At 37.9% G+C, this 282,566-nt stretch overlaps 3 protein-coding genes across 10 annotated transcripts; 2 read left to right on the top strand and 1 right to left on the bottom strand.

Annotated features, from left to right (window-relative positions):
- The first annotated feature begins 7,058 nt into the window (after window positions 1-7,058).
- On the top strand, window positions 7,059-32,040 carry MIOS (meiosis regulator for oocyte development). 2 transcript variants are annotated; one of them, XM_036429344.2, is made up of 11 exons: window positions 7,059-7,178; window positions 8,589-9,930; window positions 10,256-10,354; window positions 15,409-15,663; window positions 17,999-18,168; window positions 21,455-21,520; window positions 22,757-22,915; window positions 26,586-26,738; window positions 27,961-28,165; window positions 30,631-30,760; window positions 31,807-32,040. In XM_036429344.2, the coding sequence occupies exons 2-11, from the start codon at window positions 8,637-8,639 to the stop codon at window positions 31,901-31,903; spliced, it is 2,628 nt and encodes an 875-aa protein (XP_036285237.1). In that variant the 5' UTR covers window positions 7,059-7,178; window positions 8,589-8,636; the 3' UTR covers window positions 31,904-32,040. The 2 variants fall into 2 exon arrangements, with proteins under 2 accessions (XP_036285237.1, XP_036285238.1); XM_036429345.2 differs by lacking the exon at window positions 26,586-26,738.
- Window positions 32,041-50,476: 18,436 nt separating this feature from the next.
- Window positions 50,477-54,208, bottom strand: RPA3 (replication protein A3). Its single transcript, XM_036429342.2, has 4 exons — window positions 53,953-54,208; window positions 52,248-52,322; window positions 51,345-51,453; window positions 50,477-50,847 (listed from the first exon to the last, which is right to left on the bottom strand). The coding sequence occupies exons 1-4, from the start codon at window positions 54,052-54,054 to the stop codon at window positions 50,765-50,767; spliced, it is 369 nt and encodes a 122-aa protein (XP_036285235.1). The 5' UTR covers window positions 54,055-54,208; the 3' UTR covers window positions 50,477-50,764.
- Window positions 54,209-54,324: 116 nt separating this feature from the next.
- On the top strand, window positions 54,325-223,616 carry UMAD1 (UBAP1-MVB12-associated (UMA) domain containing 1). Of its 7 annotated transcripts, XM_045578402.1 has the most exons (6): window positions 54,384-54,453; window positions 60,226-60,339; window positions 63,927-64,051; window positions 75,899-75,995; window positions 176,045-176,112; window positions 222,076-223,616. In XM_045578402.1, exons 3-6 carry the CDS (start codon window positions 63,980-63,982, stop codon window positions 222,331-222,333), a joined length of 495 nt encoding a protein of 164 aa, XP_045434358.1. In that variant the 5' UTR covers window positions 54,384-54,453; window positions 60,226-60,339; window positions 63,927-63,979; the 3' UTR covers window positions 222,334-223,616. The 7 variants fall into 7 exon arrangements, with proteins under 7 accessions (XP_045434359.1, XP_036285234.1, XP_045434362.1 ...); XM_045578403.1 differs by lacking the exon at window positions 60,226-60,339 and having other exon boundaries at window positions 54,325-54,453; window positions 63,932-64,051; XM_045578401.1 differs by lacking the exon at window positions 60,226-60,339 and having other exon boundaries at window positions 54,382-54,513; window positions 63,931-64,051.
- Window positions 223,617-282,566: the final 58,950 nt, after the last annotated feature.

Raw genomic sequence — 282,566 nt, 5'->3', positions numbered from 1 at the left:
AAAAATATGGATTTATTTCAGTGGCAACTGGCTCAGAACAAATTACCTTGGGCTAAATTCCGTGTGCACTGAGTCTCACACGTCACTGTGTAAATCTTAATGCTGGGCCATCCAAGGAGTGAACAATACTTCCTAGAACCTGAGTTGAAGAACTTCCTTCTCTAAATTTGGGTGGGTTGGCCTGAGTAGTTGGTATTGTTTCACTGATTTCAGTGACTTGTGGAGCATGAAATTGATACCTGATTAAAACACAGACAGTAATGTAAGTACATATCATTATCTTGAATACGTTTCAGAAATTCAACACCCATTTTAATTTTCTTGTCAGCCCATTTGAAATTTAATAAGAATATCCAACAAAGCAAGTTTTAAAAGTAACTCTATTGAATTCCTGAAACAAAAAAATGTTTTAAGAACATTAAATAACTTATTACCCCACATTATGTCAACCCATTACAACTCTGGTTTACAAAATATTGTCACTAATTAAGGTAATACATCTAAATTATATTGTTTTGCCTGGACAATAGTTTATTTCTTCTTCTATTCTTTTAAATTATGTACTAATGGTAAACTACCCATTGAAAAAGTTTTCAGTAAAAATGACTTGAGGTGAATTAATATTTTTACTATTCAGGGATATAAAAAACTTAAAAAAAATTTTTTTATTGCTTTCAGAGAGGAAGAGAAAGATAGAAACTTCAATAAGGAGAGAAAATCATCGATTGGCTGCCTCTGGAACCAACCTGGGCATGCGCCCTAACTGGGTTCATAGGTTTGACACTCAAGCACTGAGCAATGCCAGCCAGGCTAAAAATCTTTTAATGACATAAACCCCTCCACAAATATAAGGTACTATTAGAATCATGGTTCATTGTTTATATCCAGAACTATAGATTATGGAATTACACATGTATAATTTTACTTAATGTATATAACATTTATTTAAGGATATATTTTCTATTATACCAAGTGATCAAATTCAGAAATGCCAGATATAACACAAATCAGCAAGGACTGATACTGGGTGTTGTGGAACTATTGTTTGAAAAAAGATATTTGGGCACCACCTTGTGGGACTTTGTAGAAAGACATGGTGTGAGAGAATTTATCTCACTAACAGATTAAAACTCCTAATTGCCTCTGAACAGGTAGAATGTAAGTTGCTTTCTGTAAATCCTCAGGGTAGGGAAATAATGAGATGAATCAAAGGAGTGACAAAACTAGATACTTTTATATCTGAATCAAAAAACGAAGTAACATCTGATGTAATCTGAATATTATTCACTTAATAACATTAATTTAGTTTCTACTATGGACAGGCATTGGTTAGAAAACAAATAAAATAAGATCCAGTCTCTTCAACCCAGTGGAGGAGATAGGCAAGTAAAAGGCAATGGCAAATTTTACAAAAAAAAAATTATTCTTAAGTAATCAAATATCAAACTTTAGTTGATGGTACCATGCTGAAGTGTTCGGGAGCCAATTGTACTGGAGTCTGCAACTTACTTTGCAATGCATTATAAAAGAAGATGGATAGTGAGATAGGTAGATGAATAAATATATGATACAGAAAACATGTCAATTATATGTCCAATGTTAATTGCAGAATCAAGGTGCTGGAATTTGCTGTATCATTCTGTCAACTCTTCTGTATGCTTGAAAATTTTAATAACAAAGAATTAGACAAAAAAAAGGCAATGGCAGTGCAGTGTGATATTACTTCTAAATGAGACTTCAAAGAGGGCACCAGCCCGTACTGTGCCATGGGTTGGAAGTACAGGCACCAGAGAGTAAGTAAGTTTATGCCATGTTAAAAGGCTTAGACTTTATCTTGAGGACAATGAGGAACCATGATACAATGTTAAGTAGAGGAGTGACATGATCACATTTTCATATTAGAAAACTCACTCTGGTGACTTGGTGAAGAATTAATTCCAGGAAAGCAAGCCTAGAGACTGAGAGACCTACCAGGAGCATTACTAAGATGCCAATGAGAGCCAATGAGGTTCTCAAGACCAGCAGTGGGATTGAAAAGAAGTGAGTAATGTTGAGAAATACTTAGGAAGCAGTTAATTGGCCTAGAAAGGGGAAGGAAATGAAGAAAGACAGTACTCAGTGGTTTTCTGAAAAGTATTTAACAATTGGCTCTCTGAAAAAAAAAATAAGTGTGTGGGCATATGTGTCAATAAATTTATTATAAATCGTACTGATATAAAGGAGCATGTAGTATACAAGTAATAACAAAATATTCATTATCCTCTATTGATTGTCACAGAACACTTTTGTAGATTTTTGCCAAATTCTCATATCCTTAGTAAACCTATGATTGCAACTGATGAATGACTGTAGTTCCAACAGGAATGTTCATTGACATTTCCATTTTAACAAATATGATGCCCTGCTAGTGTATATGATACTTCTGCCAGTGTATAACTTTTGATACTTCATCCTCCCCTTATTCACTTGTCCCCACAGGAGGAGGAGTTTGATTTCTCCTGAATGATAAGGGTGATAGTCTAACATCCATTGGTCCATTTTTACTGAACAGGCATATATAGCAGTTAAAGACATGGAGGTAAAAATACCAGCGTTTTTTATCAGTAAAGTTGAGTGTGTCTTGGACTTGCAACCCCAACCACACTTCTCGATGCCTTCACCCATATGTAGACTTTGGGCTTTCTCACCAGTCTTCCAGCTGCAAAGGGTGACATTCCCTGCCTCCAACCCTTGGATCCTGAATAGTAGGTATCATGAAGATGAGGTGACACATGCATAGAACCTTAAATAAATAAATAAATATAAATATAAATATAAATATAAATAAATATATATATATATAAATATAAATATATATATATATATATATTTTAATTTCAGAGGGGAAGGGAGAGGAAGAGAGATAGAAACATCAATGATGAGAGAGAATCATTGCTCGGTTGCCTTCTGCACTGGGGACTGAGCCTGCAACCCAGGCATGTGACCCTGACCAGAACCAAACCCGGGATCCTTCAGTCCTCAGGCCAACACTCCATCTACTGAGCCAAACTGGTTAGGGCATACATAGAACTTTTAACACATTAACTCTACCTGTTCAGTAAAAATGGACCAACATTTGTCAGCCTTCTTTAGGGATTGCCTTGCCTGAGAAAATGAACACATTTAAAGTCCCACTTCCTTCAAGGGACAGCTCACATCAATGACACTTGCACATCAGTAAGTAGTATAAAGGCCTGGAATCCTTATCCCAACTCAAGACATCTCTGAAGGGCCAGTCCAGTTCTAAAGTTTCCCATGAATTGGCTGAGGCCTTTGTTGACATTGAATCACAGCTCAGCTTCTTACTCTATCCAATCCAGCATCTTTCTCCCACCTTCTGCAAGTGTTGATCCCAAGAACATTCCTTAATATGTATCCTACATCCTAATCTCCATCGTAGAGTATGGTTCTCGGGTCACCCACTCTTGGAGTGTTAAGTGAGCCTATCTTGTAAAGTATCTGGCACACAGTATTTGCTCTATAGTTGTTTGTTATAAAACAAACAAATAATCCAGTGGGAGTAAGTAGAATGGAAATAAAATTCAAGAAGAAAAAAATAGAATGATATAGAATTTCCTGTTACTAAAAAAAAAATAGCTTACTCACAAAACTTAAAAATGAAAATAGTGAGAAATTATCATTAAAGTATGTAAGTTTTGTTGGAAACAACAGAGGAGGGTGGGGAAGAGAGGGAGAGAGCAATCAAAGAATATAAATGCAGCCTATCTAGTGTGGCTCAGTAAATAGAGCATCAGCCCAGGCACCGAAGGGTGGCGGGTTCAATCCCAAGTCAAGGGGGCATGTACCTCGGTTGCAAGTTTGGTCCCTGGTGAGGGCACATGTGGCAGGCATCCAATAGATGTGTCTCTCTCACATCAATGTTTCTCTCTCTCTCTCTCTCTCTCTCTCTCTCTCTCTCTCTCTCTCTCTCTCTCTCTCTCTCTCTCTCTCTCTCTCTCTCTCTCTCTCTCCTTACTCCCACTTTCTCTAAAAATCAGTGGGAAAAAATATCCTCGAATGAAGATACCAAAAAACCCAGAATATATGTGCATATTTGCATAGCCATTGACACAGACAATAATGATGTGAAGGCCTGAGCAGGGCACAGGCAGAGAGGAGGAAGAAAAAGCAGGGAGATATGCGGGGCATTGCTAATAGTGTCAGCAATAAAAAAATGTATTAAAAATCATAACCTTGGTAGCTATGTAAGGTTCATGACAATATTAGATGTAACCCCCCAAATGTATGAATAAGTGCATTGACTTATATAATTTGGGAGTAATGCTAGAATATTTTTGAAAACCACTATTTTAAAACATCTCAGATCTTGGCCTTGGTCAAGTAGTTTAGTTGGTTAGAGCACATTGCTGATAGGAGTTTCGGATTCAATCTCCGGTCAAGACACATGAAACAACCAATGGATGCATAAATTAGTGTTTCTTTCTCTTGTTCTCTAAAAATAAATAAGTAAATAAATAAATATCAATAAATAAAAACTTATAACTCGTAAAAATATATCTATTAAATATCTTAAATATCATCTTCAACCTTTGTAAAAAGATTACCTAAACCATGTCAAATGTTTACAGGACAAAAATTTCCTCCTGATGCTTAAGAGCAAAACTTGCTCTCAGGCAAAGACTGATTTTGTCCGTGTGGAAGTAAAGGGAGCGGGGATTAGCCAGTCATATTCTCCACAGAATGTTCTGCCTTGAAGGTCATCAGAACTAAGCTCTTTCACATCAATCACCAGGAGCCTGACACCATCCCTTTTTAAGCATGGACAGACAAGCAGAGATTGCCAGAAATCTGAAGAAAGCCTGTGTCGGATGTGTAACACTGGTGCAGCACCACATGCTGTAATGTGGGAGCCAGAAATCTAGAAGACTCTTTCTCCCTCAGTGTGTCATCCGACTTTGTAAATATCCCTCAGGTCACACAATTCTCTCTATCCACACTCTTCACACGATGGTAGTTTGGGTGACCATCATCTCTCATTGGGATACTTATCCTGTCCGTTTCCCATTGTCCTCCCCAAACGGATCATACCTCTGGGCATGTTTAAACACCTTCAGTGCACTGGCTTCACCAATGCTTTTAGGTAAAAGTCCATCCGAATTCACTGACCTGGTTTCCAAATGCCTTTCTGACACAGCTTCTCAATCTCTCCCCACTCCTCTACTCACATCCACACTGCACTGTTACCCCACTGCTTTGCCCTCCCCTGACCTTCACTTGCCCTTCCTGCACCCACGAAGACTCTTCCCTTCCAAACCTCTCTCCCCTGTTTCCTTTCCTGGCTAATCCCATACTCATCTTTCATTTCTCAACCGAGTGGGCCTCAAAGAAACGTTGTTGATACCCGAAAAGTAAGGGGGCGCCCCTCCCATGGAGCACTGTATTAGCCCCAAACAGGCATCACTCTAATTGCCTGCTTCCTGTGAGATCACGTCTTTTTGGTTCATTCTGGTGTCCCCAGCATTGGTGCTAGACACACCATAGGCAGTCAAAACTTGATTGTGGAATGAGAAAATCAGTGAATAAATCGTGAACGAAATACCTGGGCCTTTCTCATACATCAATCAACATAAATGTTTAGTGAAAATGCTAACAAACCAAATGAACTAAAGCATATAAAGTACTTAGAACAATAAACGTGCCTTTGAGAAGCTGCCCAGGTCCCTGGCCAGGATCCCGCCCACAGGCTCGGGGCGGGGCGGCAGGAGCGGATCCGGGCGCTGGGGGCGGGGCCCGCAGGAGCGAATTAGTGCGCTGGGGGCGGGGCCTGCAGGACCGGACCAGTGCACTAGGGGCGGGGCCTGCAGGAGCGAACCAGTGCGCTGGGGGCGGGGCCTGCAGGAGCGAACCAGTGCGCTGGGGGCGGGGCCTGTGGAGGGCGCTGGGGGCGGGGTCTCCTGAGAAGTTCCCTCTTCCCCCACCTCCCCCCGCCCCGTTCCGGGGCAGGGCACTCTCGGGCTCCTGAAGGGGCGGAGCTCGTGGGCCAGGAACTCCCCTTCCGAGCCCGAGGCGTGGGCGCGCGTCGCGGAGGCGCGGCTGTGGGGTCGTGGGTCCCAGTCGGGTGGGCCCACGTTGCGGGCCGCGCCGCCATCTTGCCCGTGTCGGGGTTGCTTCCCGCGGCTGTGCGGCCTCCTAAGTCGGTGAGTGTGGCCAGAAAGGAAGGCCAGCCTGGAGGAGGGATCTGGGGCGCCGCCGAAAGGCCGGCGGGGGCGGACCGGGGGCCTCCTCGGAGCCGGGGCGCTGGGAGTGGGGTTCGCGCTGCGGGAACCGCGCGGGGCTTCGGAGAGCGCCTCGGGGTGGCGGGCCGCCCGGGTCCCGCAGGGACTTCCCGGCGCTTGGGCCGCGCTGCAGCCTCGGGGGCGGCGGGTTTGTGCGGAAAGGCGTCCTCGCCGGGGACCCGAGGGTCCGCCCGGTGCCCTGAGCGTGGGAGCCGCCCTCAGGCTCCCCCGGAATCGCCTGCGCTGGCTGTATTCCAAACACTTACCGGTCCGCTCTGTTCTCTGGGGGAGGAGCAATGAAAATTCCACAAAAAGGGTAAACTAAACCTCTCGGTGCGGCGTGAGCTTGGCCGAATTGGCCTAGCTGCAATTATCCTTTTGCATAACTCTAAGGATAATTTGCATATAGGTACAGTGGATATAGGTCGTAGAAGGTGGTGGTGGTTGGACTTTATTGAAACTGCTGCTGTTGTTTTTTGGTCATAGTCAGAAAAGTAGAAAAACGACAAAAATCGCATGTGAAAGCATGATCGACTACCTTGTGTGCGCTTAGTATTACAGATCACACACAGTCCAGTAGCCCGGTGCGGCTGAAATACCCCGTTAGTATAAAATACACATTGGATTTCCAAGCTGGTACCCAAACAAAAAAAAAGTCTCAAAAATGTTTACATGGATCACATATTGAAAGGGATAATACTGTTTTGATATGTTGGGTTAAGTAAAATATTATTAAATTTAATTTCATCCATTTCTCTTTTTTTCCCCCAACGTGGCTACTAGAAAACTATGATTAGCACTATATTTCTGTTGGACAATACTGAGGAACACAGAAGCAACATGGCTTTCCTTCGCTCAGACACCACTGATGGGAAGTGAGCACTTAACTTGTTAAACTGGAAGGTGAGGATCTAACTGAGCTGTAATTATTGCAGGTTCCACCCCTTGTGCCCCCAATTTTCCAATGTCTCCAACACTTAAAAAACATTCAGTTCTAGGGATGTTTAAGGGAATCATTGTGATACATCATCTGTGTGATGTGAAGGACTGCCCATCCCTGATACAAAGAGTGTGGATATGGGACGGAAGTGTGGATAAAAAGTAAGCTTATTAAGCAATTAATTTTTAGTGAGATAGGAAGATGGGTCAGATCTCAGGATACCTGCAATTTAGAGATTTCCTCTGTTAAGGCATGAGTATGAACCATTGCTTGGCAGTATCTGTTCCTTCTTTTTGTTGTGTTGGTTACTATTTAGTACATGAGGTGCTTCTCTTCCTTCTCATTCCTAAATTTTTAAATTCTCTTTAAGATTGGACATAACTTCAGCACTAGAATGCAGTCTCCTTGGGCTGCCATAACAAAGTACCATAGACTGAATGGCTTAAACAACAGAATAACTTTTTCACAGTTTTGGAGACTGGAGATGTGAGATCAGGGTGCCAGTGTGGTCTAGTTCTGTAAGAGCTCTCTTCTTGGCTTACAGATAGCTGCCTTCTTGCTGTGTGCTCACATGGTGGGGAGAGTTTTGGTATCTCTTTCCTCATATAAGAGCACCAATTAGACCGGAATTCCACCTTTATGATCTAATTTAACCTTAACCACCTCTTTTAAGGCTCTGTCTCCAATACAGTCACATGGGGGGTTAGGACTTCAGCATGTGAATATTGGGGAGACACAATCCAGTTTATTGCAGCCAGGGACCTTCTATGTCCTTGCTCAATAATGTGTTCATAGCATTTAGAAAAGTGTGTAGAACATAGAAATTGCCTAATAAATACTTACAGCATAAATGATAGATAGTATTAGAGTGATCTTCTCTTCAGGTGGCTATTTGTGGGCTCCTGCCCATCATTAGAATAGTTATAACAGTGGGCACTTTGTTCTTGGCTGGAGTCAGCTTCTCAGAGGTAATGGGTGGAAAGATGCGGAGATTGGTAAAACTTGGAGATAACAGTGATAAGTATTAGACGGAGCATTTAACAAGTAAGTTAATTTCATTTTGAAATTTAACTTCATTTAACAATTAAGTATCTAATAAGGGCCTAATTCTGTGCTGGGTACTAGAGGTATAAGTGTGTGTGTGTGTGTGTGTGTGTGTGTGTGGGTGTGGCAATCTTGTATCTTGGAGTGACTCAATTTGCATATTACTCTTTTATAGATAGGGTATTATTTTGGATTCACAGCAAATAGAAGAAATATATATATACATTGAAAAACAGAGTACCTATACTAGTATTTTCTGACTTTCTGAATAGTTTATTCAACTTAGAATTATATTTTGTTAACATTTTAAACTTTTCATTTTTAAACAGATATTCAGTGAATGGACCTGACTGGACACTTTGAACACATCAATAAACATGAGCGGTACCAAACCTGATATATTGTGGGCACCACACCAGGTTGATAGATTTGTTGTATGTGACTCAGAACTGAGCCTTTATCATGTGGAATCTACTGTGAATTCAGAACTCAAAGCTGGATCTTTACGTTTATCTGAAGACTCTGCGGCTACCTTGCTATCAATAAATTCAGATACACCCTATATGAAATGTGTTGCTTGGTATCTCAGTTATGATCCTGAATGTCTCCTAGCCGTTGGACAAGCAAATGGTCGAGTTGTACTCACAAGTCTTGGTCAAGATCACAACTCAAAGTTTAGAGATTTGATAGGAAAAGAATTTGTGCCAAAGCATGCACGACAATGCAATACTCTTGCATGGAATCCGTTGGATAGTAACTGGCTTGCTGCTGGTCTGGATAAACATAGAGCTGATTTCTCAGTGCTGATTTGGGATATCTGCAGCAAATATACTCCTGATATAATCCCCATGGAGAAAGTGAGACTTTCAGCAGGTGAAACTGAAACAACATTATTAGTAACAAAACCGCTTTATGAATTAGGACAGAATGATGCTTGTCTCTCTCTTTGTTGGCTTCCACGGGACCAGAAACTTCTCCTTGCTGGTATGCATCGTAACCTAGCCATATTTGATCTTCGGAATACAAGCCAAAAGATGTTTGTAAATACAAAAGCTGTTCAGGGGGTGACAGTAGATCCATACTTCCATGATCGTGTTGCTTCCTTCTATGAAGGTCAGGTTGCAATATGGGATCTTAGGAAATTTGAGAAGCCTGTCTTGACTTTGACTGAGCAACCAAAACCCTTAACAAAAGTTGCATGGTGTCCAACTAGGACTGGTCTGCTTGCCACTTTAACAAGGGATAGTAATATTATTAGATTGTATGATATGCAACATACACCCACTCCCATTGGGGATGAAACTGAACCTACAATAATTGAAAGAAGTGTGCAACCTTGTGACAATTACATTGCTTCCTTTGCTTGGCATCCAACAAGTCAAAATCGAATGATAGTTGTAACTCCCAACCGAACAATGTCTGACTTCACTGTTTTTGAAAGGATATCTCTTGCCTGGAGCCCAATTACATCTTTAATGTGGGCTTGTGGTCGTCATTTGTATGAATGTACAGAAGAAGAAAATGATAATTCTTTAGAAAAAGATATAGCAACTAAGATGCGCCTTCGGGCTTTATCAAGGTACGGACTTGATACAGAACAAGTGTGGAGAAATCATATTTTAGCTGGAAATGAAGATCCACAGCTCAAATCACTCTGGTATACTCTGCACTATATCCTTTGTGTTGTGAATTTTCAGATGAATCAGATAGAAATGTTCTTGAAGTTTGTGGAAAGGTCAGTCTGTAAATATACTGAATGTCTAATATGCAAATACAAGTTATATAATGCTAAAATTACAAACTAAATTGTTTAAAACTGTAGAACTTGAAATACTACTTTTGCAGATTGTGTAGGAGGAAGAAAGTATAACTCCATAATAGAGTAGAACCACCTTGTTTGCACTGACGCCTATTATAAATTGGCTTCAAATGAAAATAAATTTAGCTTTAAAATATTTTATTATCTATTAGTAGTATTTCCTATGCATTTAAATACTCATGAAGCAGTATACAGAAGATATGGACCAGAAATCTCCAGGCAACAAAGGATCATTGGTTTATGCAGGAATTAAATCAATTGTAAAATCATCTTTGGGTAAGAAAATTCTATTTTCTACAATATGTTCATAATTTTTGTACTTTTATATTTCCCCATTATTTATGTATTTCAGGATAGTATACATAAATGCTTTTTTTTTCTCTTGGGTTTTGAGTAGATATTTTTGTATATTTTTGTAAGTTGTTGAGTTAAATGTGTAATTGTTTTTTATGAAGACCCATTTTGAGAGGTATTACATTAGGTGATTTTTAGGATCCTGGTTGTTAGTTAGAATTTTATTATAGTATTTTGTTTTTATAAAAACTAAATTTCTCATTGAAGAAGCCCCCTTTTTATTTTGTTGCTTACTTTCACTTAGCTATCTAATGGCAAGGTCTATATGTAATTGATACCAAGTACGGTCTTACTTGAAGGACCCATACCTAAAATACTGTAGTTCTTGCTGATTGAATGAATGTGTGAATTATTATAGGATTGAAATTGATAAGACTATTTTTAAAAAATATATTTTATTGATTTTTTTACAGAGAGGGATAGAGAGTTAGAAACCTTGATGAGAGAGAAACATCAATCACCTGCCTCTTGCACCCCCATTCCTCCCACCACTGGGGATGTGCCCGCAACCTGTGGTACATGCCCTTGACCGGAATCGAACGTGGGACCTTTCAGTCTGCAGGCTGATGCTGTTTCCACTGAGCCAAACCGGTTTCGGCAAAATTGATAAGACTATTGAAGAATAAAGTTAAGAGGACAAAAGAGCCAAACTTACTTTTTTCCCCCACTGACTTCTTTAATGTTTTTATTGGAATTAAGTTGTAGGTTATATTACAGACATCTACCCAAATGAGGATTCCATATCTAGCTTTTGTTAGCAATCAAATTTGGGCCTAATTCAAGCTGCTAGAAAAGTTCACATTATTTAGTCAGAGTGTTAGCAGAAGTAATAAATCCAACTTAGATTTTAATACAACTTTCAATACTATACAAATCGTACTTAGTGAATGCTATTTTTAGTAGGTTAAGTATTTTGATTGAACTGTTACAATTTTTAAAAGGACTTTGGTTCAGTCCAGCTGGAGTGGCTCAGTTGATTGAGCATTGTCACATGCACTGAAAGGTTGCCAGGGAGGTTAGATTGCTGGACAGGCCACGTGCCTGGGTTGTGGGTTTGATCTCTGGTTGGGGAGCTCACGTTGATACCCTTTTCTCTCCCTCCCTTCCTTTCTTACTCCTTTCCTCCATCTCACTCACTCTCTCTCAGCATGTCCTTGGATGAGGATTAAAAAAAACACACACAAAAATTGCTTTAGTTCACATTGATAAAGATGCAGTGGACTACTTTTATGACCTATTTCATTTAAGTATTCTCATTAGCACTCCACCAAAAAAAGTAATTTTTATTATAAATAATAAAATGAGTGTGTTCAATTTAAAACTTCTATTTTTTTATTAATATAAGTAAAAGGACAGATATACTGTAATACCCCTATCAATGAGCCTGCATACTGTGGTTCATGATTTTAGAATTGCTACAAAGAATTTAACAGGAAGTTTATAAATTTTTTAATATTTTATCTAAAAAGTACATCAGGCAACATTGCGTTCTCAGTTATTCTGAGATTTATTATTGTTTTTGTTATATTTTTATGTTTTAAGGAAAACCCAACGAACTACCTATGAGGAAAAGCAAGCGGGAAGGTGGAATATCTTTGGTTTTGGTGCAGGAGGGACAAACTGATTATCTTGATTTAAGTCAAATGGTCTGCACCCAAACTAAAGAAAAACACAAAAAACTACTGTTGGAAAGATTTTTTCATTGCTAGACCTTCAGCTTTTTGTTTAGTTTGGCTTATATGTTTTTGTTTATACAACTTGAAAGTACAATAATAGGTAAAGAAGTGACTGTCAAAGATAGCATTCTTAGGTTTCAATCTTTTATCTGGCCATACTCTATTCTCTATAGTATCTCTAATACCATTGTATTAATAAAATACTATTATGTGTTAACACATCATAATTCTATACATTGAGCTATCTTGTCCACCATAATTAATCAAATTTATTATAAAACACAGTTATATTTAAACTTTGGTAGCAAATATATTTAGTGCTTATTATGAATTAGACATCATGCCAATCACTTTTTCCATGTTACTTTAATTCTTACTACAATATGATGTAAATTTATTCACTATTTCACCAAATATTTATTACTTGTTCACTGTGTGCTAAGAATTGTTATAGAAACTGGAGACATAATTATGAACAAGATATCAATTATGGATACTGAAAAAGATAGCTAAAACAGGCAGTTATAACATGAAGAAGACAATTATATATAGAATACCTGATCTGACTTGTAGTATTGAGAAGGTTTCCTGGAGGAGGCAAAGGCAAAGACAAAGTCCAGGCAGGGAGCAGCATATGCCTGAGCCCCAAGGTGAAGGAGCATAGGATATGCAGGTATTGCTGGAACAGAGCATGTGAGAGAAAGTGAAGAAAGAATGGATATCAGAAAAGTAAGCAATGGGTAACTCAGGACTTATGGTAATAATTTAGGGAGATTTATCCTGTAATAAGGGGAAACTGGGGAAACATTTTAAAGAATAGTGGCAATTAGGTTGTGTTTTAGAGTTGTCACTGTGAGGAATGAATAGAAGAGGATCAAGATTGATAGCAGGAACCTCAGAAAAGCCACAGTAATCAGGAACGATATGATGGTGTTTTTTCCAAGGTTAGTGGCAGAGGAGCTAGAGAAATGTGGATAAGTTAGAGATTGGGACACAATTTAATGACTAATTGGATAAAGGGGATGGAGGAGGAAAAGCTAACATATAGTTAGCTTAGGAAACTGATTTAATACTGGTATTAGTTAATTATATAGGAATAACATATAAAGAGCGTATTTGAGAGAATAAGGATTTATTTTGGGATAAGTTAAATAGAGATAGCTAGATGGAGATATCTAGGGTAGGTAAGAAATTTAGAGTAGGTTGAAGAAGTAAAGTCATCCATTTTACATAACTCAAGAAATTTGACTAGATGAAGAAGGATAAAAATATATACAGTAGTAGTAGTAGCAGCAGGTAAGTTTGGGGTCAAAGAGGACTTTTTATTGCTTTGTTTTTATTTTGAACATGGGATTAATTTAAGTATGTTTAAATGCTGATGGGAAAAACCCCAAAGAGAGAGGTTGAAGATGAGATAAGGAGGTGAAGAGCAAAATACCTAGGAATAAGTGGGAAAGAGATCCAAAGCTTTAGGTAGGAGTGTGTGCACCTCCATATTAGCCAGAGGGAAAGGGGAAAGGTTTGCAGTTTGTTTAAGGTTCAGTGTCGAGAGCTGAGGGCTTTGCTACTTGATGACTCCTGTTTTCTCAATATATTAGGTTTGCTTGTTGAGAAAGACCAAGAAGGTTGTCTAGAGAAGATGGGGAGAAGAGCAGAGACAGTTGTCTTGAGAGACATGGGAAGGTTGTGGGGAAATGTTGCTTTACCAGAGGAAAGAATAAAGGGCAGTGTGGCAGGAGAATTAAGAGAGCGACTCAATTGTTGACCCTTGGAATCTAGCTTGAATAGAGAGGAAAAATTGGAGGAAAAGACTGGTAAGTAAAAATGAGTGGTCAAGAGAGTATGAGGTTGAAGCATAGGAAATTAAATTTCTAGAAGACTTTAGGGTTGTGGTTAGACAGTGGATCTTTTGGCCCTGGCCAGATGGCTCAGTTGTTTGGAGCATTGTCCCATGAACCTGAAGGTCACAGGTTTGATTCTGGTCAGAGCACATACCAAAGTTGCTGTTTTATCCCTAGTCCGGTGTATAAAGAGCCAACCAATCAGTGTTTCTCTCTCCCCCTTTCCTCTCTTATCTCCTCTCCCTTCCTCTCTGTAAAAACTCAATAAAATATATATTAAAAAAATAATAATATCAGCATTTAATCCAAAATTTATAGGGGCAATCCCTTGTAATAAAAGAGTTATATGAAAATTGACCATAACTCCAAAACACAAGATGGCTGCCCTCATGTGGACACAAGATGGCCGCCACAAGATGGCCAGCAGGGGAGGGGAGTTGGGAGGGACCAGGCCTGCAAGGGAGAGGGGGAGTTGTGGGCAATCAGGCCAGCAGGAGTGAAAAGTTGGGAGTGGACCAAGCATCCAAGAGAGGGTAGTTGGGGGTAATCAAGACTGCAGGGGGGAGGGCAGTTAAGGGTGACCGGGCTTGCAGGGAAGGGCAGTTGGGGGAGACCCAGGCCTGCAGGGGAGGGCAGTTAGGGGCAATCAGGCTGGCAGGCAGAAGCGATTAGGGACAATCAAGATGGCAGGCAGGCAAGCAATTGGGAGCCAGCAGTCTTAGATAGGATCGGGCCTAAACGGGCAGTTAGACATCCCTCAAGGAGTCCTAGATTGGAGAGGGTGCAGGCTGGGCTGAGGGATAGCCCACCCATCCCCCACCCCATCCCCGTGCACGAATTCCATGCACCGGGCCTCTAGTATGAAAATAAATACCTTAGTACATCTGCAGTTTGTTTTACCTGAAATGTAATGATTACATTCTATCTAAACAATATAAATTTGGAAAAATAACTTATTTAATTATTCAAAGTTTTCTCATAGTTCTTAAAATTTCACTTTTTAAAGATAAAAGTGATTTTTTTTTTTTTTTGTCTCAAATAACTTCCATCATTGTTACTAATATAGCAGAATGCTTTCCTCATTTTGATGGGCAGGAGTTCTCTTTTCAGAGGTCTTCTTTAACTCCTTGACATATACTGTCAACAGTTTCCAGTAGTAAGGTTAAAAATAAGTAATTTCAAGTGTATTAGTTAACTTTTTAAATTTCAAAATTTTACAATATGGTTATTAACAGAGGGAAATGAGAGTGGGGGGAGGCAAAAGTGAGTGGAAAGAGGGTATAAATGGTGTTGGAAAGAGACATGACATGGTGTGGTGAACACACAATGCAATATGCAGGTAATATAGAATTGAACCCCTTAAACCTCTGTAATTATTTATTAACCAATGTATCCTCAATAAGTTTACTAAAAATAATAAATAATAAAGCAATTAATATAAAAATGTTTCTCATTTTAGGAATGGTGGAAAACACTAGACATAATTGGAGTGGATTGGATAAGCAAACTGATATACAGAATTTAAATGAAGAAAGAATCTTAGCTTTACAGCTTTGTGGATGGATTAAGAAAGGAACAGATGTAGATGTAGGGCCATTTTTGAACTCCCTGGTACAAGAAGGGGAATGGGAGAGAGCTGCTGCTGTGGCACTGTTCAACTTGGATATTCGACGAGCAATCCAAATCCTGAATGAAGGGGCATCTTCAGAAAAAGGTATTGGGTTATATTCTATGGTACTTGCAGTTAAAAAAAAAAAAAAAAAGAAAAAGAAAAAGCTGACAACTTTCAAAAAACTAATCAGTTAATATTTTCATTAAATTTTTTTGAAAGAGAGATTAGCACAGTACTCTATAAATATTAGCTCTTCCCTTTTATTTATGCCTTGGATTAAGTCTGTAAAAAAGAAAATGTGACCTGGATGGAACTGGAGAGCATTATGCTAAGTGAAATAAGCCAGTCAATGAAAGAAAAATACCACATCATCTCACTCATTTGTGGATAATAAAGAACATTCTAAACTGATGAACAAAAAGATAGATACGGAGGCAGTAAAGCATCAAACTGTCAAATTACAGCGGGAAGGTTAGGGAGAGGTGGGGAAAAGTGTCTAAATTGTCCTTTAAGGAATGCTCAGATGTGTCCATTTTCAGTTTTTTCTTTTAAAAATAGATCATTTTTAAAATGTATTTTCTTGGAGATTAGGACTACTTTAGTTTGCAAGCATTTTTATGGTGAACATTTGAGTGTATTTTACTTTATACTTGAGGCCCAGTGCACAGATTTGTGCACTGTTGGGGTCCCTCAGCCTGGCCCTCTTGCAATCTGGCCCCCTCGGGGAATATAGTACTAGTATGTGATGCGGCAGGCAGCCCGAGAGAAGCCCAAGTCCAGGCTGGGCTTTGCGCCACTCCCACTCATTTCTGCCCTGCAGTGCCTGCTGCCACTTGGTAGCACTGCTGCAGCGGCGGGGGAGGCTAGCACTGCTCTAGCTGCACACACCAGCCATGTGTCTGGTGTCTGGCGCCCATGAGCAGCACTCACACTGACCACCAGGGGGCAGCTCCTGCATTGAGCATCTGCCCCTTGGTCAGTGTGTGTCACAGTGACCAGCTGGTTGTCTGGATGACTGGTTGCTTAGGGAGATTATTTATATCTATATCTATATCTATATCTATATCTATCTATCTATCTATATATATATAGTATATATATATATTTATATTTATATTTATATTTATAATTTTTTTAATAGTTATTGGTTGACTTTTAGGAAATTCTGTACCCATTTTTAGTTAGACTGTAGATTCTTTAAAAAATGATATTTTTGATTTGCAGTTTTTCTACTTGAGTCTGGTGATTTAAATATAATTCCCACTTAATATTTTTTAGGAAGGAATAAACAGCGAAATGTGATAAAGTTTTAGTTTTATATTTTGCAAAAGAATACTTAGAGAAAGCTGAATTCAGAAATTCAGTTTTTTTCTTTTTAAACTATTTTTATTGATTGATTTCATTTTATTATTTTTTTTTTAGAGAGGAAGAGAAAGAGAATCAGACATTAATTTATTCTTCAACTTATTTATGCATCATTGGTTAATTCTTGTATGTGCCCAGCACAGGGATTGAACCCACAGCCTTAGTATATCAAGACAACATTAACTAACTGAGCTACCCAACTAGGGCCCAAAAATTGAGTTGTTTTCATATCACTTGGAAATGCCTAAGATGTATAGAGTTACTGATTTTTAATATACTCGGCAAATTATTTCTGAGTAGTCAGGAAACTTAATTCCTATTTGCTGGTCCGCTTAGAAACCATTACAGTTTTATTGTACTATAGAGTGTAAAAATACTTAAAGAGTAAAAATTAAAAGTCAATTTAGTTTTCTCTTTTGATGATAAACTTGTTAGAAGTCTAGATAGACATAGTGTTGACTTCCAGGTTATCAGCTTATCAACAGCCACATAAACTTCTAAGAATAAATGTTTAAAAGAGTATTTGTAACAAATGCTTTTTTTCAAATGTGGTAATACTGATTGATAGTTTTGCCCTAGAAAATTTAAAAGCATAATACTATAAGAAGAATGCTGAAATATTGGTTTTTATTACCTTGTAGTTAAAACATATAAATATATGCATTATGTATTTAGGAATAGGAGAACAAAATTATTTTGAAATAATTTTATAGTAATATTTACTATCAATGCTTTGAAATGGTAGGGTGGCTTCACTTTTTTTTTCAACGTTAGTTCCTGAGTAGTAATATACGTTATAGGAACCTGCCTGGAATGAGGACTTGAAAATGAAGAGGTACTTGTCGTTCATAGGGTTTGCAATATGGACACAAGTTTTGTAAGAATGGAAATTTTTACTTGTGGTCCTTTTCAAATTTTCTAGCCTGAATCAAAACCCATATTCTAGTGAGGTTATTTTTTTGCATATAAAATTCTATCTCTGACCTTTATTTGTTTATGATTTAAGAACTGAAAGATGGTGGTATTATAAAGCTTTTGACACTTTGATTAGCTGTTTGTTTTTAATATGCAGGTGATCTGAATCTCAATGTGGTAGCAATGGCTTTATCAGGTTATACTGATGAGAAGAACTCTCTTTGGAGAGAAATGTGCAGCACTCTACGATTACAGTTAAACAACCCATATCTGTGTGTCATGTTTGCATTTCTGACAAGTGAAGCAGGATCTTATGATGGAGTATTGGTAAGCTAATTTCTGTTTCATAAGGCTCTCTTTTTAAGATAGGAGTTTTTATCCAGCTTGTTAAAATTTTCAAATGTCTGTTGCATAAAAATATTGTTACAGTTTGATGCATTTTCTATTATTTAAAATAAAGTATCTTAAACATCTTTGGAGCAGCTATTCATGAATGTGACTGCCAACGTGGAGTTAGCTGAGAGCAAACTGAACTTGATTTTTAAAATAATTTTAGTAATATAATTTGCAGACATAGAAGGAATAGAATTTTAACCTTTAGCTTAAGAACTAAGTTCTGAGCTCCAGAACTCTACAACTATGTAAATGTAAATTTTATATTGAAATATAATTTTTAAAAGTGTGTTCATGTTTCTTATTTTTGTTAAGTGAACTAACACGTGTTCAACACATGATTAGGATGACCACATCTTATCTGTCTTAGTATTTATCATTATCAGACATGTTCTAGTTTAGAAGATAAATTATATGATCACACTACTTATAGTGGCTATTTCATTTTTTCATTATTTGGTTTTGTTTTTCTCTCTCTCTCTGCTTTAACCACTTATGACCACAATAACCATATAGGTTCTTTATCACAATGTTGGGAAAGAAAAAATAAAGTGAGATTTGCTTATCAGTTTTATAGTAGTTTTTGAGTTTTAAACTTCACATCAGTACCACAACTTTCCTTGTTCTGTTGGGCTTCTTTCTAGCACCAAGAAGAGCTTTCTAACATGAAAGTTTTGAAAGTTACTTTTTTTTTTTTTTGACATTATAGCATTTTTATAAAATCTACATTGCTTGAATAATTTACTTAAATGTTATTTCCTAAAATTTTATAAAATCATGCATTTTATTGAATGAAAAAAAAATTTTTTTAAAACATATTTTATTGATTTTTTACAGAGAGGAAGGGAAAGAGATAGAGAGCTAGAAACGTCGATGAAAGAGAAACATCGACCAGCTGCCTCTTGCACAACCCCTATGGGGGATGTGCCCGCAACCAATGTACATGCCCTTGACCGGAATCGAACCTGGGATCTTTCAGTCCCCAGACTGACGCTCTACCACTGAGCCAAACCGGTTTTGGCTGAATGAAAATTTTAATAAATGTTAGTGTCCATTTTTGCAATTCCTTAGTTTATTGATTTTGTCCATTTTAAATAATTTGCAATTGGGCTTTTCTGACAACTCAAGTTAATATCCGAGAGCATGTTGGAGTTCTTTTTGTTTTTACTGTTAGTACTCTTTTTTGTTAAATAGAAGATTTAAATGTTGCATATTGGAGAAAAATGATATTTTCAAGAAGTGTGGGAGAATGATAAGGACTAGAAAATAAATGGATTGTTCAAATTTTAAATTGATAGAGAAGTATATTGTCTAAATATTAAATTCTGTATTTTCAATTAAGTGACCTTTTATAAAGACCCTTCTTTTCATATAGCTAAATTTGGTTTATTAGGTTAGGTACTTTATCTTGAGTAGGAAGTTCAGATTTCCAAACTATTTCAAGAGTGTACCTAATTATACTTTATGTATAAATAATTGTAATTAATGTTTTTCTTTTTAAAAATTGTTAATTTGGCCGGGACCGGTTTGGCTCAATGGATAGAGCGTCGGCTTGGGGACTGAAGGGTCCCAGGTTCGATTCCTGTCAAGGGCATGTACCTTGGTTGCAGCCACATCCCCAGTAGGGGGTGTGCAAGAGGCAGCTGATCGATGACTCTCTCTCATCGATGTTTCTAGCTCTCTATCCCTCTCCCTTTCTCTCTGTACAAAATCAATAAAATATATATTTAAAATAAAATAAAAAAATAAAAATAAAAAAATAAAAATTGTTAATTTGCAGTAATCTAGTGAAAGTTACTGACTTGGAAAATCAAAAGATAAAGGTCTGAATTTTGGCTCTGCTACACATATCTTAACTTTTGGGATTTTAGTTTTGTCTCAGTTGTAAAATGGGACAGATAATATTTATAATTCTTTTCAGATAAAAAAATTTTAATACTTGAAACAGAAACTAAAAATTATATCCAGCTTGTATCAAACATGTTCCCCTCTTTAGTGCAGAACCCTAGAATATATTTTATATTTGTGAAAATGTACTATGATAGGTATCAACTAAAGTGGTGTTTTGTTTAAAAGAGGAAAAATGTAATTCATAGAATGACTCACTTCAATGGAAATAGGATTTTTTCCACCTTTAAACAATTTTTCACTTAACACAAAATGAATTGTACTTTCATTCATAGTAAACATTTTTCAAAATATTGTTTTACAGTGTTGACAAGTTCACACAAATTTAAGTATCGTATGCCTCTGAAAATTTTGACAAAACCACCTAATAGTATTTTACTGTAGGCACAAAATTGTGTGTTTTTAATTTATAAAGGTTATGTTTTAAAACTTACCAGTTTGTATTTAGAAATACATGTGTTATTGTTGTTGTTTTTTTCTAAACTCTGTCCTCGTATATTCATACTAGTATATTCACTGGTAATTCACAGATTTCCTAGACTTATTGGTTAACTATCAGCCAAAGAAAGATTTCATATTTCCCCCAAACTAGTTTCTGTGATGCACGGAATACATGGCATCTTAAACTTGACAAGCTGTACATCATTGTTTATATTTTCTGTTGGAGATTTATAAGGCTGAACTAGAATTTTTTTTAACTGAATTGTTCAGTTAAGTAAAATTTTACTTCATAAGGACAATAACTTGAGCAGAGCAGAAATAGAACTTTAGCTTATATTGTTAGTCATCTTAAATAAAATAAGTCAGATAACTGCCATATGATTTTACTTACATATGGAATCTAAAAAACAAAATAAACATTCTTACATATAGAGAACAAACTGATGGTCACCATATGGGAGGTACTTGGGGGACTGGATGAAAAAGTGAAGAGATTAATGAAGTACCAATTGATAGTTAAAAAATCATCGTGGGGATATAAAGTACAGCATAGGGGATATACTCAATAATATTGAAATAACTATGTATGGTGTCAGGTGGGTAATTAAACTTATGGGGGATCACTTAATAAAGTATGTAAATGCCTAACACCTAACACTAATACAGTATTGAGTGTCAACCATAATTGAAAATTTCTTTTATTTTAAAAAAGGCACTTAAAAAAGGAATCAGTGGTTCTGCCAATATATACACAATAACTTATTAATATCTTTAAAAATATTATATTTTATGTACATAAAATACTTAGTCTTCAAATATTTAAAACCCATAGCACCTACAAGTAACTCCTGGCTTTTTCTCTTCTTTTCAGTATGAAAACAAAGTTGCTGTCCGTGACAGGGTGGCATTTGCTTGTAAATTCCTTAGTGATACTCAGGTAAGAACAAGATTTAATTCCATGTTTGAAGTGATTAATATTTATTGTTACTGGATTGAGAAACTGGTCTTTATAAATATATGTATGAGTGAATTATATATGTATATATAAATCCCTCTGAAAAGAAAATAATCTATTAAATTAAAATATTATAAATGTATATGATAACTAAATTTATTTTTTAAAATAATGCTGACTTAATATTTAGTTTATTTCTGTTTTGGGGATTGAGATTGGTCAGTAGATAAAGATGTTAAACTCATCTCCTAGGGATGCTATAAAGGGATCCCTCTGTTTTCTAATGCAGTAAGTAGGTACTGAATAAATATGCTATATATATAGTGAGAAATACATATATGGCTAGTATTACAATGCTAAGTGCTATAATAATGAAAATAATGTTGGGGGAATATAGAGAAATCTTGACTAGAGTTTGGGGAGGAATGAAGTCTGGGAAGACCTTACAAGAGATTATTGTTTTTTATAATCTGGAGGTTCCCTTTCTACTAAGATTCTATGATTCTACTGCATCCTACTATAAAAGGCAGCAAGAACTTTGCAGAATAATAAGGACAGTTCTCTTTAAATTTAACAGTAAACCCTCTATACTCTTTATAGAATAACTAGAGGCTTGGTGCATGAAATTCGAACACTTGGGGGCGTCCCTCAGCCAGGTCTGTGCCCTCTCACAGTCCAGGAGTCCTTGGGGGATGTCCAACTGATGGCTTAGGCCCACTCCCCACTATGCCAGTAGTTGGGCAGCCTTAGCACTGTCGCTGAGGCAGGAGAGGCTCCCACCACCACTGTGCCCTGGCCAGCCATGAGTCCAGCTCAGGGCTTCTGGCTGAGCAGCACTCCCCCTGTGGGAGCACACTGACCACCAGTGGGCAGCTCCTCCATTGAGTATCTGCCCCCAACGGTCAGTGTGCATCATAGCGACCAGTCATTCCCCCATTCAGTTGATTTGCATATTACCCTTTTAGTATATAGGATTATCAAACACAGAAATGCCTTGCATTTTAAAAAAAAAAAAATTTTTTTTTATGATCATGAATGCTGAATTGTAATTTATATTAGATGCAAAGACTTAGAAGATCATACATCTAGATTTTTGTAGGGGCTTTTGTTTTACAATATTTTGCATTAAGAATAAAATTGTTCCATAATGTAGAAGTTTTGAAGGACAAGAGATAAGTGAAATGGATTGCTTCAGAAAATTCACTTTGAATTTTCCAGTTAAATAGATACATCGAAAAGTTGACCAATGAAATGAAAGAGGCTGGAAATTTGGAAGGAATTCTGCTCACAGGCCTTACTAAAGATGGAGTGGACTTAATGGAGAGTTATGTCGATAGGACTGGAGATGTCCAAACAGCAAGTTACTGCATGTTACAGGTCAGTGCAATGTGTGGCAGCATCTGTCTTAAGGAAAAGATGGTAGCTATCATCTTGATATTGTTTTCCATTTTTTTAGTTTTCTTTTATTTTCTATTGCTTTCCTGCCTTCTCTCAGGCTAATTAAATATTTCAGTGTTTCGTTTTATTTCATCTAGTGGCTTTGTAGCAAAACCCCTTTTCATTCTCTCTTTCTCTTTTTCTTTAGACGTTGTTGCTCTAGGTCTAACAATGTATATCCTTAACTCATTAGTGAACATTTTACTTCCTCATACTTCACATGTCATATCTAATACTCAGACTTCCTACCTCATCCTTTCTTTTTCATACCTTATATCTAACACTTTATACTTTGCTTCATATTTCACATACCACAATTGTTACAACAGTGTAATTATACTCATACACCCCTTCTTTGTCCTTCGTTATATATTTTACTTCAACATATGTTATAAGCTCCAAAGTTGAGTGTTACAATTTTTGCTTTGAACAGTTAGTTGTCATTTGTGTAAGTTATGTGGAAGAACAAAAACATGGGGTTTTATATTTATTTATTACTTATTTACAATTTCTGGTACTGTTTAGATCAGGGCTAGGGAATGTCTGGCCCGTGGGCTGTATAAGGCTTGTGAGATCTGTTGGTCTGGTCCTGTCAAGGCATTAGGAGTGAGCTAATAAAATGTTTGATTAGAGCAGGCTAATTTTTAAATTGATAATTTTGAATGGCCCTCGAATGATATTATAAATATCCAAGTGGCCCTTGGCAGAAAAAAAGTTCCCTACCTGTGGTTTAGACCAATAGATGCAAATTTTATCTAGTATTCTTTTCCTTTGGTCTTCTCTTTAGGAATTCTTATAGTACAGAAATACTGGAGACAGATTCTCCCAGTTTAATTTTAAATGACCATTTTGTTCTTATTTTTCTTTCAACACTTTAAAGACGTGGTTTTATAGTCTTCTGGCCTCCCAATATTTCTGATGATGAGTCAGCTATGAATATGTTGTCCCCTATGTAATTTTTTATCTTTTCCTTGAACTGTTTCCAAGGTTTTCTTTTTTTATTTTTAGCACTTTAACCTTAATGCCTAATGTGGTTCTATTTTTTCTGCTTGTGGTTTGGTGAGCTTCTTGGATCTGCAGTCAGTGTTTTTCATCAAATTTGGGAAGTTTTCAGGCATATTTTTTCAATCTCATTCTTTTCTCTTGGTCTCTATTATATAAATACTAGAGGCCCAGTGCACAAAATTTGTGCAGTGCGGGGATGGGGCTGTCCCTCAGCCAGCCTGCACCCTCTCCAATCTGGACCCCTCGAGGAATGTCCAACTGTCAACATTCCTCTCACAATCCAGGACTGCTGGCTCCCAACTGCCCACCTGCCTGCCTTCCTGATTGCCCCTAACCACTTCTGCCTGCCAGCTGATCACCCCCTAACAACTGCCCTGCCAGCCTGATTGATGTCTAACTGCTCCCCTGCCAGCCTGTTTTGCCAGCCTGGTCACCCCTCCTCTGCTGGCCTGGTCCCCCCCAACTGCCCTCCCCTGCAGGCCTGGTCACCCCTAACTGCCCTCCCCTGCAGGCCTGATTGCCCATAACTGTCTGTTCTTGCAGGCCTGATCGCCATAACTGGCCATCTTGTTGTGGCCATCTTGTGTCCACATGGGGGTGGCCATCTAGTGTGTTGGAGTGATGGTCAATTAGAATATTGCCTCTTTATTATATAGGATTAAGTTATTTAATATTACTCTATAGGTATCTGAAGTTCTTTTCCATTTTTTCCCCCTGCTATTCAAATTGGATTAATGCTATTCATGTATTCCTTGTTGTCACTTTCTCTCCCATGTTAAGTTTTCCAGGGAATACTTAATTTCAGTTATTGTGCTTTTTCATTCTAGAATCTTATTGTATAGTTTACATTTTTAGCCCAGATCCTTATCCACTAACTAAAACACCATTTTTCTTTGAGTCTTTTAATGTGTCTAATAACTGTATGTCGGCTAGCTCTAACATTTGGAATTTTTTAGATTTAGTTTCTATTGGCAATCTTTTTCTTTTAACGTTGAATCACATTTACCTATGTCTTTATATATCTAGTGATTTTTAATTTACTATTGCATGTTATGTACAGTACATTATAAAGTTCTGGGTTCTTTTACCTTTTCCTGAAGAATTTTTGTTATTACTTTTAGAAGTTACTTGCTGCTCACTCTGGTCTTACATTTTGTTACTATGGGTCTATAGAAAGCCCAGGGTATTCTGCCTGCTCTTCTGATTTGAACAGACATAAATCACTGAACTGTTTCCTCTACAGATTTTATCAGAGTTTGATGAGGTTTTATAGGAGCAATCTAGAGAAGACTTACTGAATATGAATTGATCAAATTTTCTTAGTTTATCCTTACTGCTACGAAAGAGGCAAAAGGGGGTATGAAGAATTCTTTAGAAAACAACAACACACAAAACAGGGCTTGTATTCTGCTTTAGTACTTGGTTCTAACTAGTTGCTCATAATTAAGACTAGAGTAGATATTTACTTTTTAAAGAAATGAAATTGTTGAATAACAGTTTTTCTTTTGTTAGATGAACTCTGTTAATGGAAATTACTACCTACCAGTAACTAATAGGTGATAAATATGCTCTTTTTTAATGAAATGTGTAAAGATAGATTGTCTTTATTAAGTGTGATAGGTATCTTTCTATTTCCATAAGTAAGATGCATGCTAAGATCTAACAGTTTAGTTTTATATCTGGCTCCCAATTAGAATTGGGAAAACTGGGCTTCACACTGATGCTGGAGCATCACTGGAGGTAGACATATCATCCTTTCTTTGTAAGTTAAGGAGATATACAATATGTGGGACAGGCCTGTAAGCATTCTGTGAAAATAAAGCAATGACGGGTGAAATGTGAAATGTGACAGCTGCCAGGGAAAATACAGCTTTAGGAAGAGACTTACTGGCAAGAAATTAAAATTACTAATGAGGAAAAAATCTAAAGTAAATTTAAGGAAAATAAAATGTTGTTTTGTACTGTCTTAGGGACATAAGAACTAAGAATATTTTTGGCTTTTTCTTTTTAATTTTTAAGGTAATAAATGTATGTTTTAATTGGGGGTAAGAGTGAGAATAGTCAGGTTTAACTTTCAGATAAATAGGTATACAAAATAGAATATCAGTTCACAATACATTGCTAGATAATGAAGGACCAGACTCAGTATTATTTTTAATCTGATTAAGTAGTTTTGGTATGTATTTGGATCATATAGTAAACAGATTTTGTGAACCCAGAAATCTTGATAGTTGAGACAAAGAGTATTCACGACACTTTTTACTGCTTTTAACCAGGATGGTGAATTATTTGCTTTGGGATTTTTAAGCTTTTTACCCTTCCCTGGCCAGTCTAATGATATCTACATTGTGTGTGTGTGTGTGTGTGTGTGTGTGTGTGTGTGTGTGTACTCATATTATCTATTTCTGTCATTAGTAGAGACCAGCTTAAAGTAAATTAATGGAGGTTCCTATAATTATTTTATCTCTATCCTCATTAAGAGTCAGCTTTTGGCAGAAGGAGGCCTATTTCTTCTTTGTGTGACTTGTACTCACATGTTACCTAGAATGTTCTGGTTTAGCCAGGACATTTTTAAACAACTAAAATAATCATGCTTTCTTTTTAGGGTTCTCCTTTAGATGTTCTTAAAGATGAAAGAGTTCAGTACTGGATTGAGAATTATAGAAATTTATTAGATGCCTGGAGGTTTTGGCACAAACGAGCTGAATTTGATATTCACCGGAGTAAGTTGGATCCCAGTTCCAAGCCTTTAGCACAGGTAAGTATATTGCTTTGGAGAGAATCAAATAACATCTACCGCATAGTCTAGCCAAAACTAAAAATGTTAGTAGCATATTATGTAGGCTGCATTTAGAATCCATTTTAATAAAATGATTAGCTCATTCTTTTGCCTATATTGAGTTCACATTGATGTTTTTATCCCAAACTACACTTGTGTGGGTCCTTCCACTTTCTAACAGTCACCTCAGTGGCTTGAGTTTTAGTAAGATAGAGCAAACCACAGCAGGCCTAGAGGATCTGAAGCAAAACTAAATTAATCGTAGGCCTGGCTGAGGTTTTCCAGTATATTCTAATAAACCCTTTCAGAATCTAAACAACTCTACGGTCTTATAAATTCCATTTATGTATTATTTTTCTGCGCTATTTATGTGTTATAAGGCAGGATTTTTTTTTAACAGTATGTATATATATAGATGTATGTCTGCTTGCACATGGACATTTTAAATTTTTTCTTTTTGCATTAGTTTAAAAAACATGAAATGAATTATCTTATAAAGCACAAGACATAAGATACAGCGTAAGTTCAGACATTAAATATCAGGTATATCCTCAATGTGAGCACTGGATGGTGCTGTTCTCTTATTTTAGAAAGTTGAGAAATTGCTGCTATTAAAACAACCTGAGTATTAGTAAAATTGCATTATGTAATAATACTTGTTACTGAGCTATATGATAAGTCTTTAAGAACCTAGGAGTTCAATTTAAAGCAAAATGGATGGTTTCTAATGCTATTACTCTCAAGTTTTAACTATTTACCATTACAGGATCCTTAAATCCTTCCTACTTTAGGAAATGAGTGTTTTCTTTATAAGAAAATTTTGTACAAGGGATTATATCATGGAACTTTGGATCAGAAGTCATTTTTAATGTCTCTGAGTCCCTATTTCTAAAATATTATGATCTAATGTGAACTCTCATTATTATTTCTAAAATGTTAGGATCTAATGTTGCCAAGTTTTTCTTTATACAGTATATCAATGGCATTAGGAAGAATATAACTAAACAAAGGTAACTGAAAGTTCTCAATGTAGTTGCTAAGTGAAAATCTTAAATAAGAGCTACTAATAAAACTTAGCAAATAAATTATTTTATAATTCAAAATAATGTTTAAAATTTATTTTAATTTGTTAGGATCAAACTTTGAATTTTTTATTTATAAAGTTTGTATTATACTTTAATTTCTTCTATTTGTTTTCCAGGTGTTTGTGAGTTGCAATTTCTGTGGCAAGTCTATCTCCTACAGTTGTTCAACTGTGCCTCATCAGGGCAGAGGTTTTAGTCAGTATGGGGTCAGTGGCTCGCCAACGAAATCTAAAGTCACAAGTTGCCCTGGCTGTCGAAAGCCCCTCCCTCGATGTGCACTTTGTCTCATTAATATGGGAACACCTGTTTCGAGCTGTCCTGGTACGATAATTCTCCAATGTTCTCTTCTGTGCTGAAATTGTTCTTTCATAATTGATCTAATGTAAATAAAAGTAATTCTAGCTTGATTTTATATTCTAAGAGCAAACCACTTGCTGGCTTTTGTTCCCTATGGTTTAGGAAATCTATACATTAAAAGTAAAATCTATATCCAGGATATCTCAGGTAATCTCACAAATTCTAGCCAATTTGAAGTGAGAAAAGCTTAAATATTAAGTAATGTTATTTCATTTTCTTGTCACTCTAAGCGGGGTTTCCTCAAATATTATATTAAGTCAGTGTGCCCTCATCTAATAACTACCTTTAATGCATAAAGAGTTTTTGATAGTCTCAAAGCACTTGCACATTTTCTCATTTCATTTTCAGAATCTACCTGTGAAATACAGAAAGTATTAATCTAAAAGTAAAATTCCTTTACTTGTAGGATTTAGTGCTATTCCTGCAATATTTATCAGTTACCTAGCAAGTATTATATGTATGGTTGGAAGTATTAGAATTATTGTTTACCGCTTTTGGTAACATACAAAAAAAATATTTGAGGAAAGTGGATAACTGAATATAATGTACCCAGTGGCTAGAAATATTCCAGTTATTTATATAACTCGATTATGAAACTATGGCAAACATTTTAATTAAATCATTTTTATATTTGGCACACTGGTATAATGAATAAAGAACTGGATATGATGTCAGAATACCTGTTTTAGTTACAGCTCTGACATTTCGATATGTGAAATTTAGAGTTAAGTTAGCTCTTTTTCATATAAAGTGTTGGATGGGGCTATCCTTCATAGTTATGAAATTTGGTAATTCTAGTCTGCAGCTGATTCATTTTAAGTAGCCTGCTTTATTGTTACATTAACATCTTTGAGAGATTTGCTGGTATCATTGGCTGAGTAATTATTTTTCAATTTATGCCTTTTTTTTAAACAAATAAAGGCAATACATTATGTTTTCAAATGCACTTATTACTTTCAATTTAAATTTTAATCAAGATTTCCATTTTATACATTTCATGTTCTTCACTTTTTATAGCCCCAATACTGATAAATAGAAAATAGAACTCACTGTGCACTGTAACAGATAGGAATGTGTATGTCATGTACTGTAATAAAACAAACATCAATGAGTCTTCTAGCCTACTTAATATGTCATTGTCTTTGGTAGTGCCTTTGATTATTTTTCCCTGCCTAGTCTCACCTCTTTCCTCCTATAGGTAACCACTATCCTAAACTGTGTTATTCAGTCTCTAGCCTGTCTGTATAGTTTTATAACATGTTTAGTTTTGTCTGTGTTTTAAATTCCATACAAATGAATTATGGGTTATATCCTTTGATTTAGCTTTTTTGCTTAACATTGGGGTTTGTTTGTTTTTTTAGTGTTAATTATGCTAATGAATGTAGCTATAGTTTATTCCTTTCTCATTCTTATTTAGTATTCCATTAATGACTGTAGCACAGTTTTTCCACTCTGCTACCTATAGACATGTTTGCTTCCAGAATTTTACTATTACAAACAATGCTGCTATGAACATTCCTGCATGTCTTTGTTTAGCATGTACAGAGTTTCTCTAGTGTACTTACCTATGAGTAGAAATGCTAAATAATACTGTTTGGTAATGTTTTACTTAGGGTTTTTATGTTCTGTTCAGGAGAGAGATTGGTCTTTAATCTTCTTTTCTTATATTATTTTTGCCTGGTTCTGTTAGCAAAGTTATGACAGTTTCCTAGAGTTCTTTGGGAGATTACTTCACTTTTCCAATTCATTGACAGAGTTTATATAGGTAAAAATTACCTGTTCCTTCATTGTTTAGTACAACTCTCTTGTAAATTGGGCTTGGTGTTTTTCTTTATGGGAAGATTTTAAGCTACCAGTTACTTCTCTAAAATTGTTAATTCAGATTACTTCTTAGATGGTTTGATACCTTATATTTTTCAAGGGTTTTATTAGCTATGAAAGATGTAAGGAAACTTGTTATTTAATATATTTTCAACCTAACTAGATACTAGCATTAAAATTACTATTTCTTGTCTTATCTTTCTTTTCCCTTTCTATTTTCCCCTTTCCCCTTTCCCCTTTTCCTTCCCCTTCCCCTTCCCCTTTCCCTTTCCTTTTCCTTGTTTAAGATATTACAAATAGTAGTACATAGGTCTTTTCCCCCATCTCATTGACTCCTCACGGTCTCCCAGCACTTGCCCTCACTGCCCCCCCCCCCCAATGTCTTGTGTCTATTGGTTGTGCTTATATGCATGCATATAAGTCCTTCAGTTGATCTCTTACCCCCCAGACCGTTCCCTGCCTTCCCACTCTAGTTTGACCGTCTGTTTGATGCTTCTTTCAATATGATATGTGATTTGTATTTTGACATAGCTTCTGGAATACCTTTTAAGAAAATTTGAATTAATATTATAATATAGTTATTGAAGATCATTTTCTTTAACCCATAGGAGGATCCAAATCAGATGAAAAAGTAGACTTGAGCAAGGACAAAAAATTAGCTCAATTTAACAACTGGTTCACATGGTGCCACAATTGCAGGCATGGTGGGCATGCTGGACATATGCTTAGTTGGTTCAGGTAATAATCACATTCCTTCTTTAATAGGCTTGGAGTTAGAGAAGATAAAGCTGACGGCTTTTTAAATACTTCAGGTTTATATAGCCAAAGGATGAATTTGTTCTTTCCTGTCCCTGAGTTAACTAAGGGGGCATCAACATTTCTTTTCTTTTTTTAAATATATTTTATTGATTTTTTACAGAGAGGAAGGGAGAAAGAGAGAGAGAGCTAGAAACATCGATGAGAGAGAAACATTGACCAGCTGCCTCTTGCACACTCCCTACCAGGGATGTGCCCACAACCAAGATACATGCCCTTGACCGGAATCGAACCCAGGACCTTTCAGTCCGCAGACCGACGCTCTACCACTGAACCAAACCGGTTTCGGCAACATTTCTATTATTAGATATCCTTTGTAATCTTATAAAATTAAACATATAATAAGTAGTTTAAATACGATATATGGATTAAGTGATTGAATAGCATTATTTTGCTTTATTTGGGGGGAATATATGTTTACAGTTTTTCATAGTTAACTGGAGGTCCTACTATATGTAATATGTAATTGAATTATAAATTAAATGATAGAGTATATATCAATTATCTTCTAAATAAGCTGTTATGTAGTAAGTACCTCATGCAATGGAGATTTTCAAGACCATAATTAATTTTTACACTGAACAGTGCTAGTGGCCTTACACTCTTTTATATTGCTATAGCTTCTACACTTACTTTGTCTCACTGGCTTTAATTTAAAATTGACCACATCCCTTCACCTTCATAACTGCAGATGGATATTTTATTGTATATTTATAAAACAAAGCCATTGAAGTTTTTAGTAACTTTCTCCCCATGTCAGCATGGCATAAATTTCTAATTTAATGCTTTTAATGTGTTTTTGTCTTTGGATTTGAATTGCTATATTTTCCCAAGTGTCATTTTGAAAAATTGCATTATAGACATAGATAGGTATGCATATTTAAAAAAAAAGTACATATGTACCTATGTATGTATATATCTGTGTGTATTAATTTAGATTTTTAACTGTTATTGATCTATTCTTTTAGGGACCATGCAGAGTGTCCTGTGTCTGCATGCACGTGTAAATGTATGCAGTTGGATACAACAGGGAATCTGGTGCCTGCAGAGACTGTCCAGCCGTAAATGTTACCACCTACAGAAGAGCCTTCAAGTGTGGAGCTTTCTAATAGATGACCTTCATAGCGCAAAAACATACCTCAGAACAAGTCACTCATGACTTTCCTATAATGGAAAAATAAATCATTCTATCAAATCAGCAATTTGATGTCTGGATGATTTTGATGTGCTTCATGGAGACAAATGCTGCTGAAATGGATATCAGAGTGTTTTCATGAATTCTGTTGAATAGGTTGAAAAAGTTCACTTTGGAATAACTTTCTAGGGTTTTGTTGAAATTATAAAAAAGCAGAGTTTCTGGAATAGCCAAGAGCAGATCTGGAACCTTTATCTTCCAAGCTAAAAGTTGATATCTTCCAATAAAATCAATACACTTTGAAAATAGATTAAAATGATCAATTCAGTGACTCAGATGATAATTTAAACTCACTCATGCTTAGTCTCCTTTCAGATAAAATTAAGTGTTGGATTTTTACATTTAGAATTGGAGAACTTCTACTCCACACTGGAGAATAATTTTATCAAGGTATGGTTGATATATAATATATATATATTTCAACCATACCTTGATAAAATTAATTTTATATATATATATATATATATTCCCCCGCCCCCCAAGGAGTTTTTTCCCCTTGTACTTCCATTTTTAAGGTAAGACATTTTTGGCACAGACCATTATTTTCTTCCTAGAAAGCCAAAATTAAGACTGTATCTTACAAATTTTCTGAAGAGAAAAAATTACATCACTTCAGGGGAACATGTTATAAAATTTCAGTTTCAGCCTTTTGCTTATCAATGTCCTGATTTGCCTTTAAAGATTTCTCTTCCTATTAATTTCTTATGCTCGTCATTTGGGAGCATTTTACTGAACACAAAGTCTGCGCAAGATTATATGTGATAAACCACTCAGCAATCTGTCAGTATGTCTACCCTCAAATTTGCTCCTGTTTTGGGTTGCTCTATTTTTTTTAAGGTAAACTAGAAGATGTTGGGAGAAACAAGGTCACTTGGGAGACATTTTTATTTTACATGTACATTTCTAAAAGTAAGTATATTTGGGCCAATTCATGGCCTTTATTTTAAATTTATTTTTTCCCCTTTTCACAGCTAGATGGAAGAGAAATATAAAAGAATTGTAGCTGCTTCTCTGTCATCTGAATATGCAAAGGACTGATCTGATTTTTATAATTGAAGGTGTATTAAAAAATAAGGTAACCCTAAAACTTAATTATTTTATGGGTTTTGGAGAAATACCTTGAATTTTAAGAGCTTTCATGTTAGCAGTTTTACCTGATGAAACGAAGATCTATTTGATTAATTTGAAGTGTGACCTAAATATTAAAAGTGGATTAAAATATTTTTTTACTTTTAGATATGATACAAAAGGCTCCTTTGTAGGAGAACATTGCATATCTGTCTCACTTAGATGATGACAATCTTCTTTTAAAATGAAAGAACTGGGAATAGCTCTAAAAATGCATATATATATTTATATATACATGTATATGTATGTACAATATAAAATACTATGTACACAGGCAATCCTCGGGTTACATCATACTCGACATATGTCTTTTCATGGTGACATCGCCATCTCCCATTTATTAAAAAAAAAAAAAAAGTTCTGTCATTTCCACATATGTACATGTGTGCTGTATTTTTTTATTATTTATTTAACACAAGTAGAGGTCAGGAATTGTTAACTTTCTTTTAAATGTTTTTTACTGTCTCATTGCTATATATGTGCTCCATGTGAGTAAGCTAGGTGCTTATATAGGTGGGTTCCGACTTACGGTGAAAATCGAGTTAAGTTGTGCCGTAGGAACGGATCTCCAACATAACCCGAGGACCTACTGTGTGTGTGTGTGTGTGTGTGTGTGTGTGTAATTTTTTTAATGAAGATTCCTATTAAGGAGCCTTTTTCAATCTTAATAAATCGTTCAGATTTCATTTTACTAACAATCTTTTTAAAAATTGCTTCAATTGCATTGTCCCTTTCAAATTTACTGTGTCCTATGAAAAGTCAGCTTTAAGTAATGTCAGACTATCTTATATATTTCAACTTTTCTTAGCTTAAGTAAGATAAAATTATTGAATGTATATTTAGAATAGGGTTATATCTAAAATATTTATAATTTTTGTAAATATAACACAAAGTCTACTATATAAATAATCTTGTTATACAGGGTGACATTTTAAAGATCATTTATGTCTATGTGTCAATTTCATGATATTTTCTGTGAAGCCCAAATGTTGATACAAGATGCCTATTATGTTTGTTTTAGTTTCAGTGTATGTGGACCATGAAAATAGATTTAAATTATTTTTCTGTTTTTATTATCAGGTCACTGATATTTCTGTTTATAAACTCAACAAGATATTTTACCTAGATATGTTCAATAGAAGTATTTAATAAAAATTTTTTTTTAATTCAATAAATCTGGGTTGAAGTCAACATTTCTAATCTAGAAATTACGATTCCTACAAATAATTCCAGAAAGTAATATTAGTATTTAATTTGTTGGCAGTTTTAATCTTGGAAGTAACTTTTTTTAGGCTCTATTTTTTAGTTTAATATGCTTTTCAGAGTGGTTATTCTTTAAAATCATCTATTCAAAAAGTAAGCTATTGTCAGTGCTATACATGGTAAGTATTAGAGTTACAAAAAATATAGTTTCATATTTAATTGCTTAACTAAATTTAATTCTAGTCACTCATTTGATTATAAATATTAAAAGTATGGGCTTTGAAATTTAAATGATAATATTAGCCTTATTATTTTGGCCAAGTGCCTTGACTGCTTTGATCTTCAATTTCCTCATCTGTTAAAAGCAAGGTACAGAAACACCTGCTTCATAGGGTGATGGGACTGTTAGGTGATGAAATAAACATGAAGTGCTTTATCACATATTAAGTTCCCCATAAAAGGTAATGATTAAATAGTCATTATAACCTTAATCTTTATTGGTATTTGTATGTCAGTACTTTTTAACTGAATTCTATATATTGATATATAAAAGCCTAAGGGACCGTTTGACCGGTAACTATGACATGCACTGACCCTCTGGGAGCAGACGCTCAAATAAATGCACAGGCATGAAAACGTGGAACAGACTGATCAATCTCAGAGGGAAGTGGGGAGGGAAGAAGGTAGGAAGAAATTAACTAGAGATCTTATACGCATACTATAGGCCTAATGCATAAAATTTGTGCATGGGTACAGTCCCTAAACCCGTTTGGGGATGGGAGTGTGAGTGTCTGGCATGGAAGGGCAGGTCCCAGCTGACATCTGGCCCTGGACAGCACCTGGGTCCCTGGGCCCCCACGTGCCACCCTCTGCCCGAGTCATTGGGGCCCCGCCCCTTGCCACCGGCATTGGTTGCCGCCTGCTCATTGGCTCCACCATCCCGCTGTAGTCCTGCTTTCATCAGGGTCCATCAGAGCTGGCAGCACCTCCACTGCTGCCCACTGCCGCCCACTGCCAGCGCTGCGTTGCTGGCACCCACCATGTTCTGTGCCACCACCTGGTGGTTAGCACATGTCATAGCAAGTGGTTGAACTCCTGGTCAAACTCCTGGTTGAGGGGACAATTTGCATATTAGGTTTTTATTATATGGGACTAGAGCCCAGTGCATCTGTGGGGTCCCTTCAGTCTGGCCCGCGGGGATTGGGCCACAACCGGCAGTCCAACATCCCCTGAGGGTCCTGGATTTCAAGAGGGGCCAGGCCAGGCTGAGGGATCCAACCGGTGCACGAATCCATGCACTGGGCCTCTAGTATAGTATAACTTAAATGAAGAACCTACATTTGTCCCAGAAGTGGGAATTTTCCAAGAGTGTGTTTTCCCAAATCTAAATAAATTATGGTATTTTCTTTGGAGTTAGGACTTTTTTGTTGTTGTTGTTTATCCTATATTTAGAATATTACTTTTTGCTTTTGAAATCCTCTGAACCAGTACCTAGGAGTTTAATGTGATCTGAGTGAATCCAGGAATGAAAATTAAAATTTTGGCAAATCTTGATAGTTGACCAGTAACTTTTTAAAACTTGAAATTTTCATATCTCTATTCAACTATTAAACCCTGATCTTAATGGTTGAAAAAAATATCCACTATTATCTCTATAATCTTTCCTTTTCAGTCATTCTATTACACTTGATGTTCATTTAAGTTAACATGTTGGGGAGGTAATGGCAATAAAAAAGGAAATACACAGATTTGTTCTCCTTTAGGAGCGGTAGTTAAAACAAGTGGGCACTAATTAGTTGTAGATGCCTAATAGTCGCTGAGATAAAAGATCCAAGAGGTGGGCGAGATGTGTTACCTCATATTCATATGGAGTACTTGTGACCCACATGACCATGGCAGAGGTGGGGTTAGCTGGACAGCTGCCCTTCTATCTAGTACTCTAACTTGTTCCACTACAACATCTTGTTTTCCTTCTTACCCCCAAATTTTATAAATTATTTTGCTAATTATGAAAAGTAGCACTTTAAAAATATTATTTTCATAAAATATTAATTATTCCAGAGTAAAGAGACAGAAGGAAAGATTTCCAAATGTTTTTTAAAGCTAATATACCCTGCATATCAAATAATCCTATATTGACAAAACAAGGAACTGATTTTACTTAGGGATACACATGATAAACTCGTAAGTGAAATGAATATCAAACATAACTTTATTAATGAGAAATAGTTATTGTTGGTACTTATTATCCTTACAATGCATGTTACCCTATTTGATCTCCACAAAAGCTCTATGAGCAGATATACCATTACTGTGTCCATTCTATGCATGAGTCAATTGGAATACACAGCTTGTAAATAGAGCCCAGATTTAGACTCCAATACTCTGACTTCCCAGTCTATATTTTTAATTACTGTTTATATAACAATGTAGTACTTTATGGGCTATGTATGAAAAAAATTTATTATGATGGGGGTTTATTATATTTAGTATTAATACGTCAAAAGAGGAAAACCACGTCAATAGCTTCTTGGATGTAAGAGGCACTTGATAAAATGGAATTTATTTTATCAACTGACTTAATTTGTTTTGGGGATTGCATTTTTATCATGCAATAAAAATGCTTCTTCCACCATATTTTACTATCTAAAATAGCTGGCTCATGCCTAATTCTACAATTCCTACAGAAAGGAGTAAAACAAGGATCCTTCGTTACCTCAGTCTGCATATAGCAGTGTAAAAGAGGAGAGTGAAACAAGGCACATCCTTGCTTCTTTATCAAGCCCCTGGATTTAATATGGCAAAAATGCTATAAACATTTAAAAGGCAAGCAAGCTGATACACTACATGTATCACATCCTATAAAATAAAAGGGTAATATGCAAATCAACTGAACAGCAGAACAACCAGTCGCTTTGACGTGCATTGACCACCGTGGGGCAGGCACTTAACGCAGGAGTTGCCCCCTGATAGTGCGCTCTCACAGAGAGAGCGTTGCTCAGCCAGAAGTCTGGCTCACAGCTGGCAAGTGCAGCAGTGGTGGCAGGAGCCTCTCCCACCTCCACAGCACTGCTAAGGATGTCTGACAGCTTAGGCTCAAGCGGGCCTAAGCCGTCAGTCGGACATACCCTGAAGGCTCCTGGACTGTGAGAGTGTGCAGGCCAGGCTGAGGAACCACCCTTTCCCCGAGTGTATGAATGTTGTGCACCAGGTTTCTTGTTTCTGATTCTATATAACATATAATAAAGAGGTGATATGCAAATTGACCCTCACACCCTTGCACAAGATGGCCACCCCCATGTGGTCAAAGATGACTGTCACAAGATGACTGGCCGAAGAGGGCAGTTGGGAGTGACAGGGCAGTTGAGGGTGACCGATCCGGCATGGGAGAACAGTTTGGGCGATGGGGCTAGCAGGGGAGGGCAATTGGGGGCAACCAGGTCAGCAGGAGAGGGCAGTTGGAGGCAACTGGGCTGGCAGGGGAGGGCAGTTGGGGGTGACCATGCTTGCAGGGGAGAGCAGTTGGGGTGATCAGGTCATCAGGGAGCAGTTAGGAGTCAATCGGGCTGGCAGGGGAGTAGTTAGGAGGTGATCAGGCTGGCAGGCAGAAGTGGTTAGGGGCAATCAGGCAGGCAGGCCCGTGGTTGGGAGCCAGCAGTCCCGGATTGTGAGAAGGATGTCTGACTGCCATTAGTCAGACATCCCCCGAGGGGTCCCAGATTGGAGAGTATGCAGGCTGGGCTGAGGGACACCTCCCCACAAGTGCAGGAATTTTGTGTACTGGACCTCTATTAATTTAATAAGTTACTTATGTTTAAGCAGTTAATTCTGAACATGCATGCATGTCCAAGTGTTTAGAAAACCACTATCTGCATCCTATGGGGCCTGACATGTTAAAAATTATGAGTTCAAAGACTGATGACATAATAGTTGCCCTAGAGGAGACATATGTCTAATGGAAGAGGGTCATAAGCATAATTTTCAGCAGACTCAAATCTGTCCATATGAATATAATTACTGAAATAGTATCATTTTAGCATCTTGTCTCTGTAGGCCAAAATTTCTAATTTTAGACTTTAAAAATTTATTTTCTAATTAGAAATAATTTGAAGAAGTAGATGCTGTCCATACATTTTTTTTAAAATGTAATTTTCTTGCTGATCTATTAGGAGTGCAGTGCTTTAAAATGCTATGTTAAAAGGGTAACTTTTGGATTAAAGGATAATTTATGTAATTTCAGATATAGCAGCAATAATAGTAATTCAGTGATACAGTCTTTTATCATTCAATTTACGAAAAACATGTTGCCTTAACATAATTTCATAACTTGAAATCCAGATAGAGAAATCTAATTAGTTGGGCTCTTAAACTATGAAGTCAAAGACAGGGTAGTCTGGAAGAGCATTTAAACGAATTAATGTCTCATGAAACAGGCATCTTTATAAGAATTCATGCATATTTGGGTCTTACATATTTTTATTTAGAGAGTATTAGCTCCACTTACACATGGATACTTATGTGGGGGATGGGCATATGCAAGAAAGTCTGGAGCTTGAAGTAGCAAATATGAAAATCCATTTTTATTCAGATTTCTTTTACCTTGTAGCCCCATATTTTGCTGATAACTGTTTAAAGTAGTTGCCACTCTCAAATGGTAAAACAAAATACCATTTTTTAGAAGCAAATAATTTGATAACTGATTATTTCATAATAAAAATTTGAATGGTACACAGTTCCTGTGCTACATAATTATGTAAATTTTCTCTGTCAGTTTGGAAATTTGTATTCATTAAGCAGGTATACTTAATATTTATACAGTTAAGGGCGTGTATCTTTACTATACATAAATGCTTTCCTAATAGATGAAGATATATAAGTTATGGAGCAAAATATTCAGCAACTTGATAAAAATGGGAGATATACAGGGTGTCCCAAAAAATGTATGCATATTTTGAATATTTATTATTAATAATTCCAGTGGGTTAAATCTGAAAAGTAGGAAACATAATTGAGGTTATCAGCTGTTAAAGTGTGAATACATTGTTTTGGGACACCCTATATCTCTTGCAAAAATAATGCATTTTTCTCTTCTGACCTTTTCCATCTAGTTCTCAAAAATGGAATGTAGAGTTAGTTGTGATTCTTATGACAAATTACCATTTCTCTTAAAGACAGATTTCTGAACTACATACAATTCTTGTTGAAAAAGATAATTCAGTGAATAAGATGCTGCTGGCTTCCAAAGAGAATATTCCTTCAGGCAGGACACATTATTTTCCCCTGGAAGGATCAGACACAAATTGGAGATAACTAATCTGGGACAGATTCTGAAGTCATTTGGGACTACTCTTTTGGTAACATTGTTCACTTAATTTGGTAAATGAATGATTTTTAGGTCTATTTAATTGTTTTATCTCTGTTTCAGAAAATGTTACAGGAAATGAGAGACTATGCCTGTTTCTTCTGGGGACCTGAGAAATTAATATGTTTCCTTGCTAGTAAAACATATACCCAGGTTTGTCTCTTTCACTTCTCTATTCTTTTAAAGTTCACTCCCAATATGTGGAATTCTACAGATTTCTAAATAACTTTTAAAATATGCTAGCCTTTGAATGTGTATACTTGCTCAAGCAGAGACATCTGAGCAGGGTGAAAATGAATTCTCATAGAACTAAATTGCCAAGCATATGTGATGGAACTGTAGGGAAAAAGAGCATAACTTTAATCTTCAAAGTCACTTAAAAGTCGCTCCACCATTATGCACGAGGCCTGACAATTGACATCTCTCATTTTGGCAGCATTCTTATGGCCCCCTATCAGCAACTGAACACATTCATCTCTGGGATAAATGATTAATGAACTGCCCATCATTTCCACTTCTTTCATAGCAAATGGCGGAGGCTTCAGTTGATCATATTGCAGCCATCATCATCATTACTGAAATTGATTCTGCCACTAGAAGGTTGTGTTAGGACAGTCTATTAGCATTTAAATAAAAGAATTAAGTTATGGCATTAAAAATAACACAATAATCTCCTCTGAGTCACTCCTGGTAAGGTTATGTTTTTTCTTGTTGACCAGCATCAGAAAGCCTTAAGTTGAAGAAGGAAGCATGGAAAGCATGGGAGTGAAGTTATCCTTGTTTTAACTACAACCTACTAAGATATTCAAACTCCCAGTCTTTTTATTAATCACTGTCATGTTAGCATGAAATGTAATTTTATGAATTTGTGCAACTTGCAAACAATGGTGAAAATGAAGTTGCCAAAGTATTGCCTTTAGTAAAAGGGTAGAGTTAGACATTTTTGAAAGGCCAGAATTAATCCTACTGGAGAGCAGTTAGATTCTAACTGTTAGAAGATCTAATTGGCAAATGATACCCAGATACATTGAAATAAAAGTTCTTATTCAGCAAGATGTGAGAGTGAGGTGATAACATCATCATTTACGTGTCTTGGTGATATGGGCTACATTTCTAAAGCAGATGGCAAAGAATGAGAGCCTACACAGGCCTACAAAAAAGTGGCAGATTATAATTTGTGAAGTGATATACCCGAGGAAAATGATGGCATTTAGAACGTCTGTTTCAGCATCTCTCCCTGCTCCTGGGACTCCATTCTGGGGGTTCTCAACATGACTGCACTTAAACTCCCTCCTCACCCGCTTTTGATTTCCAGTATGGCATGTTTTGTCCATCCCCCTTAAATTTTCTGTTAATGTTTCCTGGCTCAGCTCCCTCAGAATTTCCTGGGACCAGCTCTTTTTTTTTAATATATAATATATTTTATTGATTTTTCACAGAGAGGAAGGGAGAAGAAGGATAAAGAGCTAGAAACATCAACCAACTGCCTCTTACACACCCCCTACTGGGGATGTGCCCGCAACCAAGGCACACGCCCTTGACCGGAATCAAACCTGGGACCTTTCAGTCTGCAGACCGACACTCTATCCACTGAGCCAAACCGGTTTCAGCAAGGGACCAGCTCTTATCTACCTCTCTGAACTGAGACAGCCACCTGAGCTACATCATGCTGGTCACCGATTGTTTTCTTCAGAGCTGGCTGGTTATGTGATGAAATGGAGCCATTCTAGGTTTTTCTCTATCCAGCTGCTACTGCCCTGCATTTGGTTAAGATTCTTTCCAGATTCTAGTAGTTGTTAGTGATGGTATTGTGAATTTTCATCTTTTCCTGGTTTGTGTATATGTTAAGCTAGAAAAGGTTGTTTTTGAGGACTGCTACAGAGAACATTTTTACCCAACAATTACTGGAGTAGATGAGACCTGTATTTTGAAAAGTGGGCATAATATGGTTTATGGTAAGAGGAAACACTGCAAGGATATGAAACAAACAAAAACAAAACAAAACAAAATAAACACCACAGATGGGAAGCAAAAGCTCTACAAGTAGATCAATAACAAACTTTGTTTGTGTGCTAAAATTGTGAATTTGTGTGTTAAATTCTCCACTGGCAGGTAATTATTTTCAGTTATGAAATGAGCAAGTTAGATCAAGGTGTGCTTGTTCTGGTGGGATCACCTTACTTATCAATTACCCACTTTCCCTCAGAACCCTTTTCGCAGAGTATTCCAGCCAGCAGATACCAACTGGTCAACATTCACCTGTTTGCTGACCACTGACTTGGAAATGACCTTTGAAATATAATAGTTAACATCATGAATTGTTAGAACTGGAAGAAAGCTACAGGATCATTTAGGAGGTAGCTGTGGACTAAACTTGAATTAGATGTCAGGTTTCTTGACTGAAGTTTAGTGCTCTTCTGTTTCATTGACAGATAAACTGGACCAGATGAATTTTTCCTTGTTAGTACAATGTATTAAATAAGGATTTTCAATGATTTTTAAAGCTAGTGTTTTCTTATAAACATAAATCAGGGTCATGCTAAAAAATAAAATAAAATAAAAAGTTGACAAAGTGTATAAAATGCAAGTATTATAAATGCCCCATCCCTCTGCTTCATTAAATTCTCCCAACCAGCTCTATGATCTACTTCCCAAAATTCCAATCTTCACTTCCCACGGGAAACTGCCTTAAAGTTCATATGCATCTATCTGCCTCTCTTTCGGTATTTGCCTTTCTATTTTTGCATGGTTAAGGTCATACTATATAAATTCTCTTTGATTTTTTTCCCCTCACCTAAAATATGTATCTTGTAGTTCTCATTAGCCCATATATACCTAATGAAAAACAAAACAAACAAAAAAACGCTGAATGTTATGTGATTATGTATGTATATCCTCCCATTGATAGACATTTAGGGTATTTTTACCAACAATACTGCAGTGAGCATCTTTGCATGTACATCTTTGGGTACTTATGAGTAAGCCTATCTGTCAGATAAATTATAAAGGGGAAATTGTGGAGTTAAAAGTTGCAGTGAATTGTGGAGTTAAAAGTTGCAGTGAATTGTGGAGTTGCAGTGGTCCCCTCCTTATCTGCAGTTTTACTTTCTGTGGTTTCAGTTACCCACTGTCAAGCTGATGGCTCGAGATGATCCAGGATCATTCCAAGCACATAGTCCTCCTGCTGACATATCGTCAGCCAATAGTAGCCTAGCACTACATCTCAGAGCCTGGGTCTTTCACCTCACTTCGTCTCATCATGTAGCCTTTTACCATCTCTCATCACCCATCACAAGAGGAAGGGTGAGTACAGTACATTAAGATACTTGGAGAGCAAGAGAGACTACATTCACATAGCTTTTATCACAGTATATTGTGATAATTGTTTTATTTAATATTAGTTATTGGTAATCTCTTACTGTGCATAATTTATATGTTAAACTTTATCATAAAAATGTAAACTTTATCATGAAAATGTATCCTGAAGTAGTTTGAATTTGGTATGCTCTGGCCACTTTTTATTGACCCATATACACCTAAACCACTAAATCCATATACACCTAAACCACTCATTAGCCCAAACCACTAAAATGTGTGGATTGTCCTGGCCCAGTAGCTCATTTAGTTGGAGCATCACCCTGATACACCAAAGTTGTGGGTTTGATCCCGGTCTGGGCACACACAAGAAACAACCAATGAATGTATAAATAAGTGGAACAACAAAACAATGTTTGGCAATCTCTCTCTCAAATCAATAAATCAAAAAGTAAATAAATAAAATCTGTGGGTTAAAATAAACGGTAATAATTTCATCTGTGTGTTAAATCCAGCTAAATAGAAATTACCAATTTTCAGGTTGTAATATATTACATATAATTGTAGCATATTGACAATTATAGATATAGTATATACACGTGTAATATCCTATATAATAAAGATGTAACATGCAAATGGTCCTTATGCTATGAAGCGTAATGACCAACCACATAATGACTGGATCACGGATCAACAGGAGAGTGGGGCAGTGAGCCTCAAGCAGGAGGTGGAGAGCTACAGGAGGGGGCAGAGCAGCAAGCTGTGAGGGAGGCGAGGGCTGGAGGGAGATACAGAAGGGTTAGGCAGCCGGTGAAGAGCTACCGGAGGGCGGCAGTGAGCTACTGGTACGCGGATTCGTGTGCAGGGCTACTAGTATTATACATAATATTGTATAAATATGTACCTACTTGTTATACAATATATTGTGCAATGTATATTGTAATATATCCAAGGCCTATATGCATAAAACTTATTTGGTTGGGTGCATTCTTAAGTATTATGTAAATTAATAAATTCCTATCTTAGTAACAGTTTTCATAGCCTATAAACACTTAAATATTTGCACCTAAAATTTCCCTTCAGTGCTTTAGAAGTTTTCACCAGTAAGTTTTTTCTTTCTATGAAATAAGTTTTTTTACTTTAGCATACATCCCTTTTTCATTTTGAAGTCTGTAATCTTCATTATATAACCTGCAGGCTATGTATGAGTGAGCTAATCCACTCTCCCCTCTGCTGGAAGAGGGAATGTTTTTCCTGTGCCACCATGGAATTTGCTTTGCAACAATTATTGCTATTTGTAACCAGATCTTGTGATCACAAGCCACGTGAAGCTGTATTTAGAATCTGTTGAGAACATAGAAGGCAGTATAACTGTTTCTAATTGACATTGACTTAATGATTTTAATTCATAAAAAATTTTAAAGTTCAAGTACATCAAATCATTCATATCTGACATATATTTTAGATAATTCCCTGTATTCTGTTGCTGCAAATGGCTGTCTTTATGCATCATATTACCCAACCCCCTGCAGTTTCCTAACCTCATTTCCAATGAGATAATTTATCAGATGACTTATCTGTAGATATTATTTTTAAATTGTTAGAAACCAAATGTCATGTACTCCAGACTGTTTAGGGAAACAGATCGGGAAGCATATGGTGCCTTATAGTAATCCTTTCCAGCTTTGATTAAAGTATTATCAAATACATTACATAGATGTATATGTAACAACTATCTTTTACCAATTATTGTAGGTGACTTTACAAATATTTTTTGGCATATTCTTCCTTTAAGCAAGTGCTGAAAGAACGAACTTGAGTTATAGATTAAACAGTGAAGCATTATTTTTGTGTAGGTTATCTTTGGTATAGTTTTTGAGCCCAATGTACTGATAATTTTCTTCCCTGAATTGTTTAAAATATATTCTTCAATTTTCACCTCATATATTATAGATCCAGCTTGTAAAATAGAATAAAAAGGAAGAAAAGCAACATGAAAAGACCATGTTTCATTCATCTTGAATGTTATTTGGAAGTTTTTCTTAAGAAGGGATAAAGCAGGCAAATACTAGTGCCAATTTTAGTGGACTAATGTTCCTGTGACAATGTCAGTGATCAATTGACTGTACCATTCTATCTCCACTGGTAACTCACGTTTACATTAGGAAAAGTCACATTTTATGAATTTATGATGAGAAAACAGGAAAAGGATAAAAGCCTTTGTAGCTGTCTTAAATTATTATTATTATTATTATATTTTTGGAAATAAGTGGGGTAGAAATAAATATAGCTCATCCTCAATTATTTACATGACTTAATCATAACTACTGAGAGTGAAGGAAATTGTTGAGTGGGTCAATTCTAGGTCAATAGGTTCCAAAAGAAAAAGAAGTGTACAAATATCCCTGGTTTGGAAGCAATGATTTCTAACTCCTTGCTCCTCCTTTGGTCTACAGTATGTTCATCTGGAAAACATTTAGTCATTTTTGAGGAGATTCCAAAATGACATAGCCCCTGGTCCACAGTCTGCCTCTCATAAAAGGTCAAATACATGACCAACTAAGGGCATACCATTTCTGAGCCATATGGAAGAAATAATTGACTAAATGGGGTCCTGATCACTTAAAAGAATAGATGCATCTCTTAAAAAGAAATGTATTCTCTCTCGAAGCCTAATGTTTACCTTCTCAAAAGCTAAAGAAAAAATTTAAGTTTAAGTGAAATGTGACAGTTTCTGATTTTCTATAGGGTAATGCTACATTTATTGATGCAGTATGGCTTTAAATAATTGAATATGAAGTGGAGTTGAATCAATGTTAACATCTAAAAAACATTTATTTTAAAATACATATCTATAGTAAAATAATATTAAATTATCTAGCTTTTTATTTAGTGATTATAAAAAGAATTTAGTGATTTTTAAAAGAATTTCTTCTTGCTCATTATCTTTAAAGATTCAGGTGACATGATATTAAGATCTTTCAATGAAACCATTCATTTAAACCTACTATCTATAATAATAAAAGCATAACATACTATTTAGTCCAGACAGTCGAATAACCTTCCGGACATCCTTCTGGATGACCTTCTGGACGAAGCCAGGGTTGTGAGAGCCCAGGCAAGCCGCTAAGGCTGTGAGGTCCAAGCCCCTTGCACAAATTCTGTTCATCAGGCCTCTAGTTATTAAATAAATGTTATTACCTTAATACAATATTTTATGGTGGGAGATTCTTAATGGCCAAAATAATTGACTTAACTTTCCTTGGATATAGTTCAAATGCCTGTGAAAAATAGTCTTTTAAAAAGAGTAGTTAATTAAGTCTCAATGTCATCTATGACATTACCCATAACTATTATAAAGCTCATATATTTTTCTTTCTCCCAACTTATACTATTTTTTTGAGAACTGTTTCAAAGTTTCATCATGAATAGCACATTATATAGAATCCACAGAGATTGTTGTTCTTTACCTGCTCACCTACAAAAATAATCATGTTGAAAGCTTTTTTTTTATATTAAAAACCCACTACTTTTAATCAAAATCTCTAAGGATTTTGAGTAGCTAATGAGGAAATGCTACAGAATATCATGCTCTGCTGTTGACATTCTGTGATATGTAAAGAAGAAACAATGGCATGCTAAGAACAAATTTCATCCTCACTGTCAAGATGAAGATATTACACTATAAATTGTTCATAGTCTACACCTCTGGTCTTAATTAGCCAGCTCAAAACCCTATGCTGTAGGTCAAATGAGGTCATGAAGAACATAAGTGGCTTACCTCAAACCAACATCACAATTAGAAAGTAACTTAAAACATATGCTTTATTAGTATTCTAGATTTAACATTACCTTTATAGGGAGAATAACTTATGGTACCAGGATTATTATTTTCCTTTTAGTAACAGAACATAATAAAATTCCATGTGAATTAAATAAGGAAGAGAACCAAATTGAAGTTTCACTAAATAGAGCTTCCAGAATTTGGTTGTTTTCTTCAAGGTGGTTTTCTTCAAAACTTTGGACTAATTAAATGTTAAATAAATCTGAGTTGAGACATCAGATTTATTTAGAGACTATGCTAAACTGCCATAGATTGAGATTTAATAGAGGGCAGGGATTTTGTTTATATGCATCTCAAAAATTAGCCTAGGACCTGACACAAAATGTTTGTTGAGTATCTTAATGAATGTTAACACCTTAAAAGACAATCTTAAAGTTTGATAAATTTAGTAATAATACTAGTTTATCACTCAATTAACTTAACCAATGAAGAGATGCTTTCAGAGTTATTTTAATGTTGTCTTTACCAGATGAAAGTAAAAATTATTATTTGAAGAACATCTCTAAAATTACTACTGAAGACAACCATTTGTAGTTCATCATCTGTCACATTAGATTCTGTGTGATACTGCTTTTAGGATATAGTATTAGGGGAAGGTTTGATTGTCCTAATGAATTTAAGGCTATTAAAATACTGTGGCCTATCCTTGTTCCTTCTTTCTCCTAGCTTCCCAGGAACACGCGGAGCTAAATTTAATGTCTTATTATATTTCCTATTGTTTTTGTCAGTTGTCACTTTTTTTCATTTACTTTTTCATTTTCATAGCCTAATCCTTTTTATAAATGTGATAGATTTTATGAATGTCAGTGTTTTATCCTCAGTCCTTATTTCCAGTGATTCTTTCAGCTTTCAGCATTATTGGCTATTCTTTGAAACTCTCCTTCCTTGCTTTTCATGATATACTTTGTCAACAAGTAACTATTAAATGCTTATTAGATATCAGGTGCCATTGAGTTTCTCCTGACTCAGTCACTCTCCCACTGCTGTTCCTTAAGTGTGCAGCCTCCCTTTTCATTCCCCAGTTCTATAGTTTTCTCACTCTGTGTGCTGTCCCTAGATTTAGAAATACAATTCCTCCCTTGAAATGCTTGGGGCTAGATCTGCTTCAGAATTCAGAATTTTTGGATTTTAGAAAGGTCATAGATTTACCATATGTTATGTAATAGCCTTCCCTGAAGAGCCCTACTCTCTAATCAAATACATTATTTCTTCAGTGAAGCATGAGCATTTACAGTAATATAAAGACTGTAAGTAGCCCCATTACATTCTTAGTCAGGTTTTGTTGCCAAATGAGTTTTGTCCCAAATTTGGGAAAAAGCTTTTTGGTTTCAAATCATTTTAGGCTTTTGAAAGAGAGGACTTGGTAGATCTTAAAATATTTTAGGCACAGTATCTCTCAAATCTCTATCTGGCCCTATATTTCCAATGCCTTTTGCACAACTTTACTAAAGGGCCTGTCAGCTACATAAATTTGTATTGAAGTGAATTTATTGCCTCCTCACAAATTCACTTCATCCTTGGTTCTTAGTCTAAGCTCCTACTATCAATCACTGTGTCCTATGGAATCCAATATAATTTACTCTGAACTCCTTGCCTCTTATCCTTTGCCACTTCACATATTATGGTTCACTTTCATTCCCTCTCCTCTCTGCCTTGATTGGATAGATTTTTAACTATAAATTCTTTATAAGGACCTCTCCTTACTGGAGACTAATGAAAGAACTGTTTAAATCAATTAGGGAACATTTTGCACCCATTAAAAAGAATGACATGGCTCCATATCAATTGCCAAAACATATTAAAGGATTAATACATGCTACTGAACAGTATATTGAGATGCAATAGACCGTTTATCTACGTAGAGAAAGTTCTGGAAAGCACATCTATAGCAGTGTCCCTGGGAGGACATTAGGAACTTTACTTTCTAACTTTTCTAGTGTTTAAACAAAAGCTGAAAAAAGGTTATCAGTAAGTTAAGTGTGATAAGGTATAAAGGAATGTAACATTAAGTACCTAATACTGCTTGCCTAAGTTAAGGAAAGATTAGATGATGTTTTCCTTTGGGCACAGAAATAGACATTCTAGTTTGAGCAAATAGCAAGTTCAATAGCACCCAGATCCTAATGGGTCTATGGTGGGTTCCAGGAATGGCAACTGGTGCTGGAGGGTAGTTTCAAGGGAGTAGAATTTGAGACCGAGGTGGGCATAGTCAGATTGCAAAGTGCCTCAAGTATTAATTAGAAATATAGACCTGACCTGGTCAGTGGAGACTATTTGGAGGTTTATTAGCTTTTTTTTTTTTTTTTTTTTTAATATATTTTATTGATTTTTTACAGAGAGGAGAGAGGGATAGAGAGCTAGAAACGTTGATGAGAGAACCATCGACCAGCTGCCTCTTGCACACCCCCTCCCGGGGATGTGCTCGCAACCAATGTACATACATGCCCTTGACCGGAATCGAACCTGTGACCTTTCAGTCCGCAAACGGACGCTCTACCACTGAGCCAAACTGGTTTTGGCGGTTTATTAGCTTTTTTAAAATATATTTTTCATTGAAGCAATTTTAGATTTACAGAAAAGTTGCCAAGATAGTTCAGAGATCTTGTATAACCCCTCACCTTTTGTCTCCCTTCACGTTATCTTACATTACCATGGTGCCTTTGTCAAAACTAAGAAACCAACACTGGTATATTATCATTAACCAAACTCCAGACTATTCAATGTTCTTTTTCTGTTCCAGGAGCCTATCCAGGATCCCACATCATACTTCGTTGTCATGTTTCCTGTCTTTTCTATGTGAGTTTCTGTTTTCGTGACCTCAAGTTTTGGGAGGTAGTGATCAGTTTGTAGAATGTCTCTCAATTTGTGTTTGTCTATGTTTTCTCATGATTTGAATGGTATTGAGGGTTTTTGAAAAAAAAAATGGTAAAGTGCCTTTATCACATCCTATTAGAGGGCACATGATGTCCATGTCATCATTGATGTTCACCATGATCACTTTATTAAGATAGTACTGGCCAGGTTCCTCCATTGTAAGCTTCCCAGAAGTTTCCCTCTTCTAATACTTGTCTGGTTATTTATTTTAATGTTTTTGATTTTTAAAAAGGAAGAGGGAGACAAATACATTGATGAGAAACATTGGTCAGCTGCTTCCTGCATGTCCCCTACTAGGATTGAGCCCACAACCTGGGCATGTGCAAAAGACTATATATATTGTATTTATGTGAAATGTCCAGAATAGGCAAATCTATAGTGATGTGTTAGGCGTGTGTATGGGGGGTGGAGGAACTGGGCTATAATAGGTAAATGGTATAAGGTTTTCTTTTGGGGATGATGAAAATGTTATGAAATTGTTGGTGATGATAATATAACTCTGTGAATATACTAAAAGCCACTGAATTATATACTTGAAATATGTGAACTGTATGTGAGTTCTATCTTAATAAAATTCTTATTAGAAAGCCAAGGAACACAGGGCAGCTATCCTCATTCAAATTACACTCTTTCAAGCTAAAGTGACTGACCATACAGCTATTAAATTCTAAGTTTGTGCTTGAATATCTGGCTAAAAAAAAATAACATGACCAATAGTATCATTTAACTTTTTATTAATAAAACAGAAAACTAAAGTCAGACAACTGCTTTGTTTTTGCATCTGATTTGACCATATGCCAGATAAGTGACACTTTATGAGGAGGTAGGAGAGAACTATAAATATACCAGTTCCATTAAAAATGGCATACTGGAATATTTAATAAAGTTAGGTAAATGAAATGAAAAAGAGAACAAATTAAATACTAAAAATAACAAAAAAATCTATCCCTCAAATACCAGGGATCTCCTTTAATAGTCTTCAATGCAGCTCATTTGCAATTGAGATCAATCATATTGCTTAACCCCCAAAGGAAAAAACTGAGGGAACTCATGGATAATTTTCACGGCTTCATTGTAAAGTCCAAGATCTGAAAAAAAACATTTTAGCAAACATTTAATCTACAGTGGAAAGTTGTAATATCAATTATTTCTAAACATTTCTACCTCTTTCTCTTTTACCTCCCCTTTAAAGGTCAACTTATTTTCCCGATCCATCTTCTAAAACTGAGATATGGACTGTCATCTTTATTTAACTAACTGTGGCTCCAAAAAATGAAAGACATGGGACAGGAGATCATCCATGGTATTGTAGTGCTTTAAATATTGTACATTACTTGATGGCTTTAATCCATATATTAAAACAAAACAAAAAAGATTAACATTATTTTTGTTTGGCTTAAAAATTATTTCCATAAATATTAAACTTTACTGAGTTTCTTACAAATACACACACTACTTAGAAGCAGGCAAAATGTCTACGAATTTTTGATATCAGAAAATTCTATAGAAACTGAAAATGTAGCAGGACTGAAACTAAAGAATAAAATTTGTTTTTCTCCTAAATGAAACTAAATGCTTTATTTACCAAAAGGATGGATATCTTCTTTAAACTGGACATAAGATGAGCACATAATGGTTGCCTTGGCTGTTACTCTTCCAACTACTTCCACAATTCCAGAGATTTCTTCATCAAGCTAGCACAAATAACAAAATACCAACTTCATGTTATCACATTTTCAGTTGATAATGAACTCGGAAAATTGTTATATCTTTCAGTTTATGTAACAAAATAATTAAAAATTTACCAATGCTAAAACTGAAGTGCAACCTGTTAAAAAATGTTTGAGTACTTGCTGTCAGCATGTTACAAATCCTATTAACCTTTAGCTATAGTTCCAGGTCCAAAGGTATTAAATTGAAGACAAAATCACTTAAAGATACTTAGACTGTCCAGCATTTTTACAAGGAGCGATTTGTTCAAAAAGATCAATGAAAGGAACCTCCTATAATCTTGCACAGTATATTCTGTATACATTAACCAAACAGCATATGCATACATCTTAATAAAAGACAAAAATATATATATAAAATGGAAAAACAAATTAAGTGACAACTGAAAATATATGTAAACAAAAATAGAAAACAGTATTTAAAAAAGTATCACCTTCATGTTTTCTTAAGGAAGAAAAATGATTTAAACAAGATTTACCTTACATGATTTTATGGTCTTTCAAAAGACATGAGAATTGTCACCTAGTATTTAAGGGATGTATTAAAAAAAAAAAATCACAGAGTCCAAATAATCATTGGTTAGACATGTAAATGGGAAATAGAATGTAATACAAGGACAAAAATGACTTTTACAGCCAGGGAAGTTTTACAACCTGATCCTTTATACATCCACTCCAAGAACCATAAATATCAGCAACAAACCAAAACAAGATGTAGAATTAACTCTGATATGCATAGAATTAATACTTAAACGTACAGGCTCCATCAACTCAATGGTTGCACTTTTCCCTTCTCCATCTGAAAGAATAAACATTTTTCCAGTGGGATGAATCTGAAAAAGAAATATACAATGAAAAATCTCACATAAACAAAACCTTTAAAATCTAATTAAAATAAAAAACTCACACATCTAGGGGAAATAATGAACAACATAAACTGATGAACAAAAACAGAATGGGAGACAGGGAAGCATGGATCAGACTCTCAAACCTCAGAGGGATGGTAGGGGAGGGTGGGAGGAAGGGGGAGAGATCAACCAAAGGACTTGTATGCATGCATATAAGCCTAACCAGTGGTCACAGACAACAGGGGGGTGGGGGCATATGTGGGGAGGGGTTTGGGGTGAGAATGGGGGCTGAGGACAATTATGTGATACCATAATCAATAATAAAAAAATTAATTTGACAAAAGATGGGTAGGTTGACCCAAACTTTTGTGATACATATGTGCAAAGCAATCGCTTTTGAAGTTTATTAGGTTCAAATTATAATCTTGTGTTGCTGTATCCATTCAAACGACCCAATTATGTTTCAATTTCCAGATTAACACCTTTTTTTAGTACAAATATGTCCTGTATTTTTATTTGCTATATCACTCAACCCTATGCTAAAAACTAAAGAGAATCCACACTATCTAAAAATGAACTCTGTCGGGACCCATGGTTTAAATGGTACATATTCCATGGAGGGTATGTTTTAAAAATCAGGCATGATTTAGTAAAGAGAATCAGTTGTTCTAATCTTGTGAGACAGCTGTAAAGTGTGCAGTCAGATCTGTTTTGAGTGCTAGCTCTGCTACTTGATGTGGTCTTGAGCAATTTTTGTTTGTTTGAATCTTTTTAATTATTTTCTTTTAATCTTTGTTTAAAGTATTACATAGGTTCTCTTTTCCCCTCCATTAGCCCCTTCCAGCCCCACCCACCCCACTTCCAGGCCCTTACCATCGCATTATCTGTGTCCACAGGTAATGCACACATGCATACAAGTTCACTGGTTGGTCTACACTACCAAATTTCATAACAACACCAATTTCAAAAAGAGGTTGTGTGGCTGATATTACTTAGCCTTTATATAATATCCGTTTTTCTTTCAGCTTTCTAACCTGGTTCACCGATTCTGAGACTCTGAGCCTGTTTCTCAACCAGAAGGACGAAGGGGCTGCACTCTTAACACTGGGGTAAGGTAACAGACAGCTGTGGGATCTGGAAGGGACAGTCGAGGAATGTTTTATCGAGAAGTGATTTCAAGGAAAAACAAGGTCTGAGAAGGAGAATTGCAGAAGAGAAGAAAGTCAGAAAATCAGACTAGCCGTCGAGTCTGGCTAAACTAAACTACCAAGAAAGTAGATGTGGGAGTCAAGTCTACAATTTCTTTTATACGTAAACACAAACAGAACCAGGGTGGGGGCGCTAGAGCTTAGAATGGAGCGCACACACAAACGTTGCTATTCCGCGCCATAAAAGAGGCGCCAAAATGGGGCTGCAATAGCTACAAAGCGTGCAAAAATAAAGCAACGGGGCACGCCGTGAGGCTGAGGCTTTCTTTCTGCCCTCCTCCACCCTCCGTGGCCTTTCCTAACTCTACGTCCCCCACCACCCAGGCAGTCAAGGGTCCCTTCCGCTCCCGCCACCCAACCCCCACCACGGACTACAACCGGGGAGGCCGGGCGGCGAGCGCGCACACCTTTTCCAGCCTCCCTACGAAGCAGACGGGCCGGTCGATGGACTGAGCTAGCATGCTGGCGTTGATACGCGACTTGGGCAGTTCCATCACCTCCACCATCATCGTGGACGGCGACCGACGGCCGGCGGGAAACCTACGGCGGAGTGGAAACAGCGGCTCGCGGGCGTCTGTGGGGCGGGCTTCCCTGGCACCAATCGGCGGAGACCGCCACTCTCGCTCCACCAATCAAATGCGCGGAAATCTCGGTGGGGGCTCACTGTCTCCACCAAAGGGAAAGCGAAAGGAGGGACGCGAACGGAAGTGGGGCGGGATCTGCTGCCTAGTGACGCGCGGCGTCCCGGAAGTGGCCCGGTCCACGTGGGAGAGGGCGGCGGGGGCGGGGCTTGAGTGGGGCGGGGCCTGAGGCTCCCTCCGCTGATCTCCAGCCTCCCCGAGGCCACTTGACCCCGGAAGCAGGGTGCGGGGCTCCGGCGCGGCGGGACCCTGCGGTGCGAGCCTCAGGTACCTCTTCTGGCGGGAGGCCCCGCCGCCTCCCTCTTTCCCCTTCTTCTCTCCACTGACAGGTGAGGAGAGGGAGGCGGAGTCGCTGCTGTCCCCGGCTGTTCGCATTTCCCTCGCCCTCCCCTGCCAGGTTCTGCGTGGGGAGGGCGGGATTCTTGCGTGTGGACACCTAGGGATAAGGCTGTTTTTGATGCCCTCCCTCCTAGAGGTGGGAAGTGGGGTCGATGGAGGGATCTCCATCGCCTGTGCCAGGCCGCCTGACGCGGGAGGCGGAGGGCTGGGTGTTTACTTCCCAGGCTGCGTCACTTTCCCTGTCAGTTTCCCCACCTGTGGACAGAGAGGCTGTCAGTTTCCCCGCCTGTAGGGAGAGAGGCTGTCAGTTTCCCCGCCTGTAGGGAGAGAGGCTGTCAGTTTCCCCGCCTGTAGGGAGAGAGGCTGTCAGTTTCCCCGCGTGTAGGGAGAGGCTGTCAGTTTCCCCACCTGTAGGGAGAGAGGCGGATCTGATGGCCGCCAAGACCCGTTCAGGTGCCCACGATCAGGCCACACTGCGGAGGTGCAGGTTCTCTCCCCTCCGTGTGAGCAAAGTGTTGGAGCATCTGGGAGGGGGTCCATAGCGGGGAGGACCTCTGGACCAGGATAGGGGCCGAATTTACATTGCTGCTAGGTTCTGACCAGTAATTTCCTGATCCGTAATTTCCCCATCCGCAAAATGAGGGGGTAGGTAATTTACTGTTTGACAAAGTAAATTGCAACTGTTGTCCCTATGGTTCACGGACCTTTTAACTCCTCTGCAATCCCCCCCACCGCCCCCAACTACCCAGGACTCTGGAGGGGAGAGATCTGGAGATGTGGAGGATAACCTGTTTCAAGCAGATCTCACTGGCTCATGTGGCTATTGATTTTCATGTTTTTGTTTTGTTTTGTTTTCTGTGTGTGTGTGTGTGTGTGTGTGTGTGTGTGTGCGCGCGCGCGCGCGCTTGCGGATTGGTACCTGACTTGCCAGGAATATTCCAGAATAAGTGCTCATAAAAATACCTGCCAACAGGGCTGCAGAAATTGGAAAACACTTTTTATTGGATTACTATTTTTGGGGAACTTAGTCACATGAATTTGCCTAAGACACCTTATTTGATATCTTTCAAATTCAGGGACCTATCTGGAGCCTTAAGCAACTAAGGTCCTTTTGAGACTTCACTGCAGCAATTTAAAATGGAAATCTAATGTACCATAATTAAAGGATAGCCTACCTCAGTGTTTACTTAGCAGCACATATATTTGTCTTTGGTGTTGCTATCACTAAAACAAATATACCGTCAAACCTCAGAGGGAAAGTAGGGGAAGGGAGAGGTAAGGGGAAGAGGTCAACCAAAGGACTTGTATGCATGCATATAAGCCTAACCAGTGGTCACTGACAACTGCGGGGAGGGGGCATATGTAGAGAGGGGTTTAGGTGAGAATGGGGGGGATGAGGGCAAATATGTGTTACCTTAATCAATAAAGAAATTTAAGAAATAAAAAAAAACAAATTTAAACAATTTCTGTAATTGATGCAGCATGTATGTCAATTGGTCTGTAAAAAAGTTGTGATTCTATTGGTGCAAATCAATAGTCTATTTTATACTTTTTCTGAAGACTTAATGTCTTTTGCACCTTAGTATCGCTTTAGAAAACAAGTCATTGCATTATATAGGGTAAGACACGCATGAATATATTCTTTAATAGCAAGCCTTAAAGTACCAGATGCTAATATCATTATTTTATTACAGTTAAAAGACCACTCTTACCTTCCAACAGCATTCTAAAAAGCAAACAAAATATGGAAACAAGCAGGAAGATAATTTAAAACAGCATTTTAGATATATTTTCAGTCACTTAAAATGTATTAGGTAATAATACATTATATAGAGGAATGTAAATATGGCCAGTATGTATTCAATATATTTAAAATGTATTAGGTAATAATACATCCTATAGAGAAATGTAAATATGGCCAGTATGTATTCAAATTCAAATATGGCCAGTATGTATTCATTTAATATCCAGAGAGATTAAATGAACTCATTCAGCTTAAAAAATGGACCTTTCCCAATTAGTAGTTTGTACTTCCTCAGTTAAGTCCTCCTTACCAGCCAGAAAGCAACACTGTCTGGAAAACACTAAGCTTTTCTTTATATTTTTATTTACACAAGCAGACATTCCTAGATGGAATGTTGTTTAGTTTTTGTCAATTCTGACCTTTATAAAATTAGAATCATACCATATATATTTTCTGAATTATTTCTTTTACTTGCTTTTGAGATTAATCCATGTTGACACATGTAGGTGGAGTTCATTCTTTTAATTTTTTGCTGTATTGACTGACTTTTGATTATTTGAAATTCATTTCTACTGTGTATAGGGCTTCTGTGAATATTTTGATATATATTTGTTGGTGCACTTGTGCAAAAGTATATCAGTAGAATTGTTGGAACATAGGGTGTGCATCTTTAGCTTTACTAAAACTTTACTAAAACCAAAATTTTCCCCAAGAAGTGGTACTAGTTTATTCTCTTATCAGGAGTTCTATTTGATCCACATTTTTTTGTTTGTTTGTTTGTTTGCTTTTTTTTGGCAATGAGATGGTTTCATGTTGTGGTCCTAATTGGCCTTTTCTGATTACTAATGTTCTACAGCTTTCCAAATATTTATTGGCTATTTGTGTTTACCTTTTTGTTTTGTTTTGAGGATTTTTCTTATTGATTTTTGAGAGCTTTTGTATTAGTGTGGATAGTAATGTTGCATTTATTAGTTTAGGCCTTTCAATTTTTTTCATTCTTTCTGTCTTTCTTTCCTTTTCCCCCCTTTCAATGGAAAGAACTCCTACTTTTAATATAGTTAAAATGTTTTTCCCTGAAGTTTAAAATAGTTGAAAAGGCAATTCAAAAAATCTAATTTAAAAATCATTTCTTAGAACAAGCTCTATATTTTTTAAAAATTTGAAATAGTTTTATTTTTCATATTCAAAACTACTCCATCATTTAGAATTGAGTTTTCATGTATGTTGTCAGATATCCAATTTCTTTGTTTTGTTTTTATTTCAATTGTCCCAGCATCATTTTTGACTATGACCTTTGCCATTGACCTTTGATGTCACCTTAAGTTTACATATGTGTGTGGGTCTGTTCCTGGGCTCTCAGTTCTGTTCCATTCATCTGTTTTTCTGTCCCTGCACTATTACTCACGCTCTTCAACACTGTGGCCTTGTAACTTTGATGTCTTGAAGGAAAGTTCTTTTACCTTGATCTGCTCTTCATGAATGTGTAGTTATTCTTGGCTCTCTGATACTTCATATATAATTTAGCATGTCAGGTTCCGTAGGAAACTGTGTTGGGATCGGATCACAATTGCATTTGAATCCTTGGATTGACTTCAGAAATAACATCATAATGACAACTCTTACTATTCTTGTGTTATTTTGGTCCTTTTAAAATCTTTCCAAATAGTTTCTTAATTTTCTATATAAAGGTTTTGACTTTTAGATTAGATTTATTCCTAGGTAACTTGTTGCTATTATAAATGCTTTTTAAAACAGATTTTTATTGATTTCAGAGAGGAAGGGAGAGGGAGAGAGAGATAGAAACATCAATGATGAGAATCATTGATTAGCTGCCTCCTGCACACCCCCTACTGGAAATTGAACTTGCAACCGGGCATGTACCCTTGACCAGAATCAAACTCAGGATCCTTCAGTCTGCAGGCCAATGCTCTATCCACTGAGCCAATAAATGAGGGGCACCAATAAATGGTATTTTTTTTAAATTAAAGATTGTTAACTGATTGTTGCTGATATATAGAATGCATTTGACTTTTTTCTGGCCATTCTGCTAAAGTCATTTCTTGTAATTTTTCTATAAGATAAATTTTCTATTCATATGTGAATAATTTGTTTCTTAACAGTTCTCACACATTTTATTTTTCTTGCTTTTCCCCAGGTTAGAATTTCCAGTACCATTTTGAATAGAAATGGTGTTTTAGTTCAGGTGGGATTTGACTGCATAAGTAAAAGTGTCTTAAATATATAAAGGCTGCTCTGGCTGTGTAGGTCAGTTGATTACAGCATTGTCCCAATATGCCAATGTTATGGGTTCTATCCCTGATCAAGGCACATATAAGAAGCGAAGCAACTAATGAATGCATAAATAAGTGGAAAATAATCCCTTTCTCCCTCTCCCTCTCCCCCTCCCCCTCCCCCTCCCTCTCTCTCTTCCTCTCCCTCTCTGGTTCCATCTTTAAGATCACCTCATAGGCTAGGATAGATGCAGTGGCATCACATCAACCATTTACTTCCCATTCCAGACAGCAAAGTAGTCAGATAAAATGGTGTGCGTTCATGGGACTCAGCTCCCTTTAAGGGGCCTTCCTGGAAGTTCTTTACAACTTGGAGTTCTAATTATTAGGTTAAGGGCTTTCCATCCCCTGTTTGATAAGAATTTTAATTGAGTGATTAAGATATTTGATACAATTTTTTGCCTTAATTGAGATTATTAAAATGAATAAATTTTCCACTATTGAACCATGCTTATATTTCTGAAAGAAACACAACTTAGTTTTGATATATTCTTTTATTATACTAGATGCCTGGTGCACAAAATACGTGCAACGGGGTGTGTGTGTGGGGTTGTCCCTCAGTCCAGCCTGCACCCTCTCTAATCTGGGAAACTTCTCACAATCCAGGACTGCTGGCTACCAACTGCTGGCCTGCCTGACTGCCTGATTGCCCCTAATTGCTTCTGCCTGCCAGCCTGATCACCAGCTAATCACACCCCTGCCAGCCTGATTGCCCCTAACTGCCCTCCCTTGCCGACTTGGTCAATACTAACATTCCTGCCTGCAGGCCTGGTTGTTCACAACTGCTCTCCCCTGCTGTCATGGTCACCCTTAACTGCCCTCCCTTGCCATTGTGGTCGCCCCTAACTGCCTCCCCTGCTGGCCCGATTACCCTAACTGCCCTCCCCTGCAGGCCTGGTCATCCCTAACTGCCCTCCTCTGCTGGGCTGGCCACCCCCAACTGTTATCCTCTGCAGGCCTGGTCCCCCCAACTGCCCTCCCCTGCTGGCCTGTCCCTCCCATCTGCCCTCCCCTATAGGCCTGGTCCCCCCAACTGCCCTCCCCTGCTGGCCTGGTCACCTCCAGCTGCTCTCCCCTGCAGGACTGGTCACCCCTAACTGCCCTCCCCTGCTGACCTGGTCCTTCCCAACTGTCATCCTCTGCAGGCCTAGACCCCCCACAACTGCCCTCCCTTGCAGGCCTGGTGCCCCCCAACTGCCCCCCCCCCTTGCAGGCCGGGTACCCCCCAACTGCCCTCCCTTGCAGGACTATTCCCTCTCCACTGCTATCTTGTGGTGGCCATCTTATGTCCACCTGGGGGCAGCCATCTTTGACCACATGGGGGCGGTCATCTTGTGAGTTGGTGTGATGGTCAATTTTCATATTACTCTTTTATTAGATAGGATATTGGGTTTGATATTGTTTTGTTTAGGATTTTTGCATCATAAAAATTCGTGAGGGAGATTAGCCTATAATTTTCTTCTTTCCTGTATAGTCCTTGTCAGATTCTGGTATTATTAGGTTGTACTAGTCTCATGACATGAGTTGTGGAGTCTTTCCTTTGTTCTCTTGGATTCTGTGTAAAATTGAATTGATCTGCTTGTCAACTGTTTGGTAGAACTCACCTGTAAAACATTCTACGTCTATTATACATTTTATTGTGTTTTGCTTTATTGCCCTTCACAGTTGTTGCATTTTTTCATAAACTGAAGGCAAGACCATTCACCAGCAAAAAGCTTATGACTCACTGTATTGTGATACTTGCTTTACTGCAGTGGTCTGGAACCGAAACGCAGTATCTTGAGCTATGCCTTGGTTCCCTCAACCTACTGCTTCAGGCATGTCCCACAGTTTTCATAAGTAGATGTTCATCATCCTTAAATTGTAAATATTTTCTAGTTTCCAACCTATTTCTTCTTTGACTCATGGATTTTATTTCAAAATGAATAGGTTTTATTTATTGAAGTTATTTGTTTTACTAATTTCTAATGTAGTTGCATTATCTTTCAAAGTATATGTGACTTGCTTTAAGGCTTATCAAGTACCTGGACAATTTTGTTAAATATTTCATGTGTGCTTGGAAAAAAATGCATTTTTCAATTGTTGGATCAAGCTTGTAAATTGCATTGTTCAACTATTCCTATGTTATTACCTTTTGTCTGATTAATATCTCAATTGTGATAATTGTGCTAAGTATCCAACAGATGGTAGCAATTGGCAGTTTTCCCTTGAATTTCTGATGACTTGTACTATGTATTTTTGAAGATTTGTTATTCGGTTCATACAAGATTAGGATTGTGAAGTAAATGGTCAAATGAAGTAGTGAGTATCTCAGATCATGCTTTTTGGCTTTATGTAAATTTTCTTTTAGTTTCTCACCAGCTTTCTTTTGGTTAGAATTTGTTTGTTGTATTATTTTCCATCATGTACTTCACCTAAGGGCGTGGATTGCTCATTGCCTCATCTCTTAGGTGTTTATCAGGGCTGACTGGGCAGGTCTAACTCAAGGGAGGAACAGACACTCTTTTAACCAAGAGGCTTCCATTATAACAGAATTGCTCAAATGCATGGAGGCTGGGTTCCTCTCTAAGGGAGCACTAGAGTTTGGTGGATGATGAGTGTTTTGTACTTCTCTACGTGTTATATTTCCTCAATGAACCTTATTTGACATTTATACTATGTGGTATTTGTGTCTGTATTGGCCTTATGACTTCCAGCTTCTCTGTGTCTGTAAATTTTAGGTGTGTCTCCTGTAAATATTGCCTGCAGCTGAAGATTTAACATTTCTATATTTTGTCCATTTACATTGATTGTTGTTACTGATATTTTTTTTGCATCATTTCTATAGTCATTTCGTGCTTTCTGTGTTCTGCTTTAAAAATTTTTCTCCTTTCTTGGGATAATCTAATTTGCCATCTCTAGTCACTTGTCCATGTGCCATCTAAACAGCTATGGCGTGGAAGGAGATTTGAGGAGGATTGGGTACAAACATGGCTACTGAGAGTTTACTCTGTTGAAAAGATGCCCAAGGGGGTTGCAGTAACCCATAATGGGGATTGTGGTCAGCTGAACTCAAGTACTAGTGGCAGTAGGAATAGAGAAAAGCCAAAAGTTTCATGAGCTATCATGAGCTGCAGGCTTAGTGTTGGGTGTACAGGGAGAGGGTGAAATTAAGGTAACATGGTTTTGTTTCTGGCAGCTGTTCGGACCATCATGCTTTGAGGTGGAGAGTAGAGTAGTTCTGGGAAGATGACTCAGGGGTGAACATTGAGTCAGTGTAGCACAGAGTGAAGAACATAGACTCAGAGCAAACAGCCTAGTTGAAATCCTGATCCTTTCACTTAAGTGATTTCTGGACAAATTATTCATCCTTTTATAGTTGCAATATTTGTATTAACATGGGAGGTGAAGCTTCATACCATTGTTAAGCGTGAAAGAAAATTGTGTTTGTATAGCATTGGGCACAGTGCCTTGGTACATTGAGTACTTTAGTAATAAACTATAAATTATAACTGCTACTAGCATGGCCAGATTGTCCTTAAGCATCTGTTGGACATGTTCATGATGATGAACAGTAAGATAGTGAAGGGTGAGGGAAACCGTGTTTCCCCAGAAAGAAGGAAGTGTGTGGGCTTGTCTGAGAGCAGAGATCCTGAATCCATCTGGGTTTTATGCTGTTCTGCTCAGCAGCTCAGATGTAAGAGATTGTGGTTTTACACAACTATCTCAATATTACCAAGGTGTTTTCTCTACTTACCAACAGTTTATTTTGGAAAATAATCATCAGAGAGATAGCCTTCTTAATCTTTGGTTCCATAATTTCCCTTCTATATGCTGATCTTTTTCCCCCCCTTCTTTTTAATTTTATTTATTTATTGATTATGGTATCACATAATTGTCCTCATCCCCCTATTCCCATCCCAAACCCCTCCCCACATATGCCCCCACCCTCTTGTTGTCCATGGCCACTGGTTAGGCTTATACGCATGCACACAAGTCCTTTGGTTGATCTCTCCCTCTTACCCCCACCCTCCCCTACCTTCCCTCTGAGGTTTGAGAGTCTGATCTCTACTTCTCTCTCTCTGGGTCTGTTTTTGTTCATTAGTTTATGTTGCTCATTATTTCCCCTAGATGTGTGAGATCATGTGATCCAAGAACTTTATGTTGACCTTATTCTGCTAATCTCGTATTGAAGGAGACTGGGTGGGTGAGATTACCTTAGTCTCCCTCTCTGAATTCATTGCATGCAGCTGTTTGTTCCGTGTCCAAAGACGGATGTACACGTTCCTCAGCTTGTTCAGCTCCCACTGGCTACTGGCACTCATTATATGTGGGTGTACTTGGCTGAGAGTCTGAGCATAATGGACACCTCCTTCCTGGCTCAGCTCATGGAGCTTTTTCTGTCTGGGCCCCTGTTTTACAGTCTTCTTGGGCAGGTACAAACCACTGACCTTTGAATGGAGGTGGATGACCTCCCGAGGGAGGGGTCAGGATAAGGGAGGGAATCTAGTTCTGCCAGACTTTAGATAGAAAGAGTTTTCAGGCAGCCAATTTTTCCCCAGGAGGGTACAACTTCTGTATTTTAGAATTAAGTTTAGGCAATGGGAATGGACGGAATACTTTCTCCATCTTTTTGTTCACTCTCCAGTTTTAGTTTGCTTGTTTACTCACTTATTCCTGCATTCCTTGGAGAGAAGTAGCAGCATGTGGCAGCGTACAGTTAGGAACTCTTGGTCAGTTGTACTTTTTGGCCTATCCCTGTTGATTGTGCTGTTCGTGGAAATTTGACTCAGACTTTGGCACGTGGTTGAGGGAGCTATTGCCAACTGTTGTCTTGTGTTATCTTTATGTACACTTTGATGAAAAAATTGGGAGGAGGCAAAACAGCCAGCTTTCTTGTTTACTCAGGAGTCTAAGTTTTCAGGCAAATAGCAATGCTTGACTAGACTTGTTAGCCTTTTGCATGGCTGGTGCTAGTGTTACACAGGACTCAGTACCATACTTTATGGGACTGGCTTTGAGAGATGTAATAGAGAAGCAGGCCAAAGAGGCAGCAAGAAGAGTGGATATTCCCTTGAATTTAGACAAAATGTCTTGTCTGGTTTTGTTTCTGTGGGGCCTACCATGGCGCCTGGCCAGTATTTGCCCTTCAGAATTTTTTTTGGGGGGGGGGTGCGGAGGTGGGGGGTAGGAAGTAAAGACTTGATACTGCAGTTATATTGTATTGAAATTCAAATGATGCAGATTTCTAGTAGACAGTTTTGGGGATGAGACTTTTTGGAAGCTGAATACAAGGGTCCCTGTTGTGTGTTAAATGCATGTAAGTGAGCAAATAGAGCAATTGAAAGACCAACGCTAAATAATGTTTTATTTTTATTTTTATTCATTCTAGGTTTTTCCTGTGCAATAGAGAGTGTAAAGAGGTGTGGCCTTACATCGGATGACTTCCTTCTCTCTTAGGACATTATTTAAATGTGTTTATTCACCTAAGATATTTGTTTTATGTGAAGAGATGTGTTTTGTTAGCGTTGTCTGAAGTCTTTTTTAGTATGTTGTGTTTTTGTTTTGTTTTTTTTTCCATTTCAGAGTTGCAATATTGAATGCAGTGGGTAGAAATTAGTGTTGTATAAGTAGGTTCAGTGTTATTTAAGCCAAAGCCAAAATGTGTTATTTTTTTTGTATTAGAATTATGTCTGTAACTTTATTAAAACATAAAAATATGTCATATCATTGTATCATTAATTTAGAAGAGTCGGGACAACACTAAAGTCTTTAAATTATATTTTTGAGACCCAAATGGTATAAATTACAAGTACAGTTTATTTATAAGCTCCAGAAAGCAACAACAACTGTATCTTCTAAATGTCTACATCTCCCCACACTATTTAGAAAAAAATAATCCATGGTGCTCACATGTACTGCATTAAAGAGAGGGAAATTGTTGTTGTTTTGTTTTTTTAAATAAAACCTCTTGAAATTAAGATGTCTTTGACTAAAGTGTATCATATACTAGGTGATCACGCCCATCCACAGAGAAGTAAGTTACAACAAAGAATGATCTGGACCAAAATACTAAGAATAAAGAGATGGAGAAACCTGGGTCTAATGTACTGGGAGACCCCTCCCCCCTTCCCCCAAATTAGTAGAATCAGAGGAGACTTTATTATACTGTTCTATTTTTCTTTTTTTGAATAAGGGACAGTAGAGGGAAAAGGTAGTCATTTTTTACCACTGCCAGGCTACCATTTTTATTCTGAAAGTATTAGGGTAATTAAAAGGAAAACAAACAAAAATCCCCAAATCCAACAACAAAAGTATACAAACTTCCCTGTTGATTCTCATAGAGACTTTGGAGGTCATATTTATTTACAAAATAATGGAGGGAGGTCAATTTCTATGAGGTTGGTTTTACCTTAGTGAGACCATTCGATGATGGGACTAGGGTCTGAGAAGAATGAAGGTTTTGTTCTAAAATTTTCTTGGGCCAACTTGTGGCTGTTCAAGATGCCTTTATCATGTGCTTGGAAAGTAATTCTGCTAGAGAAAATTCCAGAAAGTGTAATGCTCCCAGGATAGCAGGATTTTATTATTCTAGTGATAGCTAATGATTGCAGAGAGTTTCTGGTGGTGGGTGTCTTACAGGAGTGATCAGTAGCTGGCTGTTGAGATGATCAAATGAATCCTGTGCTGCTCTCCATGGCAACAAGGCCATGTTAAAATCATCCCTTGTGATAAACTGGCAGCCCGTCCACCCCCAGTACTCTTTTAACCTAGATTTCTGGTATTTTGTTTAAGAATTTTATGTTTGAATCCTACATGTCCCATTTCTGAAAAGCTTTTCTGCATTTAATATAATACGAAATACAATAGGAGAGGATTTAAACTATAAGTAAGGATCAAGGAAAAAACTATAGAATCAAGGGGAAAAAACCACACACCCAGCTTAGCCCCTGTTAAAATCTACACTGTGAAGTTCCAGGGAGCTCCTTTGCCTTCTTCCAGAATCCTCCCTTGCCCAATGCTTTATAATCATGCACTTGTAGCTCCAGACCTATGACTTTCTGAGTAGTTTAGATGGTCTGTTTTGGCTAAAAGTAATACGTGTTTAATTTCTGAATTTGCTGAAAGCAACTATGCAGTCATATTAGGAAAGTGAGTTTTATTAGATCACGTCAATTCAAATTATTAATGACTTGTTATATATGCGCATGATGTTACTTTTCCAGTTAGGTGACCAGTGAACAGTTAGGAGTGTTAAATTAGTGGACAGGCTTTCTTAAAAATGAGGCTGTCACCACCACCTTGTATTCATCTGGATATGTTAGAAAAGCTGCAGGAGTGTTCTGGAGGCATCTCTGAGCTACTCCAGGCCAGTAGAAATGGAAGTAAGAGTACAGGGAGAAAGAGAGCAATGTAAAATTTTCTGCTGTCATAAAAGGATTTGTTCATCTTTTTTTTTTTTTAAATGGTTGATGGTGTGTATAAAAACATTATAGTGTTTATAATTCATTGGATAAATGTAAAAGAATGATATCTTGGTTTTATTACAACATATAAATATTTATAGCATTCTAGAAATTACATCCTTTATAACTTGAATGGAAAGTTTTAGATGACTTAAAAAAGTACAAGGGGGAACATGTTTTTCTTAAAATTTCTTTATTGATTAAGGTATTACATATTTGTCCTGATCCCCCCATTCCCATTCTAAACCCCTCCCCACACATGCCCCCCGCCCCCCGTTGTCCGTGACCACTGGTTAGGCTTATATGCATGCATACACATCCTTTGGTTGATCTCTCCCTCTTACCCCCATCCTCCCCTACCTTCCCTCTGAGGTTTGACAGTCTGATCAATGCTTCCAGATCTCCAAGTCTGTTTTTGTTCATCAGTTTATTATTTCCCCTAGATGAATGATCCTAGAAATACACTTAAAAGAACCAAAAATGAAGACAAGCAATATGGTTATGCTGAGGCAAATGAATCAGTCTGTAGTGAGTTTCTTTCTGGGCCAACAGTTCTTTTGAGTCCTAATTTCAATGTCAAACAGTTCCTATGTGTACATGTCAGCAATGATATTTCATTTCTGGATGGTGGTGGACAAATGGTGGTGATGCAGGTCCGACCCTCTCTGGTTTGGTTCTGGGCAACCTGCAGCGACATACAGCTGCTGACTGCTAGTATGGCAAGGCGTTGTCAGCATCTTCCATTTCTGGACTGTTGGGGGGCGTGTTTTCAAAACATTTTTAGGGGATATGTGAGCACCACAGTATGATTAGCTGTTTTGAAATATTTTTTGCTGGCAACCCAAGTTAAGAACTACATTTCAATGACCTTGTCCTTGTATCCAAAAGCAAATGTTCATAGCCCATTATCATATGTGCTTCTCACTCATAATATTTATGCTTCTGCTTCCTTTTCTCCTTCCTATTTCATTCTATTAATAAATCTGGCCATGGCTCAGTAGATTGAGTTTATATCCTCTAAAGTGTTTGGACCTGGAGTTTGAAAAACTTCTATGGATCCAAGGTTCAGTTCTTTGTTTATGTTATTCTTTGAGTGGGTTGTTGCCATTTTTTGCCTTTTTGTGTGTGTGTGTGTGTGTGTGTCTGAGCATAAATCAGAAAGGCAGAAATAAACTTATGTTAATACTTTTATTTCATTAATTGTCTTTCAAAAGTTCTGTGGAGCTTATATGTAACATCAGTTTACATGACTTTTCTTGCTCCCCTTTTCCTTATCCTCCCAAATATTACATCAATATTACAAAACTTCACAAAGAAAAATACTGAGATGGGGTGGAAAGACAGAGGGAGAATCTTTGGGCTCCTAATTGGTAGTCTGAAGTTAATAGATCCATTTTTAAACAGGATAAAATCACACCTTTCATACAAATATTAAAACCCGTCAAAGACGTTACTCATGCCATAGCTGATTTGGCTCAGTAGATAGAACGTCAGCCTGTGGACTGAAGGTTCCCAGGTTCCATTCCAGTCAAGGGTACATGCCCAGGTTGCAGGGTCAATCCCCAGTAGGGGGCGTGCAGGAGGCAGTCGATCCATGATTCTCTTATCATTGATGTTTCTTTCTCTCCCTCTCACTTCCTCTCTGAAATCAAAAATATATTAAAAAAAAGACTTTACTCATTAATTAAGGAGAGAATTAGTAAGATATAATGGGTTCAAATGAGAACTCAAAAGTATCATTCAAAGTATTATTTATAGAAGAATGAGGGGATGTCGGTTTTATAAGTGGATGCAAAACTGGTCACTGTCCTCAGGACAGAAATGAATGCAGTCTTCCAGATGCACTTCTGTAGTCAGGGCTTATTTACATGGCTGCCAATTTCATACACTTTACCTCCAATAGAGTTACTGCATAACCTAGTCAAAGAAAACTATCAATAGATAGATGAGCTAGCCAGAATATCCACTAAATGGCCTACGTCACAATTGTTTCTTATTGTGATTAGATTTACATTTTTAAACACTTTTATTGGTCTAAAATTTTATCACCTGAAGGCTAAATACAGTTTGAAAGGGATTTAGGCATTATGCAGACTATTTTTAAACATTTCGAATTTTTTTCTATCCTTTGAAAACCAGATTTTTCAAAATTGTATATTTCCAGTTGTCTTGAAAAATCAAACTTGGTAATACTGTGCCCACATTCCTTTATGAAACTGGTTGGTGCTGCCAATGGTGCCTAGCTCAGCCAGGCAAGAGTATTGTTGTTGCTAGATCTGTGATCGGCTTGTGAGCCAAATGCAGCTCCTTGGCCCCTTGAGTGTGGCTCTTCCACAAAATACCATGGCCTAGGCGAGTCTATTTTGAAGAAGTGGCATTAGAAGAAGTTTAAGTTTAAAAAATTTGGCTCTCAAAAGAAATTTCAATCGTTGTACTGTTGATATTTGGCCCTGTTGACTGAGTTTGCCTACCATTGGACTAGGCTGTCACTCTCCTTCACTCCTTGTCACATAGAAGGCTGGTTTTCAAAACCATTATACTTGGCTGTCACACCAGGACTAAAATGTTAACTATATTGTTTCACATTTCAAAGCAGAAACAACTGACCTCTTCAGTAGAATCCAGAAGTGGTAAATTCAAAAGCCAGACTACACAATAATAGTAAACAACAAGTCCTATATTCCACTCTGGATATTTAATATTCCCTTGATATTTTTAGTTCTTTCAATAATTTATCTGTACCTTCTTTTTGCAGTCTCATTTTCTATTGCTTGTCTACATGCCTCTATTGAGGTCACTCCCAAAGAACACATCATGTTATTGTTCACAGTGATCCTTTTTGTAGGAAAGGCCTCTTCTTCATTTATTATGGTGCCCAAACCATCAGGTGAAGTTAAACTCAAGGCTACTTATTTGTGAAGTCTACCAGGGCTCCTCTAATTCTCATTGATTCTTCTGGAGTGCTTTATACTTGTAATGTCTCAAGATTAAAACTACCGAAAGCATGGGCCACCTCCTTTTTTGGTACCTCTCAGAATAAATTAGTAAACTTGTCTAAATTTGTATTATTGTTACATAATGGTGCAATTCATAACCCACCGTACAGAAGAAGCGGAGGAAGCTGAAAACATTGTTCAAGATTTTAATTTTGTAGCAGCATGAAATATACATATTTATTGGATTTGGGCACAAATGTGAAGAGAAAGTTGTGTGTGTACATATATTATTCTTGTCCATTGATCTGCTATCTATTGATCGCACGTAAAATTTCAGTTTATGTGATGTATTTACATTATTTAGTAGTCAGTTGAAATTGAAAGAAGATAAGCACGTTGAAAAAAGTTCTTTTAAAATCCTTTAATCCTTTTGTCATGGGAAATATTTCTTAAAAGGTAAGCCTTATAATAATAGGACAAAATAAATCTATTACTTGCCTTACTCTCTTTCCCTTCAGGGCAATAGGATCTGCCTGCCTAGCAGTCAGCTAGCCCTCTATGTGCCTGTGTCTACCATGAAAACAGTGAAGACACTGTTCTTTTATTTCCAAGTTTTGTGTGAATCCTTAGAGAAAAGCATTTTTAAATACAAAGACTGTATCTGTAACACATATGAAGGGGGTTAATAGGTTTGAGACAGTTTTAGGAATAATTGTGAACTATGACATTTATATAACATCTAGAATATTGTGCTAATATATTTCAAAAAATAGCTTTATTGAGGTATACTCAACGTACAGTATATTGCGCATATTGAAAATGTTCAATTTGACAAGTTTTGACATATGTTTATACCCCTGAAACCATCACCACAATCAAGATAAAGAATGTATCCCTCACCCTCCCAAGTTTCCTTGTGCCCCTTTGTGATCCCTGCCGACGCCTCCGTATTCCCCAGGCAACCACTGATCTGCTTTCTGTCCTTAAACGTTAGTTTTCATTTTGTAGAAGTTCATACAAATGGAATCATGCAGTATAAACTCTCTTTAGTCTGGCTTCTTTCACTCAGCTTAGTTTTGTTGATATTCATGCATGTTGTAGCCTATCTTAGGACTTCATTCTTTCTTCTTGCTGAATAGTATTGTGGATGTGCCACAGTTTGTTTATCCATTTATCTGTTGCACATTTGGCTTGTTTCCCGTTTTTACAAAGGAAAGCTGTATAACATTGTGTACAATTGTGGACATATGCCTTCATTTTTCTTAAGTAAATACCTAGAAGGAGAAGGTCTGGGTCATATGGTAGGTGTACATTTATGTTTTTAAGAAACTACTAAACTGTTGATGGGAGTAATTGTACTATATCACACACCCACCACAGTGCACAAGAGTTCCAGTTGCTCCACATTTTTGCCAACACTGGGCATGGTAAGCTTTTTAATTTAATTAATTAATTAATTTATTAAAAAATATATTTTATTGATTTTTTACAGAGGGGAGGAGAGAGGGAATAGAGAGCTAGAAACGTTGATGAGAGAAAAACATCGACCAGCTGCCTCTTGCACACCCCCTACTGGGGATGTGCCCGCAACCAATGTACATGCCCTTGACCGGAATCAAACCTGGGACCTTTCAGTCCGAACACCAACGCTCTACCACTGAGCCAAACCAGTTTCGGCTATTTTTTATTTTTTATTTTAAATATATTTTATTGATTTTTTACAGAGAGGAAGAGAGGGGAATAGAAAGGTAGAAACATCGATGAGAGAGAAACATTGATCAGCTGCTTCCTGCATACCCCTCACTGGGGATGTGCCCGCAACCAAGATACATGCCCTTGACCAGAATCGAACCCAGGACCTTTCAGTCTGCAGGCCGATTCTCTATCCACTGAGCCAAACCCGTTTCAGCAAGCCTTTTCAATTTTAAATATTTTATGGGTGTGTAATGGTAACTCATTGAGGTTTTAATTTGCATTTGCCTATTGACTGATGATGTTGAGGATTCTTTCTTTTTTTTTTTTTTTTTTTGCCACTCACATGTCTTCTTTGGTGAAATGTCTATTCATATCTTCTGCCCAGTATTTATTAATTTGTTTTTTCATTATTGAGTTTAACAGTTCTTTATGTTTTCATATACACACATCTTTACCTATTTTATACACAGACATCATCTATCAGATTTGTGACTTGCATGTGTTTTTTTCCCCAGCCTGTCTGTGGCTTGGGCAGGTGAATTCTTTATCTCTCATGTCAAGGCAGCTCCAGGATTCTCATGTTTGAGAATTAGGAGGTATTTTTCTAAATCTCCTAGCTCAGCCAGGCAAGAGTGTTGTTGCTAGATCCATGGTTGGCAAACAGCGGCTTGCGAGCCACAAGCAGCTCTTTGGCCCCTTGAGTGTGGCTCTTCCACAAAATACCATGGCCTGGGTGAATCTATTTTGAAGAAGTGGCATTAGAAGAAGTTTGTTTAAAAAATTTGGCTCTCAAAAGAAATTTCAATTGTCATACTGTTGATATTTTGCTCTGTTGACTAATGAGTTTGCTGACCACTGTGCTAGATGATAATGTTGTATTTGTCAGAATACATTTTGGTACTTTTTTTCTCTTTCTAAATATAGAATTTTCTCACTGTAGACAATTTAAAAAATGCTGATAATTATGAGCAAGGAAACAAGACGAGAATACGCTTGAGAACTCCAAGCAAAAGAAGCCCAAATGTCAAGGTCACGTACATCAGAACACAAGGGCTGGGGCTTACCATTCACTAGGCCTGGGGCAGCAGGACTGTTACAGGCGGCCTCCACTTTGGGGATGAGGCTCCAAAAGGACTCTGCCTTTTGCTGAGGAGTGCTGCAGGTGTGGAAGGCGGGGTTGCAGTATGTCCACCCTAAATATAAGTTGAGTGGTGCATTTGCAGTGCTCCATCCGTGTCTGGCCTAAACGCTTAATAAATGTTTCTAAAATACAAAGTAGGTGAAGATTGTGGAAGTCACAAACGTCTTCAGAACATAGAGCTGAACAAGGCTGGGAGGGTAGGAATTAATAGAGATAAAACATGAAATTAATCCAATGTTTTTTGACTAATATTGGGGAATATATTAAAGTCTAACACAAATGTCCTACAGTTGAAAGGCTCCTTCTCTCTGGTGCTTTATTGATGAAAAGCATCCGGTTTGGGTGCCAAAAGGACTTGGTGTAAGATTCTAACACGGCTATTTGCTAACCACTTGAACTTGGACCAGCATGTCACCTACTTCAATTCTTGCACATTGTGAGTAATTACAGAGATCTTACATAAGCCAGAGTGTGCAAAGCACTTTGACACGTTGTGGGGTTTGCAGTTACTTCCCTTTGCCTTCCTACTCTCCAGCCTTTAGCAGGGTGATCAAACCTGGCTGCTGGAGTGGGCACCTACCCATGTGCTTTCCCCCTGTGAGAAGGAGCTCCCCGATGGGATATCTTAGCATGGTAATTGCCAGCCCAGGATAAATGTTTCTTACACTGTACGTGTTTTTCAGTGACATATAAAAATGTCAAGGCATAAAAATAATTTGATTATAGATTTTAGGGTCTCAGACCTAGTCTTTTCATGCATGGAACAATTCCTGTAGACTGACTTGAGACTCCTCTCATTAATGTCAGCATCAGTATTGATCACATAAGGGAATCTCAAGATTTGTATTGGAAAATGGACCATGGAAAACCATCTTGAAGTGGGCCATTGTAGAAGAAGGAGTTAAGAGGATGGTCAGTTTGGCAGGATACTAGGTGCGAGGATGGCTGGTATGGTTGTAATCATTTTAGAGCTGTTTCCAATGGCTTTTTGTAGGAAACCGATTTTTGTTGCATTCTGAGTTCTCGTTACTGTCTCTGCTACCTTTCTCTTATTCCTGACCTGTTTTCTCCATGCTTGGGAATTTCTTGATTCTTGGAGTCTAAATTATCCATCCTCTAACTTTGTCTGGAATTTTATGATGCTCTAAAGGGGTGGAATATAACATGATGCATTACCATACTTTCAAGTCATACTTTCAACAGACTGCTGCAGCTGGTAGATTGTTTCAGGTCATGAAAAACTTAAATGCTTCACTTAGTTACCCAAGTTATAAATTCTGTGCAATATACCTGCATTAAAAAGAGATTCTGGCACTACAGCTGAGTTTGGTCTGGCTTTCCTAACAGTATATCTATAATCGGGTGGCCTGAGAATGACATACCAGAACTATGTAGTGTTTTCCATGTTGGTTCCGGGTCTGTTTTGTGGCCAGGAATTAAAATATATTGAGAATTTGAGTCCTTTCTGTTCAAAGACTTTTCTTTATACAATAGAACAGGAACTGATTTTTAAAGGGCATCTCCTCCTCTGTGTCACAAAGCTCCTTGTTATAACAGTCTAATGACACGTGATAGGGTGAACTAAGCAAGCTGCATGGTCACACCTACCTCAGGAGGGCAGACAACTGCAGTCCTGATCTGTCTCTATAAGGCAAAGAGCCAGTGAACATCCCTCATAATTCTGGGGTTCTCTTTTGTGGCTGCCATGTACTCTGCTCTCTCTTCCTGCTGCAGGCTAAGTGTCACCCCTTCCCAAGGTCCGTAACCCAAATCGCCCCATTCAGGCATAGCATCCTGCTCCAGGTCCAGTATTTCTTCACCAGGTCCAGAAGTGGCACTTCTTGGTCTGGAGACTTCATGAACTAAAAAGACCAGGGTTCTGCCCCTCATGTCCCCTCCCACCTTGTGGAACTGGGAAAGATGACTCCCATTTAGAAAGAGGAGGGATGGGAAATACAGTGTCCCCAAGTGTACTCACACACTTTAATAAAGGCAGCCTTTATTAAAATACATTGCATTTTCAAAACTGAGCTATCAGTGTTAAAGTGTGTATGGATATATTTTGCGGGGACACTCTGTATATAGCAGTCCCAGAGTGGCAGCAATTCTGGAATCCCACTGAGCAGGCATTTTGGGGGACCCCACCTTGGTTTGGAGAATGTTCATTAATTACGCCCAGATTCTGCTTCCTGGAGGAGCCCTCCATCCCCAGTCTGTTGTTCTCCATGGCCATTGGCTCCTCCCTCTGAGAGTTTCTTCCTTTTCTGGTAACTTCTTGGCTATCCTGAGGTCGGCACGGGAGAATAGGCCTTCCTTGGGGGCAGCTTCCTCGGTCTGTAGGGTCGTGGTCCTCTTTCAATCCAGGCAGCTGGTCATTTTGGCATCACAACCCTCAAACATGTCACTCACTTCTTTTCTGATTTTAGTCAGCCTCATGTATCAGTAGCCAGACCTACAATTGTGGTTAGATAGAACTTAGATTTTCTCTGTTTCTCATCTTTTTTACCTCTCCACATACCTCCTCCTCCTTTACCTAGTTGAGGGTATTTTTTCTCCACCAGCTTTTCCTTGGAGACCCACCACCTTTATCTTTTTCCTGAACCAGGCTTCCCAAGTGAAGGAATGTACTGAGAACCACAGTAATCCGCACAGGCGCTTTCATGTCCAGTGGCCGCACCCTTGATTTGATCCTTAGCCCAAGTTGAGTTTTAATCAGCTTTTGTCCCTTAAAAGGCCTTCTTCCTTTTATTTTTAACCGTTTGGGGTTGAGATGTTACTTGCCTCTCCTATTCTGTTAAGCCTGAACTTGAACTCTATTTTCTTATATTCCTGTTATAAGTCACCAATTCTTTTTTGATATAATTTTTTTCTTGCATGGGTTTCTCTGATCTTACTCAGTTATGTTTTATTTTTTATTTTTTATTCGATTTCTTGTCTTTTCCTTTTGCTTTTTCATCTAATCCTGTTTTCCACCAGTCTCGCAGGGGCCATGTCCCCTGTGCTCTGTTGAGGGTGCCAAACCATTTCCAGACTTTTCTTTTGGATCCATCACTATATCCAGGCAGAAATCTTTGAGGATTTCAGATGCTGTTCCTTCCCTCTACTGGGACATTTTCTTTTTTCACATGGTTTGTGCTTTTTTATCCTCCATTTTTTATCCCTTTAAAAAGTGAAAGGGATAAAATGTGTTTTCTAACAGTAAATGGGTTCCTTTATCATCCAATTGGATCTGCAGCCCAGGGCGGGTTGATCTGCACAAACCCCAGCTCAAGTCTCAGTTTCTAGAAGGCTTTTTCTGAGATCAAATCTTTCCTAACCCTCTCTGCTTGATCTTCTGGTGTGGGTGGAAAATATGGAAACAAAAATGTGGAGCATTTGCTGCCACCAGGATTATTCCTTTCTTATCTGTTACACAGCTTTGTTTATAGGGGCTGGCCTCCAGGGTACTGTGTTCTCACAAATTCCCTTAAACTTCCTTCCCAGTTGTTTTCTAGGAATTGTTGGCCTTTTTGAATGTGCAAAGATGGGAAGTTGAAGAGGAGGTGTGTGTGGTTTGGGGGTAGCACATAATAATCTCTCCAACACAAAGATCTGCCCTGATGGGAATTTGAAGTTGGCTTCAGAGGTACAGTGGCTACAGCTCTTGACGGTCTGAATCAGATAACCAACTGGAGGGGTGTTTGACATGCCTTCTTTTTCCACAGGCTGCCTCAGTTCTATGAGCCTCAAGCTAGTTATGACATGACAGGTTCTTTTGGTTCGTTCTATTGTTCCTTTCCTCAATCAAGTGTATGATTGATGTTTATGTTCAGTGAGATCCTTCCATGTTGTGGTGCTCTCTGTTGATTTTAGTTTTCCCTGGAGTGATTTCTTGGATTATTTCCTGCACCTTCAAAAACTGAGAGAAGTTTACAGGATTCACTTGAGCCTGGAAGTCCATGCACCTTAATTTTCGGCTTTGTCTTCTGACACCTGGATAGGAAGGCTCATGCTTTCAAGTCTGATAATAGAACTCCTAAAAAGTAGTTATTGGGATATCTCTACATTTGGCTTGCTACGAGAGTGGGTAGGAGTTTTACAGTTTCCTTTGAGTTGGACATTATATAGTGTTTCTGTTTCAGACCCAGGCCGCAGTGATGTTTCACTTCTTCAGGAAGCCCGTGGAACCGAAAAAGCCCTCAGTGTCAGACACGGAAGCAGATGGCTTTGTCCTTTTAGGTGAGTTTCCGTTAAGAAATGAAATCACAACTACATAAATTATTTTTCCTTTTTAAAAAATTACTTGAATATTATAGGATTGATTTTTAAAAATTATTTCCTAGTAATTCGAGAATTAATTTATATTAAATCTATAAAGTTCATTAATCACTTAGAATGCTGTCATCAAGTTATACTCTTCTTATTTATTGCTTTGGTTGTGTCCTGCAAATCAAATTTATAAAATTATCATTTTTTTTATATGCTAGACAACCTCTTTAGTTGTGAAAAACCAAAATTCTTAAAGATTCCTTGATAATTTCAAGTTCTGATTTATTAGTAGCAAGCCTTGCTTCTTAAATTAGCATTTTAAATTACATTAGGCATCTGAAATAGAAATATTTGCTGAAGGCAATACACTTCTCAATCAAATATTAATTAGTTTTCCTAAATATTTAAACCTAGTTTCTCTCCTATTATAGAATTATTACTATTACTTGTTAGGATTTAAGTGATTTTAGAAAATATTTCTTTCAACCAGATGCTATCCTTTTCCCATGGGGAATTCTGTAAAAAACACACAAACCTTGCCGAAACCGGTTTGGCTCAGTAGATAGAGTGTCGGCCTGCTGACTGAAGGGTCCCAGGTTTGATTTCGGTCAGGGGCATGTACATTGGTTGCAGGCACATCCCCAATGGGGGGTGTGCAAGAGGCAGCTGATTGATGATTCTTTCTCATGGATGTTTCTAACTCTCTATCCCTCTCTCTTCCTCTCTGTAAAAAATCAATAAAATATATTAAAAACAAACAAACAAAAACAACAACAACAAAAATAAAAGCACACAAACCCTTTCTTCATGTCATGGCGTCTTTCCCCGAGGAGGAGATGTGGATTCTGGTGAGGTGTCCCCTGGAGGCACACAGCCTCTCCCACCTTGGACCCCCTCCCACCAGATCTGGGCTGCTCTCTGAGATGATTTGCATGAACTCAAGAGGGGGTTTACTCTCTGGGATATTCCTCAGGTGTCTTCCCTTCCAGAGTCTGGTTTCCTACCTTTCCCTTCATCCTGGCCCAGTCCGACTAGGGTCCCTGGGCATCGGCAGGAGACAAGGGCAATCCTGAATTTTCAGCTTAGACCCTCTGGCAGCCAGGCTCCCGCCATGCCTCTGACCCCGCACATTCACAGGTATGGGGGGTGGCTCTCTGCCTCTTCAGTCTTTGACTGTAGGATCTGATCTTTTGCAGACAGGACACAGAGGTTTCCTCTCTCTGGCCTCTTCCAGTTAATGACCTGAATCTCTGGGAGATCAGAATAGATTTTCTCCAACTAAATGTTACCTTAGATACCGCATCTTCCGCAGTCTGGTTCTGGCAGGCCTATGTTTTTTCGACCCTGCTTCTGTGGCCTGGACAGGGGCCATGGTTGGGGCGCTCAGAGTTGTTTTTTTCTCCCACCAGATCCCCTACACTGGAGGTAAAATAGTGGGGCGCAGTCTGACCAGGGCCAGTGATTTTTCTGAGGGGCCTTCTGACTGGGGTACAGTGGGGTGCTGCAGACACAACTGCTTAGCAGGCCTTTTTCAGCATGCCAGAAATGAGAGCCTCAAAGTCAGAAGTGGCTCTGTCAACCCCAAGTTCCTTTAAAAAAAAAAAAATTAAATCTTTATTGTTGGGAGTATTACATATGTCTCCCTATTCCCCTATCCCCATGGATCCCTTATAGCCCCCCCCCCCCCCAGGCCTTTACCACCCTATTGTCTGTGTCCATGGGTTATGCTAGATGCATGCAAGTTCTTTGGTTCATCTCTTCCCACCCACCCACACGCCCCCACCTTCTCTCTGAGATTCAAAGGTCTGTTCAATGCTTCTGTGTCTCTGGATCTATTTTGTTTCCGTTTCTTGAAAGTGGCCAGTGTTGCTTCCCTTTCATGGAATGTATTAGCTGCACTCACAGAAAAACTGCAGCGATGTCCTGGGTCTTCTGTCAAATTTCTGCTTTTTCAAAAGTTTCGCAGTAAATTCCTCTCAGACATTTGCTTCCACAAAGCCTGATTTTTCCAAACTCTGATCTGTATTCTTGATTTTAGAACACCTCTGTCCTCTTAACAGAGGCTTGCTTTTTCCTGTGTTTCATGGTTAGAAATCAATATTATTCCTTTTGTTATCTAATAGGTATTTAAAGGAGGTACATTTAGTGTATAGAGAATTGAGTAGACATAAGAAAGTTAGTAGGAGAAAAGCATTTTGTTTTCAAGATGTTTACTTGTCCATGGCAGCCCTCATAAAGGAATGAAGACCAAAAGAAGTGGAAAAACCCAAGTGCTTATATACCAGGTTGTGGGAAAATGACTAAAATATGTGGGGAGACTAGTGGAAGATAGGAGTCATTTTAACAAGTTCTGTCTGTGCCGGTCTCTTGGCCTTGACTCCACATCTCTGGTGATAAGAATGTCTCCTTCTTCCTGGCATCTTTCATATGGGGGTTTTATCTCTTGCTTTCAGTTCAAAATTATCCTTATGTCAAAGTGGCACATTTTTTGGGTGGCGTATCTGCCACCCTTTACCATTTTGGTCAAGTTATGTAACCGCCTGGTGTCATTTATCTTATCTAGAGAATGAACATGGATACAGTACCCACTCCATAGGGTTGGTGGGCGGGATTCAATGAGTTAATGTGTGTAAATTGCTTAGAAAGTGAAGTGGTGGTATTCTCTCTCCATATACAGGTGAGGACTTAGGTTTTTCAAGTTCTTCCAGCTAATACATAGCAGATCTGGAATTAGCCTAGGCAGTCTGACTGCAGAGCCTACCTCCTGCCCTCCTAAACACTTAAGCTATCCGTTTTTTAAAATGTCATATTATCATTTTTAATTTTAAAACATTATTGACATTTAAGATTAAAAAAAGAAAATTTTTGTTGTTGTTTAAAAGAGAAAGTACTGATTTTTTTCATTGTATTTTAATAAAGGAGGGTGGTATATTATTGTTCATAAAGTGTGGCTTTAATTTCTGATACCCCCAATTTTTACTATTTGATACTTTAAGTATATAAAATATTACAGAAATCTGTAATCTCCTTAGTGAGGTTGAGATTGGAATATGGTATACATTGTTTAGTTAGTACAGAAAGAATCCTTTGACAGTGAAGGACTTAACTGAATTGGCTGATAAGAGTCAGGATGGATTATTAGGAATATAGTTCATTGTCTTTAAAAATAGAATTCTAATGTCTTTTTTTTTTTTTAAAAGATTTGTTCTGCTGAGTTGCTCTTTTTATCACATGGTTCTATGCTGACATATATATCTGCTGTAGTCTCAGTGCTATGGAAAATATTTTTGAAAATGTCAAATAGGACAAATACTAGATATAAAATGCTATTATTAACATGGCCCCATACTTACACATGTGCATTTTGGTTATCATGTGTTAACATAACTTTTTTTTTTTCTTGTGGCAATAGATAACATGACAGTCAAATAAATGTATATGATTGCCTTTGTGTGTTTCTTAATTTCTAAAGGAGGCAATGAACTGAAGACTTAGAAACATGATTATATTATGGCAACAACTTCTTATCAATATGTAGTCCACAGAATTTTTTAGATTATCATCTTATGTGGCCTTTATAACCTGTTTCTAACAAGGACAGAGTAAACTATGTTGTTAAAAGAATAAATTATCTGTTTTTCCCACCTGAGAATACCTTCCCGTTAGGCAACCCTTCCTGCTTAACACAAATAGGTCTTAGGCCACAGTTACTAGGTGGCGTTGCTGAGTTGCTAAATTCAGGGTCCAGCAGAGCCTAGGCACTTTTGTTTGTAATAGGAATACCTGGGCTGTTCATATACACTTAGATCACTTTGGGATGGAACACTTCTTCTCTGTTGAGGTTTTCAAAGCCTTAACCTTTGTAAAATGTCAAGTGAGCTAAATAAGAACAAGGGGGGGAGGGTGTTTAAAAAAAACGGCCTTGTAGAAAAACATCCTTTCCCATGGAACCAGCTCCTGTTCACAAAAGAAGGTAAAGGCTGTTCATTCATTCAGTAATGAAGTTGAAGTAATCCTCCAGGGTACTCATTTTACAGAAAAACAAATTGCAGTTTCCATTTGCATCACTGGGTGGCGATTTTTCTTAGTCTATAACCTCTGTTTAAAACCCCAGCCAGCATGGTACCGTTTGTAATCACAAGGGTTTTCTTCTGTTATGACATGTTTAATTGTGTTTTTAAGGCATCATCTTTAAGTTGATTACAAATTTGCTATTGTAGTGTGCAACCTCATAGTTACTTTAAATTAAGATAAAGGGGTCTCTGTTGCCTAGATTTTGGTATATACTAGTAAGTCTTTCCAAAACTAAGACAAAAGCATGAATTAGCTTAATACCCTATAACTAAGTGAAGGAAAAATAGCAGCAACGAACCCCCGCCCCCGAACATAAAATGAAAAGGAATAATTTAGATTACTGTTGTGTTCAGTGACACTGTTGACCAGATGTTGACTATAACTTTGAAGAATGAATTGGGCAAGCACAGCTTCAGAGATTAAAGGAGTCGGGTTTCAGTTCAACTGAAATTCATTATGTTTTTCAGAATATGCAGGTGCTTCTTAAAGTAGGGCATAATAACTTCTAGTTTCCATTAAGCTAATTGTTTTGTAAACCTCATTGAATTTAGGATTAGAGTTTAGTAATTCACTGCAGTTGCAAGTCTTCTTTCAGTATGTCCTGATATTGAAATATGTGATTTAGTCTCACCTTCTGTTCTCTAGGTTAAATGATAAATCAAATTTTGAAAAGTAGTGGGTTATTTTTAACATCATTTCCTACCATATTCCTCATCCTGGGAATCATTCAAACCAGGTACACGCACTAAATTCAACTATCATGTTTTTATATGGAGCTTTTTAGGAAATCTTTTCATCTCTGTATTCTTTCCTTTATTTAGAAGTGGAAATTGGATTGTGTACAGTAAGAATTTACATTCCAAAGAATGAGGGACAATAAGTCACTTTGATCGTTTGTAAGACTGAAGGCTTTAATTAAAACAACGACAAAAACGAAACAGATTTTCAGCATGTGCTTCCTATTTTTATTCCCTGTTCATAAGTATACAAAACTCTTTAAAAAAAAAATAGTGTTTATGGATCAAAAAAGCAACTTACCCTTTTAACATCCCTTTACTCATATATTTGATATCCACAAAAACTCAAATGACAATTAATTTACTTTGCAATCTTTGCGTTTTTACTCTTGACCTTGCAATTCTAAAGCAAAGTGTGTCAGAATTTTTCTTTTTCTTTTTAAATTAAATTTATTGGAGTGACATTGGTCAACATGAACATACAGGTTTCAGGTGTGGGTTTCTGTGTTTCAACTGACCTCATTATGCAGTTGCTTATTTCCTATTAAGAAATGTAGAATTGTTCGTCTAATGAATAGAATTAACCAATTGTCACATTGTTGGTTCTTAATTCTGGTTCACCTGTTAACTTACAGGCACTTCAGAGATGAAAATGTTCAGACAAGGCTGTCCCATTGCAGGGAGGAGAGAGGGGACCACCCCAGTCTTATCCCCCTGAATGTAGAGTGAGTGCAGGGAGAGGTGCCAACTATACTGTGAGGCAGAACTGGGCCCTCTGTTTCATGCAACTTGTGAGAAAGTCATTCATTCTTTCTGGGACTCAGTAGACTCAGCTAACTCAAATGCAGATCAGGCCTCTGTCTCCCTAATTCTGGGGTTCTAACCTTCCTGTGCAGTAAGGGGCACTTTGATACCTCCCAATTTTTATTACCTGCTTGGTAAAAAATATATACTGTTGTTTGGACCACATCCCTATACTCTGATTAGATGGGCCTGGGGTTTGGTCTGGACATTTTTTTTTTTAAATTCCAGAGTCCCCAGGGTAGTTCTTGTGTGCATGCCTGGCTGAGAGCCACTGCAGTTCACTCGCTCTAATTTAGTAATTGTACACCGTCCAATAATGTGTTTAAGACACTTCGCAAAAGACCTCATAAAAACACAAAGTTACAGTTTGTCTTCCACTGTACCTGAGCCATAAACAAACAAAAAGCAAATAAAACCCCAGAATTCCTAGGTTAAACACACTTCCTCTCAAACATTAAAGAGGCAAAGAGCAGAAAGCTTCACATTCTAAGAAATGGAATCCATTTCTAAGAGTAAGAGTAATTAATATACTTGGAACCTTAAATGTGTGTGTGTGTGTTTAACTCAGTAGAGCAGTGGGGAAGTATTTCATTAAATTAATTATACAAACGTGAATGCCAGGTGGCCTGTGACTCTTTCTGTCATGGCCATAGTACATCTAGATGGACTTGAGGTAAAATTATTTGACAGATTAACACCCATAAACTTTTCAGGGCAACTCTGAGTTCCTTTTTCTTTGAACTAAAACCTTCAGGCAATCATATTTTTAGGATAGCTATTTGGGGGAATTGACTGGTTTACTACAGTACTGTTTCCTTCAGTGGGGAAAACAAAATTAAGTATGCATACCATAATACATAAATGGAGTCTCCTCTAGCATTTCCTTAGAGCTTTCTAATGCTCTATCCACATCTGAGACTGTTTATCTGAAAAGGGTGATGACTGCCTTTTATTTTTTAACTTCAAGTTTATTTTTAGTCCTTTTCTGTTGAGGAAATAAATAATGAGGATGAAATTTAAATAAAATGTACACAGTATGAGCATGGTACTTTGTACTAATAATTCATGTAGGATTGGAAGACCTAAATATTGTCTTTCTGGTAATCTTAATACTACTCCAGTAATCTTTTATATGTAAGTGATTATGTTGTTCAGCTTCCATCCCCCCCCCCCCCCCCCCCTTTGAATGCAACCAAAACACATTTTGAAGGGAAGAATTCCTGCTGGGTTTACATATTAATCTTTCTAAGCATGAATTTATGAAAAATTTAAGCATCTTGTTTGTTTATTGTATCATGATAGAATTATGCTGTTACCCAAGAATATCTAATAAACTAAACTAGAAGAAAAACAGCTCAAGTTAGTGTAATGTAATCTTTCCCTATTGTAGAATCATCGAATGACTGTTCTGGATGTTCACCTGCTCTGTCCCAAGCTCTTTGGTCCTTGCTAAAGATGCTTCAGATGCCTGGGCCTGACCCATACCCAGGGAAAAGGTCTTTGGAGCTATAGTAATGCAGGCAACTGTCATGTGTGTGGATATTTGGAGATTATTGGAAAAATTTTTTAATCAATAAAAATTTTAAATTGACTTTAGAGAAAGGGAGGGAGAAAGGGAGAGAGAGAGAAAGAGAGGAGAGAGAGAGAGAGAGAGAGAGAGAGAGAGAGAGAGAGAGAGAGAGATTGATTTGTTGTTCCACTTATTTATGCATTCATTGGTTGATTCTTATAAGTGCCCTGACCAGGTAACAACCTGCATCCTTGGCGTATTGCGATAATGCTGAAACCAACTAAGTTACGCAGCCAGGGCTGGAGTACTTATTTTATTTTATTTATTTATTTTCAATATATTTTATTGATTTTGTACAGAGAGGAAGGGAGAGAGATAGAGAGTTAGAAACATCGATGAGAGAGAGTCATCGATCAGCTGCCTCTTGCACACCCCCTACTGGGGATATGCCGCAACCAAGGTACATGCCCTTGACCAGAATCGAACCCGGGACCCTTCAGTCCCCAAGCCGATGCTCTATCCATTGAGCCAAACCGGTCTCCGCTGGAGTACTTATTTTATAATGTTTGGTAGAAGAAAACCTTCCAGCTGGTGAGACAGACTGTGTAAAGTATGTAGCTTCAGAAGAATCTGGGATAGTTACAGGGCCCGTAAAAAGTTCTTGGCTGACTAGAGAGGGTTTATCGGGGCCACTGTTGAGAAACGAATCTAGAAAGATGGTTTATTGTTGGGCTTGTGTGTCATTCTGAGACATTAGAATTTTATCTCACTGACAGAAACTATTAGATGCCTGTCTATTTTAAGGCAGTGGGGTAGTGTTTTGGTTTATTTTTTTTTTAATCAGAAATTTATTAAAAGTTAAAAAAAATACTTTTATTGATGTCAGAGAGGAATGGAGAGGGAGAGAGAGATAGAAACAACAATGATGAGAGGGAATCATTGACTGGCTGCCTCCTGCATACCCCTTACTGAGGATTGAGCCCACCACCCGGTCATGTGATCCTTGACCAGAATCGAGCCATGACCTCCTGTTTCATAGCTCAGTGCTCAACCACTGAGCCATGCCGGCAGGCTATTAACAATTTTTAAAACAGATAATTGTTAGTGTCATCAAGATTGAGAATTATATTTTAAATGAAAAAATTATTGCAGCAACATCTCCTGAATGCATGAGTGGAAAAGTGCGCAAGTATACTTGTACCAGGTTGACAGGCTAAGACAGCAAAACAACAAACCAAATGCCTTACATTATGGTATTAATGAGTTAAAGGAGTCATTGTCCTGAAACTTTCCAGTGTTCTAAGTTAAATAGCTCAGCTCTATACTTAGAGAACAACTTATTTTTATTTCTTTCATTTATTATTTTCTGATGCACAAGCCGAAAATATGGTTGGCAGCATCAAAGGAAAACTGTAACCCTTAAAATAGTTTGTTGATGGATTGCTTGAAGGAGTTGCAAACTGATAACCAGCCATTTTCCTTGTTGCTATCACTATGTTTGGGGTTCTTAGCCAAGTTAAATTTGGGGGAGGGGGGGAGCCTGAGTGCAATGTCTTTAATCCTCCTGATATTATAGCCAGAATTTTGTATATGCATTTTTTTCCCCCTGGGGAAAAGGGTCTTTGCATTTAATCAGATTCTCAAAGGTCTGTGACCCTCAAAAGGTTAAAGAACCACTTTTTTCTAGATGTTCCTACATATGCCAATGATCACTGGCCACTTGGCTGTGGTATCGTAGCATATTTTATTTTAATGTCAGTGGTAGCATAGTCATTGTCAGAGGTGGGTTACATATCATTGGCCATGTTTGCTAGTACAAATTCAGGAAATAGAACGACTTTGAGCAGCTAAATAAAAATTAGGAATAATTGCTGTAAGGTAAGATACACAGCAGACAAGATGTCTATAATGAGGATATCATCTAAATGGCAAGACATACAAAAATAAAAATTTAAATAGCATTACAGAACAGTGATATCAAATACCTAAGGTGCCTGATAGGATGACTGGCAGCATGACGGTCCCATACAGTTATTCGTTGTTGTTCCTCTGTCTGATCCCGTCGACTGCAATTCGTTTTTTCATTAAAAAAAATAAAAAAGGCAAATGAGAATGGAGATGTACTGATTCTAACCAGCGATGGAGAACTTTGCTGTTGTAGTAAACATGTAACCAGGACTTCCTAATGGCAGTTAGCTCTGGTTTGCGGTGCAAGGACCTCTCTCTGGGCTGCCTGGGATGTTTTTCTGCGCCCAGGCCTGCGTCCGAGGGTTTCTTGTGCAGAGAGCTGGGCCTGTTTCACTTTTTCTGCATCCTGTTCACTCTTCAAAGCTCAGATGAAATTTTGTCTCTAGGTCTCTACAGTCTCTAGACAGCTCTCTCTTTGATCTCACAATGTCCATTTTCTGCTATCATTTATTTGCTTCTTAATCACATAGTGTCTTGTAACAGCTCCTGTATTATTGTTTGGTAATGCACCTTGTCCGCTGTGTGTTTTACATAATGGTTTTACAGTGGCTTCCATGAATAGATCCTCAGGCCACATTCTGAGGATCTACTCCAGGTTTGGGAGTGACTTCTAAATAATTTATATTTGGTTAGGAAACCTGTCTTCTTTTAAGGCAATTTTTTAATTCCAGTGAAAATACTTATTTGTTTAACTTATGACACCTATCACTTGATGTAAATTATTACATTATAATTTTAGTTGTGACATTAATGCCAGCAGAGCTAAGCATTCATAGCAGGTTTGCCTACCCAAATTCATTCCCCCTTCTCTCGCACTTGAAAGTGTTCACCTTCTTCTGCATAGCCTTGTGTTTCTGGGGAGACTGGCTTTCTTCCCAGCCCTCGGGCCAGTTCTCATTTGTCTAAGCCAATAAGGGTGGCCCAGTCCCCTTGTCAGAGATTAGTTTCAGAATGGTTCCCTGTGACAATGCAGCTAATTGGATGAGAAGGAAGGTTGGCTCAGGGGCTCAGGGAGAGATAACAAAGAGACAGCTTCCCCTTCCCCTGATGGTGCCTTCAACTGGATGAAATTCCCTGATGAGGTTGTATCCATCTTTGCCATCTCTGCTGAGGACAGGAAACCCAAGACAGAGGTAAAATGTTAAAGATGGCAGAATAAAATGAGAAAGCAACCTGGTATGTGATGACATTTTTGAACTGATATGTTTACTGGTCTGAGAATGGGTGAGATAATGAGTTCCCTAGTTAAAGCTTAAGCCACTTTTAGATAGGTTTCTATTTGCAGGTGAAGATGTCTAGATTGTGTGACAGGCATGCTGGTAAGGTTACATCTTCCTTGTTAATTTTTTTTTTTTTTTTTGGTAAAGCCCCTTTTAGTTTTTATTATATTTTATTTTAAAAAAATATTTTATTGATTTTTTTAGAGAGGAAGGGAGAGGGATAGAAAGTTAGAAACATTGATCAGCTGCCTCCTGCACACCTCCTACTGGGGATGTGCCTGCAACCAAGGTACATGCCCTTGACTGAAATCGAACCTGGGACCTTTAAGTCTACAAGCCAACGCTCTATCCACTGAGCCAAATGGGTCAGTTCCCCTTTTAGTTTTTAATGTCCAGACTTTCTGGAATATCTTTTCTCCTCCTCTCCTCTCCCCTCCCCTCCCCTCCTTTCCTCGTCTCTCCCCTTCCTTTCCCTCCCCTCTTTCCTCCTTTTCTGCCAATAAAGTCCTTCAGTTGACATCCATAGAGAATGTTTATATTTATGTCCTTCAAATCTCAAGTTTTAACCAAACAATGCACGGAAATAGCCTGGAGTTACATTTCAGATGAAGAGAGCAGACTGTCTCATGGAAACATGCTGACAGGTATGCCTGGCGGCATGGGAAAGGATGTGCATCTTGGACATTGCTGATACCCAAGGCGGCCAACAACATGGTGATGAACAAGCATATTAACTGTCGGGTGACCAGGAAACTAGTTTAACTTACTGACATAATAGTGTGTTACTTTCCTACATTTTAGTCATGTACAAAATTGGTTGGTATGTTTAGATTGATGTACAACACATTGTAATTTTCCCCTTTGAAGCAATGGGAAATAGGCATTTTTTCACACATCCCATTTTCAGGAACAGATTAATGTTAAAGCAAGAGATTCCTGTACTGATTTGGACCAGCTATTTTATTGTCAGCTATCCTGTTGGTGCTATTAGTCCTCAACTTCATATAATCTTAAGGTAATATAGTCTTAAAGCATCTCACAATATGACTCACATATCTTTGTGTTACATATTTAGAAATGCACCATTTCCAAAAATGCTAAAGGCAATAAATGAAATCATAATCTTTTTTTTTAAACATGAAAATTTGGGAGAAAACTTGAAATGTATGTTTAGTTTTATCACTCCAGATTTATGGTTCTGAAGTGGCTTTTTAAAGTTTAAAACAAATTGCATGTTTTTAACTGAATTTCATGTTAATCGTGCTCAGTTTTCAAATTTTAAATAAGAATTTTTAAAGGTAATGATAAAAAATTCATTAATCCTATTGTTCCATGTTTACATTTTTATTATCAGTTGAGCTATGATTTATATCGAATATAACATTCTACCATTAGAGGGTGGGAGTGATACAGTTTATCATTTTTAGGGCTGGAAGGACATCTTATGGATAACCCTAAACAGCCTTACATGTGAATATTTCTGATTGAGAGTTGCGTACTCAGAATACTTTAAAGTATGTAAATTTCTTTTATTTGCTTAGGAATGTCAATATAATGTAGGAGTCTAGTATAGTATAGAAGCTGCCTTATATAAAATACCAAATTATGCCCAAACCATTTTGGCTCAGTGGATAGCGTCAGCCTGTGGACTGAAAGGTCCCAGATTCAATTCTGGCATGCCCTTGACCGGAATGGAACTGGGACCCTTTAGTCTGCAGGTCGATGCTCTATCCATTGAGCCAAACTGGCTAGGGCACAACTATCTTTCTTCATCCTGGTAAACAACTGGTCAACAAGTAGAATGGGTGGTGCTGGATGGCACAGTGGGAGGGAGGTATAGTTCCCAGCTGTAAAACAATGTAGGCAGGCGTAAAGATAAAATTGGTGCCAGTATCAGTGATGTTGAAAATTTAAATTTTGTAAATGTTCTCCTGAGGTCTTATTGGTAGCAATAAGAGGGAAAAAGACATCCCAAGAGGGGAGTTCCACTGGGTGGATGCCTAGGACAAACATGCACATGGACGAGTGCTGTGTGTACCGGCCTGCCTCCAGCTGGTGGGTTTTTCTTTTTATTGAAGTATAATTGGCATACAATATCCTATTAGCTTCAGGTGTGTATCCCAGAGAGTCAATATTTATATACATTGGGAAATGGGCGCCACAATAAGTCTAGTTACCATCTGTCACCGCACAAAGCTACAATAGTGTTATTGACTGTATTCCCTGTGCTGTGCATTATGTCCCCATGACTTATTTATTTTATAATTGGAAGCTTGTACCTCAGCTGGTGGAAATTTTATATCTGCACAATCTTTCTGGAAGACAAATTGGCAATATCTATCAGAAGCTTTAAATAGGTCCCCTTTTCCTTAGAAATGCCACTTTTCATAATTAATCATCAAAACATAAACAAATGCAGTTTATGTGGTGGTAGGTTCTGCATGGACCTTTATGTTGTATATGGTTTATGTGTCTAAAAGTCTCTGGGAGGAAAACCATATATTTGTGTATGGATTTAGGATTGCAGGTAATTTAATTTTTCTCCCATTGGTTAGTGAATTTACCTAATTTGATGAGTTATATTTACTGTAATGAACATGTGGTAGTTGTATAAGCCCAAAGTCAGAAGGAGCCCCAAAGGGCTATGTGCCTGAATCTTTGATTCTCTCATGGAAACTGTAGTTCTTCCAAAAGCAGAAGTGCATTTTGCTCTTCTACAAGATTTTCATTGTGCTTCTTCCTGTTTTCAGTTCACCAAACATTTATTGAGTAAACATAAATACTGTTAGTTTCTCTTAAAATATTTATATTAATAATTATAAATATTACTTTAGTAGATCTAGGCCAGAGAATAATAAAGGAAAATCTCATTTTAAAGTTTTCATTCATTTTGCAATAACTTAGCCATTTATAGCATTTCTCAGAGGCAAAATGTCTTAGAGAAAGAAGATAATTCTTTTTTAAGTTTCTCTTTCCTGTTTGCCTGAGTGTTCACAATCCTTTATTCCCTAAATGCCTTCATGAAACCAGCATTTCCAGTATAACAGGAGGCATTTTTAAGATCAATTTGAAAGTGAAATTTCATTGTTTTTAAAAAGTTGTTTATGTAAACTATAATTTTTAATGGACTGCATAAATGTGTGCACTATTTTATTATAGTCTAATTTCCAGCAATTTTAGTAATATGAAAGTAGATACTTATGTTCCTCTTCACAAATTATTTTGCATGATGTTTTTGTGGAATTTTAAGTTGATATTTTACTCTAATCGTACTGTGACATGTATAATAATTTTTTCTCTACATTGGGTTTTGTATTATTTATTATAGTTAAAATCATGCTATTTTTACACAGTGATTATATAAAAGGGTCTTTCTCTCTGGGGAACGAGACCTAATTTTTTGTTGCCATTATTGTCAGGTGATCTGGAATGCCTGAGAATGACTTGTTGGTATAAGGCAACTGAGTTTTATTTCGATTGTCATTAGTCACTTGTAGCAAATATAGCAAAAGGTTTAATTAAAAAACAAAAATCCTTTTTTCCACTCCTATATCTATAGGGGAGCACTGTTAAGTAGTAGAAAGTTTATCTCTTGAGTCATACTTGAACATTTGGAAGAAGGAATTAAGTTATTTTCCAAGAAGAGTAAATAAGCATCATTGTTCCCCACCAAGTAGGCATACAATAGTTTACTTGCCATCAACATTTTCCCCACCACAGTTTACTGCAGGTAGAATTTTCAAACCCAGGCAACTTAAGGATTTGACTTACATAAGGGTTATGTTCTTTTAGATAAAGAAAGGATGTGGAGAGAGAGAGCATTCTGCTAACTTTATCCCTACATCTTTTTCTAGACCTAGTAAGTTGATTTTTACTCGGATTCTTTAATTTTCGTTACATGCTTCTCAACCATGCTCTGTCCATGTTGCTTTGAGTTATAGAACTTCATAAATGTTTAGTCTCAGAGCAAGAACACTCGGGCTTTTCATGTTCTTTGGCATTAGCAGCTGTAACACATTGAATTTCTGGCAGTAGAATTTCTACGGACAGAATCTGACCCCTTGCCCCATGGTCCTGAATAAAGAAACCTTGCTTGTGAGCATGTGTACCTCAGCCAAGACTTCGGCTCTCATTCTAGGTAGACCCAGCATCTTTTTTTTTTTTTTTTTTTTAGGAGAGGGAGAGAGATATAGAAACGCCAATGATGAGAGAATCATTGATTGGCTGCCTTCTGCATGCCCCACACTGGGAATCGAGCCCAGAACACGGGTTTGTGCCCTAGTGGATGCTCAACCCCTGGGTGACACTGGTCGATCCAGCATCTTTGAAGTCTATGTATGTTGGGAATTAATCAAGTATTACTGTTAGGTTATTTTTCTATATCTGTCTTCTCACACGATCACAAATGTTTATTATAAATTAAGCAGCATTGTTCCTATTATATTTTATACACTCATAGTTGGGTTTTGTAAGGCAGGAGTGTGAAAGAATGAGATGGATTGTCAACCTTTATCTACACGAGGCACTTTTAAACTCCACTGTATATGGGTTTCTGATAAACTATTACAGTAGGATTGCTTTTCTGTTTAGCTCATGAGATTCACTGGTTTAGAGCTAAAATTGATAAGAGTAATTAGATAGTTTTAAAACATGGTCTGCTTGGTGAAGTATCATGATAAAGATAATTTGGAAAACCTACATGGCATTTATTAGATGTGTATTAGCATAAAATTTTAATTTTGTAAAAAAAAAATGTTTTAGAAGATCCGAGGTTAGCCACTGGAATTAGCCATGAGGCCTACTTGGAAACAGAATAACTTGTGGTATGCATTTGGTAAGTGAAATTGTGGAAATTCAGATCCCACTTGACCATGGGAAAGTGTGTTTTTCCCCTCTATTAACTGATGTCAGCTGCTTGAAATTTATCGATCTCAAGGCTCTTCCTCATTTGTTGCCAGTAACCCTCCCTCACACAGAACAAATGACTCACATGCTCAAGCTGAATAAAACACTCTGTAAAGATTTTCTGCCTCTTGAACTTGTCAAAGTGGGCATTGAGTAGTGGGCACTGCTCCTTGCCAACTGGTTTACCCTTAATAATTCCATGCATTAGGGCCCAGTCAGACCAGACTCAAATGTAGACACTCCCATTTTTTTTTTAAGCTTTCCTCTTCAGACATTCCATCTGCAATCTGTTAAGAACAACATAATAAGACTGGGCACAGATTTATTGATTTTTCCTGGGCATTTGACTATGTGAAGTGGAAGTGGCTATGACTAAGCTTAGTGAGCTCAGTAAACACCCTCTCCTTGCTCCGGATTCTATAGAATTTTCAGTGAGGGTAAATCAGACTGTTTTGTTCTTCTGTGTATTCTTAAAAAGTCTTATTTTTCCCCCATTAAAAATTTTGATGAGCACATACCTCTTCTCAATGAAATGCATTCCTGAGTCTTCGCTGGACTGCAGGGAGAGATTCATCTTTTACAACAATGCTGATTGTGTAGGTTTTTTTTTTTTTTTGAAGGTATCTTATAGTCCAGTACTTCTATCTAATTTTGCTTTAATATTAGAATCTCAAGTTTGCCATACAGTTGGAATATTTAATTAGTTTATCTCTTAAGTAGATATTCATTTCATCTTAAAATATATATTTTTATTGATTTCAGAGAGAATGGAAAGGGAGAGAGAGATAGAAACATCAATGATGAAAGGATCATTGAATGGCTGCCTCCTGCACACCCTGTACTGGAGATTGAGCTCCCAACCTAGGCATGTGCCCTGACAGCATTCAAACTCGGGACCCTTCAGCCCACAGGCCACTGCTCTATCCACTGAGCCAAACCAGCTAGGGCTTATTTCATCTTTTTAAATTAAATTCATCAGGGGTAACATTGGTTAATAAAATTTTATTAATTCCAGGTGTACAACTTTATAATGTATCTGTATACTCCATTGTGGGCTCACCACCCAAAGTCTTGACCCTCTTTAAGTGTTCCTTAAAGTTATATGTTTAAGCCAGATAGCTTATGGGTACCTTTTAGAGATTTTAAGAAATGGCTAAAATAAAGTACAATTTTAAGAAATTATTATGGCCTCTCTCTGTGGCAGTTCTGCTCAAACATTTCTTCCAACTTATCCTAATATTGAAGGAGCATAAATATATACCCCCTAAAAGCCTTTGGGTTGGGCACTTAGCTTCAAGGAATTTTTCCCCCCTTGGAGCTGATGTTATCTTAAACTCAAGTGCAGATTGAGCAAAAAAGAAAAAAAAAAAAGTTGAGTATTCCTCACTCAGTACAAAATGTAATTGTGATTATTTTAACATAAAATGCTTTAAATCATTTAACATCAAGCAGTAAATTAGATGCCGAGAGATTTTCTGTGGTTTCCTTTGTTGTCATGTATCTTCTCACATGCCTCATAGGCTCCTCAGGGTGCTCTTCTTCCAGTTTGAGAATTATAAATCAAGTTTCTCAGTTGCTTAAATGATCCTGTTTAATGAGACCAGAAGCGTTTTGGAGGACAATTTTGGTATTTCTTCAGCCCATTTAAGGGCTGCTCAATTGCCTTTTTTTGGGAGGAATTGCTTGGAGTGGACTCCTTATCAGGCTGAGTCTCTATCAATTTGACTGTCTTAAGTGTACAATTCAGCATTTGATTAGAAATAGAGAATTTCTGCACTTCAGGTTCTTGCCAGAAAATATTACGGATCTTTTTTGTTGTCAGGTTCTTCTTAAAATCTCAGAAACAAGCAATATTAATGGTGGACTGCCTGAAAGATAATTCATTCATTATTCAAACTATGTCTTATCATTTTTTGGATATGGACTTATGAGAATCTAATGAAAAACACCCATGTATCCATGAGCCCAGTATTTCACCTACAAGTTTAGGAGATTCATAGAATCCTAGTAAACCATTCATGGATTTCCAGTAAGTTAATCACTTTCAATAAGTATTTATTGAATGCCTACACAAATACTGAGTGCCCATGGTATAGACACCATGCTGATAAGCACTGAGAGTAAACATATCTCTAATTTTTAAGAGATTTTTTTTTTGTAACTAGAGGCCCGATGCACAAAAATTTGTGCAAGAGTAGGCCTTCCTTCCCCTGTCTGCTGGCACTGGCTTTCCTCCAGCATCCAGGATCAGGCTACCCTCCTCCGGCTGCCAGTAGGCACCCGACACCTGGCATGGCTTTTCCCCAGCCTCAGCTTCTATCAGGATGGATGTCTGGAATGATGTCGGTCTAATTAGCATATTATCCTTTTATTATTATAGATAAATTGTTATAAGCTTCATTAGTCTTTTTTATGTGTGAAAGTTAATGAAGTCATTTTTTTTTCTGTGAGAAGGTTGCAAAATAAAACTATTTTTTTAAGTAGCTATAGTATGGAACATTTTCTCTCTCTCTCTTGTGTGTGTGTGTGTGTGTGTGTGTGTGTGTGTGTGTGTGTAAGTATTCTGCCTGCATTTCCCTCTTTATTTCTGTCATTAATTTCAACCAAATTGGTAGGTTTTTATTGAGAAATGGCTGTAAGGCAACTTTTAGTGTTTTTAGAATCTAGCTCTTTCCTTAGAAATCACTTCTTCAATCAGATCCACCTGACTTAACCAAAAGTGTTTGCGATGGAATCGTTGCAGACTTGATTCTGTCTGAATATTTTTCCTATTTTGTGGTATATCATATAACTGGAGATCCTGTTTGGCCAGTTCAGCCCAAGCTTTTGACTATCAAGTAACCGAGTTGTACTGTGGGTGGTGCAGCTTTAATTTCTCAAGTTCTGTTTGTCATGACCTTTTAACCTCTACTCCCCTAATCCTCTTTATTATTACCTGCTCCTCTTCCTTAGTGATGACTTAATGGTAAGGTGAATGAGAATCTTGTCTTAAAATGAACTCATCTTAAAGTGAGTTGGAGTCAAAGAGGAGGCTCTAATTTTTCCCACAGCATATAAATGATGAGTTCTGTGGATCCTCAACTCTGAGGGGCACTGACCTCACTGATTATGGGAACATCAACTCTTTCTTAAAACGGGTTTGTGTTTTTCCTTCTTAGGTAATTTTTTGAAGATAATAGAATGAGTTTTGTTTTTTTTAAGGTAATGGAATGAGTTTTAGTTCTCTTAGCTTATTTTTCTAATTGATGATTTAAAATTTAAATATGATATTACAATATTACTGACTATATTCTGTGCTGTACTTTATATCTCTGTGACTATTCTGAATGGTGTCAGATGGGCACGCAATTTATTGGGATGACCACTTAGTAATTTATATAATCTCTACTGGGTTATACGCCTAAAACTAATATAAGACTGTATGTCAACTCTATTTGAAAAATAAAAAAAATTTAAAGTAAAAAAAACCGTTAAATATGTTTATGCTTTCACCACTCATAAACTCGGGCCTCAAGTTAAACTTTTAATTTTCTTAGTTCCTTAGAACTTTATAAGAATTTATGAATTAGAAGTACGGATTTATTTTTACTTACATTAAAATAGAAAATCACTAAACTGTTTAAAAATAGTGGCACCAGACTGAACTAAACAGGAGCCCTGGAAAGTTTCACTTTAGAAATGCTGATGGAAAAGCGAATCCCTAGGGTGGTCCACGATGTGAGGTTCCAATCTGCAAGGTCATCTTGGAAATAGATTTATTTCTAAGTTTAGGACCAGAAAGACTACTTCCTTCCTCCAGGCTTTTCACATTTAGCACCGAAGCTATCTTGAGTGAGGGCAGATATATATATTTCTAATTCCACTACTGCTGGGGAGCCACAGCTTGCGAGGCTGTGTAATCTTAGTGCCCATTTAATGCCTTACAAATAGTAGGTGGTCACTCAATATTTGTTTACTGAGTAAGAGTGAGTGCATGAATTTGCATGGTAAGGCTTCTAAACTGAGCTCTGAGCTATAAATAATACTATTTACATTAGCAGAAATAAGTCTTTTGTTTATTTGCAGTCAGATTATACTCAGAAAATGATATTTAAAAATAGGGTTAAGTTCTGAAGTGAAAATAAAAAGTAATGAAGTATTTTCTTCTCATGAAATGTGGTGGTATTTTACCCACTATAGGTCATGCAAATATAAGCTCACTGAAGTAATTATTATTATTATTTTTTTTTTCGGTAGGGGGAACCTTAAACTCAAAAATTTATGGTCAGAAAAAATAATTTATGTGTAATTCACTTTTGAATCTCTACAGAGATCTGATTAACATTTCAGTTATGTATCAGGCATTTAATAGCATGTTCTGTATCCTTGGGAGAAAAATGTGTGACGTAGAATAGAACCTACCATTTACCAATAGAATTATACCATCCTATCTAATAAAAGAGTAATATGCAAATTGACCATCACTCCAACACACAAGATGGCTGCTCCCACGTAGTCAAAGATAGTTGCCTCCATGTGGACACAAGATGGCCAGTACGGGAGGGCAGTTGGGAGGAACCAAGCCTGTAGGAAAGGACAGTTCAGAGGGACACAGGCCTGCAGGGGAGAGCAGTTGCGGGAAACCAGGCCTGCAGGGGAGGGCAGTTGGGAGTACCAGGCCTGCTGGGGAGGGCAGTTAGGGGTGACCAGTCCCGCAGGGAGGGAAATTAGGCATCAATCAGGCTGGCAGGGGAGTAGTTAGGGGGTGATCATGCTGGCAGGCAGAAGCGGTTAGGGGCAATCAGGAAGGCAGGCAGGCAAGCAGTTGGGAGCCAGAAATCCTGGATTGTGAGAGGGATGTCCCAGATTGGAGAGGGTGTAGGCTGGGCTGAGGGACACCTGGAATTTTGTGCACCAAGCCTCTAGTTTTAATATAAATACATAATTTTAAAAGAATGAACCGTGTTGTTTCCCTACTAATTGAGGGACTTAGGATCCTGAAAACTCTTATGAATATGAAATTGTGGCTGATAGCTTCAAACTTTAAGGGAAAACAGAGGTTGGGAATCTTAAGTTGGAGGTGTATCTGTGAAAGTTTTTGCATTTGCTCAAGGAAAACAGTAAAGCATACTAAGACACTCTACATGACATTTTGCACATTAAATAAGTGATACTGCTTGATTTCACTCACCATTCCCTGTTTGCCAGAGACTTTTCCAGATCTCTCTCCCTTGCTTGTAAATTTATGTTGTTCTGTTACAGATAAAATATTTATAAAGAAGCGTGTTTCTGAGTCTCCTCCTTCATTTAAATGTGCTGTGTCTCTCTGCTTTTCTCAGAGTTCACCTTGGTCTCCTGCCTTTCTGGTCCTGCTGGGGATGAATGATGGAGCACATGTAGGTGTTTACCTGTGATTGCTTCCCTGTTTATCAGCTGCCCTTCCTTATACTAGTACCTGTGTTTTTGTAGTTGTGGGTCTCTTCCCATGTGTATTTCAGAACAAACCCCTTTCCCCACATCTCTGATTCTTTGCTTTCCCAGGACCCTAAGTACGTTGCTTCTTGCAGCTCCCGTTATCTTTTCTCCGATTTCACTGTGACCATTTCTGCTCCTACTTTGCCATCATCTATACTTCCCTTTTCTGTTTCTGACCTCTCGTATCTTCCATGAAGTTTCCCAACAAGAGGGGGTCATGATTTGTAAAAAGAACTGAAATTCAGGCAGAAAAACTATATGGAAATATATATATGGTTGAATTTTATAGAAGGAATCTCAAGGTAGAGAAATGATTACAAAATAGACATGTAATCATCTCCCTTTCCCATTATTTTTGTGATTGAAAGCTAGATTTTGTAGGATAAATTATTCATAGCTTGGCTTTAAAAATGCGGCATTTGATCAAATCAGTATAGTAACAGCAGGCTTGTTAGATCTTATTTTTAAAATATGGTATTTTATTTATTAAGTAAGATAGAGAGAATTCTGGTCTGGGAGGCAGGATACCTGAGTTTTAGTCACACTCAAATGGCTTTTATATAAATCTTGGATGTTCTTTTTCTCTAATACTTAAAACAGATATTCTATTTAAATTCATATTTCCTGTATTTTTTCTGATGCTTTAAATTTTTTTCATTTCCAAGTAGTCTTCAAGTATCAAAAATAAAAGGCAAATGTTTCTTAATTTATTAAAAAATAATTTTAAATTATTTAAGTGATTTTCTTTCAATTGAATCTAATTTTTCCTCTGATCTCCATTATAATCTCTGAAATGGGTTCCAATGAGTAAAATTTTTTGTTTTTATTAATCCTCACCTGAGGACATTCTTTCTGTTGCTTTTTCAGAGAGAATGGAAGGGAGATGGGGCGGGGGGGGGGGGGGGTTGGAGGGGGGGAGGAGGAAGAGGAAGAGGAGGAGGAGGAGGAGGAGGAGGAGAAGAGAGAGGGAGGGAGGGGGAGAGAGAGAGAGAGAGAGAGAGAGAGAGAGAGAGAGAGAGAGAGAGAGAGAACGCGCGCGCGCGAGCGCTATCAATGTGTGAGAGACACATTGACTGGTTGCCTCCCACGTATGCTCCATCCAGAAGATGGAGAGTGAACCTGCAACCCAGGTATTTGCCCTTCTCTGGGAATAAAACTTGTGATCCTTAGGTGTCCTGGCAAACTCTATCTACTGAGCAATACCAGCCTGTGCTCTGATGGGTAAAATTTGATCCTAAGACAAGCTGCTAGACTATCCACTTTATCTGACCATGTGTACCCTGTTTTCTTTTTTTGTAGAAATTGCTGAGAGGTAATACAACTAGTTTGTGTGTTGACGAACAGTTGCTATGCCCACTTATACAACTTCATTATCCTAGCTGCGGGGGAAAAACATCAATTTTTACTTATATCCTTCTTCAGTCTGGTTATAATATAAATTTATTATGTGTTCTTTGAAGTCATAAGACCAGCCACAACAGAATTTCACAGAGAATGCCATCAGCCGGTCTTCTAGTAGCACTAAGCTCACTGAATTTACTGCCTCCTTTTAAAATTCTTGCTTGCTAAACTTTCACTGAATGGCTCTTCATATAATTGAGTACAGCTGTAGGTTTTTTTTTAAATTTGCCTAAAATAATTACTGTTGCACACGAAAATGGAGATTAAAACCCCCTTGATGTTTGTAGCTCTTTTTGCTAAGATTTTGAAAATGTGGCTTCTACAATAAGAATCATGTCAGCTCCTTGAGTTATTGAATTTGTGTTTTTTTTTTTTAAGGTTGCTGTCTAAACTGATCTTTCAATTATTCTTTTACTAAAGAATAGATTATCATTCCAAATTATTTTTCCTATGGAATTTTAAACTCTTTAATTCGAAGAACCATTTTTAATAGGATTCTAATTTTTCATTTATTAAATAAAAAGAAAAAGAAACGTTGTCCATACAATGGACATGGCAAGAATACCTTATTAATTTGAAAAACATCTTTTCTAACCTCTACTAAAGTCTTGAGTCCTGGTTCGGGTTTTAAAACACCTCTGTATGCAGGCACCCACAATGCAGGCAGTGCCAACAGTTTGTCCTAATTAGCTCAGAGGCTGAGGTTGAGTCCCTGAAAAGTTTTTTTCACTTCTTTCTTCTTTGGCCAGTAAGAGATTTTTATTATGAAACACAGACATACCTTGGAGTCTCTCCTGGGGTCCATGAAGTCTTCCCTTTTCCAACTACATACCTCTGTGACTCTGGGCTTTCTTTCATATCCTCAGCCACACCACACATCACAACAGCTGGGATGTAGAAGCAGAAAGGAGAACCCAGCAGTCCACTCATAAGCCAAAACTTAAAGGAGATTTGCAAAAGTAATGCAAATAATTCAAAAGAGAGAATGCCTTCCTGTTCACTACATTATTGTGTTTGAATGTATCTATTTTTCATTTTAAAAAACACACATGTTATTTGTGTTAGCATGTAAAACAATTTTAAAGGAATCAATACATATTTAAAATTTTAGTTTTAATTTTTCTAATATGATAAAATAGCCATAGATGTAACTGACATAAATGAAAGGACCTTGTAGTGTGGTGAAGGCTTAGGGCAGGGGGCGGGCTTGAAGGGGTCAATGGTGGTTAAAAGGAAATATATGTGATACGTTCAACAATAAAGGGTTAAAAAAATAAATACAACAAAATAAAATGCTTTAAGCTGGGTGGAAAAAATAAAAATAAAAGCCCCTTGAGGTCCTCAGTAATATTTGAGAGTGGAAAGAGGTCTTGAGATCACAAAGTTTAAGAAAGCTACCTTAGAAAATTGCTTCTGTACCAAAGAGTCAGTTTAACTTACAGTTCTTAATCACAAAAAGTTCAGCAACTGAAAAAAAAAAAAAAAAAAAAAAAAAAAGATGTGATTGATTTGGGTGGAAGTAAAATAGGCAGGAAGATGGGGCAGATCCTCAGTAGCATCCCTTATCTGAATGGAAAAGGGGGTCAGTGAGCACACAGGCAAATATACAGGAGAGGAAGGACTCTCCAGGACTGCCAGGGAGGCACTCTTTCTGACCTAGTCATTACTCTAAATTGCATGGGGTTCCTATGCTCGCATGTTGTAAGCCAGTCTTTGTTTTTAAAAACTTTTCATGCAATGGTGAGAAGAGAACTCAACTTAGATCAGCTTTTACTGAACTGCATAGTATGAGAAATGAGCATATGAAAATTTGATGATGATTGTAATGAAGTTTGTATAACGGATGCACTACAATTTAGTTTTTCTCATGATTAAAATTGTGTCTTGGAAAAATAACTGGCTTCTAAAAATAGAATATTTGCAGTTTATAATTATAATATCACTTACATTATGACAGTGCTTTGAAGTTCTTAAGGTACTCCACTGAATGAAATGAATGAAAAGTAACTTTAAATGTTCTACAAAAGTACTCAAGTCATGAGGTAAGTGTAATAAAATAACTATGTAAGATGAAATAAGTATAATGGGATTGGGTTGCATGCTTTGTGCAGCCCACACCCTGTGTTCATATTCAGTGTAATCTCACGAAATGCTTAATGCATATTTTATATTATCACGTGACTATTATACTCACTCCATTATTCTGATAATCATCTGAGTATTTCTATTATAAGGCAGTTTATTTTAATTTAGGCTGAAACTGTTGAACATATTTAAAAACAGAAATGTATACATGATCTCTATTTTTTTTAAATATATTTTATTGATTTTTTACAGAGAGGAAGGGAGAGAGATAGAGAGCTAGAAATGTCAATGAGAGAGAAACATCGACCAGCTGCCTCTTGCACACCCCCTACCGGGGATATGCCTGCAACCAATGTACATGCCCTTGCCTGGAATCGAACCTGGGACCTTTCAGTCCGCAGACCAATGCTCTACCACTGAGCCAAACTGGCTTCGGCATGATCTCTATTTTATTATTAGAAATCTTTGTTACTATTTTTGCTTGGGATAAAACATGCATAAAATCACTATTCCCTAAAATAAGCTATGAGAGTCACCAAAGTTATCATGGAGCCTGAGTGTTGTAAGGAAAGTAGATGATGCTCAGTAGTGACTTATGTACTGAGTGATTTGGGGGAGAGAAAGAATAGAGATTAGTAAAATCTGTCAAATCCCTATCAGAACAAAATGGATCACCATCTTTGAGAAGAAGAAAAATCATCAAAGAAGTCTAAAAAAAATTATTGGTTTGTGGTTGAGAAAAATCTAGAAGAAGTGGTAACAGTGAGGCTAACCATGTATCATGCTGGCCTAGGTTTTGCTGACTGGAGGACACAGGGACACCTTCAGGAAATAGCAGAATACGGGCACTGAATTCGGTTCAGGAATTCTAATAATGAAAAGTAATATGAATAACATAACAATGCTAACAAGATATATAATATTTTTGTTCCTTTTCAGCATTTTTCAAAGCCTCATTTAAGTTATGGCTAGAAGCATTAGGCACTGTTATTTTTTAGAGTGGAGGAAAATGAGGTACATAAACTTAAGTAACCCATCCAAACACAAACTAGTAGCTAATAAAAATAACGATGATCTCTAATTTTAATTCACTAAATCCTCATAGCAGTTCTAAGAACTTAGTGCTATTATCCCCCACTACAGATGGGGAAACTGATTGTGGTGGAGGTTGAATACTTGCCCATAATTGCATAGTTACTAAGTGCTACAACTGGGATTTTAAACTAGATTGAGTCCGTGCTCTTAACCAGTGTGTTCTATATCCTGTTGTTGTTTCTGTTATTTTTAGATAGTCCATCTTAACTTAGATTTTAAAAAATAATTCATTACAGTACAAAGAATGGCAATGGTATCTACAAAAAAGATGGCAAGTCTTCCTTAATGCCAGGATTATATTCTTGTTCCCTCCTTATCTTTGAAGCCAAAATATTTTCAATCACTAGAAACAGTAACTGATTGTGTCTGGGTAGTCATTCATTAGTATTGACAAGTTGGATGGTAAGATTACTATTTCTGCACATAGTTGAGTAGTTGGGATAAATAGGCAAAATCAGTTCTCTTCCCCTGTGAATACTGGTCTATGTAGCAAAAATTGTATCTGCTACAGTAGTAAGCTCACTGACCTGCTTACAGTATTAATATGGAATGAATTTTATTATCAAACTAGAGGCACGAATTTCGTGCATGGGGGGTGAGGGAGTGTCTCTCTCAGCCCAGCCTGCAACCTCTCCAATCTGGGACCCCTCTCACAATCCAGGACTGCTTGCTCCTAACTGCTCGCCTGCCTTTCTGATTGCCCCTAACCACTTCTGCCTGCCAGCCTGATCATCCTCTAACCACTCCCCTGCCATCCTGTTTGTCCCTAACTTCCCTACCCTGCAGGCCTGGTCACCCCTAACTTCCCTCTCATGCAGGCCTGGTCACCTCTAACTGCCCTTCCCTACAGATCTGGTCCCCCCAATTGCTCTCCCCTGCAGGCCTGGGTTCCCCCCAACTGCTCTTCCCTGCAGGCCCAGTCACTCCCAACTTCCCTCTGCCAGTTTGGTCACCCCTAACTAGCCTCCCCTGAAGGCCTGGTCCCTCCCAATTGCCCTCCCCATCTTGTTGTGGCCATCTTGTGTCCACATGGGGGCAGCCATCTTGTATGTTAGAGTGATGGTCAATTTGCATATTATACTTGTATTAGATAGGATTACTTTAACTTAGAAGCCTTGAGAAAATATCCTTATGGGTTTCAAATTAAATCTGTACAAACTTTTTACTTGACTCGAATGGCTTTCTTGGAAGCCAAAAGCCTTGTGTTCCATTTCTAGCACCATCATCAAAGTTGCCTTTGGTAAATCAACATGGTAAATGAATGTTTCATTTGGCAGTAGGAATGCCATATGCCTTAGTGCAGTTTTGCATATCTGAAATGAATTTTAAGATATGAATGTGTAAAATGGTTCCATCACTTATTAAGTCAAATGCATTGTATGCTTCATAAATTTAACAAATAATAAGAGATTAGCTGATATTTTAGAACTTGAAAAAATAAAAAAAAAGAACTCTCTAGTTTTGTGTGATTCAGAATTTAGCTTAACTTTGCCTTAAAACCATTCTTAGTGTTGGACATCTAGTGCTTTTGAAAAATCAGCCAAGATCTCCGTGGATATTTAAGTTCCTTTTTGTTCAGAAATGTCATTAACTTGAAATATAAAGATGCTTTCTAAGGAAAATGGTTTGCCCAGCCAGATCTCTCAGTGTAGTTATTTTGTGATGCGAGCAGTAAAACCCAAACATTGAGGCTGCTTGCCACAATGCCTTGTTGCCCAGACAGTGATGTCATGTTTTAAGCATGTTTAGTTTGCAAAGGTCCTGCTTTTGATCCTTTAGTTGTCACTTTTTTTTTTTATGCAGCTCCTCCTAAATTACAAAGGTACTGAAGTAATTTGCCTCATTAAGGTCTGATGCTGACACTGTTGTATTTCATTCGTCATTCTTCTGTTAGCTTTCTTCATTAAGACCTTATTCAAATTTGGACCATGGTTCTACTGCGACATCCATGCCATTATCATCTAAATAGCAATTGCATATTCAAAAAACAACAGCTTCTCCTTAACTGTCTGTAACTTAACATTTACATAGATTCAAGTGGGAATTAAGGAGAAAATGAATCTTTGTGATTTACAACCCTCCCTATTACCCTTGATTTACTAGTAAAAGTTGAATAAGCTACTTGTAGTCGAAGGAAGACAAAATTATTGATTGCTCAACTTTAGTTCTGTAGAGGAATATATATCATATATGGTTTCTGTATTAAAGAGTTACCCTAGTGACAGTGACAATGATTTAATCACCCACTTATTTATTAGGCAGCATTAACCATTTTGGATATAACAGGAGCAGGTTTAATGCTTTATTAAGAAATCAGTAGTATCTTTTACTAACACAGCAGTGCTTGATAACTGGAAAACATTTAAAGGGAACCTTTTAAAATGATTCAACATATTTGTTCTTTGTAGATAAGCTTCAAAAATAGAAGCAAATTCTACCATACAAATAATCTACTTTTCAAACTATTTTGTTTTGGCTATCTTAAAATTTTATTTTATAATCAGTAATATTACGTGGATTTGACTGAAATGAGCAGCTATGGTTACTGGAGACAAAGGGTTTCAACAGATAAAGTGAACATAACTATTAGAATGTTATTTTGTCACTCATATGTGGTATAGAGGAAAGTTGGTACAAGGTACCAAATACACATATGTATGTACAAATAGAGTGGTTATATTATATGGGCCCTTTTAAAGAATTTTTTAACCATCAAAAATGTGCACATATGTGTGTGTGTGCGTGCGCGCGCGCACGATTAGAAGGGAGGAAGGGGGAGGGAAGAGGAATGCAAGAGAGAGAGAGGGAAAAGAGGGACATAACCATTAAAAAGGCTAATTATCTATTCAATACCCAAGCTTTTGCTGCCTTGCATAATAAGTTCTTATATATTTTGTAAATTTCTTGTCATGGTTAAAGAATTTTATTTCCTCTTTGAAGTGAATTTTCATGTTTTGTTTTCATATGTATATTCTCAAATTTATCAGAATTATATATGTGCGAATAATTATATAACTCAGAAAGTTACTTCCAATGTAGACTGAAGTGAGATTCTAGGCTAATTGTTAATGCGCACCATAGAAAGGTGTTCAGTTATGGATTCTCACTGCCCGGCGGGAGGACTCCTCCTTTGTCATCTCACCATCTTGTGTGAAGATGAGTCCTGAGGATAAATTGAAGTGGTCTCATGTTGATGTTCATTTCTAGCTGTGCCAACCGAGGAGTTGTCCTCTCCAAAACAAAGGCTAAAAAAAAAAAAAAAAAAAAAAAAAAAAAAAAAAAAAAAAAAAAAGATGAGCCAAATGTAAGGAATGGACATAAGAAATTAAAATGAGACTAGCAAAATGAACCTGAAAAAAAAATGCAAGTGAAGAAAATAAAGTAGAAGCAAAATATAATGAAAAAGGAAATAAAAAATGCAATAGAGGAATGATAAATTCTGAATTTGATCTATGAAAAGACTAAGGAAGCAAAGAGCTAGTAAGCCAACAATATGGGAGGGAAAACAGGACATACACAAATATCCCAGAGATTATTTTGTGTGATATTTATCAATTTGTAGTGTTACTTTTTTCTTTTTTTTAAACTTTATTTTAGGATAGTTATATCCATTTAACTTCTTAGTACTTTAGGGTATGGACAACTTACTAGACAAAACTGCTGCTGCTATTTCAACAACTCAAGCTTTAGAAGTCCTGGCCATAGCCTGTTTGTGGATTTCTATGGTTCCATATCAAGAATAAGTATTATTGTTTAAAACAAGGACAGGGCAACTCTGTATTGTTTTGTCTCAGTTTCATAACTTTCTGTTGACATGTGTGTGACATCTTAAATATTTATTCTTTTTGTAAGAAAATTGTTTCATTGTTATGAATTCTATTAATTTTCACTTTTGACTTATACACTTGATTACTAGTATTCTGTATTTATTTAATTTCTGGAATATTTCATAGCTCTCTATTCACCATGTAGCTTAATACAGTTTTTCCTAGAATTAGTGGCAAAAGCATGTTGTAAAATATGTAAAGGACAAAACATAGTAGGTCAAAAAATGTAAAATTGATCTAGTCTTTCATATGAGTGCAGAATAAGACAAGACTTTGTAGTATTTCAGATAAATTGCAAGCATTATCATTTACTACAATAGTTTTTCTGGATTTAGTAATTGGTATAAAAAAAAGGAGAATCATGTTTAAGTTTGAGAAATGCTTGGCTTAAAATGGTTGAAGATATTTCCCAAGAACTTTTTAGTAGTTAGTTTCTATGTCTTGAAAATATCTAATTTTGGTTTAAAATATTCAGCAAGCCCCAAACTGCCTTAAAACTCCTTTTTTTTTTTTCATTGAGGAGCTTACAAAACTGAATATTCTATTGATTCCATGTTTATTAAAATACTGAGAAAAACTTTTAGAAACTTATCATTAATTGTTTACAATTTTTAAAATTCTGGAATTACACATTTTGAGATCTTTAAAAACTTTTACCCCATTAAAATTGATTAACTTGTATTAAAAATGATGCCTAATATTTGCCCAGTGCTTTCAGAACACAATGACATATCTAATTTCATTTTTCTTGGAAACAGCCCTGTGTTGTTGTGGGTTGGCTGGTTGAGTCCTTCTGGAATCATTCAAGCCTCAAGTTAAACATGTCCGTTCTGTAAATGCTGCTAGAAATTCCATTCAGGAATTCTTAAATTTGTTGCTGAAATTCTTTCCATCTTATTGATTCACTGAAGTAATACCTTATATGAAGGATTTTTTTTCCCTTCAGTTAAATAAAGAATAATCCAGTTAATTAAAATCTTGCCTATTTATGTTAGCATTTTCAGGTTCTCCTGTGCTGCTGATGGCTTGGTGGATGGTTGACTAGCTGTTTTAGTTTGACTAGTAGAGTTCTGATGGTTAGACTTCTTTATTAATGAAAATAGAATATTATCTGTGTCAAGATGGAAAAATGTATTTACTGTATATTTTATTTGAAAAATGAGTTTTAAATTCATAATTAAAAATTATGATTTATTTATTTAATTATACACTAATCAGGCTTCCTTGGAAACCTTTATTAAAAATATGAAATAAGAATTGGAAGTATAGAGTTGGTCTTTAATAAAAATTCGGAGAGTAAATATGTATTGTTTCTTAGTATTCTTCAAATACCTTTGCTTCCTTTTAGTGCCTCTCCTATCCATTATTTTGGAAAAGAGGGACCCCATTTATTCTTAAAGAAAAGTGTACCAGGGAAGTGTTAACTGACCTCCACTTAGGTGGCTTTGCAGATTGGCTGATACTCTCCAACTTTTCTTTTCTTTTCTTTTTTTAAAATATATTTTTATTGATTTTTTTACAGAGAGGAAGGGAGAGGAATAGATATTTAGAAACATCCATGAAAGAGAGAAACATCCTGCACACCTCACACTGGGGATGTGCCCACAACCAAGGTACATGCCCTTGAACAGAATTGAACCAGTGACCTTTCAGTCTGCAGGCCTAAACTCTATCCACCAAGCCAAACCGGTTTTGGCTCCAACTTTCAATGAAGCCCTGAGAGTTGGCTGCGGGTGGCTGTCTCTGGTACTCAGGCATGCTTCTGCTCTTCCCGGAGTGACTGCTGTGCTGTCCAAGTTTCACACTCTCTGCTCCCAAATGTGTATACTTGTTACTATAATTGCACAACTTAACTTTAAAGTATCTATATAATAAAAACTCAGTGGTCGTAATGCCATAACAACCAAAGACCAGTCACCAGGAGGATGCGGAGCACAGGCAGGCGCACACGGTGGGAGGGGCTGTGAGTGCAGCAGGGCAGTGAATGGGTGGGCGGGGCTTCTATTATATTATGAGTATAAAAAAGGAGTAACCATTTACACCAAAAAGAAAGAAGAAGAACCTGGTCATCTGCATCAGACTGATTTGCAAATGTCTTTTAGGTTCTCATCTGCTTAAAAACATTTGGAGATTGTGTACAATTAATAATATTTTGAGTTTATGTAAGAAAGGTTCAGAAATCTAATCAGATAACTCTATTGCACATGAAGGCCTCAGCCCAAAATGTTGTTTTGTGATGAGCTGGGGACAAGGTAGTTAAAGTGACAGATCTTACCAGATATTATTTTTAGCTTTCTTATTCTGTCTTTTTATTGATAATGACAGTTTTATTGCAGTCAGTTATATCAGGTAGTTGAGACATATCCAAAATGATGACATAGTAGAGCAGAGCATGAGGCAATATAAAAAATAAAGTAAAAAAAAAAAGGATTTAAAAGAAAAGATGGAATTACAGTTGCCTTAGGCAGTAGTACAACTGGAACTAAAAAATTACAACTTTTTGTTATAGGCAAATCCTAGAACTTTAGAAAAATATACATTATACATTTTTTATTTATTTTTATTTTTTTTATTTATAGCTTTTCCCTCCATTAGTATGTACTGCAGGGTAGGAACACTTGAAAATAAGCTTACCTGAAATGATTGCTCCTTGTTCTGAGGACCTGAGAGAAAGTGACCTGAAGGCCGTAGTTTTGTATTGAATGAGTGCCCTTGCTCTAACCTTTGAATCAGAACATTTTCACAGTAGATAGAGGAGATATAAAAACACACCCACAAGAGTTTTGAGTTTTAATTTGGGGAAAAAGGTTAAGAACTAGCAGTCATATCAAATAACATAAAACATTTAAAAATATTATAGTGATAGCACAGAGCAAAATTTCCACTTAAGCATTTAGTAAACTTTGATGAAAGCTATGACTTACAAGGAGATACTGATGTTGTTGTTGCATAGGTGTTCATAATGATCTCAGAGTGAAGACTTTTGTCAACTAGTAAGAGTAATGTAATGTATGGTAAACTAAGAGTCACAGTTTTGATTTATTTAATGAAATTATGGATGATACAGAAACCATACAGGTTGTAACAGAAAAGGATGGATTTAAATTTGAAGAGAAGGAGCAAGTTATAGCAATCCAGAGCCCGAAATTACTTATGTCATAATTACAGATGCCCTAGAAATAGTTTTATGTTGTATTGAGTAATAGCTTGAATCTGTATTCAGTAATATAATATCTACATAGAAACAATGCTGGGGAAAATTGTATTCTAAATAAGTTCAATTTATTCACTTTATTAAGTGGATATAATTTATTTGTTTTGAATGAATATATAATGTTTAGGGTATTCATTTTTAAAATGATTTTCTGTTAAACTGGATTTTTATCAATGAAGATATGACTCTAATCACATTGGATAAGATGAACTCTATTATATTTAATTCTTCCATTTTCTATTCACTTAGGGCATAAAAATATGAAGTGTTTGTAAAGCAACTTGTATTTTGAATAAATAAAATTAATGCTAAATAAAAAGAAATTAAATTGTGATTGTGTGGTTTGGGAACTCTGGTTTGGATGAGAGTGTGCGATTGAAATTTTGACCTACAGATTTTGTTTAAATCTCACCACTGCTGTGTATGCTTAAGGTTATAGCTGGCCATAAATAATAGTCAGATGAACATTTCTGTCATATGAAAGCCTTTCTGAGAGTTGCCTATTAATTGAACTTGATGTTTAACAATTATTTTAGAATATTAAGCAGAATAACTGAACATACTATAGGTTCTATTAATCATAATGATCTAGCTTTTAGATGTTAGGAAAATTCAGTTTATAGATTCATTATTTGAGCAGAGTTAATAAAGTAAAACTGGCATCACTCATTTGAGAAGGAGAAATATTGCAGAATTGAGTGATTTTTCTAAATCATGTGTTGACTATAGTTTGAATGTGTTATCTTTATTCCCAAAGGCATTTTGAAATGTATTGATGTAAATTTCTTATAAAATGCTATATTTTTATTATAAAACTATTGTAATATTTTTAGTGTTTTATGTGATACGGGTGGTGAGGACATGGGTTTGGTTGTCTGTTGTGGTTTATCAATATATTCCAAGCACTTGTGTGAAATGAATGAATGATTAAGAAACAGGAGAGTAGAAACATATAATCAAAATTTTAAATTTATACCTTCAGAATCATACTTAGGAGTTATTTTGAATAAAAAAAAGCGTGAAATAGAGGCTTAAAAAAAATCAAGGCTATTTGGAAATACGTGCTCTACTACTCTTCATTATTGTCTATATCCAAAAACATTTTCTTGGAACGTTTTTTTCTGATCAGCTTCTGAGGCTCTGATGATGCTAGGATTTTATTTATTTTATTTTAAAAGTGCCTCTGATTTCCCTCATCTATTTGTATGGATATCATTTCTGACAAGGCATTTATCAAATATGGACAATAACAAGCAGTAAAAACACTGCCTGAGATAGTCAGAAACCAGGTTTTGTTTTGTTTTTTTGCATCTGACTCTCAAAAGCAATCACCATAAGCTTTATTTTAATTTATAGATTAATTTTTAAAAACCCTCTAAGTTACAACTCATTGTAAGATGAAGTTGGGGATTTTTTTTGTTGTTGTTGTTTCAAGTTTAGAAACCAATGATTATGATCAATTTCCTTAGAATTTCCTAGTGTGTTTAATTCAAAGCAGAAAGAAAATGGACATTTTTTTAAAAAACATAGAAAAAAACCTTTGAAGATTTTTATTTCATATAAAAATGTTTTTTTAGGAACTTCTTTTCCTGACTTTGTTAAGATTCAGTGATGACTTAGCTAAAAACACCTTTGGGATGGACTCAGAAGATCTGATAGTGACGAAATGTGATTAGCAAGCTGTAGTGGAGGGTCACAAATGTGTGATTTCCAAGTCTCCTCCATTTGAAACCAATTTTCAGAGCCTTGAATTCTGTTAGGACATAGCACGCTGCAAATGGAAAGCCTACACCGGAGCAGTGTAATTAGGGTAAGCCATTGCATCTGCACTTGTTTCGCTGCAACTGAATTTGAAACCAGCTGCAAAATGGTGACTAATCTTCCTGGCAAGCCTGCCTGAGAGTGGAGCACAATAAGCCAGCTTCAGCCTCGTGGGCACATGCTCCTCCGCTGGCCTCTGAGCAGGTGATGGTGATGATGCAATCTGATTATACTTTTGAATGCATTCTAAACACAGTCAATAGTTGAGTCTCTCAAAGGATTTCACAAAAGACTTCAAACCGACTATCTGTTTTTTTTAAGATTCTTTCAATTATAGAAGGGCCATGGCAACTAATACGTTTTTCCTCCCCTACCATATTATAGTACTTTGTAGTACCTTATAATCTTAAATTTGGGAGGTTTTAGTAAGTTTTTATATGTGAAGGGAAGATGAGAAAAATAATGTGGAAAGAAGAAAGTACTTGAACTTGGAGCTCTAGTTCAGAATTGTTCATGGCTATTTATACTGATGAATTAAAATAATTGAACTGCCCAGCCTGTTTAATTCTGCACAGACCGGAAATGGTGAATCACTAGGCTAGGAAGTGGTATCTCACCTTTCTGTTTGCAGAGACGTACCTCCATACCTATATAACCTCTCCTGATTAGGCGGTATTTAACAGGCTTGAGCATTAGAAGTGTTTAATAAATACTTAGTTTGACTTGGACTTGAGCCTTTGTTTTTTCATCTTTAAAGGGAATAATAGCTCCTTCTAGTATAGCACAGAGGGATATGGCGAGAATGAATAAAGCCATCGTTTAAGAATGTAGGTCATCTTTGGGAAAAAAAAGTGTGGCCCGACATAAAATATATTCTCAAGTATAATGTCAAATGAGTAGTTCAGAAATAGAATGTTTATAAATTATTTGTTAATTTTAAATTTAAATACTAAAAAAGATATAGCTTGCAAAAAAGGACATTAAGACCACAAGCCCATTAAATAGAATTTGCAAATTATATATCCCTGAGAATAAAGGGAGAGGGGGGAAGGGAGAGGAGAGGGTGTAGAAAACTCTTACTTGCTGATACTCAGACTTAGCGTACATTTAACTCATTTTGGATGCTTGTCAGAAGAACATATGCCTGGGCTTCATCCCCTTCAGTTCTGGTTTTGTAGGCTTGGAGTGGGTCCCAGGCACCTGTGATGTTAATTATCTCCCTCCCGAGCCCTCTCCCTTAATGATTTTGATACACACCAAAATCTGAGAAACTCTAACCCGGACATCTACAGTATTATAATATGGGCGACTAGTTATATTACTGTAGTATAAAGGGTGTCCCAAAAATATATATACACACACTGAGTAATTGTAAAGGCAATGCTTATTAAAATGCATTTTGTTTTCAAAATTGAGCTATCAGCTATTACAGTGTGTATATATTTTTGGGACACTTGTAGACTACTCAGCTTCCTAATTTACACACAAAGGAAACATTTTCAATGCCATTAGGATAAATACACTTTTCACATGGTAATTATAAAAAGGCTTTTTAAAAAACAACAATCAATAGTTGCTGTGTTCAATTGTGATTTTGTAGAAGCCAGTATATTTTTTTCATGTATTTTTTAATCTTTTAATATAAAGGGCATTTTACTGAAAAACTAAAAGCCTTCAGTGAAGTCAATTAAGTGCTAGAGGAATGAGTGATTAGCATGTATTGGGGATTGACTTGTGTCTTCCAAAAAGATATGTTTAAAACCTAACCTCTGATACCTATGAATGTAACCTTATTTGAAAATATAGTCTTTGCAGATGTAAACAAGTTAAGATGAATTTGTGAAGCCCTAGCCAGTTTGGTTCAGTGGATAGAGCATCGGCCTGCAGACTTAAGGTTCCCAGGTTGGATTCTGGTCAAGGGCACATGCCCAGATTGTGGGCTCAGATCTCCAGTAGGGGGCGTGTAGGTGGCAGCCAATAAATGATTCTCTCTCATCATTGATGTTTCTATCTCTCCTTCTCCCTTCTGAAATAAGTAAAAATATGTTTAAAAAAAAAAATGAGGCTGCTGAGTTAGGCAGCCCCAGATCATGTTAGACTTTGTGGGTCCTGATAATGTCTTTGTCTTAAGAGAAGTGGAAGCCGTTGATGAACACTGAGCTGCGGGTAAAAGTGGAAAAAATACAAGTTTGAAAATATGCTCTTCCGTTTTCTTCCTTTAATTGAGAAGATCATGCCTCTTAGATAAATGCTGTTCATTCTGTGATCAGGGTTGTTATTCTCCTGCCTCCACCCTGCCACCTCAGTCCCTTTCCTTTCCACCTCATTAATAAGGACACCATCTCCTGAGCTTCATGTCATCTGCCAACCTCCACTCACTTGAGATTGAGTCCCAGAATTCAAAGGGCCCTTTGACTTGGCCTTTTCCCTTTCCCAGCTCCTGTAGTCAGACTGGGCAACTCTAATATCCATGATGATTCCCTAACCTCAATCCCTTATTCTCCAAAGCTTTCCTTGCTTGTGACTTTTTACCTTTTCTATGGTAGCAATTTTCTGCTGTGGTCTTGCTCTATAACCACTCCTAATCATGCTTCCGCTGAAATCTTAAATCTTCAACCCAGAAATCCGGTTTTCAGATCAGGCTCTCTCTTTCATGCCACTGTTCCTGCTTGTTCATCATACTCATTGACAGCTTTTATGTGCTCAGTCTCTCACCACATCCTGACATCTTTTCTTATCAAGTCTGGAGCCTGTGGCCAATCACTGCAGGGCTGTGAACTCAGCTCTCAATTATTTTTGTCCCTGCCAGTTTTCAACTCTGGTTAATCCAACCTTCCCCTTTTATGCCCCTGCTCCCATGTTATCTATACTAAGCGTTCCTGGAGAAGATTATAATTATGTTTATGGGCACTATAATGCATTGTTGCTTTCTTGTTATCTGAGCTGTCAACGCTCTTCTTTTTCCCTCTTTTGTCAGCTTTGTCTTCACAGAGTGGATGTCAACTGTGCATGTTGGAATCACCTGAAGTGTTCTAAAAAATACCAATGCCTTGGTTCCACTGCTAGAGATCCTGGTATAAATGAACTTTGGAATCTCCCCAGGTGATCCTAATGTACAGCAAAGGTTGAGAACCACTGTGCTAATATGCCCACAAAGGCTGATGGACATGTTCCCTTCTTGAGCTTTCTGCCAGTCCTAGCTTTAAGCAAATGACTTTTCTCATCAAACTGTTCTTCCTTTTTCTACCTTTACTTACTTTTAATTGAATCCCTACTTACCTAGTTCATTCTTCTTTTAGAGTAAAAATAAATTGCTTACATCCTAATATTTGACCCCTTCAAAGGTACACTGGATGTTATTCTTTTTCTCTTCCACTCCTGATTTGTGCCAGGTGATCTGAGTGGTTAGGTTTAAAAAGTAGGTATGTACTGTACTCATAAGCATGCATTTTTCTCTCAAAAACAAAATGCAGGGAAATAAAACAACCAAACCAAAGTTTAGCAATATTAAGTAGAGCATTTAAAGCAAATAATATTTGATGAAATATAATGAGAAGTGATATCTGAAAAATGGTTGGGACTGGAGAGGAACAGCAATATGAGGGGGATATAGTATACTAACTTTTTTGAACTTTAAAAGTGTTTTTCTTTTGAATGGAAAAAAATGATCGCATATATGTTTTAAGGATAGAACTGTGGTAACATATAGAGAGCATGGTCTGAAAAGGAAACAGGGTTGAGACACACAGACATCTGGGAGCCATCTGCAATGGTTGAGGGAAGAAATGGTGTGTAGCAGTGAAGACAAAAGGGGAAAACAGCTTCTAGAGGTAATTTTAGGGGTAGAATAAAGAGGATTGAGCCATTTTACATTTCTGAGCATTAATTATGTCAAAGCTCATAGGTATATAATGTGCTCATAGTAATTAACCCAAAAGATTATTAGCTAATTTGCCTACTTATTTATAAGCTACCTGTCTTAGTCTGTTTGAGTGCTATAACAAAATTACTATAAACTAGTGGCATATAAACAACAGAAATCTGATTCTCACAGTTCTAGAAGCTTGGAAGTCCATGATCACGATGCTGTGGGATTGGTGTCTGGAGGGAGCCCACTTCCTGGTTCCCACAAAGCCATCTTCCAGCTGTGTCCTCACATGGAGGAAGGGGTGAGGAATCTCTTTTATAAAGACACTAATTCCATACAGGAAAGCTCTATTATTATGACCCAATCACCTCCCAAAGGCTCCATCCAAATACCATAACCTATGAATTTTGGGAAGACACAAACATTTAGTTTTTAGCACTGCTTCAATAAAAGAGACTTTTACTGAAAAAAAAAAAAAAAAAAAACCCACAAAAAACAAAAAACAAAAAAACCCCAAACACTTTAAAGAATATAAATCTCGCCAAGACCGGTTTGGCTCAATGGATAGAGTGTCGGCTTGGGGACTGAAGGGTCCCAGGTTCGATTCCGGTCACGGGCATGTACCTTGGTTGCAGGCATATCCCCAGTAGGGAATGTGCAAGAGGCGGCTGATCGATGACTCTTTCTCATCGATGTTTCTAACTCTCTATCTCTCTCCCTTCCTCTCTATACAAAATCAATAAAATATATTTTTAAAAAATAAAGAATATAAATCTCTCCTCTGTAATGCAATGTTTGACCAAATTTGAAATATGCCAATTTGATTACTATTGAAGAATTTTTTATGGTCTATTATAGTAAAATGTATGAAAGAAACCTTTAGTCTAAAAATATCATAATCAGGAGAAGTATAGTGGAAGGGTTTGGACTGTGGACACAAAATGGATTTGAAACTTGGCTTGTACCCTAATTGACCTGATGACCAGGTCATTGCTAAGCTTCATTTTCCTTATCTGTAAAGTGGAGAAAATAAGAGGATCCACCCCACAGAGATGAAAGGAATATCTGAGATAAATATTAGCTGTTGTTATTTTGGGTTATATAGTCAATTTTATTTATTTTAATGTATTTTTATATTTTTACAGAGAGGAAAGGAGAGGGATAGAGAGTTAGAAACATCCAAGATAGAGAAACATCCATGATAGAGAAACATCCATCAGCTGCCTCCTGCATTCCCCCTATTGGGGAGGTGCCAGCAACCAAGGTACATGCCCTTGACTGGAATCGAACCTGTGACCCTTTAGTCTGCAGGCTGACTCTCTATCCACTGAGCCAAACCAGTTAGGGCTATAGTCAATTTTAGATAAATATTCTTATAGCTTCTGCTTGGCTTACTTGCTCTAGCCATTTGAGACTCACTAAAATATCATTTGGTAAACAAATGCAATGAGTAATTCATGTCCCTTTAAAAAAAAATTTGTTGGCTGAGCATTTGTGAACTAATATGTCTGACTCCTGGTAAATATAACAAAGTTGATTCTCCCATGAAGTTCTAGTTGAGCATTTCCCCCCCTGAAATTTGGATATTGACCTTAACTGCTTTAGTCTATAAATTCTGCAGAAAGAAAAAATGTAAGCAGAATAGTAAAGTGAAGAGGGAAACAATTGTTGTTTTTTCAGACCTGTTTTCCAGAATTTCTATTTCTAGTACTTCCAGATTTACAACTGGGCAGTAGCTTCATTTTTGTTGAGAACCGATGTCCTAGTTATCTTTTGCTGTGAAACGAACCACACAAACTTAGTGGCATAAACTAAGTAATAATGCTATTATCTCTTATATTCCTGTGGGTTACTTAGCTGGGCCGTTCTTGTTGAGCTGTTCCATGTGGTTGTAATCAGGTGTTAGCTGGAGTTGCTGTCATTACAAAGCTCAGCTGAGCTTGATGTCCAGCGTAGTTGACTCACATGGCTGCCAGTTGATGCTGGCTCAGGTTAAGCTGTGAGAAAGAAGACCTCTTCCTAGCACCGCTCATAAAATGGTGGGTGGGTGCTGGGAGTCAGCAATCAGAGACGTAGGAGGTGGAAGCTGCCAGGCCATTTAAGAGCTACACCCAGAACCCATACAAGCATCATTCTTACCATGCTCCATTGATCCAAGTAGCATCAGGGTGTTCCCAGATCAAGGGTGGAGAGAAGGAAACAACAGCTCTGAAGGGGGAAATGAGATGGAAGACATTGTGGCCAGCGTTAGGAAATAGAATGTGTCACATCAGTGAGAAGAGGAAAGGTAGAGAAGAAAGTACAGGGGTTGTCAATAATCATCACATTAAAAATTAATAAACTTTATTTTGGAATAATTTCAGGTTTACAGGAAAATTATAAAAATAGTTCAGTGTGTTTTTTGTGTCTTTCAATCACATCTTACACATCATGGTAGATTTGTTAGAGCTAAGAAATTATCAGCTTTCCCACTAATATTTCTTTTTGTTTGTTTGTTTGTTTTGTTTTTTTGTTCCATGATTGAAACCAGGATACTACATTGTCTCTAGTCACCTTCTATTTTAACACAGTAACTGACCTCTCTCATACTTAGTTTCCTCCTTTCAAAACCTCTTAGGAAATACTTTACTTATGAGTATGCATCTTTATAAATAATAATATTTTTTTAAAAATAGACTAAGTCAATTGGAGACTTAGTGACTTCTAAAATATGTTAGCCTTTATAGGATGCTTTAAGATGTATTAATTAATTAATTATTTTTTATTTTTTATTTATTGTCTAAAGTTTTACATATGTCTTCTTCCCCCTCCCCCTTCCCCCCAGCCCCCGCCTGGTCCCTCTTCCCCTCCCCTCACCCCAGCCATTCCCATCCTGGGCAAGCCCCCACCAGCTCTGTAAGATGTTTTCAAATGAGTTGCTAATAGTCTCCTAAATGGGAAAAATAATAAAATTTATAATAGAAGTATATAACAGCATAGCCATTTTGAGTGCTTTTAAAATTTCCATGTTAACTTTAAACCTTAATCTTTGTTGTATTTGTGACTGAAAAAAATTAAAACAACTTAAATTAGTGTGAATAAGACTTTAACATTGCCATTTAAATTTATAGACTTCAACATAATCACCATTTTTTGGTGATCCAACTTTCAGTCTGATTTTCCACCTCATTGAAAACATTCTCCAGCTGCTGCCGAGTGATTTCATAAGTTGCATTCATGATCCTGGCTCGGAGTTCCTTTAAAGAATGTCGTCTGGATGAATACACAGCAGTTTTAACAGAGTCCCATAAAATATAGTTCAGTGGGATAGGTCAAGTTTAAAGTTGCACAAGGATTTCATAAACACCCTGGGTAGATGGGCACTGAAACGTTGAATGTGTTATATGGAAAAACCTCATAAAGGATGGCAGTGTTCCAGGCGTGGATTAAGTTGGTCATCTATGAAACAATTGCTACTACTGATGGTTCTTAATAGTACCACCTGCTAGTTCTTTCATATTAAATTGTGTGAAATAACACTTTCTGTAAACTGATGAACTATTTGTTTATTTAATAAATCCATCAATGAAAGAAACTTCTGTCAGAAGAAATGGAATTGTTTATTAGACCCAAAGGTCTTAAGCCAGAAATGTCAGGCATTTTTGTGGACAAAGAGTATTATAATCTGGCATTGTTTTTTTGTGTGTTTTTTTTAAGAGCAGCAAGTTACACACCATACCCAGTTGGCGTGTTTGTCTTTTATCTGGCAGGAAACTCGGGATTTATGGGAATCAGCCAATGCCATGCTAACCCTCAGAATGATATCAGTGGTTGGTGTATAGATCTGAGGGTACCACTAGGCTGTAAGTGTGCACTGAAGACGGACACTTTGGTATTTCATGGATGCAGTCCTTTGCCAGTTTTATTTATTTATGGGAATAACTTTCATTCAGCCATGACAGTTGCCATTGTAGAAAACAAAGCAAACTAATAGGAGCTTCATATTCCTAAATTGAAATCATGGTCCCCTTGTTAGAATAGACCTTGCTTATGTTTTGAAATTAATATAGTCACATGAAATGGATGATAGGCAGAAGACATTAGCAGTATGTGGTAATTATACCTAAACAGGCTGGTCTGTTGCCAGACATTGTGCAGAATTAATCCCAGGCAGTTTTTGCTTTTTTAAAATATATATTTTGATTTTTTTACAGAGAAAGGGAGAGGGATAGAAAGTTAGAAACATCGATGAAAGAGGACATCGATCAGCTTCCTCCTGCACACCCCCACTGGGGATATACCCCCAACCAAGGTACATGGCCTTGACCGGAATCGAACCCTGGGACCACTCAGTCTGCAGGCCGACTCTCTATCCACTGAGCCAAACCAGTCTTGGCAGTTTTTACTACTAGCTCATCATGTCGATTGAAGTTATATAATCTGCTAAAATACCCTAATAATTTTCAACTCTGTCACTAAACCTTTCTTTCAGTGTATTATTAACATGTGAGTTGTTTATGTATTTTGTATGCTAAACGTGCTCCATTTGTATTTAGTGGCTTGGTACTTCCTTGACTCTACATCCCACACACTAAGACAGATTTCCCATTTATTGATAAAATTATAGATTTTCTTTCACATATAATACGAGTATCTTTCTTTAGAGAAGAACATATGAGTATAATTTCTGTGGTTTTTTTTTTTTTTTTTTTTTTTTTTTTTTTTTTTTTTAGGTAATCCTAGACTTCTAATTTCCTAGCTTTTTAAAAAAGGGTTCCAATTATCATTTTCATTTTTTTTTTGTTATAATTAAGAATTAGCAGTATATGTTTTAATTCCCAAGTATAGGATTACCTTAAAATTTTTTTTTGGATCCACATTATTATTATCACCGTTATTCTAAAGTTACTGTAATGTTGTAAGCTTAAATTAGAACATTTCTTTTGAGATCTTGTCCCTAGTTCTGCAATTGTCCCAGTTCTGTAAGCTCTTAGCTTACAGAGTCTCAGAGCTGAGTCAACTGGAGTGTGGTTTCAGGAATACCAGATCAAATTAAAATATTAGGTACTCTACTGTAGATGGGTATCTTTTCATTTACCAGAAATTTTCTGGTTCCTGTGCCTTGGGGTTGTAGCTAACCTTTATTATTGTGAAGGCTTTTAATTTGAACCAAATAAGACTTAAGAAGTTCATGACCATAGAAAGCTTATGCTTTTGAAAGTGTCTTCTCTATTTAATTAAGCTCTGTTTTGGTGCTTTTACTTACCAGAGTTAAATCTCTCTCCTTATTCAGCTTTCACCTAAGTAAATTAGAATTGTTATTATACATTTGATGTTTCATCATAAATACTCAATATTGTGAGGAATGTGGTTAACATGAAGCCCTTTATCCATCAGGCTAAAACTGAATGTGTAGCCTAAAAGACTTCCATGATCTTGCCCATTTTTCATTCTCCCTCTTAAAATTAATTAGTTATCTATTATTTTTATTCATTTGTGTTACCACCTTATGGTCATTGAAGCCAAATGAAATGCCAACTAACTTAATTTTTTCATTTCAAAAGCAATGTTTTGAATCCAAATGTATTAACTAAAAATGCTTTGCAGTCTCCCATTGTTCAGGAAATATATAAGGCCTAAGGCTGATATTGGAAAGCATTTTCATTCAAATTGAATTGTTTTGTGTAGTAAATATAATATTATGAAGTATTTTATTTATATTCTTAAAATTATGTTTAATAAATATATGTGAAAAAGGTAGTGTTGCTGAAACCGGTTTGGCTCAGTGGTAGAGCGTCAGTCTGCGGACTGAAAGGTCCCGGGTTTGATTCCGGTCAAGGGCATGTACCTTGGTTGCGGGCACATCCCCTGTATGGGGTGTGCAAGAGGCAACTGGTCGATGTTTCTCTCTCATCGACGTTTCTAGCTCTCTATCTCTCTCCCTTCCTCTCTGTAAAAAATCAATAAAAAATATATATTTAAACAGAAAAAAAGAAAAAGAAGAAAAAGGTAGTGTTATTTTAGTATTTCCTATCATGGAATACTTTAGTTTCATAAAACCAATAGTGTAAAGAAGCTTCCAGGAACATATCAAATAAATTACTATTTAATAGACAATGGTATGTCCATGAAGTGAGATTACACCTTAAATGATATTGTTGCAAGGTTATTTAAAGAGAAAAGTTGACATTGGTGATTGTTAATATACGATTCTGGAAGGTACAGATATTGTAGTTGGAAATAACTCATTAAGATTTGAAAGAGAGTATAATCTAAAGGTAATTTTTAAATATGCAAATATATTGTACCTTAAAACTATATAAATGTATACACATATGTATATATATATGTGGATACATATACATATATACATATGTATACTAGAGGCCCAATGCATGAAATTCATGCAAGGGGCTTGGCCCTTGTAGCCAAGGTGGCTTACCTTGGCCCTTGCAGCCCCAGCTTCGTCTGGAAGGTCTTCCAATAGGACGTCCATAAGGTCGTTCGGCTGTCCAGTCTAATTAGCATATTATGCTTTTATTATTATAAAAAAATATGTACATATTCTGTAGACTTCTGCAACCTTATACTTCAAGTTCACATTATACACATATCTTGGAGAACCACATCCTTGTCTCATCTCCAGATATTAATTCCTATATACATAGTCTTGATTATGTTGATTGAAAAGTTTTATCCTTGGTTTCCCCAAAGGCTGCCTTACTCATTTTAGGAGGACTTTGGAACACCCATGAGTTATTTCCCATAGGATTTTTTTTTTTTGCTATAATAGTTGTAGTTCTGAAAGATTGTGCCATCATTAGGAATGGATCTTTCATTATCTGTCCATGATTAGAGAATTGCTTTCTCTGATAAAATCGTTATATTGCCTGGTAAAAGGGAAGCTTCGGTACTTATTACAAAGAACTTTGGCATTTGGTGAGAGAGTGTTATCTTTTGAACATTGCAGTAAAATGCATCAAATGGATTTTTGTGTTCTTCCCAGTGACTTCAACACATTGTCTTGGGACAAAGGCTTTCCTGGTTGCGGTTGGGGTTTTCAGTGCGCTGAGTGCTCCGTCCAGGCTGCACCTAAGTCCCAGATACAAATCAGTCACTTCTCTCCTCAGTTCCCAATATGAATGTCACGTACTATGACTTGAAATGTTTTACTTTGGAGATGTCTGCTGGTCAGATCCTCTTCCTGAGTCTGAACCCTTTGGACTTTCCCGTCTCAGTTTTGAGGTTGCTACATTTCCTCCTCTTAAGTTCCACCTCTTGTGCTAAATCATGGATCTTTAGGTCCCAGCTCCAATTTTCCACCTCCTGTGTGATGAAGGATGATAAATGTCTCTTCATCTGTTGAGTTTCTATCTCTGCCCTTAGATGAAGGAGTTCTAAGTAAATAATGGCATCTGTTCCTGCAGTCCTTTCAAAGACTCATTTTTAATCACTTTATTACATGTGCTTTTTAAATCATTTTGTTGATGCAGGGCAGGCCTTCTAATGTGCATGATAGTCCTGTTTGTCTTCATTTTCACAGAACATGCATTTGTTTGTTTGTTTGTTTGTTTGTTTTTTAAATCTATTGGAGTCCTTATCAATGTTTCTTCCAAATACCTTATTCTTTCTTTTTAAAAAAATTTTATTGAATATTTATTGGCATGACATTGGTTAATAAAGTTAAATAGGTTCCCAGAGGATAGTCTATAATACATCATCTGTAAGAACTCTGTCCCTTGGAATCCTAAGATCCTTTGTTAATGTCTTCACATTGAGTGACAGAGCCAAATATGAAGCAACACACTCATTTCTCGGTGTGCTGAGATGGGAGTCAGTGTGTCTGCAGAGCTTTTCCACAGTCAGAGGGCAGATGTCATTCTCTACCAGTGCTTCCAGGAGGGCTGGAGCCAGGCTGCCCGTGGCCGCCCACAGAGCTGGTCACTTTCCATTCCCCATGGCAGGCAACAAACGGAGGTGGTCAGAGGCAACCAGGACTGTGGATCCCCAGGGACCTCACTGCTTCTCCAGCCACAGTAGCTGCCTCCCTCCCCAGGGCCTTCCTTTACTTGGGTTGAGGCATCCCCCTGCCCACCAGATTCTTTGAAGTTACATTTTGAGATTCCTGTAGTCTTTTGGAGAAAAAGGAGCTAAGCTTATAATTCTGTATCTAATTATTGCATGCTTTTTATTTTTTAATCCTCACCTGAGGGTATTTTTCCATGGATTTTAGAGGGAGTGGAAGAGAGAGGGAAAGACAGAGAAAAATATCGATGTAAGAGAAACATATCGATTGGTTGCCTCCTGCATGCACCTTGACCAGGGCCCGGGCGTGGGAGGAGCATGTAACCAAGGTAGGTGCCCTTAAATCAAACCTGGGACCCATCAGTCTGTAGGCCGAAGCTCTATCCGTGGACGAAAACCGGAGGGAGCCTTCTTGTATGTTAATGCAGAGGAAAACCCCACTGTCTCAGTAAGTCAGCATCTGGATCTGAATCTCAGCGCTGCTACTTGTCAGCTGGGACTTGGGTGCTTTAACTAACCTCTCTGAACTTCAGTTTCCTCAGCTGGGAAAGGATGATGATGATGGGGTCTTGGTAGGGCTGCTGCTCTGATAATATGTTATCAGGGTCTCTTTCAAGCAAAAAGCTGGGGTCTCTTCCCACCTACTCTCGCCTTTCCTTTCCCCCCCCCCCCCCCCACACACACACCAGCTCTTAAAGGAGGAGGAGGATATGGTCTTAGTAGGGCCGTTTTGTTTTGTTCATTATTTAATCTGCAGAGCAAATACTGTTTAGTCATGTTGTGGGATCCAAAGCCTGGAGAAAACAACTACCATCACAATGTAGGCAAAACAGAGATTCAGTAGGAAATATCAGGATCACTCGATTCATTTCACTTGTGGCAGTTTTATTTATTTTTGTGACACACCCGTGTCTCCACTATTCTTTTAATACACTGAGATTGATAAAGTTTTAATTGCACCTATATTGTCATCTATGGGAAAATGACTGTTTTCGCTATGGTTAGCTATAAGTTTTTGTTGCTTTTGTCTCCTTGAAGCGCGGTGTATTGTCTTTGAATATATACTAGTAGTAACTTAAGAGAGAATGGGATGTGGACAGGTAGCATACTTTCTTATTAGCCAAATTTTAAGATAAAATGTAGAAACAACGTAATCCAAGGTTGGCACATTTGCTATTTTTAACGAATCCTGAATATTTTATTTTTCTTGAAATGAATTGCGTTTCCTCATCTTTGCCTCTCTTTTGCTCCAAATATATATCTAGGGATTTGACTTACAGAACTCATCTGGGGTCTTACTCTAGGCTTTCCTCCCTGAATGGTGCTTCCCTGAATGGTAATTTGGGATACACAGAGGATTATACTTATTTTGAATTGATAAAAGGGCCTTAGAATATTAAACAGTAGTTAGCCATTGAAGAAATGAATCCCATTCCTTAAAGATGTTAAACAGCATTGGAAAAACTTACTATGCTTTATGAAAATTTTCCAGTGTGGGATCTGACTCGCTGAACTTGAAAAATGAAACAAACAAAACAGAAGCTTGTTCTCCCTGTGCTCTTAGCGCCAACAAGTAAATCATTGCTGTATTTATCAAGTCATAAAATTTAAATCATCTCTATTTGCATTGGATGCCTCAGGTGGTGTCTGACAGCTAACCACTGGTTAAGCAGGACCTGGTGATCTTTGATGGATGTTGTTCAGTGTCAGTGGACACGAGGCTGTTATATCAGCATTAAAGTACTGCACAATAATATGGATGTGTAAAAGCTCCCACTAAGCAGTGACCATAAATGTATTTGTCATTGTGACACCTTGTGCTATGGCTTATGGTTACGTAACTAAATGGTATGCATTAGGACATTTTTTTTGCATTAGCTTGACTAATAATTTGCCCTTTTTCTGAATGAGGGGCTGTGGTTACCTGACAACAATACATGTAAGCATTTCTTTATGTGTGTTTCCTGCTTTCATACTCTCTGCCTTTTTCATGTCTGGGATGGTGCTGATGCTCAATGCTGGCACTGTCTTGTCTTTACCTTGGACTGAAGGCCTTTCTTTTACATCTGCTGTGTGCACTTACCTTGACATGCTGCATTTGGAATTAGATTGTAGACAAGGAAGTTTGAGCCATTGGTTTCATGGCTCCCAGGTGAGGTAGATAATGGGAAGTAAAACAGAGAGGGCAGAGGGAATGAAATCCTGTGGTTTGGCCTCCTGAAAAAAAAACCTGGCAGAAATTTTAGGGGAAAAGGGTAAAAAAAATATTTTTTTTTTACTTTTCAGCACTAATACTCAGGCACGATATCTGAAAAAGTTATAAACTTTAAAATAAAATATTTCAGATGTTGTTCAATTGTTACTTAAGTAGCAATTGAATATATACCAAGTGAATATATTTTTAAAGGAGGCAATTAGCATAGTTTGTTAAAATATCAAATTTTAATTTGACAGATCAGGCTAAATCTTTCATTTGAAAACTGGTCAGTAGCAAATTTTAATATGAAACAAAAACCAATTTCATTATTTGGTCCAAACTTGTACTTTGTTTTGCATCTACCTCAATGGATTCATGACTATGGTTATATAATAATAACCTTAAAAGGACAATTATTCTGTTCCCTGCCTGTATTTGAAAGATTGCTTTTAAGTCTATAAAATCCACACAAATCACCTAAATTCTCCTTCAAACTATTACAAATTTAAACGACTTCTCATAAGATTAATGTTTTCTACCCCCAGCTTAAAATGTTTGTCCTAAATTGCTTCACATTTTAAATTGGTATTTTCTTTGTTATAGAAAACTTAAATTCTAGATTTTTGAAATTTGGCAAACAAATTCAAGGACATACCTTGTATAATAGTTCACAACAGTATATGCTCTTAAAACCTTCCTTTTAAAAAAATGTATATTTATTGTTGAAAGTATTACAGATGTCCCCCTTTTTCCTTCTCGGGTCCCTGTATCCCATTCCCATCCCTTTCCCCCAAACCCCCACCCCACTATTATCTGCCCATGGGTTATGCATATATGCATATAAGTTTCTTGGTTATTCTTTTCCCATGCCCATGCCCTGTGAAATTTGTCAGTCTGTTCCAAGCTTCAATGTCTCTGGATCTTGTATGTCAGTTTATTTTGTTCATTAAATTCCACATATAAGTGAGATCATCTGATACTTGTCTTTCTCTGATTGGCTTATTTCACTTAGCATAATACTCTCCAGATCCCTCCATGTCAATTCAAAGGGTATGAGATCCTTCTTTTTCACAGCTGCATAGTATCCCATGGTATAAATGTACCACAGCTTTTTTATCCCCTCATTTACTGATTGGTACTTGGGTTGTTTCCAGATTATAGCTATTATAAATTGTGTTGCCATGAACATAGGGATGAATATATTCTTTCTGATTGGTATTTCAGGGTTCTCAGAGCATATTTCTAGAAGTGGGATCACTGGGTCAAATGGAAATTCCATATTTAAAATTTTGAGAAACTCCATACTGTTCTCCACAGTGGCTGTACCAGTCTGCATTCCCACCAGCAGTGTATTAGGGTTTCCTTTTCTCCACACCACGCAGGCACTTGTCATTTGTTGATTTGTTGAAGGTAGCTGTTCTGGCAAGTGTGAGGTGATACCTCATTGTCATGTTAATTTATTTTTTAAAAAATATATATTTCTATTGATTTCAGTGATAAAGGGAGAGGGGAAGAGAGAAACATCAATGATGAGAGAGAATCATTGATCAGCTGCCTCCTGCACAACCTCCACTGGGGATCGAGCCTGCAACCCAGGCATGAGCCCTGAGAAGAATCAAACTGTGACTTCATGGTTCACAGGTCTATGCCCAACCACCTAGCTACACAGCTGGGCTGATTTGTATCTCTGATGATTAGCAACTTTGAGCATTTTTTCATATGTCTCTTGGCCATCTGTATGTCCTCTTTGGAGAAGTGTCTGTTCAGGTCCTTGATCCATTTTTAAATTGGATTATTTGCCTTCCTTTTGTTAAATTTTATGAGTTCCTTATATATTTTTGAAATTAACCCCTTATTAGATATATCTTTGGCAAATATTATCCCATACAGTGGGCAACCTTTTCATTTTGTTGATGGTATCTTTTGCTGTGCAGAACCTCTTAAGCTTGACATAGTTCCATTTGTTTATTTTTGCCATTGTTTCCATGCATTGCCCTTTCCATCCTCAAGTCATAACCTTTTTTATAGTGTACCTCCTACAGCAATCAATAGATTCGGAATCATATTTTCTTTGGGTTTTATCCAGCATCCATTTTTTTTTTGGTCTTAGCTTGTAGCTACCAGATTTAAAGACAGTTGAGAACAGAAATGTGCTTAATATCTTCCTCACCTAATATTGAAATCAGCAATTCAGTTTCTGTAAATCCCCATTAAACCCTAACTTTTGAGACTATTGTTTTTTTGCACTCCACTCATTTAATGGAAACATTAATTAAGCTAATAGCATGGCAGTGTCTCCCAGTGCCACTTTAAGTCCCTGAGCAATAGTACACATTGCATTAACTTCAGGTTTTAGAGCCCCTATTTTACACGATGAAGCAGTAATTTCAGGGAATAATAGCACTTAATGAAATTTCCTCAGGTGTTGAACTTACCTTGAATTACTTTTAAGTGAAAGGAAAAATAGTTTTTTGTTGAAAAATTTTAAAAAAACACCACAACATTTTTAATGCTATGGATTAAAACAGAGTTAGAATGATGGTTGAGGTGCTCTATGCTTATTGAACCAGTATTCACTTGACTAGTTAAGAAACCGTTGGCTTGCTGAAAAACAGTTCTGGTCTTTTCAGTTATCTACAATTAATATGATAAAGACTGAACAAACTCTGTATTGCTCTTTCCTCAGAAAAGGTACTGTTAAGTCTAAGGCTTTAAATCAACTTATTAAAAATTTTACACCTTTGTGGAAGGACGAATGAAAGTTATTTTCCTACTCCTAAATAAAATGTTTTAATGTTTGATGTGATAAAATTAACCACTTTATAATTATGGTTTTATTGAAGGAAACTTCCTTACCAACTGGCTCTGAAAACTAACTTATCAGAGTGATAAGATGTTATTGTTAAGTCATGACTGACTTAGCCAGCTCCACTGTGCAGCAGAGCCATTGGCACATGACAGTTGCTCAGCTAATAGCCATTGATATGTAGAAGGTTACATGGTAATGGCCCCTTTCTGTGTAACATTTACTTTTTGTAGTCAAATTTTCAACAGTTTTTACTATATTTTAATCATCTATGCTGTACTTCTATGTAATTATTTTTCTAAAACTATTTTTTTTATTAGGTTTAATTCAAATGCTCAAACTTGTGCTAGGAAGACGTACTAAAATATGTTCATGTGCAAACTCTTTCCCTTTTAAACATATGCTTTCATATCTGGAAATGTAAAAAAAGAAACAGTTAAAGTGTGGTGTGTTTTTTTCAGGGCTTGGGGATGGGGTGTTGCTGGAGAAGGGCACTTTTCTCTAAATAATTAATTCAGCAAATAACGTATAAAGTACCCATGCTATGCAAAACATTGACCAGGGACATGGTCTTTATGAATTTTACAATCTAGTGTAAGAGCCAGGCATTTCACACACACACACACACACACACACACACACACACACACACACTTCCATATTTATTTACTTACAACTTGTCATGAGTGATATGAAAGAAAGGGATGCTATGAGAGAGCATTTACAAGAGGGAACCAATTTTGTTGGGGAGGGCAGTTTAGAGAGGTTGCTTCAAGTAAGTGGTATTTGGATTAAACATTGAAGGATGATCAGAGTTGGCAAGGCACAAATGGAGGAAAATGCTGCAGGTAGGGGAACCAGCATTTGCAAGCGCAGTCAGGATGTTGGCGTACAGGAAGAAGTGAGAGAAGACCAGCACTGCTGTACAAGTAATGGGGTCGGGTGCGGGGTCGCAGAGAATGTGGGATGAAGACGGAGAAGCACAGACAGATCAGAACATATAAGACTTGCTAATTTGATTTTGTCCTAAAGTATAAGGGAGAAATTACTGACATATTTTTAAGCAGAGGAGTTATAGATATAGTATCTGTTCTTGTTTGTTTGTTTTCATTTAGAGACCTTGCTGGTTGGAGAGGAGAATGGGTAGGAAGTGGCCTGAAACAATAATAAATAGTCCAAGTGAGAGATGGTGCTGACTTGGACTAGGATAGTGACAGTAGAAATTGAGAGAAGTGGACACCTTTAGGATATATTTGGGGATTGGGTGATATTTAGATTAAATGCTATTGGAAGAATAATGTAACGGAAAGAGCCTGGGTTTGGATTCAATCCCAGGTCTGATACTTCAGTACATTTGCACAGACTACAGATCTCTTCACCCTCAAATCTTCTCATGTATGAAATGCCTACTTATAACTTCACAAATTTTGTGTGAACAATAAATGAAATTAAGTATGTAAAATGCTTAAGAAAATATCTTACAAACTGTGAACTTAATAAATGTATTGCTTTTTAAAATTTTATAAAAATATAGTTTCTGGTGTCTCCTTATCCTTGCATTTAATTTTCACCATTTTAAAAAAGATTACATTTCTTCGTGTCACAGAAACTGAGATATCATCATACATAATGTTTATTTTTCATTAAGGCATTTTTTATGTCATTATCTGTTGCTCAGTTTCCCAAGGTGTCTTTTCCAAGTCACACTGTCTTAGAATGATTAGCTCTGTTAATTAATGAGCCTAACACTTCGAAGCAAAATTTTCAGGTAAAGTGATTCCTTTGATTGTCAGTTGGAAAAAAAAAAAAAAATATATATATATATATGAATAATCACAGATTTGAAATTTTATATTAATTTATCTAAAAGACAGTTGATTGATGAGAAAGTTACTATTGTTTGACATGTAAACTTTTCTGGCTTCTGATGATAATGCTTTATTTTATATAAAACTAGGGGCCCGAGTGGGGTCCCTCGGCCTGGCCTGTGGGGATTGGGCTGAAACCAGCCCAGTGTACGGATTAGTCCAGGGTGTGTCTGGCCCTTCTCACCCAGTCCGAATTGGCCAGACCCCAGCAGCAAGCTAATGTACCATTGGAACATCTGACCCCTGGTGGTCAGTGTGCATCATAGCGACTGGTCGAACAGTTGAATGAATGGTCGGACATTTAGCATATTAGGCCTTTATTATATAGAATAGCACTGTGATAGGATATTTACTCTTCTTTCTGCAATAATAGACTTGCTTTCAACCTATCAAGATGCTACACATTCAAATTTAATCAAGTTAAAGTAATAATTTTCAAGAAGACTTGTAAAAAGTATTTATTATAAAGCACATAGGTTTTACATTACCTGTACTAGTATGTAATACTAGTTTCATGTTTCAGCTTATTCTGTATATATATATTTACATTCATGTTAGAATGTATTTACATTCATTTTAGAACCTGAAAGATACTATATATTTAAATAACTTACTTTTAGTCTCTTCACATCAATGTGCATTTCAGGTTTAATCAGATTTGGTCCAGTGACTCAAAATGAAATGTACACAAATTCACATTCTTACAAATAAGTTGCTCTAAAATCAAAGTAGGAGAATAAATGTAGTGTGAAATGTTACGCAAAATCCAGGCCCAGCATAATTAGCAAAGGAGAGTAGAAATGCTATTTGTTAAAACCTGAATTGTAACAGTCAATTAATTTCCTCACAACAGGAAATAGCAAAGCAGTTAACAAACATCTTCTGTCAAAAGTAGTGTTAAGGTAGGTTAGAGACCACAGCATGAAGTTTATAATTTATAAAATTGAAAACAGAATGTTCAATAGCATTTGATTTTGATATCCTTTACAGGTTTTTTATGTTATCCTGGTTAATTTATTTCAATAAACTTTCCAAAATCATGTTAATGATTCCCCCTATATATATATATGGACTTTTAAAATCTTTTAGATGTGGGATTTTCCTATTTTGGACAAAGTTAATATATTGGAGAAAGAATTTACTAATAATTAAAGCTGGAGAAAGTAAGTTTATATATTTTTCCATTCTGCATTGGTTTTAAAAAAATTTATTAAAATACATATAACATAAGAATTTCCATTTTAAGCATTTTCAATTGTATGATTTAGTGGTATTAATTATATTGACAATGATGTGAAATCATGACCACTCTCTATTTCCAAAACTTTTTCATCACCCCAAACAGAAACTATGTTTTTAAAATAAAAATTTTATTGAGATATAATTCACATACCATACCAGTACAACTATTACCTCAGTCAATTCTAGAATATTTTCATCACCTCAGAAAGAAACTGTACCTTTAGCAATCACTTTCCACTTTTCCCAGCTTTCTGTCTTTCTGGATTTGCCTGTTCTGGATATTTCATATGAATGAAATCATACAATATGTGATCTTTGTGATTGGCTTCTTTTACTTTTATGTTTTTAAGTTCCATCCATGTTGGGACATGTATTATTACTCCTATTCCTTTTTATTGTTGAATAATATTCTATTGTTTTATTTATCTGTTCTTCAGTTGATGGACATTTGAGTTGTTTCCACATTGTGGCCATTATGAATAATGATACTATGGTCATTTGCATTCAGACTTTTGTGTAGACATGTTTTCATTTCTCTCGGTTATATATCTAGGAATGGAATAGCTGGTAACTTCATGTTTAACCATTAGAGGAATTGTCAGACTGTTTTGCAAAGGGGCTGGCCCGTTTTACAATCCTACCAGTAGCGTAAGGAAGTTCCAATGTTTCCACATCCTGGCTAATACTAACTGTTACTGTCTTTTACATTGTAGTTATCGTAGTGGGTGTGAAGTGGTATCTATGGTGATTTTGATTTGCATTTACCTGGTGGCTAAGGATGTTGAACATCTTTTCATATGTTTATGGCCACTTGGATATTTTCAGTGGATAAATGTCTATTCAGAATCTTTGTTCATTCTTAAGTTGGGTATTTGTCTTTTTATTATTGAGTTGGAAGTACCCTTTTGTTTATTCTGAATACAAGACTCTTACCAAATAGGATTTGTAAATATGTTCTTGCATTCTGCAGATTATCTTTCATAAAACTTTCTTTTTGAGATTCTTTTATTTCTTCTCCATTCTAATTATGTGTGACTTCATTTTGGGAAACTCTGAACTCTTTATGGAATATGCATATCAGCGACACACTGCGGAAGGTTATATTTCAATTTCTAGGGCCTACAAAGTCCATTTCCTAAGACTTCACACTGTGCTGTGGCATTCAGGAAGCAATTATTTTGGTGCCTGCTAATGTGCTGGATACTGAACCAACTTCTGGGGGTATAACATGGACTCATTCTCAGTAAGTTTAAAATCTAGCAGACGCTCAGAATAACCTGTATTGTTAGGAAAAGCAATGTTTCTTTACAAATGGAGGATATTTAATTTTGCTAGATTTATGATTGTAACTTGCAAGTAGTTGGAAATTAGACTATCACTCTTTCACTTCACGGTGTATAAAATCTAGTGTAGTGTAGTGATGTCCAACTAATGATCTCATTCCCTGCAATTTCCACTGTCCCTCATCAGAGATTTCTGCTCAGTTTCTCCGGGCCTCAGAAGCTTCCCATGTTGGGTTGTTGTTATTATTATTATTATTATTATTATTATTATTTTTCATTTCCCAGGCTGTTTTCCTCCATTTACCCCCAAGTCGTACATGGAATTTAAGGCCTACCTTAAGGTACTTCAGGACTGGTGCCTTTCTGATAACTGATGGTCTTTTCTTACTGGAATTAGTTAAGACAACTTAATTGTGTCTTACCTCATAGTCCCATAATTGAATGCTTGCATGTACCATAGAGTTCAGACCATTTACTTTGGTGTGCTACACATGGAACTGAATGAAAAAAATGAAAAAGCAAGGGTTTCTGTTCCAAACTTCAAAAAATCTTCTGGAAAAGTGATGGGGGGAAAATACTCTAGGAAAAATCAGATAGCAGTGGGTTAGCAGAGGCAGGAGTTGACACAGGTCATTAAACAAGCTCTTATGTTGAGTTGATGGCAAAGAAAATACACACATTCAGTTGTATGCTAGGCTACTTAGCATGTCCCCCTCTTCTAGCTCCATATTTTTCATGGGGTATGCAGTTTTTGTAGGCTGACTTGGAACTCTCATATGTTTAAAGTTTTCCATTTCACACATGTTGCCTAAATATGTGCACACAGTTTTTGCTTTAGCTACCGACCTAATGAAAGCCTCTTGTGAATGCTTATCACCTTGTAAAGTAGTTACCAGAGCTGCAGTAAAATTTGCCTGCAAGTGAAAAGGCTTTGACTTCCCTAGAGGGAGAATAAAAAACATATGAGACAAACAGCAGCAACTGAAATTATCTGGTGTAGAGAGTGGCAGGGTGCCAGCCAAATGCTGTGTCCCTAAAATATTTTAAACCTTTATCTCAACTCACTAAAAAGGCCACCTTGTTTAAAGAACTTCAAACACAAACTTGGGAATGTCTCATTATTTTGCTGCCATTTACACAAAGAAACCTTCCTTTTTGTTGCTATCTTCTGGTATTAAGGTCTTACAGATTTAAAAGAAATTTAAAAAATACTGTATTCAGTCATAGCCAGTTTTGCTCAGTGGATAGAGCGCCGGACTGTGGACCAAGGGGTCGAAGGTTTGATTCCGGTCAAGGGCAAATGTCCAGGTTGTAGGCTTGATCCCCAGAAGGAGACGTGCAGGAGGCAGCTGATCCATGATTCTCTCTCATCATGGATGTTTCCATCTCTGTCTCCCTCTCCCTTCCTCTCTGAAATAAATAAAAATGTATTTTTAAAAAAATTATGTTCCTTTTAAAAAGTAGAGAGTGTGCTTCTGTGTGCTGTGTCTGTGCATGCATGCTCAGGCCCATGTGTGTTAATTGTTACTGAACGTTACTGCCTTACTTATTTTAGATACTTCATATATCTAATTAGAAATGATATTGATTTTTAAGCAGACAAAGTAGGCTTCAAGAGCAAGGTGAGAAATAGTGATGAGATACCTTTATTAGACTCTCTTCCTAAATAACAAGAGTTGGGAGGGGTTGATAAATCCTAGTGTTGTTTTGAGTTGCCAGGAGGAGAAAAGACCCAATGATGTCATGGTTTGTCATCTGTCCTAGGGCAGGGGACTCTAGCCTTGTTTTTCTCAGAAGTAGTGGTATTTTTTTTGGAGTTAAGTTACTTTCTGGAAAGGTCACTCACCCTTTCTCTTTTATAATTCTTAAAACTAGGGAGTCCTAGAAGGCCCAATTATAGTTAAGTACATTTTATTTCATTAATTAGCACTATTACTTGTTGCTGCTAACATTAATACTGCCCCTGTCAAACACTTCTGCCTTAAAGACATTTCATGCTTGCTGTATTATTTGATCCTTTCAGAAGTCCCTAAAACAAGGCTGGGCAAATGCTTTTATCCCGGTTTGTGGGTAAGGAAAATGAGGCTCCAAGGTGTCCAGGGACCTGGTGAAGGTCATAGGCTAGTAAAGTGGAGGGAGGTTTTCTTTCCATTGCTCTACAGTGACACTTAGAAAGCTTCAGGTCATTGTGATTCTTAGCAATTATATAATATGTTTTTGCCAAAAAATAATAAGCCCTTTAACCAATTGAAACTGCCAGAAAGGCTGCCAGGGTAGTGACTCAAAACAGCAGAGATGGAGGTTTTTGGTCCTTTCATCTCTAGCACTGAGCCCGCTAGGTCAGGGTTTCAGGAAATGGGAAATTGTCATTGTTGCTTGCTGAGTTGCCCTGTTTTTCTAATATAATGGAAAACTTGGCCTTTATTATTATATTTTCAGTTTAACGTATACTTTTCCTTAAAGGAACAGGAAAGTTTGCCCGTGTTATGGGAGGAAAGTATAGAAATTAAACCTCAACCTTAAATTATTAATAAATATGATGTTTCTGGGCCAAAAAATAGGAAAACAAGATATAAGCATCTAATAAAGCATTATATGTTGTTTTATGTGTTATGTTTTAGTTTGCATACTAAATTAAAATTTTAATTTATTATGCATGTAATAAAGTTAAATGATACAAAAATTCCTTAAACCAAATTCTATGCCATGGCTTAGAACATTTTTAAAATCCAGTACTTGTCTATATATTGGTATATAAAACCCTAATATGCAAATAGACGGAGAGGTAGAATAACAGAACAACTGACCAGTCACTATGACTTACACTGACCATCTGGGGGGCGTGTACAGAACATGGCGGGTGTCGGCTGTGGCAGGATGGTGGAACAGTTGAGCGAGGGTGCAGGACCAAGGGGCGCCAGTCGCTGTCATCAGGGTGAGCCCCTGGTGATTACTGAAAATTCTTTGCTCCAGGTGCTGTGGTCCGGCCTGGAACTCACACCTGCTGGTGCCTGGCACTGGCCCCAATCACTTGGTGCAGGGTTTCTCCACCTCCCCTTGCTCCTGAGGGGCAATCAGGGCAGTAGCTGCCACTTGCGCCTGTTGATGGCGCCAGCCCTGGGAACAGCAGCAGAGGGAGTGGGACTGCCTGCAGGCAGGGGACTGGGGCCTGGCAGGAGGAGCCAAGGAGGGACAAAGAGGATGGGCTGACACCCGCCCCTGTGCCCACCACAGTTCCATTTAAGGTGCTTGAATTCGTGCATTGGGCCCCTAGTTTATAGAATAAAGATTAGTGGAAATATTATGAAACTAATAATGACACTTTGAACGAGTTGCTCCTACAGAACCAGATGACCAATCCCAGAATTGGAATATAAATTAAATTATTTGGATTATTAGAGCTGCTGTATCTTTTTGAAGGAAACAGGGTGAGATAGGACTTATTTTTGCTTTGGATTTAAATGTAGAGCAAAGTAATCAACATTGTGCTGTGGTGATATGTTAATATATACTCATAATGTTAATTTATCCATTTATTGAATTTTGTGACATATCCATTACCTTTTCATCCCTGTTTAAATACTGTATATCTCGTTGTTCTTTTGAGACTAATAGTACATTTTAATGTGTAATTGACATTTCTTTTGTTATTTTTAGAAGCAAAAATTTTGGGAAAAGAATATATTTGTCATAATACTTTGGGATTTTGCTCTACTGGCCTGAAACCAGGTATTAGCATCAGAAAGTCTAGGATCACCAAACTCCCCACTCTCCTAAGACTCCTTTTTTAAAAACTGTATTTATTTCAGAGAGGAAGGGAAACAGAGAGAGAGAGAGAGAGAGAGAGAGAGAGAGAGAGAGAGAGAGAGAGAGACACACATCTGTGATAAGACAGAATCATTGATTGGCTGCCTCCTGCAAATTCCCCTTGGAGGATTGAGCCTGCAAGCTGGGAATGAGCCCTGCCTGGAATCAAACTGGGATCTACATCAATGCTCAACCCACTGAGCCATGCTGGCCTGGCACTAAAACCCCTTTTTATATTCACTTTCATCTCAGTGCTAGAGACGTTCCATCACACAGGATGTTCCTTTACCCTGGCTCCTCCTCACCTAGGCCAATATGATTGCATTGATTTGTATATTTGCTATTTGTTCTTTGTTTGTTTTTCAAAGTTTCCCTTTCTAGTTCTTTTAAAAGTTCTAGCCTGTAGCCTTTCCATACTGGGGATTGATATTTTATAGTCCATTTGAAGAATTATATAGGGTTCCAAAGCAAATTCAAGTTATCAGTTATTTTTTTGGGGGGGGGGGCAGTTAAAATGAATGCCTAACAGTTCCACAATAAACCTAGTGAGATTTAATGTGCTAATGAATTTAAAGAGTTTTGACGTTCTTTCCTTGAAGGACTCTTTTCTGTGCTTTTATAATCTTACAGAAGGGAGGATACGAGATGGTTTAATTACTCTCCAGCCGGGCAGTGCTCTTGGATAGCCAACATTCCAGGTTAAAGCTATGTCTTCTAGGGGCTTGAACTCTTTCTTCCTAATCCAAGGAAAAATATTTGAGGGACACCCATTAATGCATTTTCCAGGAATGGGAGTGGGTAAGCATATTTTTTCCTTGCTTATAGAATATTTAGCAACTTGAGCCTCTAATATTTAATTTTATAGCATTTGCAGTACTGGTGGCAAGAGCTTCCTCCAGAAATAGTGAGAAATTATGTGAATTCCCTTCTTGGTATGTTTAGGAGGTCAAGTCATAAATCTTTAGTCTCATATTTTTTCTAAAATGAAACTGGGCATTGATATTTGCTGTGATCTAATATGCAGATATGTTGAAAAGATCCATAAAGTAGTATATCTTAAGATTTCTGGATGTTCTCACAAAAGGTGATATACTCTGAAAATATTATGTAGAAGGCATCTAAGATATAATTATTCTTTTCTATGATAGTTTATCAAAAGTCTGCAAAAACTTTCATAATGTGAAGTACTACTGAAAGGACCTTGTGTGTCACATTTGCATTCATAAATACCCATGAAGGATCTCTTTCACCAATGTTATTCGATCTTAGTCCAGGACAAGGTCAGACATTGATTATGTTTGACAGTCTTAACAACAGTGAATAGGGAAGATAGATTTTCTTAATTACACTGCTAGAATGGCGAGGGGCAATGACCCTTAATATATAGTTGTAATAGCTAGAGGGGAATATTAACAGAGTGGAAGGATAGTGGTTAATGGCAATATAAAGATGACTATTTAATGAGCATCTTTTAGATGATAGGCCACATAATAGCACTTTATGCATGTTTTATATAATATAGTTTTAACAAATAATTAAGACATTCAGATAGTATTATACCCATTTGCCCCAAGATGGAAAGTGAGGTTCCAAGAAATTAAATATGTGCCTAAAATAAGGATACATATTTTTCTTATATTTAACTAACATGAATATAGCCCTAGTGTGTGTCAGGTGCTACCCTGTTTCCTCAAAAATAAGACAGTGTCTTATATTAATTTTTGCTCCTAAAGATGTGTTAGGTCTTATTTTCAGGGGATGTCTTATTTTTCCATGAAGAAGAATACGGTACACATTTATTGTTAAATGAAAATAAAGGAAATTTAGCGGAAACCGGTTTGGCTCAGTGGATAGAGCGTCGGTCTGCGGACTGAAAGGTCCTAGGTTCTATTTCGGTCAGGGGCATGTATGTTGGTTGCGGGCACATCCCTGGTAGGGGGTGTGCAAGAGGCACCTGGTCGATGTTTCTCTCTCATCGATGTTTCTAGCTCTCTATCTCTCTCCCTTTCTCTCTGTAAAAAATCAATAAAATATATTAAAAAAATAATAAAATAAAGGAAATTTATTACCTGTATAAGGTACGGTAGTATGGTAGTTGTCAACACAAACCAGACAAACTGAATCCTACAGTATCAAGAATTTACTCATTTATTCAATGACAATCATGTCATCATCTTCTGGAACATCATCATAACAATCCAATTCCTGAATTTCCTGGTGAATTTCTTGTGACTCCATTTCTTTCAGAATGAGTGGACCAAATCTCTCATGTTTAGCAATAGCATTCTGAGACAGAACCTAGGGGGACCTTATTTTCAGGGGGATGCCTTATATTTCACTCAGAAGGAAACCTGTAAGTAGGTCTTATTTTTGGAGGATGTCTTATTTTCGGGGAAACACGATCCTCTCGGTATTTATAAATATGAATTCTTTTAATTTGCCCAGCATTCCCTGTGAGGTACGTATTATTTTAATTTTATTTTACAGATAAGATAACTAAGGCACAGAGAAGTTAAATGACTTGCCCCAAATCACAGTGGCTGAACTGGGATTTGAACCCAGTCAGTTTGGGTCCAGCACTTGTACTCTTACCTGTCTATATTTTTCAGATTTAACAGAATTTGAGGAAGACAATAATTCTTTGAAACCTATTGCTGGACTTACAGTGTGAGGGGGTAAATGGAGATAATAAATAGTGTCAATAAAATACAGAGGTGGGCAAAAGTAAGTGTGTTGTTCATAATAACACAATAATCAACTATTGACAAAAATACAAGAATAAACTGTGCTCATGTTCTCAGAACTGTAAATCTACTCTTGCCTGTCCCTGTGCTTGGCAGGAAATAATGACCTCAGTAAGACCTTGGAATTTTAAAAGTAAAAGATGAATTGTAAAGAGGAGCTGAAACAGCTTTAATTTTGTTGAGACGCCTACTTTATAGACCCGTGTGAGGTGGTGCAGGCTTCCCTTTGTGTACATAGCTGAGCAGCACACATGTAATGCCATCATCACCGTTTCCTGCTCACCCTCCAGTACAGTGCTTCCATTAACGGAGGAGTGGGCTGTGACGGCGGCTTCCTGCCCCAGTTAACGTGTATCATGGCTTCATGAGAGATATTTGCTATGCATCTGTGGGGCAATGAGGCTTTTAGAGTTATGTTAAAATAGAACTGATGCTTCCAGAGTTTTAGAAAGGGAGAGAGGCTGGACTCACCACTGAAACAATGGGTTGGTGAAACTGAACCTGAAGAAGTTTCTGAAAAAAGACTTAGAAATTTTGGGGTTAATTAAGTTTTAAATTTGCAGTTCTACTTGTGCAGTGTGGGGAATTAGGTTGGAGTCTGCAATAAGACTTCCTAGAATGAGCCTGGTGCCTGAAATTGAATATTCTGTGTGTGTGACGGGTGTGTGTGTGTGTGTGTGTGTAAGGACAGGTGGGGAGAAACATCCAGCTCCTTGGGGGCGGGGCTGAGGACCTTGGGCTTAAGCTGGGGCTTCTGACTACTCTATTTACCTGCAATCAGAGGCAAGTTTTCCAGGAGCTGATTTACTGGGATTTAGGTTTCAGGGCCCCTTCTTTACATAGGCCCCCGCCATGGCCCTGGAGAGATCTCTAGCGATGTGTTCAGATGGCCATACGGTTTTGCAAAATTAAAGAATTTTAAGATTTTACAACCACAGTTGATTGAGACCGCCGTCTCTTTTCTATCCCGAGCCTCCTTCCATCACATGTGCTCACGAGTACAGTTATTTCTGCGTGATCACAGGCATTTTTTAGATCTGGGAATATACAATGTTAACTGCAGTTTGGAAGTTGTTTGGGGAACTTTTCGATAAGAAAACAGAAATTACAGATTCCTAATTTAGACATACATGGAAGATTACTTTTTTTCTTTATACTTACCTTTTTGTATTAAAGAACTACAAATTTTAGATAATATAACATAAAGCTAAAGCAATAAAGATAAATGATGAAATAAATAGAAATTATTTTGATGACGAAAAGTATATTATAAAAAAATCAGATTATCCCCAAAGCAGTAATTCATTTGAAAAGAAAAAATACATTTAAAATTGAAGCAATAAATAGGCTCAATGGATTGTTTGTAGATCTAGTTAATGAAGAGGAGTGAATCATACAAATACATTGAGAAAAGAGTTATGTTTTAAAAAATACTGATATGGAGAAAGGCAACATAAAACTTCATAAATGTGTGACTACAAGAGCTTCACAGATAATGAGTATATTTGATTAAAATAATATTTGGGATGCCCTGGCCTGGTGGTTCATTGGTTAGAGCATCATCTTGAAACACCAAGGTTGCAGGTTTGATCCTTGGTTAGGGCACATACAAGAATTAACCAATGAATAAATCAGTAAGTGGAACAACAAATCATTGTTTCTCTCTCTCTCTCTCTCTCTCTCTCTCTCGCTCTCGCTCTCGCTCTCTCGCTCTCTCGCTCTCTTTCTCGCCTCTTCCCCTCTCCCTCTCTCTTTCTTTCTTTCCCGCCCTCCTTTTTTCCCTCACTCCCTCTCCCTCTCTCTTTCTCTCTTTCCCTCCCTCCTTTCCTCCCTCCTTTCCTCCCTCCCTCTCCCTTCCTCTTTCTGTATAAAATCAATAAATTAGGGGGGAAAAAAAGAATATTTGGGATTAGTCACTACATAAGAAACTAAAATTTTGCAGCTTAGATATGAAAGAAACTTTATGGAAATTTTCCCAAATTTGGCATTAACCCTAAAAATTGACCTGATGTGAGTTGTGAAGTTAAAAGATGCTTTCATAAATATAATTTCTATATGTGTCTGTATTATGTGTTTTTATTTTGTATGTTCCTATATCATAATTAGAAGAAATATCAAATTATTCTTCAATTTCATATATGAGGAATTATATTACAAAATTGTCATTTTAAAACATGCAGTCAAGAATTTTATGAAGTACCATAGAGGTTTGCTAGATGATTAAATAATAAGAATAGGGTGGTGTTTCTCTGGATTTTGAGATGCTTGTGTATTTTGAAGTGTGAAACATTTATACATTTTGATACCTTTTATTCTAAATACATTTTCTCTTTGTTATATAATTTTGTATTCATAATTTTATATTCTTCTTTGAAAGAGCTGTAAAAGTTGTATAGGTTACAGACCACACAACCTGTGTAGTTAATAGTTTTTAGAGTGAAAAAAAATGTGTTTATTATATGGCAAACATATTCCAGAAGGCATCATGTGAGAAGCAGAAGACCCCTCCCCCACCCTCATTCCAAAGCCCGAAGAGGACAGGTTTCAATTTTCCTGTTTATTTTCTGCAGTTGTTTAGATCTAGTTTGTCCAGTAAAGTAGACACCAGCCACATACGAATTTGAAATGTGACTATGTTTCTGAATTTTTAACTTCATTTAAATTTCACTACAATTTAATTTTAATGGTGGTAACTTTATAACTAATGCTCAATTTATTAATTGGAAGGTTTTTTAAAGTATGTTTAGAACAAATTGGGTATGTGAATTTACTTCTTCAGCTGTAAATTTTGTGAAATCTAAAATATGGCACTGGTGTGTACGTGTGTGTGAGTGTGTATGTGTGTGTGTGTGTGTGTCTACACACTTTTTTCCCACAATGAGGATCATATTCTGCATATATTGTTTTGCATCTTAGCCTTTTAACTTATTTTGTATATCTTTCCACAGGAACTTAGGGACTCATCTCATTCATTTATTGTATAAGCTGCATAATATTCTATTCTATCTGTACATTCTTCCCCCCTCCCCCCCCCCCCCCCCCACAGATGCTGGTGTGATTTTTTTAAAGTATATGTCACTCACTCCTGGGTTCACAGCCCTGTAACTTCAGATCTGTCTTGAAGTACAATCCGCTCTTTAGCTGGCCTCTGAGGCCTGTCCCCTCATTGCTCTGCTCAGTTCAGTGTAAGGTGTGCATCTGTAATGTGAGGATTAAACACGGGTCCTTCATTCTTTTTAATAGTAAGAACCTCGTCAGAAATATTACCAGCAAAGCTAAGTCCCAGCATTTACAAAATGGAAAGTCTTTAGTTTCTCACTTATCTGACCACCACCAGCCCTTTTTAAAGCTCAGAAATCCTATTTTTCCATATCAGTAGTGCTCGCTGAAGTAAAATAAACCTTGTTCACCAAGTGGGGGTGGGGGGGGGGAGAAAGAAAGAAAGAAAAGAAAAGTTTCAGGCTCTTTCTAATCAAGAGTACATTTAAAGGAGGAAATGGTGCTAAGGCAGATAGCTGACGTACACTGCGTCTTCAGGACTCGGCGCTTATTTCTTGCAAGATTAAATTTCAAAATTTAGAGTCTAAATTTTCCCTTTCACATCTGGTGGTATTTTTTTAAATCAGTTGTGGAAAAAAAAAAAAGAAAAAAAAAAAAAGAGGAGAAAAATCTGTCTTCTTCCTCTCCATGCCTCTCACTACCGTCCAGCCTATGCCAGGCTTAAGGGAAAGCCTTTTGTGTTGGCAAGGAAATTCCCAAATGGTTTCCAAGCATATTAAAAGCAAAGGATGAGTTTTGCAGAAAAATTTAGGAATTCTTTTTTCACTTTTCATTGTAAGAAACAATTTTAAAAATTAAGCAATGGAGAATAAAAACGTGTAGACTCAGTAGTATGATAAGGGTGTGATCTATTAACACTTAAGAATGTAGACTTTTGGAGGATTTAGATTATTGACAGCTGAAGGGAGTGTGAGGCCAGGATGGTGGTAGGTATCCATATGAGGTCAGGCACACGTTTGTCATTGCATGAATGTGTTGGATGAACAGATGAATAAACAGGGAACCGAGCTGCTTTCAGGAAGTAGTGTTTGTTAGAGCTCCGTGGAGCAGGGCCTAAACAAATCAGGGAGGAATCAAGCACAAAGGAAGGAATATGAAGCGAGGAGAGCGAAGCAATGAGCCCTAAGAAATGAAGATAGTATGGAGTAGGACTGCAGAGGATGAACAGTTACTGAGAGATATGTGAGACCAGGTAAGTGACAGCCCGCGTCTGGAGTTACCAGGACTTTAGGACAAAGAAGGAGTAATGGAATCAGTAATGAGGACGTGTGGTGGATTTACGCCTGGTGATTGGCCAGAAGTGAGCTTGTCGGTCTGTTTGGAGAAGTTGAGAATTAATGTGTAAGTGGGTCTGAACTGAGACTATTTATGAAGAAAGTGACAGAAAATCCAATTTCTCTTATCCTGGTTTAACTGAAAAGGGACATTGATTGGCTCATGTAACCAGGCTGTGCTTTGGGCTGACTTGAGGGATGCCCTACGAAGGCTCTAAAGATGACCTGGGATCTTGTCTGCACTTTTCCCTCCGGGAGGCCTGATCTCCAGAGCTGCTCCCCACCTGGGCACCTCCCCCCACCCAGCCCAAGGGCGGGCTGGCTATAGCAGCCCACGCCTGTCACACTGTTCTTTGACGTATAGCTTGGTTACTGTTACCTCCCACACTGTGGGGTGCCTTCCCTCTCTTCTAGGGTATCTCTGATAAACAAGTGTGTTTTGTTTGTTTGTTTGCATGTTCTTGCCTTCTTTGTCAAATGCTAATTGACCATCAAGGTGTGGGTTTATTTCTGGGCTCTTTGTTCTGTTCCAGTGATCTACATATCTGTTTCGATGCTATAGCATGCTGTTTTGGTTACAGTGGCCTTAGAGCAGTGGTCGGCAAACTGGGGCTTGCGAGCCACATGCTGCTCTTTGGCCCCTTGAGTGTTCTAACTCCACTTCTTCAAAATAGACTTGCCCAGGCCAAAAACCGACTTCTGTGCATGGGCCTCGTGGTATTTTGTGGAAGAGCCACACTCAAAGGGTCAAAGAGCCGCATGTGGCTCCCGAGTGGTGGTTTTTCCGACCACTGCCTTATAGTACAGTTTGATGTCAAGCATCATGATTTCTCCAACTTTGATCTTCTTTCACAAGTGTCTATTCAGACATTGCTTGTAGCATTTTTTTTTTTTTTTTTTTAGACATACCTCCTCAGGCAAGGGAAAAAAAAAATAAAACAAATGCAAGTACATCAAATGAAAAGGTTTTTGCACATTAAAGGAAACTGTTAACAAAATGAAAAGACAACCCACTGCATGGGAGAATATATTCGCTGATGGTACAACTGATAAGGGGTTAATGTCCAAAATTTATAAAGAATTTATAAAACTCTCAACACCAATAAACCCAACAATCCAATTAAAAAATGGACAAAGGACCTGAATAGACACTTCTCCAATAGACATATGAAAAGATGCTCAATGTCATTGTCACTAATCATCAGCGAAATACAAGTTAAAGCCACAAGGAGATATCACCTCACACCTGACTCAGCACGGTGATCCTAGCAGCTGCCCTTTCAGGTCTGTTCCCAGAGTCCCTCCTCATGTGACTCTAGTCCGCTCTGCCCTCCCACCGCCACCGGAGACCGGGGTGAATGACTATGAACGAGACTTTTGTGAGTTGATCCTTTACAAGGGCAGCTGTGGCTCTAGCAGATGTCTGTCTCTCCCTGGTGGACAGAGCCTCTGCTAATTTTCACAGACAGATGTTATGTGGGCACCTCTACCTGGTTCTGGTTCTCTGGCCTGGGGAGCTTGGCCTGGGGTTGAAACCCCACGTTTCTCAGGGGGAATGTTTGCAGTTGAGCTAGCCCTTTGGGATCTCAGCCACTGCCCATGGAACAGGGCCATTCTTGTCCACATCTCCACCCTCCCTACCAGTCTGCATTTGGCTCCTTCATGATAACATTCTCTTCAGCTAGTCTTCAGTTGGTTATTCAGGTTTATTGCTCTATATTTTAGTTTTAGTTACAGGTTGGTCCTATGGGGAGGTAGATGTAGTTTTCACTCTACTCTGTTGCCATCTTGGGTCTCAGTGGAGTTACTAGTTTTTTTAAGATGAATGATGTGAATGTGTCCATGATAATATCAGGAGAAAAATCCAGAGAGGATATGTATTCCTAACCAACGACCCATTATGTTATACTAGAGGCTTGGTGCTTGAAATTCATGCATGGGAGGGCTTTTCAATCCAGGACCCCTCGGTGGATATCTGACTGCCGATTTAGGCCTGATCCCTAACTATCTATACCAGCAGTTGGACCTAAACTGGCAGTGGACATCCCTCTAGTAATCTGGGACTGCTGGCTCCTAACTGCTCACCTGCCTGCCTGCCTGATTGCCCCTAACCACTCTCCCCTGCTGGCTGATAGCCCCTAACCACCTCTGCTTTGGCCCCCATCACTGTGGCTTTGTCCAGAAGGACGTCTGGTCTAATTAGCATATTACCCTTTTATTAGTATAGATATTCAGGGTATCATCTTTGAGTCGGAGATCTTGAAATTCTTCAACTTCAGTACTCCTTGATCCTTTATTTTTGCCATTGTGGTACACAATGAGGTATCCAAGTTGTGAGAAAAGAAAATTATTCCAGATGGTACTCCTTTTTCATTTCTTTCCCAGTGATTTCATCTAATCCTCTCCTACAAAAGAAAAAATTCCCGTGGAATTTCTTCTGTTATTATTTGTATTCATTTTTAAACCTTGACAACCATGTGGATGTAGTACAGGTGGTTTTGTAAGAGAGTGATTGTAAAATTTTTTTTTGTTCTGGAGCTGCAAAGCTGCTTTAAAGTAATTAAATGTGTTTTGGAGCCAGGTATAAATGAGGTAACTCTCTTTTAATATAAGTTGATTTACAGATATTTAGTAATTATACTTTTGGATAGACAGCAAGGCAGAACACTGATTTTGGGCCAGCCTCTGGCTGAAATCCCGATTCCACCACTTGTTAGCTGTGTGGCCTTGGCAGATCTTTTAGCGGCTCTGAAATGAACATGATAGTAATTCACACAACTCCCCATCTCACTGGGGAGTTGTGTGGATTAAACAGAGAATGAAGAGAATGCAGGTAAAGCTTGATTCTGTCAATGCCTGGTACATAGTATGTGCTCACTTAATCTCAGTTATGCTGTTGGTTCTGCTGCTGCCACTGTTCCTAAGGCTGTAGCAGGTTTTCTTTTGTGGTTGATTCTATCTCCTTATGGTTCACCCAGCATTGGGGCTGTGGGGCAGAGGGGAGAGGGGAGCCTCTTAAAATCAACATGTGAAAGTTGCGAGAGATCTGGAGTGTGACCTACATAAAAATTTTAAAAATGTGTTTGTTTAGTTGGGTTTTTTGGTTTGTTATCTTATTTTGAGAAGCAGAGACTTTTTGCTTGCTTGCTTTCACATAGTCTATCCCAGTGGCCTTGAGCCTCTCAAAACGTAAATTGCCTAACCTTTATTTCTCTCTGTGCTGAATTTTTATAGTAAATAACTCAAATATAAAAAAAGCATAAGAGCTATCTTTACATATATTTGTTTATCTTGAAATTTTATTATTTGATAAGCTTTCCAAAAGTTATAAAGTATAATATAACCACCACCCACTTGCCTAACACTAGCTTTAGAAATAAAATGTTATGGATAGATACCATAGAAGCTCCCTGTGTACTCCTTTCCCCATTCATTCCTGTGCCATTTTTATACTTTTACCACATATGAAGTGCCATTCCCAACTACACATAGTATTGTTTTTAAAATTTTTATAAGTGCTGTCATTTTCTTTGTTTTCTGCTATAGTCTATTTTTCCAGATGCATCCATGTTTACATTTGTAACTCTCCTTCATTCATTTGAACTGCTATATAGTGTTTCTATGCCTGAAGACATAGAAATAATAATTTATTTTTCCCCTGTTCTGGGACGAGGCATTTACAGTCTCTCTCTCATAGATACTGCTGCCACCAATATTTCTATACACAGTTTTCTTCACAGATCTTTGTAGCATTGTTTTGTGCTTATTTATACAGGAAATCATTCCTTTTTAGTCCATTTACATTAAGTGGTCCGCAGATATTTTCCATCATGTATTGGATCAGCTTCATCTGGCATTGGCCCAGACAGAGCTGAGTCCTTCTTATTGATTCCACAAAAGTTCCAGTTACATTGGGCACTTGTGTCCTCTTTAAACTTGAATTAGAATGTATAGGGTCACTGTATTCTACTGTTCCCTTTGCCTTTCTCTCTCTTTTTCTTCCTACATAAATGAAAACCTAATTTAAGATTATGAGTAGGAAGCGTACTCTAGTGAAGAAAAATGTACTAGAAATCTGCAGCGATGAGAGATTAAACCAAACCGAAGGACCTGGAAAGGATTCTTGGAAGAAGGGGAATATAAACTGGGCCTTAAAGAACGATGACCTTAAAGGCAGTGGGAAGAATGGGAACACTCCAGACCAGCCCATCCAACACCAGCTTCACTGCACAGAACAGAAGAAGCACTCAGCACTGTCCAAATTTCTGGCCCACACATTTGTGAGGTGTAATTGAAACAGTCATTGTTTTAAGTCATACATTTGGAGTACTTCGTTATGTACCAATAGTTAACAGGAAAGCCAACCAAAGCCAAGGAGGAAAATACTTTTCAAAAAAAATTTTGGATGCTTTCTGAAGAAAGTATTTAGTCATCCAAAACCTCTCACCAAAATATACTACTAAATGTAATTTGGAACTTCTAGCAGGAAGACTGGGTTTGGAGAGAATTCCGGGCAGAGGAAATGACAGGAACAAAGATAGCAAGGTAGGGAATGACAGGATATGTGAAGCAGAGAGCAATTAGATGTGACTGGGAGGAGGGCTCTTCTTGGGGAGTAAGTAGGGAAAGACTAGCCGAGAAAGCGGGGCTATAGACATGGCGTAAAGAGCCTTGAATGTGAGGGTGAAGAAACTTTCTGACAGAGACACCAACAACTTATTGGAAAGAGAAATTACACTAGTGGAACTCTTTTTTAGGACATTTCTCCCCCCCACCCCTCTCCCCCCTCCTCCAGATAAGGATTTGTGGGATGAGCTCATGTGTGGAGAAATTAGGGGATCCGTGTGGAAGCTATTGTGAGATATGATATGAGTCTGCCTTGTGGTGGCCACAGCCAGAATGAACACTAGAAAACAGATGGGAGACATTTTGGGCAGGACCACCACCCAGTGCATTCTGGGAATGGAAAACGTGCCCCTTCTTCAAGACATTTTTACTTTTACCTGTTAAATTGTTGTAATATATTTAATTAGAATAAGACACTTGACTGCCATCTACTGGAAAATTGTTAAAATAAACAAACACTTCTGTGATGTGATTGCTCCTCCCGGTAGATGTGGCACTCCGTGGGCAGTCCACAGCCTGATGTACCACGCCTGGGACTGTAATCATGTGGGTGTGAGTGGTAGGACTTGGTAACTGCCTGCGTTAAATGTGATCAGAGGAGAAAGGAAGAAATTTTGAGTCTGGGTGGTAGGGACATTGGTAAAAATATTTAAAGAACTGGAACCTATCCTTCGGGCATAGGTTCACAAAACAGAATTATTCTATATATGGAAGATCCAAGAAGTTCATCATCTTGTTCACTGATCCCAGTGCTTTGTAAGAATTTGTTGTTGTTTTCTTCTAGATCTCAGGTTCCCACCCTTTGTGACATCTGAGAATGTGGACCAACCCCTGTTCTCTGTTGGGATTCATATCCCTCCCTCTCCTGTACCTTTTTCTACTTCCCTGGTCATTGCTTCTTCTCAAGTGCCATTGTAGCCCTTTTACTCAGGTTTTTCCTTCTGTGCCTTTGCATACAGTGGGTGCACAATACATATTTGTTGAATTGAATTTGCCTTTGGAAGGTAAGTTTCAGGATTACCGGGAGACTGACTCATTGGCGTTAGGGACAAAGGGTGTGCCAGAATTCAGAAACTAGAAACCTATCCTAAATGCAGTTCCTTGTTTTAGGATCTGTTTTCTCCACCACGGTCACTCCTGATTGGGGAATTCCTGTACTGTTGATCTGTTCATCATTGTTCAGCAGTGGTAACACCAAGAGAACACACTATTTACATTGGCTGGGTCATACGGGTGTGTCTGATCCAGAAAATACTTTCAAACAAAGTAATCAAGCTTCCCGGCTTCTACCTTGGAAAGACTGAAAAGTTTCTATTTTTCTTTTTAAAATCTCAACTCTTGTTCAAGCACCTCAGTGAGGAGTTAAGTGAGATCACCTTTAAATATTTTCATTGGAGTTTACTCCCTAGCATTCTTCCCAACCCCTCCCCCATTCACCTAATTCACCTAGCTACTTTTGCTTTCACTGCTTATGGGGTGTGTGTATCAAGACAAACCCAAGAACTTTGCTCTTCTGATACAACTTCCCAGACATGTATAGCATGGCTGCTCTGCGCAGTGTGCTCTGGGAGGCCTCCTGGAAGATACAAAGGTTTCAGATTGCTTCTGCCTTTCAGGAGAGCCTGGCCTAATGGGAGAAGTAGACACATGTAACTGCTCCAGGGCAGGCGATGACAAGGGCCATAATGTAGTGCAGGCAGAGCCTGGGTTCCCTGTGTAAACACCACTCTGAGACTGAGCCACATATGTGGACTTGCGATATTTCTCTTCTAAATTGCACATGTTTAACTCTTACCTTACCTGAGCTGGATCAGAATGTGTTTTCCTCGAAGGTTCTTGAGTCAAAAATATACTGTGATAACCAACATTGAATAGAAGCTAATGAAAAGCGCATTGAATAACATTCATTTTGGCAAAATTACTTTTTAAAATGCTTTTAAGTTGGCACTATCAAAAGAAACTAGAGAGGTATTGGATAAACAAGGGTATAAAACAAGAGTTTGTTTATGTGATCCCAGTATTTAGGAAATAAGAATCCTGAAATTCCCCAGCCAAGTTATATTTTAAAATATGTTTTGAGCACAGGAAAAAGTGTTATAAACAGCACAGTAGGAAAAATAAATATAACTCTCATAAATACAATGAGGTATTATTTAAAATATTGAATGAATTGTTGCTGTTTAATTAAAGTGTCTTTTATTTAATGAAAACCAGTGACATTTTTACAGTTATGGGAGAACAAAAGACATTTGGAATTTTAAGTTTAAATACAAAGTAGGTTTATAGTTGTTTGTATGGAAAGTAACATAATAATTAATAAATAATAATATAAAAATAAAACTTATAAACCTGCTTTTGCCCCTTTCTGTATATTTAGCATTTGAAATTTAAAGAAAAAATGTTACTTTTGCTTCTTTTTAAATCATTAACTTTATAGTAACTCAGTCAAAAAAAAAAAAAGTATGAGTGAAATGGAACCAAGTATACACATCATACAAAAATAAATGCTATTGAAAAATTATGTTAACTTTTGTTTAAAACAACTAAAACAATTTAGAGTGTATGGGTTGTAGAATAAGTCAACTATTCAGGTTTACTGACTTAATAACATGATGACTGCAGCTCTTACAAAGAAATGTATTCTTCTTACTAAGTTGAAACACTTCTTCATGAAGTCACATTGCCTAGCTTTCCTTTGCATTTTTCCTTAAAATTCTAAAACATGAAATGAACAGCGTGTCAACCAGTTTTTCAGATGATAGCGCATTGGGAAGCATCTCAGATAGCGAAATAAGAGAAGCATCACCAAGATATACCTAAAAAGGTTTTGTAGTATCACAGGAAATAGTAAGTGAGATTTCAGCCTAAGAAAATGCAAGCTAATACTTCCAAGAGCAAATAATCTGGCATAGATATTCAGTGGGAGAAAATGCTTAGTAATGCTGAAAGGGAGCCAAGGTGATATCAGACAGCAAAGTCGTGATGGGGTTGCAATGGGATATGGCCGGCACAAAGAGCCATTGCCATTTGGAGAGTCATCTTGCAAACCCATTACAATAAAGAAAGGAAGCAGAAACCTCTTACAAATGGACAGCATTAAGGTTTGTCCTATACCAGTCCTAGAACTTCCAGACCAGTAGCCATTGATATTTTGGAAAATAAGTATTACAGTGGTTAGAATAGGGAAGAAATGACCTAAATAAAAAAGATTTGAAAATGAAATGTTTTCTCTTTGGTTTAATAAGACAATATAAGTTATAGGATGGGTATAAGCAACTTGTGGGAAGGCAGATTTGTTTCGCTTACACTGAGACTATATGGAAGCTTGGGGTGACGTGAACACTTGCATGGGCAGTTCTCAGCAGAGAGAGAGAGAGAGAGAGAGAGAGAGAGAGAGAGAGAGAGAGAAGATGAATAAAGATGGGAGCTAGATAACTTGAGGTAAGCTTGGAGTTCAGGAAGAACCCTGTAGGTGACTGCCAGATTTGATTGGAAACAGCTTCTTCTAACAACGAGGTCATATTTCTAACGTTGTCTATACTGGTCAGATGACACTGCCTCATTGTTTACAATCTATGGCTCTGAGTTTATACTCCAGGACCATTCAGATGTCTTTGCCAGGGTACCCTGCCCTTTCTCTTTGCACCCTTTTTGATCTTGGCTTCTAGAATTTCTTTGACTGGTTTACATCTTATCTCTGCAACTGACCTTCAGTTTCCTTTGAAAACACTTCCTTCCCTGATGTACCTGCTGTCTCATCTTAGCAGTGATCATATTTATACTTGAGCTGTTACTGATGACAAGTCCTTGCTCTGATTTTTACCATCATTAAATTTTTTAAAGGACACATCAAATTAGATATTGTTTTGGCTTCTCACACTAAAATTATTGAAGTGCTTTTCCTAGTCATCCCTTTCCAAACCCAACAAATTCACAGCTTTCCACTTATGCCAGTGGGGACAGCATCTCACTAATCAAAAGGCCTGAACTCCTTCTATCCCTCGCTCTATCTCATCTCTAACCTTTTTATCTGTGCCTTTTCTTCCAGTGGCCAAATTCTTGCTCTTAAAATATTTCTTTTGTTTCTTGTATAATACTTCAGTGCTGAATAATAATAATACTTATTAAATCATACCATTGTCTCAGAAACTATCAGTGACTCAAAAAAAACCTTCTAATTTAAAATTTTATTTTTGAGACTTTCTTATTTAAAATCATACAATAAAAATTAGTTATATTAACAAAATTTAATATTTATAGCTTAATATTAAAGTCCTAAAAGTTGCCTTTTAAAATTGAAAATCAGTTCTGTTGTTGAATTATCTTTTACTGAGTATCAGTCATTTCTTGAGTTCCATCTCTATGTCAGGGATTGAGCTAGGCCTGCACTGAGGATTATGATTGAGGCATGTTTGTTGGCCTTAAGAAGTTCACATTCTTGTTAAGGATGATGATTTTGGTGGAGTAACTGAGAAATCATTCATGTGTTTAATAAATATTTATTGAGCTTTGACCCTGTTCTAGGGTCTTGGGATACAGTGCTAAGCAAGTCACATGCGACCACCACCCACATGGTTTTCAGTCTGCTGTGGAGACAGACCATTAAACATCAATAGCATCAGAAGTCAAGAGGTGCTGTGTACTCAGGGGCACTTATCCTCAGAGATGAGTGAGCAGGGCCTGTTGGAGGATGGAAGGTGAGTTGACATTGGGGGAGAACACTGCTGAGCACAGGGTACTTATAGGACCAAAAGGAGGTTGATGTGAATTTACTGTAGCTTCAGTTGGGGAAGCATGAGTGTGACTGTTAAAGTGGGAAAAGTGCTGCTGGTAGAGGGAGACCTATTTAGCAAACACAACCTATCTGCCCTTACTCAAAATCCTATATAATAAAAGGCTAATATGCAAATTGACTGAACAGCAGAAAGACTGGTCACTATCATGTGCACTGACCACCAGGGGGCAGATACTCATGGCTGGTAAGTGCAGTGGTGGTGGCGGGATGTGCCGCTGCCCAACTGCAGCTTAGGTCCACTCCCCACAGGGAACTGGCTTAAGCCATCAGTAGGACATCCCCTGAGGGCTCCTGGACTGCCAAAGGGCGCAGGCTGGGCTAAGAGGATCCCCCCACCTCCCTAGTGCATGACTGTCATGCACTGGGCCTCTAGTTTTAAAAATAATTATCTTTTCCTCATTTAATATCTTTGGGATATTTTTCAGAATACTTCTTAAATTCTTAACTAAGAAAGTAGTATGTGTGTATAATACATGTGTATTTTATATATATATATTACCCAGATATTACATATGTATAAAATGAGTAGAACAGTTCTCCATTACGAATTATTTTAATAGTAATTTTAAACAGAATTAACCTTCTGGTCATTTGTTTTGGAGAGATTCATGTTAGAATCCAGCTGTAGCAGTTAGAACCCAAAAGTAGCACTTTTCTCATTTTAAAACAATTGTGATTGTGTCAGGACATCAAGTTATACCAGAGTCACCTTCAGTGAGCAGCAAAATTTACTTGTTTTTTTCTTCCAGGGTACATATGTAGTTCCATTCCATCATTTTTAAAAAATACTCTTGACTACAAGTCACTGCTTATTGCAGACAAACCCAATGACATACTATTTTTACTTCTATCTGCAGGCGGATAATTTATATTAGGAAGTAAAACTTTTCATGTTTAACATTGAAGTTCATCTGATGAATAAATTGATATTGCTTCCAGTGTCAAACTTTGTGGGGACTAAAACAGGTCCTCGTGCAGTTTAGAAAGAGCGCACCAGCTGTGAGTCCAGAAAGCACTTGCCGTTACCCACATAATAAAAGAACCCCCGAAGCATTATAATTTACACATTCATAACCACTTCTCGTTGAATTTATTCTTCTAAATGGTGCAGGTGCTGCTTTGGTTTAAAACATACGACCCTCTTTGGGCAACCTGCAGAACTCAGAGAGGCTTAACTTTCTCCTTATATGGTGAGCTGGTTAGTGTTGAGGATCAGCTCAGCACTTCAGTTGAAGCTCAAAGGTGTGATTGTTTGAAAACTTACCTAATATTCCTTTTCCCTCCCATCATTTAAATGTAGATGTAATTTCCTACGGGTGTGTAATTTGTCATTTACTTAAGATGTGGACAGTTCATGTATTGTTCCATTGTATTATTCATTTGCTCAAACACACTGTATGCTCTTGCCATGTTCTGTCACAGATCTAGATGTAGGTGATACATGGGTGAATACAACGAAAGTCCCTTTCCTCATGGAAACTCGGGGTCCCTCGGAATTTATATTCTGGTGGATTCTAGATGATTTCTTGCCTACTCTGCTTTCACAGAACCTCTGGTCTGGTGACATCTAAGCAACTGTTTCAAGTTCTGTCTTTGAAAATTCTTTGGCCTTAAAAAGATGGCATGAGTTTATCGCTTCAGAGATGGCTGCTACTATTACTGTGAACGGAGAACATTCCAGGAAACTAAGCTATTAACCAAAAGTAGGATTGAACAATTTGCATTGCTAAACTAGGCACCCCTATTTTAGGCTTCAACTCCGAAGTATTAGTGTCTGAAATTATTTCATTAATAAAGCAGCATTTTCATATAATATAATGAGGGTAAACAATTTTCCAGGAATCAGGCAGCAGCTAATATAGATTCTGCAATAAAGTACTCAGGTCTTAAAAACAATAAGCCCCACACACAACCGTAACAGTTTATCCTTAGGTGCCAAGTCTGCTTTAAGAGCTTTACATGTATTCACTAGTTCAATCCTCAAAATAGTTCTTTGAGGTAGATACTATTATTATACCTCTCTTTTACATAGGAAGAAAATCAGACTAAGTAAGTTGCCTAAGGTTACAGGAAAAAAAAAAAAAAGACAGTCTGGTTATCAGCTTCTATGTTCTACCTCCTCTCTACTTAAATATAAGCTTTCTTATTTCCCTTCTTACTTTTTTTGTGTTGTTGTCATTTGCTTTCTCTCAGATATGTAAATATTCATTTGTTTAACACACATACTGTACTCTGAATATGCAAGTACTAGCATTTGTATGACAATATTTCTCCTTATTCATAACTATACTATCTTATTAAAACACTTTTTTTTTTTCCTTTCATTGTAAGTCTGGCATATTCTAGCAACCCGGAAGCTAATTTGTTTTGGATCTTAGTTGTGTTATGCTTGCTTATTTGTTGAGTAATATTTTTGTTTGTTTCGTTATACCTAGTACCCTGCAGATTTATCAAATATAAAAATAAAAATTCAGTAAAACTCATTGCAGACAAAGTTTTATTTTCCTGACCCTCTGGCAAACAATGGAAAAGAAAAGCTGCTTTCCTTTTCCCATAACAAGAAAGAGCATCGTCTTACTAACCTCTCGTTTGCAGCGGGATTTCCTCCTTTTTCACTGCAATATTTCACTTGTTTTCCCCTTTTGGGCTTCTTGCTGGAGCAAGTCTTTCTGCCACTCTGACTCCACGCCCGGTTCCCTCACAGGTATGTGCTGTTTGCTTCCTGATGTACCCTCCTATCCTGCCCTGACTTCTCTGCTCACCCTCCAAGGCCAGCTGATGGAGCTTCTCTGACAAGGCCCGTGCTCTCCGCTCGGTGTGTTTATCAAGCTCATTGAGGACAACTTAGTATACTATCGATATTTGTTTTTCCTTGATCCTTTCACTACTAAGTCCTCAGCACCAGAACAGTACCAGATGCATGTTAGGTGTCTCATATTTGTTGAATGAATGCATGCAGCATTCTAGCACTTAAGTATATTGTACTTAATAATTTTATACAATTTTTTCTCCTTCCCCAGATGGTAAGCTTCTCATTTTACTTGCTTTATATTTTCCCCAATGTCTATAGCAGATTAGGTAGTCGGTAAAGGTTTACTGAACTAATGGATGAGTGACTCCTTAGTACTTTTACGTCTCTGTGGTACTGATTGGAGGTCATTAAAAATAGGAGGCAAGAATGGGTAGTGACTAAAAGGACCAGTGCCTTGTGGATTTCTGAACTCTGAATCAAAGTAGGAGGAGCAGAAACACCAAGACCAGATATCCCCTTCCATTCATCCCTCCAGAAGTGTAGCTTTGGCACATCTGTAATTTACATATTCGCATTCCAGTCAGAATGAGTCCCAGATAATGCACTCATTTGTTTTCTGGGTTGCATTGTAAGGAAAATAGTTCTAGAGGTACAAACCCTCAGTGAAAACTCCACGAATTTCCTTCTGTCAATTAGGGAGATTTAAGTGACATTAACTTGACAGAAAAGCTCAAAAAGAAAAACCATTAGTGTTCTCCAATGTCTTTTTCCCCCCTTTTTTTGAAGATGTAGAGAACTTTCTTGAATTTCAAGTTTTGAGTGAATTAGTTATAGAGCCAAGGACTACAGGAATGATATATAAGTTCATTATACACAGTGGGAGTGAAGATATCCATAGTCCCGTCTGTTAACATGTCTTAGAGAGCCTGCCAAACCCCACAGGGTGGGTTTTTCCTGCAGATCGTATGATTCCAGACAAGTTTGAGAGGCATCAAGGAGCAGAATTTATCAGATTTTGACATGAATGGACATGCAGTTTGAGAGAGAGAAATCCTTGATGACTTCCATGAATTAGAGACTAAATATAGGCAGAAAGAGGAACAAGTTTAATGGAGAAGTTAATGAGATCCCTCTCAGAAACTCTGCCATGAACTGCTCTGGGGGCATCAGTTGGAGGAGTGGAGTGAGCAGTGGAAGTGTGGGAATTGTGGTCTTCGGCTCAAGAAAATGTTCTTGAGAAATAAAATTGCTATTCAAAGACATGTTGGTCTATCTTGAGTTATAGCTTTGGATAAGGTCCCCTAGAGGTGGAATGGGAAAGTATTAATAATATAGGCATACATATGGGATATATAGCAGAATTGGTTGCAGACCACCATAACTAAGTGAGCATAGCGATAAAGCAAGTCATCTTTTTTTTGTGGTGAAGGGTGCGCTGCCTCTGATTAGTAAAGAAAAGGCAACACCTGTGAAACACAATAAAGGGAAGGCAATCAAAGGAGGTAGGCCTTGTAACCTAGGTGAAGAAGAGAATCCTGGGAAGTAAACTGAGCACAAATGGCCGGAGAGAAAGAAGGCAAGGGAGGTATGTTGGTGTGTGTGTGATTTTTGTCAAATTAATATTTTTGTAGTTTCTTGAAAAGATTAATTATATGCCAGCTTCTAGCAGAACCTGACAAAACTTCGTAGGCCCAATAACTATCTAATGCATGCTGTTATTGATGGGGCTTGGTAAAAACTGTATCCTCACTTGGTGAGAGCTTTCTTTGCCTGCAATTATATATTGTTAAGGTTTCTGGGCAGTGTGGGTTTTATGGGTTTGTAGAGCGGATAGGTTGGAGAGGTAAAGTACCAATAGGAGACATTTGGGAAGGCTGGTGACCAGCATGGTTGGGAGTGCAGTCGCTGGGCGGCCACAGCTATGTTCAGCGGAAACCTGTTTGTCGCTCTGGGTGATATTGATTGTTGTCTTTATATTCGAGAGGGATCATTGGTAGCTTCATGCCAACAGTTTTGCCACCAAAGTGGAGGTTCACGTATCTGAACATGTTTTTGTTTTTATCTCCAAGTTGTTTGATCCCATTTAAGTTCCTCTGAAACCATCTGGGCATGAGTCAGAATTAAAAGCTGTTCTAAAGTAGATTATATCCTTATGTTTCCACAGAAAATCTTCTTGGAGGCAGGGGTAGAAACTTACAGCAGCCAATTCATCCAAAGCCACTAACGACTTAGCTGTGGCCCACGGAGGGTGTCCATGAGCACGGGGAGGAGGTGGTCAGGGTGTTAGCGGCTGTGCGGGAAGGCGGATCAGAAGTGTGCAAACAAAGTCATAAAACTCCTGTCTAGAAATTATTTTTATCCCATCTTGAACAAACAGCTATTTTTGTCATTTCCCAATTTGCATTCGATGTTAGTACGGAGCTCTCTGTAATACGTAAATTCTACACTGGTCTAAATAGAGGGAAGGGATGGGAAGCGTTCTGTAATTGATAAGTGTTTGTTTGATGGGGAACACACTTGGGAGACCTCAGCTTTAAACCATAGACATTGTTTGAGCAAGCGAGTCCATTGGGAACATTTGGAAGTTTCTTAACAAAATTCTCTCGGTGGTTTTAGCTATTACTGGAGTCCAAGTGTTTCGGTTGCAAATGCAGATGTGTGACTAGCCCTTCATTCCACAGGATGGACCCTAACCGAGCAGTAAAGCTCCAGTTCAAACCATTTGTTGCCGTGTTTTGTTTTGTTTTTTTTTTTGCAAACGCCGCAGCTTTCTCATGAACCCACCTCATGCCTGCCTCTCCACATACGGTTTGCTCTTTACAGCATCCTTTAGTCACAGGCCGTTTGAGCTGTTCAATAGTATCTCGCTCTGAAAGGTAGGCTGATGGCGTTTCTATCTCCTGGTACATCTGGTAAGTTAATGCATACAGCCTGTGCGGGTATCCTGCAGGGACCTGTTTTTACATGCATACGGGGACGTCTATGTAGAAATCAAAGGCCATGAATCAGAAGAACACAACTCTTGTTTCTAGTGCACTGGAGGCTTAAAAAAAATTGGCTTTCAAAAATTGAAGTAGTGCGGTTTGTTTTTATTGTGGAGCCGATCAGGAGGGACAATTTACAGTCAGCGCCATTCTTCACAGCTGAATGGCATGGAGGTGCCTGCCTCCTGAAACGAAGCAGCTGCAGCCGTTCGCTCTGGGCTCACAAAAACGCTCGCTTTTTCATCCAGAACTGTGGACGGTGGGGTACAGTTTGTTTTCACGATGGAAGTGGTCAGTTGTGCCTTACCAGACAGCTGTAGTGTAATTAAGAAAAACTGTGTGAAAGTGGATTAAATATAACAGAAGCCCCTCAAAAGGCGAAGGGGGGGGGGCACCTTAAATTTAGTCTCTTTTCTTTACATGTTGAAAAGCAGACATATCACTGTAATTCTGGTCTGCAAGATTGTGCTATTGCAGAATGTCAATTTAGCTCCGGGAAATGGAAATGCTCTACTGCAGAGTGGTTGTTTGCTTTTATAACAAATGCAAGCGAGAAAGGACGGGTTTTAGGATGATTTAGCCCGTGAGAAATCTGCTTTCAAAATAAGGCATTGCACAGTTATGCTTATGTTAATTTCAATGCATTTCAAAAAATTGGTGATCTGCTTTGATAGAAAAAAAATTTTTTTGAGGCTGCTTTTTTGACTCACTTTGTATATAATTTGCAACATTAGGAGGATTATCTGCTTTTTTTAAGACCAGAAACTATGAGAGGTGATAATTAGTTTTTTTTCTTGATAAAGTTTTAAACGAATTAGTCAAATAATAATGAAATAATCTGGTGAAGTGTTGATTTGTTATAGTTAAATGTGGAACATTAGGCTGTCAATTGGCTTTGAAAAGCATACACTTATTTTATGCAGCTGACTTTGAAATAAGAATAGAAGTGCCTTAATTTGCATTACAGTCTACAGTAGCAAAATAACTGTTACAAGGTCAGAGAGAGCTGAATTTTATTAAAAAAAACAAAAACCACACACACACACACACACACACACACACGCGCGCGCGCGCGCGCGCACACCACACAATTGTGTTTCCAAGTAACCAAGATTTGTACCAGACACTCACCCATTTTAAGCTTTTATACTGATTTATCAAAACACTAAAAAGCAAAATTTTCACCTTGGCAAAATAAAGATGCCTGGTTCTATTTGCTCTAAGTTTATTATCTATTGGTGATTCTCTAGGGGAGACTTATAGGCTTGATTTCATTTAGGGGAATTTGGAAATCTGGGTGAAGAGAGGGGTTGGGCAGAGATACAGCTCTAGCCGTCCCCCATCTTGCAGACTTACCCAGGGAATTCCAGGAGGAGGACTCTCCATTGGGTGTTTTCCAGAACCCCAACTCTCATTCCCCTCACCAGAGATGCTAAGAAAACACCAAACTTCAGGCTCGAGTTTGTTCATGCCTGCAGCTTGAGACTTGGTGATCTACCTCTTCAGAGCAAAATTCGGTTTAGGAAGGAGGAAAGCGTGGTGGGTTGAAAAAGTAGCAAAGCCATTAAGGAACTGTCGGGGGCAAGGTTTTAAGCTATGAATGGAGATAGAGAACAGCATGATGTAGTGAGGAAATTACTGAAAATCCTAAGTGATGGAAGTACAATCAAAAGATCTGGATTCAAGTCCCAGCTGGCTGAGCATTTTGGGAAAACAGTGTTCTCAGCTTCTGTTTCTTCATGTAGAAAGTAGAACTGCAATACCTGTTCTACATACCAAACAGGTTGTGAGGAGGGAGGGAAGGAGAAGAAAGAAGAGAGAGAGGGAGAGAGAAAAAAAAAGGGAGAGGGAGAGGGAAAAAGAAAGGAGAGGGAGAGAGAATTATCATGTAGTATAGTGCTGGAACTACCCAACCCACTTGTGCCTTTTTTTTTTTTTTTTTGGAACTCTTGACAGCCAAGGAAAGGGAATGAAGCAAATATTAAATTTTATAAACATATGTTCTTTCTCGATGAGTCCTCTCAGAGCTCCTTGGTAATCATTATTTCATTTCTTATTTGATCCCCAACCCACCACATCCTCTGCCACGCCAATTTCAAACCCTTTCACCTGGCTCAGGCCCCACCCAGCCCCAGGTCCTCCTTCCTAAATCTCAGTAGATGAGTCCCTCCTCTGCTTTGTCAGAAAGGCTGAGCAAGGTCCTGAGCTTCCCTGGCCACCAGCTCTAGATGTCTCTGTTTTTATCCAATTTCCTCCTCACTTCCTATCTCCTCCTTGCTAAAGGTACACTGTGGTCTGGACCCACCCTCACCCCATCTCATCTCAAACCCTGCTTCATCCATTACCTTGTGTCTTTTCTCTCGTTCTTTTCATCTCTAGCTGGTCCTTCTCCACAGTCAAGAAACTCTCTTTGAGTTCAGTGTCACACGTGTTTCTTTCATTTCCATTGCTGAAAATTTTAAAAGAGTGATTCCAGCTCTTTCCATGCTTTTGATTAATTTCAACTTGGCTTCCATCTGAGTTATTGTATTGAAACTGGCCTCATTGTCAAACCCATGACCATTACTCTGTATTTGCTGCCATCGGTCCTCACGAAGCATTCCATGCAGACTTGAACTGCTTTCACTGGCCTTTATTTGCAACCATCTCCTTTTTTGGCTCCTGTAGGTCAATACATTCCTTGTTCTCTCCCAACTCTGACATGACTGCTTTCCTCTTCGCTTCAGTCCCAAAGAGCAGATGTTCCCTAAGATCCTGTTCCAGGATCACACAATATACAAAAATGAATTCAAGTGGGGTACTAGACTTAACTATGGAGAGGACATCTATATAAAACTGGTAAATGAGAACATGGGGGAAATCTCTGTAACCGTAGACAAAGACTTCTCAGTTGTAACATAAAAAGCATGACCCATTAAAAGAAAAAAAGTTGACAAATTGGGCTCCATCAAAATTTAATTTTGTGCTTTTAGAAAATCACTGTAAAGAAGATGAAAAAAGCCTCAGATTAGGAGAAAATATTTATAAAACGCATATCTGATAAAGGTTTTTTATCCAGAATATAAAGAACTCTCAAAACTCCCCTTTTGAACCTACATAGGACTAGAGCTCTGAGGCCCTTTATCTTTCCCAAGGGAGTGTTGCAAAAAGTCTATCTTTTTTATCTGCTATCAGTGTTCCCCTTTATGGGTCCTCACATTATTGCAGCTTTACTATTACTACATAACATGTCTTAGGCAATACGTTAGGTTATCTAAACAAGGCTGACTTTTTGTACACATGGCAAATGGATGAGGTCTGCTCTTCTACGCAGAGCCAACTGATTGGAGTCTACATCTGAAGATATCTCAGAAACTCTACCCGAGATTTTTTTTTTTAAGTGCTGATAGCAGTTTGTAATTATTGAGAGTTTCTCCTGAGGTTAAATTACTTGCCAAAAGTCACACAGCCAGTGTGCGGTAGGAATGCTACTTGCCACCAGATCTGCTGTCATTGTACTTGACCTGGGCTTTATTTTGGCCTCAAGTTTTTCAGAATGAGAGGTTACATAGATACCCACAGAGAAGAGAATGGACAAGTTCCTTGACATGTTAACTTGCAGAAAAGTCTATGAAAAACAACTGTGCATATTATATTCAAAACCTCCCTGCTCGTTTTCCAGTGGCTTATTTTTATATACACTTACCAGCCTGCTAAACAGCATTATTGCTCTTTTTCTGTATATTTCCTGTACCTTTCCCCCTCTACTGACTCTTTTCCATCTGAACTTAAAAAGGTTCTAGTTTTTTTCTTGTCAAAGCCCCATTCTTCCCCATACCCTGTAGCCACCACCATTTCTTCTTCAAACCAAACTTTCCTAAAAAATTACTCTGTTCTGTTTCCCAATAGATCATGTTAATTCTCTCAGTACCCCCAATTTGCACCCCCAAACTCTCCTAGAAATTTTACAAGCTATTCTTTTCACAAAACTGAGACTGTATTTTATTTACAGTTTGTAGCCTTTTTTCTACTTTAATATTATGGATTTTTTTTTCATATTCTTACTTTTGAAGATCTTTTTACTGATGAATAGCATACATACTGAAATAAGTTCAATGACTTTTCATAAAATGCTATTAAAATGCAAACCAAGAAATAGAAATTACATTAACATCTAGAATAGGGGTGTCGAACTCAATCAGAGAAGGGGCCAAAATCTAAAATCCAGCCTAAATTGCGGGCCGAATGGTTTACTGAACAGTCATAAACTGTCATTGTGATGGAAACGCAGCGGAGTGCAGTGATGACAGCGCAGTGCGGGCCACATTGCAAGGCCTGGTGGGACGGATTTGGCCCGCGGGCCTTGTGTTTGACACATGTGATCTAGAATCTCCTTTCAACCCACTCCCTTCAGTCACCTCATCCAACTCCCCAAACCTATCCTGACTTCTAACAGATAGATTGTTTTATGTGTGTGATATGTATATAAATCGATCACATATTGTGTATATTTTGGGTCTTGCTCTTTCACTAAAAATATTGTTTATGAGATGCATCTATATTGTGTGCAGTTATAGTTCATTATGCTCCTTGTATAATATTCTGTTGTGTGAATATACATGATTAGGTTTTAAACATGTTATTTGTTGTATATTATTCCATTGTATGGCTATACTCTGAAAATTTTGTTATTTCTATTATTTTTGTCAGGTTTACACTATTAGAAACAACCTTACATCTTTGTATAAATACTTAAAATAATTTCTGACTACTCCTTAGAATAAATTCTAAAAGTGCATTTGCTGGCTAAAAAGATATAAACCCTCACTCTGGCTGGTTTGCTCAGTGGTTAGAATGTTGGCCTTTGGGCCAAAGGGTCGCAGGTTCAATTCCTGATCAAGGAGATGTCCCTGGGTTGCAGGTTCTTCAGCCCTGGTAGAGGCCCTGAGGGAGGCAAACAATGGATGTGTCTCTCTCATGTCCATGTTTCTCTCTCTCCCCCAACCCTACTCCCTTCTACTTCCTCTAGAAATCAATGCAAAAAAAAATATTCCTGGGTGAGGATTAAAAAAATAAAAGAAAAATATAAACTCTTTAGAACCTCTTAATACATATTGTCAGATTGCATTCTAGAAACATTTTACCAGTTTTCTTCCTAACACAGTACCTGATACACAGGTATTTAATACAATTTTATTACTTATACTGAATGTATTAAGTTATATCCAAGGATCCATTTCTGAGTTTTTTGGTCATATTTATTTTTTTCTAGTTGATTATTGTTTCATTAACTTAAATTTTTTGAAAATTTACTAGTATATAGGGCACAAATTTCCCTTCTTACTTTTTTTCAAAAGTTATGATTTTTCTTATTAAATTTATACCAGTAGAACTTTAAATATGTTGCTTAATTCAGAAAAAAAAAAAGAACTTTATTGGATTACCTTACTGGTATTTTTGTACATTTATGTGGGAAGAATTGACATATTTATATGTACATAATCCTCTCCAGGAATAATTTTTCATTTATTCAAGTATTTTTATTAAATGCCCCTCAATAAAGCTTTATGTTTATTCACATAGAACCTGGTTTTTAAGAAAATATTTCCAAATATTTTATATTTTGCGGCTATTGGGAATTAAATAATTTTCTTTCATTACATTTTATAATGAATTAGTTGAAAGTTATTGAATTTTATTATTAATTTTATATTCATACCCCTTACTGAACTTTTATTAATGCTAACAGTTTTTGTTTTTTTGTGCATTTTTTAAAAAAATTTTTATTAGGGACCATTAATGCTTTTGGGCTCGGGATAATTTAGTTCCTAGATTCACAAAAGGGAGAAATTGGTATCTAAATAAAGTCAGAAAAACAGGAATCTGCAAAACAATTTAAAAAAAGTAGAATTCTGATCATTTGCAAAATTCCATTTCCCCCCATGCTTCTCTATTTCTTTTTAGGAATATGGTACTTTGGGAAGAGATTTTTTTTTTAATGCTATAAGGAAATAAACTTCAAAATAAATAAGGGAAAAATGAAAATCTTTCACTTTTGTTTTCAGATTTCCCCCCTTATATTCTCATTTCTTGATATTTTTCATGATTTTCTACTTATGCCATTTATTTATCTGAAACCTTTACATGTGTGTGAGATATACATGTTTGTGTCATATATTGACTTATGTATTACCAGAGGTAAGAAAATATGTCTGGGTCATAGATATATATGCTATTGCAAATATAATATAAATAAACTTTTTCTTAATTTTTTTTTTAACTTTTACATTTTTTTAAAACTTTTATTCATTTTAAACTGTGAGTTTTATGCTTCATCTTAAGAATAGTTTTAAGGACCTAGAAACTTGAGCCACAAATGTAATCAGAATAATACTTTAATCCTACTTAACCCATATTATTGACCTTCTGTGCCTACATCAGCAACAAACAATCGCAGAATGTCTGGTGCCTAATCTCTTGTGTAGATGCATATACTCATTGGACAAGCCTGATCTGGAAATGAACTGGCCCATTTTGAGGTGGTAGTTAGGCCAAAGGGACTATCTAGGGTTTTGTTTAATCCTTGTAAGAGACAGGCTGGTTGCACTGTCTTGTCTAATTTGTAAAATGAAACTAGGTCAGATCAATTACAGATAGTTGTAATTTGCTCTAAGTGGTCTGTAAGCCAAGGCTGGTGTTATTAAAATACGTATTTCCTCTGTCAAAAATAAAAACAAATCACCATCTCTATAATGACAGTAGAGTTGGAAATGAGAAGTTAAGAATCTCATCTTTTGTAGACAAGAAACACTTTTCATTAAGGTGGTTGCTGCAGGGTGTGTGTCTGTGGGTGTTTGCGAAGCTTTGGGGCTGGGAGGTGAGGGTGGGAATGAACAATGAGGACACTGTGTTCCAGGTCTCACTTATAAAATGGGTTTGCAGGCGGGGATGGAGGACAGCAGGCGAGATAAGCTCAACATTTGCTTTCCTGTTCGAACTACCAAGAGCTTTAGTTAAAAAAAAAAAAAATAAAATAAAATTCAACTGTTGGAGTTGTAGAGGTAAAGTGACATGCTTTCATTCAAAAGAGAAAGTATAAATGAAACATCAGAGCCAGCAATAATTACCCCAATGGCATACCTAAAAACCAAAAACAAAACTGCCTCAACAGGTACCCTGTTACTCGTGGTATTCAGTTTGTTTTTCCCTATGTTATAAAATGTTTAGCGTATTTCTGGTTAAGTGAAACAAAACCAGAAATAGACATGTACTCAAATTCAGTACATTCACAAAAAAGGAGCACATTAAGGAGAAATTTAAGACGATAAATGGATCCAGTTTGCCTATGATAATATGCCATTCTGAGGGTGGATATTGTTCATGGAGAGAATGTAGAGCGAACTGTTTCCTTTGATAATTATTTTAGAAAGAACATGGTCTTGAACCCAAGCAGTTTAGTTTGAATACTGGCCCTACCACTGAGACATTTTGCGATGCTGCGAACTTTAAAATCTTTTTCATTATTTTTTTCACCTGTTAAACAAAATTATTTCTTCATGAAGTCCTTGTGAATAGATTGTTTCTTTTCATGAATTGTCACAATTTCATTGAAAAGTAGAAAAAAATTTGCTTAAAATCTTTTGAGAAAAGGGGCTATTTAAGTAAATAAACAAGACCAGCCTGATTACACATTATTGTATTCCTCTGTATTTTTAAATTAGTCTCTGCCCCTCCTTCCCTAATTATCCAAACTGTTGGAGTTTTTTGCACAAGAAATGTCCCTGGGTAACTGTGTACTACTTTCTGGTATAGTCATTTATATGTGAAAATGGCCAGAGATGAAAGGTGAAGGATTAGTTCTATTTGGTGGATGAGTTAAAGGATCCATTGAGATCTCTATCCCTACTTCTGTCTCTATCTTTATATCATATCTATGTATTCCACTCATCCTATTTCTCTGCTATCTTTTGGTTATTTTTTTTATTATTTTTTTAAAATATATTTTATTGATTTCTTACAGAGAGGAAAGGAGAGGGATAGAAAGCTAGAAGCATTGATGAGAGAGAAACATCGACCAGCTGTCTCCTGCACACCCCCTACTGGGGATGTGCCCGCAACCAATGTACATGCCCTTGACTGGAATTGAACCCGGGACCTTTCCATCCGCAGGCAAACGCTCTATCCACTGAGCCAAACCGGTTTCAGCTCTTTTGTTTATTTTTAAATAAATTGAAACTTACAGAAAGTTGCAAAAATAATTCAAAGAGCTTTTTTGTATTTCTGTTATACCATTTGAGAATAAATTAGCAATACGATGTGTCATTACTTTGAATACTTTAGTGTGTATTTCCTAAATAGGTCTATCTCCTGTATCAATCATCAAAATCAGGAAATTAACTATCCAAGATAGAGGCCACCATTTATGTTTTTCCCCCCAAATGATGTACTTTTATATAAAAAAGATCCAGGCCAGAATCACATGATGCATTTAGTTGTCATGTCTCTTTAATCTCCTTCAATCTTGACTAGTTCCTCAGTTTTCCCTTAACTTTCAGTATCTAGATACTTTCTAATATTAAAGGCCAGTTATTTTGTAAACTATCCCTCATTTCCTCAAAATTAGATTTAGGTTATACATTTTTGTTAGGAATATCATAGGAGTGATGTGTTTTCATTGCGTCTAATTATTGGATAGTGCACAATTCTTATCTATACTAATAATAGAGGAATATGCAAATTGTTCGGGATGCTGTCACAGTAACAGTAAAGGCTGTACAGCAGGCTTTGAGGGACGACCAAATGACTGAACAGCGGGCTGCGTGGGGCAACCAGGCCAGTAGAGGGGGAAGTTGGGGGTGACCAGGCTGGCAGAGAGGGCAGTTAGGGGCCTAAACCAGCAGCCGAGGGGTCCCATATTAGAGAGGGTGCAGGCTGGATTGAGGGGACCCTCTCCCCCCCCCCCCATGCACGAATTTCATGCACCGGACGTCTAGTTTGTTATATTACTAGAAATGTTAACCACAATCACCTACTTAAGGTCCTATCTATTATATTTTGCTATTGTAAAATTATTTGTTCTCTCTTTATAATCAGTATTAGGGAGATTGCTTTGAAACTATGTATTATTCTGTTCCTTATCAACCTCCTCTCATTCACAAGTTCAAGCACATCTATGCTTCTTGGCTGAATTAACTATGATAGATGACACATGGTGATTTTTCTAATTCCTTCCTTCTCCATTCATCATTTGGCATCCATTGCAAGGAAAAGCTCCCTCCTCTTACTTATTTACTTACTAGAGTCCTGATGCACAAAGATTCGTGCCAGAAATGGCTTTCCTTTCCCTGGCTGCCGGCACTGCTTTTGCTCTGGCTGAAGCCACCTTTCCGCTTTGGCCTAGAGCTGCCTTTCTACCTTCCTCTGCTGCTCAGAGGCCCACAACAGCCACATATGCAAATTAACCCACCATCTTTGTTCGGTTAATTTGCATACTCCTGACTGGCTGGTGGGGGTCTCGAAGGTACATGAAACGTCCTGTCAATTAGCATGTTTATTTATTATTAGGTAATATTATTTTATTTTTATTAGTATGGGTACATGGATTTTAAAAATTATTTTATTATTTATGGATATTTTTAATGGATTATAATCTGTTACTGCAATTATTTTGATGTTGTACATCTCCCATACTGGCCAATGGGAGTTCCTTCAAATTATCCTCCTCATTCTTGGAGCATTTCCTGGCACAATGAGATGTTCCAGGCCCACCTTTACCCTGCTTGTATTTCAGTAGCCTGAATCAGACCACAGGGCCACAGCCTCCCCAAATCCCCTTCTCCTCACTTGGGCTCCAAAATGCTGTTACTGCTTACGTGCTGGGACTCAAGAAAGAGAGACAAGGAGGAAGAAAAACCAGATAGACAGACAGACAGACAGATAGGCAGGCAGGCAGGCAGGCAGGCAGGCAGGCAGGCAGGCAGACTTAAAGAAAAAAAATGTTCTGCCAATAGAAATAGGGAAATAAACAGACTAGCTCTCCAGTCTTATAGCAAAACACGTAATTGGATAATCAGAAATGATGGATAAGTCCCACATTTATTTTAATTTTGGAATGTGTCTTAGTCCAATTCGGTCATCTTATAAACAACAGAAGCTTATCACAGTTCTGGAGGCTGGGAAGTCTAAGATAAAGATCCCAGCAGAATCACTTTCTGGTAAGAGCCCTCTTCCTGGTTCATGCCTTCTTGTCAAGTCCTCACATCTAGGGATCTCTTCACTAGTGTACTAATCCCATTCATGAGGGCTCCACCCTCAAGACCTAATTGCCTTCCAAATACCCCACTTCCTGAACCATCATTTTAGGGAATCAGAGTTTCAACATAGGAATTTCCAGGGGGTTCAGACCATAGTTGGATGTTTTTGTTTTCTACTGATATTTCAGTATGGGTGCATTTCCTGCTTTTGAGAACTTGGGGCCTAAACCAACCTACATCCTCCTGCTGTTTATCTCTCACACCTCTATACTATTTCACAATCTGAGAAACATCTTAACCACACTATTGCTATAATCTTAGAATCAGGCTTAACAAGGAACCATACATACTCCTTATGCATCTCTTTCTGACTTGTCTGTCTTTCTAGAATGTAAATGCTGAGAGTGCAGAGATGGTATCATTCTAGTTCATATGGTGCCCAGCATGATATATGGCACATAGTGTGTGTGTGTCTAATTTTTATTGAGTGAATGAAATATAACTTGAAGCTTGGTAATATATTTAACTTGGTAATACATTTCATATACCGCTATTATTGGTTCTACTAGAAATTTTCTCTGCAGTTTTCTATATCTACCTATAAACTACATTTCAAGAGATTGAGAAGCTTACCAACCTAATATCTCTGCTACAGGTTGAGATACACATTTGATTTCATGGGATCGCTTATTTCTCTTGTTGAAAACTGTCTGAGCAGAACTCCTGGTATCAAACAGTAATTTCACAGGTTTATTCTCTCGGTTGGGAAGGAAGCTGAATACTCCTGAGTGTGACTGACTTGATCCCGTGCATCTCCAGCCCAGGTCTGCATTATTGGTGATGAATCAATGCCATATTTGCCCCCAACTGGCAGCCCATTTGAGTCTTTGTTTCAGAATACCAGATAACCGGGTAGCATGAGCCTGTTTCCCCCCCTCTTTACAATGCAGGCTTCAAGCTGTGTGCCCTGAACACCCTCTCTGTGTCAGTCCTGTTTTCAGCAGAGCCCAGGGGTCTTGTTGTCCCCAGACCACTCAGAGTGGCCCTTGGCAGAGATTTCTTTCAGCAGCATTTTGGGATCCAGGGTCAGGAATGGTCAGCCCAGCTTATTCACACAGTATATAAATTTACTCTGATGTAGGAAAGATGAACAAACTAGCTTTGAAGCCAGACTTGGACAGCATGATCCAATATTGTGCAAATGTGCATGTGCAAAATGAATTTGGCCTTTGTGCTTCTTGTCTGCTAGACTAACAGTAAGGATGTCTAGGCTTACCTGTTGAACATGGTGTTAAATGCATAAATGATGTTTTTGCATTGCTTTAAGATCTTCCAGGAAAATTATTACCGGTAACTACAAAGCAACAAGACTCAGACCTAAAGACATCTGTGGAATCCCAGGACAAGTTAATTAAGAACAGGCCAATAGGACTATACGTGGGTCTGACCTCAGTTGGATTTGCTGGAATTCTTACTTCCCTGAATAAAATGCCTTTAAGAATTCTGTGTGACCATGAGACTTTAAGATTTAGCTGTATGATTTCAATAGCATTCATCAAGTTAAAATCTTAACATGATGCCTAAAAGTTGAATATAAATATGTATTAAATTTAAAATTCACACTATCTCATAAAGTAGATTGCCTATTCTATTGAATCCTTAATTTAAAATTTTCTTCATAATTTAACAACCATTTGTAATTATTTTATAAGCTTTTAGTGAGTGTATATGTAGAATTACCTTTCTTATTGCCCCCCCCCACACACACACAGTCAAGTCAACAGGTGTTTGTGGAGTATTCACTTGATCAGAGTAATGCCAATGTATTGGTTGTATTCCATCCTCAGTAATTTCAGGTGTAACAGTTTTGGTATACTAATTGAATATGTTCTTGGTGCTATTTTAATTTTCTTTTTCCCAATTTCCAGTCACCCTTTTCTTATGTTTGTTTACTTAATGGAGTATTTCTTCCTTTATGGCTTAGCTGTACCCTCCTGGCTCATTGTCTTGAGGGGTTATAAAAATTGTCATCAGAATCCTGACCTCACAGCGGCACGCTCCTGAGACTGGCATGTCTTCAGCAGTTAGTACTTTTGTCTTTTCTTTATCTTCCTTTTTTTTTTTTTTTTTTTTTTTTTATTACAGTGGAAATTTGGGAGTAAGGGGACAGTTTTAGGAAAAGTAGAAGGAAAAACTACACTGTACTGGGGAAGACATATATAAAATATGTTGGATAATAAGTTTTTTAACATGTATTTTTATTGATTTCAGAGAAGGAAGAGGGAGAGAGAAATAGAAACATTAATGATGAGAATCATTGATCAAGCTGACTCCTGCACGCCCCCTACTGGGGATGGAGCCCGAAACCCAGGCATGTGTTCTGGCCAGGAATCAACCCTGACTTCCTGGTTTATAGGTGGACGCTCAACCACTGAGCCATGCAGGCTGGGCTCAAGTTTTCATACGTAATGGAAAGCCAAATATTATCTAATTATTTGGCATTGTCAGTGGACTTGGATTCCAATACCTAAGTCAGCCATTCTTAAAAAGATATAATAAAGCCAGCTTACACCACTGCCCTCAAGACTAAGTGATATGACCTGTGAAAGCCTCTCCAGCACCTCTTCTCTGCTGAAGCTAATGGCCACAGCCTCATGATAAAGGCTGAACAGCAGTTGACACCAAGACAAACTTTTTCTTGCCCCAACTCCTCTCCCTTCTCTGCAATTAGGGTTTAATGTGTTTTCTCATTTAAAAAAATATATATTTTATTGATTTTTTACAGATAGTAAAAGAGGGATAGAGGGTTAAAACATCGATGAGAGAGAAACATCAGTCAGCTGCCTCCTGCATATCCCTACTGGGGATGTGCCCCCAACCAAGGTATATGCCCTTAACCAGAATCAAACCTGGGATCCTTCAGTGCACAGGCCGATTCTCTATCTACTGAGCCAAACCGGTTAGGGCAATGTTTTCTCATTTAATCTTTGTAACCTCAGTATTTATCATGAGTCCCATTTTTCAGATGAGGAAAGTGAAGCTCTGAGAAGTTAAGGAACTTGTACGAGGTCATGGGTTTGATAAAGGATTTGGTTCAGATCTGTCAGGCCACAGTGCCAGGTTGCCTGGTATAATGAGTGTGTGACTGAAAAATGAAAAGGAGTTAATGAAGTGGCCATGCCACTGTTCTTTCCACTACTTCACCGGGTGAATGACTAATAAGCAAACCCTCCCAGAGGGTATTTGCATTTTAAAAGAGGAGCTCATTAACCCTAATGAACCTCTAATTGGTGGAGTTTGTGGAGGAGATATTTCTGAGCACTGGGGTTTTCTCCTGTCTTCAAGGTGCTTGGCTACCCTTCTCCTCACTGTAGGTGATCAACTATTCTGGCATCAGAAGTATGTAGTAGAATGCAGTCACATAATGCTAGTCTGCCCCAAATGCAACTGAATGGATGAACAGGGAGTTGTGAAAAGAATCATCTCTAAAGGAAAGTGAGTGTGGGTTACTATTCGTTCAAAAGCTAAGTGACAAATCTGGCCATGTGGAGGGTCTTCTGAAAGGTCAGGTAAACGTATATGTCATAATCAATTTTAACTTTGGAAATGTTATATCGCCATCATCCATGGTGTGTTCACAGACCTCTGCAATATGTTTAATAGATATTCCGTGAATATCATGGCTCCATAGTCATTGTGAAAAAAAAACAAAAACTTCTTTACTAAATTTCTCAGAGCCTTTAATACGTTAAAGTAAATACGTATTACTTTCTACAGGCTTTCCTCATACTTTTGACCATAGGAATACTTTTTCCAGGTGAATCCCTCAAAACTTTTGTTTTATAGACTATATTCTAAGGTATTAAGTTCTAGGTAAATTTTCTCTAATCAAGAAAAGAAAGAAAAGGTTTTTGCTTTCACATCTTTTTATCGCAGGCAGGCCCAACCCTGTCCACACCAGTCCATTCCTAGTCCTGATGGGCTCTAGGATGTTCTAATATTAACATGCCTCTTCCCAGATAAGATATGGCCACTTTCAGGAAAAAAAAAAAAACCACACACACAAAAAAACACTCCACACATACAAAAAAACCACATTCTCATCTTTATTGCCAATAAAGCTGGTGCTGAAGAACGTGGCTTCTAAAAGGAGCAAATAGGTTTCCTAATCTGAAACCCAGAATTAGATTGAGCTCCATCCAGCTGCAGGATACGCTGAGCTGCGGCAGGCTTCCGGCAGGCTTCCCACGTGGCAGGAAGTCCCTGCAGAGGGTCAGAGCAGAGGGAACCATGTGTTCTTGGTGGTCCTCCCATTCTCAAGACAAGGGAAAAGGAAAGGGCAGAACCACACAGCCAAGTCCTTTCAAATCACCAACCCCAGGACTGGAGTAGAGGGAGGCCTGGTGCCCCCTGCCCACCCCCCCCCTTCTCACCACCAAGGCCCCCACCCAAACTAGTCTGTTCTAGGTGACCCAAATGGGCATGTGGTTTCCCTTTTTAATACTGGGGATTTCTCTCTTTTCATCTTCCCTTATCCCTACTGCTCACACTTCACCATCATCTCTCTTCTCAACCCAATTCACCCCGTAGAAGGGATCATGATGATAGTATTACTGTTCCTTCCTCATCTTCTTATAGAATTCAAACACAATTCAGCCTTTTATCTGAAAAGGTTGAGTGCATATATTCTCTAACACGGGGATCAGGAAATTACAGCCCGGCTGTGGTCTTTGTAAATCCAATTTGATTGGGACCAGGCTTCCCTCATTGGTTTACGTATTGTCTGTGGCTGCTCTCAGCTCCAATGGTAGAGTCAGGAAGTTGCAGCCGAGAAAGTGTGGCCCATAAAACCAAAATGTTTTCTCTCTGGTCGTTTATAGAAAACAGTAGCCAACCCCTAATCTAAAATATAGATGAATTTCACTTCTGTTAGTCCTGAAAGAGCTTCATTTGTATGTATAAGTAGCCTTTATCATTTACTCACTCTAACTAAAAACTATATTTTAAACTATATTTAAGAACATGGCACACTGTAGTATAAGAGGGATTTTTGCCTCTTAGGAAATTGTTTCTCGCCTTACAAACTTCTGGAAAAGGATCCAGAGGACTGTGTTTGCTCTGACGGACTGGAAGGAGGACAGCGTCTGGAAGGAGGACAGTATTTGCCATCATTATTGGGAAGGGAGGAGATTAGATAATCCGTGGGGCCTATGGTAGAACAAAGGAGTAGAGAGAAGTGCCTAGGGGCCCCGGGCGTTGGAGCAGCACAAGATTCTGTCTTCAGAGAGCAGGAGTCTTAGCTCTTCTCTTTAGGCCCTGCTCTCTAACTCAGAGATGTGCTCCCTCCCATCTCAGCCCATCCCTCAGAACCTTCCACAGAATTCCCAGAGATAGCACACCTGGCTCTGGTCCTACCCAGACTGCCTTCTACCTGGGAGATCTGGGCATTTCACTGAGTGCTCTGGCCCTGAGGGTTCACTCACCTGTAACCTGGGGCCTTGGGGTGGGGAGAATGTCTTTTTAAACCAGAGCAAGAATTCAGTGTGGTGGTATACAGAAGGCTTTATGAAATGTGAAGTACTGTAAAATGTTGGTGGTTTTTCTTTTTAAGCAGCTGATTTGCCCGTGAAATTTTTGAATCTATCCAGCATATAAATTAGAGTCAACTGATGTTTGAAAACTAAAGTACCTTGTTTCACATTTGTCACATGCATCTTGCTTTTATAAAAGTGCCTACCTTTCATGTGGGTTATAAAAAATTGACAAATTAACTGATTTATTTTTATTTTATTTTTATTTTATTTTATTTATTTTACCATGACAGAATAATTCGTCAATGGGAGGAATGAAACTTTAAAAATTTTATTTCTTTGTGACTTTTCTTTCTGGTGTTTGTGTAGTTTTCCTCTTGTGCCTTTGTTTATAGAGAATCTCGCAAAAGGCATTTTTCCTTGTAATCAGTAAATAGTGATTCTAGAATCGCTTCCAGGAAGATGTGCTGAGTGATGCCAGCAACACTGGTGATAGCGTTCTGGCTATTCAGGCTGTGGGAGAACCAGGGAAAGTCTTATATAGATACACACCTTGAACTCAGAAAGTGGCAAAGGAAGCACATTGAATGCTTTTAGCCAAATGATTTTAGCCTAATACAGTGTGTGACTGTGGGATGGAGTAGAAATCATTTTGAAAGGTAAAAATTAATTAATTAATTAATTGTTCTTAAGATTTTTTTTTTTTTTTTATCTTAAAAGGCAACAAAGCTTTCATTTCTGGTGATTTGTATATTCATAAGCATCTTGCATGGGAGTTATGAAACGATCCTGACCTCATTGTACAATACCTTGGCTATTCATGCTGCCATGCTCTCTGCCTATAACCAAGCAAACTAAACTCCTGTTCATTGGTATTGCTGCCTGTGATCTGCTTACCCCAACCTCCAGAGAGAAGCGGGTTTCCGAAAACAAGATTCTTTATAAGCAAATAAATGGTTCCTTTAAACACTTAAAAATCAAAATAGTTTAGTGATATCCTGGGTCACAAAAGTAGATTGATTCAATTTTCAATTAAAATTAACTACTATCTTTTTCATGTAAATACTTACTAAATTGATTGGGGGTGACTGGTCAACATGAATATATAGGTTTCAGGTGTGGGTTTCAATGTTACAAGATCTGTATATTGTACCATGTGTACCACCACCCAAAGTCAGATCTTCTCCTGTCACCTCATATTAGGACCCTCTTCTCCTCCACCTCTGGCAGTTACCACACTGCTGTCTGTGTTCTCGAGTTTCAGTTTTGGATCCAACATATGAGTGAAATCATATAGTTCTTAGCTTTTTTTGGTTGATTTCACTTAGCATAATGTTCTCAAGGTCCATCCATGTTGTTGCAAATGGTTAACTGTATTATCTTATAGATGTAACCTAAAGTTCCTAATGCTTTTGTCTTAATATGATTAACTGTTTTCAAAATCTAATAAGTTATGCCACAATTATGGATCACTGGTAATAATACATTATAGTGGTATTTCATAGATTTGCCTTTTAAGTTTCACAAATATGTTTTAAAAGAAAGAGACTAACTGGATGCTGAAATACCATTTTTATGACATACCATTTAGTATTACTTTGTCACTTTTATAGACTGGAAACCATAAAGAGACATTCATTAATTCAGCTATTGTTTATTAAAAACACCTATTATGTGCTCTGTCCTGGCCAGCTATTTATGTTACGTATAGCTGAGAACAAAGCTTTTAGGCTGGCATATGTATTAATGTGCTTGGATTTTAAACACTTTGGGGAATTAAATAAACTACCAATTTAATTACTGCTTCAGGATTTTAGAATTTAACAGAATTTTGTTTAATCCTTTAAAATTTACACGAGGTTCTTGCTTCCTTGGTAAACTAAACTTTTGCATTTCATACGGAAAAGTTAACCTCAGCCTTTCTTACTCCCATACTTTATATGACCTGTGACCTTCCTTCTATTAACAAATTCCTAACCTTTAGTATCAACCAAGTCATCTTCTGTGAATTTTGTAATTAACCTTTTGTGGACATTCCTGAGCTGGCTTAATTTTATGGGACAAGCAGTTTACCAATGACTAAGTTAACCTCTCATTATGCTTGAAAGAAATAGGCTAATTGTTTCTTTACTTACCCTGTGTTCATCACAGATCATTAGTGATAATAAATAAAAACAGGCCATTAACAAATTAGGTTATGCTCATACTTACCTGTGGTTGTGTTTGTCCCGTGTTCTCGGAGCCAGCCTACTCACCAACTTCATTTAGTATAATTCACCCAGGCACAGCCTTCGGTGTCAAAGTAGAACCGAAAGCCAGTTTATGAATTTCTTTCTATTCTTTCCTGCTGTAAAGGTTGTTTAATATTTGGTTAATTATTACATGCAAATATATGTATCTACTTAGAGGCAAATCCACAGATATACAAAACCTTATAAAGCATAAACCTTATTAAAAAATAAACTAATTTGGAAGGCAGTTATCATATTATAAAGACTTTTAATTTGACAATAACTTTCCTTCTTTAAATTATATGCTTTCCTAGTTTATTTGCAATATGACTTGATTTACAAAATGTAAATTCACTTCATTTGTCTACTGTAAACCTTTATAAAACAGGATATATTTCCGGTTTACATGTGTGTGTGTGTGTGTGTGTGTGTTTGTGTGTGTATTTATGTATGTGTGTGTATCTGTCTATGATAGCTGAGACCTCAATAAAATTACTATTCTTAAAAATTCACTTATTTACTTTTATCAAAGGAAATAGTAGTTGATTCCATAATGTGAAACATATAATATCAAAAGATATCTCAAAGAAATAGAAGACAGTTTGGCCTCAATGAGATGATAAAGTTTTCTGTTTTTGTTTTTTTTCTTTTGCTTCTTAGGAGATACAGAAAATGAGCAGAGAATGGCAGCAAGCGGTAACACTTCAGAAGTAGAAGACAACCAACCGGTAAGTGAAACTCCTCTGAGTCCTTTTGTGGTAAACTGAACGAATCACGGTGACTATATGTTTCTCTGAGGCTGAACAATCACTCTACTCTTGCTATGCAGACTGGTGTCTAGGTACCAAGAAACAAGTCATCAGCTCTAAGTCAAGGATGACAAGACAGCATGACTTCCCAAGCGCTAAGCTTTCCTGGTGTTGGAAATAGAAACTTCCAGTGGAAAAGAGAGAAACAGAGCACTCATGTTAAAACATTGGAGCTATTTCTGATTGAGTGGTTATCTGCCAATACATTTGAATAACTAGATAATGTATGAACTTATAGAGGAAGGCTTGAAAATAACCTTTTTCCAACATCAAAATGCAATCCTTGACTTTGTTCCGTAGAAAGACTAGGGTATTTGTTATTTTCCACATGGAAAAGCTATTTGTTCTTGAAAATGTGTTCAGTACAATTTTGTATACTTAGGTAGGATCATATTAATTTTTAAGACTTAGGAGGAATGTTAATTTTTAGGGCTGAAGGGATATCCATGAATTTTGAAACTTTCTACATGGTGACACACCTCTACTTATATTCTACTGTAGTGCATGAGGGTATTCTGTATACAGTGGAGTGGGGTCATCTCCATATCCCAACACTCTGTGCTAGGCTTTGGGGATATGCTTCATCTCCATATCCCCAAAGCCTAGCACAGAGTAGACAGTCAAAAAGATTGGTTGAATGAATATAATCATGAATTTTAAGTAGCCAGTAATATGTGTTTTAAGAAGAAATATTTTTTATTTTTTATATTCAGATTTTTCCATAATGAATGAATGTTTTATAATGAAGAAAAACTCATTTAAAGAGAGATGTAGGGAGGAAATTTATGTAGAGGAAGAAAAGTATCATCTTTCCCATGAAACTGCATTAGTTTTTCATTCATGCGTACAACAAATATTTATTAAGCACTGGCTGTCTTCAAGGCGCCATGTAAGGAGTATACAGTGGTGGAAAAAAATAAAATAAAACCCACAAAAACAGATACAGTGACAAAGAAATATGTTCCGCCTTTACATTAAAAAGATCTCTTTCATTTATTCAAACATTTTGTGACTACTGATCTTCAGTAGCATCTTGGATGGGAAATAAAGGTTGGTGTATTTGAACTTTGAGAAAGAACCACCAGAATGGTTTAAAAATCATCCATAATCATTGATTGTAATTGCTTAGTTATGGGAGTCACTGGAAATGTCTGAAGTACTTGATTATCTTTCAGAGTTGATTCATTCATGGAAATAATTCCAAGGTTAATAACTCTTAATTTTATTAACTTTTGTGATTATGATCCTCCCATATTTCAAACTAGCTCATTATTGTGCTGTTTTCTGGTCTATTATTCAACCAGTTCTTAAAGACTGGATTTACTATACACTCATGCTGTAAGAGATATTTCAGAAGTGCCGTCTATTTGAGTAGCAGCTGGACATTCAGAGGGTAGTGTTTGCTATCAGAGAGCTTACTTATGTAGCAAAAAAATAATGGGAGACTGCAAATGAGAATGCAGGGGTAAATCCAGTATGAGAGGCTGATAATAAAGTTCTTTAGAGTCTATGTGTTATTTGCCACAGAAAAGCCAAATAATCATTTACCTCAACCTTAAGTGTCTGAAATGAAATTCATTATTCCTCTCCTCTAAAGATCCAAAAACAAAACCATTGCTGCTTGTTTCCCACCGTCCCCCCTATCCCATAGTCTCCCTTGGTCAGTCAAGGTAAATCTTAACCAGCCTCATGGTTTGAGATTCTGTGTAGCCCTGGCCTGTGCTCAGTGGTTAGAGCACTAGCGTGGACTGAGGGTTTGCAGATTCCATTCCAATCCAGGGCACATACCTTGGTTGCAGGCTGGATCCCCAGCCCCTGTCAAGGCACATGCTGGAGGCAGTCAATAGATGTGTGTCTCTCACATCAATATCTTTTTTCTCTCTCCCCCCCTCCCTTCTGCTCTCTATAAATCAATGGAAAAATATCCTTGGATAAGGATTAAAGTAGAAAAATAAATAAAAATAAAATAACAAAATATTTTTATGTAGAGCCTGATGACTCCCAAAGTCTATCTCCTCCTAGACCTATCTCCTAAACTGTACACTATGTCTAACTGCCTACTTACTGTTTCACTTACAAGTTTCTAGACAGTTCAGCCTTTACTTAACCAGAGAAGGGTTGATTCTTGGGCCTGCCACCCTGAGCTTCTGTCTGCTTAACTTCCCACGAACTCTGTTGAATATTCCCCTCCTCCCCATAGTGGTCTAGAATCCAAACCCCTGAGGTTCCTGACTTTCCCTCACATTCCACAGCCAGTCCATCAGGAAGCCAACCCCTCTATGCACAGAATCTGACCCCTTTTTAACATGGTTCTGTTAGAACCAAGTCTGAGCCTCCACTTTCTCCAGGACTCTGCCTTCATTCTTCCCTCTTAAGCCCATTCTCCACACAGCAGACAAGAAATATAAATCAGATCACATCCTTCCTGCCGGCTGAGCTCCCGACTGTGGCTGCACGGAGTTCCATGCGCGCTGCAGCCTCATTTTCCTCTGCACCCTCCAAGCCCCACCCCATCCCCAGCTGCCTTTCTGTCCCTGGACCACCTAAGCTCTTTCCCACCCCAGCCTTTGCATTTGCTCTCCCTTATTTGCCACAGCTTCGCTTGGCTGCCTCATTATCCAGGTCTTCATTCAGGTGTCACTTTTCCTGACTGTCTCAGCTAGCGTGCCCTTCGCCGGTCACTCCCAGAACCCTCTTCTCCAGCATGTTTATCACTGTCTCAGATTATTCCTTTGTTTACTGCCCACCTCCCCTGAATACAATGAAAACAGACCTCGTGTCTGTACCTAGAAGGTGCTCAATAAGTACACCTTAACTGGCAATCTACATTTTATTGAATGTCATCATCTGTCTGCCAAGTTCAAGGCCTAAAATTACCATTTTGACTCATCAAATGCATCATCCAGTCCTACTGATGTTCCCTCTCAAATATCTTCCAAATCTGGTTCCTCATACTCTGAGTAGCTCCTCAGCTGCTCGCCAAACTGTTTATTAGACAAGCAGTTTCTTTCCCAAACCTCTGTCTAAAAATAGCAAGTTTTGTTACTTCTGACCCCCCAAATGCCTTAAAATCTGCAGAATAAAGCTTAACCCTGAAACCCTGTTCAAATGTCACCTCCTTTGTGAGCTCTTTTTCCTGCTCCCTCAGCCAGAGATGACTACAGGGTCCTGCTACCACTCGTGTTGTCTGGAAGGTGGAGAGTTCCCCTTAACTAGCACCATAGCCTCAGCCACTAAGGAACTGTGCCACTGTGGTGTGACACAGTCCCTGTCAATGATTTCTGGGTGGGTAGCTGCAAGTGCTGTTTTATGAACAGATCTCTTCCTTAATTCTGTTTTCCACCTTCTATTTCAAACACAATTGTTTTTTCTCTCTCGGTAAACAGTAATTACATTTCTTAGGCGTTACCCATTTAAAAAATCTGTTGATTTACACTATTTTTGGCACTCTTACAACATCAGTAAGGAAATGTGTAATGATTGTGGTTATTTTTTTTTTTTTAAAGATATACATCTGATTAAGAAGTGACTCTTGTACCTAGCAGGAAAGGTTCTCATTATTTTATTTTTTAATAGCTATGCAAGAACTGTTGAAATATTATTTAGTATAAGAACACATATGGTAAATTAGAATGGATTCTGTACAGCTTAAAAATAACACTCTTAGCTGTCAAAATAGAACTAATTTTTTTTCTAAGGACCCTTTGAAGATGGCTTTTAGAATAACAAAATAAGGTTTTTGGAGAATTCAGATACACATGCAGATTGCTTACTATTTTCTGGGAATTGTTAGACCTGGGGTGGAGAGGATATAGAGATAGATAAGGCTCTGTGACTCCCACTTATAGAAGCAGAAATTTTCTATCTACTCGTGGATAATTAGAAAACTCTACAAGTCACTATAATTTAAACTGGAATAAAATAACTGATATTTTAGCAGAGAAAGAAATACCATTAGTGAGTCAAGAAAGACTTCATGCATGATGTATTTTGAACCATGACAATTTTTATTATTTATACAACCAATTTTTATATTACTAAGACAAATTTTTGTGAAATAAAACTCTTCATTAAGAACAGTTGAAAAATACAGAAGCAAATCATGGTATGTAACTTCCTTTTCAATGACAGATAAAAAAGGGTTAAAAAAGTATGTGTCTGTGCTACACTGTAGTTTTTTTAATGGAAATTAAAATATTTTGTTAAGTAGTCTGTGATATTTTCCCTTACACTTTGCAGCCCAGGTATACTTCAAAACTGTGATCCCTCTCCAAGAACCGCTCTCTCTCCGACATCATGGAAATTCTAACATCTAGGTGGAATATAATTTGAAAAAAAGGATATCTAGTTTAGGCATCAAATAAGTTAATTTTTACAGTTGAATTATGAGATATTTTAATGCCTTTCCACAAAAGACTCTGGAAAGCAGCAAATTTATTTGCATTGAGTGCCGAGTGGGACTTTTTACTTTGTGTAACTAAAACTAATGCAGCATTCATTCCAGAAAATCGTTTCTCAGTTTGTCTCTTCTTCACTCCCCCTCGCCGTTTCTCTCAATAATGACTTAAATGAGTTACTACTGTTTTTGCCTTAGTGTTCCCCGTAGATAATCCCAAAGTATTACCAACTAAAATAGGATATCGTAGGGAAACACTGAACTACTTTAGTCATCACATACAGTTTCTCTCAGATTATGCTGTAGTCTGCATTGTAAGAGCCATTGGTAATTTTGAACAGAATTCACCATATTTTGGGTGTGTGCAGCGAGTGTAGGCTCCTGTAATCCTATGTTTGGGCTTACTAAAATTGGTCATTAGACTCTAGTACTTGGAGGGAAAAAGTTGTAATTTGGGACTGATTATGCACTTGGAGGACCAGCCCCTCACTCAGTTTCTGTTGTTTTTTTTCTGACTGCCTTTCTGGGTAGATGTGGGAAGGGAGTGGTGATGGCACTGAAGCTACTTTAGTGCCTCTGCTGGTCTAGGCGCCTGCGACAGGCTCCAGGGGGACAAGCCCACACATTCACTCACGGGAGGTCCGCTTTCAGTCTGTGCCATTGTGACTCATCTCCTCAGGGAATAAACATTACAAGTAAGCAAGGCATTAGTCATTCTTTTCTCATAGAAAGTCCTGGGCCGTGTTTTATAATGTCAATACCAGGAGGACTATGTTAGCTACTAATTTACTAATAGGCCTGTTCGTGTTTGGTTTTGTAGGTATATTTTGAGAGCTACAAATATGTACATTTCAGGTTTTTAATATAATTATATCTAATATTGATGACTACTATTTTTAAAATATATTTTTATTGATTTTATTGACAGAGAGGAAGGGTGAGGGATAGAGTTAGAAACATTGATGAGAGAGAAACATTGATCAGCTGCCTTCTGCACACGCCCTACTGGGAATGTGCCGGCAATCAAGGTACATGCCCTTGACCGAAATTGAACTTTGGACCCTTCAGTCCACAGGTTGACACTCTATCCACTGAGCCAAACCAGATAGGGTGATGACTACTATTTGTAACATATATTGTTCCATATTCTTTATTTTTTTCTTTTTTTTATTGAATTTATTGGGATGGCACTGGTTAACAAAATTATATAGGTTTGAGTTGCACAATTAAACAAAACATCTTAATACATACTTTTAGATTATGTTTGTTGAACTTTTCTTTTGCTTGCACTACTAAAATTATTTTTTTAATTTGCACTTATTTTTAGTCTCCAAGACTGAGAAATAGGTTTATTTATTTAGTTCTCTGGCCTAAAATAGCAAAATACAAAAACAAGCCAATAAAAATCTCCCCACAAAACCACAATTCCATTTGTATATTTGTCTTGAGTGACAACTAATTCACATATGCATATGGAGCCACGTATAAAATAATAACTAACAGATGGTGGAGCTGCAAAGTAGGATTTATAAAGATTATTATCAGTTGGTGGTATTGAGATCCTCTTGTGGTTATACTGACAGAAGACACAAAAATTACTTATAATAATAAACTGTGACACTAATATCCCCCCAACTTCTGTTAGCCAAAGTAGCTTATTGCATATTTAATATAATTTCTTAATGAAGACCTAAAATGGTCTTACAGCCAATATGTCCTAGGAAATTTAATAGACAGCAGTTATAAAAAGGGTAATTAAGGCAGTAGCAACAACAGCAAAATATTTGCTAAAATTAAGTGCATATTAGAATCCCTGGAAAATTAGAGTTTGGGGGACTTGTTTATTGTCATTTCAACCACACTTCTCAATCTAGTGCATAGTATTTGTTATGTTTTATTTGTGTATTTGTGAATAGTTCAGTTACATGTGGGACTCATAGTTTGGTAATTTAGGGAAAAGTTAATTAAAAAAAAAAAGGTATGGAATGTACATATGAGTGAAACATTCATTTTTCCTCTGTGTTTTCATACTTCTTTTATGTCTTGTAACAGAGCCTTCAGACCCTACAGGGACTAATTTCCTTGTTGCTTTTATTTCAGATAGTCATTCAAATGCATGAAAATATCCATGAGCTTTGTGAGTTCCAGATGATGTAGGCTTTGGTTGCCACTCCTTTAAAAGGGGGAGTAAGATTCTCTCATTTAAAACTGAGTTCTCTGTGGAAAAGAATTGGGGTTGCATATAGGTAAAGAGATTGGAGGGAGTGATTTTCAAGAATAGTATTGATAGCAAACATTCATCTACTGATATCTATTTTAAGAAATTTTCCGTATAACATGGTATATAAGTTTATGAAATTAAAGTTTGGGGGTTATAAAGATGATTATGAAACTGATTATTCTCATAATATATTATAGTCCAAATACAAATATAATGGGTATTGATATGATGTCAATTTAAAATGGTATAACCCTTTTTGGAAAGCATTTTGGCAGTAAGTATCAAGAACCATAAAGATGTTAATATACTTTGACAGCAATTCCATTTTAAGGATTCTGTTCTAAGAAAATAATCTTTTAAATCCACAGAAGTTATATGTGCAAAAAGATCGCAATCCATTCAGTGGAATATTTTTCACTTTCATAAGTGAAAGTTAGGATTATTTTTTCAATAAAATGTAGATTAATTGTTTCATAATTTTAGTTAGCAATATAAGGTACACAATTATATATATATATATATATATATATATATATATATATATATATATATATATAGTATAATTGCTGCTATGTGCAAACTGCAGAAAAGGATGGTGTAATACATGGAAACATGAAGCATAGTTGCCTCTGGGATGATAGATAGGTAATTAAATCATTCTTTCCAGTGTTATGATTTTCCAATTTGTCTATAATGAGTGTATCATATTTTAAATGACAGTGAGGTTGGTGTGAGGAAGCAATGTATTCACTCAAGGGAAGTTTTGCTTAATAGAACTATTTTGTAAGGCACTAATACCAATTGAGTAATCTATTGAAGATGATCTTTAGGAGATACGTTGGTTCATTTAGGCTTCAAATTCCTTAATTAGTTGATCATAGAGCACCATATCTGATCACAATTTGTCAAAATTCCTGCTCTCTCACCCAGGAATTTTCAGCAAGAATAAGGGTAAGGTGACTTGGAGGTTATTTCTCACATCCCTTTGTAAGTCACATGGCCCAAACTTTTCTCTTCATCATCCTGACTGTCAATGTCATTATATCAGTTAGTCATATTCCCCCCCCCCCCCCAAAAAAAAGGTGTGGGCTACTGGTTTGAGCATGTTTTTGTCTAAAAATCTTGCTTTTTCCTTTACTAGTATATCTAAGATGCTGAGACTCTGTTTGAAGATATTAATGTCTCCCATTATAACAGTTTATGAGAATATAATTTTGTCAGATGAATATGAGGTTCTTTGTTTTTCTTAACAAGTTAAGTGCTTACCGTGTTCTGTCTTCCTGATGGAAAGTATAGTGTTAGACAAGGGTGACTGACATGGCACTTAACGTGTTAATATAAAACCCTTTCAAATTGTTGATTTACTGGAAGGTGAAGTTGGATTATTGTCCTTTTTATGTCAATTAAATGGTAAATTTAATTTTTTAATGTGTTTATCTTATGGATGATACCTTTTGGGAAGAAGATGTTGTAAAGTGCATTTCTCCAAACTTTATTTTCATTTGAATCACTGGCCAAATGATGTAGTAGAAAGTATATTTTTGCTGGATTCCTCTGCTCACCAAGTGTCTGATCTATAACAAGTTGCTAAGCTTCTCTTCAACTTCAATTTTTAGTCAGTGAAGTAGGTTGGTGAGATGCAGTGTCTGAGACCTTTTCCTCCCAGGAGTCTTGGCTCTCCTTAACTCTTTGAACAGTAATTTGGGATTTTGCCACCAGATGCCAACCTTCATACCACTGCTTTGATGGGCTGTAAAGGAAAAAGCAGGGCGGGGGACCTGCTACATAATGAAGATTTGGGGCATTGATTAATGGAGCTTTCATGCTTATTAGGGAGGACTTGTCCACTGGTCCTTATAGGTAAAGTGTCAGCCTGCCAAAACCACTCTCAAGATCTTTGCTCTTGCTTACAAAGTCTGTCTTTGGAAATGATAAATTTGGCCACTTTAAATCTATAAATTCTTGACTTTTATATTTGACAATCAGATTAGCATAGGTTGTTGACTGCTCAAAACATTGGCAAGATGAATTAACTTGAGGCAAGCTTATTGGGGTTTGTTAATATCTTTTCTGTTATTTCAAATTTGTATGATTTTGTTACCCTTACATGGTTGTCCCAATTTCAGTTTTGCTGGAAAAAAATATATAATCGAAAGGTCATAATCCTGGTATTTTTCTGGCTTCCATTGGGGTTAACCAGCACAGTGAAACATAATGTTCATTCATTCCAGCCTGGAAGGCCAAAATATGTGAGGTGTATGAGAGCTGCCCCTGTTCCCATCCAAAATGCACATATGGTGTGGGGAAGCCAGTAATGTGAGTTTTACGCAATGTTTCTTGCTCGTGTACACAGTCTGTTGCTCAGCACCAATTATTTCTTGCCAGAAACCTGCTAACCTGCTGCTCTGGAGCTCTGCTTGATGGAGCTAGGTAGCGTCAAGTCACCACAATGATATTTATTTAACTTTAGCAATCTGAGTTTGTTGAAGTTATATCACTTTCACCGCCTACCTCATCTGTTGATTCATTGCAATTGATTGCAATTAGAATCAGAACTCTGGAACCTTGTTACTTCATGGAGCTACATCAGACCTAACGTGTGTTTATTCTGTATGTTTAGGAGGAACCGTAATGTGGAAATACTAGCTTTTTTGCTTCACAAATCTAGTCTTCTAGCCCCCAATTTAGAAACCATTATTTAAAAAACCATATGGAATATTCTGTTTATGTTTTGGTAGTCATTTCCTTGTCATATTTCCAGCTTTCACTTTTGTCATTTTTAAAAACCACAAACCCAGCAGGGTGAGAGGTCCATGTTGGGAGAACAACTGTTCCCTATTTCCCACAGCCATCTTTTTCTAATCCCCTGTTTTTTAATTAGTAGCAAATGGTCCTTATTTTTCCCTCCTTTGGATCATGTTACACCAGCCCTAACTTCTTGCCACTACACAGAGAGTTTAAAATTAAAGCGCAATCACGTTTATGTTGTCTTCACCCGAATGAATATTCTTTTCGAAGGATAAATTTCAACTCTATACGGTGCAAAAGCAGCATGCAGTTGTGTGCTTGGACTGAGAGTCATTTGCTGAATATCCCACTTTGTTACCTTACGGAGGATCCTTTTTGAGAATATGCTCAATGGAGTATACCAGTGTAAATACACAGGGGAAAAAAAGTATACTTTAGTTAAGCTCAGTTGCATTGACATAGATTTGACATTTCTTTTCAGAGCTAGCAGGCCCCATTCCTGTTAGCTCTGTTTTTTGTTTTCTTTTATGGACTTCTGTGTTCTTCTTACCCTGCTCTATAATTGGCATTAATTTCCACCCATTCAAGGACTGTTTAATGTCCACTTTGGGGATGTCATATTCTTAGAAACATGCCTTTTGCACATTGCCTTTTAAGTTAGTTAAGAACTCATTATGGGTGTGAATTCATAAATTTTGTCTAACAGCAGTTATATAATACAAAATGTATGTACTAGAACTTCCTAATAGAAAATGTAAGCTAAAAGCCAGGGACTTAAATAATAGCAACCCACTTTTCCCCTGCCTTTTTATGCCACTTGGAGAAAGAGAAGAGACGGGCATATACTACACCTCAAAGCACAGTGACAGTGGACTGAAGCACCGTTTACTTAGTAATAAAAAGCCCCCCAAAACATCCCCGAATCTCTGAACTGCGAAGAGTCAGTAAACTGTTGCATAATCCTACCTCAGTTGGTTTCAGTTGGAGAATAACTGAAGGACGTTCTGTGTTTGTTCATCTCGGTATTCTGGGATTTATTGCTGGATGAAGCCAGCCCAGCAGTGAGTTGTATCTCTCAACCTCATTGTCTTCATCCTGCACAGATTGCCTCCCCTGAACTGTTTTCAGCTTGATTGAGTAACGCTGAGAGAAACTATTGTGGGGAATACACTGTGACATTTATTGTGGATGCATTTTTACCAAGATAGTGTCTACTCCATCACATAGTTTCCCCTGTGTGAAGTCCTAGTTAGGTCTTCTGATTTCCTATTGCCTTTATGCTCAGAAAATAATTGAGTCTCTACTGAAGGGATACTACTCTTTATGGCCATTGTGAATTTCTATCAAATTCTTTTCTCATTTTTCTTCTGGCAGGAGGATGCTCAGACCTAAATTTTACTAAATAATTACTAAATTAGCTCAATTTAAATAATTATTTGGACCCTATAAACTATGTATCTGCATACTTCATTTTCCTCTTATAATCTACTATTCCCATTTTATTGCAAAAAGATATGCATTCTCCCCCCCCCCCCCCATATTTTTCCTGGACATGACTTTTACATTTATTATGAATTGTCTTGTTAGCTGCTTCATATTCACTGTGTAGAGGAAAGAGTTAAAATGTTTTCATAAATATTTATGTAGTACTTATATAAAATAAGTCTATACTTAAAATGTGCTTTTTAACTTAAGGGATAAATTTTCTTTCCCTTTCTTTAAAAAGTCATTTTTGATAAAAATGACACGGAAGTTTTTAATTGTGAGGATATGTGACATTGGGCACCTTGCCTCACCTCCTTCTCCCTTGCTCGGGCTCACACACTTATCTCCCATCCAGTGTGCCTTCTTCAGGGTCCTTGTTGCCTGGAGGGCAGGGTGGAAGGGGCTTCCTTTCCAGAGCCTCGCCCTGCCCAGCTGCTGTCAGGCAGGGAGCACCTCAGGTGTCTGTACCTCATACCACCAGCCACATCCACCACTTCAAGGACTCCTTCTCCACCACTTGTGATTTTCATGCTCTCGATATACTTTTTTAGAGGGTTTGCCTGTTGGATCTTAGATTATCAGTGTGGAGGGTCTAATTTAGAGAGACATTGTCCTGGGAGTAACGAGCCCTTACAGCAGTGGATTCACAGAACCCTGCAGTGGCATGGATGGTGGCCAGTACATGAACTTGGTCAGCAGACAGACTCAGGGCTCAGATCTTGGCTTTGTCAGGTACCTTTGATAAAAGTTCTCAGCCTCTTGTCTTTTTGCAATAAAATGGGAATGGTACTACTTTATCGGTAAGAATTAAATGAGCCAATATGTAATATTTATATGTCAATATATATAACAATGTCTGACATGTACTGGACAGTCACTAAGTGTTAGAGTGTGTGTGTGTGTTTAATTGGAAGGAAATTATGATTGATGCCTTGGAAGTCATGCCAGAGTGCAGTTGAAGGGATTAAGTTAGGTAGGAATTACGCTCAGAGGAGAGTTACTGAGACCTGTCAGGCAGAGGGTTCTATCCAGGAGTTTATTTTTCCCAGGTCTTGAGAAGGAAAGGAAAAAAAAATTCTTTTAAATGTTGTATATTCAGATTTGAGGATTAAATACTGGCACCTTTCTGTCACTTATTTTCTACTAATGATCCTTCCTGCTCTGCTCTTGAAAATGGTTTGTTGGGTTTCACTTTAGCATGCAAGCCCTTAAGCTATCTTTTGTCATTTCATTAAGGGCCAGAGAGCTTATTAGCCTGGAATTTAGTGTATTTTTGGTACTGATTTGTTTTTAGTTATTCTCTTCTTGATTTTTTTTTTTTGAACTCTTTTTCATGAGGAAACTTATGAGTCTTACCAATTACTCATAAACCAGTTTGGATTTAAGAATTAAGTAACATACTACTACCTTGGAACATTATTATTCAAATAGCAAGTGGTAAAGATGTGACTATTGCTCTGAATCTTGTGTGAAGTGGCTGATAACTAAATCCTCAGAGGAAAACTAAGGCTCTTGAAATTTGAGACAGGATCAACCATGTGTCCAGGGAAGACAAATAGTTTAATATGTAAATACTTGTTATTAATAAAAATTAAGCATGACCTTCTCTGTTTTCAGTGGCACAGCTCTTCTTGTGTTTCCACTGTGTTCATTAACACAAGGAACAGACGGCTTGGGATTTGTCTCGCAGGAAAACGTTAGGGAGTGATTAAGAACAAGGGGTTTTTAGTTTGTGAAACTGTAATTGTACTGTCCAACTTGGTTGCTACTTGCCCCATGTAACTCTTGAACATCTGATATGTCACCAGTCTGAATTCAGACGTGCTGAAAATACACATACTGGTTTTTAAAAACTTGGTATTTACAGAAACCATGAAATATCTCAATACTTTTTGTTGGTTACATGTCCCCATGAAAATATTCTGGATAGGCTACATTAATAATAATCTAAAATTAATTTCACCTATTTTGTTTCACTTTCTTACTATGGCCACCAGAAAATTTAAAATTACACGTGTGGTTCACCTTAAATTTTTATTGGACAATGCCAACCTAATAGGTTAAAAAAAAAATACACACCCTAATCTGCAAAATTTAGTTTTTAACAGCATATTTGAACAGCCAATCCTTCTGGAGGTCTGGGCTCCCTTCAAGGGCTGAAGGCTCAGTGGCTGTTCCTTGCAATCGCCAACCCTGGTCCAGTTGGCTGATGGTCCTGGGGGGAAAGTGCTGCTTTGTGGTGGTGCCGCCCCAGTGAGAGCTGCACCTCCTGCTTCTCGCATTCCCACCTCTTCCCCAGGGCTCTTACATGGTTAATAGTCAGTTGATACTTCTAGTAGCATAAATCTAAGTAATGCTGGTTTTCAAACACCCAATTCATGTTTCCATCTACCATAAATTACGGTGTGTCATAAATGATCATAGCCCATCTTACGGACAACCCTTGAATAATATTTTGTCTATATTACTGATAATATTCATAATAAAAAATGAGTTTTTGATTTTGTTCTTTTATACGAAACCTGCCAAAGCAGAATCTACATATTGGAGCTAAGATGCAAGTATTTATTCATATTTAAGCCTCTCTTTCCCAGGGAGGTTTAAGTATCTTTTTTTGTGAAAATAAATCATATAAAATATATGTGTACTTCATTTTAAATTATTTAATTTTTGAACTGTTTGACACCAAACTACAGGGTCTGAAAGCACTGAAATAGGTAGAAGGAAGTCACATTATGTTAGGCAAAGAGAGGCAGTTGAATAGACTTGGATAATAATAAAACCTGTAAAGGTCATTTTGTGCAGATAAATGTAATACTTGAATTAGTCATTTACTTTCTCTGAAAAAGTAATAAGTTAATCTTGTGCCAAAAAAAACCCCCCAAAATCCTCCCAGACTGGTAGTTTTCTTTTTAAAGCCTTTTCATCTTAGGCAATCTTTTGTATATCATGCAAAGGACAATACAATTAGCATGAAATGAGAGCGCTTTTAAATTTGATGAATAGGGCTCTCTTTTCTCCAGCTGATATGCATGCAGGTGGAGGTCTGGATCTCACCAGCAGACAGGGCATTTGCTATCTACCCTAGAAGTAGCTCCCTGTTTATATCTGCGCCTTAATGAGGAAGAGGTCTGGAAGTAATAAAAGTGAGCTGAAAGTACATAAAAAATGGCTACAATGCCGTAGTGTGTGTCAATGCAGCAGGTTTGGACAGTGGTCTTTTCACCTTGCCCTGCATTCCAAAGATGGCCCTGTTTCTGGCAGTTCATTGAGGACATTTTAGTAAGAGCTCCATGAACATGAAAAACATTTGGGGGGTGGAGAGCTTCTCTGTCATTTATCATGAAAGTATGCTTTGACATTTTATTTTTCTAAATGCTATTTCTTTAGAAAAGGTGATGGGTTGTTCTTTGTTTGTTTGTTTGTTTGTTTTTGCCTCTATATTCTTGTGGGCTATGTGCTTTTTAGAAATACTTGCCTTTGAGTTTATAGTACTTAATTGTCAGTGAACAATTTGATAGTACTAATAATATCCTGTCTTATTAATTAGGAGAGCTACCCCACTCCTGTTTTGAACAGGGCACAGTTTAGCCCTTGCCTGTTTGGCTCAGTGGATACAGCATCAGTCCTGGGACTGAAGGGTCTTAGGCTTGATTCCGGTAAGGGCATGTATCTCAGTTTCAGGCTCTTTCCCTGGCTCCAGTGTGGGAGGCAACCAATCGATGTGTCTCTCTTTTTCCCTCCCCCTCTTTCCACTCTCTCTAAAAATAGAATAGAATAGAACAGAAAAGAATAGAATAATAGAATAGAAATCAATGTAAAAATATTCACAGGTGAGGATTAACACAAAAATAAAAATAATCGGCATAGTTTTTAAAAGATGAGATTTCTAATATTGTTGGGAAAGTTTTTTATAATTTACTAGTCACATGTGCTCACATTTTCATACTGTTATGCTTTATAATTCCTTCATTTGTAGCTAAAACATTTCCTATTATATACAAGAAATCAAAATTCCATAAATAAGATAGATGATTAATTAAGCCAACTCTTCCCCCTTAGAGTACCACTATAACCAGGTCTGCCATATTTAGCAAATAAAAATACTGGATGCCCAGTTAAAATTGAACTTCAAATAAACAGCAGATAATTTTTTAGTGTAAATTTGTCCCATGTAATATCTGAGTCATATTTAGACTTAATGTAATTCATATTGGATTTGGCAAACATGGCCATACCTCAGCTCTCTTATGAGCTTAAAGAACTCCGAGTTGGGTAAATTCTATGCTTGACCCTCCTGCACTTGCTTTGCTGGTCATCCTTCCCCAGCCCCAGCATTAGAGATATTGTAACACAGGTGCAATTCTTTGAAGCTCAAGTGCTTCAAGTATGTGTCCTCATTTACCCCATATTTCGGGGGAGACGGGAAGAGGCATCTCTCCTGCTTCTCATTTAAAAAAAAGAAAATGCTCTCTTGTAAAGCAGCAATACTGATTCTGGAAGCTACGAGGACACCTGTGGCAGAGTTGGGATTCTATTTCTCACCCACCCCTACGTTTTGTTCATTTAGTATGAAATCTCTAGCAGTAGAATTACAGATAAAAGACCTTTAAAAAAGGGAATTTAGAGAGGAGCTGCATTTCCTGTATGCTTTGTAATTATGGAGGGCAAGTAGCTGAAAGTGACTTCCCTAATGAACACTGCTGTCCAGGTGAAAGATGGTCATTTCCCTTCTTCCCTCGGCCATGTCGCTGTCTGTTGTGATATTGGCTGGCCCAGCAGTTGCCTGTGGTGTTATCTTTGGGCCCTGTAGCTGCATGTCAGGAGATAGGGGCTCTTAAGGGAATAGGTATGGTTGTTTTATAGTGAATTTATTGAGATTACATCCTATGTAATTAAAGCCTAATATGCTAAGTGTCTGGTCATCTGGTCATTCATTCAACCAATAAAAGTATTGTATAATATGCTAATGATATGCTAAGGCCACTCAACCACTATAATGTGCACTGACCACCAGGGGGCAGATGCTCCAACCAGTAGGTTGGTAGGTTAGCTTACTGCTGTGGTTTGGCCCATGGGGACTGAGCAAGATGGGCCACACACTCCCTGGAGTCCTCCTGAGGTCCCTCCCTGGCTGGCCAATCTCTTGCATCCCTCCCCAGCCCCAGTCAGGTACTGGTGGAGTCCCTTGGCCTGGCCTGGGCTCTCTCCCAATCTGGCCCCCTCGGGGGATGTTGGAGAGCTGGTTTCGGCCCGATCCTGCAGGTCATTCCAAGAGACCCCACTGGTGCATGAATTCATGCATTGGGCCTCTAGTTGGTTAATAAAATTATATAGGTTTTAGGTGTACAATTCTACAACAAACCATCTGTATATTCTATTGTGTGTTCACCACACGACATCATGTCTCTTTCCATCACCATTTTTTTCCCCTTTGACCCTCTCCTGCCTCCTTCCACCCCCATTTCCCTCTGGCAATCACCATACTGTTGTCTGTCATTTTGTTTTGTTTAATCCTTTCACCTTTTTCACCCTGCTTGCTCTCCTTCCCCCTTCTCTCAGACAGCTATGAGTCTGTTTCTATTTTGTTAGTTTATTCCATTCATTAGACTCTCCACATAAGCAAAATCACATGGTACCTCTCCCCGAGGCTGGCCCATACCACCATATACAAAATACTCTCCAGATCCATCCACCCTGCCACCAAAGGCAAGGTCTCCCTCCTGACCACAGCCCAGCCACATTCCATTGTGTGGATTACAGCACGGCTGCTGTATCTCCAACCTCAGGAGAAGACTTTAAATAACTCTCCTAAATGCTCTATCCAGCTTTCCTTACATCTCATAGGCTACCCCTAGCAACAAGGATGGCTGGGAAATGCTATCAGGGAGGCTTGTGGCCACACACACAGCTATAACTAAGGAACAAGGGGAAAGCCCAGTGATGTGAATGTATAATCTTACAACAATTCAAGCTAGGGCAAATACTCTGTTCTCTTTTTGCATTTATAATTCAAATAAATATATTTACAACTAAAAGTTAATTTACATTAGTTAACATTACAATAGAATTTCCTTTAAAATGCAATTATTTTAATGAAATATAAGGTCTTATAAGACTATTCAGAAAATATTTATAGCATTCCCACTGTTTCCATAGGGATGTACTCAGTGCCCAGGAGATGAATGAATTCTTTTTACCCTCAAGTGTTTCATCAGTCTAATAGTTCAGGACAAAAAGTCACATGAAAACTCAGATTGATGCTTTTGCTCTCACATGGATGTTTCTCTCTCTCCCTCTCCCTTCTCTCTCTAAAACCAATTAAAACATTTGGTAAGTGGTAGAACAAGAGTTCATTTGCCATTTACCACTGCCATCTTTTTTTTGGGGGGGGGGGGACCTATAAAAATCTGTTATCAAGTTCAAAATATTTTCACTGAATTCTTCGAGTTTACAACCCAGTGTTTTAGGAACCAAAGGGGTTTTTGATAGTGGCTGGTTGGTTAAGTAAGGGTAAATGAGGTTAGCAGCCTGGCTCCCAGAGCTCTGGTGTGCTGGATCTGACATTAAGTAATAACAAACACCATCCTCTGCTTAGGTACTGTGCTGAGTGCAGTGTATGTACATGTATCATTCAGTTTTCCCCACTCAGAAACATGAAATGACTTCTCCAGGTCACTTAGCTAACAGGTGGCTCAAACCTGACTTCAGATGTACTGGACTCGATCAGACACTTAACTGCCAAGTCACCGAGTTAGAATCGGGGCCACAGCTCTGCCTAGAGCTTCCCAAAGCCCCTGGTTCTGAGATAACTGCAGCTAGGTCTACCCCCAGGGACCCCTCCTGCTGACCTCTGTGTGTACACACACATACTCACACATGCAAAGTTGAGGGCTTGCCACTAAGACTTTGATGTAGGAAGGAAAGGATATAGCCCCTGACCTGTCTTGCCCTCCACCCTGCCTTCCTTCTAGCCCATGAAGCCTCCCTGAACCCTCGCCTCCCAGGGCTGCTCCCCCTCCTGCTCCCCTTGCACAATCAGTGGTACAAACCCTCACTCTGTAGGCATCACGACCAGCCTAGAGGGAGTTATGACTAGAAGTCAATTGGTCCAGACCATCTGGGGAGCTGAATAGTACATCTAAAAGCTTGACCTCTATTTTGCATGTGTTAGGAGGTCAGTGACAATATTTTTTCATTAGGGTAGATAAAAATCAGTGGTTTTCCTTCAAAACACAAAGGTGGACCACTGTTGTAGAGGGTAACATTCTGATTGTATTATATTGACCATATAGTCATGCCACTTTCAACGGAGACTCAAGTGCATAGCAGTGTCTCCCAAACACTTCCCTGTTGTATCTATTCTGGAGCAATTTTTAGCACCAGCACTAATGAGGACTTGGCTTTGGTGGGGCAGCGAGCAGTTTTTCATAGCAACACATTGGGTGATAAGAGTAAATTCTTTGGGAAATATATTTTTCCTGATGACATTTTAAAATTGTCATTTAATAAACAGCAGAAATTCCCTACACACCTGAGTTTCACAGATAGTCCGATACTAAGCAATCACTGTCTACAGCTTTGGGGAACAGGTGATTTCTATTTGCCTTTAATTTTTAAATGTATTCATCCAGCAAGTAGTTTTTAAGCATTTACTTTTGATCATAGTTTTGCATTACCCCTGACCATGTGGGAGAAGGATGCAAAGACAGAGTGTGAATCCTATCAACTCATGGAAACAAAATTAAAGCTCACTCTTTTTTTTTTTTATAAATAAGGAGAAAAGGAAAATGCTGAAACCTGAGCTAGAAATATAACCGGTCTCATACCATGGTTGATAGCACATTCCATTTTTATTTAAAAGTTTTTAAAACAATATTGCATACTTTTCACTGGTGAAAAATAGTATGACACAAAGGTATATGTTAATTTTATTGACACTGGCCCTAATAAAACAGTAGAAAAACATGCCACATCCGCCCTCTGGGTACCCATGGTCAGGTAGATTTAGGGGCTCAAGTCATGCACCACTCATCTCTTTCCTGACATTTAATTATTCATTGAGTCCTGTCAGAGTCTCTGTGTGTCCTTCCCTTTACCTCTGCTATGCCCCGGCCAGCGATGAGCCCCTTATCATCCCTCATCTGATTTATTACAGAGCTTCCTGACAGATCTTTCTTCCTCCCGACTTTTGCCTTCCTGGTCCATTCTTTACATGGTGTCAAGGGTTTATACTTAGAAGAAAAAAAAGAAAAAGTTGTATTTCCACCCTCCCCTCCCCTCCTCAAAAATCTAGTGTTACCTGTACTGTAGCATGGCATTTGCCAGTGGGGCTGGAGTTCTTGCCAGGCCCTTCTAGGACTGCATTCCAGCTTATACTCGGAATAGAATCTCCTCCACTTCCCAATCCTTCCTCCTGTATTGGGTGTGGAATGTCCTTTCTGCAGCAGCCACCACGGGGCTCAGCCCTGACCTTCATGCCCAGCCCGGAAGTACTTTTTCCCCACCCTCCCCCATGGGGGTGGAAGTCAATTCTCCCTTTTAGGCACTCCAACAATATATTGATTTTTATCTCTAGTATGCATTCTTAAAAACTTAGTTCTATATTCCATTGTCTCATTCTCTCTTTTCCCACCCTTTTCCTTTTGTTAGCGTGTATCTGTCTTTTTGCTCTGGGTGCTCAGTACTGTGAGCCAGCTCTAAAGTGTAGAAAGTCATACTGATTCTTATTTCCAGCATATTTGGTTTCTATTTTCCTTGTCCCTGACTTTATTTTTCTATTGGATGTTGCTTCAAAACCCTGGTAGGAAGAGCTATAGTAGGTTGGCATGATAAGGAAATGCATAGACCTGTGTCTGTGAAAGCAGGCACTGTCTTGCTCACCTTGGTGTTTCCAGCATGTGTCTTCATGGAAAAGGGAATTGAGTTGAGGGAACATTTTCATCTCTCCACATCATTATACATATCTGCATAGAGAACTTATAAGAAAATCACCCAAACATTTCTGGTGTGGATATGAGAACATTTGCTTTAATTATTAAAAATAAATAAACCAGTCCTTGAAATGTATATTTTTGTTGTTGTTAGAAATGAACCCTCATATTTCATTCTTAAAGAAGGTATTAAGGTTACTCAAATATTAATGACATAGTACTTATGCATTTATAAGGAAATTTATTTGTATAAAGTTAGCTACTGTGGGCTGGTAAAAATTGGATGATCCTGACTGGTGATTTGAGGTAACATTACTTTTACTACTTTCCAGTCTGTTACCTCATGCCCTGTGTCCTGACCAACCCAAGTACCCATCTCTTACAGAGACTTCTTACATATTTTCTAAAGAACCAATCATTGGGGATGCATTTTGTGTGAGTCAAGGCCTGAGCTGTTGAAATGGAGGCAGGTACTGGGAAGAGTGATTGGTTTTGCAGAATTGTAGTGACTCCTATTTTTTAAAAATGATCTGAAATATTTGATTATAAAATCAAACCAAGGAGCAGAAAAGTTCTACTTGTTAGCTCCGTCCTTGATGCGCTGTGTGTTCCTTTGAATAAAAGAAGGCAGAGTAGTCTCTAAATCACAGACCAGTTTTGACTAGTTGGAGATTTTGATGGCTGAGCTTTGCTTTGGTTTTAGACTCATTTTCGCTGATTACGTCAACCAGACTCCCCACTGAACCTCCCTGCTGACTGGGGCCAGTGTACAGAGCTGGGGGCCAGGAGCTTCAGTCCCCCCGTGGCTTTCCAAGGTTACCTAACTTGCCTGTATTTCCTCATGGACACCGTTGGGGTAATCGCCTTTCATACCACGTAGGAGTATTGTGAGATTAATTAATATTTGTGAAGTGTTTTTAGGATCACGATGAAAGGTATTTATTAATTTGTAAGCATGTGGTATTATAATTATTAGTAGTAATAGGGATGGTTGTTTAATGCAAATTTTCATCTAAGTGGAGTGTCATATTTTCAAAGGACAGTCTCTTTCTTTGTGGCCAGATGTGGATACAATTAACCCTTTACCCTTTATTTTGAAGATACAATTAGCCAATTGTATGTGCAATTAGACGTGTGTGCAGATTTTGCCAGAACAACTAATTACAGCCTTGGTAAAAGTCCCTTTTAAAACCCTGGCCCTTTGAATCTGGACTGGCCCTATCTCTGTAATAAGCAATTTGTGCTGAGCATGTTTGGGGGCTGTGGAGTCTCCTGAATATTGAAGAACTGCTTTTGCGGTTCCTGGAGGATTTTACTTTTTTTGAAGCCATAGCTTTGTGTTTTGCCATCAAGCCTAAAAAAGCCTTTCACAGACTTCTGGTTTCAAAGGTTTTATTGATTTTTCTTAATCTTGACATTCAGCTGAAAGATTTTCCACAGACTGCATTCTGTGAAACAGGTTTTTCTTTTGTGATTTTTTTCTTCTCCCTTGAAAACTCCATTTCCTTTCTGTCTCTGATCCAAACATAATGTCTCATGTTCCCCTTACTCAGTAGTGAGTAAGGAACAGATTAGCGCTGATCCTCCCTTCCCTGATACGGTCCCATGACACCATTTTACAGGGGACTTTGAATCACCATAATGTAAACTCTATTTATACAGAAGAGTAGGAAGAACACTGAAGAGGCCGGGAAGATATGGTTATATCCGTTTGTCTCCACTGATATCCTGTTATGAAGTGAAAGGGAAATGCTCATGGCTTTTAAGGGTCAAGTTTAAAATCAGCCTGGCTTAAGACATCACCACTCTTCAACACTCCTGGGCACTGATAATCCCTGAACTTGGCTTTGTGGAAGGCACCATCCCTCCGCCATGGGTGACTGCGAGATGAGCAAAGCACACTTGTCACCTTCCAGGAGCTGGAACGTGTGCTGGAGATGAGGAGGGGGCTGAGGCCTGCAGGCTGCATTAAGTGCTGTGCACACTGCGTGGGGATAACAGAACCAGGGGCAACAGCTGGAGCTTTTTATGAACCCCATTGCAGATAGGACCAGAAGGGTAGGTCCACTTTGGATAGGCCAGAGGGAATGTTTCTGTGAGTCCAGGCCTGAGCTGCTGAAACGGAGGCAGGTTCTGGGAAGAGTGATGTTTTGCTGGAGTTGGAGTGACCTTGAAAAGGAAGTGCCAGGAAATAAGACTGGAAAGGCAGCTTGGAGCCACACTGGGGAGGGCCCTGACACACAGGTGGAGAGCGTGTGCTGCATTCAGCTGCCACCATGAAGCCAGTACAGGGTTTCGAAAGCGTGATATGACCAGAGCCAGGCTTCAAAACGAAGCTGGCCCCAGCATGCCAATCAAGTGAAGTGGGGACAGACTGGAGGAGAGATGATGCCAAAAAGAAGATCAGAGCCATTCCCGGGCTGTTAGCATTGGGAGTTAGATAATTCTTATATACGAGGCATCCTGCAGAGTTAGTATTCTTTTTTTTTTTTTTACTCTTCCCCCTCCCCATTTTTTAATTAAGGTATTATACATGTACATATCTTACCATTGTCTCCTACCCCACTCCCATACACGCCCTCAACCCCCCGAGTATTCTTGATATTGGAACTGTCCTGGTATAGAGGTGAAGGACAGGAAGGAGCTGGGTCCAGGTGACTGGGAAGAGAGAGAGATGTATCTTTTATTGAAATGGAATGTCCAGGGAGGGGGCAGGTGTAAGAGAACTAATTGTTGGGAATTACCCTCTCATGGCAGTTCATGCATATAGACAAAGATAACCAGATAGAAGATTGATTCTATAAATCCAATGTAATGTTTCCAGTAAGAATAGTGGAAAAGAATTACATCTTCTCTCAACATCAACTTACATTGCAGGGGCATATGAAACAATATAAAGAGAAAGCTTGAAGGAATTAAATACATTTCTTGGAGCTTGTTAACCTTTACAGGATGAAAAACTAATTGGAAAGGTATACATATATGCTGACTGCCCAAAACACAGCTCTTCAACGTATCTGTAATTACTTTTTCAAGTTTTTATTTGAAACAGTTGAAATGAAGAAGCCAGAGCAAAACAGTGTTTGCCTATCTAATCATAGGAAAGTCTGTTCTCCATCTCCTTCTGTCAAACATTGGTTTCCAAGGAGATTCTATGGATAATTTATCATGCCATCAGCCTCAAGAATGGAGCTTTACCCAAGTATCCCTAGATAACCCGATATGATTCTGTCATTCGTAAATTTCCTATCCTCTTTTCAACCTAAACCATGTGTGTCAATAATTTATTGTTGAACAACAAATTCCATAAGTCAGGGTGACATTACCAACTACTAAACCTTCTTTTGTAAAATGAAATGTCTGTAATCCGTGTGGTAGATGCTATATGCACATAATTTCAGTTGGCTTTTTCCTCAAGTAATGAAGCATTGTAGGAAGACCATACGCTTTGGAATAATATCTAGTTATCTTTCTTGTAAATGCAAATATTGACAATATATCCAGTTGCTCGTATTGAGTCTTTGGAGTTATGCTGGCTCCTCTGGTCTCTCACATCTACATCCAATTGATTAGCAAATTCTGTACCTTCAGACACATCCAGAATCCATCACTTCTTGCCTCTTTCACTGTCACCCACCATTTTTTGTCCCTGGATTTCTGTAGTAGCTTCCTCACTCCCTTCTTCTGTTGTTGCTGCTCAGCAGTGTCAATGTAATAGTGTCCAAACCTGTAGAGAAATTTTATAAAAATATATTTGAGCCAAACAAAGGGTACACCTGGAAGCAAGATCTCAACAGACTGAGAAAAACGCTCCCTAGAATAGCAGTCTGCAGCTTCCTTAATGCAATTGGAACCAGGGAGGGAGCTGTAAGGAAGATTATGTGAAGGCAGAAGAAACCAAGGCAGGGTTTGCATTAGAGGATAGTTAACTACAGGATGTGCTCTTCCATGCCACAGTCTTACTCTTTCTCCTCTCAAGGTGCAGCTGGAGATTTGAATTTCATCTATCATGTAGGGCCTGATTGTTTTAAAGTGGCTTGCCTAACTATGCTTCTCTCAATATCTTTTAATGTGTTTTGTTAACACCCCTTCTAAGAGGAGCCCAGGTGGAGCATCCAGTACTGACTGCTGGTGTTAATTCCTCCCCAGCATCACTCTGTCACTGAGCTGTCATTAATTGATGTTCATGTCACAATAACAGCCTTTCTGTTGGTGTGACTTCACCCAGAATGTGATTATCTGGATTTTTTTAAATCTCTCTTTCCATTTTAGTTCAGGCTATAAGATTGCAAGGCTGAATAGTAAGTAGGTAAACCTTTTTTTTAGGAATCTCCTCTCCACAGGTTTTTGATCCCTACTCCCCAAGGTCATGTAAAAAGCAAGTGGCCCAACCAATAGGATGAACTCAAACTCACATCAAGTGTTAAGGACCCTTTAATTTACTATTTATAGCTCATGTGCTTCAAAAAAGATTTTCAGTTTGTACCAAGAGCTTAATTGGTCAAATTTTTTTCTTTTTACTAATATATATATATATATATATATATATATATATATATATATATATATATACATATATATGCATACATATATATGTATATATACATATATATATGCATACATATATATACATATATATGCACACATATATATATATACACATATATATATATATATAATTTGTTTGTTTTGAAGGGATGGAGGGAGAGAGAAAGACACTGATTTCTGTTGTTCCACTTATTTATGCATTCAGTGACTGCTGCTTGCATGTGCCCTGACTTATAATCAAACCTGCAACTTGGACATATTGGGACTACACTCTAACCAACTGAGCTGGCCAGCCAGGGTGATTTATATTTTCAACTACTGAGAAACATGGTTGATTTCTGCTTTCTACAAAGGAATGCCATCAAAGATGGACTTTCAGGCTTCTGTAGCTGGGGACCTTCGCAGTGCTACACTCAAACCGCACTGTGGGGACCACGCCTTTCACTATGTCTAGTCTGGTGTACCCTACCTTTAACAATGAGTATTACTGAAACAGTCTACATAATTATTGGAGATAGACTTCTAAAGGTCCCATATGGTAGCCAGGCTGCTGAGCACTTGAAATATGGGTAGCCTGAGTTAAAATGAGCAGTAAGTGTAAAATATGCAATAGGGAACTAAATGTTTCATTAATATTTATATTATTTGTAAAAATCAAATTTCATATACATTGGGTTAAACAAAATATATTGTTAAAATTAATTCCAGCTGTTTCCTTTTGGTTTCTACTCTAAGTGAAAAAAATTTAATTACATTTGTAGCTCTTTTATTTCTATTTAACAGGACTGATCCTCTAATCCAGTCCCTTCATTTTAGAGATAAGAAAACCAAATAGAAATCAGAGATATTAAGTGACTTGTGTTGAGTCCTATAGCATCTTAGAAAGACTTGAGTGGTGCTCTGTGCTGTACTGTGACCGTGGACCAGTTACTTAATGCCTTTGTGTTTCTCCTTGTCTATAAATTAGGGATAATACTGCTACTTTTCTGTAGGGTGGCTGTGCAGATTTGAATGACATGTTAGGCATATACACTGGGTGGCCAGATTATTATGATCTATGTGCATAATAATGTGGCCACTCAGTATATAGATATATAGATATAGATTAGAGGCCTGGCCAGCATGGCCAGGGGGAGGGAACATGGGTGGTTGGCCAGTCTGCCTGCTGGGGACAATTTGCTTATTAGCCTCTCTGCCACCCATCCCATTTTTTCACTCATTGCCTGCTATTCCTTCCTTGTAATACTTCTCACAGGTGGCTTCCTTGTGTTTTGCCCAATCTCTCCTCTGTACCATAATCCTCACCAAAGTAGCACAATGACCACTTCTTCTCCACCATACCAGACACACTCTAGGCACTCAAAGACTTTTTGAATAGATGAATGTAGTTGACCTTTTTTTTTTTTTTTTTAAAAAATATATTTTATTGATTTTGTACAGAGAGGAAGGGAGATAGTTAGAAACATCGATGAGAGAGAGTCATAAATCAGCTGCCTCTTGCACACCCACTACTGGGGACATGCCCGCAACCAAGGTACATGCCCGCAACCAAGGTACATGCCCTTGACCGGAATCGAACCTGGGACCTTTCAGTCCCCAAGCCGACGCTCTATCCATTGAGCCAAACCGGTTTCGGCGTAGTTGACCTTCTGATTATCCATTTTCCGTTTGTATTATACTCCTTAGCCAGTTTTATAATTAGGATGCAGAAATGAAGGTTATTATTTATACATTTGGCCAAATTTCTTAAAGCCACTTGGTTTCTTTACATGTAGTTACAAAATTCTTTAAATGTTTTCAGTTGGGAACCATCTTTTTATTTATTTGAGCCAATATGAATCAAGCCAATGAGGAATTTTTAAACTAGTTATGAAATGAAGAAAGGAATTCTTGAAAGTTTCAGATAGCAATGGAACTTTTTTGAGCCAATGGTATAGTATCTGTTAAAAATTATCATTTAAAGAGTGATTTTTCCATTTATTAACATCATTGACTAAATATTTAAAGCCTCTTTCAACTTGACTAGTCTGAGCCATTTTCCCACTGAAACTTTAACTGAATTTAACTATCAGTTATGTTACTAAATGTATCAAAATACACCTCAGGGTCAATGTTTGTTTCAGTTTTCCATCTCAAAATCCTCCTAATAAAAGGGCAATATGCAAATTAACCATCACTCCAACACATAAGATGACCAGCAGGGGAGGGAAGTTGGGAGGAACCAGGCCTGCAAGAAAGGGCAATTGGGGGTGAGAGGGACACCTCCCGAATTTCGTGCACTGAACCTCTACTAAAATTATATACAATTAATGTTCTCAAAAGGAGATTGTAGTAATTTTCAATGCATTCCAGTAAATTTGGTAATTGAGCTGAACTTATACATATGCATGGTTTCACTGCAGGAAGTCTCCTATTCCTACATCAATAGTTGGTTTGGTGTCTAAAATGTTCACAGTTTGGTTAAAATTATACTCAGTAACAAATGTAGTATTTCCACCAAGGATCATAGGATAAAATTTGACACTGGTGGTCTCAAAATATGTTGACTAAAGCTCACTGTTACTGAGTGCTGATCAGAAGAACGTATTTCTTTAAGCAATGCTGAAGGGAGAGGGAGAAATGTGTGGAATCCTGACTGGAATGCTGCCTTTATCCATACCACTTGGGTTTGGAACCAGGAAATCATTATAAAAATTGTAACTGGCTCTTTTATTATTTATTCATCCAATTTAATGAAAAAGAATTAGAGAGTCAGGTCTACTTTTAGGATTACTAGGTCTATTATCAGTATTTCTGAAGGAAAGTTTTTTTTTAAAAACTATATAGACTCTGGCAATTCTGCCATGTTTTACTGCCAGCTTTACTTAAACTACTTTTTTCCATTTTTGAGGAAATAAAATAACTTCTCTTGTTCTTTGAAAAACTCATTATGCCAAATTCTTAGGATGATGTTAGTCTGCCTGTTATTTGAGTTATTAGATTTTATATTACTTGGATTTCTTAGAATAAAATGTGTACCTCATGCAGAAATTTAGGATAATACAAACGTGGTAGACTAAACTGGCATTTTCAAATTTCATTATAGTCAGCAAGGAAATAATGACTAACAGTTACTGAGTACTCACTGCGTTCCGGAAACTATAGTAAGGAGCTTGACCAGTGTTCTCATTCATTCATCACAGCATCTTTCTAAGTAGGTCCACTTATTCCCATATTACAGATGAGGAAACTGAGGCATATGATGATTATAACCTAGGTGTAGAAACATAAGGTAACTTTTCCAAGATCACATAGTTGGGGGTTTTGATATGTATTGCATTGATTTTATAGATAACAGTACTGCCATCTTAATACTATTGTCTTCTGACTTGTGAACATTGGAATTTTTTTTATTTACTTAAATTTTCTTTACTTAGATTTTCTTTATTTTCAAAACATAAGTTTTATACTTTTTGCGTTAAATTTATTTCTAAATATTTTATTTTTGATGCTATTATAAATGGAATTGTTTTTTTATTTCATTTTTGGATTGTTTATTGCAAGTGTATAGAAATACAAGTGGTTTTTGTATATTGATCTTGTATCCTGCAACCTTGCTGAACTTAGTATTTTAGTAGATTTCTTAGAATTTTCTGTATACAAAATCATGTCAGTTATTCAGAGATAGCATCCAGATTGGAAAGGAAGAATTTAAACTATTATTCAGAGATAGCATCCAGATTGGAAAGGAAGAAGTTAAACTATTCATCTTTTTATTTATATTGATAGATTGATTGCCTAATTGATTGCCTAGTTGCTCTGGCTAGAGCCTGAATAAATCCTAGTTGCTCTGGCTAGAGCCTGAATAAAAGTATAAAGAGTGGGCATCCTTATCTTGTTCCTAATCTTACATAGAAGGTATCTAGTCTTCCACTATTAAGTATGATATTTGGGTTTTCTGTAGATGTTCTGACCAGGCTGAGGAAGTTCATTTTCAGTGCTTAATTTGTTGAGTATTTTTATCATGAAAGGGTGTTGAATCTCGCCCCCCGCCCCCCCCCCCCCAGCCTATTTAAATGATCATGTGGTTTATAGAACTCAGGTTTCCTTGGACTCAATGTATGTTGTTTCGTGGTTACATCGCCATCTCTCATTTATTAAAAAAAAAGTTTAGTCATTTGATGTATGTACATATGTGCTTTGTTTTTTATTATTTATTTACCACAAGGTCAGGAATTATTACCTTGTAAATTTTTCTTACTGTTTCACTTCATTACTGCTGTGTATGTGCTCCATGTAAGTGACGTAGGTGCTTATGTAGGTGGGTTCTGACTTACAGCGAAAATCGCCTTACGTCATGCTGTAGGAATGGATCTCCTATGTAACCCAAGGACCTACTGTATTTTTATTTTATTGATGTGATAGCTTTTAATTTGATGTGTTTGCAAAAATTGATTTTTTTTCCTAAACTTACGGAAACCATACTAAGGGACAAGATAAACCTCATGCTATGAAAAAGCATCTACTTTACATAGAGTGGTTTGTAAAAAACAAGTGAAGGAATAGCATCAACTCGGTAAAATTTTGTGCAAGTGAAAATTGTGTTCCTCTCGGTGATTATGTACTCAAAATTTTTAAGTTCTTTTCTTTACTTTTCCTAGTTGATGATCCTGATATTTTATCTTTTCAAGCATTTATGAAAATTTTTTTAACTACATCACTTTAATCAGTTTTTGTTTAGTTATTAGTTCAAAGCAACTAAATAAATAGGAAGTAAAATACAGTCCTGGGCCTTTTTTAAACAAGTGAGCATGAAAGTACAACTTTGATTTGTGCTACTTTGGGTATAAATAGTGATGATGTACTTCCCTTTTTTTTTTTTTTTTTTTTTTTTCATATTTAAGGGTCCACCCAGAAGTTTGCAACTATATTGAGTCCCGGAAATGTTCTCATTCGCTTTTCTTGCCTGTGATATAATCTCTTAGCATAGTTGGTTCAAAAATAATCATATTAAATGGGCCCAGATCATGTGTTTGAGCCTGTAAAAGCTACCTTTTCTGTTTCCTGAGAATAGATTGCAGACCAGGTCCCAGCCACCTGGTACTTTCTCGCCACTGCTTACCAGGCAGGTCCTGCCCCTGGACTATTGGCCCCAGAGGGCTTGTCTCAAACAGTCACCTTCATTGAACAAATTTAAATGCAATGCAATTGTTTCCAAAGTCCAAAATGTATGTTGGACAGTGTGTGCTCACTTTAAGTTCTAAAATTTAACTAAAATATATTTGGTTAAGGTAAACATGTTATTTAAAAAATATTCAGGATCACGGTGGTGCTTTTTAGGGATTAAAATAGTTTAAATAGTGTGTAAGTTTGGGGTTTCTAAGATCCACGTAGAATTAGCATTTCCAGCTGACTATAAAAATGGCAATATAACACTCATTGTTGTTTCTACTCTCTCCCCACTCCAAATTGGTAATTTCCACATTCTCTATGTTTTTGTTTTGTTTTGAGAGAGAAAACATCATTAGGAAAGTATTCTACAACTCTTTTTGAAGGAGAAGATACATTTTGGACTTTGGAAACAATTGCATTGCATTTAAAAGGTATGAAGTGAAGTTCCTCAGACTGTGCTGGATTTGGGAGGCAGCACAGAATAGTGACTAAGAGTTCAATTCCAGAGTTAGACACAGTCCTGTGTTTCAATATTTCCCATCTGTTAAATGGAGAGGAAAATAGTGCCTACATCAGAAAGGAAAATTTAAATGAGATAACATAAGTAAAGAGCTTAGAACAGTGGCTGGAAAGTAAGTGATCATTAAATGTGAACTGCTCTGTGGTAGTAGAAATACGTGCACTATTACAGCTGTAAGACCAATGCAAAATGAAGTTCATGAAATAGTAAATTGTAAGAGTTATTACTGATACTGAGTGTATAGCAGGGTTCATAATCTAAACCCTTATTTCCACCCTCATGAGTGGTCCATAAATGATTGTTTCTTCAGAGAATTCCTAATATCAGCTCACTTGCAAAAAAAGGCATGCAAGGGAAAACTAGCTCTGTTGGACTCTGAATGTGGACTCTGCACATGTAAGAACACTTTTAGAAGTTACAGGTGTTCTTTTTGAGGCCACTTTGGCAGTGGAAGCCATAGCAATTGTTTCCAGAAAACTAAAGGAACACTTGTACTGGAATAGGATCTGAAAATCCACTACCTAGAACTTGTGTTGAAATACCAGACCTTTGAGAACTAGCATTCAGGTGACCAAGAACCACCATGCAGATGGCTGGCTGGGTCCTACAGACTTGCATGAGGCTACTTCTCCTCCCGCCTTTTGTGAGCCTTTCTGTTCCGGGGTACAACCGTCATGAAAACTCAGGTGACTCATGGCGAAGTTGCCTGGGGGCCAAAAAAGGAACTACATGGGGCCTCCTGGCACATCCATAACCTATCAGGAGATGGGTTATGCTCACACTTTCTCTGATAACCAGTCATGCCCACCTCCAGTGTATCTTCCATACACATAAACAGATCAGGAAAATTCCACTTTGCCACCTTACTGTTTGTGATTAAACACAACTCTCCAAATTTCCTAGAGATTTCTAATAAAAATACTAGTAAGCATCTACAGACCTGGGCCAGACCTGGGCCAGCAATCTTCAAAGTATGCAGTATTTTTGGTATTCTCTACCCAAGTTCAGCTCCTACAACTAAATTAGCTTTTTCAAGTACTGATATTCTAGATAATTTTAATTGTTTAATCTAATTTATCATTCTAATTTATCATTCTAATTGTAACGCTAATTAAAATAATTTTCCTACAACTATATATGAATAATAAATAATAAACATATAATAATCTGGCCACTTAGTATATATCCTATATAATAAAAGGCTACTATGCAAATTGTCCCCTCATCCAGGAGTTTGACCAGCAGGCAGGCCGGCCAACCGCCCATGTTCCCTTCACCTGGCTGGACCCCATCCATGCAGGAATTCATGAATTCATGCACTGGGTCTCTAATAAAATTGTGTGTGTGTGTGTGTATACATATACACAATTTTATTTGTATATATATGTGTGTATATATATGTGTGTGTGTATACAATTATATATATTGTATAATTGTATATATATATAATATATATATATAATTGTATACATACACACAGAGTGGCCAGATTATTATGTGTTCAGAGATCATAAATAATCTGGCCACTCAGTGTATAGGACTTCATCTCTATTATGGATTCTGGTCTGAGAAAATATATTCTGGGATCTTAATTATAATGGTGATTTTTAGACCATAACTTGTTAGAAAGTTGGCACTTGTCTACATGTTTCTTATAACCGAGAGCAGTGTGAAGTTAGGTATTCCTCATTGACCTCAATCCTTTTCATAATCTTGGGACTGTCCTTAGAAGTTTCTTCTCAAGATTTATACCCATTAGTTGATAGTTTCTTTTAGAGTTATCATTTATATTGGTTTCGGTGCTGTTTCCTTAAGAATGGTTACTAATGCAGGAGATTCGGGGTCTCAGTCTACTTGGAACCCTGGCACTTCAGAGCTGAATCATCTGGCCCAGTGTCTCATATTTCAGAGGAGTTAATGAAACAGAGGTTAAATGACTATTGAAGGTCACAAGGTTGAGATAGAAGCAGGAGACATTAGGATTTGGATCTGGTGCTCTTTCTAGCAAGCCTTATAGATTAATTTTCAACTGGTGTGCTACAGTATATATTCTGATAATTACCTTTCTCCTGAAAAAGGATGACTTAAAAATTGATTATACATTAGTCAACTTTTCTATTGTTGATCTAAAAGCATTTTTTTCAATCATATCTCTCCCTCCCTCCCTCTCTCTCTCTCTCGATATATATATAATTTTTTTTAAAAGAAATTCCAAAGTCCCTTACATAAAGTTTATCACCTGTTGAGGCATTTCAATTTTTTAAATTAAATTTTTAAAATTTATTAAGCTGTGAATTTTAAATGTTCCTCCTGACTTTTTTGGACATGATTGTGGCCTTCCATTTTTAAAAATTTCTTAGCATTATTTACTCTATTTTGTTGAGTAAGCTTTGCACAAGAGCAGGTAATGCATTATTTACTCTATTTAGTTGAGTAAGCACATCTCCTACACTTATATGAACACTAAAGAATTACAGCACAGAGTGCCAGTGGGTAGATGCTCTTAGAGATTATAGAACTGTTCTAAGCAGAATTGAAATTCCGTCATTAATACTTGGATTTGAATTCATAAAATATTAAGTTAGCAAGGCCTACTTTAATTATGATTTTAAAGCCAAAGTGAGTATAATAAAAGTGTATAAACAAATTTATTATACCTAATTTATAATTCAAATGACCATAGTTTATTTCCCTCACTTTAGGCTATTGCTAACTTTCTTCCATATACTTAAATATTCTATATTCCTATATTCATTGAACCCTAACAGTCCTTTTGGAGTTATTTTCAGGTTTTTCGTTTAGCTCATTTTACTCTAGTTTAAGAATATTATCCTGCAATAGCCAAAGGTGGAAATAACCCAAATATCTATCAGTAAATGAATGGATAAACAAAATATAGTATATATCATACATATAATAGAATATTATTCAGCCTTAAAATGGAATGAAATTCTGATATGTGATATATGATCCCTAAAAACATGCTAAGTGAAATAAGCCAGACACTAAAGGACAAACATTTTATGATTCCATTTATATGAGGTACCTAAAACAGGCAAATTGATAGTGTGATAGATGGAGAGTTGTTCAGATGGTACAGAGTTTCTGTTTGGGATGATGAAAAAGTTCTAGAGATAGATGGTGGTGGTAATTACACAACACTGCACACCTATTCAGTGCCACTGAATTCTACACTAAAAATGATGAAGATGCTACATTTTCCGAGTTAGTTGTAAGTGAAATACTAGGACGGCTGTGTGCAGCCAGGGACTCAGCCTCCTGCATTCCGAATAGCTCCTTCACTCTCACTGGGCGGAGAAAACACAGCTGTATTTACTTTTCCAACCCCATCTTCTATTTTGAAATACTACCTTTTTGCAAATGAGAGCCAAGGTCAAGTGACAGAGCTTTCTGCTCACCTCTTCAGTTTTCCAAACACTGTTTTTCTAGTGGAGTTCTGGGTTAGGTGCTGCAAGTGTGGGTGATACTCTTACTCATGTGCCCTCGGAGTGGAATTTAATTAGCCTGCCTTTATAATTAGGTATGATGCATTTCCTTTCACTTCCATTTGTATATGAAAATGTACAGTTGTGCATTCACCAACTGTAGTATTTCCAAGTGTTTGGACTATTCCACACACTAAATTCGAATTACAAAGAAAATAAGGAATTCTTTAAGAAAGGCCTTGTTTCCTCAGATTAGAAAGATATTTATATGCATGGTGAATGTGAGATCCTACTGATAATGGTCTTTTATTTCTGGCTGTGGACACGACAATTCTAAGTGCATACTAAAAATTATATATTTATGTTTTTTTGAATAATGGTGGAAACTTTGACAAAATATAAACTCTCAGTATAAATTAAGAGCAGCAAAAACAGATCAGCTTTCTGTCTTAAAACAACCATAACATGAAATAATTATTGTTTTTTATAATATAAAAATGTTTGTTAATATATATTTCAGTTATGAATTTGTCAAATGTTCATTTTATCAAAGCACATACCAAAAAAAAAACCAACCCAGCATGTAGATATCACTTAATATTTTTTATTTACTTTTAGTATTGTTCATTCAATATCATAAAAGTGATATCTATTTAACAGTTATATAAAAACACCAGTATATATTTTCTTACCAGCTTTAAAAATAGCATTTAATTTCCTTTATAATTATGTATACAGTTGATGTACTTTGTTTTGCAAAATGAAAATTAATATTTGAGTGAAATTAATATTCAGCATGCTGAGGAGATGTGCAAGATCATTTTTCATTGTTCTCTTTTGAAATTATCTGGGAAATGTATGATCTTGTTGCACTGCATTCTGAATAAGTTGAATAGATATTTTAAATAAATAAAGCTATATGAATGGGAAGTTAAATAGACTCTAGTATCAGAACTGTGTTGTACATAAGCTTGAAGAATTCACTCATAAAAGCTTAAGCCATTGTGTAACCTTGGCTGTGATCAGATGCTACTGTCTTCTAAGCTTTTGTATATTGTATCTAGCCTTGTAGATTTAACCTAGTAATGAGATGCTTACTTGAACTGTTACTTTAAACTCAGTTTCTGTGGCAGCACAGTCTGTAATTTTTGGATCTTCATCTTCCAGCCCAGATAACAATTTCTCTATGGACAAGTGTTAAACTTAAGCCCTTAAAAAACAACCAAACACATTAGCTTTAAAACTATTTACCTTGATGATGGCCTGCACACCAGAGGGACAGCATTGGATTATAACTGAGGAGACACAGAGTACAAGTCTCTGCCAATTAGTAGTGGTGTGACCTTACACAGTCACTAAACTTTGAGCCACAGAAGATGAGAATAGAAACAATAGCCTCCCTATCAAATTTAGTGGGTTGTGAGGCTCAAATGAAATAAAGTGTGAAATTACTTCAAAAACAAATGTTGGTTGTTATTTTTCCAAGATTCTGGTTAGAACTTTGCTGATCCCACAGACTTAACTGGATGACAAAATAGGTGAAATCATACCAATAAGTTAATAGAGCATTATATGCATGTAAGCTTTTAAAGCCAATAGTTTGATATATTTTTAAATTTTCAGATCATTTAACATCTGCATGACTTGTTTTTATTTTGGAATTAGAGATCCAGTGCATGAAATTCATACATGGGGGAGGGGGCGGGGTCCCCTCAGCCCAACCTGCACCCTCTCCAATCCGGGACCCCTCGGGAGATGTCTGACTGCTAGTTTAGGCCCTGTCCTGGGGATGGGGCCTAAACCGGCAGTTGGACATTCCTCTCACAATCCTGGACTGCTGGCTCCTAGCTGCTTACCTTCCTGCCTGATCAGCCCTAACTGCCTCTGCCTGCGACCTGATCACCCCAATTGCCTCCCCTCTGCCTTCCTCACCAGCCTGGTTGCCCCCAAATGCCCCACCTGCCAATCTGGATGCTTCACACAGCCTGTTTGGTTATGTGTTTGGTTGCAATGGTCGCTTAGGCTTTTTTATATATATATAGATGGCTAATATGTCTGTTTTGATATGAGTTGCTTTGGGAACTAGAAACTGGTGGGGTTTTGGTGTCCTAACAAAGGGCATCCCTTTTTCTCACTTGCAGCCTTATTTAATCTATATATATAAAAGGCTAAGTGACCGACTGACCAGCTGGTACATATGACATGCACTGGATATTTAAAAATAAACATTAACTTGTGCATGCATGATACATATAAAGCTCTCACTGGTGCCAGTCACACACGTGTTTTAATTATATACTATTTTGACATGTAATTTTTGGAAAGTAACAATTACTACACGAATCTTCTAATTAATTTCTTTTCAATGTGCATGAATCCATGCACCAGGCCACTAGTGGAGAAATAAGACTAAAGGGCCAGCAGACCAAGAACCAAAATGGCTCCTTTCTGACTGATGAGCACCAGTTGGAAGAGGCAGGTTAGTTATTAGCTGAAATGGATTGCTACAGCCTCCTTAGCCCATGTCTACACTTGTGAGGAAGGTTTACCTCAATACAGCACACACTGTGTTTACTTGTCTCCCCTCATCCAGGCAGAAAGAGACTGTCTCTAGGTCTCGGGTCCTAGGGTGGTTTAGAAGGGGGACCCAACACTTTCATCCACCAACCATGTAACTCAGTCTGCCTCCTTGGGGGGAGAAAAAGGGGCAGAGCTAGAAGGCTAGCAAGCTTAGAGAAAAACCCCTCCATGGAAACCAGAGAAGTAAGCAAGGGGCTGAACAGAAATTAAACCATCCCCTTTCCTACTCCCTTCTTAGCACTCATCTCTGAAGCTTTTCTTCCCCTGCAATGCATACCTAGTCCTGCCACCCTGCTGCTGGCCCTTTCCCCATACTCCTGCCCCTAAACATAGATTACACTGCAATCTTTCAGACTTGACTGCACAGCTGTGGATAAATATTGGATCCTAGGAGAGAAAAGTGTGCAAGCCGGCTGATGTTATAGACTGATTGAGGACCCACACCCACATTCTTAAATTGAAATTAATCCCCAATGTGAGATTATTTGGAGGCGGGGGCCTTTGGGATGTGATTAAGTCATGAGGGTGGAATCCTCCTAGATGGGATTCGTGTCTTTATAAAAGGCCCCAGAGAGCTCCCTGGCCCTTCTACCCTGTGATGCTAAAGCAAAAAGAGAGCCATCTACACACCAGGAACAGGCCCTCACCAGACACTGCGTCTGCTGCATCCACACCTTGAGCTTCTCAGGCTCCAGAACTAAGAAAAGAAGTTTTGTTGCATATAACACATCCAGTCTATGGTTGTGCTATTTATTTTTTTTTAGTAGCCTGAACAGAGTAAGACAGTTGATTGAGGAGAATATGGAGTATATAAGGTGAACGTCTGATAAATATACACTGAGTGCCAGATGATTATCTCTGAATGCATAATAATATGGCCACTCAGTGTATATCCTACATAAAAAAAAGACTAATATGCAAATTGTCCCCTGGACTAGGAGTTAGACCAGCAGGCAGGCCGGCCAACTGCCCATGTCCCCTCCCCCTGGCCAGGCTGACCGGACCCCAGCCATGGATGAACTCATGCACCAGGCCTCTAATAGATGTATATATTAGAGTATATATTAGAGGATATCCTCAACAGTTTCATCAACATTGTAGCAGGACCTATTAAATTTCCTTTGGGAGACATATTTGTGATGTTGTTCATATGGCAAGTCAAGAACAACCCATCTCATTCTTTAGGAAATAGACACAGCTGGGGTCTCAAACCAGTTTTTATTCTGTCTACACTAGTATTTAATACCATCCACAGTTCACCATGTTGGTGAAAACAGTTGGTAGAATCTTGTTAGGAAAAAAACCAAACAGATGTCAATGTAATGACTCCTAGGTTATTCTGAATAAATTCGAATATAAAGCTTAGGAAGAAATTTAATTTTAGTAATTGGATAGCCCTGTGTTGATCACCTGCTATGAACCAGGCATTGCTCTGATGGGGAGGGAGATGGAGAAGAAAGCTCTTTTCTTGGCTTTGCACTGCCCATAGTTTCAGGAGGGTGCAAAGAACTCTATTCCAGCATGTGCATGCGGTGAGAGCTATGCACAGGCTGTTATGGGAACACATGGACAGGCAGGCAGCCCAGGTTTGAGGAGTTACTTCAGGAAATCTTTCTAAAAGAGTCTTGATGTACATCCTAAAGCACAAGTTTAAGTGGGCGAGAGGAAGAGAGAGAAGAGAGAAAGATGTCCTAGTTTAGGCAAAAGTAATCGAGTGAGTCTGGCATATCTGGATAGTAGCAAACAGCTTGGTGTGGATGGAGTAGAGTTTAGGGAATGGTGATAAAAGAAATTGGAGAGGTAGCAAGGCTAGATCATACCTTCTGTACTATGATAAGGAGTTTGTTTCTTCTCCAAAGGCATCTAGGAGTTTTAAGCAAGGAAAAGCATGTGTTTTAGATAGCACCAGTGACAGGGAGGGAGAGAGTAGTGTATGGGGAGCAAGGCCATATGCAGAAAACGTATGCGACATTCAAGGCAGGAGACTACAGTGGCCCGAAATAGGAGAAGAACAGTGGACCTGCAAAGGGACAGATGAAACTTGGGAGATATTAATAACATAAAAATCAATAGGACTCAGTCCTTTACTGGTTGGAGGAAGTGACATGCCAGGGAGAGACGTCAACAATAATTAAGGTTTGGGCAACTTATTGGTTCCCTCCACCAACACAGGAACGATTAGAAGACCATTCAGTAATTTGGGGGGTAGTGTTAGGAAGGAGATAAGAACCAGGTTTAGAACACATTGAGTGTAAGATTCCTATGGAATATCCAAAAAGAATAGGTATAACAGTTGAATAAATGGGTGAGGAGTTCTAGATAGAAATCTGGGTTTGAGATTGGGGGGTGTGCGTGCACAAACACATTTATCCACATACTCGTTCACCTTTGGGGAGAGGCCGATAGGGCTGTAGGCACCATGGGTATGAATAAGCTCATCCTGATGGGTATGTTGAGACTAAAGAGTAAAGGAACAGAAACAAGGCCCTAGAGCAGTGGTCAGCAAACTGCTGCTCGAGAGCCACATGAGGCTCTTTGGCCCTTTGAGTGTGGCTCTTCCACAAAATACCAAGGCCTAGGTGAGTCTATTTTGAAGAAGTGGCGTTAGAAGAAGTTTAACTTTAAAATTTCTTTTGAGAGCCAAATTTTTTAATCATTGTACTGTTGATATTTGGCTCTGTTGACTAATGAGTTAGCCGACCACTGCACTAGAGAATACCATCACCTCAGAAAGAGGCAAACTAAGAAGTGGCACAAAATCCAAGAAATAAAAACATAGTGGCCAGTTTTAAGCAGGACAAAGAGATCATAAAAGTTTAGCACTCCAAAACCTCTGAGTTTAGTGGAAAAAAAAAAAAAAAAGATTGTTAGTAACGATGGAGAAGCAGTGTCCGTAGAGGGGCAGAGACGAAGGCAGATGGCAGCGGGTGAGGAGTGAAGGGTGGTATCCACCGTGGTCTCAGCCTGGTGTGAGCACAGCAGAGGTGGTGTGGGAGTGCAGTGGCTGCGATGGCAGTGGCGATAAAGACATGGAGGGTTTTCTGTAACTGGGGCATTGATCATATGAAAGATTAGTAATTAGGAGATGCCTTCTACCGATGCAACCGTGTCCTTGAAGAGAGGGGTCAGAGTGGATGTGAAGCACCAGTGAGGGGTTAGATGAGGGGAGGAGGGAAGCACAGATGAGTTTTTTGGGTGGGGCAGGTTGAAGAGATCCTCTCCTGATGGTCAAGTAGGAGGCAAGCCCACCTGCTGACAGGGAGGAGGAAGTGGTCATGTAGGGATAGAGAAGGTGTGAAATATACATGTGAAAAAGAGGGGAGGCCTGCTAGAAAAATGAGATTTCTGGTCAGCTGAAGGGGAGGGATCATAAACTTCTATAAACTAATTAATTTTTTTTTTTAAAGAAAATCACTGGAATAGCCTTTGTTTTTTCAAAACTAGCACAAACAGGATCCCACACAGAACACTGTTTCTTGCTGGTTCCTTTCCTAAAATGCTCTCTTCCCTCTTTCCACTGCTCCCCCACTTCAGTTGGCTGGTACAGATTTTCCGGCTTCAGTCAAGCCGCGTTTCCAAGAAAGATGAACAGATTACAGAAGCAAGTGCCAGCCCTTACTTCCCCTTTTTCACTTGCATCCATTCAGCTGGAGTTCTGAAAAGAGGAAGTCAGAACTTTTTTTAAGAAAGATGAGAGAAGCAGGCAGCACAAGGAGGTGGAAATACTGAGGGAGAAAAGAAGAGGAAAGGGAACCAACATTGGAAAAACACACACATGAGCCAAAATTTAAAGTGAAATGATATCCCAGATCAGGAAGTTAAAGGAATAAGGAAATTCTCTACTTGCTAACCTTTATTTTCCGGCGTATAAGACGACCCCCCCCCTCCCCCCCCAATTTTACAGTTAAAACATAGGTTTAGGCCTATATTCGGTAAAGTCGTCTTATGCGCCGGAAAATACCTTAGTTTGCTAATCAAATATATGGCATTTGGAGCGCAGCATATAGGGACATGTAGATTTTCCATGAATTCAGCTTTCTCCCACTAATTTATCTCTATGAGTGGTAAAGTGTTCTGGGTTTTTCTTTGTTTCTTTGGCCTAACCCCGCAATTTAAAAATCAAGTCTGGGATGCCTAGAGCATTTGAGAAACAAGGGGAACAGGTTCATTGCCATAACTATCTGGTGAGCACTTGTTATGTAAACAGACTACAGTTCTGGGTAGTGAGGATTTGCAGAAAAATCAGAAAGTCTCTGCCACTGCAACATAATTTCTCACAAGTGAAAGGAGACGATTGCTCAGGACTTACGTAGGTGTAAGTCCTCTGGCTTTTCTCAGCTAGCCAGACATTTATTAGCGACCAGCTTCATAGGAAAAATAAGCCTGAGGACAGCCTTACTTGTGCCATTGCTTGTATCACCTTTTCCTCTTGTCCCCTGATGCTTCTGACTCAGATTTGCACTGCAGCCCTCCCCCATAAGAAGCTGATGTAATGCAAGCAGATAACCAGTTGAAGCCAGAATAGAATGGATAGTTATCTGGGGAGATAAAGTGACAGTGTTGCCTGTTCAGGCTGCTGTTCAAAGGAACACGTCTTTTATCTATAGACATTAGAATTTAAAGGCATAGTTCTTCTTACTACAAAGCATCTCCTAAAAATATGCTTGGTATAGCTACCATCTTTGCATGTCAATTGACTATGGTGGATGGGTGTTTTATACCTGCTTCTATGTTCTTTTAATAGGCTTTCTTACGGTTTTGGTTAAGGCTGGTTTCTACATTTTAATGCTTCAAAAATTTGCTTTAATAGGACACAGTTTTATCTCTACATATCTAAGGCATGGGATGCAGGGGGGAAAAGCAGGGTGTTAGAAAAGATGCCAACCATAGGTGATGTTCCTATTAATAAAATGTTCATATGTTAGTCAGATATGGCCAAGTAGATGAGGTTTCCAAATTGTTAGTGGGTTTGCAAAGTTGGCGGTCCTTCACAGATTTCATGGGGGTGCTTGGGGCTTTTGTGCCAGGAAAAAGGAAGTTGTCTGTTCTTAAAGCTGCATTTCCTCGCTTTATACACCCAGGAGTGAGGCTCACAGGAATGCCACTGACCTGCTGCTGCCCCAGGGCTGTGACTTCACTAAATGGTGTTATGTGCCCTTTATTCTCAGAACGTGCTTTTTCTAAGCTCAGAGAAGATTTCACAGACTCCACCTCATGACCCTATACAGCCCCTCCAAAATCATGGGAGGAATAGTGTCTGTACAGCTCTTTGAATGATTTGAGATGCAGATAACAGAATGGGAGGAACTAGATAAACTTGGTAGTCCATTTTGTAGCAGGTTAACCGATGAACAAAATTTGATTTTTATACAGACATGAAAACAGCTAATTATAAATTTTGCTTGTTGTAATGATATTGATAAAGAAATTTATTTTCTCCTTACCCTTAAAAAAGAGCCATTCTGACATGGTATATCCATATTTAAACCATTTAAGGGCAAATGCTCATTTGAAACAGAAGTATTAGAGCTAGATTATATGAAGGAAATTATATTGAGGAACGTTATCATAGCAGCATTTCTGTGAGCAAGATTACTTATAAAAATAATGAACATGTTTTCTGAATATAATATTTGAAGTAATTTTTAAAAATCTGGCTATTAACCATAAGGTTAATTGATTCTTTTCTTCTTGCTCTTTTGTGGTTAGCATACTCATTCTTCTTTTTAAAGACCCATTTTGTTATGCAAATGAAAAAAATTGTTAGACTTTGTGTCTAAGAGAGAGGGCTGCTTTCTGCAGGGGAGCCAGGCCCCTGTCTCAGCACTCAGCCCCCACCTCTGCTCCCACTGACTGCCAAGCTAGAGACTTGGTGATCTGGGTTAGTGGGTGTGGGGTCCTTGAATGTTGACTCACATTCTCTTTGTGACTTGCTCTTGCTTTGCCTGATAATGTCTCCCTTTCCAGCTCTCAGCATGCCAGCAGCAGCTGCATCATGGCACTCACCCTGCTGCCAAGAGGGCAGGCAGGCTCCAGTGGAGACTGTAACAGTGCACTCCAGCCAACTGTTGGAGGTGGGTGCCGGGCAGTGCATGCAGCACAGCTGAGAGCCAGGCCCTTCCAGGAGGCTCCGGGGGCAGCACTTTGTCCATGGAATTGTTCAAGTTTAATTTTTGGAAACTTTTTGATGGAAGGTTTTCAAACATAAACAAAGGCAGAAAAGAATAAGACAGTGTCTCCCTGTATGCCTTCCTTTTCTACGTTTCAACAACAACCAGTCATAGACGGTTTTATTTCACTGTCCATGGTGTTACCCTCCCAGAAAACTGGTAGATTCATTTCCAGGGAGAAAGCTCTATTAAATTACAGTTGCTTTTCTATCCTTCAGTCTAAGATCTGTCATCTTAATGAGTTTCTGTCCTTTCTTCCAAAAGGTAAAATATATTAGTCTTTTTTTCCCCTTCTCATTTATGCCAAGGTATGCTACATAAGAATGGTTATATTCTCTAATGCTGTCCCTAAAGTCTCACGGCTTTGTTCATTCAGTAGGCCGACCTCTCCAGAACATAGATATGCAGGTAACATGTTTAGAGCATTATAGGTCACTGGGTTTGATTCTCAGTCTTACCATAGACAAACTGTGTAACCTGGAACAACTTCCTTGACCTTTCTGTGCCCTAGTGTCCTCTTGTTTTTAACATGGGACTAATAGTGCACATCCCAAAAAGCTATAAAACTGAAATGAGTGAATACATTTGAACAGCCTAGATGGATCCCCACACAAAGTAAATGTTCAATATATGCCAGTGGCTGTCATCAACATGTTTTGTCCCTCACCACTCACTTTACAGAATAGACTGAGGCCCAGCCCAGGTGGATGGAGTGACTCCCTCTGGTCATACGGCTTTTTTGTCAAGGAGAACTGGAACAGGAAATCACATCTCAATCCCCCTATTCTAGATTCTGGAGGCCTAGTGCATGGATTCAGTTGGGTCCCTCAGCCTGGCCTGCGCCCTTGCAATCTGGGATCCCCTTGAGGGATGTCGGAGAGCTGATTTCGACCTGATCCCCACAGGCCAGGCCAAGGGACCCTATGGATTCGTGCACCAGGCCTCTAGTATGCATATAAGATCTTTGGTTAATCTGCTCCCGCCCTCTTCTTCCCCCCTTCCCTCAGATTCATCAGTCTGTTCCATGTTTCCATGCCTATAGTTTCTGCTACTGCATTGAGTATCTGACCCCATCAATGCGTGTCATAGCTACCGGCCGGTCATCAGGTCAGCTATTTGCTTAGGCATTACTAGAGGCCCGATGCATGAAATTCATGCACGGGAGGTGTGGGTCCCTCAGCCCAGCCTGCACCCTCTCCAATCTGGAACTCCTTGAGGGATGTCTGACTGCCCATTTAGGCTGGATCCCACCGGGCAGTGCGACATCCCTCACAATCCAGGACTGCTGGCTCCCAACAGCTTGCCTGCCTGCCTGCCTGCCTGATTGCCCCTAACTGCTTCTGACTGCCAGCCTGATCACCTACTAACCACTCCCCTGCCAGCCTGATTGCTCCTAATTGCCCCTAACTGCCCTCCCCTGCAGGCTTGATTGACCACAACTGTCCTCCCCTGCTGGCCATCTTATGGTGTCCATCTTGGGTCCACATGGGGGCAGCCATCTTGTGTCTTGGAGTGAACCACTGAGCCATTCGGGCTGGACCTGACCATACCCTTTTAAAAAGCACCAAGAGGACTATCTCTACCAGACCTTTCCCGACCCCTCCCCCATTCCAACTTGCATTATACCCCCTGCCTATTAGCAGCTACACTTGGATGTCTGGTACGACCTGGAATGACCAAAACAGAACTCTTGGTCTTCCTGCTTAGGCCAAACACTCTGACTCCAGTCTGCTCTCATATCCCACATCCTTTTCACCCATAAACCCTGTTGGCCTTATCCTCGAAGTCTATCCAAAATCCAACGTTCATCTCGCCTTGATTTTCACAACCCTAATCCACACTGCAGTCGTCTCTTAGCCAGCTGCTGCTTCCTGGCCGCCAGACCCCACTACCTACTGTCAATACGGCAACCAAAGTGATCGTTTTAAGTCATCAGTCTGAATGTATCTCCTTTGTGATGATAACTTCTTTTTATCCCATGCAACAACATGGATGAATCTCCTATATAAAAGTCAGAAACAAGAGTTTATACTATAGGATTACCTTCATTTAAATATAAAAATAGGTAAACCAATCTATACTGTTAGAAGACAGGGTAGTGACAGAAAGCACTGAGGGCTTTTGGGGGGGCATGTCATTTCTGTCCCTTGATCTGGGTGTTGTAAACTTCTAATGTACCCTTTCTGTATGTACTTTACACTTCCATAAAAATTTTTCAAAATTATTTCATAAACAGAAAATCATTCTTCTCTAGATTTAGAGATAAGGAATTTATCAGTATTTTAACCATCATAATGTAAACCCCATGCAGGCAAAATCTTGTCTGCTTTCATCCAACCAATAAATACTTACTGAGCACCAGGCACTGGCCTGGGCATTTTGGGATACAGCAGGGAACATGAGAGACAAAAGCCCCTTAAATTCCCGAGGATTATAATGCGGATGAAGTATATAACAGAGAACAAGGTGCTAAGGGCTGTGTAGAGTAAAAGAGCAGGGGAGAGAGATAAGGAGAGAGAGGAGTGCAGGAGCGGAAGGGAGGAGGGGGCAGGACACAGTGTGAATAAGATGGTCAGGAAAGCCTTGTTGAGAAGGTGGCATTTGGATCGATACTTGGAAGGAGGTGAGAGAAGGGGCCCAATGTGTATTTGGCAGCAGAACCTCCTGGGTAGCGGGACTGGAAAGCACAGGCCTGAGGCAGAAGCAGGCTGGGCGCTCAGGAGCAACAGCAAGGAGGCAGTGAGGCGCTGGGGGCCAGGTCGCCAGGGCCTCCTGGGCCTCAGTAAAGACTCCAGGGTTTTATTTGTGTGAGACCAGGTGGTGGTGGGAGAGTAAATTTTTGCCTAAACTGGTTTTATTTCGGTTTCAGCCACTTTTAGTGGCAGGTGGTTTATTCTCATTGCTGTAAGTATACTTCAATTTATCCATTGTACTATCGATGGACACTTAGTTTCCACTTTGGACACCCTACTGCACGTCTTTTGGTAAACTACTACTGTACGCGTGGTTTACCAGTTCTCTGTATCTGCATAACTTACGTAACATGTTAGTTCCTATGAAAGTCAGACAATCAGTCAATAAGCATGACACACATTAGAAGTAAACTCTCATGTAGGTATTAGGATAAGATAATCAAGTATGCAAGGCAGAGAATACAAAGACATGTCAACTAGATTGTTGCCCTCAAGGACCCTCGAATCTAACTGGGGATAAGACATATGCATGTGAAACAGTAACTGGCAAGGACACATATATAGGAAATGCGAAATAATATCCTAGGCCAGTGGTCGGCAAACTGCGGCTCACCACTGTCCTAGGCAGTTTGCTCCATAATTATTCTTAAGTGAGCAAGGTCATTTTGGACTGTGTTGCTATAAGGTTTCACAGGGAATCTGGAAATTCTAAAGAGCCTGAAAGAATACACCGGGTTTGGCAAAGCATACAGACTTTGTAGACATTACTGGGCTAGAGAAATAACAGGAGGGGGTCATAGGTGGTAAGAGTAGGGTATAGGATTCATTTTAAAGCCTGGTAGAGTTCTAAGTACAAGTAAAGCAAATAAGCTACATTGTGATTTGGGAATACTTTCATATTCCCCCATTTCTCTATCATTTTGCCACATTTACCATTACTGAACCTCAAAGGCCATAGCTCTTAATGATTTGAATATATGTGTATTTTTAGACTGACCAAGAAAACTCACCCATTGGGACTGTAGCAGGCCCCGGGGCGGAAACTAAGGCAGGCCAGCTTCTGGAGAACAGCTCGTTCATGGCAGAGCTTCTGAGCGACGTGCCCTTCACCTTGGCCCCGCATGTGCTGGCTGTGCAGGGCACCATCAGTGACCTTCCAGACCACCTCCTCACCTGTGACGTCAGCGAAAACTTATCACGGTTTTGGTACGATTTTACTCTCGAAAATTCAGTGCTCTGTGATTCGTAAGTTTTTATATTTGTACCGCAACTGCTTTAAAACAAAAGTTTGCCACTGTATTTAACCTGTTTGATGTTCTTTGCCATTTCACTGTCTAAAAGCCCTCAGGATCATAAAAGCAAGGATCATAAAGTACAGTATGTTCATTGCTCGGTCTTTTAGAATAAAGTACATTTGTATAAAAATTGAGCTTAAGTACTACTTCCTTTCTGCCAAATAATAAATATAAAAATTAGGTAATCATAGTTTTAGGAAAGGAATAGGTTCCTTCAAACAGGCTCTCAAAATACAACACCTCAAGTTGATCTTAGCAGAACTGTGAAAAAGAGTGATGGCATTTTCCTTGCTTACCACAAGTCTGAAATCTGCCCTGAGAGGGAGTGAGAATTCCCTTCTCTGGTTTAGAGGAAGCTTGAATTAATATTATTCCCTTTCTTCTCCCACAGTGTCTATGAATGAGTTCAGAAAAAAAAAAAAAAAAATTTGTGCCAGTTAGCTTAATTTCTTCATTCTTGATATAGACACTGATGTGGAAAAGGAAAACTTTTCCTAAAAAGCAGGAGGATTTTGCTGATATAAGAGTGCCCTTGCTGCTATTTCCCTGAGTGATACATTCAGTTTCCTTATGCCCCTGGCAGTCCTGTGCACCTGGAGTGCTCCCCGTGTTCCTGCCTTTGTTTCTGCGGAGTGTGCTCCCTCACCAGCTTCCCCAAGAACTCTCCCTGCTTCTGCCTCAGAAGGCATCCGTGCTCCTGACCACATAGGGTTCAGGAAGAGATCCACATTTCCTTTCAACCTCTCTGCTCCCAAAGAAAAACATCTCGTGATGATACATATTATCGCTAACACCCTTAGCAATTTGTTGGCCATAATACGAATAGAAATGCTTTACTGCTAGAAAAACTGAAATCAACTCATTTCCAGTTAGAGTATAGGCAAAACACCTAAATGTCACTTTTAGCTATTGAATATCCATCATTTATTCCAACTAAAACAGAAAAGAACTGCCATTGGTCAATAAACTGCAAAGGAAGAGGTAAACTGTGACAGTGTTTTCTATGCCATGTAAAATTTTAATCACATTAGTTCTGAAAGAGTACAATATAATTTATTAATTCTGTGCCAAATTTTTAGAATATTTTTCACAAAGATAGAGTGCTATAGCAAAACTGAACACTGTGCATAAAGGTATATAAATTATTCAAATTTTAATGTGTTGTGCATGTATAATAAATGTGGCATGTTCTTGATAAAAATACTGTTATTTACAAAATAAAGGAACCTTTCTATTGGAAAAAATGTGTCATTTACAAATAATGTTACCATATGAGTTAAATGGTTAAATTAGATCTTGACAGTTTTCTTAAAAAGAAATATTACTAACACAGATATGAACATTTTATAGCAGTTTTTGTGAAAGCCCATCCTTTTAAATATCCATGTTAATATTATCTTAAAGCTAAATGTAAGCATGTCATCAATTTACTAATATATAAATTAAATTTTGTCTCAAATACTTAATACATTTTATTTATATTGATATTTATGTCTATCGTGTTATAAATATGCTTATACATATTTTCACTTGTTAAAAATGTTATATTTGAACAAGTATGAATAAAAATAAACTGATATTTTTATTAATTTTGGATCCAAAACTGATTTTCTTTGCATTATTCATGTCTGAAAGCCATTGATTGTTTAGGAGACAAATATTTAAGTAAATAGTATGTATCGATATATGGTAGAGAAAAATATCAAGTTTCTTCTTACATGTAAGTCTTAAGGAATAACATTGAAAATGGTAAGATCACTCACTAATTCTGGCAGGACTGAGGGATTTGAGAGAAATCACATGAACATCCCCAGATAGATTCCATCACAAGATTTAATAAGCTCAGTGTTAATAACGGATTAACATAAACATGTGGAAATGGCCATTTTAATGTTCTCATCCTGTATACAAATCATGTTCCTATTTTAAAACTAGAAGAAAACAGAAGTCATCCAGCCAACTCTATCTAACCCAAGAGAAACTTGAAGCATAGAAAGGTTAAAAATGACTTAACTCAACTCGTTACTGATACACATTTACTTGAAGAGTATTAATAAAGGTAGTATAATTGTAAGAGAGCTATATGCTGTAGTGGGGAAGGGCCCAGGCATTTGAGGCAGGCAGGTTGTAGTGGCTCCCTCACCTACAAGCTGTGGGCCTTTGAGTCAGTCCCCTAATTTCTGGTGTCCTGGGTTCCCTTGCCTGTTAAATAGTAATTGTATGCACCTTGCGGGGTTGGGCTTTTAGATGGTGCCATGTCAAAGGCCAGGCAGTGCAAAGCTATACACATTGTCAGTGTTCAAGGAAAGGAAACTGTTATAATTCTCATTACTAATCACACATATACCAAGGTCTAATGAAATATACAATATGAATTAACTGAACTTTCTAAAGAGTAATACAAAAAATAGCTACCTACATTTACTGTATATCCCCCCCAAACCCATTATTATTTTCCATATTAAGCACTACCTCATGAAAGATATTCCTAAAATATTTTAGTTGACTCTTCTGCAGTTCTTTGCTAAGAGTTCCATAGGAACACTTTTTTTTCCTCCTATTATCAAGCAGTATGGATTTTACTCCCTCTCCCCCCTTAACAAATGATCATTATAAAGTACTGTACATATGAAATGTACAAGTGATCTTACCGAATCCTATTTTTATCCCTAAAATATATGCAGGAAGTTGCATGTATTTTCCCTCCAGCTTTTTTAAAAATGGCATTTGTATCCTTTCCTGAAAACACAATTGGAGAGGCAATTCTGACAATTTATTATTCTAGCTAAATTGTTATTAACTCAACTTTTAAAATAATAACATTAAATGTTAATATAAGCACGTTTATTGTTAACAAGGAACCCACTCATTTATTAAAAATATTCATTGACCAACACTTTCTTCACCTTTCTCAAAGTAAAATGATAAATTGAAAACAGTATGAAAAAAAATCTAAAATCCTGAGAAACCTAGTTTTTCATAATTATAAGGGAAAAATAGGGAGAAGAAATAGTCTCATCCTTATTCTAAAACAGTGGCCCATCAGCCCTTATCCCTTTACCTCTCCTGACAACAATTGATCAGTAAATGAATATTGCCCTCTGTAATATAGCAAAGAATGTGCTACCTTCGGAGATTAATGCATTGTCCTATTAATCATGCCATTAATAACATTCACAAGAAATTTTAGTGTATTGGATAGATTGCTGAAGGATTAATATCTTTTAAAGCTATTGAAAGCTATTTAAAGCTGTGGACATTATCTTTTGAGCACTGTGTCATATTACTAAGGCCATGACCTACAATAAATATTATTGGGCAATCTAAAACTCTCGGAATTGGTCTGACTCCATTCATATACAGGGTCCTGAAAGGTAAAGTATTTCTATGCGTCAGGAAAATGACTCTTGATGCCACATGGTTTGGTGGATAGGTGTGGGTGAACAAGAAAGATGTATTGATTGAAGCATAGGATCTGTTAAATTTGATATCTCAGTGTTAATCATTTTTTAATTTAAATAAAATAGTAATTTTAGAATAATTTTATATTATAGAAAAATTACAAAAATAGTGAAACATTCTTGAGTACCTCTCATCTAGTTTCTCCTATTTGCTACAACTAAGGAAACAACACTGGGACATTACTATTAACTAAAATCCACCCTCCATTCCAATTTCCCATTTTTCTCCTAATGTCCTTTTTTTCTTCCAGCATCCTATCTGGTATAATACATCATACTTAGTCATTTTTAGGCTCCTTTTGGCTTTATAATCTCAGACTTTTATTTATGTATTATTATTTTTAGTGACTGACAGTTCATGGAGTCTTGTCAGATTTTGTAGGATGTCCCTCAACTCTGATTTATTTAATGTTGTTCACATGGTTAGATTATGGTTATGCATTTTGGGGCAAATATTACAAAGGTGAACTGCTTTTCAATGAGATCGTATCATATCAAAGGTACATGCTGTCAACATGACCTCATTGTTGATGCTAACTGTATCAAGTGGCCAAGGTAGTGTTTGCCAGGTCTCTCCACTGTCATGTAACTCTGTCCCTCCCCTTTTCAATACACTACTCTTTGTTATTCAATTGAAAAGCATAGCCCACAGTCAAGGGGTAGGGAATTATACTCCTCATCCTTGAGGGGCTAGTAGACATATAAATTATTTGAATTTTTTTCTGTATGAGATGTCTCTTTTCTCCAATTTAATTATTCATTTATTTATATTGGGATTCTAAATCTAAAGCATATCTCTCGGTGGCCAAGAAATATGTTTACATTATTAGAAAGTTAACAAAGGAAATTTGGAATGATTTACATAGTGCAGATGAATACCATTTGATGTTGGATATAATATATTCTATAATTTCCTCAGAATTAATCTTCCTATAAATATCAGGTACATTTCTTTATAACTTGTCATGACTATAACTATATTCAAAATAGACCTTCCCTTTGAGGCCACAAGTGTTGCACTGTAAGTGAAGCCCTCTTAGATACTTGGCCTTTTTCTACCTTATTCCCACAATGATTGCATTTTACCCATAATGCTATTCTTCAAGTGGTGAAGAGGCAAGGTTCTAATATAATCATTTTCTTCTTTAAAGAACCAAGATTACTCATGATACACAGAGCTTTTCTCTACAGATGACTTTCTTTAGTAATAGCAAAAACCAAGTTGCAGCTCCTTAAGATTCTAAGAGGAGAAATGGTTCATTTTCTCCTTTAAGAAGTAGTTTTAAGAAGCAGCATTAGGAAACTAAGTCTTCTTTCAGAGGGCAGAAGTGGCCCCAAGGAACTCTTTGTACTTTTGATTAACCAAAACTCAACTGTATGCTAAACCAAACTTGATGTCATCCCATTTCACTGGGGGCCGGGGAAACAAAGTAAATAGTGTTTTACTTTATCCTTGGAAGAAGCCTGAATATAGTTCTTTGTTGAGAATTTCCCCAGTCCAATTTTCACTCCTACAAAGGAAATAAATTCCTTACAATCAAAGGTAAGGCAAAGGATAATTGCATCCAGAACAACCCATCAGTAGGCTAACTCCAAACCAGCCTATAGACAGCTTGTTAGCTACGACCCAGGCCAGAGAGGGAAACAGACAATAGACCGTTTCAGAGGTCAGTTAAGGAGACGACTTCCCACTTGGGACTGCTGCCAGGGACGTAGAATCCAGTGTCTGACATCTGGGGTTGCAGCTGTGAAGTCTGCCCCTTGTGTGGCCACAGGTGTTGACTATAACTCAGAAATATAGGCGGAGGAACAGGATAATGTCGGTTTCAGTGTGCATATGTGTATTTATGTGTGTGGTTTTTCTTTTCTGTTGTTCAAAAATGTACAGAATTTATTGTTTCAGAATTAATGTATTTCTTCATAATGGCAAGGAACATTTGGAAGGCTAACAAAAAAGGAGCTCTTGTTCATGAACAAGGGCAAAACAAAGCCAAGTTTTTACACCTACAGGGTACACTGCACACCAACATGCTGTGTGGCATTGTTAGCTCACTCATTTGAATAGGCCTTCTCAGGACCAAAAAGAAATAAATTGATGCTGAACAGCAAACAGGCAGTTGGTTTCAGATAAAACCTAAATACTCATTCTCTGTACATCTCTCTGACCTTATTCTTGTTTTGGATCTTTACGAGAACTTGTTTTTATCAGAATGTATTTCTGAGCATGGGACAGACTATCCAGTTTTCTATCTCACACTATACCAGCCAGACCATCAGCTAACACAGCAGAAAGCAGAAACACTCAGCTTTTCTCTTCCTCTTGCAAGCAACTTAGCTCCTGTTTATGAGGCAGATCTAGAAGTTCCTACTTCACATACATACTGGAGGTCCCTGACCCTAAAGATATGGGCAGCAGTAGAAATATGAATAAGAGGACGGAATGATATGGGTAAGATCGATAAAGAGCCAAAAGTAAATTGCATTTTTAAAATATGTTTATACGTCCATAATTAAATATAGACTCCTTCCTTGTTGTGCCCACTTCACAGCCTGAATTTAGATTTCCTTTTTTTTTTATCGAATCTCTAAGGAAAAATGCTTGAATCCTTAGGCCAATGTTCCTCCACCTTGTAAAGCCCATTTGCCCGCCATGTTTTTTTCACTAGATGCTCTCTCTATTCCTCCAGCCAAGAAGTCTGTTGACAGGTTTTCCTTTGTATCTTCGGTTACAAAGACAAAAGGTAAACTGAATATGCATTTTCAAAGTATAGCTATCACCCATTTCCCTGAAGGATCTATGCTCTTATTAATGTTCTACCCGACTTGTACTTAGCACAGAACAAATCCTCCACCAAGATTTGTTGAATGAATGAGTGAACAGATGAAATAAATCATTAAGTTATCTATAAATGAGACTTTCCAAAAGCAAAGGAATAGAATTTCAAGATTTTTAATAGTTTTTCAGGCCCTAGTAAGTTCCCCCAATGGTCATGCACTGTTTACACAGCTGAAAATAATGCTTAGTTTACCAAGCCTCTACAAATTGTGCCTTTGGTCTGTTTTGGGTATTCTCCATGTTTTTCAGGTTGTGTTTTCCTCTGTCCATAATGACTATGTAGGTCCTCATGATGAGTAAGAATGGATTCTAGACAATACAGTGTATTTTGGTCCTGTGGACGAACTCATTTAAAGCTCTATCTAGCTGCCAAGTGTCCCTTTTGTGTTCTTCATTATACTTGCATATATTCCTGGGCCAGAATTTATTAATCCTATCCAACCTGTCCTTGAAAAGCTGTTTTCCTTTTTCTATGTTTTCCTTCAAGCACATGTGGGTATTTGAAATGACCTTGTTTTAGAAAAAAACACTTTTCTCCCTAGGAACAGTAGTGCATGATTCTTTTAGTACCCTTTTATATCCTTACATTTCCTACTCTGCAGTTCTCTTCCCTGTCATATACATGTGTAGCTATTTCCCCACCAATTCCAGCTATAAACTTCCCCTTCTCTTTAGAGTCAAGCTTCCTTTTATTTCTTTTTTTTTTTTTTAATCCTCACCCAAGGATATATTTCCCATTAATTATCTTTATATTGGGTGGAAGGAAAAGAGGGAGAAGGAGAGAGAGGGAGAGGAGAAAGAGGGAAGTAGGGGAAAGAGAAAAAGAGAGAGAGACATGGATGTGAAAGAGACACATTGACTGGGGATCAAACCTGCAACCCAGGTATATGCTCTTGTGCTCAGGAATCAAACCTGAGGCCCTTCGGTGCATGTAGTGACACTAACCACTGGTCAACACTGGCCAGGGCTACAATCAAGCTTCCGGAGAGACTGGTCTATATCTGTGTCTCCATTTCCTTATTTTTCTATCCACTTCTCCACCTACTGTCATCGGACTTCCCATCCTTGGTTAGAACCTCCACTGAACGGGTTCATGCAGGAGCCGCCTCAGCCTAACTCCACTGCTAAGATTGTTTTCACCCCTGACTGCTGTGACTGACTGCCTTTCTCAGCTTCTTCCCATCCCAGATTGTTGGGGACTTCTTTTCCTTATTCCATTCCTAAAATGTTGGTGTGACCCGAATTCCATCTTTGGCTCTCCTCCCCTTTCTGCTTTCTCCCAGTACAATCCTATTGATATTTATTCCTGTCTGCCACTGCTGACATCCCACATCGACCTTTCCCCCCAGAACTCACTCAAGTTCCATGTCTATCACTAGCTCTGAGACATCTCACTTGACTCTCCTGTTAGTTTCTATCACAAACTGGGGTATAGCTGCTGTTCTTATTTGCTCTACACTTTCTCTCTCTCTCTCTCTCTCTCTCTCTCTCTCTCTCTCTCTCTCTCTCTCTCTCTCTCTCTCTCTCTCTCTCTCTCTCTCTCTCTCACACACACACACACACACCCGCCCCGTTGCTCTGCTTTTCTTAAGGGAGTTCCTCTAACCCTGATGGGAAATAGTGAATTATTGTTACCATTCCTGAATCCCAAGGGACAGACACATACCCTGACCTGGTTCAATCAGCATCCATCGACCTGAGCCCAGAGGTAAGGGGAAGGCAGCACCTCCTTGGCTGGCGTACTGCTGACAGCCATCCTTCCCTCATGTCTCAAGTCCTGGCCATATCATTTGCAGCCCTGGATGACCCAAGCAGGAAATCCAGGAGTCTAGCCATTCTTCCTTCATACTCACTTCCATATTCAATGGATGATAAACTTTGATTAACTGTGTATCTTTCAAGGCTTGTCTCTTAAATGTGTGCTTCTGTGTCCATACCTATTGCCCTTACTTCAGTCCAGGTCTTTCTCATTTCTCCTAACGGATGTCCCTGCATCCAGTTTTCCCATCCATTCTCTATGCTAAAGCCAGAAGGAACTTGTTAGAAAAATAGATTAAAATCTTCAAAAACTTTCTAGTATCTTCTGGAGAATCAAAGCACCTTCAGGCCCATGTGCTTCTCTAGCCTTACCTGGTGACATTCCTACTCATGTCCTGTGTTCTTGCCCTGCTGTTCAGTGCCCTACTGAACATGCCGTGCCTTCTCTCACCGTTCTTACAGTCTGTTCTCTTTTGCCTGGAAAGCCCTGATCTTCCCTTCTTTCCCTTTTTACTGTTTGTTTGATTTCTCTGGTCACAGAACGCTTTTCTACTTTAGGAAATATTGTGAATATGAAATTTAGGATCACAGTATGAAGAGTTTCTTTTAATCTTCTCCAGTGTCAAACCAGTCCTCAGTGCTCTGCAGATGGGAAACCACTAAAAGCAGATAGAGATTTTGCATGAACATTTACAACAAGAGCATCTAAATGCCTCTTTTAAGTGCAAAGCAACACCACATTACACTTATGCAGCAACAATGCATTCAGACTGTTCTTATTCATCATTAGTAGTCAACTTGCATAAAACATCAGAAAAAAAGGCAAAATGAAGCTCACAAAATCGGCTACACAATAAACCTATCCTTGCAAAACACTGTGATGGAAGAGACTTTTTTTTTTTTTTAAGTAGTATGTAAACTACAGAAGCTGCGTTCATTCCAGCCACCTCCAGTGACCCAATCTGTGGCTAAATTCTTTTACAAGGTCCTTATTCCCCCGAGGCTGGACTGGTTGTCCTTCCATGTTCCTCCAGCATCTTGTGTGCCCCTCTTTCAGGGCTCTTGACCCACAGCATTGTAACTACTTGTCTACTTTGGAACTCTGTGAATGGATCCCTAAATTCCCATGCTTAGCATGATACCACATAGTGTGGGCTCAGTAAAAGTGTGTTGAAAGGGCAAATAATTGAATCACCACTGATTCAAGGAAATGTATAAGGTTCTTGTCCCATCTACATTAGAATTTGCCCTTGAGTCTGTGTTGGAAGCCGTTAAAACAACCTTACATTACCTAAATGACCCCAAACTTATCTTGTATCCTAAATAATTTAGCTTCTTAAATTTTTTAAAAGTAGAAATGTACCTTTTGTTTGGTAAAGCTGTATCAGTACTAATACAATAGACATATTTTGTATTTATTATAACTTTTTAGACTAGGGGTGTCGAACTCAATCAGAGAAGGGGCCAAAATCTAAAATCCAGCCTAAATCGCGGGCCGAATGGTTTACTGAACAGTCATAAACTGTCATTGTGATGGAAACGCAGCGGAGTGCAGTGATGACAGCGTGGTGCGGGCCACATTGCAAGGCCTGGCGGGACGGATTTGGCCTGCGGGCCTTGTGTTTGACACATGTGTTTTAGACAGTGCTGAATATGTCTTTAGATTAAGTTTGGGGATATAGACTATGAATCTATCTATTGTGACTTAAGATTTTTTGGTTTTCCTTAATGTACACATAGAGGGGATTTTCTTCCGCCTTCTAGTAAATTGACATTGTTTAATGCTAATTAAATTACACTGCTTTTTTTTAAAAATCATGGATTGTATGGATTTAAATATGTACCATACAAACTGAATGCCTGATGTTTTAATGAGGTTATGACATGTTGTTTTTGTGTAACCTAATCTTACTGAAGGACTTAGAGATATTAATCCTTTTGATAGCAGTCTATATTTTTGAAGGATCATTTTACTTTTGAGGGAAAACAGGTAATAAACTATCATGTTGATTTTTTTCATGCAATCAAAGCTGGTTTTAAAATATTCTTTAACTGATCCATTCATTTGGTAACCAGTTTACTGCATGAATTCAACTTTTTAATTTTTCTAATAGATTATGATTTTATACTAAATTAGTCAATCAAATTTGTAACCACTATGGTCACCACACTAATTATTGCAACCTCTGAAGTTCCTCATTTTTATGGGTACTCTCTTCCCCCTAGGTGCAAAGATATACAATATTTTCAACAACAGGGGAAACAATAGTAGCCAATCTCTTAAAACATTCATTTAGTCTATAAAAAAGTAAATGAAAAAAAAAAATCCCTGTTTTATTGGCTAACACAATTCTGTCTTTCTCTTGTCTGAATAACAATTTGGAAACACTATATAACATCAAGAAGTAATAAAATCTTCATTAGACAAGCTTTTTAGCAAAAATAGTCTCCAGAACTAAACTTGAAAGGAAGTTCATAAGCTTTTTTATCACTCTATTCTTGATTAAAACATTGTGTTAAATGGGTACTGAGGGTGAATAGTCCCTTCCCCCCCTAACTGAAAGACTATCTGCTGCCACTATCTCTACTTATCTGAGGTGCACCACCCCAGTATTTTTAAGTGACTATAAGATTCTACACTTGGCATTGTACACCGATCAGAGAGTGACTAGGAATCAAACCCTCATTAAGCAAAGCAGTTGTCTCCTTGGTGTAGGTTGTTTCCACTCTGGCTTTTCCAGTGTTCCTGGAGATACACTGGAGGCACCATTTCTCTGCATGTCAATTTTGCAAGAAGCCTCATTTCCCAGTGCAACCTATCACACTCCCCAGGTGGGAGACCCCTGGGCTTCCTGCTCTGGTTGTGCTGGAGGACAAAAGATGCTGTGTCCTTCAACCTGGGCCTGCTTCCTTAGAAATGTACCCAGTTGTCAGTCATAAATGAGTGAACAGCCACACTCACCTGAAGGATCTTTGATGACAGTGTAAGATTGCTGTCCAGAGGTTTAGTACTCTTTCCTCCTCCTTACTTCTTCCTTGCTCCCTGTTTAGGGGTGTTTTCAGCATACACCTCTTCCAGACACCAGGTCCTCTCCCAAATATGTATCTCCCACCAGTTAAAAAAGTTGGCCTGCTGTTCTCCTCTACTATGGACAGACCTTTTACCTCTCTGGACGATACCTGCTTCTCGGAGGTAGAACTTTTGTGTTTCTCTCCCTGAGAGTACAGCACTTTCCCTGGTACTAACCATAGCAGCCACTACACGGGGCTTTTGTTTGTACTTTTGTGAATGAAACATTAGGTGCAAAGAGTGAAAGTCAACACTATTTACAACTCTACAATTCCATGTTCAAGGTGGGAAGAAGAAATGGAAGGGATGACATCAGCCTAACCATTTTCTTGTATCGGCAAAAAAAAAACAAGAGCTTTCCTGTTTAATTAAAATTCACATAATAAACCTACCTTCCACATTCTAAACACTAAAGAAAGTCACATATAGAGCTAGGGCTAAAGAAAAACATATAGCTAGGTACAGTGAAATGCCTCACTAACACTTAATCCAAACTCATTATTTCTCTGAGCTTAAGTAGATCCCAGCTTAAATACAGAGCCTTCCAGGCCTGCCTATCTGAAGTATCTGAGGATGTTTCCAGTGACAATGACTTTTGTCTGCTGGTTCTCAATTTAAAAGGGGGGAAGGAGCTTATTTGCTGAGAATAAAGACCCATTTACTTTCCTAAATTGCACTTTCTCATCTAACCTAAAACACACAGAGAAGTTAAAAAAAAAAAAAAAAAGTGATACCATTGTATCTAATCAACAAGGATTTCACTACCACTTCTCAGATCCCCACATCTTCCCTGGATGTACTCTGGCTTCAGTTGGCCTTTTTTTTTTTTTTTTTTTTTTAAAGTCCTCACTTGAAGATATGTTTTTATTGATTTTAGAGAGAGGGAGAGAGAAACATGTATGTCAGAGGGAAATATCAATTGGTTGCCTCCTGGATGCACCCTGACTGGGGATCAAACCTGCAACCTAGTTACGTGCCCTGAGGGGCAATCAAACCCCAATGTTTTTGATGTACAGGATGATGCTCCCACCAACGGAGCCACCAGGCCAGAGCCAGTCTGCCTTATTTTTAGAATAAATCTCCTTCCTCTGAACCTGTTTTAAGGAAAAACTCATTCATACACAGCATTAATAGTACTAAAGTTGAAATATGAGATATTTTCACCCTTTACTTTCATGTTGATAGTGCATTTTATTGACCAAAGGTATTTCATAACTTATGGAACTTATCTTAAATACGGCTCTTAGTAAGGATTTGAAAAACCCATCCAGCAAGCCCCTCCTAACGAAATGATAGAAAAATTCCCAAACGCTTCCTGCTTGGATAGTCAGCTAAAATTTCAGGGTGAGGAAGTGACGCCAAACGTTTGGCAGCTTGCGATGTGCTCCTGTCCAGGGGCTGCCCATGCGCAGAGCTGGCCGAGGGACGTGGACAGGCCTCAGAAGCTCCTCCAGCCCCTCGGAATGCCAGGCCTGGGTGGGATGGGGGAGCAGGAAGAGGGGGAAGCGGAAACGGTGGCTGATTTCATGCTCCTCTGGCTTGCCTCCTGGACCCAGGCATAGCCCAGAGATGCCCTGGCAGCAGTGGGAGCAGCTGGATAGGTTAAGAAAGGCCTTTTGTCCCTGCCATTCACGAGCAGGCCCGTTTTGGGTGACAGATGTAACATAGATGAGCACGACTTCAGGCAAGTCCAGAACGATCTTATCCTTCAGTAGCAAGCTTTGGGTTTTGTTTGGCTTTTTTTTTTTTTTTTTTTTTTTTTTAGACAGAATTTTTTATTCCATGGATGTTTTGAAGACAGTTTCAGCCTCTTCTCCCAATAAAAGACTTAATTTTCATTTTAATACATATCACTAAACATGTATTTAGTTTATCTTTAAAGAAATATCATTATTAAGAATGTCTACAAGGAAATCACAGAGAATAAACTCTCAAAATCCCATTTTATGTGCTTTTAGAAATAACCATGTACTCCCCCCCCCCCCCCCAATCATTCTGGGAAAAATAATTGTGGCCAAGGATGATGTGGAAAAACTGCAGCATTAAAAATAATGTGATAAGTAACCCAAAAGGGAAATTAATTTTCACTTGGAAGGTGTTCACTCTCACAAACACTGAAATAATGAGTAAACTGGCTCTCCTGAGACCATGCCAACTGTCCCCTGCTGCTCCGGGTGTCAAGAGCCTCTCTTACGGCCCTAACTTCTGACTTGGAATCAGGAGACTTAAATAGGAGGACATCTCTTCACACAATCAGAAACAACCTATTGTACTATTAGACACCAGCTTCTCTCCCACTAAGTCACTCAGAATTGACCAATTTCCTTAATTAAGTGAAACTGTTATTACCACTGAAAAATAAAAAAAAATAATACAAGACAACTTAGAGTGCAAAGGCTGTTTAAGTTGATAGTATCTCATTTTACAGCCTTCTAGGAGTAGGTAAAGTGATGGGGGACCCATTCACACCCAGACACAGAGACCACCAGCTCCAGAGGCAACAGCTTTGTGGGAAATTTCAAGGCAATGAAAGATAACCAGTGGTTTCACTCAAACTTTATAGCAGATTTGAAAGTATGTGTAATATAAATAATTTAAATTCATGTCCTGTGACATTCCATGTTAATATAGAAAAGATAGAAGTTGAAAAGAAACTAAGGTTTGGAGCAATCCAATGAACGGATAACCATGAACTGAAAAGTTACAAGTTGACTCTGAGAATGCCAGTTACAGACCCGGCTGGATGAAACCACCTCCGTCCTTTCATGTCCCCTTCTCTCTGGACTGAGTGTCTCATTCTGTTTTAGAGGTGATACAGGCTCTGCCACTCCAAGCTCCACACCTTAATCCTCACCCATAAAATTCATACATATCTTCATCTGTTAGTGTTTTTCAAGAGTAGTCACAGATGTGGCCCAGGCTGCGAACAATTGTAGCAGAACAGATTTTTAAAAAGTTAGCAATCCCCTCAAATAAACTATCTGACAAATAGAGCTATATGCCTCAGGTTTTGGAGCATTGGAGGTTAGGGGAATGGAGGTAGAGCATCTAAACCCGAATAGGAGAGAAAGCCAGGGAGAAAAAACAACTTGTAAGTACATCATCTTCCCTTGGTTTGCTAACATTGAAATAAAAATTAAAGACACTAAAATGCCCCCGAGGAAAGAAAATCTAAAGAAACTTTTAAAAAGGGGTTTATGATGATTTATATGGCCATAACATCTAAAAGAACTTTGAGAAAAATCTCTCTCCACCCTGACATTCAAAATATCTAAAAACAAGAGTTAGGACATTAACCCAATTATTTTAACTTTAAAAATACTTCTTCTGAACAAAAGTAATGCAATAGAATATCAGACTGGATGTACGAAATGCTAAAGTTGCTTCTAGCAGTTATTCATAACTTCCTTTGAATGCTCGTGTATCAGCAGGTGTACTTGTAATCCTCTCCTCCCAGGTTCTCTGAGAGCTGGCTTCCCTAACACACAATGACTCCTCTACTATAGTTTTTTCCCTTGCTCTCCCTGAACTATGGTATTAATTTTACACTAGCTAGTGACTGTTTATGTTGACAGATTTTCTGTAGACTACTGAAGAGCTCTGCCCACAAGGAATCCCACATTTTCTCTTTATTAGTGTATTCTTGTAATTTATCATTTTAACCTATGAGTTTACTCAATGAAGAGATTATTTTAAAACCTACTTGAGATATAGTTTAACATAGCTAATCCGGGTCATTATAATTTTTTTTTTTTTTTACCAAAAATTACTTGCTTTTGTGGATAAATGAAAACTAATGTCCTATGTGTATAATTATTTTGATTTTAAAGGATATACTTATTAGATAAAGACAAGCTTAGGATTCTGTAGTTTCCTTTAATGATCACAAGCTATCTTACTTATAGTCATGCCTGCCTATATAATCAATTGTATTTATAATAGTTTTATATAGACTTGGATTTATTTCTGTATATATGTGATTATATATGACTATATACAGTATATATCTAGACTTGGGTACAAATAGACATAAAATAAAACTAAAGAATATAAACAATTACAGGTAGAATTTAATGTCTTAAAATCATACCTAAAAATAGACTTTTAGATTTCAAAAATCAAAATATCTACTATTATAAAAAATAGATTTCAGTAGATTGAAAAGACTACTGAATTGGATATAAAACATGGTTTCTAGTCAACTGTTTATCACAAATTGGGTGACTTAACCTTTTGAGGCCACAGTTTTCTTATTTGTAAACTTAAAATACACACACAGACACAAAAAGATAAATACTTTATCCTTTAAATGGTAATAGGATACCTTGTGCTGGGAAAACTGAGGCAGAATTTTCAGCATGTACAATATGTTTCATTCATTGACCTTTACAGATTAAGAAAAGGACTTCCACTTCCAGTAGCAATGCCCGACAAGGCATTATACTGGAAACCATTTGGATTCTACATAAAACATTTGGGTTTGGTGTTGGATTCCCTAAAACTGGGCAAAATAATCTCTAAGCCCTTTCCTCCTCTCTCTCACCCCCCAAAATAAAAAGGAACAAGCTGAGTCAACACTGGAGCTTGGAGCAACAAACAGATAACTATGTTAAGCAAGAAACAAAGGAGAGAAACTATATTATACTAAGAAACAATACCAGTAGGAAACTGAAGCTAGGTTAACAGCAAGGGGAATTGAACTTGAGATTCTGTATTAAATCAGATTCGTAATCTCCCCCGCTCCTCTCAGAACAAATCAAATATCTATAAGAAAGAATCCTACGACATATTCCATCAGAATCCTACAATTATCATTAGGATTAAAGATATCAAGCACATGAGGAGGTAAGCCATCTATATTACAACTGTCAGAAATACAATAGAATAGCTGCTTATGAAGTACTTAAAGAAACAAAGTATGGAATCAGAAGAATGAGCAAGCAAGAGAGAACTACCAGGGATAATCAGGCAGTTCTGAAAAATAACTAAGTGGAATATCTATACGTAAAATACATAAATGTTGAAAGAAAAGGACAAAATATGTTAAGATGCACATTAGCCACATGTGAAAATAGATTTAGTGACTATAGAAATGGATAAATTAACTAAAATATAATTCAGAAATAAAACACCTGGAAAATATAAGAATAACACAAAACATTGAGGATAAAATGAGAAGGTCTAATAATGTTAAATGAGAGCCATAGAAGGAGAGAATCAAACTAGTGATAACAGCTGAGAAATTTCCAGAAATGCTGAAAGCTATTAAACCACAATTTCAGGAAGCGTGCATGCACACAAAAATCAATGCCTAGATATCACCTAGTAGTGATCTGCAGAGCAAAAAAGACGAAAATGTTTAAGACACTTAGAGGAAAGACATCCCAAAGTAATTATCATTTTATGGATAGCGGACTGCTCAGGAATCACTGATACCACTGCATCTACCTACACCCTCTTCCCCTGTTCTATTTCCCTTTCTGAGGCAGGAGCACTCCAGTATGTTTACCCTTCCTTTCAACATTCCAAATACTTTTATGATGTATGTATATATCCATAAATAATATAGTATTACTTCATGCTTACTTTTAGTTATGTAAAAGAAATATCATAATATATCCAGAAATCCCTTTTTATCCAGGGTTTCTCTTTCTGAGGTTTATTACCCAGAGCCAACTGCAGTCTGAAATAATATCACTAAATGGAAAATTCCAGAATTCTACACTCATAAAATTTTAAATTGTGTGCTGTTCTGAGTAGTGTGATCAAATCTTGCCCTATCCTGCTCTGTCCTATCAAGACATGAATCATCCCTTTGTTCAGCATATTCACTTTGTATGCCATTACTCGTTGAGTGACCATTTCCGTTAGTAGTTTAATTAGCAGAAACTTATGGGTACTTAGTTCATTTCCAGACTTTTTATTTGTGTGTGTGTGTGTGTGTGCGTGCGTGTGTGTGTGTGTGTGTGTGTGTGTGTGTGTGTATGTAGGTGTTAGAAGAAGAGAGCACTTTCACTAACTTTATTACTGTCTTTTGTTATAATTGTCCTATTTTATTATGTGTTGTTATTCTTCCACTGTGCCTAATTTATAAATTAAACTTTATTATAGGAAAAAACATAGTATACAGGGTGAGGCAAAAGTAGGTTTACAGTTGTGAGTATGTGAAAGTTTATTCTTGTATTATTACTTGTTAATTATTGTATTATTTTTCATATGAACAACCATAACCTTTGGTTGTTGCCCCACCCTATATATAGGGCTCATTATTTTTAATGGTTTCAGACTTTACTGGAGATCTTGGAATACATCCCTCCCAAAAATAAGGGGGTGGGACTTTTTTCATTCAACTTAAGATTTTTAAGTATTCAACCCCATTGTTTTGTGTTATTACAGAGCACTCATTTTAATATTATTTATATATAATTTACATATTATAATATAAAGCATATATATATATATATATATATATATATATAGTTCAACAGCTTTCAGTATATTTATAGAGTTGTGCTATCATCACTATCTTCTAATTTTATTCTCCCTCAAAAAGAAACCTTATAGCCATTAGCAGTCATTGTAAAAAATAAGAAATAAAAAGGGAAGAAGGAACACATGCACAAAGAATAAAAATGGCTACAAACAAGAACCTATTAATAATAACCTTAAATATTAATGGATTAATTGCTCCAATCTAAGACACATAGAGGCTGAATTGATAAGAAGACATGACGCATATACCAGTATATGCTGTCTACAAGAGACCCACCTCAGAACAAGGAACTCACATAGACTGAAAGTGAAAGTATGAAAAAATACCTTTCAGGCAAATAGAAATGAAAAAAAAAGGCTGGGGTAGCAATTCTTATATCTGACAAAATATGTAGATCTCAAAGTGAAGGCCATAATAAGAGAAAAGAAAGGCCACTTTATAATACTAAAAGGATCACTACAACATGAAGATATAACTCTGGTAAACATATGCACACAGTGCAGGAGCACCCAAATACCTTAAAAAAAAAAACTTCTGGAAGATATCAAGGGAGAGATTACAGCAATACAATCATAGTAGGGAACTTTAATACCCATTGACATCACAGGATAAATCCTTTAGACAAAAACAAAAAAAATCAACAAAGAAACAGCAATCCTAAATGACTCACTAAATCAGATGGACTTAAGTGACCATCTTCAAAACATTTCACCCCCAAGCTACAGAATATATGTTCTTCTCAAATGCGCTTGGGACATTTTCAAAGATAAATCACATATTGGGACACAGGCAAAGTCTCTCCAAATTCAAGAAGAACAAGCATCTTCTCAGAACACAATGGCATAATATTAGAAATATACTACAATAAAGTAATTAAAAAAATTCAAACACTTAGAGGCTATATAGCATGCTATGAAACAATGAATGGGTTACCAAAGAGATCAAAGAAGAAATTAAAAACATCCTGGAAACAAATGACAATGAAAACACAACAATCCAAAAATCTTTGGGACACAGTGAAAGCAGTCATGAGAGGGAAGGCCATAACATTATAGGCCTATCTCAAAAAAGAAGAAAAAACTGTTTATAAATTATCTAACTCTATAACTTAAAGAATTAGAAAGAGCAACAAAAAAAAGCCCAGAATGAGCAGAAGGAAGGAAGGAGATAATAAAGATCAGAGCAGAAATAAATGACAGAGACAGACAAAAACAAAAACAAAAACAAAACCAAGAGCTGATTCTTTGAAAGGATAAACAAGATTGATGAATCTCTATCCAGGCTCACCAAGAAGCAAAGTGAGTTGACCCAAATAAACAAAATCAGAAATGAAAGAGGTGAAATAACAATAAACCCCACAGAAATATAAAGAATTTAAAAAAAAAAACAAAAAACAAAAAAAAAACAAAAACAAAAAAAACACCATGAACAACTCTATTTCACAAACTGATCAACTTAGAAGAAATGGACATATTCCTTGATAAATATGACCTTCCAAAACTCAATCAGGAATAATAAAAAAATCTGAGTAGGCCAATAACTTGTGGAGAAAATTGAAGCAGCAATAAAAAAACTTACAGCAAACAAAAGCCCTGGGTCAGATGGCTTCACAGAAGAGTTTTACCAAACATTCAAAGAACTAAAACCTATCCTCTTCACATAAAAGGATCATTTACCTGAAATTCATTCAATTTCATGTGTGGGTCCCTTCTATTAAATTAAAATAAATTGCATACAGAAAAGTCTGCTTATCTAATGTAACCATTTGTAAGTTAACAAAAAGCATTTGTTTAAACAAGAAATCTGAAGAAATATACATATTTAATTTTTATTTTCATTGTGTACAGACATAAATTTTACCATTTTAACCATTTTTGGTGTACAGTTCTGTGACATTAATATATGCGCATTGTTGTGCAACTATCACCACTTTCCATCTCCAGAATTTTTTCATCTTCCCCAGCTGTGTATTTTAACATAAACCATATAAAGAATATTTGCCAATCTTTTGATTTGGGGCCAAGAATTTTTCTTTGAGAGGAGTCCTCTGATTGGAATTCCTCCTGGCCATCTTTTTTGCATGAATTACACCAATAATGAACTCTCTAGGATTTCCGGTTTCAATTTCTTTAAAATGAAACAAGAACTGAAAAACATTTGGGAAAGAATCTCAATGCAGAATCCTCCTAGATCCCCTGCCCCCACCACCAGGTATTTTACCCCTAATTTGAAAACACATCTTGAGTTACCTACCAGTTTCCTAGCACACTCAATTTATTCTTTACAGAAGCAATTCATTCTTTTGCATTTGTAATTTATCAATTTGCATAAAATTTAATTAAGTTATATGATTTAAAGGTTTAGGTTTAAACATGGTTGATTTATGGTAAGGATCCAGCTGAACTGAAGCAAACAAAAGTACAGGCCTGTGTAGAGAGTTGTTAAGTGAAATAATGTCACTTATGAAATAATCTGGCAAGCTGGATGTTATATTAAATTTTAAGAAGTATATATGCCTGTGATGGTGAATTTGTGTCAACTTGACGAGGCCCAGGGGTACCCATACTTTTGGTCAAACACTATTCAGGGAGTGTCTGTGTGTTTTTGGATGAAATTTACATTTAAAAAAATGAGTGGGTAGATAAAATAAAGTAGATTGTCTGCTCTAATGTGGGTGGGCCTCATCCAATCAATCTAAGACGTGAATAAAACAAAAAGGCTAAATAAGGAGGACTCCTCTAGCCTAACTGCTTTGAGCTAGACCACCCCCCCCTCCCCCCCAGACTTTGGACCTGAAGTATCAGTTATTCTTGAGTATCCAGAGTGGAAATCTCCATCAGCTCCCCTGGGTCTCTAACTTGCTGACTGCAGGCCTTGGTACTTCTTAGCCTCCAAAATCATGTGAGCCAAGTCCTTATAAATAAACCTCCTTTTATATAATATAATAAAAATGTGTTCATCCTATTGGTTCTGCTCTTCTGGAGAATCCTGATACTACAAATAAAAGTGTTTAGTGCTCACTCTCTTTATCCTCTTATTTCTCATTTTTTATCTTCTCTTCATTCTGTCTCTACTATCTCTCCTGATGACCAACTTCTCCCTTCGACTTTAACTGTTCTGTGGTATTCATAAATTCTCAAGGGTACCATATCTTCCCTTTTTCACTCTAACACTGTGCACTCTTTGCAGACGGGGAGAGGCTCCTCTTCACTTCCCTGTCCCCATCGCCTAGCACAGGCCCATCCATCAATTGTGGAGAAAGTTGCTGTATGAATAACTCTGAGACTGGAGGTGGTGGTGATGTCTATGGACTTAGTCATTGCTGTAAATGGAATCTGCAGTTTTCTAGTTCATCCTACTCACCCAAGTTCTCTCTTTTCCCCCATCATTTTTCTCTCTCAGCCCTATATCTTCTTGTAAAATGTAGCTAGAGGATCATTGCCTTTATTCTGTAAACTCTAGGGCTCATTCTGTTCTTTGAGTGAGGTCAGGTCTTCCCTTTAACTGTGTTTCTAGAAAGTAATGCTCTACACCACATGTGTCAAACACAAGGCCCGCGGGCCAAATCCGTCCCGCCAGGCCTTGCAATGTGGCCTGCACCGTGCTGTCATCACTGCACTCCGCTGCGTTTCCATCACAATGACAGTTTATGACTGTTCAGTAAACCATTCGGCCCGCGATTTAGGCTGGATTTTAGATTTTGGCCCCTTCTCTGATTGAGTTCGACACCCCTACTCTACACTAAGCCCTCACTTAACATTACCAATAGGTTCTGCAACTTTAAGCAAAACAACATATAAGGAAACCAATTTTACCATATACTAACTGATACAAACAAGAGTTAAGTTCCCATGGCATCTCATCAATGTTATATTGAAACAAGGTTGGATGAATGACATTTATCCGAGGACAAGCTATTATAGTTCTTCAACTTTATTGGACATCAGAATGACGTAAAGGGTTTCTTAAAACATGAACTGCTGGGTCCCATCCCCAGGGCTTCTATTCGGCTGGTCTGCGTAGGGCTGGAGGATCTGCATCTCTAATAAACTTGCATGTGATGCTGCACTGATGCGACTGGTCCAGAGACTTCACTTTAGAGAATCACTAATCTGTACCCCCAAGAAGTACCAGCCCATTAGTTCTCTAATTCCCTCCACTAAGTACAAAAAGGAAGAGATGTGTTCATTGTCTGGGACTCAACCATGAAATAAAAATAACAGGAAGAAAATGCATGTTTTGTTTTAAACCAAAAGTACAAAGGATTTTTTCTTATAATCGTTCTTTAATTCAAATCACCCCATAGTCCATAAATAAAGTTAGGCTAAAAGAAAAAAGACTATTGATATTTCTATCAGAGTACATAAAAAGTTAATTATGGTGTGCACTTCTTAAAGATCTCTTTGCCGTGTGAGCTATCCCCAGAAATACTTGCCATAGAACTGAAATAGAAATGATTGTATGAGTAAATTAGCACCCACACTCCTTGCATGCATCATTTCATAGCACAAGCCTTTTCTCTTTTCAGGGAATAATGGTTTTACATTTTACTTTGTGATGGCACTCTAATTGCTAAGTATAATAGGGACATTATGCTACAAAGTTAAAGGATTCCAAGTGAAAAGGTAAGTCAAATATAGTCATTTCATCCAGTTAAGTATTCTTTAAAGTGTGCTCCTCTTTTCCCCCCAACTATCTCCCAATTCTGAACTCTTGATGGAATGATCAAGATAGAATATAATGGCAGGGGAAAAAAACCCCAAAACACAAAAACCTAAAAAGGATCCTAGGATTCATCTATTCCAGGCATCTGCAACTATGACCAACTCTGGCCTCACATCTATTTCTATAAATAACATTTTAGTGGAAAACAAGCATACCTGATGAAAGTATTTGTAGGGCTGCTTTCACACCACAGTAACAGTTAAGTGGCTGCAATACAGACAAAGAGGTCCAAGGCCAAAATATTTACTATCTCATCCTTTACCAAAAACGTTTGTTGAGCCATGCTCTAGGAGTTCAGCCTGATCACTCAGGAGGTGAGAAAAGGTATCCCATAGAGAGAACCAAGTACAAGTAGCTCAAGGTTATAACTCAGACAAAGGACTATAGAACGCCAGGCATTGTGCTCAGCAGCTCCCGTAAGAACTTTGGTTCCCTGAGAGTCAAAGCCATCCTTCATGTATTAGTAGAAAGCGGACGCTGCAGCAAGTTTGCATCTCATTACAATTTTCAAAGAGTCCTCCATATGACAAATCCAAAAAGAACAGTGTGACAGAAGCGTGCTTTGATGCTAGTCCAAAATGAATAAATGGCATCTTTTTTTTTTCACACTTGTACAAAACACATGAGCAGCCTAACATTTAGGCCCAGTTTTTAATAATGGAAAAGACCTTTTTCATTAATGAGAGAATTGTAAGAATCATCTTGTTTTTTAAATTTTTTACCTATAATCTGTCATGTAATATTCTCCCCATTGTCCAGAGATTGGTGTGAATTCTTATTTTCTCAAGTTATTGGATTCACCAAATTGATAAAAGCATATAGGTGTGTGTGTGTGTGTGTGTGTGTGTGTGTGTGTGTTGTGTGTGTGTGTGTGTGTGTGGTTGCATAGTATTTTATGTACTTGATACATGTGTCTAAAATAAAATGATATGATGCTAGGTGTCAGTAGATGCCCAGTCTCTCTTAATTGTATGTAAAGAAAAATATGATTATAAAAATGAAGACGTCTATTCTGTAAATAAACCCAAATTCCTGGTTTCAGGTAAGCATGCAGCTGAATACAATGAACTGAAAAAGACTTGAAGGTTGAATTAAAACAAAACCAAGCAGTTTGCATCCGGAGCCCACGGATATCCAGGATTAACACTGCTTCAGTGAATCAGTGAGCTTCACAAGGGCAGGGCAGAGCTTGTATCCTCAGAGCCTAACACAACCAAGATGGAACTCTGGGAGAAGAGGAATCCAGAGGAAACTGAACAGAAGTAATCAAAGAAATCAGTTAAAAACTAGGAGATGTTGATATCACAGAAACCAAGGGAGGAGAGAAAGGAAGAGGAGAGAGGATATGGCCAAAATAATTAAATCCTACTTTTTAATTCTCAACAGAGGATATTTTTTTCTGCTGATATTTTAGAGAAAGTGAGAGGAAAAGGGGGATAGGGGAGGAGGAGAGACAGACAAAGACATCAATGGTTGCCTCCCGCTCAAGCCCTGACCAGGGTCCGGATGGAACCTGCAAGGAGGTACATGCCCTTGACTGGGAATCGAAGCTGTGATCCTTTCATGCTCGGGCCAAAACTCTAACCATTGAGAAACACTTGCCAGGGCTCCTGTTTCATTTTTAGTAAGAACTAAGGATGATCCACTGAATTTGGCAATTATGATCTCTCTCAACAGGGTCATCTAAAACTCTCCTAGGCCCCAATTTTTGGAGATCCCATTCCAAATAATTACATTTGAATAAAAAAACCTTTACTATGATGATCATGGAAAAGCAGTCCTAATTATTAGCAAACATTAAAATGTACCAAATTCCACATAAAATTTGTCTTGAGAAATGATGCCTTTGAAAATAGTACTAATTAATTTTCCTAATTTTTTTTTGTTTTTTGTATTTAAGCCAATTACTTTCTCTGTAATTATCATTTTATAGGTTTTTGTAAACCCACAGGATTTAGGGTCTAATCAATGATGACTATAACCAAAGAGGGCTACAGTGGATCACAGAATTAAGTGATGAAGTGAAGAGAGTGTTAACTAGGAAGAGGGTAAATATGTTCTTTCCCTTCACAAGTGTTAACTAGGAAAGCAAGAAAAGATAAAGAAGCAAAACAGAGCATAAAGTTCAGGGAAGGTATGATCTATTAAAATTAAGAGTTTTTCACACAGTTTGTAAAAAAAAAAGGGTTAATGAGAGATTAGGAATATCAAACTGCTACTGGAAGATATGGCAGAGCAAGGGATCCACCTTCTTTTTTTAAATTAACCCTCACCTGAGGATATTTTCCCATTGATTTTTAGAGTGGAAGAGAGAGAAATGTCGAAGTGAGAGACATCAATTGGTTGCCTCCTACAGGAGCCCTGACCAGGGCCCCTGCGAGGGAGGAACCTGCAATGGAGGTACATGCCCTTGTCTGGAACCCAGGACCCTTTTGTCCACAAGCTGATGCTCTACCCACTGAGCAAAACCAGCTAGGGCAGGATTCACCTTCTTGAAAGTCACTATTTCTCTGAGTCCAGATGGAAGGAAAGAAAGATAAGTGGGTGGGCAGGTGTTCTATTAATAACTATCTAATAATAGAGTAATAAAAGAGTAATATGCAAATTAATCATCACTCTGCTCAAGCCACACCTACCAACCACATCCACTAGCCAATCAGAGTATGCAAATTAACCCCAACCAAGATGGCTGCAGCTACAGAGAGCAGTTGAGTTTCCCCAGCAATAAAGAAATCCAAGTTTCCACACACCCTGGCTGGCCTAGGCCTCCACTTAAGGCTACAAAGTTTTAATTATAGACAGTAAATCCCAAGAAAAATGGCAGCAGACACAGAGCTGGAGAGAGCAGGCGAGGGTTGCCCTTGGCAATGGAGGAAGCAAAGCTTTCCACACACCCTTGCTGTCCCAGGCCTCTCTTAAAGCTACAAAGTTTTAATTATATTATAGAAGGTACATAGTCCCAATAGAAATGGCTGCCGACACAGAGGGAGCAGGAGGCTTAGCTCTGCTCCAGGCTACAAAGTTTCAATTGTAGAAGGTAAATAAATTCTAGATACCAGGGCCTCCACTTGGGTCACCAGGGGGCATGGCCAGCCTGCAAACCACCACAGGCCCCTCACCCAGGCCACCTCACATCCCAAGGGAACCCCCACCCTGATCCGGGACACCCTTCAGGGTAAACCAGCCGGCCCCCACCTGTGCACCAGGCCTCTATCCTATCTAATAAATGAGTAATATGCAGATTGACCATCACTCCAACATACAGGGTGGCTGCCCCATGTGGTCAAAGATCCTGCCCCCACAAGATGGCCACCACAAGATGACCAGCAGGGGAGGGCAGTTGGAGGCACCAGGCCTGCAAGGGAGGGCAGTTGGAGGCAATCAACCCTGCAGGGAGGGCAGTTGGGGTGACTAGGCTGGCAGAGGAGGGAAGTTGGGGGCAAACAGGCTGGCAGGGGAGCAGTTAGACATCAATCAGGCTGGCAGGGCAGTGGTTAGGGGTTAATCAGATCTGGCAGGCAGGGGCAATCAGGAAGGCAGACAGGCGAGCAGTTGGGAGCCAGCAGTCCTGGATTGTGAGAGGGATGTCCCTCAAGGGCTTCCAGATTGGAGAGGGTGCAGGCTGGGCTGAGGGAAACCCCACCGCCCCGGGCACGAATTTCATTCACCGGGCCTCTAGTTAATAATAAAATGTTAAAACCAAGACAATGACAAAACTCCAGTACTACCAATCAGCATTGTTCTTCTAAAGATCAAAGAATAGCAAGAGGAGCAGTGGGAGGTCACAGCAGTTAATAATTCTGTTTCATACATAATCCCAAAGTCCTCTGTGTAGAGGACTGTGTAGATGCCTGTTGGGGTTTGGCTCTGGTTCTTTCATGAGTGAAGAAGAGGCAAGTACTGTCTAGGAGTAAAATGCTCACCTGTATCAAGCAAATTGACCTGTCAAAGGCTCCATCTGATAGATGAGTTGATTTACATAGAAAAAGCAGGAGGTATGTGCATTAACTCTTTGGGGCAACTGGGGCAACATTAGTAAATCATTGCTACAGTTCTAAATGGTTTCTCTAATGGCCCCGAAGAGTAAGTGCATTCTCCAAAGTCTCAGATAGTCCTAGGACCTAGGTGATCTTTTGCCCTCTGCGACTTGAGTGACTATAAGTGCTTTTCAAGAGCTGGGTCAGTGGCTCAATTTCCACTTTCCAAATAAGAAAAACTGAAGTTTATTCTAGGAGACTTGGCCAATTAATAACAGAGCTTAGATGAGCTATTTGCCAGCTAAAGTGGTTAGCTAATCATTAGGACTGCTTTTCCAAGATCATCATAGTAAAGGTTTGTTATTCAAAATATAATTATTCAGTGTGAAATACTCCATTCCCCTCTCTCCTCCCCATAGAGTAGACAAATGGTTCCAATAAGATGGAAGTGAATGGTATTCTGCTGAGGGGGGAAAAAAAGTTATTTTTGTTGTTAGATGGTTGCAACTTGTAGAAATAGAAATGAAAACTCAAGTTAATAAAGGAGGGAGGAAGTTATTTCATAGAAGATTTTGGGAATAGGTCCCAAATTTGGTGAGTGAGTTTATTGGGCTCATGCATTGGATAAATGAGCTCATCTTTGAAGGTGTTGCTTGAAGAGCCCAGCCAGGCCTTTTCCCTGAAGCATACAAAGTGAGAAAGCTCTCTGCCCTGAAGAAAGAGACAAAAGGGGCTAGAGACTCCCAGGACTTTCAGAGGCCACTTCCAGAGAGGTGAAGAAATATAGCTTTGCACATATTGTAGTTGTTATTACAGCTCAGGTTTATTGTGAAAAAAAGGTTACCAATTCTTTGCAAAGTGTGTATGCAGATACCAGGCCTTCTCTCCATTCAAATAAAATGACCAAATATGTAGGGGAGAAAAAGCAAGAGTACTAAATGAAAAAGCAAGAGTACTAAATGATAAGCATATAAAATTTGAGTCAAGAAGTTCTATGATAGGACTTATCCACATCTACATTTCAAAGTTTACTTGCATGGGCAAGGGCTTCTAGAAATTTCATGACCAGATGCCCAACTGTAAATTTTCTAGAAAGAGAAAAATAAAAGCTGCCACAATAAATTGTGCTCTGGGGCACAATTAAATCTTCATTATTTTTATGATGCTTTCTAGTATATTATGTGTTATTCTAAAGCTTACAGAGAAGAGCAGTAATCTGCGTAATTTTTACTTAAATGGAGACTTTTGCTCAAAAGACCAAGGATGAGGGCAGCTCAGGGTTCTGGGGTTACATGGACTGGGACACTGGTTTTGTTTCTTTTGTCTGTCTTGTCTTTGTGATTAGATTTAGGACTTAACTGCCAAAATAACAAGGACTTCCCTGTTGATGTCTTGGCTGAGTTCAATGAGTTTTGCAAACACAGGAAAAGCAGACTTGAGTATAGGCAGAAGGATGACTCAAAAAGGAAATGTCACTTCTTGCCCAAATAAGAGATGCATGTGGTTACTAAAATAAATATAAGGCTCAGATAATTACAATTGCATTCATCGCTTTGGGGATTTTGAACTCCTCTAATATCTATAAGTTAGGAACTGTTATCAACAAATTAATTTAATAATAATTATAATAATCCCTTGCATTTTGTGTGTCATTTTACACATTACACAGCACTTTCACCTGGTATGACTTTGATGTTGACCTGGACAGGGCAAGTGTAACTGTGCCCACTTAACAGATGAGTCTACTGAAGCTGCAAATGTCCAGGCCTCTTACCACAGACAACACTAAGGTCCTGTTAGCAGTCCCTCTGTGATGAAGAACAACTTCTCTGCTCAAGTAAGAGCTGAGCCTTCAGCTCTTGATTGTCCTTAATATAAATGTTGACCCTGCCCTGAAAACATAAGTGTACCAGTGACCTATCTTTAGGAAGTTCAAGTAGGCTACCTTTTTCTAACAATGAAGACTGCAATAAATTAAGGAGAGAACAGATTAAATATATGTTTTCAGTTGATGGAAGGAACTTAAAGAGAATCCCAATTAGAGAATTTGTTAGTGGCTTGTCCCACTTTGCTGGATGCCCAGTTATCAATGCCCATGAATTTCAGCTTTGGGCCATAACATTTCCCTGTTTCTCCAACAGCCATTTTCATTCATACTTGAGCTAAGGTTACCCAAGTTGCACAGTGCACTTTGGCCAGTGTGGTGGAGGTTCTGAGTGTCTGCAGACCAGTGCTCCCTAAGAATTTGTAAAATTCTCTCTGCATGCCAGCTGGTGTGCCCCTCTAAGCCCCCATTTACATGTAGTATATTACTCAACAAGAGAGGTTTTTCTTTCTGTTTCACCACATATGCAGGTGCACAATCATTCCATGAGAGCTCTCATAAATTACCCCCCAAGGTCCAAGGACTGAAAAGATCGATTTTTCATAAAGGTAGTAATGAAAAACCACAATATTTGTACTTTTTTTTCAGTCCTCCAAAAAAGTCTTCTTCCTGCTTATAGCAACCTCACAAATGATACCAGTCATTGGGGAGAAAAGAGGGAGTTAGCTGGCTTAGATTTGCAAAATCCCCCCCCCCCAAAAAAAACAAAACAAAACAAAACATAAATAAGTAATGAAATGAAATGTATTGGCTCACTTTGCTTTCAGAAAAATCCCACCAAATTCCTGTTTTAAAATATTTACTTTAAGATTCTTCCTGGATACTTAAGAAGTCTTTTAAAGCATCATTCTTTTCTTCTATAGCCATTTTCTCTAAAATGTTATTTGTCTCACACCAAGACCACCAAACTGAAATATTCAGGTGAAAAAGAGTTTTCTTTCTTCCTAAATTATATGTATGTGAACAGATGCTAACTGGAGTAGAATAAAGGAACTCAGAACCTTTAGACATTATAGAACAGTTGGGCTTATTAAAATATAAAGTGCCTTTAGATTTAATTTAGTATTACTGTAACAGAAGCCTTGAGGATATATAAAAGACCAAATATGTATCCTATGTGCAAATCAGACCCCAGTAATAAAAGTTTATCCTATAGCTCTTTTAAAATGTCAAAATTATATCACATCTCATATAAAAAAAATGTGTGATTTTTATGCAAACTAAGAGCTTCATTAATAATTCAGATTTCACTCACCATCAAATATAAGATAATTTTGAACTTACTATTTCTCCATTTAAAATAATTAAACTTTCATTAATGTGAATTATTGCTTTATTCCAAGTGTTCAAAATCATTAAGTAAAAATATAAATAAGGAATAAACATTTCTCCAAATGACTTCTTTCATTCTTCATCTTTGTTCAATGCCTGGGCAAATACTATCAAAGACAAAAAAAAGTCTTCTCTCCTTTTTTTTTTTAACTTAGTTTTCAAGTCAAATTTTATAATCACCTTAAGGTTTACTGAATATAATGTACACATTTTATATAAAGAAAAAAAAGATTATTATAATTGGTATCCTATATACTCCAAATAAGGCATAGCACCGCCTTAAATTACTTGCAATAATAGTTAGACCAGAAGGAAATAATTCCTTTTATATTATATAGTATTTTCTTGGCTAAACTTTAATTGTCAAACCTCACATCACCCCACTTCAGCTAACTGGGTGGATGATGTCTCTTGATGTTACATCAGTAGCCTGTGCTGGCAGAGGGGGTACCCAGAGATAAGTGAACTCAACTTCAGGGTCAGAAAGACTAGTCCCAATGGGTTCTGCAGAAAAAAAGGAATTTTGTGCCCTAAACACAAGCAGTTCTTCTATCTTAAATATAGCTTCTGGTCAACTCTCTTTACTTTCTACTGATCAGGCCATTGGGGGAAATACCAGTAAAAAGGATATTTGCAAAGTTTTGTCCTTCAAGGACACTGCATTCTGGATATTAGGAATATAATACCCCCATCACCTTTCCTAAGAGCCATCAGTGGTCTTCCCTCACCCATCCTTACCTGGAGCTCAAGTCCCATTTTCCTTTTAGTCACAGGACTGGTTTCTTAGATTGTCACCATTACTACTACAAATCATACCATTTACAACTTGTAGTACTAATGGTGATAATAATAAATCTTAAACACCTAACTAATTCCAGTGAACTATGTAATGTCAAGGCTGTGAAACATATGGTTAATTAACAGTAATAATGACTGAAAACAAGGTGATAAATTACTATGCAGATTGCTGAAGGCCTAAATTTGTCTCAAAAGGAGGACATTTCATAACAGACCAATCCCATTTAAACAAATGTGTGGCATTGTAGACATTTAGGACTGCATCTGTACAATTTTGACAATAATCTGCTTCATAACAGCGACACCAAACAACCTAGACAAACACTCCTGAGGTCAAGGGTCATGGGAGGTGAGAATAAAGGTTGTTTTTGCTCTTTCTTGAATGCTGCATTGTTCCTGGATCTGTAAGCATAACTGTAGAGACTCCACCAATATAAACACAAAACTACCTAGTTATGAGCCTGTGTTTACACAGTCCAGATCAAAAGCACAGACACTCAACTTAGGCTCATTTGCATTTGCTGCCAAAAAGCCTTGATTCTTCTTTTGAAAAATAGGAGTAATTCATATTTTGATGCCACTTAATCTCAAGTAAATTTGTAAATTTTATAAAAGGCCTCATATTCTTTACCATGTTGCCAGTATTTTCTTTTCTTTTGAGTAGCATTGTTCTTTTGTAAGGCACTGATTGTGTGTCAGATCATGGATCATTGCAGGGAGCACAGATGAAAAGCCTATTATTCCAAAGGATTAAATTACAATTCTTAGTGAATCACAGCCAAGCAATTTTTTTTCAAACCTGGAAAGGATTGGAAATACGAAATGTTATGCCTTGAAAAGGGGTGGGAACAGCTGAGTGGATGAGGAAGGATAACCATCCTTGTAAGTGTTATTAAATTATCTTCAAGTAAAATCATGAAACAAATAAAAGATAAAGTCTGTAAAATATCCAAGTGATCAGGAATAATAAGCAACTGAGTTTATTAGAAGTAATGATATCATGGGATGGGTTTTTATTGAATTAGAAAAATGAGTGAGGAAAAAACTAATAGATGTAAGCATATACATATGAATACATAGAAACTATTGACATGTCAGCTTCACTTCAGCATTTTCAGGGTTCAAAGAATATGGGGGCAGAGGATTGAAGATTTGTAAATAACTGCTAGATTACATATGAGCTCTCTTGGGAAGGATGATAAAATGCAGTGGGAAAATAAAATGAAAGGGAATTTCTGCCAAGGGGTAGTTGGAGCAGGACAAGCAAACACTTTCCCAAAAATCTGACCTTCTAAAACCAAAAGAGAAGTTACTTCTGTTTGATATTCCAAACACCAAGGAAGTATCATAAACATGGCTGGGGAGGGGGTGAGGATAAATATTTGGAAAGAAAACACTATTGAAAAAAGATATTTTGAAACTCAAGTCCAGCAGCATAGCAGGTCTGAAGGAGAAGAGAAACTGACAATTTAGCTGGGTGCTGTCATTACAACAGGGAGTCTACAGGATGTTACTGTGGTTTCTGCTAGTGTGTCACTGCAAGAATCAGGAACAAGCTCCCCATGAAATGCTGTAATAAAAAGTTTGAAAATATGTACTGGGGATTTCCCATGTTTCAGGCACATATCAAGTGTGATAGTAGATGCTTGGGATAAAAAGGTGGATGAGATACAATCCATGCTCATTAAGAGTACACAGTATTTTGGAGAAAAGAGAGACAATCAAGCAGATGATTAAAAATAATTTTTAAAAATAAACCAAATACAACAAGGATATGTAATACAAAGGAAACTGAAGAGCTACAACTTGCTTGCCTAGAAAAATCATGAAATGCTTTTTTGGTTTGAATTGGGTCTTGAATTGGATCTTAAAGGATGAGTAAGAGTTCTCCAGGCACAAAGAAAAACAGATGCAAAGAACAAGGTGCATGCAGTGGGAAGCGTTCTGGATGTGTGAACTGAGGGAGCCAGCAGATGAGGTTACAGGAACCTGATGGGGTCAGACTGGGAAGGGCCTTCTGTATTGTGCTGAGGGATTTGGCCTTAACCAAATGAGTAAAAGGGAATATCACCAACTTCAAACAGGGGTATGGCCTGATGCAATGTGTGTCTCAGAACCAAAGCTCTGGCTTTAAGTGGTAGGGTTAAATTCAAGTCAGCAGGTAACAGTCCTGAGATCATCTCAAACAGGCACAGAAGAGGGAGGAGAAGATGGATTCCTTGGATGCTTTGGAGATGGTATAAATGACCTTTGTGAGCAAGTAAATGTTAGGGGTGAGGAAGAGGTTAAGTTGAAGGGGACCCCAGTCCCGAAAATGATGACATTAACTGAGATAGAGAATACTGCAAAAGGAATACACCATTTATGCCTACAGCAGGGCAACATTGTGGGGGAGAGGGGGTGTGGCGGAGGTTGGCAAATCTGTTGTTAAAATCCTTGTATGTGGAGGAGACTGCAACTCAGAATCAGCCAGAAATGTGTCCTCATTCTGCTCCACCTTCCTGTGACCTTAAGGAGACTCAAGGGGCCAGAAAACATTGTATTGTCATTTTACTTAATTTTTAACTATTATAAGACTATATTTTTAAAAACAGGCATTTCAAGTGTATCACATACCAAATACCATTGCACTAGAGACCCACAACATGTTTATGTCATATCAGATTCACCATGTAGGTGCAGCCTTCAGAGCACATGTCCTTCCCTCTCATTACTTATAAATGAAATCGTATCCTGAGATTGCAAGGCAACTTAAAAAACAAAACAAAAAACTATGCTTTTGGTTTTGTTTTTTGTTTACCATTTCCAACAGCTTGTCTTTGTAATCAAGAAAATCCTGATACAATGCAAACAATTTTAAAATATCACAAGAATAAATTGGCTGCTGAGCCTCATAAAATGGTAACTGTCATCTAACCCCCAAATATTAATTTTCACGTTCATCAGAATAGCCTTGTTTTTTCATTGAATTTGAATAAATCTGAACTAATGAAATGTTAACATGTTGAACATGTTTACTAAAAAATGCTCTTCCTATCTATTTTATATTTTGCTTTATATATTGTGATTCTTTATAAGATTCCTTCTAAAAGGGCATTCTAATTCTAAAAACATTTCTTTAAAGACTGAATTTAAGTGTATTATACTATATCTATTTCTCTTGATTTACTTTGAGATTGTGAAGCAAGTCTTCAATTTATTGGATACATTTAAAATTATAAGAACTCTCTTCAGACACATCGCATTTTTTCTCCATCTGAACTTGATATTTGTGTCAGACAATAACAGGAACAATCTGATTTGGGAGGACAGTAATCAACCAAAATGTGTCTCTTCTGTTTTTAATTTTGCTTGATTACAACATTAAAATTCAAGAATGGTTGAACTATTTTGAAGTCTGGGCTTTAAAAACACCTGTTTACTGATGTGGACATGTGTGAACTTTCCTCTTTAACAATAATTGCAGCTTACTGTGTCGTTTTCACACTCTCATTGCAAAAATAGTGACCTGGACATGGCCTGGTAAAATACCTTCAAAGGCTATGGCTGCTGCTAAAATTTTCATGGAAAAATAAAAGTGTACAGTAATACAACCTTCTCTTATTTTATCAGTTTATACACTCTTATATAAGCAACGATTAACTCCTCTGCCATACATAACTTTTTAATGTGCTATTTGAACTTCATCAACAGCCTCTTGATTGGGTCTCAAGCACTAATCAGGCCCTTCTTAAGGACCATCAGAGGCTTAAACATCTTGCATCCATCATGAAGAGTAAGTGAGATCATAATGACTAATCACATTAGCATAATTTAAAAATGCAGAGCGTGAATAGCATCTTCCCCAACATATGTAGTAAAAACAACGCACAAGACTGCAGTGATTTGCTATGCCACTGGTTTGTTTATATTATAACATTTATATGCCCAGCAGAATGAAACTATAAAACTGCCATTATTGAGGAAAGAGGGTTTTGTTTTTTTTTAAAGTGAATTACAAGCATTCAGGATGAGTATATATTTAAAAAATATTTTAAGGAAGGGAAACTGCTATCTTCTTATGTCCTTCTCAGACACTACAAAACCCAGACTCAGCATAGATCTTTAGTAACCTACATTTTGTACTTCTGCCCAAACAGTGAGTTGCAGGTGAAGTCATTGCATATCACAGAAGCACAAAATTAAGTAGGGGGGGAAAAAGAGGGGAGGGAAGGGGGAGAAATCACCTTTTTGTATTTTGCCACCTAAATTGATATAAATCACTGGCTCCCTCTCAGGGCTCTGGAGTGTCTGCTTTAGACCTGAATTGGTATCTAAATATTAGCTACCAAAGGCCAGGCACTGAACAAAGTACTTTAGATGCAACTATGAAAATTGGCACACAGTCCTGCCTTCCTAGGGCTTACATCCAGTGAGATGAGCAGAAAAGGAAACAGACATTTCAATTACAGGATCAAGCTCTCTGTCATGGAGGAATTAACAAGCAAGGTGTCCTGGAGGGTGTAATGACAACATTAATACCTGGAAGGTAAGCAGGAGTTGGCCAGGTGAGATGACAGGAGAGTGCCGACAAAAGTACTCTAGAAAAGGAGAGTGGTTTATGTGGAATGTTTAAGGAACTGAGAATAGTTCATTGTAAGATAATTACCAAATACAATACATGTTGGCTTCATACAGCTGTAGATTACAGGGGGAAGTAGAAGATGAAGCTAGAAAGGATTCAGGGAGCCAGATGTTTTCACTTTTCAAATATTCAGGGGCAAGGGATTTCTCAGTATACAAGGGAGACATGACATTTGCCCTCAGGGAGCTTAGCAGGGGAAGCATACTCATCTCAAATTGTGATCAGTGCAATGAAGGAAACAAACTGCTTAAAGAGAATAACAGGAGGAACCTACTTTAGATAGAATCAGAGGAGCCATCTCTGGGGAGGTTACATTTGAAGAATGAGAAGCTGTAAGATCATGAAGGGCCTGGTGAACTCGGGGATTTGGGTTTTATCTTGATGTTATCCTTGTTTCAAGATGTTGAGCAGGGAAGAGAAGTGATCAGCTTGCATTATAGACAAATTATTCTGACTGCTATGTGGAGTCCAGGTGAAAGAGGCAGGAGGTAAGGAGATGAGTTGGATTGCTTCTCCAATAATCTAGAAAAGAGAAAGTTCCTAGCGCTGGAACATATTAGTAACAGTAGCAAAAGGCAGGGATGGAATTAAAATGCTTAAAAGTTTGTGTGGCATGAGCACTGATCCATCAGGGTGGATGTAACCTCAGCACTGAGTAGGGTCTGCAGGCCTCTGCTGGACCGGGTCAGATGGGACAGGTGGATCCCAGAGGTGAGGCCAGCAGGACAGGGGTGTAGGCCAGCAGCCTCTTTACCATCTGTATCAAAGTATTTCCGTATTTTGGCAACAGATGCAGCTGCACCAGCCTGGAAATTAATTATACAGAGCAAGGAAAATATTCAGGAGATGATAAGGAAAGAGAAGGCTTACATTTGGGTAATTCTTGAAGTGAGCAAAAGGGAGGAGGAGTTAGGGATTAGGCTCTGCGTAGGCAAACAGGTAAACTCATTTACTTATTCAATCGTATTTATTCAGCACTTTACATTTAAGACACCTGAGTGACCTATTGGGTAGGTGAGCAATTGGGTATGTAAGGAGAAAGATTTGGGCTGAAGAAATAAATTGTGGAGTTTTCAGCATGAAGATGTCATTTAAAGCTACAGGATGGCAGCGCTCCCCTGGGGTGAGAGTAGAGTGAGAAGCAGGAGTACCCAGGATGAAGCCCTGGGAAACTCCAGCATTAACAGCTGAAGAGGAGGCGAGGCTTTAAGGACTGAGCATGGCTTCTGCTGCAGGAGGAAAACCAACTGTGTCAGGTGTCAGGAGCTAAGAGTGTTTCCAGGAGGAGGAGGGAGTGGTTTGCTGTGTTGAAAACTAGAGAGATTGAGTAAGAAAGAGAGACTCGAAGGGATTCAGCAACTTGGACATTGTTGGTGACCTTGATAAGGGCAATTTCAGTGGGTGACAAGCACAGAGGTGGGACTGTCTAGCATTAAAGATAAAAGAGAGGTGGAGAAGTAGAGATGGGAGTACAAGACAGTCTTTTGCAGTGAAACAGGACTTCTTCGGTATCTTTAGGGAAGAGACCTAAGCAAGTTTGGCTGCTAGTGGGGGAACCAGTAAGGTATTTGATAGACTCCAAACTAGGGCTCCTGCCTGTTTTTGTAAGTGCAATGCATTGGAACACAGCCACTCCAATTCAGCTATGTATTAGCTCTGACTGTTAAACTAAAATATTACATGCCCGAGCTCATTTAATTTCCACTGAAACACAAAAATACATATATATATAAATGCATAACTAACAATTTCCTGAATCAACGGTGCTATGAAAATTTCCCCTAGTCAGTTTACCAACTTAACAACAACAAAAAGGCTTAGCTATTGTTCTTCTGTTGATAATACAGTAAGTTCTCACTTGACATTGTGGATAGGTTATATGACATATAATGAACAAATAAATGACATATAATGAACAAATTTTACCATAGGCTAATTGATATAAACAAGAGTTAAGTTCCTGGGCATTTCATCAACAATGAATAAAATGACAATATTCTAGGCCCTGCCATATATATATATATATATATATATATATATATATATATATATATATATAAAATATTCATTTTTTACAATAAAAATAAACACATTTTACTCCCTTCCACATATTTGGTACCTAACACATGGTAGGTGCCCAATAAATTGGCTGAAGCAAGAAAGAAAGGAGCCAGAATCACAGGAGCAAGGAGCAAAGGAACATTTTTTTAGATTAGCAGAAGACTCCCTGGGTCAAAGAACTTTCTGTATATGCAACCATCCCAGTGCAGTTTGTGAAGAATGGAAAAAGTCACATTGCTCTAGAATTAATCTGGGCAGTGAGGGGGAATAGGCTGGGGAGATCTGGCTGAAGCTAAAGAACATCCTGGATATGAAAACAAAGTCACACAATGGCAGTTTGTCATTTGGCAGCAGGAAAGGGCAGACTCGACGGTTCTTTATTTGTTGTGACGAAAGAGAAAGTTGACATGAACTGAATTTATGTGCAGCCCAAGCCAAGCCATCCCTCAGGAGCTGGGAGTTGGTCTGCTAAAAAGTAGGTTAAAGGAACAAAATTTAAAAAAATGATATTTGCCACAAACATTTTGCTTAAAACAAATCAGTATATATCAATTGGCCAATCTTTTGACAGAGGGCCAAGGACTTTCCTTAGGGCATTACTCTTGAATAAAGCACTAATAACATTAACTGATATTTAAAGTATGGCTAACTTTAAAGGTGAGTGGAAACTTATAGATAAATGGGAAGAGATCTGGGTGCAGAATCCTTCAAGATTTTTTCCCCCCCACAATATTTTTTTGTAATTAAATATATTTTTTTCTTGATTTCAGAGTGGAAGGGAGAGGGAGAGAGAGATAGAAACATTAAAAATGAAAATCATTGATGGGCTGCCTCCAGCACACCCCCTACTGGGGATCAGTCATGCAACCCAGGCATAGGATTGGTAATTAAACTGTGACCTTCTGGTTCACAGTTGACATTCAACCACTGAGCCACACCAGCTGGGCTTCCCTGTAATCTTTTGTACCTATATCACTCACAGTTTATGAAGCTTTCAACTTGTTTTCATAGAAACAGCTCTTTTCTTTGTCTCACAATTTCATCTACTTATGTAATATTTCATAAAAACACATCATTCTGAAAACAAAATACAACTGTCAGGAACAGATTAGGAAACAACTGATTCTCAGGGAGTATATAATTCACATGAGAGAGAAATCTACTATTATAACTTGGTTCTTGTGTGTGGAAGCATCATGACAGTGACTGTGATGAGTCCAGGAGAGGGAGAAAAGTGAAGAGTGTTTCTCTGTGAGGGGGGACAAGCATGTCACGGGGCCCCAGCTTCCTCAGTCATTGACAAGCTGCCAGCAAGACTGGATCCCCTGAATATTGACTTGAGGCAGCTGTCCCAAGTCATCACACACTAAGGACCATGGAGTATTGTGAACTGGGAAACACCCCTGCCTTAGCTTCTTTTGGAATGTAGTGTGTGAATAATAGTGACTACTCTCCACAATGCAACTTGTAGAGAATTACAACCGATGAGAAACTAAACATATAGCCCATAGCGACTTAGCATATTTAACATGTCCAAACTACTGAATCTAGATATAAACAGTAAAAAATCTTGGTGAGCATATTCTGGCAGCATGCTGCCTAGTAACTAACAAAGAACACCCCAAATAGTAGGCAGAGATCATTGAACAACATAAAGGACGGGACTCACAGCAGTGGTTAATGTATGACTGTGACCTGAGACCGGGGAGCCTTCTGTTCTGCAGCAAATGCCTAACCAGCTTTCTGATTTATTTTATGCTAAAATTGGGTTGATAAAAAATGATCCTATTCTCTACTGTCAATACTTTGGAAACTTATTTCCAACAGTTTGGATGAAGGAAATAAGATTGCTCTTTGAGAATTAACTATAAAATCAAGATGATCAAATATAGAGATGCAATATTTCTAGGGAAGACAGAATATTTCCATTATGAAATATTTTATAATATTAAAATTTCTATATAAAGACATCAATGTGGAACTTAAAGGGCCTAAAAGGTCCAAATATTATGACTCAGAAAGTTTACATGATTTGTTCAAGGACCCAAAGCCAGTTATGAGCTAATCTAGCCTACAATCCAGGTCTCCCAGGTCCTAGTCTACTGCTTTTCTCATTATAATATTATCTTTCTATATGAAATTATTTGATTAGTTGGTGTCACTCCATCTTTAGTGATCTGGTTACTATAGCTGGCTAAGAAATTACCCTATAAGTCAATGATGTAAAACACCCATTTACGATGCTCCTTGAGTCTGTGGGCCATATATTCAGCCAGGGCACTGTGGGGATGGCATAGATCTGGGATTATCTGAAGTCTCACTCCTTCACATGTCTGCTGATTGCTTGTAGCTACTGAAGGGACCTCAACTGAGACTGTGGGCCACAACACCAACAAGTAGTCTCACTCTACAGCTTGAACTTCCTTCCAACATGATGACTGGCTTCCAAGGGTGGAAGGCAATCCTATGTTCCAAGACATTTTTTTAAAATATTTTTAAAATATATTTTTGTTGATTTCAGAGAGGAAAGGAGAGGGAGAGAGAGATGGAAACATCAATGATAAGAGAGAATCATTGATGGGCTGCCCAATGCAGGCCCCACAATGGGGATCAAGCCTGCAACCTAGACTTGTGATTTAACTGGAATTGAACCTGGGACCCTTCAGTCTGCAGATCAATGCTCTATCTACTGAGCCAAACCAGTTAGGGCATGAAAGACATTCTTTACAAGAAAAAAAGAAGAGGGAGAAAAGAGGCAGTAAAACAACTAACAAATCACACCTGAAGGCTGTGTGGTAGCTCCCATTTCTTTCTCTGTGCTTACTGCAAATTGAACGGGAATAAAGTATTTCAACTCAACATGACTTTTATTTCAAAAAACTGTCGTTGGAAAGTGTGTTTATGGGATGTGTTCCTAGCATAAAAGCTTTCACAATGAGAAAAAGGGAAAAGTTATTTTAATTGAGGAAATTATTTTTTAAAAATAGATCATGTACTAGACTATAAAGAAAACATTAATAAATCTCCTGAAGCACAAATTGCACAGACACATTCTCTGACCACAGAACAATAAAACTACAAATTAGGAACAAGCATTTAAACAAAAATTTCTCACCCACTTGGAAATGTAAAAATATTCTCCTAAATTATCTCTAGGGCATAAAAAAGAAAATAAGACAGCAAATAGAGAATATTTAGAAAATAAGGAGAATGAAAACACTACAAACCAAAATGTATGAGATATGGCTAAAGCTATATTTAAGAGGCATATACATTAGTAAGAGACGAGTAATGACAATACCATCAGTAGCAACAATGGCTGATACTCAGGTGGTGGGTACTATTCTGGAGTTTTACATGTATCAACTCATTTAATCTTCGAAACAACTATAGATATGCTAGAAGCTATCCCTTGTCTACACTATCATGAAAGTGCAACAGGGAACTTGGAAGGCTGATGGGCCTTGAGCTTTAGCAAGGGCTAAAGCTTTGCACAGATTGTTCTGTCAAGACAATGGTGGCTCAAGTAATTTCCTGACCTACTAACTCCAAGTAAAATTTTACTAATATTTACTGATCTTTAAAATAGGATTGCCTGCCTAACTAAGGCAATATGTGTATTCTAAAATTGAATAAAAGCTAACAGGGCCTGCACCCCCGTGAAGCCTTTCCACTAGAGAAGGGTTTTCCTCTTGCCACCCCACCCCCATGATTTCTAAATTCATAACTCTCATCTAGTGTCTTCATTTGAGCGTGGCCTTTTTCCAGATCCTGAACCTTGGCATGCTGATTGTGGCTTCACATAAGCAGATTCTATTTCTATTCTCATTTTTCAGAGGAACAAAGTGAGAAAAGAAGAAATGAGTGATTTGAGGAAGATCATACAATTTGCCCTTATCCTATGCAAAGAAATGCTCCAGGCAGGCATTGGAGCTACAACAGTGACCTAGATAGGCAAAGTCTATGCTCTCTTACAGCTCCTCATTACTGCTGAGCACCAGTGGAGTTGGGCTCCCCACTCAGCCTCTGCTGACACCGTCCTGTCTGGGAGAGGCAGAGGCCTCCTTGCTGCTCCAAACATGGCCTCATTACTGCGAGTGGTGGTGAAAGCCCCGAGGCTCTGCCAGCCTTCTCTGACAGCACCCCATCTGAGAGGGGAAGGGGGCCCTGTTACTGCCAGGTGGGGGAATACAAACTCCTCAGGGGTCCTCACCAGTCCTGTGAAGGGGGAGGAGGTTAGTGTGTGTGCCATTAGTGCCTGGTGGGGATAAAAATCCTAGTTTATCTACTTATCCTTCTCTGAGCCACCTGGGCAAGTGTGCTGGGCGCTCTGGTACTGCCTAGCAAAGGGGTGAAGTCTAGGCTTCCTACTGTAACTGCTGGCACAGGTGGGAGGGGACCATGGGTGTTTTTTGTTTTTGTTTTTTTTTTCCCCTGTGGTTTTGGCTGGAGTAGAACAGTTCAGATAATTCTAAAAGTTTTCTATTTTGCTAGGCCAACCTTTTCCTGGTTCTTTGGCTTAACAATAGGCTTTTGTTGGGGCTCTTTTAGTCTGCACCTGTTGGTGTGTGCAGGCTGCCAGCCTCTTCAGCACCACATCTAGGATATATGGGGCAAACAAAGAAACAAATAACATAGGAAACAAGCCACTGTGTTTTTCTTCAGGTACCAAAGACCTTTGTTGGTCTGCCTTTCTCTCTTCACCGTAGAGTCTTGTTTTCTTTTATGTACAATGTCTAAAGGTTTTAGTTTTACTTAGCTGGAAAAATATGGAAAAGTATTTGGACTTTATCTTCCCAGAATAAGTCTCCTTTATTTGTACTACAAGAAAAAAAAAATGACAGCATGCACCATTCTTAGAGGAGGAGGAGAAACAAAATGACAGAATCAATGGTAGAGATGGGGAGAGGGGAGAAGAAGGGGCAGGATCCTGTGAACAAGTGGACAGAGTAGCCTTAAATATGAACATGGATAGTTTGTCCAAAGTCACAAGAAAGAACACAGAATATATTACAAATGCAAGGAGTTTGATGGATTTGGAGGTGGGCAGATGAGGAAGCTTTCTAGTGTTAGATTCCATCATCTCACTGAAATACAAGGTAATCCATCAACTGAGAAAGGGGTGAGGTCAGGATGGGCTGAGGGTTTGCAGAGACGGTGGTAGAGTGAATTGATTAAAGAAATATACAGTAGTAGAATTGCTGACCATACTGAAGCCACATGAATTTAGAAGGAAACCAGTTGGCATAGTTGCTCGTTTTCCTCCAGAATCAGGTACAGAGCAGGCAGATAGATGTGAATTTAATCAATAACAGTTGCCAGCTCAAGCCAGATGCTAAAAGGGGAAAGAAACAAGGACAAGAAGTGTGTAAGAGAGTGATTATGATGGAACACAATACCAGTACCATAGCATGGCACAATGGAAGGCACTTTTCATAGAGTATTTTGTAAGACAGGACACTGCCTAGACTCTAATCTGGATGAGGATGAACCTGAGAAAATGGACAGTGAACATTTGGGGGTGACTGGGTTTGGAACCCTGGTTGGGTTGAAGAATTGTGAAAGTAGGACTGAAAAACCTGAGAGGAACTCAAAGACATGAGATGATGGCCATAGAAAAGATATCTGAAATTGAGCTTTAGGAGATGAACCAGATACTGGAAATGAAAATGAGAGGGCATAGCTGAAGTAGGGTGGTTGGAAAACCTGGGCAAACCAGATACCCTTAGCAACCTTCCCATTGACAATACATAAAATTGATGAATAGAAATATGTTTTTATTTTTATTTTTATTTTTATTATTTTTTTAAAATATATTTTATTGATTTTTGTACAGAGAGGAAGGGAGAGAGATAGAGAGTTAGAAACATCAATGAGAGAGTCATCGATCAGCTGCCTCTTGCACACCCCCTACTGGGGATATGCCCACAACCAAGGTACATGCCCTTGACCGGAATCGAACCCAGGGCCCTTCAGTCCCCAAGCCGACGCTCTATCCACTGAGCCAAACCAGTCCCAGCGAAATATGTTTTTAAATGCTTCAATACACTGGTAATAAAGTAAGAAAACAATAAATTCGAAGCAAGGCCCCAAGGAGATGTCCCAGATGCTGATGCTGGCTTTGGTTCTGAGGACTTTTGACAAATCAGGGGATCTTGAATTCTAGTGTTCACTGCCTAGTGAGATATGGATAATAGATGACAAGAGCCCAGGTCCAGCCCAAGGACAACATCTTTCATACAGCTCAAAAGGGTATACTAGAAATAAAATTGCCCCACATCAGACAAGATATTTTCTTATCTTAAAATATGGCACTGGCTGGAGGAGGAGAAAAGTCTTCCTGAAAGTGTGTAAAAGTAGACCCGATGCCCATTTTGCTGCCTGAATTTCATTATTTGGATGCTCTGGAAAAACATCAAGCTGATAGTTTAGTTTAAAATAGCCCTCTTTTAGCGTTAGCTTGTTTTACTCAGTGGATAGTGCTGAGCCCATGGATTAAAGGGCCCCAGGTTTGATTTCTGATCGAGGGCATGTACTGTACCTCAGTTGCAGGCTTGATTCCCAGCTCTGGTCAAGGTGCATGCAGGAAGCAACCAATTGATGTGTGTCTCTCACATCCAGTTTTTTCCCTTCCACTCTCTATAAATAAATCAATGGAAAAATATCCTTGGATGAAGATTAAAAAAAAAAAAAAATAGCCCTCCTTTAGTAGTTCCCAAGGGCACGTAGATGAAACAATAGCAAATCATTTTTAAATGAACTCCCTTCAATCTAGATTTCAAGGAATTCCCATAGAAATATGAATAAACAGTTTTTTAAAAAGCACCATGACTGAGCATCAACGAAAGTAGCAAGCAACTATCACCCACAAAAATGTGAGTCAGATATTGGAAATATCAGATGTCACAAAATTTATATACAATTTATAATTATTAGAGAAGCAGAAACAAAATAATCATTTGTAGGAGATAGTTTTTACACAGAAAATACCAAAGATTCTATATATAAATTAGAGTTAAGAATTTTTAGTAAATTTACAAGGCCAATATTTTTAAAAAGCATTTCTATATACCAGCATTAGTTAGAACATATAATAAAAAGTAGATTTCATTTATGGAACTATCAGAAATGTCAAATACCTAAGGACAAATTTAACAAAAATATGAGTAAGACTTGTATTCAGAAAATCGTTAAATTATTGAGATAAAAGAATAAGTGGATGAGAGACTAAATATTAGGTAGATCTTTAAAACTGTGAAGATGATATAGGAGAATGCTCTCTTCAATTAAAGGAAGGAAAGAATTTCTGAAGTTATAAAAGCACAGACATCAAAGGAAAATATTATATCAAGTTTCTGGCTAAATGACTAAATATAATAAACATTTAAATTTATAGGATTAAAACAATCCCACACAAAATCCTAATGAAGCTTTTAAAAATTGAAAAATGTTTCCAGAGTTCATCTGGATGAAAAAATGATGTTATTGATTCTGAAAATTAGGAATTAAGAGGTTAGGCTTGCTGTAATGCATACTAAAATATGTGATAAAGCAACAACTATTGAACCACTATGATACAGTCAAACAGGAAGCTCTTAAACATCCAATAGAAAGTGCTCAAACATCTCTTAGTACTTTTTTTAGGAAATGAAAGGTAATAGAAAAAGTGATGAACTGCTTAATAACTTTTTAAAATAATGGCTAAGGAAGAGTAATAAGTCTTCACCTTAAACTGTATCCTAAAATAAATTTAATTGTATTTATCTAAAATAAATTCTAGATAAATTAATGAAAAAATTAAAAGAAGGAAACACAAAATATGTAACAAATACACGATAGTGTAACTCACTAAATCCAATGACTTCACAGGACCAACTGATAAGAGTCTTGACTACCAACCCCTTTTCTTCCCTTTGCTTCCTCTGGCTTCCTATGACAGGCATGGCCCTGATTTTTCTGCACCCACTTTGGCCACCACTTCTCCAATTCCTTTGCAGAATTACCTTCCTCTGGAGGCTGTTACATGTTTGAGTTCCTCAGGGCCCATTCCTTCCCCACACTGTCTCCCAAGGTATTTACATTCATACCCAAGGCTCCAATTACCTCATCTACTCAGGCAACTAAATTTAACTCTAGCCCAGTTATTTCTTTCTTATCAGTATATTACTCAAGGTCCCAAAAAGAAACAGGTGGCGCACTCAAAACAGGTAATTAAGGAGATTTTAGTTAAGAGATCGTTTACAAAGCGTTTGGAGAAAGCAACAGAGGATACTGACCTCAGGGAGCTATTCCTGCTTTAGGCCTAAAGAAGTTAGGGAATAGAAATGATTACTGGATGCCAGAGAAAAGAGGAAGAAGTGGGAGCAAGAGGGACAGGAGGAGGCAGAGGAGGAGGATTTGAAGGTGTGGTGGAAAAGAGGAGGAAGTAGGGCAGGGAGGCAGGAGTGGAAGGGGAAGAGAGAATGTGGGATGTAGATAATATGGGATAAATAGGCAGCCTTCATTCCCTTCAGTCTACTGCCTGGCCTCCTATTGGCTGAACCCAACTAGATGCCAGAGGACATGGGAGCCAGATGTTGGGGAAGCATGGGATCTTGCTGCATTCCTTACAGGTCAGTCTCTCTGGACATGAAGCAGGACAGAGAAGGGTGGAGAATGGTTTTAAATGGGTAAGCAGAAGATATCTACTAATATTCACCTCTACTTGCCTTCTTCTCTTAGGACATCCCTAGGGTATTTCAAACTCAGTTGGTCCAAAATTAAACTTAAATGCCTAGTCCACATCCTCTCAAAAAAACAAACAAAACTTATCTACTGCCAGTGTTTCGATGTTATCAAATGGTATCAGTGTCAAGTCTGTATTCTCATAATCATGCAGGAATGGATGAGAGTGGGGCAAGGGTTGTTGCAAATAGGTCAGTAAGGAGACTATTCCATTAGTCCAGGCAGAATTGATGCCAGAATGGGCCAAGGAAGCATTGGTGAAGATGGACACAAGTGGATGGGTTGAAGAGGTATTTAGAAAGCAGTATCTATAGGACTTAGTATTAAATTGGATGTTGGAGGTAAAGATAATGTGGTTGTCAAAGAGGACACCTTTAATGGTTTCCCATAGATCATAGGAAGGAGGCACAACTTATTGGCTCTGCATGGTCAGCACGCCCCCTTTCCACCTTCATCTTATACCAGGCCCTCCTTAGGGTAAGAGTGGGCCACGTTTACGTTCTTTCAGTCCTTCTTTATCTGGTGCTTGCCCCTGAGCAGGGCCTTTGCACTAAGCAGGACCTATTTCTACTGCCTGGAATGCTCTTACCCAGCTACCCACCTTCTCTTTACTATTCCTAGGTCAATCACTACTTTCCCAGGAAAGCTTCCTCTGACTTCCCTAACTACAATAGATACAACCCTCCTTTTAAAGCTCTCATAGACTATGTCCTTCCCTTTGTAGGATCATTCCATTAGCAGCTCACACTCTCTTGTGAGGCTTTTCAGGTAGTCTCTAACCCATTCTCAACCCTTCACTAGGATATAAACTCCACAAGGACAGGAGCTGTGTCTTAACTGGCCCGTTCTAAAGTCTCATCATCTCTGATAACCCCCCCCCCCAATCTAGTTCACACACACACACACACACACACACACACACACTTCTCTCTCTCTCTCTCTCTCTCATAAAAATAAAAACAATTGAATATATCTATATCATAAAGGAAAAGACTGATATACTTAATAGATTTAAATTCTAAACTTTATATTAAATAAGAGTAAAGAGCAAATAAGTGATAAACCTGGACACATATTCATAATATAATGATAAGTAAGATTATATCCTCAGTAGAGTTCTTGCCACATCAATAACAGCAAAATACTACTAATACCCAACAAGAATTGACAAAAATAAAACATCCCACAGAACAGAAAGCATTATGACAACTTTTCCCTGTAAAAAATTGAAAGTCCAAGTCAAACTAACCTAAACAATCAGGACATGGAATCAAAGACAGGATGATTTCGCTAAGGAATAAGATACTACCTAATAGCTACTGGGGGCAACAACTTTTCTGTTCATGTTCATCAGGAGAGAAATGGTTGTCTCTTTCCTAGCAATGAAGTGCCAGTCCTCTTTAGCCCGATCAAATCTGCAATCAGAGTAATGCCATGTTTTGATTTTGAACCCTTCACTAGCAGGAGAGGCTGGATTGCCATACTTGTTTTATGCTAAGCAGAACCCATTCCTAGTGCTGGGATCAGTTCCAGAAATATTGTTGCTGAGGAGTAATTACAACATCTACTAATACTGGCCACACCATAGGGGAGAAATAGTCAACCTTAGGAACGAGGGGCCTGGGGAGAGAGTCAGCAGGTAGGCATCATTGTTCAACTCTCACATCTTAAATTTGCTTTTCAAAAAATTACATTATTCACTGAAAAGGGATTATAAATTGATACAACTTTATGAAGGGCAATTTGGAAGCATATGAAAAACACTTAGAATCTTTATGATAAATTTTAGAAAATGTGTGTGTGTGTGTGTGTGTGTGTGTGTGTGTGTGTGTGTGTAGAAATAAGAAACACACAAAAATGTTCATGGGATTGTCACTGGCTGTTAAGTTTATGAGCAATTTTTATTTTCCTTTAAATATTTTCTAAGTATTACTTAATAAGCCTAACTTAATTTGTTTGAACACAAAAAACATGAAGTAACCTGTTATTTAGAGCATGGACAACCTCTGGTCTGGAATATCCTCTGGAAGCGTTAAACAGAAAAAAGTATTTCAGGGATTTATTTGCTCTCTTAAAGTGATAAAAAGAAAACAAATATCTATCTGAATCAAAGATTCTGAGTTATGGAATTCCCTGTTTCTGGAGTTCTAGGTTAGCCCAATTGGTCTGGAATGAGGGTGAGGGTAGAAAAGATGAGACAAGGCATAAAATCCATCAGAAAGATATGTAGTTACAATAGACCATTTCAAATAAACCTTGTTTTTCTAATTCAACCTGTAATTCAGGTCCACAGATCCCAGTGAGTAAACAATTGAGCCATATGAGCAGAATTAGCTTGATTTAATGTCATTTTAATTGAAGGGAATAGGTTGGACATTTTTACAAACATGAGCATAAAACACATCTGAGCTCACTTTTCAGTTAGGAGCCTGAACACCTTGAATAAAGGAATGTGTGTTACTGAACTGGAATTACCAACAGATTCAGTCCAATGTGAGCATCTTAATTAAATCAGTTATAATCAATGATTATATTCTTTCTCCAGATTTACTTTGAAAAATCCATCCATTTATTCTCCAACTACTCCCTTAATTCTCTTTTTGCCTCTACTACCATATCTGAATATCCTTGGACAAAGTCATTTTATCTCTGCTGTATCCTTTCTGAAACGGGCCTTTGTCATATATTTCCCTCTTTTTAGACATCTCTGAAGTCTCATGTGAGTGAAAGTCAGTAAAATCCATGAATTTAGGATAGCTCTTTAGCTAATGAGGGAGTACTGTGTTTTACACAGTCATCCCTTTAAATACTAAAAAAAAAAAACCAAAAAAAAACCCAACAAACCACCCAGATCTTTCACCTAGATAAGAAGGGAACTTGCCAGAAACAGATTCTACCCCGGCTGTCTCCCAGCAGTGACAGCAGCCAGCAGCTCAGCCTGAGCCTAAATTGGCCCTGAATAGACAAGTGAGGAGAGCACAGAGGCAGGAAATGGGGTTAGGTTGATTTCCATCTATTAGCAGCAGCTTAAACTGGTGTGCCGGGCAGCTCTGCCTCCCATTGGTTACAGCTGCTGAGAGCAGCAGGATGAGGGTTGACCTATATCTGTCTGGTGTAAGTCAAACCCTGAATGTGTAGCAAATGTCAGTGTTCCAGAACGCCACGTTTAACTTACACCCGACCACATACAGTGTTTTTGTGTTGTTGTTTTTTTATCAGAAACTGTGATAGCCTCCACCTGCAGAGAACTTAACATCTGTGGGCTACTCCCCACCACCCCCCCCCCCCTTACACTAGATTATTTCACCTTCTTCCTCACTGCCTCTCTCCTGTCATCCTCTGACCATTTTGGTCCCCTGGCTCTGCCATCCTCTGGCTGAGAGGGGTGGATATTGCCTGAGCTGTGTTCCTTCTAGCAGTGCCAGTAACACTGGCCCCTCCTCTGCCTGCCCCAATTTCCATCTGACCAGGTTGTGCCCATCACTTGCAGTTGCTGCCCCAGGATGGCACTGCCTCATGCCCACAAGTGCCCTTCTGGGCCACCGAGAGTTTCAGGATGTGTCAGTTGCTAAAACGACTGCAGCTGTGGGCAGAAATACAGTGTAAACACATTCAAAGTCATGGGTCCTCAAGTTCCAACAGAGTAAATGTTCCTTAGTTTTTGAAGGCCACATACTTTTCTTAATTTTTTTAAGAGCTAGAGTTTAAGTGTTTGGATAATTTATTCTCCTAGATTAGAAAATAAACCACTGGAACTTTCGTGTATACAGCCACCACCCAGTTGTGGCAGAGCTTCCTTTCCCTTTGTCTTGGATCTCAATCCATAGGTGTGTGTTGTTTGGGTCTTAAAATCAGCATGTGCATGTGTTTATTCACACTGACATCTCAAATGCAAAACATAAGCAAGTCAGTTTCACCTTCACACCACAGCATCAGTACAGTGTAGACTTCCATTTATAAACGCAGAACCTGCTCTCCATTACCTATTATCACTTCTTCACCAAGGCCCGCTAGTAACAGAAAGAAGCCCAGATGATGGAAAATTATTCTAGCAACTCAGGTCCCCGTGCGTACAAGCCACATTGCAGTAATTTGAGATGGAAAAGACCTATTAAGTCATCCCTCTGATTCTCTAAGGACGGGTGGTGGTTTTTTCTCTCTCCAATATGCTGATCTACTTTTTAATGCTTTTTCCAATTGTAAATGGCAGAAGTGATGGGGCTTCCCACCGCTCCCAGGGGATGGGGCAGCACAGTGTATAATAGAGCTCTCCATTAGGGCATGAGGCTTGCTCCGCTGCCTAAATCATCTTTGTTCTGACTTTCATTTCCATCACTCTTCCTGCTGTCCCCTTGGACCACACTAAATAATTCCTCTCTGTCCCTGCTATTTACACCCTTCAAGTATTTGTGGCCGATGAGCCAATCCCTGTCAGTTAGAGCCAGTGGTCATGCTGGGAGACTTGTCTCTTTCATCTTCCCTCTGAAGGCAGTCCCTCCAGGATTATATATCATATTTGCTGCTCTTTGATGAACACCCATCACTTTTTCAATAATTTGCCTCATTTTTTTGTCATTCACACGGCTCAGGAAAATCCCCTTTGTCTGTCTCTGTTGGCACAAAATAAGATGCTGATGGTAGTAGGTAGAATTTCTACTTACAGAAAACAGAGCAGATCTCTTCAACCAACAGGCATCTTTCCATGCCCTGGATACAGGATTCATCTAGATTAGGGGTGTCGAACTCAATCAGAGAAGGGGCCAAAATCTAAAATCCAGCCTAAATCGCGGGCCGAATGGTTTACTGAACAGTCATAAACTGTCATTGTGATGGAAACGCAGTGGAGTGCAGTGATGACAGCGCGGTGCGGGCCACATTGCAAGGCCTGGAGGGACGGATTTGGCCCGTGGGCCTTGTGTTTGACACATGTGATCTAGTCTGTTGTCTTTAACTCTTACTTGGGTTGTGGTACTACCGTGTCCACAGGACTTGGATGTATATGAAGAGACAGAAAGCCTTGATCTGTATTTCATCTCGTAGTTAACACCCAATAGCTGTTTAAATCTTGATTCCTGCCATCTCCATTCCCAGATGGAAAAGCTTCCCTGAAGTCCCTCAAGAGAATGCTAACCTCTTAATTTGCATTAATATTCCCACCTCTATGGATGTTAAAGTGGACAACATCAGCCACATCAGACACCTTCACCAGAGGAGTTCCTTTGCTCTGAGAGGCAGAGGGGACCCTTTCCCTTGATGGAGCAGGAATGGCACTGCAAACAGGAAATTCTGGGGGGTGGGCATTGTAGTGCCAGAGTCAACAGTATACAGCCTATTCTCTACTTCAGTGTTTCCCAACCTTCTCTCATGATGAGAATCACCTGGTGGAGTTGTTAAAACACAGATTCCTGAATCCCAACTAAGAAGTGCTAAACTAGAATTTTTGGGAACATATAGGTAAAATTGTATACTTAACTAGTGCTCTAAGACAGATTTTATATACAGAGCACTAAGTTAGGTATGCAATTTTTTTTTTTAAACCAGCACTTAACTAGTGCTCTAAGACAGATTTTATATACAGAGCACTAAGTTAGGTATGCAATTTTTTTTTTAAACCAGCACTTAACTAGTGCTCTAAGACAGATTTTATATACAGAGCACTAAGTTAGGTATGCAATTTTACCTATATGTTCCCAAAAATTCTAGTTTAGCACTTCTTAGTTGGGATTCAGGAATCTGTGTTTTAACAACTCCACCAGGTGATTCTCATCATGAGAGAAGGTTGGGAAACACTGCTCTACTTCTCTGGTTAAGTGGCTACCCTCAGGGCTAAAGCACCAAAATTTACAACGTCTTTCTGAATGTGCTCAGTGCTTCATATTTATGCAATAATAACCAACATAGTGCCTTACAAATTGTTTTCCTACTACTACACCATCCTTCTTAAAAGTCCCAATCAGCCGAAGCCGGTTTGGCTCAATAGATAGAGCGTCGGCCTGCAGACTGAAGGGTCTTGGGTTCGATTCCGGTCAAGGGCATGTGCCTTGGTTGCAGGCATATCCCCAGTGGGAAGTATGCAAGAGGCAGCTGATTGATGACTCTCTCTCATCGATGTTTCTGTCTATCTCTCTCCCTTCCTCTCTGTAAAAAAATCAATAAAATATATTAAAAAAAAAAAAAAGTCCAAATCATCCTGTGAGGAAGAAATTATCTTCTTTGTTTTACCAGGGAGGAAACTGAGGCTCAGAGAGGTTCCATTGCCCAATTTCACTATCAGTCAGTTCTCCTTTCCATCCGCTTTTGCTCTCCCTCGGAAAGCAATGGAAAGCATGTTCTTTGAGCAGCTTGTGAAGAGGCTCCATACATACATACAGGATCCAAAAGTAACTGAAATGCTATCACAATGTTTTCCTCTGCTCTTAGTAACCAGACATCATTCTCAATTTGATGTGAGTCCTGAGGTTTATCAGTAGGACAATTCAATTGTTACTTGATAACTGAAAGAATACATTAAAATGTATAAGACATAGCCTGCTATCTGTCTCTAAACAATAATGTAATGTTATTAGGTGTGAGCTAAAAGTGTGCTTATTTGCTCAAAAACAAGTTCAGACCCAAAGGGTATCTGTTTTTCCTGCAAAGCTGATAAAATTATATACACCTAAGGTAAAAGAGGAAAGAGCTATATGTTAATAAATGTTAACACAACTTGAGGGAACAAAGAACCTGAATAATATTGACCTTTTGTTGAATATCATAAAAATCAGAAATAGAATTTTCTACCCACTACATGGTAGAGGCACGGCATCTAAAAACTGTGTTTTTAGCTAAGCAAAAGAGGATGCTTGGTTTAGTACTGCATCACTACCATTCAAATGGTGCTTATCAATAATTTTAATTTGGTTACAGTGGGAGAAAAAGCTGTGCTGAAGGGGTTGTATGCTTTCACATAAAAGACTCTTCAGCTCTAGCATTTTGAACAAAATCCAGATCAAGAGATTTATGCTTTTAAGTGAATTGCTGCCTTCTGTGGTTGGGCCAGAGAGAGCAGATTGCACATGCACACTGTGCTGTCAACACAGAGAAACACGCAGAAGTCGCTATGTCTGTCATGGAGGACAGGACTGCTCCTTCCACATCAGCTTGCCGGCTCTTTGTCTCACATATGACAAACTTTAAATTTAACTTTGTGGCAGGACTCGGCGGTCACTTTCTGGGAATAAATTAGTAAATAAATGCATCCTTGAAGATGCACCTTTGACGATTCTAGCTGTATTTTATAATACCCATTACTTAATTGTAAAAAAGTAATGCCTCCAATTGCTTTTTTTTTTTTTTAAACCAGCCACCAAGAATCTTAGTTTTTATTTGAAGCCAGGCACCAGCCATTAAAAGGTTTTCATTAGAAAGATAGTATCTACACTTTATTTTTTGTTAATCCTCACTGAGGATATTTTTTCATTGATTTTTCGAGAGAATGAAAGGGAGGAGAGACACAGAGAGAAAACCATTGATGTGAGAGAGACTCTTTTATTGGTTGCCTCCTGCAGGGGACTGACCAGGGCTGGGGATGGAGCCTGCAACTGAGGTATGTGCCCTTGCTTAGAATCAAACCCAAAACCCTTCAGTCTTCCACATGTGTCAAACACAAGGCCCGCGGGCCAAATCCGTCCCGCCAGGCCTTGCAATGTGGCCTGCACCGCGCTGTCATCACTGCACTCCGCTGCGTTTCCATCACAATGACAGTTTATGACTGTTCAGTAAACCATTCGGCCCGCGATTTAGGCTGGATTTTAGATTTTGGCCCCTTCTCTGATTGAGTTCGACACCCCTAGGCCAATGCTTTATCCACTGAGCCAAACAGGCTAGAGTCCTATTGCTTTTCTATCACTGCAAATGCAATACATGTTTGCTGTGGCAAAGTTTAAAAATACAGATAGGGGAAAAAAGAGCTCTTACAGTTTTTGTTCAGAAGTAACCACTTCTGATATACTCTTCCACAGCCTTATCTACTTATCTATATGTGATATGTAATATATTCATCTTTTTTAAAAAGTAAGTTGTTACTTTTAATGATACTGACTGTTCAATAACTGCTTTGCTGTTTTCTTCAAGTAAAGACCTCTGAAGCCCTTATGGAAGAACTGATGCTGTGTGTGTGTGTGTGTGTGTGTGTGTGTGTGTGTGTGTTTAAGTTTATTGTTTTAATGAACAAAATAAACTGATGCTGTTGAGCCGATCGAAATGGAATGACAAAAATGCTTCAATTAAATATTTTTAAAAATGTTTACTTTATATGAATCTTATGAAGATCTAAACCTTTTGAAAGTGTAGAACACCTTAACCTTGGAGAAATGCAACACATAAGAAATGCACTATGTACACTCTCTGCTGTTCTAGGGCAGTGGTCAGCAAACTGCAGCTCTTGAGCCACATGAGGCTAGCAAACTGTAGTTTGCCGCTCTGTTGACTAATGAGTTTGCTGACCACTGTTCTAGGGCATATGAATCTTTTCCATGGGTTCCAGCTTTCATAGCTATCACCGTGTCAGTGATTTCCAAAGGGAAGGGACTGGCACTGACTAGACCCAGCTTCAGGAGCTTAGGGAACGAGGCAAGAGAGACCTAGCTGAGTTTGATGCCAATCACTGATGTTGCTCATTTTATTTGCCCACCCACCTTTTTCTAATCATACATTTTTACTTCCAAGAAAAGATTTTCTCACAGGCATTTCTTTACCATTTTCCAGCTTACTCTTAGGATAACTTACATATACTAAAATATCCATGAGGTCTTTAAGACTCTAGACAGAATTTTGTTCAAACTGTATTGAATGACTACCTTACTTCATCAAAGCTAAGACACCACTTATGTAAGTTGTGACATTAAGTAGTGCTATGAAAAGAGAGGCTGCCAATTAAACTATGATAAGACATTAAGTTCAGATATGTTAGGATATGAAAAATATCTTATCATAAATGATCTATGGCATGCACTTAACACCTACACATTGTTATATAGAGAATATTCAGTCATATACTATGGACAGATTTTTACATCCAGTATATACTAGGTTTTATACAGAGACTATCTTTGACATTTAGTTCATTTATTTGTTTTTGGATTGCAATCCAAGTAAAATGCTTATTTTTTAACATTTATGTTTCTATAGAGAATATTCTTTTTCTAGTCTTTCCTTTATAGCCTCAGAGTGGAGGCAGTGGCCTTGCAGTTGATTTTGAATCTCTATCTTTGTAATTTTTTCTCAGAGACAATAGAATTTTTCATTAGAACACTCTTTACTGCAGGAGGCATGACTGGCTTCTTTCCTTTCCTTTTCAAGATTACAGTCAGCCACCTAATTCTGATTTTAATGTGCATCAGGCTTGGAAAATGCAGATTTATTCCAATCTGTGTTTATTCTTTCGCTTGGCCTGGTTAATCACCAGATTTTAAAGTTGAAGACAACAGTGAAATTCAGGCCACTTAATTTTGTCCCTCAGCTTTCATGCAGTTCTTTCCTGTCTAGGAAGTCTGTCCAACACAAAATACAGTTTTCTTCAAGCTCTTTTCATTTTGTGGACGCAAATATGTTCTCTCTGTTGCTTGAGGTATCTATTCTCTTCTAAACCTATTGTTAAAATAAGTATTTTCTGTTCCTTATTGGCAGCTTCTGCCTAGAATCCAAATCTAGAGACACGTAGTTTTTCTCTTGGGGAGAGAAAAAGACATTTCTTATTTATCCACAAGAATAATTTGCTACCTGGGATATAAATGTAAGGCTGCCCATTCAGTCAAATATGAATTTGCTTTAAGTGGGAGAGGGTAAAGGAACTTTTCATAGACTCCCATCCTTTCCCCCTTTGAATTTTACTTGTATTCTACTTTTCTTGCTTTAAAATTATCTTTAAAACACTATAGAAACATAAACATTAAAAGTTTGTGTGAAATTTTGATAATGTTTTTAAAAACCCCACTGAGCATATACAAGAAAATACAGAAACCTGTGTTCTTTAGCAGAATTTGTTTACTCAGCTATATACTGAATGGTGATAGTATATTTTGAGTCCCTTCTCTCTCATTAGCCTGCCTTCTGGAGCCAAAAATAAATCTCTTATCTGAAAAATAAGTTATGAGGCTGGGCAAGGATTGACAAATATACCCTTGGACAATTTTTTCCCTAAAAAGCCTCAATAGCTAGGAGGAAGATGGACCCAGGAGGCGTTAATTAGCAATGATCCTGGAGGGAATCAGACAAGGAGCTTCTAAGAAGATGGTCAGAGAATGAGGGGTGAGACAGAAAGGGGCAGGGTTGATATGTAAGATAGAATCCTTAATTGCATTTGGTAAAAGACATCCTATTCTCCAGAGAACAAATACATTTGCCAACAAGTCATTTGGATTTGTTTGCTCCCCTAAATAAATATCTCTACTCTCCATTGAAGTGGGAGACAAACAAGTCTAAGTTTGATTGTTTAAAATCCTACTCCTATTTCTGAACCACTTTTTTACCAATTATAATTGATCTTGAAATGTCAAAGACACAAGCTGTACTCTTTGAAATCATTGGATTAATGTGTCTTCATCTAGAAATGTGACCCCTACTAAAATTATTTTCCTTAACAATGTGAACATTTAACCATTTCAATTTTACCTAACATAGATGATTAACATACATTTACACACATGTGTGCATATCTCTGCTACATATTAAATGTTTATGCCCTCCAAAAACCTCATATTTTGAAATTTTACACCACTAGGACCTTTGGGAGGTGATTAAACCATGAGGGTGGATCTCTCTCTTCTTGTGAAGACTCAGTGAGAAGATAGCTATCTGTGAACCAGGAATCAGACTTTCCCCAGACACCAAACCTGTCAGCACCTTGACCTTGGATTTCCTCACCTCCATAAAACTGGGAGAAATAAATTGTTGTGTAAACTATCCATGGTGTTTTTGTTACAGTAGCCTGAATTGACTGAGACAGTCTCCAAATGGATGATGGTATTTTAAAGAAGAATTTTAGGTGTGCTTTCTGTTTGTATTACATAGTAAAGGACATAGCTAAATTCAAAGCTGTTTTTAATCAAAAATGAAAAATTTTAGAAGCAGACAAATATAATTGTAACATGCTAATTATTTTATATTTCAATCATTTTTTGGTAATAAAAACACAAGCAGAATGATTTTTAAAAAATTGAATGATATTATGGCTTCCTGTTTTCTTTACTCATTAAAACTTGGTAAGTGTATTGAATGTAAAGTACTACATAGTATAATGTGCCAGACCTTTGGATGCCACCTACATTAATTGTAAGGCTATTTAAAATGAAATGTTTGTGCCAGGTGGCTAATATGAACTTCTTAGATCAATAATCATCTTCAACTATAGAATTACTCTGTTCTGTAATTACTCTTATCAATAACTACCAACACATTAAACACTCAATAAATGTTAACTATGTGCCAGGCACTGTGCTAGGAGTTTTAGAAGTATAATTTTATTTAAATCTTTTGAGAATCCCATGAGCTGGCTGTGATCATTACCTCTATTTTACACACCAAGTGCCATATGCTTATTTGTTTTCTATGTGCCTTCTGAGTAGAGGGCCAGGGGATAAAAGAACACTGGCAGTAACCCTAAATAGTAAAAGTGTATTATGTAAATTGTCCCCTCAACCAGGAGTTGTCCAGGAGTGTGACCAGGGGGCAGGGCCAGCTGGAGGAAGGGAGGGAGTACCCAGTCAGCAGTTGGCAGCCACTAGGGACCCTACCAGTGCACAAGTTTTGTGCACTGGGCCTCTAGTCTATAGTAATTTTAGTTTCAGAAATTATATGAAGGGCCAATTTTATTTCCATTGATGGGTACACTGACAGTTTGCTGCCACCAACAGACTTGATGCTATTTTATAAATGTTCCTTATCCTATATATATATTCCCATTCATATATTGTTATTCTATTTTAAAACTTTTGCAAAGCATTTTTTTTCTAGTAATATACATGAGACCTATTTTAGAGAAGCCCAGAGATGAAAATAAAAGTCCAGTTCCCACTCTTGATACGTTGGTATATATTCTCCCAGTTGTTTTTGATAATGCACATATAAATATGTATTTAAATTCAATTGGAAAAATAGCTTAGTGTTTTTCTCTTACTGACTTTAAAAATTCATTTGCTAATATATCAAAACATTTTCTGATATCATTAAAATTTCTTCCACTAAGTCTTTGACATCACTCTTAATTTTGGATAAGTTTCTTTGCACATAATTCTAACCATAATACAGAATTCCACTGGACCCATTCCTTATTGTTGGACATTTAGGTAGGAGGAGAAAACTTTATATACACACACCTAAATCCTACTCATGCCATAGACCTCATATATCTAATGATTTAAAAAAAGAATAATAATGTGTCCAGTAAAAGCCTTAGACTAAATCTCTACTGACCTGAATTTTAATCTAAAATAACAAAAGGAATCCAAAGAGGACCATACCAAGACACATCATAATTAAAATGCCAAAAGCAAAAGACATAGAGTATTAAAAGCAGCAAGAGAAAAACAGTTAATTACCTACAATGAAGCACCAAATGATTATCAGAAACTATGCAGGCCAGAGGGGAGTGGCAAGAAAATTCAAAGTGATGAATAGCAAGAACCTACAACCAAGATTACTCTACCCAGCAAAGTTATCATTCAGAATTGAAGGTCAGATAAAGAGCTTCACAGATAAGAAAAAGCTAAAGGAGTACATCACCACAACATCATGAAATGCTGAAAGGTATTCTTTAAGAAGAGGAAAAAGAGGAAAAAAGTTAAGATAAAGATTATGAATAACAAATACATATCAACAAGTGAATCTAAAAATCAAGTGAATTAAAAATCTGAGGAACAGAATAAACTGGTGAATATAATAGAATCAGGAGTAGATTGATAATTCTCAGGGGGAATATAATAGAATGGGAGTAGATCGATAATTCTCAGGGGGAAAAGAGTATGAGGGGGTGGGAAAAGACTGGACAAAAATCGTACATCTATGGATGAGGACAGTGTGGGGGTGGTAAGGGTAGAGGGTGGGGTAGGAACTGGGTGGAGGGGAGCTATGGGAGGAAAAGAAGAAACAACTGTAATAATCTGAATAAACATTAAATTAAAAATAAATAAAATAACTGCTGCTAATGGTGACCTCAGAGGAATTGAATTTCTTTTCCTATTTCTAGATAGGAACACTGTATCACTATCCCAGTTATGTGTCTAGAAACTATTCATGAATTGAAAGAGAGGAGAATTGCATAACCCTACCCAATGTAGTATTACAGATATGGTGTCAGAACCACAGGACTTGGAGGGAAACAGCCCTGGATAAAGGACTCTGACCTCTGTATTATTACTCTCTCCCATCTCAGTTTCTATGAGGATCCATGCAGTGTTTCTGTGAAGATTCCATGAGATAATGTACATAGAGTGTCCAGCACACTGAACATATGCTAGTTCTATTTACCCTTTTTCAAAACTATGACATTTCCTTATGTTCTTTCTATAATGTAAAAATACCCACCCCCCAATATTAATGGCACAAAATATACCTGCAGACCATTACTAAGCCTTCTGGACTGCTTTTCCCAGTCAAATAAAATGGCATAATTCATAATTATACTTTCATAATTCTTTAAACATTCAGACCCTCCTAAACTGTGGAACCCCAAATTAGACAGGACAAATTACCAATGATCTGGCCAATGATACATATGGTGGAAAATTCCACCATAAGTTATATAGTTCTTAAGATTTATAGGATATATGACAAGGACAACCACTTTTATGTGTTGAACTTATTTCTTGATACTGATTCTTCATTTTGCTTAGAAGCAGTTCCTTCATTGTTTCAAGTTAGTTTCATTAACTTGGATTCAATTTCCAATGTCAGATTACTGCATTTGGTTTTGATCATATGGCTTGTCATCTACACAGTGCAGTCTATTTTTAAGCCACTAATTAAATTTAGAAGCAAATGAGTTAATATGCACCCCCACAGAACAATAAGACACAACTGCACATCTATGCCATAACATAGAAATAAAAACTACTTCTTTTGTAAGTCGTTTTATGTGTCATTTTTTAAAAACGTGAATCCAGTAGCACTGAAATTTCCTTCAGCCTTACATGTTTGAGTAGATTTTAGGGTGTCATCTGTGTGGCTTATGGGTTTGTAGGTTTTGGCTCTGAAAGTTGTAATTACCAATGTTTGAAAGACATCTGTGAGAGTAAGGATATGGAGAAGATAAGCCAAAAGCAAGATATATAATTACCACACCCTGACTTCCTATCAGGAACTCTGGATGTTTAAAGCAAATGAGGACCTTTAGACAGGTCCTTCTCCTATCAGAGTGCATCATCAGGTTGCCCTGAATGTAGGTAATCAATCTCTCTGGCATAAGTGT

Source organism: Pipistrellus kuhlii, unplaced genomic scaffold (genome assembly GCF_014108245.1).
Source record: "Pipistrellus kuhlii isolate mPipKuh1 unplaced genomic scaffold, mPipKuh1.p scaffold_m20_p_10, whole genome shotgun sequence".
In the NCBI taxonomy this organism is placed as follows: Eukaryota; Metazoa; Chordata; class Mammalia; order Chiroptera; family Vespertilionidae; genus Pipistrellus; species Pipistrellus kuhlii.
The sequence above is the reverse complement of the archived record's forward strand: the minus strand, read 5'-3'. Positions and strand labels throughout refer to the sequence as shown.

Excerpts from the sequence above, each read along its gene's own strand:
- RPA3 (XM_036429342.2), bottom strand. The coding sequence starts at position 54,054 with ATGATGGTGGAGGTGATGGAACTGCCCAAGTCGCGTATCAACGCCAGC. Across the intron at positions 52,323-53,952 it reads TCGTAGGGAGGCTGGAAAAG|ATTCATCCCACTGGAAAAAT; the intron begins GTGTGCGCGCTC and ends TTTCTTTTTCAG. Across the intron at positions 51,454-52,247 it reads CCATTGAGTTGATGGAGCCT|CTTGATGAAGAAATCTCTGG; the intron begins GTACGTTTAAGT and ends TATTTGTGCTAG.
- MIOS (XM_036429344.2), top strand. The coding sequence starts at position 8,637 with ATGAGCGGTACCAAACCTGATATATTGTGGGCACCACACCAGGTTGAT. Across the intron at positions 21,521-22,756 it reads AATTCCTTAGTGATACTCAG|TTAAATAGATACATCGAAAA; the intron begins GTAAGAACAAGA and ends TGAATTTTCCAG. Across the intron at positions 26,739-27,960 it reads GTTCCAAGCCTTTAGCACAG|GTGTTTGTGAGTTGCAATTT; the intron begins GTAAGTATATTG and ends TTTGTTTTCCAG.
- UMAD1 (XM_045578403.1), top strand. The coding sequence starts at position 63,980 with ATGACTTCCTTCTCTCTTAGGACATTATTTAAATGTGTTTATTCACCT. Across the intron at positions 64,052-75,898 it reads TATTTGTTTTATGTGAAGAG|ACCCAGGCCGCAGTGATGTT; the intron begins ATGTGTTTTGTT and ends TTTCTGTTTCAG. Across the intron at positions 176,113-222,075 it reads AAGTAGAAGACAACCAACCG|ACTGACCAAGAAAACTCACC; the intron begins GTAAGTGAAACT and ends GTGTATTTTTAG.